Source organism: Amphiura filiformis, chromosome 4 (assembly GCF_039555335.1).
Source record: "Amphiura filiformis chromosome 4, Afil_fr2py, whole genome shotgun sequence".
Classification (NCBI taxonomy): Eukaryota; Metazoa; Echinodermata; class Ophiuroidea; order Amphilepidida; family Amphiuridae; genus Amphiura; species Amphiura filiformis.
This window is the reverse complement of record NC_092631.1, coordinates 79,077,119-79,365,476: the sequence shown is the minus strand read 5'-3', so window position 1 is coordinate 79,365,476 and position 288,358 is coordinate 79,077,119. Positions and strand designations below refer to the sequence as shown.

At 36.7% G+C, this 288,358-nt stretch overlaps 9 protein-coding genes and 2 long non-coding RNA genes across 11 annotated transcripts in view; 5 read left to right on the top strand and 6 right to left on the bottom strand.

The window, feature by feature from the left end:
* Positions 1-5,086: 5,086 nt before the first annotated feature.
* Positions 5,087-7,272, bottom strand: LOC140150406 (uncharacterized). The gene is made up of 2 exons (XM_072172418.1): positions 7,135-7,272; positions 5,087-5,856 (listed from the first exon to the last, which is right to left on the bottom strand). Exons 1-2 carry the CDS (start codon positions 7,270-7,272, stop codon positions 5,617-5,619), a joined length of 378 nt encoding a protein of 125 aa, XP_072028519.1. The 3' UTR covers positions 5,087-5,616.
* A 1,024-nt stretch (positions 7,273-8,296) lies between these two features.
* Positions 8,297-15,875, top strand: LOC140151479 (uncharacterized). Its single transcript, XR_011858943.1, has 3 exons — positions 8,297-8,437; positions 13,736-13,923; positions 14,989-15,875. It is a non-coding gene; the product is annotated as an uncharacterized lncRNA (long non-coding RNA).
* Positions 15,876-32,056: 16,181 nt separating this feature from the next.
* Positions 32,057-41,484, bottom strand: LOC140151478 (uncharacterized). The gene is made up of 8 exons (XM_072173831.1): positions 41,249-41,484; positions 39,025-39,266; positions 37,856-38,639; positions 37,068-37,203; positions 35,923-36,087; positions 35,200-35,462; positions 33,986-34,071; positions 32,057-32,688 (listed from the first exon to the last, which is right to left on the bottom strand). Exons 1-8 carry the CDS (start codon positions 41,388-41,390, stop codon positions 32,446-32,448), a joined length of 2,061 nt encoding a protein of 686 aa, XP_072029932.1. The 5' UTR covers positions 41,391-41,484; the 3' UTR covers positions 32,057-32,445.
* Positions 41,485-46,092: 4,608 nt separating this feature from the next.
* Positions 46,093-63,314, top strand: LOC140151477 (uncharacterized). The gene is made up of 7 exons (XM_072173830.1): positions 46,093-46,585; positions 56,234-57,265; positions 57,588-57,729; positions 58,018-58,182; positions 59,195-59,334; positions 59,469-59,566; positions 60,963-63,314. The coding sequence occupies exons 1-7, from the start codon at positions 46,453-46,455 to the stop codon at positions 61,179-61,181; spliced, it is 1,929 nt and encodes a 642-aa protein (XP_072029931.1). The 5' UTR covers positions 46,093-46,452; the 3' UTR covers positions 61,182-63,314.
* Positions 63,315-66,493: 3,179 nt separating this feature from the next.
* On the top strand, positions 66,494-76,987 carry LOC140151476 (mitochondrial protein C2orf69 homolog). The gene is made up of 2 exons (XM_072173829.1): positions 66,494-67,782; positions 71,436-76,987. The coding sequence occupies exons 1-2, from the start codon at positions 67,552-67,554 to the stop codon at positions 72,210-72,212; spliced, it is 1,008 nt and encodes a 335-aa protein (XP_072029930.1). The 5' UTR covers positions 66,494-67,551; the 3' UTR covers positions 72,213-76,987.
* Positions 76,988-77,948: 961 nt separating this feature from the next.
* Positions 77,949-125,442, bottom strand: LOC140151475 (uncharacterized). The gene is made up of 27 exons (XM_072173828.1): positions 125,207-125,442; positions 117,450-117,622; positions 115,581-115,731; positions 114,583-114,646; positions 113,040-113,134; positions 111,692-111,872; positions 111,246-111,304; positions 110,203-110,324; positions 109,549-109,702; positions 108,768-108,929; positions 108,029-108,136; positions 105,658-105,789; positions 104,691-104,915; positions 102,516-102,749; positions 95,952-96,121; positions 95,409-95,559; positions 95,136-95,199; positions 94,258-94,352; positions 93,940-94,120; positions 92,628-92,686; positions 92,195-92,316; positions 85,212-85,374; positions 84,576-84,740; positions 83,854-83,961; positions 83,026-83,157; positions 81,441-81,665; positions 77,949-78,718 (listed from the first exon to the last, which is right to left on the bottom strand). Exons 1-27 carry the CDS (start codon positions 125,261-125,263, stop codon positions 78,329-78,331), a joined length of 3,942 nt encoding a protein of 1,313 aa, XP_072029929.1. The 5' UTR covers positions 125,264-125,442; the 3' UTR covers positions 77,949-78,328.
* A 10,131-nt stretch (positions 125,443-135,573) lies between these two features.
* Positions 135,574-139,175, top strand: LOC140151474 (metallophosphoesterase 1-like). The gene is made up of 2 exons (XM_072173827.1): positions 135,574-135,657; positions 136,437-139,175. The coding sequence occupies exon 2, from the start codon at positions 136,510-136,512 to the stop codon at positions 137,632-137,634; it is 1,125 nt and encodes a 374-aa protein (XP_072029928.1). The 5' UTR covers positions 135,574-135,657; positions 136,437-136,509; the 3' UTR covers positions 137,635-139,175.
* Positions 139,176-140,186: 1,011 nt separating this feature from the next.
* LOC140151473 (integrin alpha-8-like) lies at positions 140,187-192,738 on the bottom strand. Its single transcript, XM_072173825.1, has 28 exons — positions 192,540-192,738; positions 190,457-190,587; positions 189,597-189,691; positions 187,217-187,343; positions 186,586-186,650; positions 185,361-185,403; positions 184,000-184,175; positions 183,207-183,313; positions 160,169-160,277; positions 159,667-159,775; positions 159,003-159,103; positions 158,441-158,531; positions 158,167-158,212; positions 157,571-157,675; positions 157,141-157,196; positions 156,451-156,596; positions 155,692-155,826; positions 155,045-155,109; positions 153,966-154,113; positions 153,297-153,380; positions 152,437-152,516; positions 151,709-151,798; positions 150,897-151,011; positions 149,659-149,835; positions 148,254-148,508; positions 147,095-147,199; positions 146,154-146,282; positions 140,187-144,923 (listed from the first exon to the last, which is right to left on the bottom strand). Exons 1-28 carry the CDS (start codon positions 192,701-192,703, stop codon positions 144,795-144,797), a joined length of 3,183 nt encoding a protein of 1,060 aa, XP_072029926.1. The 5' UTR covers positions 192,704-192,738; the 3' UTR covers positions 140,187-144,794.
* A 2,336-nt stretch (positions 192,739-195,074) lies between these two features.
* Positions 195,075-263,901, bottom strand: LOC140151472 (integrin alpha-8-like). The gene is made up of 28 exons (XM_072173824.1): positions 263,355-263,901; positions 239,160-239,290; positions 236,989-237,083; positions 235,687-235,813; positions 234,000-234,064; positions 227,988-228,030; positions 227,056-227,228; positions 225,214-225,326; positions 221,791-221,899; positions 220,595-220,703; positions 219,714-219,811; positions 218,593-218,683; positions 218,226-218,271; positions 216,424-216,528; positions 215,785-215,840; positions 214,120-214,268; positions 213,322-213,456; positions 213,002-213,066; positions 211,875-212,022; positions 210,986-211,069; positions 209,681-209,760; positions 206,987-207,076; positions 206,204-206,330; positions 205,755-205,931; positions 202,312-202,578; positions 199,213-199,317; positions 198,227-198,355; positions 195,075-197,374 (listed from the first exon to the last, which is right to left on the bottom strand). The coding sequence occupies exons 1-28, from the start codon at positions 263,528-263,530 to the stop codon at positions 197,273-197,275; spliced, it is 3,195 nt and encodes a 1,064-aa protein (XP_072029925.1). The 5' UTR covers positions 263,531-263,901; the 3' UTR covers positions 195,075-197,272.
* LOC140151471 (uncharacterized) lies at positions 244,495-252,298 on the top strand. Its single transcript, XR_011858942.1, has 4 exons — positions 244,495-244,869; positions 246,220-246,351; positions 247,574-247,635; positions 249,415-252,298. It is a non-coding gene; the product is annotated as an uncharacterized lncRNA (long non-coding RNA).
* Positions 263,902-271,397: 7,496 nt separating the features above from the next.
* LOC140151469 (RCC1-like G exchanging factor-like protein) overlaps positions 271,398-288,358 on the bottom strand; it is a 23,401-nt gene continuing 6,440 nt past the window's right edge. The window contains 13 exon segments of the mRNA XM_072173823.1: positions 271,398-273,145; positions 274,441-274,526; positions 277,593-277,662; positions 277,664-277,767; positions 278,582-278,669; positions 279,480-279,550; positions 282,794-282,904; positions 283,188-283,272; positions 283,769-283,820; positions 284,620-284,686; positions 285,920-286,048; positions 286,428-286,557; positions 286,863-287,042. Coding sequence (XP_072029924.1) covers positions 273,068-273,145; positions 274,441-274,526; positions 277,593-277,662; positions 277,664-277,767; positions 278,582-278,669; positions 279,480-279,550; positions 282,794-282,904; positions 283,188-283,272; positions 283,769-283,820; positions 284,620-284,686; positions 285,920-286,048; positions 286,428-286,557; positions 286,863-287,042 — 1,251 coding nt within the window. The 3' untranslated portion in view covers positions 271,398-273,067.

Sequence of the window (288,358 nt, the reverse complement as noted above, 5' to 3'; positions counted from 1 at the left end):
TTGGGATAAAATAACAACTTGCATGTTTTTATCCCAACATAGGTATAACACTGTATATGGGAAAATCAAAAAGTTAACTTAACTTTTGGGTGTTTTATATTTAATCTAGACACGCCATCTATTCCATTTTTTTTATGTTTGTTTGATTTTTTTTTTAATTATTGACCAAATAATGTGCAAAATTATATATTTTTGGCTCAATTTCCACAGGTTGATTTTGATCCCTTTGTTTGATGATAACTTTTGTTCTAGACCATAGAAGTAGAATAAAGTTTTTAAAGTTCAAATTTTCATAGCTTCCAATTTTTTTCTAAAATCATCACCTTGAGTATTAAGGTCTTTTTGAGACACCTGTATTTCACACAATTATGGGTTCCTAATAAGTAATTAGATCCTTTTTACAATAAACAATCCAGTTAATTTCCCTGAAGAAAGTGCTCAATCATTCGAACGCGATCAATTTTCAGGATGTAATAGCTTGCAAATAATCGTGTTATTTCCCTCCCGGATGACCCAGTAGATAGTTTTCAATCATTCGAATGCGATCCATTTTCAGCATGCTATGTAGCTTGCTCAGATAGCCATGGTAACGAGACTAACGACATTTTTCATGTTTTTCGTAGAATGAGATTTTGATAGAAATCTTGAAAGTTGAACTACCTTAGCATTCTGTTCTTTGTTATTTTGATTTTTAAGTAACTGCGTGTTTGCCATCAAGATGTAGACTTACAATTTTTTTTTTTTAATTTTTAACTTAAATTGCAAATTTGCATGTCAAAAAAAATGAACATAAATTGCGTCTCCAAAAAATTACCTTTTGTACAGGCTGTATCAAAATATTTGGTACCCATCAGTGTTTGGTGTTTATTGACAAGCTGTCTGCTTCCATTACGTAGCATTGGATACTCTTGGAAATGCCCATGATTTAAAGTTTAATGACCTTTTCATAACATTTATCTAAGGTAGCTCCTATGTTGCATTTTGTTGTGGTAATCTTGCCCATAAACACTGGAAACTGATGGGTACCAATCATTTTGATACACACTGTATGACAGAAACATTAATGTGCAGATAACAAAATCTAAAATTAAAAAGAGGGGTTTTCGGAGCCATTTTGAGGTCAAGCAAAATCACAAACATGATATGGGGTGTTTTCCCATATTTTACTGCAGAATTCTATGAAAAAATCGAAATGTTGTTTAAACACTTCATAGCTGAAAGCAATCGTTTATAAAGGTTTTTGCCGCGGATGCTGAGGCATAGTTTAGACGAGAATTCAAAGTCTTCAGAAAGACTATAGGCCTACGACCTACTAAGAATTATGAAGGTGCATGGCACATCCCCGTACACCTGCAACCAGAGAGAGACCCCCAAGAACATTTGGTCCACATTAACTAAAAATTCTGCAGAAATGGCCATAACAGCAGGTGTAGTTTAGCAAAGTAAATTTAGTCTGGTCTCTTGATCACGTACTTCAACAGTGATCGTCGTACGCCAAGGTTTCTAGAATGCTGCTAAAATAAGAACAATTTTAATGCTAAACTATTGCATGGTGTCTTGGATTATATAGTGTGTAAAAACAAAAAAGGCCCTGTTTTTTTCTCGGGAACAGTGGTTAGTGGGTTGAGCAATTCTCGGGGTATAGCGTGTCTCGGAGTATAGCGTGTAAAAAGAAGAAAACAAGCCCTGTGGTAGGGCTATGCTGATCCGGATTACCATATAACTATCATTAAAATTCTTATTTTGACACATTTGTTAGTGTCAAAGATGTGCTAACAAATTAACATAACCTGCTAGTGGTTAAGTCGGAAGCCGTGTATTTTACATGATGAATCTGTAGTTTCTCTACATACATGACTAAGTAGGGAAATCAGCTACATGTATTTGAATATGGCTTCAACTTTATCGATACTGCTTTTTTCCTCGTTTTTTGCCAATTTTTTTCATTTCAAGAAAATTTTAATGACTTATACTTCACTTTACTTTTCGGCAATATACACATTTTATTTTTACGCTTTCGCTGGGATCATATAAGCCTTTAAGAGGTATCACAGAATCTTGCGCATTTTGAATCACTAAAATGCTAAACAAATCCATAAAAATCCCTAGCTTTACACTAAATCTCACTAAAAATCACGTAATGTTCAGTACGCTTTCTTGAACATCAAAACATTTTACCTACATGTAAAAATATCTATTAAACCCACATTTGTGTAAAACTGGTACGCCAAAGAAAAACGCTGGTCGCTAGATCCAATTTAAGCAAAGATGCTAAAATAAAGACACATCATTCCTGTTAATATATTATTCAAGTAATGCAGCTTGATATAGCCTATATAGGCGAAGAACCCTAACCCCGGGGAGCACATCATAAATTTGTTGGTGGGTATGCTCCCCCAGAATTTTGAGGTGGCGGGTCTTTGCATATACTCTGAAAGATATGGACGGTCAGCTCCCAGAAACTCAGAGTCTATGGTCTTTGGGAGCTGATGGCGTACCGGTAAAAGGGTGTCTTTTGGAACTGCAAAAAGGAAAAGGGGTCCTTTGGAGCTGCGAACAGTCAAAATCACAGGTTTTTCTTGGCTTTCTGGATGAAAATTGTCTGAAAAACGCCCGAAGTGAGGATTGAGCAATTTAGGGGTCTTTTAGAGCTGAAATTATGGTCCAATTTAGGGGGTCTTTCGGAGCTGCGAAATCCAGAAAAGGGGTGGGCCTTTCTGGGGAACATACCTGTATGGTCATTGGGGGTAATTACTCTCCCCTCCCATACCCCCCCTCATTAACATATACCTATAAATAGCCCAGCCTCGGTTTAGGAATTAGGAATTGGTTTAGGCATTAGGAAGCTAGGGTGGTATTGTTTGTTTGTTTTGTTTTGTTATTTAAATACAAATTGACATCAGCAATTTTCTCTGGTTAATTCTCTCCCATGACAACCAAGTCAGCAGGACCACCGCGACAGCTAGTAATTCCATGTAATTTTAAGGGGTAAAGGATAATGGCCAAGAATAATATGAAACTCTTCTTTTCATTGTGATAGGGTTTTACCCCTTCAAATGTATGATAAAACGGCGCCTCTAGGCCAATATTGTAGACACAACAATAAATAAAACATTATTACGTTTATTGTCCTTTATTCATTACGTCTGTTCACCGCATCTAAAAAACACTAACTACGTGGAAAAGTCAATCATTTGTCTTGAAAATATTATTACACTTGTCCCAGAAGTTTAAAGATGTATCTAGGCCTACTTCTTATGAGTAAAACGATATTTACATGTTTTAAATAATTGAATACCTGAATACACAATGACCCAAGTCTATGAAAGGGGATTTTGAGAAAACGAAAAAAAAAGAAGAAATTCTTGAGTTACATATCTTTAGCATGTTTAGTCACCAGGGTAAGCTTTACACACGAATAAGAATACAAAACTGCATTAATCATGACAATAACCATTATTTAGAAAGGTATACTGTATTATGCATTATGCACATAACATTATTAAAGGCACATGCAGTGATTTGCTGATCCGGAGGACTGTAACCATGGTAACCATCATTAAAATTTTGGCATATTTGTGACGTGGTATATCAAAAAGAGAGACTTTGGACAGGTTATCAATTTTGAGTGTTTTACATATCTTAAATAAAGAGATATTTTGCTCCACAACACTGTTTTCCCCAATGAAATCTGTCATTCCTAAGCGAAGATATTGAGTTCGTGAGGTATGGTATTATAAAATTGGAAATTGAGATCAGCCTTTAGAAATATTATTGACAATGTTGAGAGTAGGAATGACCTTGAAAAATGTCTGAAAAATTCAAGATGCCAGTTATATTCCCATAAGAAACTATCAGACAATATTCTAAACATTATTAACATCTCAAATTTGCAACAAAACCAACTTGTGAAAAATCACCCCGGGCAGATTTTTTGCTATTTCTCCATTTTACGATCCTGCCAAAAGTGTCTCCTTTCGCAAACCCACGTCACATTATTTTGTTAGTGTCAAAGATGTGCTAACATAATCTGCTAGTCACTAGGATCCACTACATGCTCATCTATCAGGGCACAGTTCTTTAACCCCAATACAGTTGTACATTCATTTAATGACCTTAGAAAATTTGGGTACAAAAACTCATACTCTCTAACTTGAGGTCAAATTTTGCACCATGATTGTTTAATTGAGGTTATTGAACTTGCCACTGGGATGAGGCCATTGTGGTTCATAGTGAGTGGTTAAGCCAAAAGCCGTGTATTGAAGACAAAATAAGACATTTACATGATGAATCTGCAGTTTCTCTATTAAGTAGGGAAATTAGCTACATGTATTTGAATGGGGATTCAACTTTTTCCTGTTTTTTTGCCAAATTTTTCATTTCAAGAAAATTTCACAGTATCCTTCACTTTTCGACAATTATACACACTTATACACCCCTCTACATACTGCACGTGCAATATCCATTGATGTGCTTTATTCTCTCTGTATTTTAAATGCTATAACGTATTTTTATTATTGTATATTCAAAATATCTTTTAATGTGTTCATGTATTTTATGATTGTAAAATGTTCAGCGCCTTGAGATTTTAATGTAATGCACTTTATAAGAATAAAATATTATTATTGTTATTATTATCACAGAATCTTGCGAATTTGGAATCACTCAACAAATCCGTGAAAAGCCCTGCTTTACAATAAATCTCACGCAATGTTCAGCACACTTTCTTGAACATCAAAATAATTTCATGTAAAAAACGTCTATTAAACCCATATTTTTGTAAGACTGGTGCGCCAAAGAAAAATATCTTTAATTCAAGACACAGAATATCTGTTACTATATCAAGAATGCAGTTGCGAAATGGGGGCACTTTGGAGCTGCGAACAGTCAAAATCACGGGTCTTACTCGGCTTTCTGGTTGAAAATTGTCTGAAAAAAACCCCTGGAAGTATGAGGATTGAGCAATTTAAGGGTCTTTTAGAGCTGAAATGATGGTAAAATTTTAGGGGTCTCTCGGAGCTGCGAAATCCATAAAGGGGAGCCTATCCGATGGAGCATACGCGTATGGTGATTTATGGTGAAATACATTAAGAAATTTTTGAAAATGCACGATTTGCATTCCGTACCCATTCAAATCTTCAAGGTGTAAAGTAATCCCATGATCTAGGCAATGAAAATTTATTTTTTGGAGTTGAACGACCACGACTACTCTGCCACGACTTACACCATAGATTTTAAATACGCTTACACAAAACAAATTGATATCCAAACACACAGAACTCTCAGTGGCAGTCTTATTCGAAATGAATGTGACAGTATTATGCCAGGGTTTTTGCTCTCACATACATATTTTTTACATAGTCTGAAATAAGTATACCGGTAGATATAAATAAACATCCTGGCCGTAGTTTATTTTGATATCTACAAACCATGAAACCAACATTTTGCCAAACATTTCTTTAATGTTTTTTTTTTCTTCCTTCCAATGTTTTACGTCTTGGCTCCTTCATTTCTTCATTTATTCCTTCTACATGTTCTTGTTGGTTTTCTTTGTGAATAGCCTATGTATTGTATTGTTCATACTTGAATGCATGGACACATGTTTGTTTTGCCTAGTTAAACACTTATTTTCCTGACGTTCTGGATATCACCATCCACCATAAATCGCAATATAGGGTTGTATATCTTTCTTGGTATCTTGTATTGGTTGTATAAAGCAGCAGTGTGAGCGATGATGTAAGCTTCCATCTTTTGGAATGTTCCTGGTTTGACGACTATCACGTGTGGAAGACCCTGAGCCTGCGATTCTCTGCAGGCACGATACTGCTCACATTGGTGCTGCAAACCAGTATCCAGCTGAAATAATGATTAAATTAAAGCATTATTAATATCTGCTTTACTACAATTCTCGGCTTAAGTACAAACCATCCATCAAGAACAAAGTGATGCGTAATTAGACATGTAATTTATAGCGTACGACATCTTAGAACTTAAGACATACAAGAGATTAACGTTATGTAAATTATATATTGACGGCTTAATATGTCCTGATTCCACGTCCCCCATAGCAAATACACAAATGTTTTTAAAACATTATAAAGGTGTTATAAACACGTTTTGCTTTTGCTCACATTTAAATGTCATGAAAACGTTCTTTAAAAATGTTTCATATGAAAAGATATACCGGTACAACAACATTTTTAAAACATTGTCAAAATGTTATTGTAAAATATATTTTTCACAAAGTTTGAAAAAAAAATTATATCAACTCTTAAATAACATCATATTAAAATGTTTTGCATCAAGTTTTCAAAAATGTTTTTGAACGTTATTAAAACGCTGTATAGCTTCAAATTGTATAACCTGACAATAGCATGTTTTCTGTTCGGGTTATCATGGTTATGCATGCCGCATTTGGAATGCCACATGTGAGTATTGCTTCGAACCATAGCAGCAGAGCTTCAAGCGGGAGGTTAATCAAATCTAATTCGTCAGTGTTACCTAACTGCTGTTTATGCCTATACATTACTAATCAGTGTAATTTAACACTGCAGATTTAGGTTTGAATTAATCAGCAGAATTAAATTCGCATAATAAAGGGTTCATAGCGAATTCATTTCATCATGTTAGTATTGAGATGTCGTGTGTTATTCTAAAATATTGTTCAAACTCTTCAGATTGGTAAATAATCTTCAAGTCGTTATCCGCGTAAGTATTTGATTTTCTTATATTGTTATTACTTTAGTTGAAATAAAATCTTATGAATCGTGTGCACTCTGTTTACAGAAACTATTGGTAACAATTTCGTCATTACTTGCGTAGACTATAATGACAAATTTTCCCTAGTTCATTCCTTCAATGTTCTTTTCATATCATACCTATAATAAATCTGGAATTTATATTCTGACAAGCCTCTAAGATTGGGAAATTCCAGTTAAAACATATACACCCCCTATGGAAGAAATTACCTAATTTCCAACTCAGGGAGTGCAGATTTCAAATGGAGTCACCTATTCAACTAACTCCATTTGAAATTCGCACTCCCTGTGTGAAAGATTAAGGTCATGTCTTACAGGGGGTGTATGGATTCAACTAGAATAGCCCACTCTAGACACGAGGGTAAACATTACTTACCTCTTGAACGCGTTTCTCACTCATCTCTGTTTCTGATCCAGACAACTCCAAGAATATAAGGTAGAATTTCTCCGATAAATCCCTTCCTGAAGTATAAATGACAAGCTCAATATTAAATCGTACGTAAAAAGGAAACATGATTTAATTCAAAAGTTAAGTGTTTAGTCTGGCATGACTTAGTCAAACACTCGCGATCGCCGAAACATTAAAATAGCTCAAAATTTTACCAGGCTTTTACTTTTACCAGGCTCTTAACTTTACGTTGCACATACACTGGTAAAAAACGGAGTAAAAAATCTGTTAGGTAAAACATTTTACCCAACATTGTGTAAATTTTACTCAGCATTGGATAAATTCGCCTTTAGTAATGGATAGAAAAACCTACCCCAACCTATTTAGCATGTTTAGGGTTGGTGAGTTTTTGGTAGGCAAGTCCAGTAAAATTGTACTCTCTTTCTGAGCTTTCGATGACCAGTTACATATGGTACCCAGGAGTTGGGAAAACTGGCATTTTTACCCAACTGATCTTTTCAGCCAGTCTTCTAACAGTGTATCGCAACTTCTGATCAATTTTTCTGGCTGTGACACAAACTCTATTCACACAGCATTTCAACGATTTGCAATATTCTTTGGAATTACGTTTTGATAGTATACTTTAAACATGTTAAAAGTATACTGTTCATATTAAAGGTATTATAGATTACGTTTAAGGGAAGTAGAATGGGCTAGGTCCAAGACCCCTCCAATAATTTTTCCAAAAAATTTTTTGCATTATTTTGTTTAAGTGGATCATAAACTATCAGGTCAGCCAGATAAAATTATAAATTTCCTTTTTGAAATACGAATTTGAGGGGAATTTCATCTCTTTCAATTAAAAACGAAATTTATGGCAGCATTGGCTTTCTATACATAGTCTCCTCTGCAACCAGTTTGGTTACGCTCCCTCTGCTTGTCGCTGATTCAGCTGTGCCAGGACCGCGACTGTGACTCTCGTGCTAGTCTCCTACACAACCAGTTAATTATGTGGTTGTTCATACCGCATACAGTCTGGCCCGCGCCTGAGACTAGCACGAGAGTCACATTTTCTGTCCTCACATCGGTATAGGCCGTCTGCACGTTAATTGTACGGAGGGTCGCTTCTCTATCTTTTTTTCTCGGGCTGTGCTGTGGCTGTACGTACTGATACCTGTAAAGCATCATCGGCTATTCTGTCTGTCTAAATTCTAGTGAAATTCATCCACCAATATTACTTTTCGATCACGGAGAAAGAAAGAGGCGTCTTTAGCAGCTATATCCTTTTGAAGTAAGTACTTCTACAAATATCAAAGTGTGACGTGTTTTCAGTTAAGCTTATCCCAGCCCGGCCCCAGGCAAACCAGACAGGGTCTAATTCTGCATAAAACCGGGCAACGTTATTTCTATAGATCTGCTGCGCATTCAAATTGCATTGTATTGCATCGTAATTTCATTTGTGTCTATGCTAATAAGCCCAATCGGCATTGGAAGTTTGCAATGCATTGTGGGACAGTTTTTGCAGTTTTAGGACACTTTGTCCTTTGACCTATCGGGAAAATTGCTGTAATTATTAATAATTTATTTATTATTGTCATAATGTTATCATTAAAAATATTTAAATAATTAATTCATTTAATTATAATGTTTTTTAAGTTTGTTTTTATTCTAGTAACAAGTTTTAAATTATATTTTGTACGCACAAAACCCGAATTTTCCAGAAAGGTCAAAGGGCAAAGTGTCCTAAAAAAACCGGAAGTTACAATAGCGATTTGGCTTATTATGTTTACGCAACATGAACTCACGTGTTTTCGAGCAAATTCGCCGATAATAGGTGATCAAAAGCGATCGGAATGTTACAAAAGTACAGATCGCATTCAGCTTACTTCATATGAGATGATCTTTGGAAAAATACGGCATAATTTGTCTTGGTGTTTGTGGAATGCCATGCAGTAAAATATTAATATGTTGCGGCAATTCATGATTGACAACTAACAATCGGCGTGTCCTTCGTATCCTCCACTGACAATTTCTTATCCACTCACTAATCCTTACAAAAGCTTTTTGTTGATTACGTAATGTGTGGAGGCAAATTGCAATAAGTACAATGAATATGAAATAATGAGTAGGGCGGGATCCGAGGCGGGTTTCTTCTTCATCTTACGTAACAGTATTGTTCTGCAAAAAAAACCGGAAGCTTGTCGTTTGGAGCTCTAGCTGAAATACAGCCAGATAATGTAAGATAGTAAATGTAAACCTGTATTTTAGCTAGAGTATCTCGAGCTAAGGCAAACCTTAGTTAACACATTTGCTAGTCAGCCAAATTCGCCGAAAATGTCAATGCAAATTTACATAGAAATTTAAAACAACTGGTCGAAGAAGGAAACCTACATAAATATGTTTTCTATACTTCACTTGACCCAAATATATGATTTTTTATGGTGATAAGACAATCGCACATGGAATTTTAGAGGGATTTTGATAGCAGTTCCATTAAAAAAAGCTGCTATAATTATAAATAAAGACTAAAGCCTCCAGCATACTTTCCTGCCGCTTGTCGCAGCGGCAAGCTGCAGGACGTTTCAACCAATGACAAGCCTTTATTGTGTCCGTTTGTCTGCACGTAATGCGCTCAGCTGCAAGCGGCAGGTAGTATGAAACCAGCATATTAAGACTTCCATGACTAAGATCTAGAAACACCCCCGAAATGCCGTTATGGGGAATTTTGCTAGCTGAATTTTTGATGAAAGTCAATCTTTGACAAGATGTAATTTTGCTACGGAAAGTGCTATGAAAAAAAAGGGTTTCAGTTTTGGCTTTGTTTACTCAAGGGCTTTAATTTGATATAAAATGATGCAGTTTGATGGCAAATTTGAATTCACCTAGCATACCTATAACTTATAGTACATGTATTTATAGCATCATAGCATGCTAATTATACATGTATGATGTAGTAGGTATGAAAGGTGAATTAAAATTTGCCATCAAACTGCATCATTTTATATATCAAATTAAAGCCATTGAGTAAAGAAAGCCTAAACTGAAACCTTTTGTCATAGCACTTTCCGTAGCAAAGTTACATATTGTCAAAGATTGACTTTCATCAAAAAGATTCCGCCGGGGATTCAGCTAACAAAACAGCATTTCTGTGGTGTTTCTAGATCTTAGTCTCATGATGATAGCAGCTTTTCTATGTGGAACTGCTATCAAAATCCCTCTAAAATTACATGTGTGAGTGTCTCATCACCATAAAAATCATTTGGGTCAAGTGAAGTATAGACAACATATTTATGTAGGTTTCCTTGACCTAGCTGTTCTTTTTACATTTCTAAGTAAATATCTATTGTGTTTGGGCCCTGGTCTAGGCGAATTTGGCTGACAAGCAAATGTGTTAACTAAGGTTTGCCTCTCATACCTACAGTACTTATAGGGAGCGATCATTATTTACGACAGGGGATGGTCATTTTGAGGATCGAGGTACCCAAAATTTTTTGGGATCTTGAGGGGAACACAAATTTTTTTTGTTGAACCAGGAGAGGGAAATGTTGTTAAAGACCCATTCAGTGATCCCAGCGTTTACAAAAATGAAAATGATTTATAAATTGCTTAAAAGTCAAGGATAAGCCATTCAAATTAGGGGGCTGGCATTTTCTTTGGAACGGGCTCCGCACACTTTCTCCGTGTCATAGTTCCAGCGACAAATAATTTTTCTTGAGTCTGTGTAGTTGGAAGGTGGGGGTCATAAAAAATTTTGACCCGCGATAGGGGGGGTCATAAAAAAAATTTGCCCGCGATAGGGGGGTCATAAAAAAATTGACTCTGGTCACCGACATATTTGGCCCCCCTTCCAAGAATGCCAGCCCCTTATCATGTGGTATTTTTGAAATGACAAATTTGGCAAAAAATGAAGAAAACGGCATTGCTGGAAGGCTGTGGAAGCCCCATTCAAATACATGTCGCTATAATTTAGAATTACAGATCTGTGTAAAATGTATATATTGTCTTAAAATACATGGCTTTCGGCTGAACCACTCGCAGGCTATGTTTACATTTTTATCTATGACAATTAACAAAGGTACCAAAATCTGAATTAAGATTTTTTACGATCGTCCGGATGAGCAAATCACTGAATGGAGAAATTGGAAAACAAGGGGAAACTCTGGTTTAATTCCCATTCATGTAAGCTGCCAGTTCGAGGCTATCCCTCAAGACATAGTGCATGGCCGAACCATGTACATGTAAGTAGCGTATTGGTTTGTACAGGGCTTTTCAGTTCAAGCTCGAAGTTCAAGTCAATTTTCACAGAAAATACCAATTTGCTTATATAAGAAATCCCCTGCAAGAAATCAAACGTTAATTGTTTGATCAATGGGTACCGTGATTTATCTAATAAATTATGGCATGTATTGTTTTGTGATTTCTCCTATTTATTAGAAAGCCTAAGGTCATCGTCCCCTTCGTGTCCGAGGGGTGAGATGGAACAGCTAAATATCGCCAATTAAGCAACCAATGGGAAGAATGGATCTAAGTGAGAAATATCCCACCGTCAGGCCTTTATCCCGGCCTTTATCATATGGGTGTCTATCGTGCTACAGTGGGAATTTATTGTGTACATTTTACAATAAGCCCAATCAGTATTGGAAGGTTGCAATGCATTGTGGGACAGTTTTTGCATTGTTATGACACTTTGTCCTTTGACCTATTGGGAAAAATTGGGGTTTGTGCGTACAAAAAATAATTAAAAATGTGTTAATTACTAGAATTAAAGGGCATTTCGTGATCCACAGCCTCATCCCCCCACTTTTCCCAAAAAACACCACTGGATACCTCTGGCTACATAATGTTTATGTACCAAATATTTCTTGCAGATTAATTCGTTTAGCAAAAATATCGCTAATTTGAATTTCGTTCTGGTGCACCAGAACGAAATTACAACGCATTGTCTATGGAGCAGTGTAATACACATAATCATGGATAACGCAAACGCAAAATCGGAATCAACTGAAATTTTGGAAATAAGCTTTTTCGTGGATATCTACTGAAAAATGTCATAAAAAGAGGATGCTAGGATCACGAAATCCTCCTTTAAAACAAACCCAAAGATTGGGTTATTGTATACATGAATTATTTGATTATTTTTAATGATAACATTATTACAATAATATAAATTAATTATTAATAATTACAGCAATTTCCCGATGCTCTTCCGCTACGTGTTTCATGACTGCTTATAGTCCAACTAGTGATTTAGTGAAGACTAGTAGAGTATCGGTATTCTATAAAAAAAAATGTCAGTATGATAATACAGTCTGTGCTGACGAAACTAAGTTCCGGGACTAAGTTGGACATGGATAACTATGTTGTACTCAATGGGGGGAATCACAAAACATGTCACAAAATAACTAGTACCTCTTGGTAAAACAATTCAAACAGTTTCATTTCTAATATCAGGGGAATAAATTCCTAATTACAAAAGGAATTTAAGCAAATTGGAGCTTTTTACATGGAGAAAATTGAACTGAAAGGTCCTGTACTGTACAAACCAATAGGGATTTCACAAGGTGTCCCTTTTGACAGACTGAGAAATGGGGTAGAGCACTGGATGGAACAACATCGACTGAGAGAATAACATTTTCATGAATTGATGGGGGGGGATGTAAAATTAGCATTGTTAGTAGTTTTCGGTCTTTTCCAACAGTGCTTGAGGAAAGGAGGGACCCTCCGAGGGATGAACCTTTACAGAATTAGAACCTTGGGGATGGAACAGCCAAATGAAATCCTGGGAAAAAATTACCATTGTGATAATAGCGATCCATTGCAAGTTACTCAAGGCAATCAAAATCTACTAGTTAGTAATTGATGAAGCATGACACAGTGTAAAGCAATGGATGTTCAGAAGTAAACACAGCTGATCACGACAGGCGATCACATAAAAAATGTTGTTAAAATTGCACTTCAACTATTTCAAACTAGGCAATTTGCTCTAAAATATACAATTCATCCAAATCAAATCACTATTAAATCAAAATCAACAAAGTTTGCACAAAATTACCACAAAAAGTGGAAAATGTTTGGAATATTGGAGTTAAAAGTGGAGGGAGGGGCAAGAAAAATATATTTTGGGAAAGTGCCCTATGTCCCCCCTAGTGCCACCACTGTTTAGAAGGTGGTTTTATTCACACATTTGATCAATTTAGGTGTACGGTTGTCATTCAAAAGTTTCTTTAGGTGTGGTTATTAGGGGAGGGGAACTAATTATGGTGAATACAGTGGGCTACTTGTGTGACCTTGGCAGCTAAATAAATTTGAGGAACATTTTAAACTTCCATTCAATCTTTTAGGGCCTGTCATTTTCTTTGGAAATGGGGGCCCCACATTTACAAAAAAAGTCGGCATCAATACAATTATGACCCCTCTATCTCGGCAACAAAATTTTATGACCCCCACTACCAATACACCTTACCCCCTAAAAAGGCTAAAATTTTTGACCCCGATATTTGAGTCCCCCTTCCAAGAAAATGACAGCCCACAATTTTGGCAGTAAGTGTTATAATTATACAGAATTGTTTTACTGTTTTACTACTTCCAGATGGCAGAGCTTACTCCAGGCATGGCAGTGGTCAATGTGTTTCCAAGTATACTGGATATGGAGAAGACATAAATAGTTTGCAAAACTATGTAGAATGGATGATTTTTACAGTGGGGCAGAACAGGTTTAGATGTGATCAAACAAGACCATGAATGGCACACACCACTGACACTAGAAAGCCATTGTAGGTAAGAACAGTTATTCCAGTATATATTTCTTTTTATGTTGCATGTCCAGTGGCAGAGCTACATGTATGGGGTTGTGGTGCCCAGGGCAAGGATACAAACTTTTCACAGCTTGTACCTCAATAGATACACTACAAAAAGAAACATTAATAACAGGTACCGTATTTCATTTGGTTTATGTAATTTGAGAAAGTTTATATTTTCATCAACACCTTTTTTAATCTATCATCATTTCAAAACCTGGCGCCCAGGGCATGTGTCACCCCTGCCCCCTAGCTATGCCACTGCATGTCTCTGATTGCCATGGTTGCATGCTTATCAAAACTGAGATAAATTTTGGCCCTTACTGGGATATATGGCTTTTTTCTCTTGTGTGCAAAATATTACATCCCAAGTTCACGATGAGTGCAAGCATGGTGTACATACGGACAGGGGTAAAACGTGGAATTATATAGGTAAATACCATAATTAACACTTGGTAATTTTGTGGATTGCAGTTAATACAAATAACTAGAAGCAAAATCAGTTTTCCGGAACCAGGAAAGGTGGGGCTGGGGTGGCACCCCCCCAATTAAAGCGCCACAGTATCTTAACTCCATTTGTGGTGAAAATGAGATTTTGATAATGATATGAAAATTAAGCTGTCAGTGCCTACTTTTAATGGACACAAAATCATATGTACATCATGGTTTGTATTTACACAGTACACTCAAACTAGTTATTTCATACCTGCCAACTGTCCCTATTTAATAGGGACTGTCCCTATTTTTACAGAAACAAATAGCATAAAAGAGAGCAATTTTACCATGTGTCCCTATTTTTGCAAAAATATGACTGCAGTAAGGTATAGAAAATTCAGGAATGTCCCTATTTTCAGATTTTTTTTCTCACATTTGTCCCTATTTGTGAGGTCTTAGGGTTGGCAGGTATGCTATTTTGAGTTAAGATGTTGTGTTGCTGAGCCCTTGATTTCTTGTTGACAATTTACACATTGATTTGGAAATAGTGTTTTAGGAATTTCACAGAGGTATAATGTCAATAATAATTGTATTTTTGTTCTGTCCACAGCACGCACACTTCACACTTGCTTCAAAACTGGATGTGGATACTGTTACAAAAGCCGGCATCTTAAAAATAAGGAATACATTTACAGGGGTTGCTATCCCACAAAACTTGGAGCTACTTTCCTCAAGCCACACCAAGCTTCACCACTTTCTTCTTCTTCTTCTTCTTGGATACCGCTTTACAATGACTAAGTTTGGATTTGTCAAATGAGCTACTAGGAGCAGCTTGAACTATTAAAAGCATTCATATGATCAAGGTTAAACTTGGCTTTTGCTTTCATCAGGCATCATTGTGAACTGATGGTGGTGACAAATTGAACGCATGAATAGTGAGACAATGGAAAACCTTTTTGATGCATGTTTTATAAAGTGAAAGTTGACTTTACATTTGTGAGCAAAAGGTGAAAGTAAGCTGAGGTGAAGCTTGACCTCCAATAATGACAATATAAGTGGTTGAGGTGAACAAGGTTGAATGCTTCAGGTTGGCTTAAACATGCTGAATGACCTTTACATTAAAGGCAACTGTTTTGTGAATTTATGGGCTGTCATTTTCTTCAGAAAGGTTCATGAATATACTTGGGGTCATAAAAATTGTATACCAAAGAATAGTGAGGGTGAAATTTTTTTTATACCAAAAATAGGGAGATACCAAAAATAGGAAGGTTATAAAATTACTACAGTTTCTGTGAAAGAAGAACAGCACTTGTTTACATTTTGAGAGTGTGCACGGTGTAAACACAGAAATAGGGTTCTGATTAGCTGATTCAATCATCTGACAATCATAACAACAACAGATGCGGTAATCTGATTGGCCAATTACGCATCAAAACGTTGGTTGGCACAAACAAAGCTCTGCATTATGTCCCTCATTAACGGGTGCTCGCATCAATCTGAGCAAGCTGCCATACTTCTCTGAAACCGTGTGTAAGGGCATGTGACTATTAAACATTTTGGGTGCCGGACTGCCCTACATGCATATTTACACTCTCCACCACACATTTTGCACCATCTTTAGTTACAACGACAAATGTTTCCGATACTGTGGTCACCTTTCCATCAAGCACACATTTCCTAATTTTTTTTGGAAAATTTGTTTCTGGTATGCGTGCAGAAGGGTGGTCATAAAAATATTCTGCCTAAAATTGGGGAGGGGGGTGCCACAAAATGTTCAGCCCACGATGGAGGGGGTTCATAAAATTGACTCTGGTCACCAACATAATCATGACCCCTCCCTGCCCGAAGAAAATAACAGCCCCTTAGCAGCCACATATATCTGGCTACACACCTGGTCAACTTAACAACCAAAAGTTAATGGTAAACTTATTTTGTTATACCTTGTATATATCCCTTTGTAGGCATTCTGTATTATCATTAGTAGTTATATCAATGCTATTGTTGATAGTCAAGTAATTGCCATATTAATGAGTGTATTTTTGTATTGCACAGAGCATAGTCAGCACAGTGCATGTTCCTCTGTGCGTGTAGCATGCTGACAAGGGCATTCTGTGTGTATTGCATGGTTTGAATTAACCATTTTATTTTAGGAGCTTCAACAAACATGTATTTATAATAAAAGTCAGAAATTAATCAACTATTTGGCATGTGACGATCATTAAACTCACCACAGCCTTTGATAAGGTTTAAAAACAGACCAAAGTGAGGTTGATTCATCTGGTGCCCGGAGAAATGGAATTACAGACACTTCACCCAAGCAAAAGAAGTTTCTAGTTACTAATGCACAAATCCCGTACACTCCCCGCAGTCCGAGGACATAGTGGGGAGTGTAATGGGATGTAATGCCTCGAAACAGGCCGGGATCTACACTGGGAGTGTACCGGGACGTAATAGAAGAGTACTCACAACTGTGCGGGTTGTATGCGGGGAAACACTCGTGGGGACTTGAACATGGTGCCCGGGGCTAGGGGCGGGACTTGGCCAGGGATGTACCCCAGGATGTACACAGAAATAGTGCCCGCCCTCTTGGGACAAAGCCGGGACTGTAACATGTTTGTAACAGTTTCCAAAATTACATCCCCGGGTAGGTCCCCGCTATCCCCGGCCCCCGGGACTACAATTGATTTGTGCATAAAACCTAACTTTGAAGATGAACTTATGTGTGAAAGTGAAACACTAAACTATATGATGACAAATCATAAACTGTTTCTGAGTTTGATTGACAGTAAGTTTAATTCCAACTTTGCTGTTTTGTAATGTTGGCATATTTTATCAATGATGATCAGTAAAGCTATCTACTATAAAAATGAGTATATCCCTTGTTTGTTCCTATGCAGTATGAAACAATATAGCAATGCTCACAGGTGTATGGGTATGTATCACATTCACAGCCTTTGGTCTCTGCAAATCCAATTTAAACCAAATGTTGATAGTTTTTCATATTACATGAACAAGCAAGTGATAACTGATAATTGAGATAATGTGTCTGTAATCAGTTTAAAGGCCCTCTTTTTCTTCATTCAGATTGGAGATTTTGGTACTAGTATCAGTGAGAAGCCCATACATGTATTTTACAGTATTTTAGGTGACCTCAAGGATGAACAGATGATTTATTGTGGTATTTAACTGATTACATGTAATTGTGTCCCAGTTTAAAGAAGAAATAATACAAACAAACAGTTTTAGCTCTTATATTAATTCACAGGGAGCAACTGCAGTTTCAAAATATACACAAGTGCCCAGAAAGATGCGAATTTTAATGATCCCGCTATCCACAAAGCGAGTTTCCATGGCATGTTTTGCATAAGGAACATAACCCTAACATAAATATTAGAAAATTATAAACAAAAACATGTACTAGGGTTTATTTTATCATAAACCTGTAAGGGTGATATCTTTACGAACAAATACTCCTAAGGGTATCTTTCAGGTACAATCTCACTGGTTTAGGGGGAAAATTTGTTGCACAACCGAGCTAAATTCCTGTAAAGGGGTGTATTTTGCTCAAAAGGACAAATCCTGTTTTTATAGGGTATGTTTTGAAAATCTTTGGTAATGGATGTGTACACTGTGGAACTTGAGTGGCCCCCTGGGTATATTAATCAGAGAGAGTTTCTATTGGGGTTATTAACATTAGGCTGTCAGTTAGAAAAGGTTTGGGTGGGACTGCAGTGGTTCTTGGCAAGACTCCTTATTGAATATGAGTCTTGTTCACCACATTCATCTTGCAGTGCGCATTTCTTTTCACAAAAACGTAGGTCAAAATGTTTGAAGCATTTGTTGGAAAATATGTTGTGAACTTCTAAAATGACACTTTCAATTATCGAAAATATTTTGCGCATTATAAGAATTCATGTAACTTATTCTGATTAGTTTGAGTTGGGGGGGGAATAGCACTCTTCACTTGATTTCTAGATCTGTGCAAGCTTTGAGACATAAAATGATATTTTCCCCCCGATATATAAGGAAACAGTCTCTTCAAAATGGTGTCAAGCGAAGTGATGTGTAATCCGATTATCACTGCCAACTTGATCACACTTTTGAGTTCTGCACCACGATCGAAATTATCAAAACACAAAGTCTATGGCATGTACTACCAATTCCAAAAGGTGTGTGATCCAGTTACCAAAAATGTAACCACTTTGCTGGCAAATTGGATTTTGTTTTGGTATCCATGCTAGTCCTGTGATGACTCCTAAGGGTTATCAGAATCAAACTGTCTTATAATCTTGAATAGGTTTCTGGAAAGGGCATGTGTACCAAGCATTATCTGAGAACCCCTACTCATGGGTCATGGGATATGTACATTAGGGACGCACCATTAGATTCGCAGGGTGGGGGGAGGAAGTTTTTCTTCCCCGACTCCAACTTCCTACCCCCCCCCCCCCTGAGTATCAAATGGTGTGTCCCTTTACAAACATGTAACCATTAGGGATGAAAAAAACCTCATGTTTTACTGGTGGATGGACTTCTCAAGTATGAAAGGTTTGGTCAGGATTTTTATTTTTGTTAATTAATTCATTAATTAGGCCTATATTTTTTTAAGCTTTATTTATTTCATACAACATTCAGTGTCTAGCACTGCTTTTCCAAGAGGCTAAAATGACCCAAATATCACCAAAAGCTTGGAACATTTGGCAAGAATTAATTTGTTCTATTTCTTTGGCAAACATATTTTGAAAATGTTCTGAATACTTTCAAAAATAATCAGTGAAAATCAATAAAATTTGGCGCCCAAATAAAAAAATATCCTCCCAAAATGGAAAATCTGGGTCGTTCGGGCCCATAATTTTTTTTTTGCCTTACAGGAATCTGTTTCCAATTGTAATTCACATGTTAAAGGGGACAATTTATATTATGATGAACTGTCATTTGGCACTCTGCCGTGTTCATAAGGATATGATATGTACAGAAATAATGTCAGTAATTTTAATAATATCAGTAATCATGTTCAACAAATGTATATTTATTACAAATGGTGATGAATTATATTAAAAGATTATGATAAGTTCAAGGTTGTGATCAAGTGTCTTCATTGTATTATTCCCAGTTTATGCTATGTGTACACCCAAATGACCAAGAGGTTAGCGGCATTATACACAGGCCTGGAAAAAAATTATTTCCCTCCAAAATATCAGGATTTCCCACCATTATATATGTATTTTTTAATCCAAAAAAAAGCACAGTTTCCCTCTAGATTACCAAATTCCTTAGGAATGTGATTCCTGAATTCCCCATTGTTTCCAGGCCTGATTATAGTACAAATACAATCTATTAGTTGCTCATGATAGAAATTGTACAGACTATTGCCCCAAGGTGGTCTGGAGAGTTTGGGCCTCTAGGTAGATTTCCCACAACTGATGTCCAAGGGAAAATTGTATGCCTGTATTCTACAGTGAAACTTGGGGGTAATGGAATTCACTGTTTCCTAATATAGATCAATCAATATTTATTGTATAACCAGTAACTATTCTGTTACATATGGTCCATTGTAACAATTCCAGTGCTCCTCCCCTAATCATGGACCATCAGTACGCACATCGAGTGTCCAAGTCAAAAAAAAAAAATCACAATTTTTGTGTGTACCTAGTGTGGTGATGGACTATTGATATATAAATGTTACATCAAATCAAGGGCTTACATGTATGAACTATGCAGCCAGCCATGTAGGAAGACTGTGTTTAAATTTGAAAATACACACCCAGTTTTTGCCCACGCGTGGTCTATACTTTGTACACAAATCTTAAATTTACACACCCAGGTTTTTGAATTTTACACACCCAAACTTTACCTAAGACCTAGTGTTAAATGCATGTTGCTAGTGGCATGTTTGTAACTCATATCCTGATTAGAAAGGTAAATTTCCTGGGGAAAATTTGGTATCCCTCCCATAGCCGGTTGCATTGCAAAGGCTGTGCCCCCACTGTTCTGATTAACCTACAGCTACACGTCTGATAACAATGATGTTAATTCATTGACGTGATAAAATGAACTCAAACAATACATTTAAGGATGGTCAGAGTGGTGTTTGCACTCACAATTTGCACTCAAATATTGAGACAAATAGAGTAGTATGGGTTAAAAGGCAATCCCAATGATTGATAATATAAAGGAGCATCATTTCTGCAGCATGTGCATGTGTTTTCTTAGAAGTGGTTATAAAATACCCTGTTGGTGTTCTATAGCTGGGCTATGAAAAGAAGATAGCACATACAGCAATACAATAATTTCAGACATTTTTGTTTACATTAGGTCTACATATCCTTAAAAGTTTTCAATGCATGCTTTTTCCAGCTATTTTCAGCTGTGACAGCTAGTTGCCATGGCAATTGCCATGGGCATAGTGGTCCGCCTGTCATCATAACCAAGTGGACTTGGGTCACCATACTATATGCCCTCCGGCAATTCAGTGCTTGGGTTACTTTCAACCACTATTCCAGGCTATTTTTATAATGGGGTTTGCATCAAGCTATGTTCACTACAAGTTCTACTTTGTTCTAGACTCTGGTTATCATTGTTATATGTTTCTGTTGGCATTTCAAATTGAGTCTTTGCACTAAAACAACATCAGCTTAAATTATTTTCATATAATCACATGAGGAAAATTTATGAAGTGAAAATAAGTAAAAATAAAATAGGATAAAATATCAGTGTCTATGGTCAGGCAGACAAAAAATGCCCTGGGCAGTCTATTAACTCCTTGCATGCTCAAGAATTCATCAAGATTCAACATTAACCAAGGTAAAATTGTTACTACTGCATAAAGAATAAAGGTTTAGAAAATATTATTCAGAGAAAGAACCATCTTAAAAAGAAAATATTAAAAGAAAGAATAACTAAATAAGAATTGACCTCTGCATATTGAATAACAAATGTTGAACTTTACCACATATAGGCCTACTGAGTGTATACCACTGAGTTACACAGAGGTCCAGGGAAGAAGGGAAAGGGTTATTTCTCATGGTTTGGTTGGAGCTGGGAGCTCTCCTGCTGACAGTGGTATGTGAAAATAAGACCAGGGAAAGAAGATTTATTGCCCTCGCTTTTCTCTAATCGAGGGTAATTTTCCTCAAGTTCTTTAAGGAGCCGTCCAGCTGATGAGGTCATGTTCAGAGGGTCATGTTTAACTTTTAATCCCACTCTTACTAAGCAAACAAAACTCATGCTCAAACATTTCAAATTACAAAATTATATTTGCAGATAGCAGCTGCAGACCTTTAAAAATCTGCATATGAACATTCATGAGATTATTATTGGGCACTTGGAATTAATTAACATCCATGTGTTCTATAGGCCTATATTGAGCTATATATTGCAGACATGAATGGTGGATGACCAATGCAGATGGTGTATCTAATTGTTTAAGGGCATGTCGTGATCCACAGCCTCATCCCCCCACTTGTTTCCAAAAAAGTTGAGATTTTTATACCACTGGAAACCTCTGGCTACATAATGTTTATGTACCAAAAATTTCTGGCAGATTAATTCGTTTAACAAAAATATCGTCAAATTTGATTTTCCATCTGGTATACCAGAACGAAATTACAACAGTGGCCTATGGAACAGTGTAATTCACATAATCATGCATAACTCGCAAATAAATCCGAATCAACTGAAATTTTTTCGTGGATATATACTGAAAAATGTCAAATGCTAGGATCACGAAATCCTCCTTTAAAGACATATTATAACATTTACTGAGAATGACGCCTCGCTGATTTTTTTTTAAATTTTTTTACACGATTATATTGTACTTTATTAAGGGGTACTACACCCTGCCCAATTTTTTGTGCCTATTTTGCATTTTTCTCAAAAATTATAGCGCATTGGTGACAAGTAAGATATGTATATTATAGGGGCAAGGAGTACAACTATTGCACTGTAAATTTTATTTCTGCACAGACAACAGTTGTGGAGTTACAGTCAAAAATGAGGGAAACCAATATTTGATCAATAAATCAATAACTACTTGTCTTGAGTTGCTGAATTTTCAGTGCAGTAGTTGTAGTCCTTGCCCCTATAATATACATCTTACTTCTCACCAATGCGCTTATTATTTTTGAGAAAATGCAAAATAGGCACAAAATTGGCCAGGGTGTAGTACCCCTTAAACCAATATACCCTGCAAAAATCAAGACTCTAGGTGCTGTGTAGTTTTGTCAAAATCCAAGATTTTGAATAAAACGAAGGAACCTGCGTTTTTTATTATTACGATGGAAATATTAGTCGAACGCATACACGATGTTCATAACACATGTACGTACACGGCGTGCGGGATGGTGATCTACACAAAGGGTCGTACCATAACATGACCGAACGAGTGGAACGTATTGGCGACATATGCGCTGGAAGTAAATTTAAATTTTCTTTGCTTTGTCGTGAGTTGTTCGGATCAAAAATAAAAGGGATATATGTGCCCATCCACCACAAACTGGTCGTAAAGTCAGCATTTTCCATTTTGAGATACAATCAAAAACAGTATATGGATTTCTATGTAAAATATAGTAGGAATTTGACCTTTGATGAACCATAACATCACTTCCAGATGTCAGATAAAGCTGGTTGAGGTGTCATTTTAAAGCTGAAAGTGAATTCTTTCAAAATCTGCAATAAACAGAAAATGATCTAGAGCCGTGGCACTTCGTGGTGGATGGCCACATATCTGACAGTAAAAAGTAACATTTTATGGCCAAGAAATGCTAATCTATTTTGTATGAAAATGTTATAATATGGCTTTAACTGTGAAGCCTTGTTTGTTGTAAAATGTTGACACTCATGCAATATCCAATACAGGGCATGTGAAATGAGTCATGCCCATGTCTGAATCGATATACAATTACAAAACCAGGAAGTTGCAGTTTACTAATTTTTAGAAAGCTTACAATACAACAACATGCATGACGTAGTTTATACTAGGTTCAAAAAAGGTAAAATATCATGTCACTTCACATCACAACTGCATAGAAGTTATAATTTTCACTGAACGAACATCTCATCTGATATCTGATCGGAGCAGAAGTAAACAAACCAACAGCTGATCCAACCTCGTTACAGTATATAAATTTCACACAGACATTCGATTTTACAATGCACTTTTTCTTCAGTTGATTTGTACGGGTAGAAACAGTGTATATGAGACTACGAGACTAAATTGTAAATTGGATCAGCTGACCAAACATCTGACCGGTCAGGTACAGATCAGCTGTTTAGGTTTGATCTACCAGGCCTTGAACTGCTTACGCATGGTCATCGGGTTGTGCTTGCAGGTGTTTTTGAATTGTTTCGACAGGCTGTTCGAGGTCGGGCCGAGGGACTCAGGCTAGTCAGCTATTAAAATGGATGGACAGGATGGTTAGCCAAAATCGTGCAAATTCAAAGTAAATGTTTGGTAATTTTCAATAAAGATTAGTTCCAAAATGGGACGTTGTGGCAGTATGCTAAAGAAGAAGAAATGTGCGTCAAGTTTCATAGGTGCAGCACGGTGAGTAAGAAAATGTGAATTTCCAAATGGACCCCAAAAACCGACATTTGTCACCCAAATAATTACGAAGAAGATTTACGAAGAACTAAATAAGTCCAAGTTGTCCCTTGTACCAGTTGTTTTTATCACTTGCAAACTTCGGTAGCAACCAAAATATACACGGAGAGTGACTTGAATAAAATTCGGTTGTAATGTGCATAATGTTTGCACGAAATGCCGACGGTCAAAACAAAATTTTGAGCATGCCATTGTGAAAAATGATTCTTAATGCGAGTACATACATAAAACCGACAGAAAACACTAAAATGGGAAGACAAATTCAACTGTAATATTTAAATGGAAAATTCGCAGATGCTAAAACCATACTGAAATTTTGTGTGTATGTATGTATAACAACTGTCCAACAGCGATTGTTTCTGACATTTCTCTTTAATGAAAAATGTGCAAAAAACCGCTTTTTCACTAATTTGCCCCAAAAATCTGACCAGATATAAAAAAAAAAAAAAAAGAGTATACATGGCATGTACTGACCCATGGTAGTTATCACACATGATAATGAGTGTAGGTCATCTTTACTTTTCGACAGGGGCTACCCTGACCAACGTCGCTACCCCAGCCCTTAAGCCTGCTAAAATATAGCTAAGTTGTGAATTGTTTTACACTGTTACTTTCAATGATACTATTTTCTATTACAGTAACACATTTACATGACACGACACGTGGTTGTGATTTTTACACTGCCTAATATGAAAACATATCCTACATTGTATTCATTTTGAAATTTTATTAGCGAAAAATAATCATTGGAGCACATCGTACTTAGAAATACCTGTATTATACACTAACATACCCCAACACAAGAGTTTTGTATAAACGGCATTCCAAGAAGTAAAATCACACTGATGGGGCTCTTGTTGGGACTTCGGCAGAAATTTTGATCAAATATATTCTACGTCAATATACCAAGAATTAAACAGGGCACCTGGTTCATCCACACACCTGTTCACAAAAGGAGAGATGACATCGGAAACAGCTTCTATTGCCCCAGATCCTAATGCAACACTTATATGTTTTCTTCAGGCATGAATTCAAATACGACGCTGTTCGGTAGAAGGACATATCTAGCTTGTTTCATTTTAGGCCAGAGATTTAAACCAAGCTCAGCCTCAGTAGCAGTGTAAGCCGCACTGTAGATAGGAATACCTAGAGGAAATAACAGGGTACATTAACCATGGTAACATGTTATTAAATGAGTGAATGTTCTCGTCTCGAGGCAAATGTTCTTGTCGCAACGTCGCAAAGTTGCAAAAAGGAAGTTCCAGTATTTGATTTATCATGTTATTATTATGTTTAAAGTGAAATTTTTTAATTGTCTCATTGTTTCGAAACTTCAGAGAACAGTTCCTGTACTTTTGAATGAAATGTGTCGCTTAGCTAGTTCTACATTGGAAATGCTTATTTCTCAGGAAAACATCAGACAGCAGGCCACTCAATGGCCAGACGGTAACGTGTGTAGGTTTTACACCTTGAAGGCAAGGATAGTCTTGCAATGGGTTCCTGGTCATGCAATATGCCATGAAGTAAAAAAAAATATAAAAAAAGCGCAATGATTTATAGTGTGCTACGCACAGGCACAACACCTAGACGTTGATCCACAAGCCTCAGCACACTTTACAGGTAGGACTACAACTTGTATCTATACAATTCTCATTTCCACATCTGTTGTTTCATTATGTGCCTTTAAAGTTTAGTTCTAGGGACTTAGCCAGTTAAGTAATTATCGCTTTAATTTCGCTATAAACAACCTGATGGAACATCACTTTGAAATTGTATAACTATAGTGATAAGAAATTTGTGTAACTAGCGATAGGAAATTTGAGTATGTTATAGTTGATATGATTAGCAAAAAGCAATTATCGGATTAATAAGAGTATACCTTTGGCATAAGTCTGTTCAAGTTCCTCTTTGTAGTCTTCAATGTCCACAGCTACAATGTGAGATAATTGAGGCCATATACCGGCCATATACGTGCAATTATGCCACCGAATCCTTTTTCGAATTCTCCTTTAAGGGATCTAAAATGAGCGTTTATTGCGTTTCGACAGTATTTTTTGTGGGACATGACATATTCTTAAAGTGTATGTAGCAGGGAGGAAAAGCCGACGGTCAATTGAAAATTTTGACCTTTCATATTGAAGATATGGATTTTTTTCCCAAAAATACCTAATTTTTTTTGGTGTTTTGGGAAAAAAAATCCATATCTTCAATACTAAAGGTCAAAATTTTCAATTGATCGTCGGCTTTTCATCCCACCTACATACACTTTAAGTATAAATCATCAGATTTATAAAGTTTACTTCAAGTACTGTTAAATATCAAAATATCAATTTTTAATGATTTGCCATAAAATGTGTATTGAATTGCTAATTTCAAAAATTAAAATTATTTGATATCAGAATGACATTCTTCAGTATTCAGAATGCAATTCGATATGTCTGATGTGCTCTAATGTCCCACAATAAATACTGTCCAAACGTTCATACCCCAGCCCTTAAGCTCAGCCACTCTGGCATGCTCGGGAGCCAACGATGGCTTCAATTCTACGCGAACCTCGGGAGGTATCGGCAAGTCTTTATTTAGGGGGCTGGCATTTTCTTCGGAAGGAGGGACCCAATTTTTTATGACCCCCCTATCGCGGGCAAAAAAATTTTACGACACCCCTATCTTGGGTCGAAAAATTTTATGATCCCCCTTCCACCTACACAAACTCAAGAGAAATTATTAATTGCCGGAGCGAAGAAAAAGCGGGAGCTGCGTTAAAAATTTTTATCGTAAGTTTAAAAAATTTTGCATAGATTTTACGCACATTTACGCGAAAATTTTGAGTCACCAGCCCTTAATAATTCTATAACCCCCCTATTTTGGGTGTTAAAAAAATTAAAAAACCCCTATTTTTGGTCTGTAAATTCTATGACTCCCCTGTATTTTTGGGACCCCCCCCCCTTCCGAAGAAAATGCCAGCCCCCTTAGTTTTCCTTAGTTTTCGGTTACTATAGAATTAAGAGCCATTCCGCTCGTCAACGCAATACTGGCACGTGATGGCATCATCGGGATGATCTTTGACTGATCAGTAGTACCAGATGTTACGCCAAATCTTTTGAGGGTTTCTTTGGTCATAACATTTGTCTCTCCTTTTGCAATTTTCTCGAGATATTCTCTGCCATGTTCAGTACGCTTTCTCGAACATAAAAACAATTTACCTACATGTAAAAATCATCTATTACAACCATATTTTGTAAAACTGGTACGCCAAAGAAAAACGCTGGTCCCTCGATATCATTTAAATAACGATGCTAAAATATATTTTAGGATCTTTGATTCAAGACGCAGCCCAGCAAACACAAACCGTTTTCGACATCATTCGCAAAAGGTTATAAAAGGTTGTCAGAAAACGTTTAAATGTCGGGTTATGTAAAGGGTATATTAAGGGTATAAAACGTTTTCATAACATTGAAAAACATTTTTGATAATCTACTGCCCAGTAAACACAAAATGTTTTACAGAAAACGTTTAAATGTCGGGTTATATAAAGGGTATAAAAACGTTTTAATAACATTCCAAAAACATTTTTGAAAACCTGATACAAAACATTCTAAACAGAATGTTATTTTTGGGTTGAAAAAATATTTTGCGAAAAAATGTTTGCCCAAAATATTTGCAATAACGTTTTAAATACGTTTTTATGACCTTTATATAACCCGATATTTAAATGTTATTAAAACGTTTTGAAGAAAACATTTTAAGAACATTTCTGTATTTGCTGGGGCAAATATTTTAACATAATGTTATTAAAGTGTTGACAAAATATTTGGCAAAAAATGTTTGCAAATATAGTTTACAATAACATTTTTGAAAACATTTTAGAAATATTGTTGTAGTGTGTTTTCATACAAAACGTTTTAAAACGTTTTCATAACCTTTATATAACCCGACATTTTAATGTTATTAAAACGTTTTTACCTAAACCAAAAGCCAAAATATAACTTATTTAAAACGTTTTAAAAACGTTTTTGTGTTTGCTGGGAGCATACCTGTACTACAGGATTCAAAAGATATACCCCCCCCGCCAAAAAAAAAAAATATCAAAACATTTCTTTGCATAACTTGACATACATCTTAACAAATTCAAAAAGCTGTGAATAGAGGAATCATTATCATGATTGCGCTACCATCCCAATGTTGTCCCATTTCCAAAAACAATTTCTTTGGTCAAACATAATCAGATTTTCTAAGAATAAAAAAGCACTTTCAACATCCCATACAGTTAATGTACAAAACATTCTCAATGTCAATGTTCTGATTGATTCATTTCTTTGCCTTTACCTTTCTGCCTCTGATCCCTCATTAGTAATCAGTACAAAACAGTGATTCGTTGAAATGAATTTTGACATAAATGAGTCTTTCTTTGAAGTTTTTAATCAGCAGTTAGCAGAGTATTATTACATTACAAAAGTTTGTGTTACACCTTGTATTATTGCTATGTTAAACAAAGCTTCAAAAAGCTTTTAGAATAATTCAAAGGTAATACAGTTTGCATGTAACGACCATTGTATTTTCCCTCTCTTTCTTCCTTTTTGTTTTACTTGGAAATGTGCGTAAATATATGTATTAATGGCCGTTGCCATGGAAACTGCCTTATCTTTGAATTTTCCTAATAACTTTATTCTGTCGGTCCGTGCCACGTCACTTCCGGTTGATCACGGTCGAGTGAAAACAAGTCCCTGATTCGATTTTTGTTGATGATTTCTGTCATTGGTGTTATGTAAATTTCGATCGCAAATAATCAAACAACCGTTTCTAAGTCTTCAGAGTGGAAGAAACTTACTTGATTTACCGTTTATATACTGACTTTAAATGAAAGATAATTAACAAACCTAAAAAATGTAGGAGTTAGATTTTTTTAAACAGTCCAAAAAAAGATAAAATGAAATTATAGAGGGCGCTATTGAGTGCAAAATGTCCACATTTTTCTTTATTTTAGATTTGTTTTTCCTTTCATTAGAAAATTGAATATTTTATTAAAAATCTAACTCCTACATTGTTTAAGTTTGCTTATTATCTTTGATTTAAAGAAATAATTAGGTTTCTAGCATGTTTCGTTGTATACCTGGACTCACTTGAAATCCGACACCCAAAAATCCAAGATGGCCGCCAATAAAATATGCAAATCATGTAATTGTTTCATTTTTCGCTTTTATTCAACCCAAGTGTCCTTGACACCATATATGAAGTGTCTAGCAGGTTTAATAAGAAAAAGGTGTTTTTGGTGCACATCTTCCACAACAAAGTAACATTATTGCGTTCATTATCCTTTATTCACTACGTCTGTTCAACATATCTAAAAACACTAACTACGTGGAAAAGTCAAACATTTGTCTTAAAAATATTATTACACATGTCCCAGAAGTTTAAAGATGTTATCTAGACCTACTTCTTATGAGTAAATAGATATTTACACGTTTTATTCAATAAAAAATATACCTTGCATAGATAATTGAATACCTGAATACACAATGACCCAATTCCATGAAAGGGGATATTGAGAAAAGTAATTTTTTATGTCTTCAGTTACATATCTTTAGTCACCAGCGTAAGATTTACACATGAATAAGACTATAAAACTGCATTAAGGGTAGACTAGGTATTGTTGGTTGAAGCAGCCAAAATCGATTTGCATTATCTAAATCAATATATTACTGAAAAATAACACTTTGATGTTTTTCAAAAGTTATTTTACAAATCATATACTTAAGTATAATTGTTGGTCGAGCCAGCAAAAAAGATCGCTTTTCATTGTCTAAATCAATATATTGTTGAAAAATAACACCTTCATGTTTTGCAGAAGTTCAGTCTACAAATCATATACTTTGAAAACTTGCTTGATTTATTGTTGTTAATGAGTTATTTAAGTTTTACAATGGTGATGTGGTTCCAGCCCTCTTTACAACATAACTCAAGAACCACAGGACCTACAATATTTGAATCCTTCTACACGCTCGCTATGAAATGATCAATGCAATTTTTGCCAAAGCTCTCTACCATTCGCAAGATGCCATAAACAACCAAATCTCAACAGTTGAAAATAGTTACTAAACTAAAGCATGACAAGTACCTTTACGTTAATGTGCGGGGTCATTGTTTGTTTGAATCACAACCCAGCAAACGCAAACATTTTCTGAAAACGTTCTAAACGTGTGTAAAAACGTTTTGGTTTTATTTAGTACGTTTTAATAACATTTAAATGTCGGGTTGATATTTTACAAATGTTGTCAAAATGTTATTGTAAAAATTTTTAAATAACACTAAGTTAGAATGTTTTGCATCAGGTTTTCAAAAATTTGGAATGTTATTAAAAGGTTTTATACCCTTTGTATAACCCATCAATGAAACTTATTCTGTAAAACGTTTTGTGTGTGTTGGGAAGCTAGTTCCCTCACATACCACCAAACTTCATACCGACCACACCACCCCATCAAAACCTACCGACACCCACATATACATGCACATGGACTTGGGTCGTTTTTGACTCACATGCATGGTCCCCACCCCCATACAAACACATGGAATTGGACATTCCAGCAACAATTTCCACTGTCTAACCCAATTTGCCAAAATATGGAAATAAAACGGGGACCATAGGAATTTCAACCTCTTAACATGAATCTATCTAAACTAGGACCTTATCATGGTTACACACCTGACCCGCTGCGCCTGACCGTGGGCACCCTCTGGTATATACGTTCCATTGTACGAGAGGAGTCTTTTGCATTTTTACGTTGTTTGCAAGATACTGTTGGGGATAAGAGACCGAGGACGTCCTCGGTTGGAGAATGTCCACTGTTATCACATGTATACCTAGGGCCCTGCATGCTTTTATCGATTGACTCCTAACAAAGAATTTGAACCGGTGTCCTTCACCGTAATCATGGCGCAGTGCAGTCCATTCAATCAAATGTTGTCAACCTATTTAATCGTAGTGCATTTGAATGATGTGTGAGACAACCTGTCGCGGTAGATTGCAATCATGCTTTTGTTGAATGCATTGGAGTAGTCCGCTATATTAACGGTATGATACGTCATACGCAAACCTCTATATACACTCCACACACCCCACACGCCGCACACAGACGCCAATCAATACGTGTATAAGGGTAGCATACGTGATAACATAGCCTGCTAAGCCGAAAGCCATGTATCAAAGGCAAAATATTTTACATGAAATTGTAATACCTCTACTAAAATACATGATGACAATTTTAATTACTTTTACATCACTTTTAAGCAATCTATACACAATTTTGATATTTTTACACTTTTGCAGGGACACTAGAGTAGTTAGCTGTTGTGAATTGGTGGAAAATATGAAAAGTATTGGCGAAAATTGTTGTTGTTATTTTGAAGCGGGCTAGACAAAGAATTTAAATTCAAGTTACACTTTTGTAGGTTGTGGTCCTTGACTTATCATGACTGTCGAAACGGAACATCGTCATAAAGCGACACATATTTCAAGAACCAATGCACGTTTTGCATTCCGTACCCAGTCAAATCTTCAAGGTGTAAAGTAGTCCCCTGATGAATATTTTTTTAATAAACTCCCAAATTGACATGCAAACACGCAGAACTCTTAGTGGCAGTCTTACTGTATTCCAAATGAATGTGACAGTATTATCTTCCAGCGCCAGGGTCTATGCTCTCACATACATACTTTTTATATACAGTACGCCAAAGAATTAAGGTACCAGTTATGTTCACCCCTGTATATCCTAAATAAAGAGAGATTTGTCATAATTGGAACCAGCAGCCACCTGAAAGCTCGAATATAAGACCTCATTCGTTGATATTGTTCAAGAAACAAAGGCACGACGATCCAATAACCCAAGGGAGATACAAATTCATAAGTTGTAGTTTGTTCCATTACATGACGTATTGGTTTGTACACAAAGCGTTTTCGAACAAGAGATCTAGCGCCGTGCTTCCATCACGTTAAAACTATAAAGTGTCGTCGTGCTTTCATTGATTTAGAAAGCAAGTTTGGATTTCGTTTCTTTCTTAGATTTTAGATCACTATTTTTTTAAATTCTCAACCAATTTCAACAAATAAGGTCTTAAAGAGCTAAAGAGTACAGGTATTGGCTGCTTGTTTTAAATTGGACATATATTTTGTCGTTGTTTAGGATATACAGGGGTAACCATAACTGGTACCTTAAATCGTTGGCTTACTGTAGTCTGTAATAATTATAGATAAACAAATATATAAACAAATATCCTGGCCGCAGTTATTTTGATATCTACAAACCATGAAACCAAACTTTGACAAAAAATTCTGTGATAGGTTTTTTTTTCCAATGTTTTATTTCTTGGCTCCTTCTTTTTATTCCTTCATGTTCTTATCGGTCATCTTTGTGAATAGCCTATGTATTGTATTGTTCATACTTGAATGCATGGACACATGTTTGTTTTGCCTGGCTAAACACTTATTTTCCTGACGTTCAGGATATCACCATCCACCATAAATCGCAATATATAAGGGTTGTATATCTTTCTTGGTATCTTGTATTGGTTGTATGAAGCAGCAGTGTGAACTATGATGTAAGCTTCCATCTTTTGGAATGTTCCTGGTTTGACGACTATCACGTGTGGAAGACCCAGAGCCTGTGATTCTCTGCACGCTCGATACTGCTCACATTGGTGCTGCAAACCAGTATCCAGCTGAAAAAATGATTAAATTAAAGCATTATTAATATCTGGTTTACTAAAATTCTCGGCTAAAGTACAACCCATCAAGCAAGAACAAAGTGATGCGTAATTAGACATGTAATTTATAGCGTACGACATCTTAGAAAGACATACAAGATATCAACGTTATGTAAATTATATATTGACGGCTTAATATGTCCTGATTCCACGTCTCCCATAGAAATACACAAACGTTTTTAAAACATTATAAAGGTGTTATAAACACGTTTTGGTATTGCTCACATTTAAATGTCATGAAAACGTTTTTTAAAATGTTTCATATGAAAAGATATACAACAACATTTTTAAAACATTGTCAAAATGTTATTGTAAAATATATTTTTCACAAAGTTTGAAAACAAAATTATTAAATAACATCATATTACAATGTTTTGCATCAAGTTTTCACAAATGTTTTTGAACGTTATTAAAACGCTGTATATCTTCAAATTGTATAACCCGACAAAAGCATGTTTTCTGTTCGGGTTATCATGGTTATGCATGCCGCATTTGGAATGTGAGTATTGTTTCAAACCATAGCAGAGCTTTAAGCGGGAGGTTAATCAAATCTAATTCGTCAGTGTTACCTAACTGCTGTTTATGCATATACATTACCAATCAGTTGTAATTTAACACTGCAAGATTCTTATGACGATCCGACTCTTTTCGGCAAGATTTTAGAACCCGCTAGTCCATTTGGTTTTGGATTAATCAGCAGAATTTAATTTGCACAATAAAGGGTTCCTAGCGAAATCATGAAAGTTTAATTATGTTAGTATTGACTGATTGAGATGTCGTATGTTAATCTAAAATTGTTTAAACTCTTCAAATTGGTAAATAATCTTCAAGTCGTTATCCGCGTGAGTATTTCGACTCTAGTATTTGATTTTCTTATATTGTCTTATTACTTTTAGTTGAAATAAAATGTATGCACTCTGTCTACAGAAACTGATGGTAAAAATTCCGTTATTACATGCGTAAACTATAATGACAATTTTTCCTTTAAATTTCTTCTCATATCATACCTATAACAGCTTTTGACAATGACAAGCCTCAGAGATTCCAGTTAAAACTCATACACCCCCTATGGAAGACATGACCTTAATTTACAGGGAGTGTAGATTTCAAATGGAGTTTATAATACCCAAACCCCATTTGAAATTCACACTCCCTGTGTGAAAGATTAAGGTCTTGTCTTCAACAAGGGGTGTAATGGATTTCAACTGAAATAGTCCAAGAGAAGAGTTATACTAGGGGACACATTACTTACCTCTTGAACGCGTTTCTCACTCATCTCTGTTTCTGATCCCGACAACTCCAAGAATATAAGGTAGAATTTCTCCGATAAATCCCTTCCTGAAATATAGATGGCAAGCTCAATATTAAATCGTACGTAAAAAGGAAACATAACCAGAATAAAATCACATTCAATATTATGGGAATCATACAGTTTATACAAAATAAGCACATGCCTATTCTTTGTCAAATAAAACATCATTTTGGTTTCAAAGCATAAAATCTAAAGCAAACTCCGAATTTTCAACCTTAATATCCCAATTTACGTCACTCGTCAGAAACGACAAAAGGGCGAAATATGTACGTAGAATCATGATAGAATCAAGTTTAAGACCACCACAAAAACAAGCGTTTAAATGCTTTTTTTACATTTAATAAATGAAGTATAAATATGTGTGTATTTTGTTCTATACATAAATAAACTAAAGAAATACACCTTTTATGACGTAACATCATTAATTTGAGATGCAATGTGGTACACTCGTAAAACTATGTAGTTGACTTTGACTAAATTCTTCTACACTGTTAGAACACGGGTTAACAATTGGATTACACAATAATGGTGGTTAAAAGTTTTAACCAACAACTTTACAAGTTTAAATTTCTGATAATGCGTTAAAAAGTTTAAACTTGTTGATTACAATTTTAACCAACAATTGTGTGGTCCAACGAGTAATCCGTTTTGGTTTTTAAAAAAAACAGTGTTCTAACAGTGTAGAAAAAAAGATCTCACTAAATCACTATAGATTTCTAGTCAAATTTTACCAAAACTCATGTCAAACTTTGACATGTGCAAAAGTTGACACGGATTGAGTCATGGGGATTTGACATGCCGTGAAATTTGACTAGAAATCTATAGTGAGATCTTTAATTTACTAAGAATTTGACAACTAGAGCTTTTTGTACATTTGCAAAGATTTTGCGATCCTATATCGATCTATGCGTGCCAATCCTAGAACAGTTTCTCGCGAGATATTGCACAAGCAAATATTGTCACTCAAACACTGCACCACGCTCTCTTCAAATGATTGAAATTTTTGTAACAAGTTGAGAGCTAAGAACATTTATTTTATTTAGGTCTTTTTACAGGTGTCACAAATTCAATAAAATTGACCAAAAGCGAAGTGATCACAAATTGGCAAACTGGGAATCCCAATAGCACTTCTGTTGAGCGATCAATCAACTCACCTATTACATCTCTTGTCTGTTTGATTTCTTTTTGAGGTTCTTTTGGTTCTTTCGGTTCCTCCTGCTCATCTTCTCCTTGTTTTTCTTCTCCTGGTTTTTCTTCTTCTTGTGGTGGTTTCAAATCTTCAGCAAGGAGACTGCTTTCTGCGCATGCCCAGTGTTCCAGTTTGACATCATTCCATTGGTTGAGAGTTTCCCTTAGGGATGATTTTACGTCCATTTCTGTCATCTTTTCATTGGAAAGATTCAGCACCTGTTCAGTCCTAAAACAACAAGGAACATTAATAGAATTAATCAAGAACTATTATCAGCTAATAGAGTCAGGGCTGCACTTTAGCAGAAAAAAGATGTCGATTTATTAAAGGGAAGAATGATTTTTTGTTTAAAAAAAGCTAGGAATCAGGCGTGATTTGGATAAAACATTTGAACATAGCTTCAGACTACACAGCTAAAATGTCCCTACATACACACATGGTTTAGCTACAAACAAGATGAACACTTCTTAATTTTGAAAAAGGCTATAAAATATACTTCTTTACTTTACTAATTGATTACATTTTTGGCATTATGTGGTAATCTGAGCTTCAGCAACCGTTCATCTCAGAGACATTGCCCAAGATATAAAGGTAAGTTACCCATAAACAATGCTTTCTTTTTAATAATGAAATAAATGTACAATGTTGATGTTGTTGGAATCTATCAAAATGAATATTCATTATTTACCTGTATTGTAATTCCACAACAGGTGTATGCAAATGAAAGTCTACAACCTTGACCACATCACCCAGCCGATATCTGCACAACCCACCACTTTGGGTTATCACTATCTCGTAACATTCATCCTTCTCTACTTCGTGTAAAAGGAATGTCTTTGGCTGCTCTTCTACGCTGTCAACACATTAAACAAAATAACATATAAGGTATAAAAGTGAATTTCTAGGATAAATTGCAAAATCCATGTAGCTCGAGCAACTTCTACGACAGGTTCATGTATTTAGGTGACAAATTGAAGGTTACGTCGTCGGACAAGAATAAAACTGATAACTTTTATAAAAGTTATCTCTGACTTCTTAAGGACAAAACTATTAACTCAAACAAAAAAATACTTGAATTTTATGAAAGCCAATGTGATCTTGCGTCATTAGGCAAACACTGCTGTATCACTAAACAAATAAAATCTTTTTAATAACGATTTCCTGTGCTACTTGAATTTTACACTTTAATACAAAATTATTTAATTTAAAAGTTAAGTGTTTAGTCTGACATGACTAAAGTCAAACACTCGGTCAAAATTTTACCAGACTTTTTTTTACTTTAACCAGGCTCTTAACCTTACGTATAGTTGCACATACACTTTTAAAACACCTGGTAAAAATTCTGTTGGGTAAATACACTGTCACTTTCAATGATACTAGTTTCTTTTACAGTAACACATTTGCATGACACGACACGTGCTTGTACATATCCTACATATTGTATTTCATTTATAATTTCATTTGAAAAAAATAATCATCAGAAAGATTCAGGTAATTCTGATTATAGTAAAGTAAACTCGATTTGCTTGATATTAGTATTTTGCGTTGAAACACATCGTACTTATATTAAAAATACCTATATCAATACACTAACATACTCCAACATGAAAGGTTTGTACAACAGCATTCCAAGAAGTGGTAAAAGCAAATTGATGGGGCTCTTGTTGGGATTGACTTCAGCAGAAACCCGAGCAGAAACTTTGATTAAATAAATTCTACGTCAATATACCAAGAATTAAACAGGGCACCTGGTTCATCAATACACCTGTTCACAAAAGAAGAGATGACATCTGAAACAGCTTCTATTGCCCCAGATCCTAATGCAACACTTACATGTTTTCTTCAGGGATGAACTCAAATACGACGCTGTTCGGTAGAAGGACATATCTAGCTTGTTTCATTTTAGGCCAGAGATTTAAACCAAGCTCAGCCTCAGTAGCAGTGTAAGCCGCACTGTAGATAGGAATACCTAGCGGAAATAACAGGGTACAGTAACATCATAAACATGTTATTAAATGAGTGAATGTTCTTAGTCGCAACGTCGCAAAGTTGCAAAAAGTAAGTTCCAGTATTTGATTTATCATGTTATTAATTATTATGTTTAAAGTGAAATGTTTAATTGTCTCATTGTTTCGAAACTTCAGAGAGCATTTCCTATACTTTTGAATGAAATGGGTCGCTTAGCTAGTTCTACATTGGGGTATAGTTTAAAGGACCAAATTGGAAATGCTTATTTCCCAGGAAAACAGCAGACAGCAGGCCACTCTATGGTCAGACAGTAACGTGAGTAGGTTTATTTCATCTTGAAGGCAAGGATAGTCTTGCAATGGGCTCCTGGGTCATGCAATATGCCATGAACTATATAGTAGGACTATACCTTTTATCTATACAATTCTCATTTCCACATCTGTTGTTTCATTATGTGCCTTTAAAGTTTATAGGACTTACCCAGTTAAGTAATTATCGCTTTAATTTCGCTATAAACAACCTGCTGGAACATGACTTTGAAATTGTATAACTAATGTGATAGGAAATTTGTGTAACTAGCGATAGGAAATTTGACTAATTTATAGTTGATATATGATTAGCAAAAAGCAATTATCGGATTAATTAGAGTATACCTTTGGCATATGTCTGTTCAAGTTCCTCTTTGTAGTCTTCAATGTCCACAGCTACAATGTGAGACAATTGTGGCCATATACGTGCAATTATCCCATCAAATCCTTTCTCGAATTCTTCTTTAAGCTCAGTCGCTCTGGCATGCTCGGGAACCAACGACGGCTCCAAATCTACGCGAACCTCTGGAGGTATTGGCAAGTCTTTATTTAGCGTTCCTAGTGACATATCATTGAGTAATGCTTGCCAATGGCCTTCCAGTAGCATCATGGCTTTCTTGACTTGACTGGTGAAAGATGTTATCCAGACAGCAACGGAAGGGTCTCTTAAACTGTAAAGCAGGTGGATGTATGTTGATGCAAAATCATTAAGAATGCAAAACGAAGCTAATGGAGAATTATAGATGCCAATAAACCGCTTTTGCTGTTCAGTATACATGTTCATAGGACCAACCAGTATACCAGTTGTAGTCCACAGTGGCCTGGGTGCTGTGTATGTCGTCATCCATTTCTGAAGAGGACTAAATTTGCGGAAGTTTTTGCTTACTATAGAATTAAGAGCCATTCCGCTCGTCAACGCAATACTGGCACGTGATGGCATCATCGGGATGATCTTGGACTGATCAGTAGTACCAGATGTTACGCCAAATCTTTTGAGGGTTTCTTTGGTCATAACATTTGCCTGTCCTTTTGCTATTTTCTCCAGATATTCTCTGTAGTGGTCATATCGAGTGATTGGATGGCGGCGACGGAAATCATCCATTGACTTGATCTCATTAAAATGGTGTACCTAGAAAACAAATAATTAGAAATGATGAATCCTTATGATAAGTTCTCCTGATAATGACGTGTGTCGAAGTATTGAGGTTAGTTTCTCAATTAATTCTGTGTTCTCACGGACGATTGAACTTCAATGTAATCCACTCAGGTGTGAAACTGATCAATGCTGGCGTGCCTCAAGATACCAAATTGGGACCACTGTTGTTTATAATACCCATGCTCAATAACTTTACAAACCTAACAAATCCATATACCGATTCTACTGGCCATATATATTTTGGTCACATAATTTACATATCTGTCAGAATCTAAAGACAATTCAGTAATAGACTGCCATGCATGAGTTGTCCAGAGAGCATACCTAAAAGGCTAAAAATATCTAAGCTGAAGCTCACCTTGCCGTAATCCGTATTAGCATCATTCTTGATTTGGTCAATCAACAGGCGATCTTGTTCCTGTTGTGGTTCCCGCCAAAACCCTTCCATTTGACCTTTTCCACGACCTGACATTAACCATTGCATTCGACTGAATATGTACTGAGTAATGACAACACTGAAAGTGTGGTACTTAGAAATCTGGAATGACGAGATGTGCAGGGAGACAGCCGCTATGAGGCCATTGGTTGCGCAGAATAATCCTATAATTTTATGACAAATAAAAAGTGGTAAAATCTATTCAAAAATATACAATAGTAACCAAGTAGTAATTTTTGTTTGGCAAAACCAGTAAGTTTTTACTTACTAATATTTCGTCCATCTCGTCGAAGGACTTCATCAGATGTGAGCATCTGATCCACTCTCCCGGGAAACTGGCTTCCGGTTTTGGGTAGTCTTACTTCCAGTCTTCAAAAGTGGGTCAAATACGTGACTTAGGAAATAAGTGCCTTCCTATCTATTCATGGTCTTGGTCCCCCTCTTTCTAATCTCCATCGCTTCTCGTACTTCTCTTGACTTTTTGACATGCTCCTTGCCCAGTATCTTGGAGTCATCCCAATTGACTACATGATTTGCCCTTGCGACATGATCCGATATGGCTGACTTTGTTTGTTCTTGCTCGGATGCCCTACGTTCTGACCGAGTAAACTTTTTCTCGTTGGCTTTCTTTACTTTCGCTTTGTGCTCCGCAAGTCTTATCCCAAACAGACGTGAGGTTTCGCCAACATAAGTGAGATCGCAATTTTGGCAGCCAATCTCATAAATACAATTGCCTATTTTTAGCTTGTCTCTTTTGTCTTTGGGGTGGACCAGGATTTTTTTGAGGGTTTGATGAGGTTTTGACCCACTTTTGAAGACTGGAAGTAAGACTACCCAAAACCGGGTCTTACTTCCAGTTTCCCGGGAGAGTGGATCAGATGCTCACATCTGATGAAGTCCTCCGACGAGATGGACGAAATATTAGTAAGTAAAAACTTACTGGTTTTGCCAAACAAAAATTACTACTTGATTTGATTTACAAACCTGATAAATCTATTCACTGAAATACAATAGTAATGTTATCTACATTTTGCATCATGAAATTCCAAATGCTCATCAAATTAGTAGAACATGTAACAAACAACATATATACCCCTTAGTAATAGGGCACCCACATCACACACACCCTACACGCACCCCTACACCTCTCCTTCATTTTTACGGCACATAAGACTTACAAACAAAACGAGGTGACGGAAAAAGCAAGTGTGTGTATATACAAAACATATCACAGGAATATGGTGAGTAATGTGAGGAAAGAAACTAAGTGGAGGCACAAATGCAAAAAAAAGACGTACTACCCCCCCCCCTCCCTTATGGTTCTCCATTTTGAGGAGCTCCTCGAATTACTGCTTTTCACGTCTAACCTCCTCGAATTGTAGGTGTGTATAAACACTTACCTCCTTGTTTCGTATGGGATGTCAACACGAACACACCCCACCCTCCCATCCCACCCTTACACCCCTCCCTACACATACACACACTTAAATATAGGTCTATTAACATGATTAACCTCAGCTTCTTGTCATTGTGAAGTTTATCCTTACGACTTAACGTTAGCAACTATTTTAAACTGTTGTGATTTGGTAGTTCAGTAATCACAGCATCTTGCGAATGGTAGTGAGCTTTGGCAAAAATTGCATTGATCAATTCATAGCGAGTGTGTTAGAATTCAAATATCACAGATTTAATTTTATAGGTCCCGGTTCTTGAATTATGTTGTAAAGAGGGCTGCTGAAACAACAACACTTTTGTAAAACGTACATAACTCATCAACAACAATAAAGTTTTCAAAGTATATAATTTGTAGAATGAACTTTTGCCAAACTTCAAAGTGTTATTTTTTAATAGTATATTTATTTAGATAATGCAAATCAATTTTGTGGCTGCATGGACCAACAATACCTCGTCTAAACTTAAGGGGTCAAATCCCTTGGCAAGTAGGAAAGAACAGTAAAATTTTAAATAATGACGATAATGACAAGAATTATGTGCACTAAATTATAAAATGATAGTAAATATGCAAGCTACATCAAGAAATATAGGACCCCTACATTAACGACTTCTAGTTGGACAAGTTCCGACAACACATTAATAGAAATGGTCACCAAAATAACTATCAAAACAATTCAAAGCATTAACTTACCAAGCGGAACGCCCCAAAATAAGATCTCCATGTAACTCTTAAATGGTTGCTTTGGAAATGACCACCACATACAGGCCATAAGACATAATGTAGCCGACAATAAACCAATGAGAAAGAAAACGATATTCAATGCACCAGCCATTTTGAGTACCAAAAATGATTACCAAATAAGAACAGGTAAAACACCCTAGTATTGGTATTGAACGCTGCTACGCCACGTAAGCGTAAGTTGGTGATTTTCAATGCATTTTTCATGCCTTGTTGAATTTGGCATGACCTGCTCGTTCAAAAGGAAAATTTGGTCAAACCAGGGTTCAAATCATTCTACTTTGTTGTTTTAAAGCTATATACATGAACACAATGTTTTGCATATGTGACTTCCGCCTAAAGTTTATTAATAAAATTAAAGGCCCATTCAGTGATCCTAGCGAAAGTGTAAAAAAAATTAAATTGTTTAAAAATGAAGGATAAGTCATTCAAATTGTCATTTGGTGTTTTTAAAATGAAAAATTTGGCAAAAACAAAGAAAACAGCAGTATTGACAAAGTTGAAGCCACATTAAAATATATGTAGCTAATTTATATACTCTCTGTTCAGGGCTCTGGCTATGGATCTAGCAATACTGGTTTTTCCAACACCTGGTGGGCCATAGAAACACAAAATTTTGCCTTGAGTGCTCTTCTTAAGCTGACTGACAGCTATGAATTCTAATATTCTATTCTTGACATCTTCCATCCCATAATCATCTTCTAATTTATATACTGTCAGTATATAAGTTACAGATTCATGTCAAATGCATTATTTTGTCTTAAATACACGGCTTTCGGCTGAACCATTAGCAGGTTAGCACATCTATGAGACTATGACAAGGTACCAAAATCTGAATTTTGATGAATTTTACGATCGTCCGGATGAGCAAATCACTGAATGGGCTTTTAATGTCCTTAAAATAGTAAAGCAGCTCATTTTACCTTCATAAAATAATGGCATAATAATGGATAATAATAATGGATTGCATAATTACAAAAGGCACTGCAATTAACCCCACCAAAAAAAAAAAAACTCATATCTTTACAGAGCTCTGGATTTATTGATATTTAGAATCACACACATACAAAATTATTGTAAATCGTCATGCTAGTGTACGAACGTCGTATCTGCAATTTGCACCATAAAAAATAAATTTTTACATCCTATTTTTGGTCTCCCCTTTCAGATTCAACTATGTTTCAGATGGACTTTCTTACAGACCATACACACCAGTCACATACAACATAGAAATAATTTGTATAGCCCCCCTCTCGAAAACTGGAGTATATGGCATAATTTATATAATGTTCTAGCATTTTGTACAAATTTTATTACAAACTTGAATGGGTTCTTTTTAATGGGCCTTTTCATTTAAGTAAAGTCTATGGAGATGAATATTAGAGAAGGATGGAAAAGGTGTCATCATTTTATGCCATTTTAGGCACTTAAAGACTCATTCGTAATTGAGTTGATGTCAACCCGCGTACCGGGATGTCAACATTCGTTTCTCTTAAATATCTACAATCTTAAAAAAAAGTACTTGGAACACTTGGCACCCCGGCTTGGCACACTCTATCGAAATTCCGTGTTTGGGAGCAAACATGGCATCTAGACTACAACAATGATTTACCCTTCCTCTCTCCACATCAATCAATGTTAGAACACATTGGCATTTCTCACGGTGACATCCCGCTATCTCTAAGGTCCGCTATCTCTAAGGTTCGCTATCTCTAAGGTTCGCTATCACTAACGTGTAAAGTCTATGGAGATCAGAATCCCGCTATCTCTAATAGAGAAAGGGTTCGCTATACCTAAAAAAGCGTCCGCTACTTCTAAGGTTCGATATCACTAATTTAGAATAAGGTTCGCTAGTTCTAAGGTTCGATATCACTAATTATAAATAAGGTTCGCTATCACTAATTTAAAATAAGGTTCGCTATCACTAATTTTGAATAAGGTCCGCTAACACTAATTTATTGAAGGTTCGCTATCTCTAAGGTTCGTTATCACTAATTCCAATAAAGGTCCGCTATACCTAAGGTTCGCTATCACTAATTTTGTTTCAGGTTCGCTATCCCTAATTAATTAAGGTTCGCTATCTCTAAGGTTCGTTATCACTAATTTCGATTAAGGTTCGCTATACCTAAGGTTCGTTATCACTAATCTTAAATAAGTTCCACTATCTCTAATTTTAAATAAGGTCCGCTATCTCTAATTTCAAATAAGGTCCGCTATCTCTAATTTTAAATAAGGACCGCTATAGCGAACCTTATTTGAAATTAGAGATAGCGAACCTTATTTAAAATTAGAGATAGCGAACCTTATTTAAAATTAGAGATAGCGAACCTTATTTAAAATTAGAGATAGCGAACCTTATTTGAAATTAGTGATAGCGAACCTTAGAGATAGCGAACCTTAGAGATAGCGAACCTTAGAGATAGCGGACCTTATTTAAAATTAGAGATAGCGAACCTTAGGGATACCGGGATTGTTAAAATTAGAGATAGCGGACCTTATTTTAAATTAGTGATAGCGAACCTTAGAGACAGCGAACCTTCAATAAATTAGTGATAGCAGACCTTATTTAAAATTAGAGATAGCGAACCTTATTTAAAATTAGTGATATCGAACCTTAGAAATACCGAACCTTTTTCAAAATTAGTGATATCGAACCTTAGGTATAGCGAACCTTTTTCGTAATTAGTGATAACGAACCTTAGAGATAGCGAACCTTAGAGATAGCGAACCTTAGAAATAGCGAACCGTAACCTTTCTCACGGGGGAGAGGAGCTAGGAAGTGACCGTTTTCCGTTCTTTACACGCAAGTGTTCCAAGACATTTTTTTCCAAAATTGTAGATAGTTTTCCCAATTTATGGTCAAAAGTTGTAGCACCGCGAGCGGCTTGCCGCGAAGTGTTAAACGTACGTAGGGGCCCGCATTAAGGCCCCTGGTGGGGTCCGGGGCAAAGGCCCGGCGGGGGTGGCGGAGCCCCCTGAAGCTCATGGTTTTTGTTATATTATAATCTAACAAATCAATGTTTCAGAGTACAAATTTCACAATGAAAGTAGTATAGATTTGTTTGAAGCTGCACTAAAATTTGTCCCTCTTCCCCTTTCTTTCCTTTTTCCTTTTTTTTTCCTTCTCTCTTCCCCTTTCTCGTCTTCCCTCTTTCTTTCTCTGTTTTCTCTTCTCCCGTCTCCTTTGTTTCTTCCCTCTTTTTTTCTCTTCTTTCCCCTTTTCCCCCTTCCCTATGTTTTGCTCTTCTTCCCAGTTTGTGCAATTATGGGGAGGGTCAAATTGAGGACAAGAAATGTTTGGCAAGCCAAAAGGGAGGCAAGGAATTTTGGGCAAGTCGAAAGGGGGAACATGGGAAGGAACCCAAACCATGTTCAAGTTTTTTGGCAGGCCGTGGGGGGAAAGCAATTTTTGGAACTCCATTTGGAAATGTGTACCCCCGGCCGGGCTCATAATTATCATTTGCACGGTCCCTAAGAAGTGAAATACCCTACATGAATGGCAGAATGCCAAAATGATCACAAGACAACTATCACAAGAAAAGCTATGGCAAAGAATTGGCAGTTGCAGGGATAAGATGATAAAATCATCGATAGCGCATATGAAGAAGCTCATGGTAAGGGTTTTAAGGTTAGCAACTATTTTAAATTGTTGCGATTTGGTAGTTCACAGTATCTTGCGAATGGTAGTGAGCTTTGGCAAAAATTACATTGCTCAGTTCATAGCGAGCGTGTAGAAGAATTCAAATATCACATATATATACTTTGTAGGTCCTGTGCAGGTTTTTGAGTTTCCGGGCTGAAACAACATCACTTTTATAAAACCTACAGAACTCATTAACAACAATAAATCAAGCAAGTTTTCAAAGTATATGATTTGTAGAATGAACTTTTGCAAAACATCAAAGTGTTATTTTCAAATAATATCATGAATAATATAATATAATGAAAATCGAATTTTTTTTTTTGGTTGCTTCGACCACAGCTCGACCAACAATACCTCGTCTACCCTTAATTGCATGTGTGCCATGTAACATATCATTTGTTTCTTTGTAACTATTGAACCGAATCGAACCAAATTTGCAATGACACGTAGGAAAGAGATTGTGCTACTGTACTAATGCTCCTTTTTTTCAAAATGTTGTAATTCCAGTGACAAACTTTTAAAAAACGGGCAAATTAGTCATGTTGTTTATCGGTATGACATTTCGTTAGACACCGGGCATGCCGGGGGGAAGCACATCACATATTTTTGGTGTGTATATTCCCCTGAACCGGTGATTCCCGGGGAATAATATATTTCTTAGTTAATGAATTATAGCCATGTTCATGGTGTGGCAGGCTCCCGGGGGCAGGCTGTTGTTCAATCATTCAACAAAATGTTTATTACCATATGCTGTTGTACAACATGTACAAGGAAATAAAGAATTAATTGATGCGTTGATCAGCAATAATGTGACAGAAAATGTGTTAACTACTGACATTTGTATTCAAGGATACAATTTATGTGTAGAGAACAGTATGCACAAAGTTTGCGAGTCTTGATGGCAGCATATATATATAGATAGATATATATCTTAGCGTGCTTATTGACCTTTGCGTTAAAAGTAGGTTAAACAAATAATAAGGTAATAAATATGACCTCGATATCGATGCCAGAAATTGATCTTTTCTAAAATTAAAGTTTATTTTGTGATGTCTCATAGTCTTGTCTGTTATATAAGACCTTTAATATAATGGCCTCAGTACATGCATGCCGTGTAACCGCATGGGTAAACTCAGGAAGAGAACTTTATCAACTTTAACAAGCAGATATCACAACATCGAATAAGAACAAAATCCTGGATAAACGTGGCGTTTAGCGCCTCAGGCTTCGATGAATTGACTGGTTCCCTCCGTTTCGTTGCACTTTTTATCTTTCAAGATTTGAAAGGAAATGACCTTAGTTCAGTTGTGACCGTAAACTGCCAAAAATAATTCGAGTGTGCAAAAATTGAATTTTCACGCCAGCCATATATAGCTGTTGCTGCAGCATTTTACAGAACAGTGCATTGGTACATAGCCGGTGGATCGCGACACATGCAATTATTTGGAGACTGAGCTATTTTTGCCTCTTACCAATTAACCTAAGTTCATCTGGAGCTAAAGCTTGCTTGGCAATGGCTACTACACAAGTTTGGATAATGAATATTGCGTATGGATTTTTCACTTCCATATTCATTTTATTAAGCTTTGTGATGTTGAATCTGCTGCTGCGACCTGATGTAACATTAATTCTGAAATGTGTTATTGGTAAGTTGATAGTAAAGGTTTTTTACCTGTAACGTTTACCAGTACACATGTACTATTGACTCAGAGCAAACAGTAGTATTTGTTCTACACTGCATATAAATATTACCATGATTACGAGTATGCATTTTGTTTGAATGCAACACTCTTTAAGAGATTTTTAAAATCATGATTAATGTAGAGTTGTTATTTTGTTATTTTTTTCTTAAATCTATCTACTGCAATGTTTTAATAAGCACATCTCGAGGTTCGTCATTCTCCTTGCGGATTTTTAAACGGGATCACGTTTATGCTATCTATCCCTACATACAGGCTGTCTCAAAATGATTGGTACACATCAATTTTGATGATTTAATATTGAAAAGCCTGTCTCTTCCAAAATAGCTGTAAACCAGATTTAATTACCTAGCTGCCATCATTTATGTTCACATGTCTCGCGATGTCTTGTCTGCACATCATAGTCTTGTCTTCTATGTCTAGTCTGTCCTTGTCTTGCAATATCCTTTTTATTGATTAATTTACTATTTTATTAATAAACCATTTAAAGCTTTTGGGTGACCATTTATGTCGAGCTTTTGCTCTGTATGGTTCACCTACTTTCAGATTAAATAATTTTTCTCATTTATATTGCATATGTACATTTGTATTTTGATTTGTTAGTAAAAATAAAGTGAAACTGAAATTGAGACAAATGCAACATTGGCTAATAATGTCCAGAATGTATAGTTTATGACTTGTTGTACAATTAATCTACCAATGGATCTCATGTTGAATTTTGATGTGTCGACTCATCCATTAGCGATGAGAACTGATCATGCTTATGGGTTCCAATCATTTTGATACTTTGTATGAGGCATGTTCCCACAAAACCTAGAACATGGCAACATTTTACTTTTGGATACTTATAGAAAATGAAGATGACACTCCAAATGGTGGGTGGGTGCGTATAATCTGTTTATACCGGCAAACGCGGACGTTTTTATGAAACTTTTTATTCATGTTGGACGTTACTGCAGTAGCACTGAATGGACCGGGATTCAAAATCATTATTTCAGTGAAAAGTTATTGATTGAATAATCCTTGTGAAATGTGATTTTGACAAGTACCATGGGCAGTTACCGGCAGTGTACTTGGTATCCAAAACACTTTTAAACTTAATTTCAAATACTAGTATTTGACTTTTGTTGATTATGGTATGCCTATTAAAAGTTCGCATCCAATATTTAAAAAAGATAATCCTACAACACAGGCTCTTTCAAAGTCAAGAGATACATGCATAGTTTGAAGGTGCATTCTTTTAGACAATACTGCACTAAATGTCCGAATCAACTGAAATTTTGGAGCGATTGCCGAATAGGCGCAACTGACTCTATATAGTCTTGTTACAAGACTGCCCTGCCCCAACCCTAAACCCGCCCTAAACTCCGTAAACGAGGACTGGACTCAAGTCTAGCAAATTGCACCCTAAGCGTTTTAGCTTTTTGTACCGGGGCCAGCAAAGCTGGCCACGGTACTTATTAATTGGTTCAAGTTTGTTGTTGTTTCTAACTTTCTATATGATAGTTTATGAATAAAACAGAAAATATTGTCAAAAAATGATTTAAGTTGTCATAGCAAATAGAAATACCAAAATTGGTGTGTGAAGAAAGCAGAAGTTTTGTGTTGATTTTGCATGACTAAGGTAAAATCAGTATATATTTTAGGAACTTTCTTTCTAAATTGAAAATTGGGCAAATTCGCTGGTCCTCTTACCATGCACATTGACCTTATTAAAGTATAAAGTGCAGGGGACAATAAAATACTCAGTAAAAATTAATGTGTCAGTGTGTGGTCATCATGTCATAGTGCTTTTCAAGCAGGGTCAAGGTTATCTAGCAGCGATCTTGCTATAGGTTAATGAAAATGTTTTGATGTCATTACACATCTATTCCAGAAAACTTACACATGAAAATTAATTGGCAGTTGGTGGGAGATAGAGAATAATTGGCAGGACAATTGGTTCTACATTTAGGAGTTTCACATGATAATAATAATATGTTAGGATAGAAGAGGGTGTATGTTATGCCCTTAATCAAAAGTCTGGTATCAAAAGCTATTTGCACACATGATAAACAATTACCTTCTTTTGGATAAGTTGATTAACTTCATATATTTTTGTCTATAATATTATGATGATATACAGAAAAATCAGAAATCAGTCAAATGTAGCTTTGGTGCAGATGTAACGAATTATGTTCCTACGTTTATATCACTATAGTCTTTAACCATGCTATAAACAAAATTAATACAATAGCATTGGGTTTCAGTATGTGTAGGCCTATAATATTATATATTCCAAAAATAATTATTCTTGATATAGTGTTTAACATTCTGTGTGTTTAAATTTTCAAACCAGATTGTTATGAATTAATCTATACTAAAAGATGCGAATGTCATTTCATTTTCATTTGTGCATTCACAATTATACTATATATAGACAATTTTGACGTAAGTATAGTGTGAGAGAGAATACAAAACAGAGTGTAACATAAACTATTGGGCAAAATCGCCAATGAATTAGCTTCCGAAATTCTTGAGGATGTAGAAGGTATCACATTTGGTACCAAATGTTTGGAATCTATTCCATCTTTTTTCAAATTTATGTAACAACGTAAAGACTGATGTTGAAAGAATAGCAACAAATGGAACTTGGCTCAAAATGTTCAAACAACCACAATCTTTACACTTATTACAATTATTTTTACTGTATGTTTATATTTTAAAAAAGAAAATACAATAAAACAAATATTTCTGGAATGTTATAAAAGGTGTAGGTGAATTGATGGCACAAACTTGGATGAGTTATTGGCAATGGGTACATTGTAAAGGAATCACTGTGACCTACTTTTTGTTATATAATCTTCACATGAAATCATTCCTGTCCCGGTACATCCCTTTTTAAAGGGTTTTTTATTCATAGATATCTACTGAACCATGATACCCTATAAAGGGGACGCTAACATCACTAAATACCCTTTCATTAGGGACGCACCATTAGATTCTCAGGGGGCATGGGAGTTTGGGTCAGGCAGAATTTTTTTTTGCCGCCGAAGGCGCGGAATTTTTTTTTTTCGCCTCCGAGAGCACCAAATTTTTTTTTTGTAAATTGTAAATTTTTATACAAAGTTGGGTGGGGAAAAATTTTTTATTATTCATCAGTGAGGCAAAAAATTTTTTCATCTCACTAGTGGGCAAAGTTTTTTTTTCGTCTCACTAGTGGGCAAAAAAAACTCCCATGCCCCCCCCCTGGAAATCTAATGGTGCGCCCCTTACCAGCCAATACTTCATTTCTCTTTGGGTGCCAACCGATTAAAAAAACTAAAACTAAAAGTTTTGATAGGCAGTATCTGCTGTGCACATGCACACACACACTGCAATGTTAGACTGCTAGACTGGTTTAAGCTTCGCAACTATTTGAACTATTTTAAGCTGTTGCGATTTGGTAGTTCACAGCATCTTGCGAATGGTAGTGAGCTTTGGTAAAAATTCCATTGATCATTTCATAGTGAATGTGTAGAAGAATTCAAATATCACATACTTTTGTAGGACCTGTGGTTCTTGAGTTATGTTGTAAAGAGGGCTGAAACAACATCACTTTTATAAAACTTACATAACTTATTAACAACATTAAATCAAGCAAGTTTTCAAACTATATGATTTGTAGAATGAACCTTTCCAAAATATCAAAGTGTTATTTTTCAATAATATATTGATTTAGATAATGAAAATCGATTTTTTTTTTTTTGGCTGCTTCGACCAACAATACCTCGTATATCCTTAAACCACGTTACTCCCCAGGCCATACCAAAAGGCATCATCTGCTATGTTATTAGTTTACATATACCGTGTTTATTTGGAGGGCGAAGCCTAATTTTGATGTCAACTATTGCCCTGCAATCCTGGAGGTAGTCTCCCTCATTATGAGGTATACACTCCAAGGCATTCGACCAAAACAACACGCTATCTACAATAGCTCCCCTCTGCAGTAACTCTGGTTTTTCAGTTAATTCCATTTAAAAGACATTACTAGGCATAAATCCTACCATGTTAGCAAAAATTTATTTAATGCTCTATGTTTTCACTTTATTTCTGTTCTTTTCATTTCATTTCATTTTATTTTATGCATTTCATTCCATTTTATTCATTACATTAATTTTTATTCCTTTAAGTTTTTTTTTAATTTAATTTTATTTTAATTTAATATTTAATTCAATTTCATTTCATTTCATTTCATTTCATTTCATTTCATTTATTTGATATTTTTATTCATTTCATTTATTCATTTATTCATTTTATATTTTTATTCATTTCATTCCATTTTATTCATTATATTCATTTTTATTTATTTACGTTTTTGCATTTTATTTCATTTTAATTTGACATTTAATTCGATTCGATTCAATTTCATTTCATTTCGTTTCGTTTCGTTTCGTTTCGTTTCGTTTCATTTCTTTTCGTTTCTTTTCTTTTCTTTTCTTTTCTTTTCTTTTCTTTTCTTTTCTTTTCTTTCTTTTCTTTCGTTTCATTTCATTTCATTTCATTTCATTTCATTTCATTTCATTTCATTTCATTTCATTTCATTCAGTTTCGTTTCGTTTCATATCATATCATTTACTTTTGTTTAAATTTTAGTTTATTTGATTTTATTCAGTTTATTTATTTTTTTAAATTTTATTACAGCTGCACTTGATCCTCTCAATCTACTTCATAATACACGTAGAGAGCCTACAAACTATTTTTTTTTTTTAAACTTCAGAGCAGCCATGACGAATTTGGCTTGGCAACGCTAACATGACATCATTCAGCGTCATAGATACGGTGTACCCCTCCAGTCATGCCAGTTGTTGAACTTTACACGATTTTGAACTTATGCTCTATAATTTAACCTTCTCATGAATGTGGGTCAGCACTAGATTATCTTCCAAGATAAACAAAGTCATGATTAGATAATTACGCCTAAAACTATTACTTGCCAAACCAGCTGAAATTTGTTTTCTATACTTTACCAAAAGTAAACAAAAATATTTCACTTTAGAAGTGAACTTTTCACGTTTTTGAACTTTTGGTCTCACAGAATTCACCTTCGTTAAAATGTGGGTCAGCATAGATTATTTCCATCAATATAATAATAACACGTAAATCCCACGAGGTATATCATCAACAGGAATGGTTAATCAATCATTCTAATTTTATTTTTAAAGGGGCATTTTGTAATTTTATTTTTAGCGTCCTCAATAGATGGCTACGAATAAAGCTTATTTCCAAAATCTCAGTTGCTTCGGACATTGAATTTGCGAATTACGCGGCATTTATTAAGGGTAGTCTTAACCCTGGAATTATGGAAAACTTTGCTACTCATAACTTCTAAATTGTTGGTCTAAAGTATATAAAATTAGACATATTTAGAATGGAAATGACTTTTAAAAAAACGGGGTTTTGGCCCAAATTTTTACGGTCACCGTAACAAAATATTTCGTCAGTAATTTTTTTTTAATTAATTTTTAAAAACTAGGCCTACTTATCAATATCTAGGACACGTTTCTATTTATTTATTTTTGCTCAATTTCTCAATTTCAATCCAATTCAGTTCAAGTCCAAGCCAAATCATTTTATACCAATTCAATTCCAATGCATTCAATTTCAAATTCATTTCAAGACAAAATGCATTGAATTAACATGATTTCAATTCCAATCCAATTCAATTCTTCATTTGCTCACAAGTATTTCAATTCCAATCCCATTCAATTTATACCCAAGCCAACTCATTTTTATTCCAACTCAAATCCAAGGCATTGAAATGAAAATCACCCGGCCAAATTCATTTCAATTCAAATTCAAATTTCAATGCATTGAAACCGCCAAAGGTTTCTGATGAAAATCTCCCGATTGCATTTTTTGAAGTAAGATAATGAGGATGTGGATCACGAAGTGCCCCTTTAAAGACCCGTTCAATGGTCCCAGTGCAAGTGTAAAAAATTAAAATTGTTTATAAATTGCATATTCAAATTGTCATTTGGTATTTTAGAAATGAAAAATTTGGCAGTATTGACAAAGTTGAAGCCCCATTCAAATACATGTAGCTAATTTATATACTGTCAGTACCGCGTATAAATTACAGATTCAAGTAAAATGCCTTATTTTTGTCTTCGGCTGAACCACAAGCAGGATATATGCATATCTGTAACAATGACAAAGGTACCAAAATCTGAATTTTTATGATTTTTACGATCGTCCGGATGAGCAAATCACTGAATAGGCCTTTAATATCTAAACAAAAACACATAATGTAGTATTTTAACCTAAAATTTGGGTTACGGATTCAAAAGTGGGTTGGGTTGAATTAAGTTTAATAGTATAAAACTAATTTCGAAAGATAAAAGATAACGTTACGCATTAATATTATATAGCCCATACTATAGAAGATCGTGCATCTATTATTCTAAGTTGATCCTTAAGTTTCCCGTTTCAAAAAATAAACAAGGTAACTTTTTTATTATTCATTATTTTGCCAATTCAATCAAACTGTGGAATTAATAATAAACACAGTCTTCAGGTACAAGATTACTTATTGAAGCGAATTCAGATTGCGTTCCAAGTCACACGAAGTCGGGTTGCTTTTAAATACCGCAAAAACACACTTTTAATTTTTTGGCAATAATGAATAATGAATTCAAACGCAGGCGTGAATTTCAAACGCGAGCGGTAACAGGTATTTTACAATTTACAATATAAATGTTTTAAGATGAGTGGGATGACTAGGAAGGGGCCAGGGACAGGAGACATAGGCCCTACTTGTTTTCAGTTTTAGTCATTTAAATAATAAAAAAAGACAGTGTATTTCTTCATATTTATACATTGGTCTCAATGAGCTGATATTTCAATGGGTCTTGCGGTTCTTGAGTTAAGGCCAATATCAAAACGAAAGTTTTGGGCATTTTCTCCCACCCGAAATGTACATTGTGGCAAAATGGCACCTCTTAAAGTCTTGGCAACGCCTTTATATAACCCATATCGTTCCTCTTGTGTGTCAGCTTTTTTGTCTCCATATTTGAGTGCAAACACATAAATCATGCTTCCTCTTAACAAAACGTCTTCGCTTTTACTGCAGCGTCTTGCTGTAAGGTACGGTGCGTTTCAGGCGTGTAACAAGATATGACAAGTGGGGCGCCCGAAGTTTACGTGCAGCTGCAAAATTAAAAGAGCCAAAATAATTGCAAAGAGAATGCAAAACAAGAATTTGTCTTTAAAAAAGACAAGTTCACGGATCAGGTGTATAGTACATGTACTTTGAGCAACTTTGGTCTAACATTCAATATTCATATCTAACCTACTCTGCACTTATTCGACAATAAATAAGTGATATGAGGCTTAATAATGATACCTGCATCTTGACTCTGGAAAACAATATTTTTAAAAACCTCATTTTGCATTTAGTTTTTTAAGCCACCTCGGGAGCCACCTACAGGATCTCGTTTTGCATTTAGGTTTTTATTGCGTTGCAAAGTAGCAAAACGTTCTTTATATATGACCCAATTCGTGCCTGGAAAAGGCTATCCCCTCTTACAACCTATCGACAGGTCTGATTTCTATAATGAGGTGTCACCGGGTTTGCAAGAGATAATAATACCAAATCTAAACACCATGAAATTTACCATATCACGACCAAGCTCACATTGGGCGCCCATTCCTTTTTAAAGGAATTTTTATTAAGTCACCTATTTGAAAACAAATTTGGCTATAACTACGAAGAAAATTGTATCACAAGTAAACACAATAATTACACAGCTTGCTCTTGCTTATCAACCATGGTAGTTTGTAAAACTTCAGCCGCCATATTTTATTGAGCGTAGCCATTTTGAAATGAAGGGAGTACAAACCATCGAGGTTTGTAATTTCTTAAAATGCGGACTTTGTAAAATAAACCTTTCCTTTCATAATTAGCTGGAAATTCGGCGAAATCACTTGTCGCATGTCGTGGTGGCTATGGGATTTTGCCGAAAAATCAATTTCGACATTACGTGGGAAATATTTGTACTTATTTTATCACTGGGTAGAGGAAACCTGTAGCTATACAGTGAGAGTATGTAAATAACAGTATGAAGTTCAATATATAAAATTTAAGGGGTTCAGAGCAACAACAACAACCTCCCTCCCCCTAGTAGTTCGCGTAACAAAAACCTGTTATTAAGACACCGTAAATGCACAGGGCATTGTTTTATTATTATTACTTATCAATTTTTTCATCTTACTAGTGGGTACCCCCCCCCCCGGAAATCAAATGATGCGCACTTACACGCTGATTAGAAATGATATGAGCAGTCCATCAAATCAAATACCCAGGACCTCTTGCACCAGACATGCCTGAGTCAAAGACCTCATAATAATAATATCATTATCTCGGTTATAGTGTGCAGTTATCAGAGGTGTTTGTGATAATGATATATTCATTTATTGATTTAAGAGATGTGCTGCAGATTATTGATAAAATAATTATTCAGTTCAGCCTGCTTGAACTGTAATTTTTAAAATTAATGTTAGCAAAAGAGCGATGATACTCACTCTCCGCTCACTCCCCCCACATACACACAACCCATCCCATCCACTCTGAGCACACATATACCCATACACACATCAAAAATTAAGCCCCAGAAATGTACGGGCAATTTAGAACAAAATGAATCTGGTAAAACGGTAACATGTGGCAGTACACAGCGTATGAGCCGTAAAGCCGGCAAATTGTATTCTGAGTTACAGTGTAAAATGTGCGTGAAGGTCGTATTCATAGGTAGGCCTACCTCAATTTGGTGCGATATGTTTCTCATTTGATAGCGCGAGTCAAACACCGTTTAAACCAATCGATAATCCTATTGCGGAAGAGAATAATAGTCTTCTACCTATTTCTATAGAATCCTTAAATAACTCTAGTCTTTGTTTGCTTTGGCTAAATCCTGTTCAAGTGGTGGGTTACAAAACATTGTATTTTGTCTGGGTATGTATAACCAACAATTAACAATGAGAGGACATCCCTGAACCTCGTTGACTTAGGGATGATTTGAAATGACCGCCAATTATGACTGTTTGATATTTATTACCAGCAATGTGTAAAACCGAAACCATTTTGTTGAAGGAGCAGAGTTCAACAAACCATAACCCCGCTTCTGGATATCGTTTGAAATCAAATGATATACCATTTTAAAGTTTATGATATATATTTTCCAAACACGAAGTAAAACAAAATTGACCGGGCCGACTTTACAGCTGATTCGTAGTGTACGATCACATATTTCACTTCATTGACGATAAGTTTTAAAAACGGGCCAACCCCCCCCCCCCCCCCGCCCACCCCCAAAAAACACCACTAAACTAAACAAAACAAAGCAAAGCAAAACAGGGGCATACCGTGCGATGATGTCAGTTCAGTTGTAATGTCATCCATCCTCGAGATGACTTTATCATGTTTATGGAAGGAAATATGCGCTGTAGCTGGCATTTTAAACTAATTTCTAATTGTACAAAACACATGTTCCCTCCTGCTCTCGGCTTGTACGCCAGAATTTTGAAATCTATGTTCCATAAGTAATTTCTTTTTCCTAATTTTGTTCTCCATCACAGTGTTGGTGTTGCTTATCTGCATTTTGCTATCCGTCATCTGTTTCCACATTTTCTCAATGTCAAAATCTGAAAGCCACACAATTACCACAGTAGGACTACACTACCTCATGTACGTGGTCAACAACCTAGCTTCAAATCCCATCAAAAGAACTCTTCAAACAGCTTGGAGACAACCACGAGAAGCGCAAGAACAGTTGTTGCAAGACATTTTACAGAAACACAAAAAGACCGAATATGGAAAACGTTACACGATTTCTACTGTCACAAACTTGCAGGAATTCCGTAAGCGTCACCCACTCACAAGGTATCCTCATTATGTGGAATATGTAGAACGTATGACGAAAGGCGAAGAGAATATCTTAATGTCCACAAAACCAACCAGATTTGCAATAACTTCAGGTACAACTGGCCATCCTAAAGTTCTCCCCGTATCTTCAGAATTGGAAAGACACATATACAATATGATGGCAGTTTTGAAGGATAAGATTGTTCAGGATACTTTTTCGCAATTTAGCCCACTCCAAAAGGTAGTGAGACTGTATTGGGAACCAACACCACGGAAAACTCCAGCAAATCATACTCTTGCGCCGCTATCTTGTTTAGACCAGAAATACAAGCGCTTGGTGTCTATAACCTCATCATCTCCAACTCCTGCTTTCTCAATCAAAGATGTCGAAGTGTGTACGTATATCCACAGTTTATTTGCCATCAAGGAAAGATTGATTAGTCTTTTTATGACTTCATTTACTACTAGTTTATACTCAATGATGAAGCATTTAGAAGACAATTGGGAAAAGATGGTAGATGACATTGCCAAAGGTACGATCAATTCTGATTTGAATCTGTCGGAAGATACAAGGTTGGAGTTACAGAAGTGTATGAGTCCTGATCCTGTGAGAGCAGAAGAGGCTAGGCGAGAGTTCCAACGTGGATTTGATGGAATTATTGCAAGATTGTGGCCAAGTTGTGTAGCTGTTGTTGGAAGTGACGCGGCTGGGATAAAGACGTACTTGAAACAAACGTATTGTAAAGGTATGCATATCAGCCTTATCCTTTTACTGTTCAAATTCTAAATAAATGTTATTTCTTCGGGTTGATTCTATTGAGTTTATTTACAAAATCATGCAAGTTCGTTTGTTCACGAAAAATAAAAAATAAATAAATAAATATTTTTTCCTGGTTTGATGTTGCTTATAGATATTTGAAAGTATTCTTTTGCCCCTTAGCAAGGCCAATAACTGTCATTTTCAAAATAGCATTGGTTATAGGAAGTAGGTCAATTGGTCCGAGAATCGAACCCTGCGGAACTCCATCATGTGCATGTATAATATGAGTGGGTTGATTGGTTTCACAGGTCTTCCATTGTATGGTACTACCTACACGGCAACTGAAGGGGTGTTAGGAGTGAATCTGTGGCCAAGTCGAGAAGGACCAACTGATCGATTCATTCTGTTACCTAATATGAATGTCATGGAATTCATACCTGTGGTAAAGATGTACGTAAGAATCATATTGTCTCACCTTTTTAATACTATTTCACGTACCGGCAAAGTGAAAATAAAATACATAAATTGAACAAATTGTGCTTGTTCAGGTTGTTTTAGAACGATAGTAATAAAACAGAAATGAAGTGATAACGGTTCCTCAATTTCCTTCATTCGGCCGGGTTATTCTGAAGATAAAAATACATTGATTTGATAAAGTAATGCTCAATTTGAAAGAATAGTAAAATTATAAAATGTTGTCATTAATATTTGTTTCCCTGTATCTTGACCATTTACCAGGGATGAAGAACAACCTATGACCCTGTTTATAGACGAACTAGAGGTGAATCAAGACTATGAACTGGTGTTGACGTTGTCGTCAGGGTTATGTCGACTCAGATTTGGTGACGTCATTAAAGTTGTGGATTACTATGGCAACTGCCCCGTAATAGAATTTCAATATAGGTAAGTATTGTAAGTGTTTATTGTTAAACCCCTTCACAATGGGTTATGATTTTCCGCAGCACACTCCCCCGCTATATAGTGACAATATACCCCGCGCTATTCAAATGAAAAGAGTACCTGCAAGAAAACGCTTATCTCAGAATAGATGACAATCCAGATGTTGTTGTCCTATATGCTTATTGTTGTTTGATTGATACAGGGGCCACAATAAATCACAACCTAATGAAGTATACATCATGTACATTGAGATCTAATACTTTTTAACTAAACTGTAATGTAATCATGAAAAGGCACACTCTGTCCTAACACTACTTTCGGGCTCTGTTGCTTTAGTGTACTATCCAGAGATGTTGCTAAGTCTGTGAGGGCCAGATACTACGGCTAACTCTGTGTAAGAACATTATGCCCGTATTAACAACAAGAATAAAACTTTGGTTTTAACTTTGGTTCTGGATTAAAATAGGTGTACTGCATATGACCAGCCTATAATGTTAGTCTATTTCACTTTGTCACGTTCCTTTTGGTTGTTACAAATGTTCAGGCATAATCGTGGGTCACATAGTCAAGAAGTCACGCACTTTTTTCTATAACCCGTTTGTTTCTGGGACATAAAACTGCCGGTAGTCACAGGAGCCACTGTTGGAAACTCTGCAATAGTTTTTCCTTAACAATTGTTTTTCTTTTTATTTGCATATTATGTTATCTGATGATTTGGAAGAATCGCGCTTGTCAAACGGGATTTGATTTACGTAGGCAACGTCTTTTATTGCTAAGATAGAAATGTATCTTTACATTTTAAATGCATAATGGGGAAAGTCTTCTTTTGATTCCAAATTTTTATGGTTCATAAAACATGTAAAAGTTAACTTTTCCTTGAACTTGAAGTACAAAAGAATTGTAGGTTAATGCTAATGTGCATACTCCCACACAACTCTCTCACCTCGGATAAATAACATAATCGTGCAGTCTACAATAAAAAAAAACTATGCTATTTTTGTATGTTTGTGATAAGGTCGGGACAAATGTTAAACGTATGTGGTGAGAAGGTGGATCAAGCTTTGGTAAGCAGTATCATGAAAGAAGCGACAGAGTCATGGGGAGGTGAGAATCTGGTAGACTACGCATGTGCAGAAAGCAACCTGCTGCTTAAAGGTTTGTTTTTGATTATTATTATTTGTTTGTTTGTTTGTTTCCTGGAATAAAATTAGTTTCACCCGTAATTGCAATTATTATTGTTGTTGTTGTCATTATTTTTATTATTTTCATCATCATTATTATATTTCTAGGAGGTCAAGACGCAGGAGCCAAGCCATATTACATGTTCTTCATAGAGCTGGATGGCAATAATATTGACCAGCGACAATCTGAAATCAACATTGATTTGGTAATTAAACGTTTTATTTTTTGTTGTTAAAAGAAACAATTTGATATAAAATGAAAGTAATTTAAATTAAACTTCAACACTACTTGTTTATTTTCGCTTACCGGAAGCGCTTTCGAGGAACTTCCTCGTCATCAGCCGATGTTGTTGGCTCTGATGTATTTCTTGGAAACGGCTAGAGACCATCCTGATCAGGTGACATTCCGATGATCTCAGCGGCACCAGGGGCAGGACTTTTCCTACTTCGATAACAACATCAAGTGTGGTGTCATCTGATCAGGTTGGTCTCTAGCCGTTTCCAAGAAATACATCAGAGCCAACAACATCGGCTGGTGACGAGGAAGTTCCTCGAAAGCACTCCCGGTAGGCGAAAATAAACAAGAAGTGTTGAAGTTTAATTTATTTTCAAACAATTTGATTACTAATTGTATATATTTCAGGGCATAGTTGGGTAATTTATATTGCAGGATTAAGTAAATCTGCGCCGAAGAATCTTAGTTTATATAAATTGATCAAACAAAAAATACATTGGTTGCAGTCATACAGGGTGTCCCATTGGTTGCAGTCATACAGGGTGTCCCATAAAAAGCGGCTTCCAACGAATGTGGTGATATTTTAAAATAGGTTTTCAACCATCATTCAGTATTTACATTATGTACAAGCCTCGTCTTTTAGCTATAATTTGCAGGAAACCAGAGTTCATTTGATATAACCATTTTAAAGGTATGACATCGAATGTAAAAATGGTTGCAAGATCAATATTGCAATTTTTTCGTGCTGGCGAAGGTCACGTGCACCCATGAATCAATTTTTGTTTGATCAAAACTCAGATTATTTTTGTACATATTATTATGCATTGTATAGGAAATCTTTTGAGAATGTCACAGTAACACATAAGTCTGTTAGTTCATAAGTTATTGGCCAAATACAGCTAGCTTGTTAATTTTTACCCAAAGGCTAACTTAAGGGTATACGATGTATTGATGGTCGAAGCAGCAACAAAAAAATGTAGTTCACAGCATCTTGCGAATGGTAGTGAGCTTTAGCAAATATTGCATTGCTCAATTCATAGCAAGCGTGTAGAAGAATTCAAATATCACAGATATACTTTTGTAGGTCCTGTGATTCTTGAGTTATGTTGTAAAGAGGGCTGAAACAAACTCATTATTACAACAATAAATTAAGCAAGTTTTCAAAAAGTATATGTAGAATGAACTTTTGCAAAACACCAAAGTGTTATTTTTCAATAATATATTGATTCAGATAATGACATTTTTTTGGCTGCTTCGACCAACAATACCTCGTGAACCCTTAAGAACCGTAAAAACCGCTCTAGTTTTTTTTTAGTCTTGTGTGTCACAATTTTAGCCATTAATTTAAATATTATGTGTAATTACAGGTGGAAAAATTGCTGTGTGATAAATCGTTCACCTACAACTCATACCGGGAGAAGGACATGGTATTACCAGCAAAGATACATCTCGTAAAACCAGGAACATTCAAACTGCTCCAAGACTACATTATCAGCAATACATCAGCATCCATGAACCAGTTTAAGAACCACAGAAAACTGCAAACATGGGACACTCTAGATATCATGCTTAACAATGTGGTCTAGGACCTGTTAATTTGAAGGCAACACCAACAGTTGCACACTATACTCACTATTCCCGCACCTCCACTCCACAAACACACATATCCCACCCACTTGGGCTATTCCCGTATTGATTTCAAATGGAGCCACCCATTTCGGTAACCCCGTTTGAAATTCGCACTCCCTGTTTGGCTATTTTTAGACGTTTCATGTGTGTCTAGGTCCTGGTCCTCGTAAATTATGCGAATGTCAACGCGCCCCTACACAGAAATTATCAACTGAGGACGCACACACCCCCATACGTTTCTGACCCTAAAACTGCTCATTATCCGAGGACATGTTTAAAGGTCATTTTTCTCGAGGTTTTCGTTTTGCCGGTGTGTTATTAATTTTATGTCCTCGGAACTTAATGCTAAAGGCAAACGCCCACACCCACCTCTATTATACACACATCCCACAACCCCCTACACTCACACCACACCCCACCAACCACACCAGCACACAACACACTATTTGATGCGAGTATCTGTTTTGCAAGGAAATATTTTTTATGTAGGCCTATAGTATCTTCAGAATGAAATGCCACAATATCTTGAATAGTTTTACGTGTTATATTAATGCGTTATTTATGGCGATTATCTTCATATTGGTTTACCCCATGTCCAATGTATTCTGGTGCTATTTCCTCTCAGTTTCAAAGAATAATCGTATATCCCCCAACCAATAATATTATTTTGATAGGGGATGGTCCATATCCCCACCCCACCCCCTCCCCCATTTTGACGCCTGTATGTGGGGTTCTGACCAAATTAACCTCGTATTTTGGCCATTCTAGACTAAAAAGTGCAATTTTTTGCGCGCTTCACGCGAATTTGTTCCACTTTTGCACAATAGTTCACAAACTTTAGTAATGGCAAATTTTTTCACCATAATTTTTGTACCATAAACCAAGTTATTCTGCCTCCAAAGGGTGCTATATTCGCTATACTTCAAGACATTTTTTCCAACCCCCTCAATAGAAATCAACGCCACTGATTCAAAGACTTCACGTAGGCCTATAGCACAAATATAATTGACTGTGTTTAAAACTTGAACTTAAAAATATCAGATGATAAACATTGCCTTACTACACCGGTACATTTTGATAGATGGATGCTCGGCAAAGACGTAGTAATTTAGAGACAAAAATAATAAGAGACACACATGCAGTAGCACCCCCGCACGTTGGCAATGGTTGAGATTAGGTTCCAGATCCGCACTTTTAAAACACAGATAGAGAGATCTGTGCTACAATCCCAGGCTACAATTTTTTCGGACTTCGGGGCGGGGTGAGCGTAACAAGCGGGGCAGCTGCCCTCTGTAGCTCTCTGGGGAGCATCTTGTCTACTCTTAGACTGTCCAACAGTCTCGGTTCGGTCCGGCCTGGATAATGGAACCCGGGTAATGGAACGATAGGCCTACATAATAACATAATAGCCTATCAAACTATGCCATAGTCCTTCACCTCTCCCCCATTCTAATACACAGCGCCCAAAACCAATTCCCAGCGCCCAAAACCAATTCCTCTTTCTACACAAATTGATGCCACTACACTAATCACACCTCCTATATTGAACGCTAAATTTCAGTGACCGCTCCCATTGGGTTGATTTTTAATGCTATGTAATCTACATTACCAGTCGTTCTCCATGGACCCGAGGGAGGGTCTAGTCTACTCTATGCTAGACATGCTTGACATTGCTGGCCGCCGGCCGTGATATTTGAGATTTGTAGGCCTAAAGTGCAGCATATGCCAAATTCTCCCTTTTCCGCTTCAGCGCTTTCGGCTCTGAAACTTTCAGGGGGCGGCCAAGATTGACTGAATTTTGACATCGTCATTGGTCGACTCACTTCAGACTCACTTTACGGCAAATACAACTCCCTCTATTGGCCTGGGGGAGCCCGACTGGGCAGATCCCCCGACCGAGGGGTCCTTCTTGGGCTTGGTGAATGGTCCCCTCTGGAAAAATCCTGGCTGCTGTACTGCCCTTTAACCCCGGCCTTTAACTTCCACTTCAGGCCGCAGAATTCATTATAATGGAGCATGCCGTAGCTCATTTGTGATTTTACCAATATTATTTGTATATTTTGAATTTTCAATAAAATGCAATGATGCGAACAATTCATATAATTACTATATCTTGATTGTGAGTTATGTATGTGTATACTGCTTGAAATTAATTAAAACCATAATCTGAGACTAGTATAATAGTCTCAGCCATCCCTGCTCAGCCATAATGCACGTACGATCTTTTAAAATTAATTTGGTTAATTTGTTTTCAAACATGATTTTGTTGGCATATTTGTATATATGAATCCCGACTTACACTTAATTGGAATCATCATTCACTGTGCTTGTGTATGGGACAACAGAGCAATTCATATTATATCCCTTGAATAGAACACCACACCCAGCAAACGCAAAACGTTTTAGACATTATTCGCAAAAGGTTAGAAACGGTTGCCAGAAAACATTTATGTGGTTGTATCAGGGTATGTAAAGGGTTTGAAACGTTTTCATTACATTCAAAAACTTTTTTGAAAACATACCGCAAAATATTCTATAACACTAATGTTATTTATAAAAGTGTTGACAAAATACCTGGACAAAATGTCATGAATGTTGTGCAAACTGTTTCCAATATTTGTCAAAGCCTCAAGTGTTCCCTATTCAGCCAATCAGATTTTTTTATATCAAACGAAAGCTAACACTTCCCCGTAAAAAACACTTTTCCCCATAGGTCAACAGATAACCTAATCAATGTTACGCCTATAGCAAGGCGAATGCCGTATCTGTTGAAAACTATAGCTAGCCTACCTATCCAAGCACATTTTTTGACCGAAATGTAGGCTTTAACGCATGGGGCATGAGGGGACCGAGGGAATGCCCTCCCCAGTCAGAACTCTTTCTCCATGTTGCCCCCACCCCCAGTAGAAACCATAATTACGAACATTTCACCTTTTTGCGGTAATTTTGCGCAAAATTTGTTGATTTTGTCCCCTGAAATTCACTTTGCCCCCCAATGCCCCCCTGGAAAAAAATCCTAGCGCCGTCATTGGGTTTTAAATGTCAAAACCTCATGCAAGTACCAGTATTCCTTACAATATTTTTCAAATTTTGTGTCATTAAGGGATCTAAAATGAGCGTTTATTGCGTTTCGACAGTATTTTTGTGGGACATGAGAGCACCTCAGACCTATCGAATTGCATTCTGAATACGAAGCATGTCTTTCTGATATCAAATAATTTTCATTTTTGAAAATCACAATATAATACAAATTTTATGACAAATTATAAAAATTTGATATTTTTCAAATTTTGATATAGGCCTATAACAGTCCTCGAAGTAAATTATATAAATCTAATGACATATTCTTAAAGTGTATGTAGCAGGGAGGAAAAGCCGACGGTCAATTGAAAATTTTGACCTTTCATATTGAAGATATGGATTTTTTCCCAAAAAGACCTAATTTTTTTTTTTGGTGTTTTGGGAAAAAAATCCATATCTTCAATACAAAGGACAAAATTTTCAATTGATCGTCGGCTTTTCATCCCACCTACATACACTTTAAGTATAAATCATCAGATTTATAAAGTTTACTTCAAGTACTGAAAAATATCAATTTTTAATGATTTGCCATAAAATGTGTATTCAATTGCGAATTTCAAAAAATCAAAATTATTTGATATCAGAATGACATTCTTCAGAATGCAATTCGACATGTCCCACAATAAATATAGCCCGGGGGCACTCAACTGAAATTTTGGTAGGGGTGTGCGGCGCGGGCCGAACTTTGAGGAACTAAGAACTAATTTTTGGAAAAATAGGGGCTTGATGAACTGAAATTTTAGCATTTAGTCTTGTGAACTAAAATTGGGCCAAATTATAGGCTTTGGAGCTTAAAAATTCCAAAATTTTCCACATTTTGGCCAAAGAGCTATAATTGCCAGAGTTTGAGGCTCAAAGAGCTGGAACATGATCCAAATGTGGGTCTTAAGGAACTGTCGGGGAGCCTGAAAAAGGGACCCTTGACCGCCGCACATACCCATACCCCATTTACATGTAAGTACCCCCTCCGGGCAATATAGGCCTATTAGCCTCATTTTAATGAGCAATGGTCAATTCTCTTTAAATTGCAAATATTGTGCAAAAAGTTGTAAATTCAATGAACTAAATGACTTTGCTAAATAAATAAAGAGCGCTTACAATTTGATATGGTAGTGTGAATTCATACAAAATGTTTTAAAAGTTTTCATGATCTTTATAAAACTGGACATTTAATGTTATCAAAACGTTTTGGCTAAAACCAAGTTACAAAAATAAATATAACCTGTCAATCGGTGAAGATAGACATATAACCAAGTAATAATAGTAGGCCTATGCGAGCTTTCTTACATTATTTTACCTTAAAACAACTTAAAAGGGTCAAATGTCACAAAAAACAACAACTTGCCCATATACAGCGAAGATCAATTTTTTTGAGTTTTTTTCCTTCATGGAATGTGATACTCTGACCAAAGTTGCCCCAAATGCGGGATAACTTTGGTCAGGTTATTTTTAACCCCTAGGGCTCCCTTACAAAATTATTAATAAATCTTTTTCAACTTCAAAGTGTAGGCCTAGTGGGGAACCCTAATGTCAGAAAAGAGTTAATTAGAAATATAATTGATTTTGTTTGGAAGCAGTGGTTTAGAAACTCTGAAAAGTGCCCAAGGAGTTACCCCATTTTACGGTATATTAGGCAATTAGACATAGGCCTCAATATGAATTTTATAAATAGTTTTACAACTTATTTTGGGAAATGGGCCAAAAACATGCAATTTTGCATGATTTAGCACAAGTCTAAGCATTGGAGTAGGTCTATGAGTTTGATCATAATTTAATATTATAGGCCTATGTGGTAATTGGCCGGGTAATTAGCTGAAAGATATTACAAAAATAATGTGTTTTCCAAAATTTAGAATGCATAAACCCAAAGATATATTAATAGTGGACCTCTGTGCATAAACCTGAAATTGGCCTTGGTACAAGTCTTTGGGCTTGATTGTTACGGTAAACGGAAAACACCCTAAAACGCACGTTTTGTCTCTATACTTCTAAAATTGACCAAATAATAAAATTGACTTTTATTGGCATTTAATTATGTTTCATTTGGTAAAATAGAATAGGCCTAATAAATTAATTACCCGGGGTTAAGCCTGCGGTCATGATGATGGTCTTTTTTAATCCCGAGTTTGTATCATATATCCTGATGTCTTTTTTTTTAAAGACATTACTTGTACGACCTTTGACCAGCAATACGATATTTTGTTTCCGGTCCAATGTCGCTTAAAAATGATAAGCTTATCAGTTCGGAGTAAGACGATTTTGCCCCTCCTCTTGTTTGTCGTTATACTTTTCGTTTGTCTTTTTTACTTGAATAATCTGTTACATCAAAAGGATGCAGATGGTCGAGTTACTAACGTAAATTCAAGAGAAATCCACGGAAAAATAACGAAACAATTCCACCCTGCCACGAATGACATGATTGATGAAGATCACGGATTGAAACAATGGGAAGCAGTACCTGTAAGAAAAGAATTGGACGACAAATTAGCCAAAACAAACGATAGGCGAATATTTTTATGTAACGATAGCAAGTGTGAAAACGAAGCATTAAGGAATCTGATACTTCAAAAAAATGGAGATGGTCGAGTAATTTCAAGAGCAATGCAAGGAAAAATATCAAAACGTTTGGAAAATTGGTTCCATGAAAGAAAAGCTAACAAGAACAATACTACTACTACAAGGCCTATAATTTTATGCGACGATAGCAGCTGTGAAAATGAAGCCCGGGGACTATGGAATTATAATGATGGAGGTGGTCGAACCGAGTAATTTCACATGATCCACAGAAATATATTGAAACAATCATCCCAGTCAACAAATAAGTTTACATATTCTTCGTCAGGCTAGATTATTATAAGTTAAATTAGGTTGGTGCTCTATCAGTGTTGAATTGCTGAATGCTGATGCAAGTTGGAAACTGTTAGCTGCTCTGCCCCAGCTTTCCTCAGTCTGACCCTTCCAACCATCTTGACATTATCTTCAATATTTTCTATTCCTGTGAACTGTTGTTGGCTAAATCATTGCAATGCAACTACTTTGATTTAAATGCGGATTTTGCGAGTTCACATATTGTGACTGAGCTGAATATACTTGCTATACTCAATGGAGCTAGGAACTCCTACATGTACAAACCGGAGGTTTTTGATTTCCAATCAATAACAGTCAACACACCAGAAGAACAACAAGAGAGCTCCAGTTTTTAAATGATAAAAATTACATTTAAAATCTAGGCAGAAGGCCAAACCCATGATATTCAAGAGAAATATTTTATATCATCTGTTATTGCCAAGTGTATTTTGTAAACAGACTTCCATGAGCTCACTGCATAAGCGCGTCCAGTACTACAGTGACAACATGCTGCGATTACAGGGAGTTGTAGGCCACAATGAACAACTGAATAACATTTTGTTTGTATCAGGCAAATCTGCAGGAAACTTGAAGAGAAAACATGTTATTTTCTTTCCTGGAGATGTACAGGTTGGTAAATATATATTTATGTATTGATCAAGAAAAGTATTATATGAACATTTATATACCTCATACATGTATAGATTCCTCTCATCTGATTGGTTAAAAGTGGAGTCATTAAAATAGCTGTGCCCCCTTTTTCTATCAAGATGACGTCATACAACAACTGTGCCCGGGCACAGTTGATTCTATCCCGGAAAATAATTGGATATTCGCAACCCGAATACACAGATCGCTTTCGTATACATTGCGCACCCACTATACGGCCGGCATTGATTACGAGTGTTGAGACTATCGCGGTCACAGTTCGCAATGAATTTGACCTCTCCTTGACGATGATCTTTCACCGGCCGCCGTGAGTACAGTGATTGTTTACAATCTGTTGCATGTCAAGGATTTATACCTGCCAAATGTCACTTTTTAGACAAATTACTACGACCTGGAGACTCGGCAGTGTGTGATGTTAGCACAGAAACGGTAGGGTTGTTTTAGATATGAAATCGGTAGGTATCGGTCCAAATTATGCACCCTTGCTCTTGCATGCACTGTGTGCATTTAAGCCTACTTAGGCCTATGCAGTTAAAAGCTTGTAGGCCTTGTCAGTCAGGAAATCTTTTAACCAATCAAATGAGAAGAATCTATATTATTCGGTATATAAAACAAATATTGACTGCTTAATATTCGGGGCACAGTTTAAAATTATAGGCCCTCGGTGTTGTCAAAACCATGACCAATCCCTCAGCTTCGCTTCGGGCACAGTCATGGTTTTGACATCACCTCTGGCCTATAATTTTAACTGTGCCCCTCATAGCAGTCAATATTTGTATACTATATCATAAATGATGTGCCATGATGATAGAGATAATCATATTCATAAGGCCACGCCCACCTCCATTTGGGGTTCCGCATCTTTTCGTTAGAACTTTAAAAAAAAGAAGAAAAAACCCATCGAAACACAAATAGAACTTTTTGTTAGCCAAATCCAAAAATTTTACTCACAAAACTGAGCTTTTGCCATTGGCAGATGATCAAGAATGGCGAAAGCTCAGTTTCGTGAGTAAAAAATTTTTGATTTACAAAAATTTAAACAGTTTCTAACTCAACAATCCTACTCAAAGGAATCTTCTTTATACTGAAGCTACCCGTGAAGATAGCTCCAGATGAGATACACACCAAACAGAGTTAAAACAGAGACTTAAGTGCTAGCCATATAATTTTATTTATTACAAAATTTTCTATATTTTGCTCAAAAGCAATGCATTAAATGTTCAGGGTAGGCCCTACTTTTATTTTGCAGAATTTTGCCTTGGTCAAAGTGTGTCTAATTTAATATGGTATGTTATAATTGTATTATATTATCTAGCCACCCTCTAATTTGCATTCATATAATTAATGAGCTTATTTGCAATTAATGCTGCAAATTAGGGTGACTAGCTAATTAATTATGCTTCATACACTCTTAGATAGCGAGAACCAATCAGAGCAAGCGTTTAAAAATCCAAACCATGCATTGATTGTGTCTAATTGCACTCTGCATACTACGCGCAGTGTTTTCGCGCACGTTCGCGTCTCGTAGGTTTGATTCATTTTTTGGGCGGGTTGATGCATTTATATTTGGTTCTATTTTCCAATATTTTTAGTGATAATTTTGTTATAAAAACAGCAAATATCACATGTTTTTCTTCTTGTGTATGAAATAGGTTAATGAACACGTATTAGGCCAAAAAAAAAAAAAGGTTTGTCTCACGAACCCGCGCGCATAAGTATGTGAAAGCGATACAGCGCGTTTGTCTACGCGCTGACCGCCTTTTCAAAGTTTTTTTTTTTTTTCCCGATTTTTCCGGTTCCCGATAGTTCGACCAACGTAGTAAAAATGAATTCCTCAATGTCAGAAAACCATCGAAAATGTCAGGCAGCGCGTATGCCATTAGTGTTGCAGATAGCCCGTAACCCACACCGTAGCCTCAGTCTCGCTAGTTTCACGCCATCCTTGCAACGGCACGGAGCGTAAAGCCGGCGAAGCAAAGTGGATGCAATATAAAAGGACTTAGACTACGGAGAACTCTGCGATCGAGTGAAGCCATGTTGTTTTCATAAATTTTTGTATTTTTTGTAGCTGTTTTTTAACGAATTTTTTACCGTTTATTTCAACATGATTGTTCAGATTCAGTATAGTTAAAACAGGGGACTGTGCTGAGGAATTGGGCACTGCATCGGTGCGCCGATTCGGTTACTCTGAATGCCCTAAAAAATGAGTTGGTGTCGGTGAAGCTGTAACCCGTATTTTCGGCAAGAATACTTGATACTTTACTTGATTACAGAATATTAACATTGTAAATTTGTTGCTTCTCTTTCATTGTAAGACCACTTGTAGTTTTCCAATACCTGTCTTGTGATTTTCATTTGTCTCAGGCTAAAAAAAAAAAAAAACAAAAAAAAAACGCAAGCATAAAAAAAAAAAAAAAAAAAAAAAAAAGCAAAGCTCTTAACTTTTTTTGCAATTTTTTTTGGGACAAACTTTTTTTTTTTTTTTGCCTTACTAGTTGGAAGAGAAATTAGACAAAATAATGCACTTGCGCTGATGTTGATGCGTCTAATGCACTCCCCCCTTCAGGGCTCGTGCATCAACATCAGCGCTGTGCATTATTTTGTCTAATTTCTCTTCCAACAAGTAATACACGTTCATTAACCCTAACAGGACGGTATACTACAAAATACTACTTGATATGCGCTGTTCGTGCATGCATCCCACATGGTGTGATGATGCAATCGCCCTAAGTGATATATAGGCACGGTTTCGCTGGCCAGCGAAGCCCAAGACCCGTGACAAAGTGTCGCCGACCCAGTGCCTGGCATGCGAGGGATCTCGGGTCGAATCCCACCCAGAGCAAACAACTTCTTTCCTTCTTTTCTCTCTTTATTCCTTCCTACTTTCCCTTCCCGTCGCCAAAACACCCTTAGGCGGTTAGGGTTAACCTATAAATATATTTACATGTAATACCTGAAAGTTATTATGAACACTTTGACCAAGTTTGGAACCAAAAAAATATTGGCAAAAATAATGAACATTTTCATATTTTATAAATTATAAATGTTATTAGGTCATTAAAAAATTTAAAGAAGAAACCCTCCCTGCCAGAGCAGTTCTTCTAGGGTGAACCAAACCTGCCTGGTTATCAAATTAATTAGTGACAAGGTTATCAAATTAATTAGTGACAAGGTTACCTCTGAATTTGGCAGGTGCTAATTGATGCAATAACATTACCAATTAACACCTGTCAAATTCAGAGATAACCTTGTCACTTATTAATTTGATAACCAGGCACTAGGTTTGTTTCACCCTAGAAGAATTGCTCTGGGGGGCTTTCTCTTTAACAAAATTGATTATTGATAAAAACAATATATAATCAATACAAAAATTTAAAATGTGTGTATTATAATTATAAACCGTATGTCCGATTAGCCTTGAACAAAAGATCAACATACTTGGCCTACTCTATTTATTTGTTCTAAACATGCTGCTTGAGCAATTTCCAAAATACCTGAATTTTTGTCAAAACGTCTGCTTTTTAAGATCAGGTCATATTTGGGTGTCATTTTTTTCAGTGAATACTCAATTTGCAATGTACATGTGTAAATTTCAAGTTTTAATTTACTTTCAGAACTACCGAGACAAGATGGCGTCCCATTTTAGCAACAATAAATGGACAGACTGGTGTTATGAGAACACAGCAACACTACTGGCATCCAAATTTCCACAGGCATGGACTTGGATTATAGAACCAATCAAGATGCATGATGGGATATTTAGTTGCTATGATAACTTCCTCACTGCAAACCTCCTTGGAGCACCTGAAAACTTAGATAACCATGATGCATTGCTGCATCTAAAAGTTCTCTTAAGATCAGCGGTAACTCTTGTGAATGAGCATTTGGATGGAACTAAACAAGAGCAAGTTTGTGAACTTGAAAGTGATCCATGTGAGAATGATGAGTCACCTGTTTCTACCATGGACAGTAAGGGCATTAATGCAGACTTACCAATTGTGATAATAGGTTTCAGCAAAGGCTGTGTTGTACTCAACCAATTTCTGCATGAACTACACCTTGCTGAAGATAATCCAGAGCTGAAGAAATTCATAGAAAGGATATCAGCTTGGTATTGGTTAGATGGTGGACATAGCAAAGAAACTGACACCTGGATTACAAATGAACAAGTTCTACATGATCTTACCAAACTAAAGACAACAATTCATGTTCATGTTACTCCTTATCAGGTTAAAGATAAGAACAGACCCCATATAGGGGAAGAGGAGAGGATGTTTGTTGAAACATTGAAAAGAATTGGGGCAGATGTAACAGAGACTATTCATTTTGAAGATGAGGAAAGATCATTGACAAATCATTTCAAAGTCTTGGAGAAACTTCCTGATGATTAGGATGTTAACTATAGGTATTAGCTATTATCATAAAGTATAAACTAATACAGACTATTCACCAAGAGTCAAAGTTCCCATGCTTTGTATGCTGTCTATTCCTGCCTATTCATGAGGGCCGATCGTTCGTGTCCTGACATTGCAAAATGCAATTTGCGATGGAAATGTGATTGTTGCCAATTTAATCAAAATGATGATTTGATTTCATCACATCCAATTTCCATCTTTGTTTAATGACCTTAACCTTCACTCAGTGGAGTTATATCCTGGTATGGTACATGTGTAGTTCATTTCTTTTTGGTAATGTGTAGTTAAATGTTCCATACAATCCATAGTATATGACTAAGTGGGTTACAGAATCCCAACAAAGCTTCTTTCAACCCTTAAGGTTAGCAACTATTTTAAACTGTTGCGATTTGGTAGTTCACAGCATCTTGCGAATGGTAGTGAGCTTTGGCAAAAATTGCACTGATCATTTCATAGCAAGTGTGTAGAAGAATTCAAATATCACAGATATACTTTTGTAGGTCCTGTGGTTCTTGAGTTATGTTGTAAAGAGGGCTAAAACAACAACACTTTTGTAAAACATACATAACAAACAAACATTAAACAACAATAAATTAAGCAAGTTTTCAAAGTATATGATTTGTAGAATGCACTTTTGCAAAGTATATGATTTGTAGAATGCACTTTTGCAAAACATCAAAGTGTTATTTTTCAATAATATATTGATTCAGATAATGAAAATTGATTTTTTGGGCTGCTTGACCAACAATATCTCGTATACCCTTAAATGGGTTAATCACAAAAATATGAACTTTGATTCCAAAATCTAAATATTGATGGACAAAAAGTTTTCTTTTTGGAAATGTGTAGTTAAATGTTCCATACAATCCATAGTATATGACTAAGTGGGTTACAGAATCTCAACAAGGCGTCTTTCAACCCTTAAATGGGTTAATCACAAAATGGTCGGTGCACATCAAGAACTACACTTGAAACAATCCTGAAAGTGAAATCACATCTTTTATAATAGTGGCGCTTTACTTTATAAATCGAGGGTTGAGAAGCAGATAACCTTAACTCACAAATTAAAGGAATCTTTTGTGAGTTAATTGAAGGGGCTCCAGTTATACATACGGTAACTATGGAGTTATAAATGACAAAGTACTGTATTTCTTTGAAGGATTGTTTCTGTGTGCATCTAAATTTGCAAAATCAAAATTATCCCAACACGCTGATCAAAACACAGGACTACAAAATGTACCTTGTATTTTATAAAACAGAAAATGGCTTAATCCAGTTATAAATTCATACACCCCCTTTGGAAGACATGTCCCTAATCTACCACACATGGGGAGTGGATTTCAAATGGAGTCATCCATTCAGGTAACCCCATTTGAAATTCACACTCTATGTGAATAATAAGATAAAGGCAATGTCTTCCATAGGGGGTGTGTGTAATTCATTTGGAATGGCCCTATTGTAAAACTTCAATAAGAGATTCATCAAGGCTGTGTATACAGTATAATCATGTTCAGAATATTGGAAGTTTTATTTGTTAATATCAATTTTAAAAAGAAAAGTGACTTTAGCATGATGATTCCTATGATAACATTAAATACCGTACTGTAAAAGGGGATATTTTCGCGAGCAGTTATTTTTGCAATTTAGAATAAGAGACATTTTCACAAATGTTATTTTCGCGCTTGCCAAGTCCTGCTCAATACTTGTAATACATTGTTGCACATATTCGTGAGGTGTTATTTTCATGGTTGAAGCTCCAATCGTGAAAATTAAACCCCCATGAAAATTTCCCTCTTTACAATATTTTACAACAAATTTAATATGCATACATTTGTACAACAAAATTACATGTAAGAGTTTAAATAAATGGTTTGCTTGTCCTTGCCCTCTTTGGAAGACAAGGTTGGTTGGTCAGATTTTTTTTAAATTTTAAATTCCATAGAGCATTTACATATATATGCCTAATTAGCTTAATAAAAGGCCAGCTATGCAATTTGAATATTTCTCATGTATCACTTCATTCATGTTTAAAAAGTTAAAAGTGTGAAGAAACTATTTGAAAAACTTTTAATGTCGAAAATTTCCAAAGAAAAGAAAACAACACTTTTTTTCTGAAATTTCCAAAATTAGGGTCTGTTTCTTTTTATACAGTGTAAAAACGGGTGTAAAAACTTTTTTGTAGATTTTCAAGATTGGTATCAGCGGCCGATTCCAGCAACAATCATAATTAATCACACAGTATACAAATATTGACTGCTATGAGGGGCATGGTTAAAATGATAGGCCCAAGGTGATCTCAAAACCATGACTATGCCCCGAGGCGTAGCTGATGGGCATAGTCATGGTTTTGAGATCACCGCGGGCCTATATATTTAACCATTCCCCGAATAAAAAAGCAGTCAATATTTGTTTTATATAGTACCAAATCTTAAGATTCTTGTCATCTGGTTGGTTAAAAGCATCGATTTTGGGAAGAGAAATTAATAATTTCAATGCAAACGGCACAGATTACAATCTGCGATTTCCGCGTAATTACAACGCGCGAAAATATTAGATGACGAGTATCTTTAGATGAGGTATACTGTATAATATCTTATAATCTATCTCTCCTGAGCATGTTATAATGTAGGACAGTTGTAATGGGACAGGACAGTGCTGTATAATACATATATTGGAAAGTGTATCTCGTAATTGGAAAATGGATCTCATTTTGTAATCGTCTCAAATGAATATATAAATAATTGGGTCAAATCTGAGAAAGTGTGTGTCTGATAGGATAAAAATAACAAACTAATTACTCCCCATGTAAAGGTGATGTATGTATAAAATGAAGCATTTTGTAGTTAATGCATAATGTAATATTCTCCAGAGAGATAGTTAATCTAATATACAGTAAGCCAAAGAATTAAGGTACCAAACCAGAAATGTTCACCCCCAGTATATCCTAAAGACAGATATGTCATCATTGGAACAAGCAGTCAATAGCTGCATCTGTTAGCTCGAAGTTAAGACCTCATTCATTGAAATTGTTAAAGAAATAAAGAAACAACAATCCCAAAACCCAAGGAAGATGCAACTGGGGCAGTGCTTCCATTGATTACCATGTTACAACTAGCGTCATGCTTTCATTGATAGAGCACAAAATGTGATTTCGTTTCTTCCTTAAGTTTTAGATCACCATTTCTTTAATTCTCAACCAATTTCAACAAATAAGGTCTTAAATAAGAGCTAAAGAGTACAAATATTTGCTGCTTGTTTTAATTTTGACATATTTGTCTTTGTTTAGGATATACAGGAGTGAACATAACTGGCACCTTAATTATTTGGCTTACTGTATTTACCAATATTATGTTAGAGCTTGGGAATAAGACAAGATACCTCAACATGAATTACAGAAAGCTAAGATGATATCAAGAAACAATAAACAAATGAAACATAAAACAATCTGACTAGAATGAGCACTAAGAAGAAGCTCATGGGCAAACTTGGAATGAGTTGCATTGGGAATGCATTATGTTGCCACTGAACTAAATCAAACACAATGTGCACTTTTATAGGAAACTAACAGTTTGTGCTACAAGTTCTTGTTTAAAGTTCCTGATTTCAGTCTGTACTTTGGACTTTGTATAACAAAATAGAAGTATGCGGTAATTTTCAACGGGACAAACTGTATACAATGTACATAATATAAAATTTTACCTGAAAATATACATTTCAAAAATAAATATCTGATTTCTGAGAAATACCCAATATTAAGATGTATTATGTACATATATGAAAAGGAGTAGGACAACAATTAGAATGAGAAAAGTGCCTAAATAACTGAGTGATTCACCCAGAATAAAGCCATAATGTACGATTGCCATCAAATTTTAATTTTGTTATACCGTATTCATTTTTATTCAAAATGCTGAAATAATTTTAGTAAACTGTCAGGAAAGGTTTCTGTAAATTTTAAGCCAAAATAACAAGGTAAAGTGAAAGAAACCTCACTGGCTATTTTGGCCATTTAACACAGAGTTTTTTTGGACTCAATGTCTGAATATGACATGTTAAATTTGTCCTGTTGATAACAAATTTGCCCGATTCCATTTAGTAATTTGGGGCATGTGCAAACATTACAAATATGCAAAACATATAAGGTTTGAAATAAATTAACCAATTTTATACAAGATTGCACATTATGGCTTTAAATAAGAAATTAAAAACAAGTACCTGTGGTGTGGTGTACTTTGATATACAATGATAGGAGTACACAATAATAGTACTCCTTGGTTTACTTTGGTAGCTATAACATATGCCTCATCTCAAGTTCATGTTGGATTTCGCAGTGGCAGATTCAGATTGTGTGCAGTAACCTAATCCTGTGGGGCATACATGCATACATGTAGAAGGGCAATTTGTCTGTATGCTGGGGATGCAACCGCATATAATCCAACGATTCAAATCTGCCATTGTGTAATACAACATGGCGTTACTCTCAACTAAACTCTAAAAGCAGTTTTGAAGATCAGTAAAAGTACAGTGCAAAATGTTGTTCTAATAAAATGAACACCTTAGTTTGAAATAAATCTTTTTTATAGAGCTATTCCAGTTCAAGTCCTACTATACAAGACATACTCCAACACAATGGGTGTAAATTTCAAATGGATTCACCCATACAGGTAACCCCATTTGAAATTCACACTGCCTGTGTGAAAGATTAAGGTCAAGTCTGTGACTTATAAAATAAAGTTTTGAAAAGAACAGAACATTTTATTCATAGAATTATTTCTGTGTATTTCTTCCACTGCAGTCTCCTATTAAACACCTCCAAATAAGAAAGTCCCCACTGTTGGAATGGTCACAAATAATAAGAAGCAATAAGATTGATATGAACATGTGGACAATTTTGTAGCTGCAGTATACCAAATTCATGTAAAAAAATCGTATTGATTAAAAAATTAATGATTTCAAAGAGTATTTTGTGATTCTAGTATCCTCTTTTATGGTATGTTTGAGTAGATATCCACAAAAAAGTTTATTCACATTTCAGTGGATTCTAATTTTATATACCGTATTCGTTCCAATAAGCACCCGTGCCCTAATAAGCACCCACCCAGGAAATTTCCAATTTGCTAATAAAGGGTACCATCAATGTTGAGGTGACAAATAGACGTCGATACGGTGAAATAGCTGGAGGACTACAAGTCCTGTGTAAACTTGCAATACATTTTCTACATCAGAAAAGCTACTAGAACGCCTCAGGACCCTTTTTTACATACGTAAATTTGTCTCTATTCAACACACCTTACGAAAAAATTAGGTAAACTAGGTAAAAAATAAGCGCCCACCCAAAATGACTTTGTTAAGCGCCTATTGGAATGAATACGGTAATTTGCGAGTTGTGCATGAGAAAAGTGAGGGATGAAGCTATGGGTCATGAAAAGTTGTAAATTCAAACAGATTATGTGGTGTGAAATTTCACAGCCTGCCATGTTCAAGAGTGGCCAATCCGTGTGTATCATCCAAAGATAAGAACCAACATTGATCTCAGTAATTTCAATATTCACATGGTTGACCATTTAAACATATCCATTTATACAAAGCTGCAACTTTTTAAATCACACCAAATTTCATTCTATCATTCATTTTTTAATCATTCCAATTTTATTTCACAAGTTTGGTATCATTCATGCTGCAGCCTCAAAACATTCATATCAATTTTATTGGTTTTTAGTAATTCTACTCAAAGTTATAATCATTCGTACTAGTTGGGACAATAGCGTAGCCAGAATTTTAGTGTGAGGGGGCAAAGCCAAATTTTCATCCCCATTTGTCAATTTTTGTCCCATCATTTTAAGGACACTTTGCTCTTTGCTGTCCCAATTTTATCCCTGAAAACTTTATGTGGGGGCAGGTTCGGCTCCCTCTGGCTATGCCCCTGAGTGGAGACTTTCTTTTTCTGATATGTTTATTTTGCAAGTCACAATTTTGAAATTATTATACCAAGTTCTCTGGGTTGATACAATCAGCAAATTTTAATCTTTACCCAGGGCAGCCAGTGCACATAAAGATTAAGATAAAGAGTAAAATTTGCTCAAGTCACAATATTATATCTTTCCATACGGGACATCCACTTTCACTTTGTCCACGTTCTTGCTTGAAACCTTCAATAGAATCATCACAATCGGCATGGAAACACATATCAATCCCATTGCCAATAAATATCCCCAACAATTGAAACAAGTCTCATAATAAGTCACTCTCTGTTGTGTTCTTGATGGAACAGACCCATTTAGTATGGGTGTGTCTATGAATTCTACCATGCATGGCTCACTAGCATCAGGATCACCACATGTTGTATATTCCAATTCAAATAGCACCAAGGTATTGTTAGCTGGACTAGGCTTCAAGATGGGACCTGGTACATATAAGGTTATCTGTGGACCTTTTGTAGGCCAGTAACGACCAAGGTTGAATCCATTTATGTATGCCTGGCCCTGGAAAAGATGAATAACAATTTGAGATTAAAAGTTTTTTGTAGAAAATTTGATTTGCATGAACCAAAAACTACACTTCTCAAACAATTTGAAAGATCAGAATCTGAAAATCAAATCCTAATTTGCATTCTCTCTGGTCTCATGGTGCTGAGAAAAGTATTTATCAATGTCATGGGATTTCAGTACATGGTAGTGCAAGTGTTCTGTTGCCTGAATATTACTGAATGATATGATACTCAGCTGATTTGCAATGTTATTTCTGTTTTAGATCAATGTTAATCCTTAAATGTTATTTTGAATAGTGTACATTGATGGCCTGAGGAACATAACATATTAAAAGTGGATGAGTGTCTTTTTCCCCACAATGTAGAAAGCTGCAATCTGCCAAAAATAAAGCATTTCCATTGATTGATTTCATGAACAGTTGTGACACATTATTAAAATCCTGAAACCCATCATAAGTTTAAGCCCAATGTTTTTTATACTCTAACATGATATTCTATGGCAGAGTTACGGTGGGGTTGAAACTTAAAATGGGTTTAGGAATTACATGTTCTGTAACTGTTTGTGCCAGGCTGTGACTTGCTGCTCTTTACATTATGCGACCCGTTCTGACAAAACCAGGAACAAGTCACATTTTGGACATTATTTGAATAACAATGTAAGCACTGGACAATAAGCTTCAAAATGATACCAAAATTATATACATAGCATCAATACTTTCCAAGATATGGATAATTTTGTAAATGATACCTTGATATTCTTGTCAAACTGCTATTCTGAGTAATGGGCTAATTAGTTTCCTAATAAACCTCTTTTTAATAAGTACTTTCAAGGATTTGAAAGTCCACTCGGTTTTTGATTTGTTTTTATGAGAAGGTCATCTTTAAAGGCCTATAACTCAAAAACATGCCTGGCGACTTGTTCCGGGTTTTGTTGGAGCTGGTCATGTGCAGTTTTCTGGTATGGACTGCACTGGTACACTAGAGTAGTCACAAAGTAGCTGGGCAGCAGTGTAACTTTGGGGTTGGCACAGGCCTTGCCGTCTAGATTTTCAAGGCGAGTGGTTAATCACTCGCTAGCATGATGCTAGGTAGTGGTTGAATCCTCTCCAGTATGAATGAAGCTAGCGAGCTTTGCCATCTTTCCTCTCGGTATTGTATCCAGTGGCTGCGGAAACTGTAAGGGCGCGAGCATATTTGTTCGAAGCGCGCAAAAGTTTGCTATTCTTTCCTATTTTGGCCCAAAACACTCTTTATTTCCAGCTAAAGGAAAATGTAGAAGTCAATAAATATTGTTTTATTTTTTCTTCATAGAATTGCTTTCGAAGTGTGCAATATTTTCCAATTTTGGCCCAAAACACTCTGTTTTTCCGGCTAAAAAGGAAAATGTAGAAGTCAATAAATATTGTTTTATTTTTTCTTCATAGAATTGCTTTCGAAGTGTGCAATATTTTCCAATTTTGGCCCAAAACACTCTGTTTTTCCGGCTAAAAAGGAAAATGTAGAAGTCAATAAATATTGTTTTATTTTTTTCTACACAGAATTATTTTTGAAGTTTGCGATATTTTCCTATTTTGGTCCAAGTCACTGTGTTTTCCGGCTAAAAAGGAAAATGTAGAGGTCAGCTATTGCTTTATTTTTTTTTCTTAGAATTTCTTTCGAAGCGCGCAAAAGGTTGCAATTTTTCCTATTTTGGCCCAAATCACTGTGTTTTCTGACTAACAAGGAAGATGCAAATGTCTATTATTGCTTTATTTTTTCTTCTCGGTTTTTTTTTGGGGGGATGTCGCCTATGATTGTATCCAATCCAGTTTTCTACATTTCAGCATTTGAAATGTTTTGATTAGTACTTGCCATATGATCAAAATATTATTTGATCAACTTCAATATTTTCGCTTTATTAAAAGGGCATTTTGTGATCCACAACCTCATCCCCCCACTTTCTCAAAAAAATTTGGGATTTGTATACCACTGGAAACCTCTGGCTACATAATGTTTACGTACCAAAAATTTCTTGCAGATTAATTCGTTTAGCAAAAATATCGTCAAATTTGAATTTTTTCTGGTATACCAGAACGAAATTACAACAGTGGCCTATGGAGCTGTGAAATACACATAATCATGCATAACTCGCAAACGCAAAATCGGAATCAACTTAAATTGTGAGAATGAGCTTTTTTCGTGGAGATCTACTTAAAATGTCATAAAAAGAGGATGCTAGGGATCACAAAATCCTCCTTTAAAGTATTTTGTTTGTAAATTTAGCCTCTTACCAATTATACCAGCAATTGGCTAGCCGACACAGGCATTGCATAAATAACACTGACTGGGTGCAATCACGTCTAGGTTTGAAAAAATCATTCATAGGCATACCAATGTGAAATGCAATATTGTACTGTTGAAAACCTCTCTTTCGTTCTCATGGGTTAAGGCTTTTTTACGATAAATCGAGTAGTACTAAAACTTGGGATGATTCGTAGAGAGCGATATTGAGTGTCTATTGCGAGTGTAAAAAACGCTCACTAGAAATCGAGTTTGGGCGAGCGGTGGCGAGCGAGAGCGATCGCTAGCCTCAAACAGCAAGGCCTGTTGGCAGCAACAGAGATCTAGTAGTGTAGGTGCTCATTTTATTTTATATGGGTTAGTTGCACTGTAGGATTAGAACATTAGTGAAAAGGATGATTTCAAACAGATTCCATTTTTGTATTTTATCCTCTTACCTTTGACCAATGTTTAGCAGATATCTTTAAATAAGTATCCTGTGGTATAGTAATCTCTGGTAGGCTACCGACATAAAATGTAGGCACCTGCTGCTGACCAGCTTGCTGATTGGCTACTGGTTGCCTTGGTAATGAGGCTTTTGGTATTAATCTGTCTAAATCTAATGAATATATCATCCAAGGCTGTAAGATGATTCCATCAAGTGTCACATTACTCACAAGGCCCTGAAAAGAAAACAATACAACTGATTATTTACAGGTTAATGAAAAATGCACACACTCTTATTATAGGGCAAGTGCATTGATTTTTGTCATTTGGACATCAACAAAATCATATCAGTCCTTAATCTCGATCATAAAACCAAATTACCCAAAATAAAAGGAATATAAAAATCCATTGGCATCCCACAATTGCTCACCCGTAAGTAAACTGACCGAGCCAGTACTTTGTAGATGCATGAACATCACGTTTTTAGACGCGAATGCAAATTAGTGTCTGCGCATTGACAAAATGTCGGTCACATCACATATACGGTTCTATACAAAAACTGACAAAAGTGTTTCACATACAGAGCTATACAATACTGGTTTTAGATTTAGCCTAAAATTTATTTATTGCTATATTAAAGGAGTATTTCGTGATCCTAGCATCCTCTTTTTATGGCATTTTTCAGTACATATCCTCGAAAAAAGCATATTCCCAAAATTTCAGTTGATTCCGATTTTGCGTTTGCGAGTTATGCATGATTATGTGTATTACACTGCTCCATAGAATACATTGTAATTTCGTTCTGGTGCACCAGAACAAAATTCAAATTTCAGGATATCTTTGCTAAACGAATTAATCTGCAAGAAATATTTTGTACATAAACATTATGTAGCCAGAGTATTCCAGTGATATAAAAATCTCAACTTTTTTGAGAAAAGTGGGGGGGATGAGGCTGTGGATCACGAAATGCCCTTTTAATTTATTTTTTTGATAAAGAAGACACTTCAAAGTTTTAATTTTGGTAAATTCTACATGCCAATCTTTTTGATATTGTGTAACATATGGTATTGAACTTATAGCTCTGTATGTGATGTGACCAATGAAAAGTCAATGCACAAAATGCACTTATCAAAAATCCACTGCTATTGGTTCATTGCCTCATGAATATTGATACCATTTATGAATATTGCATAACATCCTATTAATTCTGTAATCTACTTGACGGTGTGTGACCTGATTGACAGTCTCATCTCCCCATGGTCCCATCAATTACTTTTACATTATTGAACCCTGATAACACAGAATCCTGATAACACAAAAAGGCCTGGTGGATTTTGCGTTAACGAGGTTCCACTCTAGGTGTTTAATCCTGCCTGATGTGTTTACAACTCTCAATCACCAACTTTTGTAGGCCTTGCTGTAGTAGGAGACTCTCAGTCTTTGTCTGATGGTGATCCTAATAAAGATTCCAGCAAGACTGATTTAGGCAAACATGTAAACAAAAGGTAGTGTGAAGTTATTTTCCAATGCGCACCATATACTTGTGCAATGGGGCTTAATATTAATGTTTACCAGCATGTACCTAACATGACATACCTTAAAGTCTTTGATTCCAATCCCAAAGTTAACTCTCCCCATATTTTCCACCAGGATATCCAGTGTATCATTCTGTTGACAGGTGATGTTGAAACTATTGGGTCCAAGTCTCTCAAGAATGCCTACTGGTGACTACAGATGGAGAAATAAAATCAAGAAAATTAGCACATTAAGCACATTTTGGTCTTCAGTAGATAGCAAATGCCACATTGCTATCTCCTGAAAATAGCAAGTGCCAAGTACATTGCTGTATTCAGTAGATAGCAAATGCCACATTGATGTCTCATGTTAAATAGTAAATGCCACATTGCTATCTTCTGGAGTTAGCATATACCACATTGCTGACTGCTGTCTACAGGAGATAGCAAATGCCACATTGCCATCTACTGTGGATAATAATGCCACAATCAGCTACATTGCATACATAGTTACATCTATTCTACACACAATTCATCTACATTATGTATATTTGACCTGCTCCAACAAAATGAGCATAAAATCGCAGGTGTTTTTTGATAATTAATCCTGTTACATCACCACTTCTACAGTTCAATTTCAGCCTTTAGTAAACAATGCTGCATGTATACTATTTGACTTACTTTTTATCAGTGACAATAATTGTGTTTGTTTCTCATACCCAAAAGGTTTATTTGTATTCCAAGGCTAAATAATATAATTTAACGAAGTGTGCACAGTATAGGGCCTACAAATCAACTATTCCCAAGATATCTGGGAAAACTGCATTTGTGATTTATTTACAACCCAACTGTACAAATTCATGAAAATGAACAAGGAGAAATGACAACTTTTTTCATTATATGTACATACCTGATTGATCAATACATATGCCCTATCATGGACACCTGGTGCTGATAAATTGACAGGTTTAAAATAATCCTTTGTTAGTGTGGTTCTGTATAAAATGAAGCCAAAACTCTGAAAATAAAATATAGAAATTCTATTATTATCCTTTTGTTTTCTTGTGAGGAAGTGTTACGCTAGGTAATGCAGATTTAGATTAATGCAGATCGGCTGCTTTCGATAGATTGAATTTAGTAGAAATCAACTATAAAAATGAAAGGTGCAGCGTTACTTTGTTAAACATTATTTTCTACACACTAAATCTACAACTTTGAGAGTTCCTGGACCAAAATGAAAAATATAAAATAACCTTGTTACAAGCATTATGTTTAGGCTATATTTCATGCTTCTAGTTTTCAGCAGCAGTATATGATTGCAGGGTTGCCACTATTTCCAGCCCATTCCGTTGGCACCCCATCAACAAAAATCTGCCCAAAGTTGAACTTGTCAGAAATGAATAACTATAGGACATTTGAGTCCATTTTTATTTAAAATTGAACTTTTTGTGAATCCAAAAATCATTTTATGATTTGAGGGGATATAACTTTTTCTGCTCAAGCTCTGAAGTCACCCTAAACACACAAAATCATAGTGGCTATTTTTGAGATGTGGGAAGAGTAAAAAGTCAACTACTTAGGCTACCAATTAATCACAGGTTTGACAACCCTGTATCATAGTAGTAAGCTTACCTGTTGAACCTCTTCCATGGTGACAGGATAAGTTGCTCTGATTGGTTTATTGGGTGAGATAATGTCAAGTGCATCATATAATGAGTCCATCATTTCCATGGTAACTATCCCATAGGATTTCTTTGGTGTTGCTGGGGGTATTGGGCCATGAGGTACTGTCTTGTACTGTATGAACAAGAACAAATAAACAGAAAATGTAGCTTGATGTCTCCGAGGCTAATGTTCATCCTGTTATAAATTTGGTTTGACAGTTTTTGGCCTATGGCAAATTATATTCACATCTCAGTCACCTTTATTATTCAATTTAAAATGGAGGGCATTATTGTATGTAATCATTTCGTTACTAGCCTTTGAATGATACATCATACACAAACTATACGATCAAAGTGCAACAATATGTTATGGCAACCAAGAAACTGTAATACTGATTTTTCGGCGGCGATTGGTCAGTGACCCGTGACGGGGTCACCGCCGAAAAATCAGATGCTTGAGGATCCAGGATAGGATGTGAAACGTCGTCAGTCAAAAATAGTAAGTCCAGTTGACTAGATTTTAATTAAATCAACTTGATATTTTCTATACCTGGATGACTGAGAATATACACAAATATATGCATCAACCATACATTAAACTTACCTTGCTAATCACATCCCTGATAGCAAAGTATTTCTCATTTGGATCCCCTGCCTCAGTGAGCGGTGCATCATAATCATATGTAGTACACTGAGGTTTATATTCCATGTTTTTGTCGTTAGCACCAACCCAAAAACCAAAGCTTGTACCACCTTCAAACATATACCTGCAATATCATGAAGAAAAAAGGAAATAAGATTTTTTTTTATAAATGTGGCATTGCTATCTACACAAGATGTAAATGTACCATTTTGCTTTCTAAAAAAGATAATAACGTTGCATCTACTATCACCAGTGTAGCAATGTAATCGTGCGCCCTCCAGTGGCTGCACCACGCTTTATACTTCGCTCCACAATTTCTGTGATATTTTAACTGTTTTCGCCTTGATTTACATTATTTAACTCTTTTTGATGTTATGTAAGTACTTTTGTGATCACGAAGGACACTCGTTTACCATGATTTGTTGCTGAGAATGTGACTTTTATCATATTTTATCGTCTTTGCATCGTGAATTGAACTGCTACTATATAAACTGTATACTGTGTACTACTGTGTGTATAATTATTGACTTTTTCGGACTTATTATATTTTCTGCGCTCAATTATGTGTCGTATTACTTACACCAGAGATTTGCTCATCGACGTCGGAAAAGGTGTGATAAACACCCATTGTAATAAAGAGACTTGGTCAAGACTAGTGGATCTGAACATTGCTAAACGAACGAAGCGTGATTGCAGAGCTGGTATGAATAAGATTCGCTCAATAAAACCGATAATAACTCAAAGAAATCAGTCAACCAAACCTTTAACCAGTTCAAACCCCTCTAACTTGGTTAAATGTCAAAATAACCGCAGTTACTCTACTCAACTAAACTGCCGTTTTGCCGTCTGGAATGCAAGATCAACAAGAGCTATATAGAAATTGTCATGCGAGACATGACACACAAGCCGACCTGTTGATGGGTCAAGTTTGAGCAATTTAGAAATTTGACTTTTGACACATAAACTTTGACCTTTGGGGTCATAAATATTTTTAACATGTTTAGAATGTCGTAAGAATAATTCCTGTTGAATTTGAGCTCGATTGGACCAATTTCGAAATTTGACCTTTGACCCCTATAACTTGACCCTTGGGTCACGGATGGGGTCAACTGCTCTTGCATTGTGCTTAGGATGTCATAAAAAATATTCCTGGTGAATTTCAGCTTAATCGGAACTTATACATGGATTTTGATTTTTTAAATTTTGATTGACCTTTTGACCCCTTAATGACCTTTGACCTCAATGAAAAAAACCTTACGTATAACCGATAAAATGCATTGTTCCAATTTTAATTAAAAAATTCTATCATGTTTAGTTCTCTAGATAAAAATTCTTGAAGTTATTCAGCTAAAAACAGGAAGTGACCCCTTAATGACCTTTGACCCCCAAAATAAAAATACCATGCATACATCAGGGAACACTGATTCATGTATGATGGTTATATTATTCTGATCTGTTTATCTTTTGAGATAAAATTTTTTTGAACATTTTGATAATTTTGGTTTTTGACCGGAAGTAACCCCTTAATGACCTTTGACCCCAAAACTGTAGGCATCCTAAAGACCCTGGCTATTAGCGATGCATGTGTGATAATGGCGACTCTCTGCTATGTAATTTGTAAAGACAGTGATTTTTGAATATTTTTACAAATTTTTCAGACTTTTACCGAAATGACCCCTTAATGACCTTTGACCTCAAATCTGTTTACAAGTTTTGAGCACTGGTTAACGTTGATTCATATGCATGAGTCACGTGATCATTGCATGTAATTTGTGGAAGGAGTAGCATTTTTTTGTGAAATCAACATTTTTGACCATAAGGTCAAGGTCAAAGGTCACAGCCAGGTCAAAGTCAAATGGAAGGTTTTGCCTAACCCATTGGTCATTTGGGTCAAATATGGTTGAAATCGGCCAATGCCTGGCGGAGCTAGAGCATTTTGATTGGTAGCCAGAAGAAAGAAAGAAAGAAGAAAGAAGAAAGAAAGAATTGGAAGAAGACAGAACAAGCCGACGTTCGTCGTCGGCTTGTAATAAAGAAAGATAACTGCACTACATCCGTAATTGACTTCATCATTTCCAATAAACTGGATATATTTGCCATCACTGAATCTTGGTTGACTGGAAGTAACCGTGATAGTTGTGCGCTGGCAGATCTAGAGAATGCTTTGCGTGACTTTGACATTCACCATATTCCACGCAAGGAGAGAACTGGTGGAGGTGTCTTCATTATATTGCGCAAGGGGTTCGAGATCACAAAGAACGAGGAATGTACTTATGCATCCTTCGAGCACATGGACTTAACTGTCTCATCTGGTAGCAAAGCAGTGAGATTATTTGTCATCTATAGACCTCGTCCTACTAAGATAAATAAACTGAAAACATCTGATTTCTTCAATGACTTTTCAAACCTGATGGAACGTTTCCTAATATCTTGACGAGCATTCTGGTAACTGGCGATTTCAACTTTCATCTTGATGTTGCTGATGATTACGACGCCCGGAAGTTCCTGAATATGCATAACTCAGCTGATCTGCAACAATTTGTAGACAGGCCTACGCACATACATGGCCATATTCTGGATCTTGTGATCACTTGTGGTGTGGATGACATTGTGTCTGATGTTGATGTTGATCAAAGTATGCCGTCAGATCACTTCGCAGTTTTGTGTAAACTGAAGCTGTCCAAACCTAGTCTACAAGGGTGCAGGTTGTGTCTCGGAAGCTGCGCAGCATCAACATTGAGGCCTTTAAGCAAGATATACGATCTTCATCATTGCTTACTGAGGCTTGTAGCGATCTTGATGACTACATGAACCAGTACAACGAAGTCTTGGGCGATATTCTGGACAAGCATGCACCGGAGGTTTCGCGAACTGTGATACTTAGACCCCACACCCCTTGGTACTCAGAAGATCTTCAGCAAGCTAAGCGTGCAAAGCGTCGCAGTGAGCGGCGATGGAGGAAGTCAAACCTCGAAGTTCATCGTCAGATTTTCTCTGAGGATTGCAAAGCATACAGGAAATTGCTTGGTAACGCTAAAACGAACTACTACAGAGCTGAAATTGCTGAATGCGATTCACGCCAACTTTTTCGCAAGGTAGCCAATATGTCGCATGGTTCATCCCGCCCTGTCCGTCCTTCTGGTGAAGACAACGATGTAGCGGACAATTTTGCCAACTTCTTCACTGGCAAGATTAAAAACATCAGGGAGGAGTTGGACTTAACATCTTCGGTTAGCCTGTCTGTTGACATCTGCAATTCGTGTGAAAGCAAACTTGACTCTTTTACTCCACTTTCCGAAGATGCTGTGCGGAAAGTTATTATGGATGCCCCTACAAAATACTGCATGCTCGACCCTATTCCTACTGCTCTTCTGAAGGACTGTATTGATGTGTTATTACCAGTTATTACCAGCATTATAAACCGCTCCCTCTCTGCTGGCATTGTACCTCGTGCACTAAAATCAGCAAGGATACGTCCTATTCTCAAGAAAAACAATGCCGATCCTGAGGACCTCAAGAACTATAGGCCCGTCTCAAACTTGTCTTTCATATCCAAGATTCTTGAGCGTGGTATCTGCCCAATTGCAGGAATATCTCGATAATAACAATCTTCATAACAATCTTCAGTCCGCATACAGACAACATCATTCTACAGAGACGGCCCTGGTACGTGTGCAAAACGATCTTCTACGAGCGGTGGATGACAACAAGGAGGCTTTTCTTATTCTCTTGGACTTATCCGCCGCGTTCGACACCATAGATCACACCATGCTACTAACTCGGCTGAGGGAAAGGTATGGTGTCACTGAAGTTGCCCTTGAATGGTTCAGATCTTACCTTTCTGAGCGCGACCAATCAGTTGTCATTGGCAAGACTGTTTCTGAGAACCATCCTCTAATCTACGGTGTTCCGCAAGGATCTGTGGTCGGTCCAATACAGTTTATTTTGTACTCTGGTCCAATGCAAGATATTCTGAATGCTCATGGAATTAGTGGAATGGTGTATGCTGACGATACACAAGTGTATATCATGTTTGATCCGTCCTCTAGCACACAAGCCATCGCGTCAATAGAAGCCTGTGTTTCAGACATTCGGGCTTGGGCAACATCCAACAAGCTCAAGATAAACGACGCAAAGACAGAAATTGTGCATATATCGTCTCGATTTCGATCCAAAACGTCTGTGCCTTCTGTCCAGGTCGGTACTGCTGACATTAAACCTATGGAAGGTGTACGAGACCTAGGAGTGTTCATCGATAACCAGCTTACCATGTCAAATCATGTCAGTAATGTGTGTCGGACAGCCCTTTACGCACTGCGGTCAATTAGCCAGCTGAGGAAGTACCTCGATAAGACTACTACAGAGCGTCTTGTCCACGCTTTTATATCGTCGAGACTTGACAGTTGTAACTGTCTTCTTTATGGACTTCCAGATGCTGATATCGCAAAACTGCAGCGTGTGTAGAACTCGGCAGCTCGCCTGGTTGTGGGAGCTAGAAGACGCGACCACATACAACCAATCCTTCGAGATTTGCATTGGTTGCCAATCAGAAAGCGGATTCTTTTTAAGATGCTTTTGTTAGTTTACAAATCCCTTTCAAACCTGGCTCCTCTCTACATAAGTGAACTCCTCAGTCCATACGTACACTCGCGGACTTTAAGATCGAGCTCCAAGGGACTTCTTCAGATTCCATGAGCGCCTCGATCCGCTAAATCTGGGTACGGAAAAAGAGCTTTTTCCATCAGCGGCGCCGTATGAATGGAACAGTCTACCTGAGTCTGTCAGACGTGCCACATCTGTGCAATGCTTCAAGAACTCATTGAAGACATATCTTTTTAATCTTTGAGTACATTCACTGTTTTTTTTTTTAATATTTGTTGCTGAACACTGTTGTATAGATTATGGTGTATTTCAAACATGTTTTATTATGAAGTGTCATTAATTTTTGTTATTATATGTGCTGGACATGATGTTTTTATCATTTATATATTTTCTTAAAACTGTATTATAATATGTAATGACTTTAATATGTAATTTATGGGTGTGTTCTTATATGCTTTTTTGTAGTTTAATATTTTAGCTATGTTCTTCTGTTTCTTATTTTTTTTCATATGTAAGCGCCTTTGGGGTTGTGTTTTCAATGTAAGTAGCGCTTTTATAAATCCCACTTATTATTATTATTATTAATGTGACATTTGCTATTTCCAAAGGCAACAATGTGGCATTTGCTTTCTACAGAAAGTATTTCTGTGACATGTATTATCTGCAGAAGATAGTAATTGGTATTTGGTTCCCATAGGAGATGGTTTGGTGGCACCTTTTACCTTACGACAACAGCAATGTGGCATTGTTTTCAAATTGCCATCTTCTGGTGATACCAATATTACGATTGCAATCTATTAAAAATACCAATGTAACATTTGCTATCTACTGAAGATAGCAATGTTGCATTTGCTATCTACAAAAGATAGCAATGTGGCATTTGCTATCTACTGAAGATAGCAATGTGGCATTTGCTATCTACTGAAGATAGCAATGTTGCATTTGCTATCTACTGAAGATAGCAATGTGGCATTTGCTATCTACTGAAGATAGCAATGTTGCATTTCCTATCTACTGAAGATAGCAATGTGGTATTTGCTATCTAATGTGGCATTTATTATCTACTGAAGATAACAATGTTGCATTTGCTATCTACAAAAGATAGCAATGTGGCATTTGCTATCTACTGAAGATAGCAATGTTGAATTTCCTATCTACTGAAGATAGGAATGTGGCATTTGCTATCTACTGAATATATCAATGTTGCATTTGCTATCTACTGAAGATATCAATGTTGCATTTGCTATCTATTGAAAATAGCAATGTGGCATTTGCTATCTACTGAAGATAGCAATGTGGCATTTGCTATCTACTGAAGATAGCAATGTGGCATTTGCTATCTACTGAATATATCAATGTTGCATTTGCTATCTACTGAAGATATCAATGTTGCATTTGCTATCTATTGAAAATAGCAATGTGGCATTTGCTATCTACTGAAGATAGCAATGTGGCATTTGCTATCTACTGAAGATAGCAATGTTGCATTTCCTATCTACTTAAGATAGGAATGTGGTATTTGTTATCTTATCTGCTGAAGATAACAATGTTGCATTTGATATCTACTGAAGATAACAATGTGGCATTTGATATCTACTGAAGATAACAACGTGGCATTTGCTATCTACTGAAGATAGCAATGTTGCATTTCCTATCTACTGAAGATAGCAATGTTGCATATGCTATCTACTGAAGATAACAATGTGGCATTTGATATCTACTGAAGATAACAATGTGGCATTTGCTATCTACTGAATATAGCAATGTTGCATTTGATATCTAGTGAAGATAGCTATGTTGCATTTGATATCTACTGAAGATAGCTATGTTGCATTTGCTAGCAATGTGGAATTTCAGTTCAGTTCAGTTCAGTTTATTTTCATCTCAATACACATGAATAATATAATAAAGAGAAAACATTTTGAAATAAATTAGTAACAATATACAAAATGCAAATAATTTACAATTGAGATACTGATATTAATATTACAAAATAATACTTAAATAACTTTGCTATCTACTGAAGATCTTCAGTAGATAGCAATGTTGCATTTGCTATCTACAAAAGATAGCAATGTGGTATTTGCTATCTACTGAAGATAGGAATGTTGCATTTGCTATCTACTGAAGTTAGCAATGTGGCATTTGCTATCTACTGAAGATAGCAATGTTGCATTTCCTATCTACTGAAGATAGCAATGTGGCATTTGCTATCTACTGAAGATAGCAATGTTGCATTTGCTATCTACAGAAGATAGCAATGTGGCATTTGCTATCTACAGAAGATATTAATGTATTTGAAGTCATGTCAAAATTAAATTCGAACAAATACATTTACTTACATATTAACTGATGCTCCAAGCTTCAACATCTCATCCAAACTCTTTGCTATTATCGCTTTGTCTATCATGTTATGTGGTTCGCCCCAATGGTCAAACCAGCCAGGGTAGTATTCTGAATTTACCTAAATCAGTAAAATAATAGCATACAATTTGTATTGAATACCACCATAAGCGTACTTCAAATAATATCCAGCTGCAATTAAATTAATCCAGTTTCTTGTGGAACTCATTTCTTATGTATTAGAGGATTCAAAGGGGGCATGCAGCCAAACCACATTTTCTCCACACTTGCAATTAAAAAAAATATTTACAAAGATTAACAAGTATAAACTTTGTGTAGGAGACTAAGGTCACACCTTCCATATGGGGTGTATTGATTTCATCTGGAATAACCCCATTGCCCATCTCCATTAATGTATACCCTTGTACTCACATTTGGACCATTGGGTGCAAATTTCCTCTGTGTTGCAAAGTGAGCTGATGCATTTTGTCCTATGAAATGATAATGAGATGTGATAGGAATATGATTTATTTGTTACAAGTGATGCTTGGTGAAGATGTCTGCATACCGTAAACGTTCGCCTAATGGCGCCCCTGAACTCCTTTAAAAATCCCAGCAAGAATTAAAGGTACGTGCCCTTATTTGCTGGTGGGATTTTTATCAGAGGGCACTTTTAGTTTGTGTCTAAAATTCCAGTTATGTCAAGGGAGCCCATAGCGCCATTAGGCAAACATTTACGGTATTATTGTCAAATGAATGTTAATCGCGGTACATACCCACCTGTGATATATTGATGTCTGTGAATGGAAGAGACACAGTCCTAAACAATGTGATAATAAACAAGATACTGGACTATACTGTGTCTTGTCTCAAGTTGAGAGCTGTTTAGAGTGCATTTATGCGGTTGCATCCCTAACATACAGACACATCACTCTTCTACATGTGTATATACGCCTGCAGGATTTATAGGTTAGCGGAAAGTGTGTGCGATTCGAAACTGCCACTGCATAATCCAACATGGCATAATTCTCAACTTGAGACAAGACAGACTATATCAGCAATTCACTACACATGAACACAATAAAGTTTGTGATTTTTGCATTTTTGAAACAAGCACAGATGTGTTAATTGAAACATAGACAAATGTGAAAGCTGACAAACAAATTGAAAGTAGGATAAAAGTCTTATTTGATTAACATATGCATGTAATGTGAACAGTTAATGCTGGGGATAGCAATTACACATTTGCAATGTTTATGAAATAGATATGAGATATCATGACCAAACTGGCCCCTCTATGACTGTTGATGATTTGGTGGAGCAGCTAGACAAATATTGTACACAGATAATCTCTGATTGTCACTTGAAATAGCAAAGTACATTTTTAAGAATGTTAAATTTTTTTTTTTGTTATTGTTCCGATGAATAACAATCACCAAATGTTGGGTATGTATGAATAGGGTTCATTAATAGAATTTTATTTTTGGTCATAATCATTATTTCCCTTGGCTTTGCTCCAGGCATAAACAAGCAATCAGGCTCTTAATTATATTAATGGTTTTCACTTTAATCATCCTGCAATAAATTGCAAATTTATACAATGAAATTACAAATTTTCTTACCAATGGCCAGATATAATTATAATACATCTATTGGACATTTACTGATACAGAATGATGGCCTTTTCAGCAAATTGTATCAATTAAGAAGATACTCTAAATTGCTAGCTAATACCTGTACTTACCTGAGCCAAAGTCAACTGTAGCATAAGCATCGTGTATTGACCCACACCTTAGATTCTTATCAGCTGGTCCATCTGTAGTGAAATACACTACATCATCCCCAAGAATAGAGTGGAACACATGCTGTAAATGACTCATGTAATCATGGTCACATGCCGGGTAGCTACCATACTCATTTTCTATCTACAAAAGTACAAAATATATGTCAGTTTTGAAGAGTATAACTTTAACTAACACAGAAAGAGGGATTGTTATAAACAGGTGAGTCAAAACTTACATCACTTTTTCCTGCTCTAAATTTACAGTTAAAATACATTTACCTGCACAGTGATGATAGGTCCACCATTTTTGTATAAAAAAGGTTTTATCTTTGGTAGTAAAACATTCAACCAATTGTCCACTGGATCTGTGTAAGCTAAACATTGAAATGTTGGGAACAAAATAAAGAAATCAGCAAGGATATTTTGGATCCATTTACATACAAGTATATACTCCAGAATTAAAAACAAATTGGAACAAATATATATAAATGTGACCTGCTACCACGAACTCAGCATAAAGTTGCCATGACTTTATATACTCATTTTGTTGAGTTGGTAGTTCGAGATATTTGGTCTGACTAAGTTGATGTTCTTTATTTGCCGCCACCTGTACAAGCCAGTAGTATTATCCTTCGTGAATGGCCCATTATGCCCCCATTCACAAAGGACATACAGACATACTTAGTGGCTTTAATAGGCGAGTGAACACCAACGCAGTAGTGGAGGCGTTTTTGAGTGACTAACCCTTGCGACTTTACACTGATTTTGTGGTATCAGGTCACAAATGTCTTTTGCAGGCATCTATCCATTGACATTCCTACCTATCATAATAATGGATAAAAGGCAAATCAAAATATTGACTTTATATTCTTAAGAAGCATGAACAATTTGTGAATGCTCCAGGTACACAGTGGTATATCCACCTCTAGAGGTGACTTTCCAAAGTGGACAAAAAGAAAAACAATTAACAGAGTTCCTAAGACTGACTTTTTATCCAACATAAACATGAGAGATCTAGATGCGATGACAGACCAACCATTCATATCATCTCCACAGGCTAACAAAACTTGAATGATTGATGTCAATGAAAATTTGCATTGTAAAGCAACAGGATTTTTAATTTCAAAGTTTACAATTTTGTTCATTTATTGACTTACTTGGATCTGCTGTTCTAAGTTGCATTGATGGGTTTAAACGTAGCAACCATGATGGTAGACCACCCTGAATGAATGGAACAAGATGTGTAAGGAATTATCCACAAGAAAAACGCTCACAGTATAGCAATTTACTACACATTGTACACACACTTACGTAGCCATTTACACCATCCATTATTTGCTCTGAAAACATACAGTCATGTGAGTACATGTTTGCATGTGCAGGGGTGTGTTTGTTTGTGTGTGTGTGAGTTGAAAATGTTACCAACTCACCATATCCCAATTAGCACATATGTAGGGTCCAAGTCTGGCAATAACCAACAAGCCAGTCTTATTAGCCAATGTCAGAAATTGAGTCAAGTTTGCTATGCCGCCAAAGTTGTATTTGCCTTGGGTTGGTTCATGCAGATTCCAGGGAACATATCTGGTGAGGAAAAAAAATTGAACAATTAAGATTTTCTCTTGATGGATATGGGTCATGAATATACTAGGGGATCATACATTTTTTATACCAAAAATAGGGGGGTCATAATTTTTACACCAAAAATAGGGGGCCATAAAATTATCAAGGCTTGTGACTATCAAAGTTTTAGTGCGCAACCGTTACAATTTGCGCAACCTTTACAGTTAAAATCAAAATTTGTGCACTTCCTTTAACTTCTTTTCAAAAAGCGGACATGTTTCTTGATCTTCTGGGAATAAATTGTTTAGGATATGTGAGATTTTCAGCCCATAATAGGGAGGTCATAAAAATTAGCTCCAGTCACTGACATATTCATGACCTCCCCTTCGAAGAAAATTACTACCCCTACTTACATTTGTATAGCATTGAGTCCTGCAGCATACATCTTATTCAGTCTATCTTGCCAATACGCAGGGTGTACTCTTGCATAATGAATGCTCCCAGAGATGTAACGGAATGGTTGGCCATCTTTGAGGAACGTGTTGTGCTCATAATCTATGATGAAAGATCTGCCAGAAACTTGCTGTAAAACAAAATAAGGCAGGCAAAAGTTTTATGGAAACTGTACTAGTTTTTAATTGCTTCAGTAAAAACATATCAAAACTTAGGCATAATTATGTTATACACATGTTTAATTATGTTATACAGCGTACCCTAGCTGTGTGTGCAATTTTTATATTATTTACAACGAGGCATCACTCCCTTATGGTTCTCAGTGTGGAGCGTATTCCATAATTGTACCGAAACTTCCTTCAAAGTACAAACACCATGTTTCCCCTGCATATAATGCTCTATTCAAGTACTTCCTCACCACTTATCCTGGGAAATGTGGGGCACTGGTGGGATTGTAAACGGGATTACATACATGTAGTGGAGCATGTAATGCCTAAAGTGGTTCCCAGGGGTCGGAAACATAAATGTCATTTCCCCCACATTCCCCATGATAGGGGGTGGGAAAGTACTTGAATACGGCATAAAGCCTTATTAATTGTAAACTCAAAAAGAAAAGAATTCAAGCGGGAAATGCAAGCAGATGAAAATAATAATTACACTTGTGAGCCATGGGGTGGGGGAATGAAGATTAATATTCCATATTGTATGGTATCATGCGTCAAAAGAAGAAAGGGGAATACTGACTTACCAATTAGGTACCGATACCACTACCTGTTGTATTTATACACTAACTATGATTACTTCACTTAAGTCATCATCGCTTTTCTCATACTAATGAACATACCTATGAATACTCCCTTTGTATTACTGAAATGGCAATGCTATCGAATTTTGGGGTACAGATCCATTTTTGCCATTGTCACTACCCCTTCTTGACAAATCACCCCCCTTGGCAAAGTCACTGCACAAGTTATTTAGAGATGGTTTATAGGAAGCTGATAGTCATCAGTATGGGAAATCATGATGATATAAATGGCATAGCAGAAAATGTATCAGGAAATTGAGAATATGCTATTTTCAATGTTGACACATTTGATAAAGTGTGTACGTAAGAGTGTTTTAATGAAGGAGCGCAGAATGCAGAACAGAAAAATTCAAAAGGAAAGTCCATACAGTCAACTTGCAAAAACTTATGACCAATGATATTCACAAATGTATTTTGAGAACACCAAATAAACACATGAGATCACTTTCATATGTAACTAATTTATTGTGCAAATGTTTTTGTTCCTTGACACAAAGAGAACACATACAAACCTTTCCGGTTTACATTGCAAAGTCACTTTGTTTCTCCACATTTTCCCTGGCTACCATTGTAGTAAATTGTTATGTTTATGATGCACTAATTGCATTTATAGGATCTACAACTTATACATCCCCCTAATGCTTTTGGAAATAAATCATAAAATATTTTACGAAATATAAAAAGGTATGTATAGCTTTAATTGTTTTCTGCATGTGGACCATTTTATATTGTCACACATCATTGTATTCAGTCACTTGATTCATTCATTATATACAAAAGAGGGTATTTTAAAAGTTGCACTGAGTCCATAGCAGTCAGGTTTTAATACATGAATAGGACTGGCCTATTGTATTGTTTGAGAGTTGACTCCTATGAACTCTGATGATGCAACTTTTAAAATTGCCCCTTTTTTATGTAATGATTGTTGTGAATGCACACAATGATGCATGATGCTTTAAATTAGTCCACATGTGTAAAAAAAATACCTTACCTTACATTTTTTCATTTCGTAAAATATTGTTCGATATATTTAAAAAAATGTTAGGGGGTAAAGTTGTGGATCCCATATATGACACTGCAAATAACCTTCCATTTTATATCATCCTTTTTACCTGATTTGCCTTGACACCTCTAGTACAAAATTGTACCACCCAAGATGCAAGTTGTACACTTTGTGGTCAATGGGCTATTCACAGATGAGATAATATACAGACCAATTACCAACAGGCAAAGTCCCAGCATCATCCATTAATGAGGTCCAAGTGTGAGAGACAAAACTGGTATGCACATACAGCTAAACACCAATACATGCAACACACTATCATGTAAGCGTAGTCACACAACACCTGTGTGATTTGTTAGATACGTGTGATCGGCCCTCGTAAATATATGAGAATTCACAGCATATAAAGCACAAGGACTATGCCTGTTGGTGGATGGTCTGTATATTTTCTCATCTGTGGGGCTATTCCAGTTGAAATGCATACATCCCCTATGGAAGACATGACCGTAATCTCCCACTCAGGGGGTGTAGATTTCAAATGGAGTCACCCATTTTATTCAGGTAACTCCATTTGAAATTCACACTCCCTGTGTGGAAGATTATAAAGGTCAGCTTCCATAGAGAGTGGTCTTCAAATGGAAAAGGGCAGGTTAGTGTAGTGGTCTTCTCACTCGCTTCTCACCACTGTGGCCGGGGTTCAATTCCCCGTGTTGCCACATGTGAGTTTGGTTGAAGATCCATGCTCGTCCTCGCAGGTTTTTCTCCGGGTGCTCCGATTTTCATCCTGCATCTAAAATCTGACCTTTTCCCATATCACTTTCCCATTATATCTGGATGGCATCCCTTGAATTTAGTAGCCTCTGAGCACTATTGGGCTTAGCCTGGCTTCGGCCGAATGTTATAAATAAATTTTTTTAAAACAATTGGGGCCTCTACAAATGTATATCGACCATAGCAACAGGAGCTTTCTCCTTGAGTGTACCAGTAACTAAACTGGAAACCCCTATTTCAGCAAGGGCTGCTTCACCTGTCTCTCAGACACTAGTCCAACATTCCAGTAGCGCAAATATTTAATTTTCATACTGAATAACAAAATATATTTTGCAAATACTCCCAATTTGAGTTGAAAATGTTCATATTTGGGTGCCTGACATGATAAATTTCCCTTCTGCAGCTACAAAATGATTTTCACAGCTCCAAGATGTTATGTTCTGTTGCACTAAATATTTCATTTTTGAACCCAAATAAAACATTTGCAAATAAAATGGAAGACTTGATGCTTTAAAAGTTGATAGCTCAAACTTTTATCTAAAAACACTGCCATCATTATTCCTTTTCTTAATGATCAAGTCAAATAAGCAAATTAGGTACACAATAATGTTTGCACTAAAACATGCTTTATAGAAAATAGAAGTTTGATTTTCAAAAGAAAGATTTGAAATCAAGACACATAGTACTGATCAACAAAAATCATGCATGTATATAAATAGAGAAGGGTTTCTGCACAAACCTCGCACATGTGGCCATGTGTGATGAACTGGGTACTCAATAGAGTCGCATTAGTCTGTTTCAATCCTGTCACATTTTCATTCATTTGAAACCCTAGGTTTTTATACATTTAGAACCATAAATAAAGCCTGTCAAGTAAGATACTGTTCAGATACGTTTATAAAGCTAATCAAATGTGCTCTACTTTAAAACCAAATATAATACTTTGGTGTTTTTGATAACACTGTTTTGAGTAATCAATCAATTAATTAAAAACTAAAATAGTAAATTATAAAAATTATCATAGCATTTGATGGTAAATTTTGTAATATATCATTGCGTATGTGGGCCATTGCCCCTACTTCACACTATGATTGTTTTTGAATAGGTGCTATGCTTAGATGTTTCATAGTTTTGAAGAGCTGCTAATTTTTGACAATTTTTCATGCACGTTTGAATTTGCACCTGCTTAGACTAGCCCCTACTGGCATTTAGTTGCCAGTTTAGAAAGACTATAAGTTTCCTTGAAGAAAATGTTAATATTTGCTATGATAGGGTGTATAGTTTGTAAATTATGAGTGTTTCAATGCAAAATTATGTGTGATCCTTGAAATTTACTGAAAATGCAAGGAAGCCCACTTCATGACACATGGCCATAGGTCTATACTTTGGATTATGTCTTCATATTTCTATAATACAACACGACTTTGTATGAATGGCAGAAAATAAAATTCAACATTCCTAAAATAAATATGGTTTTAAATTATCCTTAATTTAAATAGTAATAAGTCATACTCATAACATTGTGGACTGATATAGAATGGCGTACACAAAGTTGGGCAAAGCACCTACATGTAATCATATGAAATACATTTTCCATATTGTATCCCTTATCTGAAGTTATTGGGTAGAAATTATATTAAACCTTTGGATCTCCTTTACCCATACCATTCCTCTTCTGTGTCGGCTTTATGTTCCTCAATATTTGAGTGTAAACACAGCTAGGTCATGCTCCCCTCCTACTGCCTTAAGAATCAGTGTATATCGGACTACAAATGTAATCCTTGGGGCACCTTTTTTTTTGGTTGAATCGCATGTTGTTTCAAAATTATATCAAACCTTGCATGTATGCTTGTTTTTGTTTCATATTGTAATTTATATTATCTTAGGGGTGCGGTATTACATATGCCTCACTGGTCTTCTTCTCATCACCCCATTTTGCTTTAGTATTACGGTAATTTATAAATCAAGTTTGAATTCAATTGATCAAAATGGGCCTGTCCTACATGTAGCTAATGATGCCTCTGAGTTACAATGTTTACAATACATGAATGCTATAATACATAATGTGCCCGCTATAATATTCCTCCTGGAATATAATAAGCACTGGAAGTTCTACTTCATTCTATTTCTATATAAAAATGAACGATTATCTGTTCCAGTTTCGCTGACACCTGAGAAGTGGTATTAGAGTGGTTTGATGAAATAGGTATCCTGTCAATACCAAGCAAATCAATGCTTTATTGATTGCCAATTTATTTGCTAGTTGTATTTACATCCACGAACCTCTTCCAACAGTGAATGGAATTTATCTAGCATGATGTCACAAGGTGTCACCATAGCTAAAATGTATTGTAACAACCTTGAAAGTATAGTGTTCAACCTTATTAGTGTCCCTTCTAATATTAGCACCCACATTTGATTAAGCTTTTTAATATGCTCCCAATGAACTAATCAGGTCAAAGACACCACTACTTTGTCATTTTTATCTTCAAGCAGAGATCCTTGAAAATTACTATAAAAGGCTGCCTTTATAATGATAAAAAACATCCATTCAAACTCTCCATGGCATGTGATTGGTTAATGCAGGGAAAGAACTGTCCTAATAACACAATGTTAACCAATCACTGGCCATGGGAAGTTTCTGGCTTTGATTGTAGTCCAAAAACTTCATAACATTCACATTTCAATTTAACCTGTGAACTTGAAGAGTCCAATCATGGACTCTGTCTTCAGAGTCTATGGTCCAATACATGTCAACAAATAAAACTTTATAGCGGTACCATTTTCGTATAAGTAAATCAAAATATACAAAAACGTAAGAGACTGACACATCTTACACATACACACACACCCCCTCCCCTATCTCTTTATGTCTGTCTGTATCCCTTTCCCTCTTTGAAATATCATAAAACCATATAATAGTATAGGGGCCAGCCCCGTGAAAGTTTTGTGTCATTTGTAGAGATGTTTCAAAAGGACAAATCATATATCAAAATGTTCAAAAGACTTCACATTTAGCTTTGGAAGTATTAAAAGTATTTACAATATTTTAATACAGAAAAAAGTGGTATATGTATATACCTATTTTGATACCTCATTCGTCCAATTTTGCTCAATATTATTAAAACAGCAGTATCTTTATACATAAAAGACCCAGGTTTAAAAGCTCCAGTACACTGTATTGATTTAAATTCAGCTCGAAGATAATGGCAGGTTTTACATGTCACAATGCTTGCGTTTAATAACCATTGATCAATGTAACTATCAAATTTGGATTTTTTTCTTTGAAAATACTGCAGCGTTGTTAATATTGAACAAAGTGGGCAAATGGGGAATCAGTATGCGTGTACATAAACCACCTTTCTTTATATTTTAAAATATTGTGAATACGGTAAATAGTTCCTAAGCTATAGGCATATTGGTAAGAGTTGTGTTACTTTTTGTGAAGCCTTTGCATACTAATCTGACACTTGCATGAAAGTCAGCTTTTGACCCTTTGCAGATCTTTTCAAACTCAAACATGCAACTGCATGAAAAGTAACATATGGAATTGATTGCACAGATTTTAGCGCTTATAGCGTCTTTGTAGGCAGATTTATGCGCTTTACATTTGAGGGAATTCAACCGTTTCATTCCTATTTCAACATTAATATAAAAAATATTTCAGTTTTTGATACATATGTCAAAATATGAGTGGGAGCCATTGTTACCTCTAGTTCATTTGAATTTGATCCCCATAAGAAACAAAGATTCAACACACCCTTTACCACAATTTGTGAATATCAAAAAGTACTCTTGACCTGAGTCAGCTTAATTTCAAAATATAGCCCAAAGCATAGAGGGCATAGTAACAGTTACAATTGCAAATGCCCATAAATTTTCAAGCACAAAATTAGTTATAAAGTCACAATAGTTGATGATTTCTTCACCATCTTCTGGTCTTACTGTTTTCTGTTCCGATGGTATGGTGGCATTTATGATAGGCCTATCGATGAATTCTACCATGCATGGCTCACTAGCATCAGGATCACCACATGTTGTATATTCCAATTCAAATAGCACCAAGGTATTGTTAGCTGGACTAGGCTTCAAGATGGGACCTGGTACATATAGGGTTATCTGTGGGCCTTTTGTGGGCCAGTAACGACCAAGGTTGAATCCATTTATGTATGCCTGGCCCTGGGAATAATAAAAGATCATATAAATATTGCAGTTAGACAAGGATAATATATCACAATGAATTCACAAAGTTGCCATTTTATGGCTTTTAGTGTAGTTCAAATTACATAGCAGCTGGTAGGTAGAGTCTTTCTTTTCAAATGCAAAAAAACACATTTAATGCAGCATTATAGAACAAAATTCAACCAAGACTGGCAAAAAATATGAAAATTACAAAATAATGTTCTTGCAAGTTCCTTCTTCTTCATTTTACTGTACATGTCATTTTCTTTTGGCACTGGCTAAGACAATTCACCATCAATCCTAAGGGTTGTCAATCTCTCTTTATGTCTGTTGAGTTTCAATGGGTAGTGAGTAATACTGAGGAGATTTTTGGATATGATTCATGCAATAAACTTCCAACTTCATCACATGATGCCAACAATGTTAGTAATCTGCAACAGCCATTGGGGCCCTTGGTTTTGAAATCTATAAGCCCTCATCAATTTTCACTGGCCAAAACTCATAATGGTAAAGTTTTGTCCACATTTGTGGCTCTATGTAAGACTTCAGATTCACAAATCAGGTCAATAACAAGTTATGACATGGGTTTTTGTTGAAGTCACCATCGAGTCTGACTTTCGTTACAAAATTCCACAGGCCTACGTATTAGTGGCCTGTTATAGCCCAAGGCCTGCCCTATTTCGAACACTGGTGACAAACATATTACCAGCCTGATTGTTCCAAGCAAGGGCCAAATCCCAGTTATTAAGACATTTTCCCTGATTGGAGGGGAAACAAGATCCAAAAAGGACTTATTTTGCATTAACCCTATTCTATTACTCCACAAAAATGGTATATTTGAGTGGTGTGGAGGTATCATATTTATAACCTCATTAATAAACGCGATGCGTGCAATCCAATCATTTTTATTTATTTGGCAAAAACGTGTTGTGCGTCGAACAAATTGCGAGAGCGCTGGTCACGGTATTTGGATTGTGAGCTACCATATTTGCACAGATTGTGATACGCGCTTCTGTTATTGGTCATCCTATTTTAGCCTGAAAAAAACGTAAAATTTTTTATTTTTTGAGGAAAATTGTATGATATTTTGTAGGGAAGTGAAGAGATGAAAGTGAGCGAGTTATGAATGAGGTTAATAACTTTGCATCAGAGTAATATATCGGGCATTGTGAAAAATCTAAACATTTTGCTTTGGACCTCGGAATATTCCTCGGTTCCAAAGGCAAAATGTTTAGATTTTTCACAATGCCTCCAAATAACCGATGCTTGAGTTATTAACCTCTAATTAACTACTGCGTTGCGGTGTTATCGGTTGGATAAAAACCAAGAAGTGGCATACCATTGGCAAGCTTGGACTTCAAGCTTTTAGAAAAACAAGTTTAATAATTAATTATGTAAATTTTATGCAACTTAGCTCATGAATAATTAATGAGCTTATAGCCAAATATGATGACAAAAATATTTTGATTTACATTTTTGAAGTGTATGAGTACATTAATGTGGCATTTTCATGCAGTTTTAAATAAACTGCAGTGTTTTTACATAATTATAATAAAAAGAAATCCGATTTACTTTGGAATATATTTAAAAAGTTTATGGACAATTTTGGGCTATTTTTAGGGCAAAATTTGGCCTAAAAATTTTAAACCATTTTATGATGTGTAAATGGTAGTAATATTAGGAAAAAAGGTTTTTTGTTTATAGAGATGTGATAAATTATCAAAACTGTTCAAAAGATAAGGCCTTATTTGTGTAAATATTTTTTTTTACATGCACATCAAGCCATTTCGTGCCATATGGCACGAAATTGATGGGGTGTAATAGAATAGGGTTAAGTATATCGTTTTTTATTTTTTATCCAAATTCCACCCAACAATAATTTCAGAGGGTTCCAGTCTCCTCCTAGTTACCCCACTGCAGGCTTAATTATATGCTTACCTTAGACCACTGTTTTGCAGATATTTTTAAATATGTATCCTGTGGTATAGTAATCTCTGGTAGGCTACCGACATAAAATGTAGGCACCTGCTGCTGACCAGCTTGCTGATTGGTCACACGTTGCCTTGGTAACGATGCTTTTGGTATTAATCTGTCCAAATCCAGTGAATATATCATCCAAGGCTGTAAGACGATTCCATTAAGTGTCACATTACTGACAAGGCCCTGGAAAGAAAACAAAAACTTTGATTAAATCAATATAAATCCACAAGCTATGGATTTAAATTATGCGACTACATCACCAAACTTGACAGAAAGTTGTAGACCACGGTGGCCCAAGATACCATATAAGCCATTTAGTATAATTTAGAGGTGAAGATCAATATGTACACACAGTACCCATACCATGCTACATCTAGAATAACAATCACAACCAGGATATGCCCTACCCCCAATATTTTATGGTTAATCAGCAAAAAGTTCTTAATTCTGAATTAAACCATTGATACTGTCACACACTGAAATTAAGGTTCACATGCATGTTACATAATAGTCTGCATGATTAAGACATACTTGGAAATTAGTGCCCAGCTAATTGGATTCACATTTATGAGTTAGTAAAAGTGTGAAAATTATCTAACTTTCATATTTTGTTGATATTAGTTCGCAAATAACAGTCCCTTACCCAACCCTTTAAGTAATATTTATAATTTTCTGCAAGGTTCTACAGCGGTCTGCCAAAATGGTGCTGTTTATATCGTATACACAGAAGTAGGGTTCTGATTGCCTAATTGAATCACATCAATATCTAATCGGCACCTTATTCACCAATCAAGCTGCGTAGCAATGTGTGACCTATGTTTTTTTCGCGATAATCAGGAGATCAGTCAGACACAGCTGAAGGACCTTGCCGAATCCTATAGCAAGTATTTTCTATTAAGTGCACCCATTTTGTTAATACTCGTACCTTGAAGTCATTGATGTATTTTCCATAGTTAATTCTGCCCATGTTTTCTACTAAGATATCCAATGTATCATTCCCATTACACACTATGCTCACATTGGTAGGACCAAGTCTCTCTAGTATACCAACTGGTTGCTATGGATTACAAAGAAACATGATGATACATGAACATACATAATAACAATAATATCTTCATATAGTATCTAATGCACATTCCTCTAGGTGCTTTACACTATGATAGCAATAAATACACTAACACTATGAATAATCTAAAAGATAAAAAGGAACAACAATATTAAAACTGAAAATACTGCGTAAACACATTGAGACATGACTTAAAGGGGCATTTCGTGATCCACAGCCTCATCCCCCTACTTTTCTCAAAAAAAGTTAAGATTCTTTGATCACTGGAAACGTCTTGCTACATAATTTTTATTTACAAAGTCTTTCTTGCAGATTAATTAGTTTAGCAAAAATATCGCCAAATTTGAATTTCGTTCTGGTGCACCAGAATGAAATTACAACACATTGTCTATGTAATACACATAATCATGCATAACTCGCAAACGCAAAATCGGAATCAACTGAAATTTTGAAAATAAGCTTTTTTCGTGGATATCTACTGAAAAATGTCATAAAAAGAGGATGCTAGGATCACGAAATCCTCCTTTAAATGTGTTCACTGATGGAGCTTGTATTGATATATGTTGCTTGGGAGATTCCAGATATGACTTGCTGCAGAGCCAAAAGATATATCTCAATAGAATTTGTTGAAGAATGGACATTCCATTGGATAAAGATCAGTTCCTCTAAAATTTTAAGATTTGGTCTTGTATATCCCGAATTTGTGTTGAATATTGCATTTAAATATGAATTGTTGGGAATGTGCTCACTTTTTCTTGCTCTTTATCTTCAATTCTGTTTCTTTCTTAAATTTCTTTCCTTTTCATATAGGCAAGCATTCTGATTTTTTAACCTGACTTAATCATTTTGCTTGAGCCTCATCAAGTGTGTTTCTGCATGGAGCATCCATTTAAACATCCACACAAGCAAACAAAGTAGTCTTGTTTAACAATCTTTTGCTGCTGGGGCAACAGCAATCAACAGTTCACTGTTTGTCCGGCACACTTTCTACAGCGTGGGGGTTTGAAATTCGGTAAAAAAGGGTGAAGGTTAAAATTTGCTGCATAAAGGGTGGGTTTCTAAAAATCTTGAGAGCAAAACATAAAGCATGTGAGTAAAGCTACCAATTGAAAAAAGTAATTTGATGATTTTTTTCAAAAACATTAATATTTTCTTGGTCAATTTAGAATGAAAACTTTGGAAATTAATTTGAGGTTTGCAATCCGTCAGACGTCAATATTAAATAGAATCAGTGATTCCCTCAATACTGAATGTATCGCAATTGATTCAGAATGTCAGCCATGTGTCAAAGATGCATGTGTTTTCGTCCGAACGGAACAAAAGGATTGATGATGAAACTGACGATGCACAAGAGTTCATAGTCAGGGACCAGTGCAGGGCAATAATGCCGCATATGATTCAGATGGAGAAGAAAATCATGAGTGTTTTTTAGATGAGGATAAATTCTGCATCAATTCAGACTCTGAAATGGACAATGATGTTGCAGATAGTAATAATGAACGCAGAAGTGACCATGAAATTTGTGATAGTGAGGAAGTTCAGTCTTCCGAATTTGAAAACTACAATGTGTAGTTATTGTAAAGCATGATATTTTTGTGACATTAAAATTTTGCATTTTGGAGAGACTCCATGTTTCTGCAACAAGAAATTTTGCAGGTCTAGTTACCCTTAGTGGGAGATTTTAGACATTTTTTCTTTTAGAATTATTATTGATTTCTTTTTTATATTAAAGGTATAAAAATAATACAAGGTCCTAATACTAAAATTTTTGAAAACAGTTACTATAGTTTTGTGTCTTTAAAACATAAATATGCAGTTTTCATTGATTTGGAAACATGATGTAAGATGCTATGATGGACAGAAAAATTGGCATGGAAAATAAAATTTGGTGCTTTTCTCAAGAACTGCTTATTTTGACAGAAATCTGCTGTGCTAGTTGGATTCCCTGCATCATTTCCTTTCTGAAAATGTATACTTTAATGTACTTATCATTTCCCACTTAGAGCAACCCTGCATGCCCCTTAACCCTAACACTGAACACTGCTTTTTGCTATCGGATGTTAAAGAAGAAATGAAAAGGAGAGAAGATCGACCGGTAACCACATTAAGATTGCGCTGGCCTGGCCAGCGATCCCCTGAGCATATAGCACTTATTGTGGGATTCATGCATGCGCAGTGGTTATCATTGTGGTATTTTGTGGTATTTATAGGTGTTAGTGTTAATACATACCTGGTTAACCATCACATATCCTCTGTCATGGATACCTGGTACTGATAACTCAACTGGATGTACATAACCGTGTGTAAGTATAGTTCTATATAAGATATAGCCAAAGCTCTGTGAAGAAAAGAAGAAAAAGTCAGGATAAATAGAAATATTAATTGTTCATACATATGTGCCACCTAACGGTGTGCCTGATTGGATAAGACCGGGCATAAACAACCTTCGTGCCCAGCTGCTTTAACATGACAATTTTGGTGTCAAAAAACACAGTAAAATTGCATTTGTAAGAAAGTTACTATGTCAGGAAATGTATGAACAGGGTTCATTGATAAAACTAAGGCATGATCATCGCTTATGCCCTAATTTCTATTAATGGACCCCTAATTTTTAAATAGTTGAGAAGATTAGTGGTTCTTGCCCACGTTCTATTAAACAATAGATCAAGAATGGTTTATTTGTCGTCGGCAGAGAGCTACACTATCCTAAGTGCAGTTTGGACAATTTTACAGGAGGAGCATATTTGTGTTTTGCATAGCCATTTGTTTCCAAGTAGCCATAAAATCACATGGGAATGTAAAGTAATTTTAATTATTTAATTTTAATAATATAACCTATATAAATGGTGTTAAAGTTAATAAATAGATGAATTATTTATTGATTTAGATTTCGTAAGTGCCACATATGATAGTGTTGCACTCAAATAGAAATGAGTGTAGAGTGCAACATTATCGTATGTGCCACATACCTGCTGCATATCCTCCATTGTGATAGGATATGTTGCTCTGATTGGATCATATGGAGATATAGTGTCAAGTGCATCATATAATGATGTCATGGTTTCCATAGTAACAATCCCATATGCATTCTTGGGTGTTGCTGGAGGTATATCTGTTGGAAGTGTGTTATACTGAAAGGAAAAGAACAAAAAATATTAAATTGCATCTCTGAACATTTTATAAATTATTTTCACTTGTTCCCGCTCAGATTTGAGACCCAAATAAATAATATACTTCATGTTTACATACATGTGGATGTTGCTCACCCACTTCATCTTAAATTCTAACTGAATTGACAGAAATTCACAAATATACAGTTTTGACATTTCATTTTAAAACATGGGACCTACACATACCAACATTAAATAACATTACACATTTATCTTGCATTCCATCATGGTATGGTTAAAATCATATAGGCCACTGGTTTTTACTTCATCAAATTGATACAAATTACTTGAGCCTAAATTTTTTTTAGCATTTCAAGAAATCATGTGTTGCAAAGAAGAGCCAGTCATAACATGCCATGTTCAATGTTTATACAAAAGCAGTAATCTACTTAATTGAGACCTGGATCGACAATGAGTATGTCTTGAATACTTTGTTATTGTTATTTGTTTTGTTTTTTTACTTTGCCTTATTTCATAAATATGTGTTAATAAATTAAATTATTCTAATTTTATTATTTGCAAAAGCATTAACAGCAACCAGCAGGGAGACAAAAACAAAAATTGAACCAGATGGACTCACCTTTCCTATGATTTTCCTGAGTGTCAAATATTTGTCAGTTGGGTCACCAGCCTCTGAGAGTGGTGCATCATAATCATAGCTTGTGGGCTGGGGATTGAAGGCTGCATTAGCACCATTCCAAAATCCAAAGTTGGTACCACCTTCAAACATATACCTGAAATACATATATACAAGGATGAGAAATAAATGATGCAAGCCCAAGAAATTATGAATTAAAAAGCCTTTATGAAGCTCAGACAAACTGACATATCGTAGTTGGGCAGGGAAAAACTCCTATGTGCTTTTGGCCCCTGAACATGTTTAAAACAAAACTGCCAACAGGTTGCATAGGAGGTTTTGCTTTAAACATGTTCAGGGGCCAATGAAACATAGGAGGTTTTTCGTGCCCAACGACGCTGATATTTTGAGAGAGCAAAATATTCAGAATGACCTATGACCTGTTACTCACATAAAATGGACAGTACATGACCCTTGGGCAAATTCTCATTAAAATTGAGCTGGAGGTCTTATCATAGGGCAAGTTGTCTTGAGGCAGACAGACAGACTTTTTGTGTACAAGACAGAATGCAAGTATAATAGAATCCCACTGATGCAACATAGTAGAGGCTCCTTTTGTTCCTTGCTTTTAGGTCATTATAAGAAATAAATTCTTACATGTTAACAGATGCTCCAAGTTTTAGCATTTCATCCAGAGTCTTAGCTACTTTATCTTGATCTACTGTTTGATGTTTCTGTCCCCAGTGGTCCAACCACCCAGTGTAATATTCAGAATTCACCTGAAATTAAAAGGGAAAAGATTGTTATAAAAACATAAATATTCTTGGATTTAGTTAGTCTGAGATGTTCTGACTGAAACCCTCCTGTAATTTTAGAGGTGGGATTGATTAAAGGTTTGGTATAGCCTTTCATGTTTTCCACAAGTCATATCTGAAAAGCCTACACACAGTCTAACTGTCCCCTCAAATGTTATTTGACACATTATTGCAAAATGATAATAAAAGAACAATGTTCCCAGAGTGATATGTGACAAGATGGCAACCATTACAATTGTCTGAATGAAGAAAATCATCCAAAATCATTAAAATACAATATGTGGTATTTTTTTTAAATCAAACAAGGAATATTGATCAAGAAATATGGATATGATGGAATCGGTGCATACCAAATACAGGTGGTATAGTTGATTATATTTTACATACATATACATCACCATCTTGCTACAGCTACAAGTAAATTAGAGAACCCCCCCCTTCAACCCATAAATCAATCAATAATAAATCCATCACCCTACACTCCACCATCCAAAACCATGAACTACGACCCGTCCAAAAGCACCACATGTAGAAACATGATTGTACTGACTGTCATACTGATCTGGGTTATGCAAACATGTGGCATGCTTTGACTTGAGTGCAGAAACTTACTTCACCCATGCAAGATGAATTCAGATGCATCATTGCCAGCAACTACATTGTATCATCAGTCATGTGAAAGTAGTCTTGAGGGTTATCAGCAAGTCTATGCCCCCCCCCCAGCAGCTACGCCACTGAACTTACTAGCAATGGAATTGGCATGAGTTACTATGATCAAATTAGCCAATATTGTTTGTGCTCATTTGGATGAGCAGTTGGGCAAAATACATTATTATCCTTTTCAGGTATTTATACTGGATATATAGATAGTGTTAATATACTTACACTTGGTCCATGGGGTTCATATTCCTTTTGTTTGGCAAACGGCACCAATGGATCACCACCTGGACAATGATAACAATTTATATATCAATCAGAATGTAAGAGATAATAGTACAATCAGTAAGAAATTTTTATGATAGGGAACAAAAATATTGTTAGCATAATACAACACTTTATTTTTATAAAAAATAACAGAATAAGTAAACTAAATAGCAGAATAAGTAAACTAAGTATGGTAACTACAGTTGCTCTAAGAACTTCATCAAGATTACCAAAACATAATAAGTTAAGTATTTTTATGAGCACACTGTCTATTATCACAGAACCGGACAGGTGCAGCCAGTCACTGTGTGAGTTGTCACTTGTCAGACTTTCACCAGATGTGTACTGCATAATGGATAATGATCTTATAGTACTACATAAACATGTGGATTTTCATTCAAACTTACCTGAACCAAAATCCACTGTGGCATAGACATTTTGTAATGTTCCACATTTGAGCATTTCACTTCCAGGTCCATCAGTAGTAAAATATACAACATCACTTCCAAGAATGGAATGAAACAGTTGATAGAGATGTCTTACATAGCCATGATCACAGGCTGGGTAACTACCATACTCATTCTCTATCTGTAGATTGATTACAGAGTAACAAGTATTGTGTAAATGACAGCAATTTTACCAAGCTTTCACTAAGGCTTTGCTTTTTGAAATTGTCCCATTTAGCATTGAGTGGTCCAATTTCAAACATTTTGAAGTTTATTGAGTGGTCTGAAAAACAGCAAATAATTTCATAAGGAATCCAAATATGGCCTCTGTAATAAGAGGTAACATGGTACAAGTGAAAATATCTGCATTTTCAAACAAAAAGTAACTTTTCCGCAACAGCTGTAACACTGTCCTTTTTGACCCTACCATTGACTTCTGTCCATATTTGAATTCCTTATGAAATTTACGTTTAGAAAATAATGTAGACTTATTGGCGGTTAGTACTTTTCATAATAGTTATCAGCCAACATAAACACTGATCAATTTTGAATGCTGAAAAATGTTACATTTTCTGAACAAACAAATTGACATTACTCCAATACCCAAAAATGTACATTAATGGTGCATGGAGTACAATATATAGGATAACATTTAGTATAACATGTAGCATGGAGTATCAGCTTAAATTTTTCAGCAAAACTGTATCTATTATTTATAATAGTACATATGGTTATCAAGTTGTTAATTTATCAGAGAAGTGCAATGTATCCACCTTATTTGGGTGGCGAGTTCAAAATGTATGATGGCTCTAACAACATCATCCAATGGGACAAGGCTTTAGAATCACTGCCGCCATACCAAGGGTTATAATTAGGGTTACGTCAATGGTTAGGATTGTTTTAGGTTTAGAGTTAGGATTAAGAGATTAGGGTTATAGTTAGGATCATGATTTGTGGTTGGATTGTGACTACTTGCAGAGGCCATCAGATTGATTTTGTCATCAGCTAGTAACATATAAAATAAAGAAAATTAAAGAAATGGAAAAGAGAAAGAGGATGAAGTAAAAGAGTGAGGAGAGAGAGAGAGAGAGAAATAGAGAAAAGTGAGAGGGAAAGAGAAAAGAAAAGAGAAAGAAAAAATGAAAGAGAAGACAGAGGAATGCACACAGACATACAAGTAGACAAAGAGAGAAAAAAGTAGAGAATGAGAATAACAGGCAGATAGAAATAAAATGAAAGAGCAATCAATATAAAGAGAGAGATACATGTAGAAGGTATATAACTAAAGACAGTACAACTAGTATAATACCTGCACAGATATGATAGGTCCACCATTTTTGTATAAGAAAGGTTTTATCTTTGGCAGTAGAACATTCATCCAATCATCCACTGGGCCTAAGTATGCTAAACATTGAAATAAACAGAACATGGTAATTAAACATTAAGTTTGCTAACTGTCAATATGTGGACTCAAACATCTCTATATCGTCAGCCTGCAACAATAAGTGCCAAAGTAATTTTTTGTAAATTTTGCGAACAAAGTACGAATTTTGAGAACAAAGTACAAAACGTGGTTCAAGCATGCATCTAAACATATTTATTAACAAATATTTGTACAAGAACAAAATAATGATGATACAAATTATAGGGAATAATCAGAAATAATTAGGATGATTACCGAACTGATGAATGATTGAACCATATTTTGTACTTTGTTCTCAAAATTACAAATAATGACTAGGCAATTATCGCAGAGTGACGATATACAATTATACATGTTGGTTTCATACATTTGTTTCACTGACATGTCTCAGTTTCCTTTCTTTTTTTAGGTAAAATCATTATGTACATTTCATGATATTGCATTGTCTGTTTAAGTACATAATCTAAATTATCATGAATAATCACTTGATAATTGCTTCACAGTGCTCAATACCAATTACAACTAGGTAGAGCCAATTTAATCAATTATTTTCGCTAAAAATATCCAGCATTGTAACTATTAGTTTCACGCCTCACTGTATATGGTGTCAAACATCTTTTGATATGAAACCAAGGCCATATGTTGATGTTCTAATCATACTGCATACATTTTTTTCAACAATGCTGTTGTTTTATAATGTAACATTTTCAAGTTCATTTTTGTATATATCTTTATCCTATTTGACCTAATTTAGCCACAAAGTATGTAATTAAGTAATTTCAGTTGGTGATTATTTTTACTATATTATTAAAGGTAACTTTGACATTTTTCATGCAAACTACTGCTAATTGTAAACAATAAATTCATCTTTTCTTCCTATATGCAATTCCCAAACACTTTCAAAAGTAACAAGTGCATCCCACCACTATTCCACAATATATGACATTGTAAACTACATTAAGCACAAATAAAAAAAAGTTAAACTAATCCCGCTATGCAATGTTGTTACTAATAAGTTGGAGCCTCTGCGAGTATGCACATACATTGACACAACAATGCCAGACACAATGCCATGACATTGTAAACTACATAAGCACAAATAAAAAAAAGTTAAACTAATCCCGCTATGCAATGTTGTTACTAATAAGTTGGAGCCTCTGCGAGTATGCACATACATTGACACAACAATGCCAGGCACATACATGTGTGTCCAAGAATTAATGCATGTGTCCAATGTTGCAACCATTGCAACTGAATGCATTAATTTTCATATGATTATATTTTTAGTTTTTTACCCAATTCTATACCCAACATAATCACTGTAGTGTAAGGATGCACTTAAGTAAATGTATGTTAGAACAGTCCTGAGGAGCACTAATTAGGGAAGGGTGCTAATTAGGTCAGATGCATTACATGTAGAGCAACTTACTTGGATCAGCTGTTCTTAGTTGAATTGAATGATTCAAACGAAGTAACCATGATGGCAGACCACCCTGAAAACATATGAAAAATAGACAAATAAATTCATGTCATATCTATATAGAGTATGTTGTAAACTTTAAGTACTCAATAGAATATTTTACACTTGTATGATATGCCTAGCTAGTATTCTACTAGAATATGATTGTAGTTAGGCCAGGATGCAGTGTGGCAATCAAGATTTGGGGTGTAAGAAAATTATATGAAAAAGATGGTTAAAAATGATTTAAAATACATTTTGTTACATGAATATTCAGGTAAACTTTTTGTTATCATGACGCACGGTTGTTTGATGTATATAGAATTGGCTTCATTATTAACTAAATGCAATCTATAGATGGCGCTATTTATCCTTAATCATATTTCTTTATTTGCAAGGGGTAGGTGATTAATACTGCCATTAAAGCAGCTGGAATAGGTGAAACAAGCAACAAGGACATTTTATAAACATATTTTATCAAACAATAAAAGGAATAATATTATGAAAAAGTAATTTCCAGTTACTAAATAGCGCCACCAATTTTGTCATTAAAAGATACATTTTATACCAGAAAAAGCTTTAAAAATGCTATAAAAGTGAATAATTTTGTAAAAGAGGGAAAATTAAAGTTGAGAATGACACAAAAGCATCTGTATACATTAGCATGATATCACTTTTAGCTGTTTAAGCCTAAAATTTGGTTGTACATGATGTTTTGTTTGAAAAACTAATAAATGATCCCATCAAACTACTGCCTCCGGACATTGAATATGTCCATTTTTGATCCAATTATTCCACTTATTCAGCATAGTTTAGCCATAGATAGTGAAATTATACTTTCTTAATGAACTTACTGCAAGTTATGAATAGCTTGTAGATTATATAGACCTTCCCAAGTACTGACCATACTGATGCAGATCTTTAAACATTTTTAAAACAAAGTCAACCATAATTTGAAGATTTCTTACCATGTCCCACTCTCCACATATGTAGGGTCCAAGTCTGGCAATAACCAACAAGCCAGTCTTATTAGCTAATGTCAGAAATTGAGTCAAGTTTGCTATGCCTTCAAAGTTGTATTTGCCTTGGGTTGGTTCATGCAGATTCCAGGGAACGTAACTGTAAAGACATTAATACATACACATGTCAAATGCTTTCACATCTGAGAGGCATTCTTGTTCTGTTCTCATGGAAAAATTGAGCTACCTTTCAATTTCCAATTATCACAACTGCTTTTTGCCTCATGCCTCTCTGTAAATGTAATATCTAGAGATGTAGGCTTAATAGGGTTCTGTACTGCATCTACATGTACATAGAGATATAGGAAGAATGTTTTATAAATACCGTATATCTTGAACAAATATTGTCAGTGACTTTCTGGTTTTTTTATGGCAATGACTTTTGATTGGGCTACATATTATTAATAGGCTATTTCAGATATTTTTATAATTTAGATAATTTGTATATTATTAAGCCTATTATGGATACTTAGATAATTTGGATATAATAGCCTAACTGTGGACATCATTGATGTTGCTTTAAATTATCACATAAAATATCATCACTTTTGATGGATTTCAATAGGACTTGGACACAATGACCCTTGGGTACATTGATATGTGTGGTATCAACAGGTGTGAGGTCAAAGATCATCTAGGAGTCACTTAAGGTCATTTTGCAAATATCACATGTTTTTGTTTTTTCAATTTATTTTTCTAATTATTTTTACAAACCACACAAACCGGAGCACCGCACCACCCTTCTAGTTTGCTAATCTACTTGTTCTACACTGCTTAATTTGTGAACAGAGTAGTTTGTTTCCACAGCAGCTGATAGGTGTATCCCATCATGCTCTGCAGTACCATAGTAGAACTGCACATGCCATAGGAAGTGTACACAAAATCCCTCACTTCAACTTTCAATTACTCGCTATATCAGGGGAGCTTAGACTTTTGTTTGAAAAAATATGATCTCTAAAGTATTGTGAAACTATCCATAGCTCTCAATATTTAAGCGGCTCTTGTTTATATTTTGTATACATTTGCTATGGAGCAAGCAGATAGACTGCAATGCATGATGGGATACTCCCTTTAGCTGCTGTGGTTTGTTTCCAAGCCATGCAGAGGCCGGGTATCATAGGAGACTACAGACATTAGACCTGTGTACAATAGATCATAAATCCTGACAAGAAAGTGGTGACCTACTTTTAATTCAGTTGATTGTGAGTATGGGGGTCAAACTGTCAAACACAGTATCCTTCATCACATGATATTAACAGTAAAATGTAAATTGAGGTAACCTACTTTTAATTCAGTTGCCTGTGCGGGATCAAACAATAAAACAAAAAGGTCCCACAGTCGTATATGCATGCAGTCAATTCCATCTTTTCAGATTAGAATCCTCTTTTATTGATAGGATATTCTGTAGGATACCGTATTTCGTCAAATAACCGCCCCCGGGGGCGTTACATTTTCCCAAGGGGGGGGGCGTTTATTAGAGGTCATTTTTAGCATGACAATTCCCGTTAAAATCATTAGGTAAGCTTAAAAGTCACGCTAAAATGACGAACTATGAGCTTTTGACACTGACTTTTGGTTCACTTCCAGGTTTCTGATGCAGATTTTCGCCATTTATTGCTGCTATTACCAACCATGCATGTGAGCAACTTGGTAAGCTTACTACACAAGATAGCATGGAAATATCGAATTTTTGAAACATCTTGGTTGAAAAAAGTGGTGGGGGCGTTTATTTGAGGGGGGGCGACTATTTGACGAAATACGGTACTGACATTGTGATTTTTAATGTTTCTTAGATTTTAAGGCTTGTAATAAACTTACATTTGTATAGCATTAAGCCCTGCAGCATACATCTTATTCAATCTATCTTGCCAATACGCAGGGTGTACTCTTGCATAATGGATGCTCCCGGAGATGTAACGGAATGGTTGACCATCTTTCACAAATCTGTCGTTATCATAATCTATGCTGAAAGATCTATCACCATGAACTTGCTGGAAAAAAATAAAGGTACATGTATTTTCAAACATATGTGTTATCTAACAGCTTATATGATTGGTTGAGAGCCAGGCATAAAAATGTTAATGCCCAGCTGCTTTAAAGTGATGAACACGGTATACAGTACATGTACCGAAAATGTAGGAATTTTTTTATAAGAATGTATCATATTTTGGTTTTATTATTATATGAAATTATGCAACCATTGAATGTTGGAGAATGTATGAACTGCAGGGTTCATTAATATTTCAATTCTAAAATAAACCCTTACTTGATCTTAAACCTGATGCAAGAACACTATTGAACAGCTCTTTCCTGTCAAAAACATTCATTGTATTGACTTGGTGCAGTGCATTTCAGATTCGGACTAGCGGAAATTTGCATATATTTAAGCGTTTCCGTACTGTTATCCCAAACCTTTTTAGAGCGTTTTATTTAACGCCCCATGAATGTGTACCAAAAATCGTTTACCCCCCCCCCTTCAGCTTGCCAAAAATTTCTTCCCCCCCGGGCTTATAATTATTGCACAGCCCTTAGTCCCAACTAGCAATAAAAGTCAAATTTTAATATTTGGCCAATTTTTGGAAATAAGGGCTGAGTCATTCTATGTCAAATCAACCAATTTTCTGAAAAGTTCCCAGGTGACCGTCTGGATTTTGATGAAAGTCCATCAGTATAATCTTTAGTGGGCAGAGTGAACACACACACAAATTTGGTCTCATAGTCCATGTCGTTTTCAAAAAATGGCCCCTTGAAGTTTGGCCCGGATCCCCCTTTTTGTGGCACTCGCAAGTGTCATTGGTGATTTTTACCAACTTTGGTAGCTCAAAACTTGGTCATATTTTCAGAATCTGTCTCTAAATTTCAGATATCTGCTTTCCTTTTTAAGTTATGAGCACTCAAAGTTGGTAATTTATTCAACCGCAAGTGTGATTTTGTCATTTTGGGGGTCCCCTGGCGCCAAAAATATGTGATCATATGACTCAAATGTCATAGATACATTGTCTATGGGTACATATCTGAGCCCACAAGCAAGTTTGAGCTAATCAAACCATTCATGGAGAAAAGTTGGATTTGGGTGAAAATTTGCGGAGACCCCTCTCTTTGACAAATGGTTGACCTTGTGGACAGTTAAAAGATGAATTGAAATTTACAGCCATGAAACATACTTATGATACCTACCTAGAAACAAAAAGGGAGTAGAGGCATGTCTGACCAACGCCCTGTACCCAATTAATTAACAGGGTGTAGAACAGTGTTTACTAAGAGGTTGTAGCCTACATGTTACAATTTTGGCCAGTGAAGATTAGATTTGGCACACACAAATTTTCAATGCTGTACTACAATTAGTCAATTTGAGGAATTACTAACCAAAATTGGGTCAGTTTGAGGACAAACTGCTTGATTTGGCACACCCAATTTCCAGAGAGAGTAAACTACATGTATGGTGTAGAAAGTGATTTCTTCTTCAGGAGCAAAGGTTTTCTTTCTTTATCTTTTTCTCAATCTTTTTCCCCACATTGCAACATTTTCTCAATTTAGAAAGTCATTTCCTACACTGCTCCCCCACTTTCTGCACGGCAACTCAAATACTATATTTGAAACATTTTCAGTCTTTCATTATCGCAAAATAGCAAGAAAATCATTCACAACACGTTACACGGAAGTTATAAGTGAGCCGACAAGCGAAGAGGAATAGGACCGATTCTGACAGTAGTCTGACACTTGTCAAATCCCCGGATGTGCTTGAGCTATCGTCAACAAAACAGGATGAGTGCAGCTAGACCAATTACTCGCTCAATCCAAACAAGATCTTTCACAATTGACAAGGGGAAAGCCATCGACAAAAAGATTGCTGCATGCGACATCCCCCCAATTCAAGTGTTCCTAAAGGACAATGGCAAACAAACCGTCATAAAATGTAACACTGGTATGTACGAGATTGTCAAGCTATCTGTCATGACATACTTTACCAAAGACAGCACTAAACTTGCTGTGGCTGAGATTACCGATAAGTTTGATTCTCAGAAGGTCAAGATAGAAGAGATAATCAGAAAATTTGTCAACAGGAAGCTGAATGGGGAGGCAGGGAAGCTGACAAGGTATACTGTTAATTTCAACAACTCCTCCTATACCTTTGTACAGGAGCCAACCGTTGTTAATCCGTGATGAATCCACACTTTAACTGTAGCGTATACGCGAACGAGAGCGAGACTACGCGTTACGCGAGAGCGCGTAAAATTCGTCATGCCTGGAACCTTTGTGCGTATGCAAGCTTACAAGTTGAATTCAGTATTTTTCAGGTAGCGGCTAAACATTGCCGTTTTATTCTGTAGTTTTATTGCTGATATCAAAAGAGAAATCATCGAAGTTTTTGTAAGGCTGAGTGGCAATGATGAACTGACATTCCTCGTAAAATAATCGTGAATTATACGATATTTAGCTTCTTTTCGTTGTTGAAAGGGATTCAATCATGTTTCACCGTTGTTCATCACCGTTTTAACAACTCGCGTCCGGCGCGGTTTACTTCGCTCGGGCAGCTAAAGCTGATTGAATCCCTAATTGTACCACACCACAAATAAAATTCTCATAAATGGGAAAGCCCATGATACATAATTCCTGGAAGAAGACCTCCCCATCATCTTCAATTCTCTCAAAAAGCAGCTCCCGGCAGCACTGAACCTAAACACCATCCTTCGTGAAGCCCTTGAGAGATGCCGTAAAGGAAAGGCTGACAACTCTCCTAAGAAAAAGAAGAGAACACCACCACCCAGGAAGAGAGCCATTGAAGGTGCCCAGCAAGGACATGATGCACATGAGCTTCTAGATAGCAGCACTCCTAACCAGAGTCTCCAGTCAGCCTGCAAATCATGTGACAAAGCGGATACCAGTAGAATGGTTGCCTGTGACCTATGCGATAGCTGGTATCACTACCAGTGTGAAGGTATTGACAATAAGACGGCAGACAAGCTTAGAAGAGCAAGCTGTGGTTATTCATGTCTCAACTGCAAAGCAGAGGGTGAAACCTCTCCGACTCCACGATTGCTTCGGTAGATGGAGGCGGCAGTGAGAGGACAACATCAGATGGAGCCGATAGCAAGATGACAGCTACGGATGACAGCGAGATGACAGCCACAGGAGCTGACAGTAAGAAGACATCTACGGATGGAGCTGGACATGGGGAATCTGACACAAATTCTCATCCCCCAGGAAACCTGATGGGAAACAGATCTGACAGGACTGCACCTAATGGTCACTCAATGAAAACAATGCTCAAACCTATGCTAACAGGGATGACCAAGGAGCTCGGCCCAAGTCTTCCGCTCCTCCGAGCATTGAAATTCCCAACTTCTCTCCTATACAAATCAACACCAACACCAGACGTGTATTCCAGGACAAGAGAAAGGATAAGAAAAAAGATCTTCTGACCTTACCCTGTGACTCTGAGGAAACCCAGTCTACTGGTGGAGAGAAGGATGATGAGACTAACGGGCTTACCGGATATGGTCAAAAAGAGGTGGTAGATACAACCAGGAGTTATAACTCGATCATGCCACCTCAGCTCGACCTTAGAGCATGTGTAAATGCTCCCGAGATTGTTGTTTAAAAAACATCGTCTTACACTCATAGAACAGCGGCTGCCTCCACCCAGTTTACAGCTCCCATTTCCATGGTTACACCCAATGATGATGAACTTTCCTGCCTTCAATCCAGCCTTCAATCCCACCACACCACTAAGCTGGAACCCACCGTGGAGCTTTCATCAACCTAGCAGGGGCAATGTACCACCTGCCCCTAATGAGAATGACCCCTCTCACCAGGAAGAAGCTATGAGGAGAAGTGACAATAACCAGAGTAAACCCCATGATGGTTATGGTAGGACTCAGACAGCCACCAACACTAACGGAACCTCAAAGACCGACCTGCACTACCGCAAGAGACAGGTCTCAAAGCGGGGGGAACTATCCCAAGAGTGACGGGTTGAACCAACACTCCAATGTGACTGGAATGACCAGCTCAAACAGCATGACCGAAAGCGACAATTATGCCAATTTAAAGCAGCCGCAGGAACAGAGTTCTACTGAATATGACAACTCACCAGACCGTAGCAAGCCCTATGGCAGCAAGAGATCTATACCGGGAGGCACATCAACATCACTCACAGTCAATGCTGAAAACTATGGCACACCTATGGTCAGAGCTCACTTGCAAGAGTCAATGAATCAGAGCAACTGTAGACATACATGTAACCAGCCAAATGACTGCAACATGACCAAAGTGGACGAGAGACTTATGCGGAGAAGCCCTACGACCGCAATAACTCCTAGTGATGGTAACTATGGCACAGCTATGGTGAGAACTCCCTCGCATGAGCAAGTTGACACCCATCACCCAGATGGAGAAAACTGACCCGGATGATGTAAGCGTGCATAGCTCACACTTTTTTTAGGTCAGGGCAGAGCCACTACCAACAGCCATCGGAAGTAGCTCCTAATAGAGCTCTTCGTCTCGCCTCATATAATATGAGAGGGTATAACTCCAACTGGACTACACTGCAAAAACTCACCCAGAAGTGTGATGTTATCACGGTCCAGGAGCATTGGCTTCATCAATATGAGGCAAAGCAGAAGCTAGAAGAATGGGGTGATGTCTCATGCTCTGTCTCCTGCTTTGACTCTCTGGACATGGCAATCCCCACCCATCGAACTAGAGGTGAAAAAGGCACAGCGATTATTTGGCAAAATAGAATTGAAGACCACATCAAAGTACGTCCTCTTCCAATCACCAACACCAGAGTCTGTGCGATCACTCTCAACACCAAATCCAACAGTATTTGCCTTGTGAATGTCTATCTACCATCCAGAGGACGAAATAACTCTGAAAGTGAGCTGAAGGACACTCTCGACAATGTCTCCCAGGTCATAACAAGTCATTACAGCAGCCATGACATCATCATTTGTGGGGACTTCAATGCCTCGCTACATAGAAAACCACCAAACGCTCATGACAGAATCCTGCGCCAGTTCTGTGCCGAGGAATCAATTATCCTGCCTCAAAATTATCCAGACACTCCAACATTCTACCACTCCAATGGAATTGATAGATCAACTGTCGACTACTTCATGGAACACCCAAGGAATGCTGTCCAGATGAATGAGATCACTGTCTTGGTTGACAAAGATGATGTCACTGCCACCAATGGCTCGGACCACACCCCAGTGGTAGCAAAACTACACAGTCGCATCAGGAAGACACCAAGACCTCAGAAGAGAGACCAAAAGAAATTCCACTGGAAATCTCCAGCAACTAGTGAGTACAGTGAGGAAGTGGGAAGGTGCATTATGCTGAAGGAGTGGGATCTAACCGATAATCTTGGTATAGACCTGGCAGTAACATTGCTTATTACCACGCTCACTAAGGCAGCTGAGAAATATATCCCTGCCCGGTCTCCAAGTAAGAGTGGCATGAAGAGGCTATCGCCTGAGGCCGTCACCATCCAGAGTGACTGCAAAGCTTCCTTTGCAAAGTGGAAGAAGGCCCATAGACCACCAAAAGATCATCCTCTTTCTGTGAAGATGAAGATGGATAAGCATAGGCTGCGCCAGCAAGTAAGATCAGACGAAGCCAAAAAGAAAGCTGACCTCCAGGATGCCATCACGGCATCCTCATCTGCGGACCCTAAGCTATTCCACCTGCTCATCAACAGGCAAAGGAGGACTACAGATCAGGATACCAATACTCTCAACTTTCAAAACTCCAGCTATGAAGGTCCTGATGAGGTCCGCAGTGGGTTTGCGATGTACTTCGAAAAGCTGGGCCAGCCCAAGACAGCCAGCAACTTCCTGGAAGATCACAGAGTGAAAGTAGAAGCTGATGTTGCAGTACTGGAGGGTAATGTAGCCGCCAACAGACCAACAGAGCAAACCACTGTCACCTACAACGAGGTCCTTGATGCCCTGGATAGGCTCAAAAATGGAAAAGCAATGGACAGTGATGAGATTGCTGGGGAACACCTGATCTATGCAATATGCTCATTGAACCTCTTGTGGACATCTTCAACGCCATCATCACCTCCAAGTACATTCCATCTACATTCCTGGCTGGAGTTATTAAGGGGGTACTACACCCCTGGCCAATTTTGTGCCTATTTTTGCAATTTTCTCAAAACTTATAGCGCATTGGTGACAAGTAAGATATGTATATTATATGGGCAAGGACTACAATTACTGCACTGAAAATTCAGCAACTCAAGGTAGTAGTTATTGATTTATTGATCAAGTATTGGTTTTCCCTCATTTTTTTTCACAGCTGTTGTCTGTACTGAAATAAAATTTCCAGTGCAGTAGTGTAGTCCTTACCCCTATAATATACACATCTTACTTGTCACCAATGCGCTATAATTTTTGAGAAAAATGCAAAAATAGGCACAAAATTGGGCAGGGGTGTAGTACCCCCTTAAACCCATATGGAAAAAGAAGGGCACCAATGATGATCCTACCAAATACAGAGGTATCACAATTACATCAACCCTTGGCAAGGTATTTGAAGAAGAAGATTGAGCCATACTTTGCTGACATACAGTCAAAACTCCAATATGGGTTCACTGCTGAGCAGTGTTCGAAATATGCCTCAAAAAGTTACAGGCCAGCCGGGCTTGACCTTAAAAGTTACCGGCCAGCCGGGCCGGCAACTAGATGCCAGTCAGAAAAGTTACCGGCCAGGCCAAAAAGTTACAGGCCAATGGCCGGGTGACCGGCCCTATTTCGAACGCTGCTGCTGAGACAGCCATCTTATCAGCTACCGGTACCCTTGTTCTAAATGAAGCATTGTTCAGGGAGGCAAATAAGCCCCCACTGATAGCTACATTCCTGGATGCAGAGAATGCTAGTTCCAGTAACTGTAACTCGTCATACCTAGATAGATGTCATCATGTTTATGATAAAGACTGAAGTCTTGCTGGCAGGACTAACATGATACCAGCTATTTCCAACGCTGCAGTACAATGTACACTATCATGACTATAATTATTTTTAAAAGCCTGTATTATTTTTCTTGGATTTATTTAAAATTAAGCTCCTTACCAACAAATGCAGGTCTTGCCGTTTGAGGCAAGTGATCACTCTCACTCGCCACCGCTCGCCAAAACTCAATTTCTAGTGAGCGATTTTCCACTCGCCATAGACACTGAATATCGGTCGCTCAAATAATTCCAAAATTGAATCCAATTTGCATTCAAGTTTCAGCACTTTATTTGATTTGTCGTAATTAATTAGCCTTAATCCTTGAAAACGAAAGAAAGGGTGTGCAGTACATTAATGTTTCATATTGAATCGAATGATCTTTTATGCCTAGACCTTAGAAGAGAGTGATTCGACCACTCACCTAGCATCTTTGTAGCGAGTGATTACCACTCGCTTGCCCTCGCCTTTAAAATCTAGACGGCAAGGCCTGAAATAATGCTGGACTTTCTTTGTCTGTTGGTCGAATGGTCTGTGTATTATTCATAACTCTATGTCTGTGAGTGTGAATGTGATCAATTGTAAATTCCCAGGATATTTATTTCAAAACACTGCACTTACCGTATAAAGTAAAATTGTGCCCAAAGCAAATAGAAATAACAATATCCTAGGTTCCATGTTTATACTTGTTGATTGCACAATAAAACCAGAGTTTGGAGGCAGTTTTCACACTTCCTTTACAGCCCAGAGGATCATCGAATCTGGAACAAGAGTACAAAAAACCAAACAAGTCCCTCGAGATTCAGTTTATTAGAATAGTACTAGTATTACCAAGTCCCTGGATCAAGTCATGAACCATGAACATGATGAAGCGCAAGCAAAACATTTGTCACATGACTGAACATGTGATTTTCTCTGCAAAAATTGATTAATATATTAAACTTTTTATGATTGCTGATTTATAATGTTACCACCTACGTAATTACAGATATTTATTATTCTATGTTTCAAGTGTTAAAATATTGAATTATGGTCATTTGGATGCAAAGCTAATAGGTTTTAGAAACTTTATAAATAGGACTCTTTATGAACAAGGATAGATTAATAGCCTACGAGCTGTTGTTAGGCAACCTTGCCAAATATTATCGGGATTGCATTTTCATAACCCTGTTTTGAATATTTTTACATGATTTGAGCAATCAAATATCTTCTTTAAACACATAGATGAAAAGTGTAGATAGTGAACTTTAATCTCCTTGTAACGAATAGTAAGTTTTCTTTTGTAATCTAAGTTTTTCCATCATTTATGTACATGTCAATGCATGTATGTAAGCTTAAGTCTTATAAATTATTCTCTCGCATGCTCGGTCGGGGCCACGTTGCTCGAGAAACACTAGCCACGAATTTGCTCAAGGATGCCCTCGCATTCGTGGCTAGTGTCCCTTCGCCCTGAATATCGGTCGGTAAACAAATTACGTAAGCTTACCGTTACGTAATATTGTAATAACAATAGGCAATTCTGAAATATCCCCTTTTGTACATAGCTTTACCTACCAATTTGTTACTATGCGTGTTGTTGAAGTAATTCTCAGTTCTATGTGCCATTTCAGGTGCATTTAGGTAGATATTTCATCACTATTTCTGGAAAAATTGCTCCAATATTCTCAGGTGATCGCCTTATTTCACGAAGTAAAAGGTCATTAGAATGGGAAGAGGTCATCTTGCGAGAGAGGGGCAATGGATTAGTCCATTAGGCTAATGAAAGTTGATCCCCAGTTTCCCGTTACATAGTTTTTCATGACTGGGTAGGTGACTGTTTCATTATTCATTATTCATTATTTTCAAACTTTCATTATCGGTGCAAAGTTAATTACGGAATGCTATGTTTTGAGGCCCAAATAAAATAATAAAGTATAGTTAGTAATGACCATGCTTCACTTCAAAACAAATTTTAATTAAGCACATCTTCTTTGGAATCTTCAAATTAACCTATAGGTTGTGCAACATATGAAAGCACCAGAAGTCCATGATAGTCTTTGGAGAACCACTTTTCCATATAAATACACTGTGTCTGTGTGTTCTATTGCACACTACTTTTTACAAACCAAACTTACTCTCCACTAGCACATCTTTGGAAGCAATATTTATACGGAAATTAGTTTGTCTACTTGCACAAACTGAAGGTTGCTGGTAAAAATCATCACAGGGTGCACGTGTTAATAATAAAACAACCATGCAAGAAATTGACAAATAAATCATTTTATTTATAAGTTTATTTTATTAAATACATAAATATTTGTAAGAAAAGCAGAATAAATTTGACTTCAAATTTTGTTTATTTTATTTATTTTGATGTTGTCTATATATAGCGCTACATAGTGCACGGTAGAAATGCTTTCATATTTGTTCATACGCTGGTTCCCGCGAACTTGGCTGCCTCTCTTTGTGTTCGGTCTATCCATTTAGTGGTAGGAGAAACTTAGATGCAGGGAATTCCTAGTCTCCAGTAAATGCGCCCTACGATATCGCCATTTTACCACGTAGTTTAACCCAGCGTTTGCAAAGACTATTCGGGCCGGTCAGGGTTTAGTCAGGGTCGGCGTAAAAGTGCTTAAAATACGTGTCGGACGTGAAAGATGACATTAAAACTATCCTTTTTTTCTTAAAAACTTGAAAAATGTGAAATAATGAAATAATGGAAAATAATGAAATATTTGATCGGCATTTTTTCTGACCGAGTCGGGTAACGGAAACTGGGAGTCAACTTTCATTAGCCTTAAGAGAAATAGGGCGGCGTCAGCCATATCCATTTCATTAGAAGTTGACGCCCCATCGGCTTATCGCTACTTCAGATGAAACACACTGTCATAGAGTGCCTGGATGCATCGATTCCATATTTGACAAACAATTAAAAGCCCAACTTAAAGCAGAAACCAACGTGAAGGGGTACTTCAACAATTGTTTATACGACGTCACATCCTCATCATAGCCATATTCACCCATTTTCAAATGGAATGGTCATCAATGACGTTGTCAGGTTGACGACTGAGGGCAGCAGTCTAAGGTCAGGTTATGTCAAGTAAGCTCACGTGATAATAATATACTCTCATCTATAGGCTGTTAGCCTATGACCTTCCAGTCATTATTCATGAACATTTGCCTGCGTCAAATGCTCCCACATGTTGAGGCTAAATTTCTGCCATCTTTTCGTCGGCCGTTCAGTCAGCAAAAATCAGCTTATATTTGCTTCCAATTTTCAGGATCGTAAGTATCGAAAATGTAAAAAGGTACGGCTCAATACATGCAATATAATAAAGCTTATAATGACACGCTTATGAAGTGTGTTTGTGAACTATGAAGCATGTTTACGTCCCGGTACAATTTTATACACCGGACTATGCAAAAGGATGACAATATAACGATCTCTAACAGCAATGCTAAAGCATTGCGTGTTAGAGAATATGCTAGAACAAGGGCCACGTCACATCCATTCATGCGTTGCTCCAGTTTTATATGACTTTTTCACTTGCTTTCCGAGAAAATGGAGTTACCAAGTTTCTCTGGATAGGCCACAAAGCTTCTAAGGGTTCTTCAAGCGCTTGACATTGATCATCTTGAGCCTCCTGCTGTGAAAATACAGGAAAAATATACCTTGATATTTGTTGGAACAAATTTCCCGCCACCAGCAAGGTCGGATGCAGGGGTCCTGGACATTCATTGTTTGATCCTGTAGTTAAGCGCTGTGTTTTGGATGTGCGATACGTTTGCCCCGGAGTGAGTGACGAACAGTTCTTTTCCGCAGTGCACCCGTCTCCACAGACCATACTGGCTGCTGTTGTGAAAGACTTTTGTTTTGACTTTAATAGTATAGATATTGTAAACTTTGTCAATGTTGGTGTTAAAAATATTGTACTTTTGTGAACTTTATCATTACCCAGTTTATCAGAGGTGCGCCTACTGTAAGGCAGGAATTACGAATAAATAATCTATCAATTGGCGTGAAAACAACTTATCGCATATTTTTATTTGCAGAGAGTTGAACCTGGCACAATAGTGTGATCATAGCTTGTGATACACTCCAGAGTTCAGTGAATCATGAATGCGAATGTGAATGTCTTTAAAGTCAATGAAGACATGGTATAGGTCCTGCTGGTGTTGGAGATGTTTTTCACACAGTATTCTAAAGTTGAATAGTTGTTCTGTGGTACTCCTTCCTGCTCTGAAGCCTTCTACTTCTTAGATACAAATTCTTGGTAGACCAACGGGTATTACGGGTTGGTATCCCTCCAAGTATGCCCAGCCAGGTCACGTCACACTTCCAGTTCCAATAATTGAAACTCTCCGGCTCCGACCGGAAGTTCCAACAGGTGCTGGGGGTGTGCATTTACATACACACTTAGCCGTCGGTTCGAAGAAATCGTTGCTCCAAAAATGATTGCAAATTACACATTTGTAATCATTTTTCGCCACAAAATATGATATGAAAACACAGGTGAGCAATGTATGAATATATGGAGAGGTGAAACAGGTTATTAATTATTGTCAATATTAATATTTTATGACATTTATAATGAAAATAATTAACACTCTAGCCACCCTATGGCACCTTCTACAACTTGAGAACAAGTCCTCAAACGTTCGAAATTTGTAGTTACTACAACTGGGAAGCGACAGACAAATTGCAGGAAAGCGTGCCAATTTAAGCTTCCTGTAATATCTATTGCACATAACATACGAAGTCACAAACTTACAAACTTCAATGTGCACTTCAAATACAGCAGACCAGCTGTTAATTATTACCGATCCTGTAGAATAACTTACATAATCGTCAATTTCATGGAATCCCGTTGATCAGAATTGCATATGTCATTTTTATCTGTCAAATGCGCTGTTGATGTGCTCAGAGATTTTATGATATGCTTGATAATCACAGGTGTGAAACTGACTTTATACCACTCGAAGCCTCCGGCTATCTCGTGGCACTAGGGCATGACGTCATCATGGAAGTGTGCAAAATTTCTGACGGGCGCCTTATTTATTTATAACCAGTTTTGTGATTATTGGTAAATTGTGCCTTACAAATCCACTTGATTACTCACGTTGTGGTAGATGGTCCCTTTGTTGGAATGGAGTTCATGTTTTTAATTGTGAAAACAGACTTGTATTGCTGGGCAAGAACTTCCGCCTTCTGCTTTGCTTGGCTGATCAACTTGTTCTCCCATATTAAAGATGATATACCAATTTTGTCCATTTTCAATGATTTAACATATCTCCATAGCCTTTTGGTTGAATTTCCCGGTTCTTCATCTCCTTCAAAGATGGTTTGCACATAGTCGTTATGCGCTTTCTTGAGGGCAGCATTAACTTCTGACTTAAGATGGTTATAGTCAGCCAGGTCTTGTTTATCACCATATTTCTTCCAAGCATCATACCGTCGCCGCCGCTTCTTCATAAGGCGCTTTATGTGACCGTGCACCGGATGTAGTAACAACCTGTAACAACAAGCCTGCCTGTTCTTCAGCGATGATGTTCTCCGTCAGAGGTTTCAATCTGTTCAAGATAAGTCTTAACATTATTTTGCTGGGGTGGCTGATTGTGCGGTAGTTCTGACAAAGCTGGAGATTCCCTTTCTTGGAGAGTGTAATCACTAAGAGACTGTTTCCAAGGTGTAGGCCATTTGCCCGTCTTCCAAATGTTGTTACATATCTTTGTAAGCACGTCAATAGCTGCTTCACCTGCTGCTTGAACAAGCTCACCTGGAATGTTATCTATGCCTGGTGATTTGCCCTTTTTCAGTGCTTTCACAGCGGCTTCCACCTCTTCTCGCAGGATAGGCTGACTTTCCTCATTATCTGGGTAGAACTGTGGGCAGTCTAGGATTGATGAACACCTTCGTAGTTGTACAAGTCAGAGCAGTACTCCGTCCACCTACTAAGAATCTCCTTTTCTTCCACTAAACAATTCCCGTTCTTGTTAATTCATAAACACTGGGTATAATCTTTTGTAATAAAATTTTTATCCAATTTGATATAATGTGCCGATATCTTACATGCACCTTTGCGTCGCTTCATTTGCGGAATTTACAGAAATCTTATCACATTTTGAGAATTTATGCCAGTGTGTGAAGCCTACTAAAAATAAAATTCGGTTTCCGGTAACCCGCCCGTCCCTCATTTTTGGTGCCGCAAAAAAAAATTTTATGCCACTTTTGGAAAAATAAAATTTTCAAGAGTCGTCTGTGTCGAAATTCTGACATGAAGTTGTTGGAAATCACATATATTTTATTTTTCCCCCGACTTTCTGCCATTCAATGATTAAAGAAATTTGAATTGATAGATAATATTTATCGCGATATAGGCCAATGCACAACTTTTTTAATTTTATGAAAACAGCGTGCAGGACTCGTAATATTAAGTAGGCCTACAACTATTGAAAACCACAGAACTATTTTGTCTGTGAAAAAATTAAAGCACCAAACATCCGCACAAAACCAACCAAATAGTAGCATAAAACCCGCAAAAAATTTAATAAAAACGGTAATAGTACAACTAATTCCCATAAAGCTCGTATTAAAAAGAGCAAGTAATAAAAATGCTAAAAATGATGTAGGCCGAAAAATTGTGTAATCTTCCTTGTCCTAGACACTCAACGATAAACCCCTATCAAGTATGAATAAAAGACTGTTCATTGTCCAAATATTTCAATTTATAAACGTTGAGGAAGTTGTGCATTTTCTTAGCACCGAAATAACAAAAATTAAAATAACTAACCTGGCAGATTTCAGGATTAACCAACATTTATTTTCTCATGCCGCTCGCCCATGCCTGCATATTATCCCGTCAAGAAACTCAACCCTAGGCCTACATTTTTCAACATGTAAATATAATTCCATAGTGATAAATAGTGAACGTTGCATTGGAGATGAGGATGCTTGGATGATACAGATATTAAGCACATGTTAATTGGGGGTATGGGGATGTCCCAGTTTGTTTTACAAGGGCAATTATTATTTGGCCAAAACTTGGTGGGTGTATCTTGACCCGAGACAAAACAAGTTTGTATTGGCTAATGGGTCAAGGTCATCCAGGGGTCATCTGAGGTCAAATTAGTAAAAACTATCATATGGGCATGAAATGATAGGTGTAGATTCAACATTTAGAGCCAAATTTGTGGAGGGTAATTTCGGGGTCACCAAAGGTCAAATTAGTAAAAACTGACATATGGACATGGAACCTGGTTAGTACAGTCAACATTTAGAGCCAAATTTTTTGAAGGCCATTTGGGGTCACCAGAGGTCATTTGATGTCAAGTTAGTTAAAACTGTCATATGGGCATGAAACTTAGTTAATACAGTCAACATTTAGAGCCAAATTTTTTGAAGGTCATTTCGGGGTCATCAGAGGTCATCTGAGGTCAAATAAGTTAAAACTGTCATATGGACATGAAACTTGGTTAGTACAGTCAACATTTAGAGCCAACTTTTTTGAAGGTCATTTGGGGTCAACAGAGGTCATCTGAGGTCAAATTAGTTAAAGCTGTCATATGGGCATTAAACTTGGTTAGTACAGTCAACATTTAGAGCCAAATTTTTTTAAGGTCATTTTGGGGTCACCCAGAGGTCATCTGAGGTCAAATTAGTTAAAACTGTCATATGGACTTGAAACTTGGTTAGTACAGTCAACATTTAGAGCCAAATTTTTTGAAGGTCATTTTGGAGTCACCAGAGGTCAAATTAGTAAAAATTGTCATGGGAATAAAACTTGGTGGATACAGTCACCATTTAGAGCCATATTTTGGTAAGGTCATTTGGGGGTCATCAGGGGTCACCTGAGGTCAAATTAGTAAAATGTTGTATTGGCATGAAACCTCTGTCGAGATTTGATCCTCAAGTCAGGTAAACTAAAAAAATTGGTTTGATTTACACTTGGATTTCACATCAAGTCATCAACTGGTTACAAGTTAATATATTGGACTATTTTCGGATCCCGAAAGTTTGGTTATGGACCCCTAATTTTTTGGATTTAAGATAAGAGGGTCCATTTGGACTCCTTACTTTTTCTACCCCTGATTATGGTCATTTCAAAATATTATTTTCACAAGAACAGTGAATGACAGAGGGTAGCTAAATGATATTGGACAGTACGGCACACTTGTGAAGTATGAGAAGAGCTTTTGCAATTGAGACCCTGAGTCATACTGTTTTTCTGTTGGCTAGCCTTCAAGTGTTAAATTCGGTCAAAATTTCAGTATGTGCAAATAAAAATTTTTTATAAAATAAAATTTTTTTCCTTCCTTCCGTCCCAATTTTTTCAGAGCATGTTACCGGAAACATCATTTTATTTTTGTTTGGCCTGACTTAAAAGATATTGTAGGTGCCTGTGTACATTTGATGCAACTTTGCATAGATTGTATGTAAAATTTTTAGGTCTTAGAAAAAATATATATCTTCAAATACGCAAGGTCAAAATTTTGATGATGGATGGCTTTTCCTCCCAGCCACATAGGCCTACCCTTTAAGTACACATCATTAGATGTTTAAAGTTTACTTTGAGGACTGTTAAAGGAGTATTTCGTGATCCTAGCATCCTCTTTTTATGACTTTTTTCAGTACATATCCACGAAAAAAGCATATTCTCAAAATTTCAATTGATTCCGATTTTGCGTTTGTGAGTTATGCATGATTATGTGTATTACACTGTTCCATAGACAATACGTTGTAATTTCGTTCTGGTGCACCAGAACGAAATTCAAATTTCACGATATCTTTGCTAAACAAATTAATCTGCAAGAAATATTTTGTACATAAACATTATGTAGCCAGAGGTTTCCAGTGATATAAAAATCTCAACTTTTTTGAAAAAAGTGGGGGATGAGGCTGTGGATCACGAAATGCCCTTTTAAATATCAAAAATATCAAATTTTGAAAATTTGCCATAAAATTTGTTTTATATCACAATATTTTTAAAAATTCAACATTATTTGATATCAGAAGGACTTTCTTTAAATATTTAGAATGCAATTTGATGTGTCTGATGATGTGCTCTCATGCTCTCATATCCCACAAAAATACTGTGTAAACTTTGCTCTCCATTCTCATAACTTCATATCAGTAAACCAGCTAGATAAAAAAATCAATTAAATGGATTGACGTTTGAAATGAAAACCTACCCTTTTAAATAAATCCATAGATGGTAATTAAATGAAATGGTAGGCACATGTGTGAATTTCATGCAATATTACAGTTTTTCTTCGTTTTATATTTTGATTAACATTATTTAAACATAATACTGTTAACGTCACATTAATGAACCAGGTGTGTACTTCCATCAAGCTGTAGAAGTAAAAATAATGAAAAGCAATTAAAAGGATTCATATTTTAAATGAAACCTACCCTTCTAAATAACTCCAAACAATTTCTTTTCTGATTAGCATTTTTAAAACATAATACCATTAATGTCACATTAATGGACCAGGTGTGTACTTTCATCGAGCTGTAGCTAAGGTCTAAGAAAATATTGTTTGATTGGCATAACCCAACCGTCCCAAAAGTAGGCCCGACCCTTTTTTTTTTTTTTTTTTCAAAAAAAATTAATTAAAAAAAAAAAGTTTAAAATTAATAAATTTTTAAAAATGAAGGAAAAAAATCTATCAAGTTTTTATGGTACTCTTGTGAAGACCACAGCAGCGTTACACAGCGCCATCTGACAGAGAGAGTGAGAGAGAGTAAAAAATTGTCAAAATTATGCACCAAATGTCCTTATATTATAACAAAAGTGTATATAGAATGATCTATTATCTTGATTATTGTTGTACCATTTGCAGCTGTGACACCATGTCTGCTCCTTGGTCAAGACAAGCAGTTCTCAGTCTATACAAAGCTCTTTTAAGACAAGGGGAATCACTGCAATACACAGATAAAGATTTCTACAGACGATCTATTCAGAAGGAGTTCAGAAAATACATGTCAGAAACTAACAAAGCAGAGAAAGAAAGACATCTAGAGGTATGTAGTCAAAAATAGATATGAAAAAAGCTGATTTTCTCATCAAAAAATATCCATCAGTCAGTTTTCCTCTTAGTAACTAGTATCATCATAAAAGCAGTTTTTATCAAGTCTAGAGCTACAGTATACAGTGTCAAGGATTCTGGAGTACTAAAATACTAATATGCTATAGGATAATCTACTCGTTTGTGCAAATGAAGTGTTAAGATCGGATACTAAGTACATCAAGTCTAGCAACTGTCAATCAAACAAGAGTAAGTCAGTTTCACTGTTGAAGTAGTACGCAAGCATAGCTGTCTGCACACATATGTTAATTTTAGGCTAAAAACACTAGGATCCACAACATGCTCATCTATCAGGCTCAGTTCTGTAACCCCAATACATTTGCACATTCATTGAATGACCTTTTGAAAATTTTAGTACAAAAATAAATTTTGAACTTTGATTGTTTAATTGAGGTTATTGAACTATGCCATTGGGATGAGGCCGTTGTTGTCCATAGTGCAATGCTAGTGAAGTGACAAACACTTGTTTACAGGGATTGAACATGAGCATCACATCCAGGCTGACAGTGTAGTCAAGCATATTTTCACAGCTATTTGCCAACCTACATGGATAAGACATTCAGCTAACCTTCCGGTTGAGATAGGAGATCTTGTTTAAGTTGCAAAATTTACAGCAGCATTGTGAAAATAATTATATTATTGTGGTCACAGTGAAACAGTTTGTGGAGTTAATTTTATTGTAACCAAAAAATCTCAAGCTTGCCAAGATTTTAAAATCCAATGCAGAATGCATGTTCCCCTCTTTATTTACCTCACATATCAAAATAAGTACTAATTTATAATCACACAATTCTTCCAGCAAATGCTTTTAAAACATATTTCTACTGATATTTTATATGGTTTTTAACATTGAAATGACTGTTTCAACTTGCTATGCTTACATTTATTTATGTTTTTTGAATTTACATTTGATTTACAGAGAGGACACTATTTCTTGACAAAGAAACTTGGTGGTCTTGTGTGAGGAGACCCCAGTTTAGTTAGAACCTACAACTTAGTACAATGTAAGTACACTGTCACAAAGTACATGATCTGATCAAGTAAACGGTCCACAGTGTTGCCAAATTTGTTTTTGAGATCTTTTTGAGCTTATTGAAATTCTAATATTTTGCTTTCTTTAAATTCATTTCCTTTTTGAAGGCCACTGGGAATAGACAAATAACAAAGGCTAACAAGTGATTACGTTAAAAGAATGCCTTGAAGTTGACGAAAGATCAAGGGCACCAAGGCCAAACTGTAAAAAAGGGCAGGCAATGGCCTTGGTGGCCTCCCTGAAATTCGAGCCCTGATGCTACCTTCTCTGAAGCAATCCTATAATGGCCATAAATGAACCATGTATGATTTCCAGGCTGACAGCAATTGGTTCATGATAGTGAGAACCATTTCTAAGATGCTTGCTTGTATTTAGACAAATTACCATACGGGAATGTGCTACAAACATGGGTCAAAAGTTTTGGCCATTTGATATATCAATGAGCCCTTTTTCTAGGCCAATTTTGGTATATGGATGGATCATTTTTCAAAATTGTCTCAATAATTTTTTGGAATTTGCCACAGATTTTGGGCAAAATTGTAAACACTCTGGCAAGTTTTGTCAAATTAGGCTGAAATTTGGACTTTTGGTATAGGAATGGGTAAATCAGCCATTGATCCACTTTCAAATTCTCAGCAGCACATCTCAACCCAAACCAAACTTGAGTACCCTACCCACCCCAATTAAATTACAAATAAATGACAGCTACAGAAACTTACATAGTGTGCTAAATTGCTCTTTTTGTTTCAGAATGCATTTATCAAGATTATGACGCAATTTCAATTTAGTAGAAATTGAGGACTGTCCTATACGCAATACAAAGATGAGACCTTTGCATCCACTTCTAAAAGTAGCCCTATTTGTGGCTTTTTTGTTCTTATTATGCGAGTTATTTATTTATTATCTCGTCATAATTCAATGTTCATGGCCAACTATAAAATCAGACAATAATGATGCATTGAGGGCGTTCTTTATCTCAGACACTCATTTGCTTGGAAGTCGGCAAGGTCACTGGTTTGACAAGCTGCGGCGTGAATGGCAGATGACGAGGGCGTTTCAGTCTGCCATGACAATACTAAATCCAGATGCAGTGTTTGTATTAGGTGATTTGACTGATGAAGGCAAGTGGGCAAGTGATTATGAATTTGATGCCACTGTACGGCGTTTTTGGACCATGTTTTATCATAATAGCGATGTGGATTTCAATGTAGTAGCAGGAAATCATGATATTGGTTTTCATGACGTTATTGAACCAAATCGTCAACACAGATTTGAAGTTAAATTTAAAACTCCTTCAGTTCAAGTCCTCACCATTAAAGATAATGTGTTTGTGCTAGTTAATAGCATTACAATGGAAACTGATATGTGCTCAATGTGCTCCACTGCAACGGAGCAACTCAGACGCGCATCAATGCAACTTAACTGTACTAAATACGGATCCACAAACGGACAAATATCGGATTCAAAATCATCCAAAGAATGCGACTCAATTCAGAAGTTACCAAAGGTTGCCCCAATATTATTACAACATTACCCATTGTGGCGTGTATCGGATGCAATGTGTACTGGAGTTGATGCAGCACCACCTAATGAACGATATGAAAAATTCAGACCAGGGTATGGGGCGTTGCCATTGGATGCCTCACAACGCCTGTTGTCATGGATACAACCCCGGTTAGTGATTAGTGGGCATACCCATTATAACTGCTATGTAGTACATGATGGTGACGTTCCAGAAATCAGTGTGCCTTCCTTCAGTTGGAGGAATCTTAATAATCCCAGCATTGTGTTAGCAACTATATCTAAAGACAAGTATGAGATAGGGAAATGTTTTCTACCGCAAGAAAGTACTGTTAAAATGATTTACATCATAGGTGTGTTGACATTGGCAATATGGTTTTTACTGAATGTTAAGAAGCTGAAAAAATCATTAGTTGGAAAGTCCTAAGATTCTATTCACAGTTTAGGTATTTTGATTCCATGTGGCAGATTTCGCCAGTAACATGTGGAACGATCATGTACCTAAATCATATTTCACCAAAAAAATGCACATTGAAATAATTGCCGTTGCAGTTAAAAGTGGTCACATTTTGCACTTTGATCTGTAAATATTTTGAAATACAAAAAAATCCATTCATTTGTACAGATAAAATTGTTGGCCCCCATTTTGTAAAATCTGGATCAGTTAGGAACAGGTTTTATTTTTTTTCGTCACCTTAGCTAGATTTGTTTTGCTCTATTTATTTTTTAAATATTTTCATCACTGATTATAACAAGACTATTTAGATTTTGTGAAGACAGGAATTGGGGGCGATTGACAGGTGCAGGGCAGGGCTATAATTCTGTCATTTGTAGCTGCTTCTTCCTACAAAGGCAGTGTGAATTTCATATTGGGTTACCTAATCGGGTGATCCCATTTGAAATGTACACCCCCATGTGTGGGAGATTAACGGGCATGTCTTCCATAGGGAGTGACATGGATTTCAACTGGAATAAGCCCAATGATATTTAGAACAAGCATGCATGTCACCTCACTCTTATTAAAGAGTTTACCACCATTTGTTAGACACAGATCTATGGTTAAATGTACAGTGTCGCACTTTTTGAATAAAACAAAATCTACATAGTAATAGTCAGAGAAGATGAGAAGACATCTGGAAGTTCATTATATTGTACTTGTTGTAGATATGAGAGCAGTATTCATGTACATGCAGATACTTGGTGGAAACTTGGGAGGTTTGTGTTCACCATGTAAGCCATTGGTTGGTATAATCTAAGACTGAAAGACTCTAAAGACTAGTTTGCATCTGATGTCAGGGCAAAGGCACGGCGTGATTGGTTGCTGACCTGTGCAGTACATCATTTTTGGTCTGGTTGACAGGACGTCATACACAAACCAGTCTTTAATTCTGTCTTCAATTATAATGGCCCTCGGTGAATTGCATAAAGTCCTTCACATGTTAGATAGAGGTGGTTTGTAGTAATATGTTATACAGCATTATGCACAAATCACCTGATCTCTCTGTTTTAAGGCTGTAAAATGACATGGTCAGTTATGTCACTGAAGCATATTGGCTTGTTATAATTCTGGTGTACAATGTACATGGTAGTGTTCTGGCCAGAGTATCTATAAAGGGGTCTAAGAAATCTGATTTGTAACTAGTACTTAGATGTAGAAGTGTGTGTTGCTCCGTGTGGAGATGTGTGCAATGAACTGGATACATGTAAAAGATGATGTTAAATGAGAACTCTTTGACAAAAATGTCTATTGAAATAAAATATATTTGTTTATTTCTGTCATTTCAGTCTACATGTTTCCACAAATAAATAAATTAAAAATTACATATCAAATATTGTTGTACTATATTTGAATAAAACAAACAATACAATGTGAATTGGTAGAAAATCAAGTTTCCTTTAGCAATTGTGACCATCCATGACGAACCAGGTATAAAGTTGCAACCTTAAATTTTTAGATTTTGAATTAGTTATAACATACAAAATAATTACTTGGTAAATGGTGAACTAAAATTTAAATTCCTTTGTTTCCTATTGAAGTTTGTTGAGTTTATTGAGCCATATCTCTGAATAGGCCAGGGCAGCTTTAAGGCCCATACAGACTCCAAATATTTAACATATAATATTTGTTCTGACAAGTATTTGATATTCAATCTATTTTAATTCATTTTTATTGTTCAACGAATGTTTGTTGACGTAACGGTAAAACCAATTATATTTGATGACGAATGTCGGAACTATATTATTGATTTTATGTTAAGTTAAACATGATTAGAAGTAGAATGGAAATAAAATAAAGAACAAATCCATTTGTCATCAATATTCTTTGTCAAATAAAAAGTCTGCAGCACCTGGTGTGTGGTAGATGGTCACAAATATATATGAACAATTGATTGTTGACAACTCATAACCTAAGGGGTGGTGCAACAATTATGAGCCCCCAGAGGAGATGAAATTGGGATGGGTAGGGGGCATGTAATTCTGACAAGATGAAAGCAGTTTGCAAGATATTTTAGGCAGGCCAGAAGTGGTTTCTTTTTATCTAAGGTGTACCTTTTAAGATAATAGAGAGATTGCGATTTCCAAACGAACGTACATGGAATCTATTCAAAATCACTCTCCTGTGACAGGATTTTGAATAGATTCCACGTCACGCTCGATGCTACGCTTGTAAATCGCAATCTCTATTAACGGCAATCCTTTACCCCCAAAATAATAGGGGGCAACATAAATAACGGGAGAGGCATAGCCAAACCCATTATTTTAACATTTTTATTACCAAAGAGCATGTATGTATATTCACAGCGTAAGTAATAGCATGTATTGTGGACATGTAATGCTTTGAGTAGAATGTGTAATGCGTTATTGTGTTCAGATGCAATCAGGGCACATTTTTATTCCAAAGAAAAGTGGCTTAGAAAAGTGCTTTGAGAACATTTAAACTTTCACAATTATCTGCTTGCTTTAGTTTTGGTATAAAAAATTTATACATGTAGGACCAGATAAGACCACAATATTTGCCATATGCTGGGGAAAAGCAATATTTAGCATGCTATTCAGATATTTTACTCTCCGTGGAAGGGGGCATATAATTATTGCACAGCCCCTAACATGATAATAATAAACAAAATATTGAAATGTTTTGCTGCGTATGTACGTGTACATACAGTACTCAAACTGTGTAGACTCTCATTCATCTGGGTATGTTGAAATTAAGATTTAATTTAAATCTGGTCAACCATACATACCTATTTTGTCATCAATACTGGAAGTGTCTGATACTCTAGATCATTTGCATCACAACCCAGCTGAAGACTGAAGGTTTCAGTTGCAACGTCGGTTCGTCCGTCAAAAATAGGTATGACTGGTTGACTAGATTTAAATTAAATCTTGATTACATTACAGTTCTATCGAGCAAAGATAACACAAAAGTGACACCCATTAAAAGTGAGAGTAAACTAAGCAATCATGATCAATGATAATAAGATTCATGTTAAATTACAAACACGCACAATTAAACAGTTGAATGTCTGTTTTGGCCATATCTCCAACTAAATTTAACTGACCAGCAGCATAGAACTTTTGGAGAGGTCTATGTTTTTACAAGAAATCCTTTAATATGGGTTGGAATACAAACCTCAAACCCCCGGCATTTAAAAAGCTAATTTACCTGAACAATGGCGAATCGTTTTGGCTAACACTGGCAATTCCTCAATTATTTTACATGTATTATAGCCTACATGTTATTATTATATACATTGTACATATTCACAATGTCTTTGACACATACATTCCCAATACCAGAACACTGGAAAATTTATTTTCCAGTGAAAAAATGTTGTGAATTTGTTTCTGCAATTTGAATTTCTGGAATCTGTACATGTACATGTTCATGTAGTAGTGCTTTGAATTTTATAATCTGTGGATCCTGAGTTTGTCTACCGGACGTAACCAAAATTCCTTCCCATAATCAATATGCGTACCGGTATTGCAATAACAAAGGAGATGGATTAACCTCCAAGCTGTATCTATTCTTATGCAGTACGCCTATTATCTTGTGGAAAGGAATTCGGTACAAACTGACTTTCGGTAGAGAAGCTCTGGATCCATGTATTGTATTTCCTGTGTACATGCATACCGTATCTTTGCAAAATGTAACTAAACAAAATATGTGATGTAGTACTGGTACAATAATAAAACTAGAAATATCCAAACTGTATAATCAGATTTTGTCTTCAGTTTGTGAGAATGAACCTAAATAGGTCTGTAAATTGGTTTTACATAATCTAAAGAGATAATACCCAAAGAGTACCATCTCAAAACTGCCCTGTGTGTAATGCTATAGTAAATCCACCATTTTGGTTTGTCACTCTTGGAGGGCAAATAGTGTACAAATATTGACTGCTATGAGGGGCATTGTTAAAATTATAGGCCCAAGGTGATCTCAAAACCATGACTATGCCCCGAGGCGTAGCCGAGCGGCATAGTCATGGTTTTGAGATCACCGCAGGCCTATAATTTTAACCATGCCCTGAATAAAAAGCAGTCAATATTTGTTTTATATACCAAATCTAAAGATTCTTGTCATCTGTTTGGTTAAAAGCATTGATTTTGGAAAGAGAAATTAATAGTTTCAATGCGAATGGCACAGATTACAATCTGCGATTTCCGCGTAATTATAGCGCACGCAAATATTAACATGTGCGTAATATCATTTTACGCTGGGAACAACGCACACGCAGAACTATGCCCGGGGAATAGCTACTTTTGCGAGCATAATCAAAACTATGCCCGCTCTTTTAACCAATCAGATGGTGGGAATCTTTAGATGAGGTATATAATGTACTTTAAGCATTTATCGGCAAGAGTCTAAAAGCAAACAATTTTGCATCTGTAAGCTTGAGTGTTATAAAGCATTGAATTGTAGTTTGTTGCGCACATCACAAAATTATCCAGAGGTGCACTATTTTCCCTCAATGAGTGACACTGAAACATGATTTACTATGATCAGCTCTTAATATGCAGGAATTATTCGGTTTTTGTTACTGCGGCAGTCAATAAAGTTTCAGCTTACGCACGCGTAAATTCACAAAAGCACGCGTCATTCACGGAAAACGCAAAGTGCAGTTAGCGTAGGTGCTGCGCCTAGCTGTGTGTACGCCATTCTGTATCAATCCACGATGTTATGAGTCCCGCCCATTAAGAGCTGATCAGAGTATAGAGTCATTACTCTTTGGTTCTACCTCATTATAATGCTGGTAATTTTGCCATTTTGGTTTATAGCTCATGAATGACAAAAAAATGTACCTTCAGCATTTGTTTGCGAGACGGTGAAATAGAACAACAGTTTGCATCTGTAAGCTTTAGCGATAGAAAGTGTTTAATTTTGCCAGGCGCAAAACAAAATAATCTGGAGATACACTATTTGCCCTCAATGAGTGACACTCAAACATGGCAGAGTTGGTACTCTTTGGTTCTACCAGATTGTATGGTACATAATACATACACAAAATCAAATACATATGTGACATGATCAAGGGGAATGAGTCGGTTGTCGCTAATATTGATTTTGAGATATTAGCAAAGAAAGTGTTAAAATTCCTTTGTTTTATATTGTTTTTAGCGATTAATAAATTGACATAACTTCGCAAAGAAAAGTTGTATCAACATGGGGTTTTCAGTTTCTGAAAGCTCTAAATGTCCTTTCTAGAAACATGTGTAAAACACATTTTTGACCACGGTCGACATGCGACTCAATCCCCTTGATCATGTCACATATGTTGTTTGCACTAACTTTTAAATAGCAAGTATACATTTTACTGGTATAAGGCAAGTAAATGTTGGATTAAGATAATGATAAATTTACAAATATAGTCAATCATAATAACATTGAAACAGGAATATTATTTTAATAGTACAATGTAGGGTCCTTGTTCCACTTGGAAATATTGTTTCCCAGCCAGCAGGAGGGACTAGCATATAAAAAAGTACACAAAAAGGTCTAATTTTGAGCAAACAGCATTATCAATATTTAGGATTCATTTATTGCTATTTTGAAACTTACATACTCTGGTTACATAAAGCAATTTTGGAAGAATTGTTTGATTAAGGCTTTAAATAAGTGAAAATAATATTAAAATCTTCAGGTCTGAGACATACACCTGTTCAAATAGTCTTTTTTCATATGCCATTTAGGGGTAACAATGTGGTGGTTACACCATTTAGGGTGTTGACAGTATCACCATTTAAAGTAGTCAACTACCTGCCATCAGCTCTTGAGGGGTGATGGGCATGGTAGCACTTTTATATTCAAGTGACCCCCACTTAGTCTCTGTTTGAGGCGCGATCTCTGCACTTGACCTCAAAGTCTTTGACAAAGACTAGAGAGAATATAATTCCATCAGTGAGAGATGATAGTCGATCTGTAACATTGTTTCCAAGATATTTCATACATTTTCTAGAGTGCCAAATAAGTCAGGCTTTCCTTTGGTCTCTGAGATTGACCAAGTATTCAACAGAAAGGGTTCAACAAAATACCCCCCCCCTCTTACGGTAATTTACAAACAAAACATTCGGTTGAATAACTTCACACACATTTTAGTGGATTTCAAAAACCTGTGAAAACAAGAAATATTTGGCTACCCACCCGAAGTTTTTTCTTTTCAAAATCTATTTTTTCTTTTCCATTTCATTGATGAAAATCACACATTTGGTGAATGAAAGTCTGCTTTGCATTTGCTTTTTGCATTTTCATCTAATACAGACAAAAAAGTGTTAAATCTTCTTCATCTATAATTTTAAACAAATAAAGCCATCTTGTAACTCATTTCTTAGATGTTATTCATCTTAAATTTAAAAGATATAGTCTACTATAATTGTCAATGACTTCACTGCAGCGTTTACGCATGCTGTTGACATGAATATTGTTCTAATGGTGATTTTGAAAAGTACAACTCTTTCTGAAAACATAATGTTTGACAAATTTCATTGTTTTGGAAAAAAGCAAATTGATTCTGAAAAGGAACAGCTCAATGAATCAAATAGTTACTCAAGGCAAGACCAACTGAAACCGTAACTTCTGGAGACAAGAGTGGTACTTTATTCAATACAAACAGGACACATAAGCCCTCTAGAGATGAGCATACAGTGTTGACACACCTAGCTGTGATTTGGTAGCCCAATTAGGCGATTTGAATTATCGTCCTGCAACTTGAAAATGGCCACCATGATTTGATGATTTTTGGGATACTTTTGAGCTCGTCACCCCTCAAAGGGCTCTCAAACAAGAGAACTAGCGCTGTGCTTCCAATGATTAGCCCATCATGCTTTCATTGATTAGGTAGAACCCAAAAGTGCAACTTTTGATTTAGTTTCTTCCGTAGGTTTTAGATCACCATTTCTTTAATTCTCAACCAATTTCAACAAATAAGGTCTTGAATCAGAACTTCAGTGTACAGGTATTGGCTGCTTGTTTTAAATTTGACATATTTGTCTTTGTTTAGGATATACAGGGGTGAATATAACTGGTACCTTAATTCTTTTGCTTACTGTATTTGATTAACTTATGGGAACACTCTTTTTGTATCATTATTAATGCTCATCCGGTCTTAATTCATTTCTCTGTAAGGTGCCAGTCTGTATCGCATCCGCTACCCAAATGTCGTCTGAAACCATTGCATTATTGCTGGGTTGTATCTGCTTCCTCTTGAAGAAACCACACTAATGCAAAGAACAACAAAACATGCAATCAGTAAACGGATGGGTAACATTATAATGGGGGTTGATTCTTTGTGGTGGGGTGAGATAGTGCAGGACTGGTACAAGCTACTTGAAAACCACTATTCTTACCCACAGCAGCTGAAAGGAGTATCCCATCATGCATTGCAGTATATCTGCTTACTCCATAGCAAATGTATACAAAATATAAACAAGAGCCGCTTAGATATTGAGAGCTATTGATAGATTCAAAATACTCTATGGGGGATATTTTTTCAAACAAAAGTCTAAGCTTCCCTGATTTAAGAGAGTAATTGAAAGTTGAAGTGTAGGATTTTGTGTACATTTTCTATGGCACAATCAGTTCTATAATGGTATCGCAAAGCATAATGGGATACTCCCTTCAGCTGCTGTGATTCTTACATAGACACAGAGGAATGGCTTGCTATACATTGTTTCACTTGAAGTTCGGTAGTGACATCAATGCAAGCATGCCGACAAACCGCCCATGCGTTTGCATTACAAATACTTCCGAGGACTCTGACATAACAACCCACCGACACACACACATTTGGACTTGTAAAAATTTCGTCATTTTTTTCAGGTCCTCGGAAGTATTTGTAATTCACGGGGGGTGTATGTGTATGCTCTGTGTGCTTAATTTGTGCACACAATTCGATACTGCATCCAGCGAAATGTGTACATCACTAATGAACTTGAGGTGAACCAAAGAATAGGAGCAGTGGTGTAGTCAGCTTTTCAAAGAGGGAGGCACTGTACTGATGGTCCAAAACTTACGACACCCAATCAAGCTCATCCCATTCCAGAAACTTTTAAGGAAATTTTATTAATAGTACTTCTTGCTATCATCGATAATTCTTTGCTGGCACGTAACACAATGTACCGCTGTAGAAGTGATGTAATAAATCAAATTAACTACCATAGCAATAGATGAATACAATTTTTGACGATATCGCCCTGCACTACAACATTCACGCGGTACCTATGCATTGAACCATATCATGCTGATCACTCACACCTGTAAGATAAGTATCTTTGAAAAGACCAATATTGTATTCAATCTATGATTGCAGACAAACACAGGTGATGAGTGCAACCTGCTTGTAGTGCAGCGCGATATAGTCAAAATTGTATTCGTCTATTGCTATGGTAGTTAATCCGATTTATTACGTCACTTCTACAGCGAATTGATATGCCCAATATAATACTTACTCTGCATAGGCCCAGTACTAGAACACAGAGAATAAACAAGCCAACCACTGCAGCTACTATATACACCCACCATGGAATAGCGGTCTGGGTTGATTCTATCAAGACTTCTGGTACAACTAGTAATGTTATCTGCGATTTAAACAAACATTAAACTCAACTTATTAGTTTACAGATTTGTAATTACATCAACCCCTTTCCAACTCCCTCTCCACCCAATGAGAAAAAGTGAGGTAAATTACATTACTTTACAGGCCCGTAGCAAAGTTGACAAATGTGGGCCGGCTATCACAAATGTGGGGCGGTCAAATTACAAATATATGCCCAAATTGAAATAGAAATATAAAAGAAAAACATAGCAAATTTCTCAATAAGTGGGCGGTCATGGCATACCCGGCCACCCTGCTTGCTACAGCCCTGTTACTTCAGGCTTATAAGGGTATCACTACTTTGGGCTCTGTTGCTTTAGTATACTATCCAGAGTGGTACTGGTGCTAAAGCGCTTCGGTTGAACGCCTCACGCTACATGCTTGCCTAGTCCGTGAGAGCCATAAACTGTGGCTAATTCAAGGGTAACATTACACTTGCTTTTTACTTGAATTTGATATTGATTCACTGTGTTACATAATCAAGGTGAGGCACCCCTCTTGTCTAATCGCATTTCATTTCTTAACAGGCCCTATCGAATACTACATCACTCATCCTCATTTAAATAAAATCCTGCCCTCCGTAAGGTACCCCCCGGAAGGTACCACAGAGCAATTCACATGATAATACAATAAAACAGGTGATAGGTATGAATGTTTGTGGAATCAAACTAGAGACCTGTCACTTAGAACTTTGAATGAACATGACTACCATTTCAATTGTTACACCATTCCATATGAGTTTATTCGATGGGGTCTTTAAGCCCAAGTTATGAATGTGCAGAATATGAAGGTTACCTCTGCAGTTTCACTTGGTAGTTGAGGTGGAGCAATGGCATATGGCATGCTTTGTACTTTGGCCTCAGCCATTGAAGTTACACTAAGTTGTCTCAGCTCATCAATCTGTAAAAGACAATTGGTAAAATTACAATATTTTGTGTAAGGCAAAATGGTCCGTATTTTGTGACAAAGCATGTGTTTGAAAAATGGTGTACACAGATAACATGGTTAAAAGTCTTCTCAGTGTCTTAGACAATTATGAAGGCAATTGTTAACAGTTAAAATCAACTTAGCACTTCCTACGCTTGTACATGCTCTCTGATACCCTGCTCATCATCACACTATAGTTTGATCATCTCATAAGCGTGTGGCCTGATAACATTGCAGTTTAATATCAGTATATCTTATTTTGAGAATTGTCTTGTGACATATCACTAAAGCATCACAAATTATTAATTTTATGTCCTAATAATTTGTCTACATTTTTAACACACACAATATAGACTAGACAGGTCAACTCTATCTCCCTGAACGTTGGTCTACTTTTCGGCGTAGTGGTAAAAGCCTAACAATTCCCGCCGATTATGAGCTCATCAAATTACAAATTAAAATGCTGCAGCCACCATCATGACCATGATTCAGTTATTCGTTGATGCAAATAAAAGTACTATAGGCTCCTAATTACTCATTACTGTAATTAACAGAAATAAAATCAAGGATTGACAATCTATTGAATAGGATGCAAGGATGACTGCAATGTTTATAAAGTGAGGCGGTAAGGGCTTTTGTAGGCCACTACAGACTTTTGTAGTGGATGTAGAATATTTGATGCAACATGTCTTTGTTATAATTTTCTATTCCCATTCTATGCCAGTTAATGTTTAACTTCTAACGAATGTTTGATGAGGTAAAATCAATAATATATTTTCACCAGACATTCTACATAACATATTATCGATTTTACGTCATCAAACATTCGTTAGAAGTTAGTACTGGACTAGATTAACTAATGAAGACATCAAATATTCTACATCCAATATTCAGAATATGTATGGCCACTGACAGCATATGAACAACACCCTTCAAAGGTTTACAAATAAAGATACTAGCTAATCAGTTTTAACATACATTTCATATGAATTAAATATTGTATCATTAAAAAGTTTACATAACCTACATTTGACACTGTGTCCAACCAGAGTCTTGATTTGATGACAATAGTAATGCTATCCATGCCATCACTACTGGCCATCAATCCATCTGTTACACAGCTGATATTATAACACCTGTCAGGTGACGAATCACAATCAAAGCCTACTAGATATTGCATTGTGTCTTCCTGGGTCTCTTCTTCTGTCTGACGGCGTTTCCTACGAGGATTGTTTTGTATTGCATCACCCCCTACATCAGTATCATTATTAGGAGCTTCAGGCTGTGATTAAAATACAAAGTGAGTATTTTTTAAATACATATTGGCTTTCTTGACAGGAATTCATAATAAGTTAAGACCTGCCTCTTCTTAGTAAGCATTGTGATGTTGCTTCTCTGTGTCACTTATTTAAAATCTTTGAATATCTTTGTTCTTCTCCAAACCCTTTCCAGCCTCATCCCAGACCCGGTCTACGAAACCTCAATTCCCACGCTGTTCAACTTCCTTTCCGCCAGCTTTCACTGTCCCAGAGATCATTTTATCCGTTTGCCTCCTCCATCTGGAATTATCTCCCTGAGGCTATTGTCAATGCTTCTTCCTTCCAGGCCTTCAAATTGGCCATTCAGTCCCACCTCCTCTAACCAGTTCGCCATAATTTATTATCTGTCTTGATTATATGTATTTGCTAGTAATGTTTTGATTTTAATGTAAGGGCAATCCTTCAATTTATTGTGTTTTCAATATTGGATATGCCTGGCCTTGTGCCAAATGTTATAAATAAATAAATATGTGCATGCCATCGGTTATCATCCTGTGAGTGATCGAGGTTTTGTCAGATGTGCCTCTGACTTCATCAGGACTGATACTAGTCCTGAGGTTCAGAGACACATCTGTAGAAAGCTCGACAGAGACCAGAGACCAGCTCATACTCATAGAAGTACTGCCAGTAACTTATGAGCATTTTTATTAAAATGTGTGATTACTTCTAGCAGGCATGAGAGAGCCTTTTTTGAAAATAGCTTGAAAAGCCTGAAAAAGTGTGAATTCAGGCTTAAAAGGTGGAAGCTGGGCTGAAAAAAAAACAATGCCTAAATTTGGACACCAAAATAGCCTGAATCATAGATTTTAAATACCAGGCTAAAGCCTGAAAATTTCCATGGTTTCAAACACCAAATCCAATATCAGCATAAATGCCCTACATAATGGTCAGTGAATATACCTATGCTATAAAAATGGGTGTATGGGGGGGCTTTCTGAAAATTCATGCAAAGTCAACATATTTTGAGAAATATTTCCGGGCCCTCCTCCCCAGGTGGGCTTCTATAGTAGTCCACAGGGCTGAAGGTTTCTGGACACGCCTTGATTTTATAACTTGTGAGTTATTGTCAAGAATCCTCAGATATGTAACAAATAAAATGTTAATTACACTCACCGTTAATCCTTCAGGGTTGACCACACCGCCAATAATCTCGCAATCTTGTTCAAATATAGAACCTGATCCCATGGTGGCGCTTATCAAATACAGCAAATATTCACCTTCAGAGTACCACATTGGCCACTTGATATCAATGGATGTAGGACCAATGTTACTTGGACCAAGATTACGAAGCTGCAATAAAATGAGAAAAATTCAAATTTTTATCTTAATGTCACTGTTATCTATATTTTGATGCACCAAATTACATGTACACTTAAATTCATCAAAACTTCATCAAACATTTTGATTTTCTTTTAAAACAAGTAACTGGCAAATATGGTAACAGTGAAAGCAATCTGAAGGACATATATACCATACTAGGCAATCACAAGGATTGTAGTGTTTTTTGTGACATAAATTCCGTTGCTTATCGCTGGTAACGATTATGAAAATGCTAATAGCGTTTGATTATACTAGCCATTTTTAAATTACACTCTGCAACTGCTAGTATGATATACCAATTATAAAGTCAAAATCAGAACTACTTTTATTCTCTTGCAGGCGAGGCAGTTGAAATCAGTAACCGTGCATAACCATATGATCATGAGCAGTCAATGCTGTCATAACAATTTACATAAATACATCTTTTTGCCCATTTGAGGTACTTGAGCAATATGTGAAGCAAATAATTTAATGCCGAATATCACTGCCAGTTATTTGATATGTCTGCAATTGTCTCATCAAATTATTATACAGCTGTCACAAAATATGGACCATTTTGCCATTTAAGGGTGGTCTTAACCCTGGAATTATGGAAACTTGTGTGCCTCATAACTGCTCAATTGTTGGTCTAAAGAATATAAAAGTATACATTTTTAGAATGGCAAATACTTGATGAGTTCATCTGTGAGGTCAAATTTGGGCCAAAATCCCAAAAAACAGGCTTTTTTGGCCCAAATCTTTTTGATCAACGTAACAAAAACCAGAGATACCACTTTTCAGGTTTTAACCTGAATTCAGGTTTTTTGTGAGTTTTATGGCTTTTTGGCCTGCATTCACATGCTTTTTCAAGTTTTCCTGACCAGTTTCAGGTCTTTTGAGCGAAATCGAGTGGCATCTCTGAAAAACATTCTTGAGAAAAATATGAGCTTTCTTCGGATACCAAAATCTCAGTTTTGATGAATAAGAATGGGATGAGGCTGTCGATTGGGTCATGGACCTTTAAATTAAAGTCAAAAGTTGTGTATACAAACCGTATAGTAATGTGTGATTTCTGGTCCAGCGTCTTCTTCTTTTGTAATCATTTCCTCTGTTTCTGTATTCCCAGTTTCATCCACAGGAAACTCAAAACTGCGTGGGTCAGATACACTGTAAAAATTGTTAAACATTTTAAACAAGTTAGGTATGCATAAGTTCTTTATCTTTCCCTCAGAGTGGCCAGCACATAAATGTTATTCTATCATTATCATTATTATCATTATCATTATTATTATGTTGGAAGAATAGTGAACGTCTAATGTGAACTGGCAACCTTACGATCTGTAGACATGCCTTGACCAATGACCACCACCAAGACACGAGTATTGAAGTGCTAGATTACAAGCCATATGTTCGATGGTAGTTCATCTCATTCCATATAGCAGGTTGCATCAGTACAGGTTTTTTTTGGCTGAGATGTAGGTATTTTGAAGTAATAACATATGCGCATAAAATTAGACATTTAAAGGCAATGGAGCCAAAATTTGTTAAATTGGTCAATTGACTATTGATGCTTTGTCGATCCTTGTTTTCTTAATTAAAATTTATTGTGAAAACATATCATCATTGTATGTAATGTATTGGCCAAATGTAATTATAATTTTTATTTTTATTAATTAGTAGATAGTTCATTAATAATATAGAAAGTGTTGATGAAATAGCAATGATCGATCCAAAGATATGAGTGCTACAAAATAATAGATTATTCATGATATCAAGTTATAGGGAAAAAGTTAGTTTCACCCACTAGATTGAGTCAAAATATGTAGAAAACTTTCTACAAAACCTGCATATTTTATCAACCTACCCTGCCAAAGTTATCTCAGCTTGTGCTTTGACGTCAATAGTGATGTTAGCAAAATTATCCGCTGTAGTATTCTGCAATTCTTGGCTTGCACTGAAAAACAGACAGTAGATATGAGAAGTGATGCATAGTACATAATCTGTGATATCTGTCATAGGATGTAACACTGGGACATTGTCCCTCTATCTTACCTCCTTGTGGATATGCTGGCTAATGTGATATTATTGATTTTTCATCAAATTTTTGCCTCCTCTTACTCTTACAGTGATACTCTCCAACACCCCAAGTGGGGGTAGATGAAGAGAAAAAATGTTGTGCACTACATGCCACAAAAGTGGTCTTTGATCATGTTAATGCTTTGAATAACTTAGAGTCTTAATTGTTGTTGCATTAAGGGTACTGCATGGAAGTGAATTCCAGTCCTTGATTGTTAAGGGATAATATGAATATTTGTAAATGTCTTTGTTGACTTCAAGTTCATGATAATTATTTGGATGACTCCATTTGGTTAGGCGGTGGGGTGGGCAAAGTATCTATTGCACTGGAAGAGCCAAGTGACCCTGGCTCTTTGAAAGTTGGAATGGCCCCTTGTCACCCTTTGTCCCCCGGAAAATCCAGGGAAAATCTTGGCTACACAACCGCATTCTACTTGCCTGAGAGGCAATTTTTCAATAAGGACAAATTTGTAAAATTAAGTATTTTTGATGCCCAATTGAAAAGACATTGCTTACCTTCTTACTTGCATTATTATATCAGATTTCGGCTTGTCACCCAAAAGGCCAACATTGTTTAATTTGATACCAAACAACAGCTAGAAACAAAAGAAGAAGAATTGTTTATGTGGCTACTATTTTATTGCTTTCTAGCTACATTGTTTACAAGGCTACATTGTTTAGAACAATGTACAAGATATCAGACATACAGTTAGACAAAATATTTTGTGCAGAAAATATCTGATAAAGCCTTTAAATGTTGCCTGGTAGTTTCATTTGAAGATCTAGATTTAACCCTGTCCCAAATCCTGATCATTTTTAGGTAAAAATTGGGTGTGACTATACCATTGGTTCATTTGATTACATTTACATGAACAGTGACTTCTTAGGCCTATTTGATATATCGTCACTGTTCTGTCAAAATGTTGTAACTCCAAAAACAACATTTTGCAGGAGGAAGAAAAAACAAAATGAATAAAAAAAGTTATTTTCCGAAAAAAGTTGGCGTTACATTGATATTACTTATAACTGCATTTATTTCATGAAATTGTGATGTAGCCTACACATGGCTGTGCGCACTGGCACATGTATAGTATATATATATATATAGTGTATGTATAGTTTCAAAACCTCATATGTGCATGTGTTATAAAACATACGGGGTTTCGTAATAACAAAACTTTCCTGCTTTCTGATTGGCTGATCCAAATAAAACATTAATACAATTTGCATATTGACTGCAGCAACAAAATAAATACAAAAAGTCATTTTATTTAAAAAGTTGAAGCTACAAGGTTTGGCAGAACAGCGATAATATATCAATGATAATAGATATATGAATAGCAAATTAACAGGCCTATTGTTCCAATCAAACTTACCTGATGACTTTCTGGGAATGGGTTTCCTAGGTCACATGTTATTTGATTATTATCTACATCCTCATTACACGTCACAGACACATCCTGTAAGTAAGATGGATAAAACAATGACATTCATACAGCATAAAATTCCTATTTTTGGGCCTGTAGGCCAAACTCTACAGTACTTTTCATCTACTGCAGTCTGCAGTGACATCAATACAACATTAGCTGAACTTGCATGCAACTTAAACTTGTATGATTTCACTCAAAGTGATGGCATTATACACAGTATACAGTGAGTACACAATCAAATTGATGGATGGCTTAAAATGAGGAAATGTACTCCTATTGCCATGATTACAGCACTATTATAGTACAGCAAACAAATTCAGTCATTTTAGCACCCCATTTGAATGAAAATCTGTCAAATATTCTTCATATTCACATTACAAAGTTAGAATTAATTCTTTAAGCCTCTAGTTCCCAAAGTGTTTGCTTTTGCTCCATATCAATTCTGTAAGACTGTCACTTAGTTGTGAATCAATTCTTAAACAGGTCCATTTCACTCTAAATCAGATCCCTGTCCCTATTTCACTCCCAATTACTCACATATGCATGATGAGAGGCAGGAAAAAGTCAAATTATGTTAGGTAAACTTGCCAAACCTTGCATACACATTGCACTTACCTGTTGTTTTCTTTCTACTCTAACAAACTGTAATCCTTCAGGAAATGTAGCAATAAACACCGTCTCAAATGCATCTTCACCATCATTGGACACTGCTATGTCAAGATTCATAGGCTCATCATCTCCAATTATTAGCCCTCTTGTTGTCCTGTAAATGTTAACAAAAATGGCTAATGGATTTCTTTCACACAGTCTCAAATACATTACATGTCTCAAATACATTAATTAAACTAAACACTATGGTCCATAAAACAAGTTAGTAACTTTAGACCTGGTCTAACTATAGAGGTTAGACTTTGGGAGGGGTCCCATTACTCTTTTCTTTTCCCCCTTTACTCCTTGTAAAGTCCAACAATTAAACTGCATGCAGCTATCTAATATTAAGCTACATATATCTCATTCATTTCATCATTTCATTCGGCTGCGATGCAGGCGACTACAAAGTTTCTCCATGTACTACGATCTGAAGCCAAAGTGGCAATGGCATCTGGCAGTTGTTGAAATCCCCCAACAGTTTTTGCACATAAGACAAATAGGATGTTCTTTGCCTTCCAGGTCTTCTTTTACCATGTAATGGGGTGCAGAGAGCATATCTTCTGCATGGTTCATCTTCCTGCATCCTCAGGATATGTCCCAGGAATCGTAGGACATATATCTACAATATTATAGAATAAGGTATTGCATTTTTTGTCAGGGGGACACTCTGGCTACGCTACTGATTGCTGCGCTGAATTTGAAAATTGCCCAAAATTAATAATTTTGCAATTATTCAAACTAAGACTAAGAATTTCATATCTAGAAACCTGTTGGTACCAGCAAATTGCTATATGAGCTAGGAGAATTTTCTTTCCAAAATGCTTGTTTCATATTAGCTGTCATGCTGCTTGCTGCTAGCTTTTATCACGCATATGCACTGCATTCAAAAATGGATACAATCAAGGTTTGTCATTGGCTGATACATAATGCCGCTTGCTGCAGTGAGAAGTGGCTTGATAGCCTCACAAGTGCATAACATGATAAACTTGAGCAACACACTGATACTGTTAGGAGACTTTACCATAATGTAGCCTATATCTTACGTTGAAGCTGTCAATTTCAAATCTGGTAAACAGTTCAAATTCTTGCAGTCTTGCCTCAGTGGCACCTGCAAGTGAACAATATAACAAATAAAATAACTTTAATTTCATTCAATAGTAAACATTGATTAGGCAACAATAGAGCTCTGTTTATGTCAAAACGTTTATGTGAAAACCCTTTTTCAACCAAACACATCAAAACAAATTATTAGAAAGTCAAGGGCATCCAGTGGGTGCCAAGGGTTCTGCATGAATACACCCCTGAAAGTAGATCATGTATTTAGAGATTCAATCATGTTTCACTGTTGTTGTCCACGTCATCTGCGTCGTTTACTTCGCAAGGGCAACTGCAGCTGCCCGAGCGAAGTAAACAATGAAGACGCACCGAATGCGAGTTGTTAAACGGTGATGAACAATGGTGAAACATGATTGAATCCCTGTGTCAAATACACAGGATTATTGAATGTCCACTCAACAGGACAAGAAGATTGATTATTTTTCTGTTGATATCAGTAATAAAGTTTTATGTGCTAATGCGTATATGCGCTACAATTAACTTGCATTCGCGTATATGCTATATAAGTGTGGATTCATCATGTATAACGATTAGCTCCTGTATAGGAAGAGTTGTTGAATGCAAGCTAACTTACTGATTGGTAAGCAAATGAGTCCCTTTTCTGGTTGAGTATGGGTAATATCTCTCCAGGCTGTATATTAGACTCATTGAATAGGAGATTGTAATTGATTAAAATTCCTATTGGAGATTTCCTGTCTCTAAGAACACCCTGAAACAAAAGAGGACAAAATAATTAATGAGCACAATGAGTATAAAGATATGTCCTTGATAAAAAATGCATTCCTAAAAAAATATACTCTTTCTCTCCTCCCTCCTCTTTCACTTTCTTTCCCTTTCTGTACCATATTTTGCAATAATGCAAATGGGCTAGCTATTATCTACAGAATAGCTGTAATAATGTAATTTTATATAAGCCCACTCTCTGGCTGAAGTTATTCTTTATGTACGGTATTCTTTGTGTAAAAGTGGGACCATGGGAACCAGGGAGCCTTGGGAATGGGGGATCATCCCCATTTTATAAATATGAGCAATGGTCTGCACATAACAAATTGTGAGTGTGTCTTCTATCAGTGACCCAAAAATACATCCCCGGTTGATAGGTTAAATGTCATAAACATTGTATATACATTGTGTAACACCCTTTAAATGGTGAAAGTCAGGAAGTAATGTCCTCATTCGCAAAGTCCTAAACAGCATCTCCAGTGGGGGCCGTTTCATGTAGGTGCGTGTGTAGGTGTCTGTATGTATTGAATTGAATTGAATTGAATTGTATACATGTTTAGTTCATTTTATCAGAAAGGGATATCAATATGAAAGATATTCAGATACCTACCCTTATATAAGCTTCTTCTGACAAACATTCTGCTGTGTCTCTAGTAAGTCTCACTTCATTGCTTATTTCATGATTATCATTGCCGCCAAATAATGCCCTAGAAGTCTGAGGGCGCTGTGAGTCAAGAATCAGCGTGAACGCAAGATCTGGAATTGTACAACAAACAGCTCAGTTAGTTAAAAAATGACTGAATCTTCAATATGGCCTCTAGTAATTATAATAACATGCAAGCTACTCTTCAAGTGTTTTTGTAGGCTAGGCTTTATGTGATTCCAGATGAGTACATCCAAACTATATATGCGCATTGCAAGAAACATTGGACAGGTTCTGGGGCAAAAGTTCAAGTACCCTGTTGTTGCATGTAGTACACCCTTGGTCACCCATATCAAAATGAGATTCTTTATTTTTTTGACACTCTAAACAGGAAGAGGGGGACAACACTCTTAACAACATCTTTGACCAACTCATCATGCCCTCTATGGCAGTTCCTGTTGCCCATAAAAGGAAACAGTCTGATGTGATGAGTTGCCAGTCTGATGAAACCATTAGCGTAGTGGTGAAACATCACTAAAATGTGAGCAAAAAAATCTTCATTTATCATAGAAATTGTTCAAAATAAACAAAATCCACAAGTGATTCTATATTTATTGTGATGTAATTGTAAAGCATCTCTAATATCAAAATATTTACCTAAATTATCAGGTACATCCGGTCCAGTGAATGTAATACAAGTCCTAATCGTATAACTGGAAAAAAAGATATTTCTATCAGTTAGATTATAGCTATACAATTCCTAGGGCAACAATTGAAGTGAGATATAGAATATTACAAAGCCATACAAGATGTAGGCCATATATATATTCATACTTCCTGATGTACCACCCTTGATATGGACACATCATCCTGCTTTATAAGGAAATAAGATACCAACATTTCATGATGTAGTCCAACTAGACTACCAAATCGCAACCCCATTTCCGTATTTCCAGTACATACAAAAGTGTAAAAGAACTGATCAAAAGAGTGTAGCTACAACAATGTAATTGAGGAAATATATTTATAATATGGGGTTTCTTTGGTATCCAGTTAGGAATGGGAAGTGCACTAAATCCAGACTTACTTGGCCACCATGGTTCCATCAGGAAGGACCTTATTTGTTGTTTCCAAGTCTATAACTTCAGGATCAATGGTGAATTCTACATTGATATCAACAATTGGCCGGGATCTACAGAATATATCAAATAATAAACGATATATTAATGAAAATTGAATAAATGACATATCTGTGCTTCAAGTCAGCTTAACACTAAGATGAAAATTTATTTAAAAAATACACAAACAAGTTTTAATTTGTTCAGTCATCAAGTTTATATGTCATATTGGTTCACTTAACATCAGAGCCATCCGGTTTGAATGTGATGTACTTTAAATACTTATTTTTTAAAGCTATTTTTCTATAGCCTGTGATATGAATATTTAGATTTGTCCCCTGATGATTTGCATAAATTAGCATAAACTCATACCCACACCTGAACTGTCCATCATTTACAGGAAAGAATTTGAATGAACGCAGCAGTACAATCTTATTTCAAACAGGTTCAAAGGACAAAATGTGGGCAGGGCGAAACTACTGATCAAACTAATCAAAAGACACTATCGGATACGGCAACCAATCAGGAGTGAGCTGGATTCACTTCTGCATCATAGATTTCTTACCTAAGTAATACAGCAGTTGATGAGTTGTATGCCCCAACAAGTAAATCTGTATAGAGTAATAAGAATGAATAATATATATAGTAATACTTAGCATTCAATGAACTATGTATGAGTACTCTGCCATTGATTTACAAGTTACCTATGGAGGAGATATAATATAGATGGCGGTTTTGATGATGTAAATCTAGGTTGTAGAGAATTTTATCTTACCCATATGTTCAACATACTATGATTGTTGAAAATATTGTAAGGTAAGCTAAAAGGATGAACTTACCAATATAAGCATTGTTATCCATGTCCAAACCAGATGCCAATGAGTAGCCAAAAGTACCAATACCAAGACCAAGATCAGATGGATACACAATCTAAGTATGAGAAGAAAACCCAACAGTGTAAATGGCACTATTAGTAAAGCATTACAAAATTTAGAATGGGAAAAACAGCAAAAACGACAGTGTTGCTAAATATGAAGCTCCATACAAATGTGTGAAGAGACAGGTGTAGGTGCGGACGAACTCTACAAACATGAAGCAAAATGTGACATTTAACCCTTATCAAGTCCTTTTCAGTCATATCACATGCAAGGTGTTTACCCTTTTAGGTCCTTTTCAGTCATATCACATGCAAGGTGTGTTAGTATCAATTTTCTTTACAGAAATGCAACAATCAGAGTTTTGATGACTTTCTGATTTAGCAAATCACTGAGTGTACCTTATTAAAGTTATTATTAAAGTTAATGTCGTCAATACATATTGGAGCCTTCAACCCTAACTGTTGGGGCTCAAGCATCCTCCCCCATCCCCTGGTTATATCTCCTGGAAAACCTCAGGTCCTACCTGTGATGGTGTTGTACTAAAACTTCGTGTTGAACTTCCATGAAATATGTAGACAGCTCCGGTGCCATCTTCACCATCATATGGAGCACCAACAGCAAAATCTGAAGAGCCAATCATGTAAGAGAACAAAAGTTTTTATTTAAGTTGACAATATTTGCTACTTGTGAAGTAATTTCTGCATGGTTATGTGTGGATGGGGCAAGTCTTCAAATTAAAAGTCCTTTATTTTATAATAATCTTAAATGTTGAAAGTTGATGAGACTCAATGGGTTAATATTCCAGTTGAAATAATAGACTCAATGGAAAATATGACCTTAATCTTCCACACAGGGATTGTGAATTTCAAATGAGGTTACCTGTATGGATAACTCCATTATAAATCTACACTCCCTCTTTGGATGATTAAGGTTTTGTCTTCCATAGGGGTGTATGGATTTCAACTGGAATAGCCCAATGTTACATGTACTATTCACATTATGAGAACCATTTACACCATATTTACTCCCTGACTTCAATTGTAAAGTTCTAGCATGCCACAAGTCAATAATTTCTTTCAGGCCTGTTATGATGTACATTGCTTCTGATTGGTAAGGTATGTGCACTTTGCATTAAAATATAGTTAAAATCTGTGAATGTATTATTTGACATAAAAGCTTATACTAACCATTAAATCCATCCCTATCCATGTCTCCTATTGCTGCTACAGAGAATCCAAATCTAGCTCTTGTCCTTTTACCAGTAATTACTTTATTTGGTGAGAGAGGGAAGTTGCCCTGAAAGATAAAGATTGTATAAAACTTACTTGGTTGATTGATTGATTGATATGTTGATTGATTGATTGGTTGATTGATTGATTGATTGATTAATGGATAGACCAATTGATTGAACAACTTTAAAATATTACAATATTAAAAGCATTTTGTTTGCAGCTGTGGTTGGCTTTAAGCAGTTTTTGGTCCAGATTAGTTTACAAACAAACTAACCAATTTTTATAGACAAAAAATGTTTGAAACTATTTTAGGCTGTTTTCTTTGTTAATTTCAGTCAAATCCAGCAATTTTCACACATGTTAACTCTTGTTGTTATGGTTATGCAGCTTCTGAATACTCAGGCCTATAGCATGTTACTTATACACATACCCTTTTGTTTTTGAGACATTTACTTACTGTTTGACTAGGATCTTGGAAATAGACATAAACTCTTCCAACCTCCCATGCCTCCAATGATCTGTCCTTATCAATATACATAGGAGCACCAACAATCAAGTCATCCAGGCTGGAAAGATATTGAAAATTGCAAAATTATGTAAGCCTCCAATAATCTGTCAAGTCATCCAGGCTGGAAAAATATTGGACTAGACTACGTCTCGTCCAATATTTTAAAACTCACAGCTCGACCAATAAATATGGGCTAAATCGATCCAATTTTATATCATTATTGTGTTCCTCACTTGTCTCCATTGATATCAATTGCTGTCAGGGAGTGACCAAAATAACTGCAAACATTTTATATTATATTGTGTTACTCACTTGTCTCCATTGATATCAATTGCTGTTAGGGAGTGACCAAAATAACTACCAAGTAGAAGGGGAAGGGGCCTACGGGCACAATTCTGTCATTTTCCGTGTAAATCGCCCCCAACCATCAAATACACAGCAGTTACACAGCATTTCTGTCATTTTCCGTGTAAATCGCCCCCAACCATCAAATACACAGCAGTTACACAGCATTTCTGTCATTTTCCGTGTAAATCGCCCCCAACCATCAAATACACAGCAGTTACACAGCATTTCTGTTATTTTCCGTGTAAATCGCCCCCAACCATCAAATACACAGCAGTTAATCGCCCCCAACCATCAAATACACAGCAGTTACACAGCATTTCTGTTATTTTCCGTGTAAATCGGCCCCCAACCATCAAATACACAGAAAATCACAGAAATGCTGTGTAACTGCTGTGTAAACCTCCACTCTTCAAATCACAGTAAAATCACAGAACTCCCCTAACCTTAGTACCAATTTTTTCAGGGCAAAATGCAGGGGAAAGTGTAACAAAAAAATTACACAGGATTATACAGAACAATAATTTACACAGGATTACACAAAAAAAACAACAACACAGGATTGCACAGAAAAACAATTTACACAGGATTACACAGCATTTCTGTTATTTTCCGTGTAAATCGGCCCCCAACCATCAAATACACAGAAAATCACAGAAATGCTGTGTAACTGCTGTGTAAACCTCCACTCTTCAAATCACAGTAAAATCACAGAACTCCCCTAACCTTAGTACCAATTTTTTCAGGGCAAAATCCAGGGAAAATTCCACAAAAATAACAACACAGGATTACACAGAAAAACAATTTACACAGGATTACACAGAAAAAATAACAACACAGGATTACACAGAAAAACAATTTACACAGGATTACACAGAAAAACAATTTACACAGGATTACACAGTAAAAATTCCTTACAACCAAAAAAAATGCAGGGAAAAAATTCCCCTACATCTCAAAATTCAAAAATCCTCAAAAAAAAAAATTAAAATAATTTTTGGAAAAATTATTTTAATTTTTGCCCCGATTAATAAAAAATAATTTTTGGTTTAAGAAAATCCCAATTAATAAAAAACAAAATGGATCAATTACAAACACTAGCTAAAATTACAAAACTCATGGATGAAAAGGTACAAATCGGTTCACCGGAGTCACTTAGCTCGGGGTTATACGACGTTGTTAAGAATGATAATGATGAAACAGTTTACGTCTCATCACCCGATTATAAAAACATGGATAAAGTCTGTAAAGAATTGGGAGTTACTTATTTTGACCTTGGGATGGTAGGTGCTGCGATAATCGGTCAAGAAAATATCGTCAGACTCTGTAAAGAATCCGGTGCTCTTAAATTTAACGAAACGATGAAGTGTGCTGCATTACGTATGCGAAAACATCGTCAAGCTCTGTATAGAGTGGGGTGCCACCGATCTTGACAGCGCGATGAGGGGTGCCGCATTTGGTGGATACGAAAATATCGTCATACTCTGCAAAGAATCTGGCGCTACCGATTTTGACGGCGCGATAGAAAGTGCAGCGTTCAGTGGACGCGAAAACATCGTCAAACTCTGCAAAGAATGGAGCACTACCAATTTTTGACCACGTCCTGTATTATCGAAAAATAAATGGCTGATTCTCTATATTTTGAATGTCTCGATGATGAAATATTTCAACAATTAGAAGATGCGTCTAAGGGAAATTTTTCATGTGGAATGGGACTAGTCTTGAAACTTATTTGTCGCGGCAAGCGGGTACAATGGAGAAAAGGTTAGACATCCCTGGATTTTTCTCGAGAGAACCGAAGAAATAAAAATATTGGAAAAGTTAATAGATTTTGTTATGAATGAACTACCAATTGGGAAAAAAGACACGATTATGTTAAAAAATTACCGAGACAAATTTGGTTTTGTGGATAAATTTCATGAAATAAAAAGATGATAATTTCATTCTGTCTCTTTAGCATCGTTGTACTTTTATTTCTGTCATGCGTTTAGCTTCCATCCTGATTCTCCCGAGAGAAGAATCAGGATGGAAGCTAAACGCATGACAGAAATTTTAAAAGCCTACAACGATGCTAAAGAGACAGAATGAGTAAAAAAAATAAAAAACCTCTTGTGATTATTAATCACAAGAGGTTTTTTTGTTGTAGTTTACCACACCCAGTTTAAAATGGTTGTAATCAAGTAGTTTACTACAAATGCTGCGTATCCACTAACTAAAGGATCCCGTCCAGCACAAAATTCCACGGTTCTCTAGGTGCGCCGCCTTTGTATCTACCTTCAGCTTTTACTAATCCGTTTTTGTACCAACATGTTATATCACGTGGATAATTATCATCAAACACCATCTCAGCCTTCATTTTTGTTTTTCCTCGTCATAGTACCATCTCCAAACACCGCATGGTTTTTTTTTTCATCATCCCACATTTCTTTCCGATACTCTCCGTGACGCTTTCAGGTTCTCAACCCAGTTGTCATCCGTTAGATTTGGAAGATCCATTTTATTTAAACGTGGTTATTTGTACAAAACGAACTTAAATTCTATCTTAGGCAGAATGTTGTTTATGGCTTCAGAGTATCTCGTAGGCTCTCCAGGGCTTCTTTTTTCCCCTTTCCAATCCAGCCTGTTCTGCCTCTTCAGCGAATTTTACGTTCTCTATCAGCCGTAAGTTCAATTAGATCCGCTCTGGTTCTGTGCTTGATTCCAGCCTTGTGACCTCTGTAGTTTTCCAACTCTCGCCGAATGTGGTGGAAGTCTTCGTTGCTGACCCGTCCGCCTTCGAGGGCTTTGGACACCAGATCATTTACCGTATTCAAACTGGACTCAGCCGTTCGTTTTACGCTTTCGTGCTTTTCCAATTTTTTCATGGTAGCCTTTCCAAGAGCTACGCATGCAAGCGCTAACTAGACCACCAGCGATGGCGATTCCACCGAGCGGAATGCTCACGATCGCGCCCATTCCACTGGCCAGCGTCCCCACAGCCCCTGTTCCAGATCCGACCGCGATGAGCCCGGAAACTTGAGCCGTGTTGTAGAACATGTTCCACGCTGCCTTGTATTTTCTCCTCAATTTCTCCCTCTCGTTAACCTCGTTGTCCAAGAAATTCCTAATCTCTTCGATATTTTTAGTCGGAATTCAACTCCTCGATCTTCGCTTTCCTGAGGAAGATCGGGATAAAGTAATGATGCGTTAGGTTTCTTCATGCTTATTTTATTTATATCACATTAGTAAAATTGTTAGTCCAGCAAAACTTCGTGCTCGTGAAAATTCGAGATGTGGTTTTCAACGAAATGCTGTATGATTTCTTGCTTGGTTAAATTTTTTTTTCAGAGAAGCTAAGTATTCCCAGTTGCTCAAAATCCATGTTGATTCCAAGGAGACTTACCATGTACCAGGGCTTGAGTTCTGTAGACATCTGCTGAAACCCCGTTGATCCAAAAGCAAAGCTTATTTTCAACGTACTCGATCGAGACATGATGCATAATCGTAGTGTCCGTTTGAACGGATGTGGAAAAGAGGGTTTGCCGCTGCGTTATCTAGCACTTTGAACGATATCGAGTCGTCGGTCCAAGTAATATTTAGGTACATGAAGAAATTCTGATTAGACTGAAACGTCAAAGAACAAGCGTTCAGCTGGGGCGTTCAATGGGTTCACTCCCGATTTTACCGAAAAAAGAGAGGTTCCAAGGCTGAGCAATAAAATGTGGGTTGTTGAAGAAAATTTCTAAAGGTCTAGTGAGTCGCATGGGGTCAAATCTTTTCCGGATTCGCAAATTCAGAACCCAGCAGTGATGCCAATTTGCATAGGCCTAGCGTTGAAAGTGTTGTTCATTCCGTTTTTAATTTCGATCAACTTGTCTCTCTCCAAGTCGATGTTTTTTTTGGCTCGGATGGAAACATAGTGCTCCGTCTTCGCTCATCCATACCATGAATCTCCCCAAAACATGCAAGCTGGTATCGTGCTCGTGTCCAATTTGCTGGTCTACGTACTCTTTCGTCACAGCGTCCTCGTTGTCCGTGGGAGTTCCGAGACCCGTGACTCTATTGCCGCTCATAGCGAAGTTCGGGCCGGTCATCGAAGTCGCCATCCTTCAAACTTTTCTGTCGTTTAACCATGAGGTTAGGCTGGTCACGGAACCCATAGTAGCTGCATCTTGCGGCTCGGTTGGATTCATCAACCCCGTTATTTTTTTTCCTCCCATGTTAATCCTTCCGGTCATTCGCGCTCCAGTTTTTTTTTGACGACGCGAAAGATCTACATCTTCGCCAGCTATTGACGTCGATTTTGTTTCGATCGTTGGTCCCCAGATAGACATTCTTTCTTTTATTTTCTCGGATTTCAAATTCCAAATCCAGCGGTTGATCGTGATTATCGAGCTTTCTCAAGAATTTTTCCATTCTACTTTGAAGTCGAAGTTGAGCTCGTGGATGGTTCCATTTTGCAGTTTTTTGAAACTCGGCTTTTCATAGGTCGAAACGAAGTATTCCCCGAACGCGGCGTTTGTGAGATCGATAGACCCAAGAACCTGGCCTCCCTGCAGAACGTCGTCGTTGTTTTTGAGATTGTCTGTGGTTGACAGCTGATTCAGGTATACGAGAATTCTTCGAGGTAAAAATTCTATCGCCCGATCTCCCGTGTATTCACCATCTGCTAGCCACCCTTCGTCGTCAATCCAACATTTTTCAACGCGGTCCGGAAACCAAATCTGATACTGCTCGGGATTGTCATGTTGAGTTTCCCATCGCGTTTGTCGACTTTCAATTCGAAACCGTCGATTTGACTCGTGAATTCATTTACGAGCAGGTCAAATTATACAGCCCGGGCTTATTTTTATCGCTTCTTCAGGTCCCTGCCCTCCTTGAGTGTACCTCCATTCGAAGTTCTTCTTCGACGTTGAACCAACCTACTCGACCGAGATCCTTTTGATTCCAATTTTAAGTTTTTGCCGTTATTGTCTATACTTTGCAACGGGCGATAAGGTTTTCCTTTGCCGGTGCCGTAATTGTGACAAACATTTTCTTTTATCTTTCAATAAAATGAGAACGGAGGAGTATTCGAACCGACGACGGTTTCAGTCTTGTGAATCAAGAAATTCAAGTTAGCAAAAAAGGAAAATTTTACGTAAGATTTCCCAGTTTGTGGCAAAAGTACAAACTTCCGAGAGTCACGGAAAAAGAGGTGTACGATGACTGGCTCTCCAACCAGATGCAATTTTGGCAAAACCATCTGAACTTCGCGGTTTGGTGCGCCACGTCAGGATGCGGGGTGTCCAAAGAACTTCTTAGTCACAAAGATCCGATGATTCGATCCGTGTTTAGATTTCACGCATATTATCAGATCAGAAGAATCCTGTCGGAAATGTCCTGTCCACTACCCTCGGAGGAATCCTTCAATCCTCTGAACAACGGGATCAACACCCACGCTTACAAAAGAATTTGCAACGAATTCGGAGTGTCCACGAGAGCTAACTGGAGACAAAAGTTCGATCTTTCCAACGGAATGGGCAGTTACTTCTTCAACAAACAATTTTACGACTGGAAATTCGTGACCACCAAAAAATGGTCGAAGCTTACCAACGGAGGAAACTACAGTCAGTCGATGGACTGGAAAGTTCACTTTGACGCGGACAGCTTCGGAGGTGTGGACAATCAGACTGACAAGATTCTATACATTGAACAGCTGTTCGATCACGATCCGGATATAACCGACAGATCCATTCGGAAAGGAGATGCCATGGCTGCCATCGGAAGTTTCGTAGCAGACACTTGGAACGAGGGTTTCACACGTGCGGGAGTTTTGAGAATCAACGACTCCATCAGGACTTACACGTGGGCAATTCTCGGATCCCAAGCTCAAGCCAGATCTGGCATCCTGCGTTCCGGCAAGGCGTTCGACGCTCAGAAACAATTCCTAGCCAACGTCGAGGATGCGATCAACTCGGTCGTGGATCTTCCGGACTCGATCGACAGATACCAAAGAACTCTTCAGTACGCTCAAAGCAAACTGGATTTTGTTGTGGGTCACGGACTTTACTTGCTTCCGAGCAATATGGAAATCCTCGTGGGATCCGTGAACGGATACAACAATTTTATCCAAATCGCCACGGATGACATGCAGATAGGGCTAAACTCAGACGTAAACACCGACTCTCGACTGAATGTTGGAGACAGTGCTCCTGAGGAAAGTCCGTTGTTTTTAGAGGAGGTTGAAAGTCCACCCTTGACTGAAAGGGTTGAAAGTCCACCCTTGACTGAAGAGCCTCTAATGCATGATGAGAAAAAGCTTTTCTATTTTTGGCAGCCGCTGCAATTTTCTTATTTTTCTGGCAAACGGTTTTAAAAAAATAAGTTGGACACATATTAAAAAGTCTTCTCACTAAATTCTAGTGAGAAGATTTTTTTTTTTTTTTCTTTTTGACAAATTCCATAACTGTAGTGTACAACAAAATTCCAACACCCAAAGCTAATGTCCATATGTGATCAGCTAGAAATCCAGCAACAGACCCCGCAGCTTTGAGACAGAAATTCACAACAGCCCCGATGATCCCTGGAAGTGCGATCAAAGCTTTGTCTCCAAGTTTCAAAAGGAGATTGGCTATTTTCTTGAACTGATCCTTAATCCAATCGGTCCAAGTTTTAGGCATTGGTGGGGGTTCGGGTCCTGGTGATGGTCCAGGTTCAGGACCTGGGTCTGGTTTAGGAGGACCTGGTTTTGGTTCTGGGGGCTTCGGTGTTATCGCTGAGACTGCGGATTTGGTGGCTAACTCAATGGCCTCGACGACGGTTGCTATCGTCATTCCGATGGCTGTGAGCAGCGAAACTATGGTAACACCCTCTCGTCTAAAGAGTTCTCGAATCCGACTTCCCGTGGTAGCATCGCTGTCTATGAAACTTTCGATCGATCTTCGTGAGACGCTGAAGCGAATTTCTGACCTTGGCATCTTGATCTGCGATGGCGTTGTCAAACTCTTTGATATCACTTTCAAGCTCCCTAGCTCTTTCAGCATCTTCTTCGCTGACAGGTAGCAGAGGCTCTCCTTCATCACCTTCGTAAGTTGGGTTAGTAAAACTGACCGAACTGCGCCCTTTAGACTTTAATTCTTTCAGTTCAGTTTCCTTTTCATTCCTTTTTCGGACAAGGTGCTCATAGACATCAGACAGCTTCTTGAGTTGTCCTTGTTCGGTTAAAAAATTTCGGATTTCTTCATGATCTACAAGAGGATCATTTGCCAGTTCATTGGCTAAGCCATCTGTGTCCTGGGTTGAATGATGAAGACTCTTCAAAACTCTTTTAGCGTTGATTGGTATACCAGCGGGTGTACTGGTAAGCTGTGGTACATCTCTCACGCTGACCGACGCTTTTTCAGCTTGTCGCTGTGTTTTTTTGTGCTGCTCGAAAAGTCCGCAACCCCTAGGATATCCCTTACAAAGCTTGTACCTCCACTGCCATAATTATCTTTCAAGGTGTTAGGAGCTAGAAATTTTCGAGGATTTTTGTCGTGGGTCAGTCTGATTTTCTCTTATTGTATTCAACAAAAATACCTTTATCGGTCATTGACCATGTTGTACCGGACTTAAACGCTCCAACCGCCGTCTAATTTGAATGGTCTATGTAATTTTTGTTCTATATAATTTTTCCAGATGGTGGAGATCTGTGTATTGAGCTCTAAGTTTTCCACGAATTTAATATTTTCAGTCAGCTCAGCAACTGTAAAATTTGGAAGTCTACCCCCACGAAGTTTTTTAAGACGCTGGGTAAGGTTTTCCATATCATCTTCACTGATATCATTTTTTTCCCACTCGACGCTTCCTCGTCGTCTCTGACCCTTCGTTTGTATTTCCCCACCACCAAAATCAGTCTCAGCCGGTGTACCACCAACTGCTCCTGTGGTATCTCCGACCGTGGCCTCGAAGTCATTAGGGTTAACATCTCCCATCGGGATCTCTTCTCGAGGATTAAAATCTGCCATCTTTTGGTTTTATTTTACGTATAAATAAAAGATGGCAACTGAATACGGAAATAAACTTCACCCTGACCGACAGCCGCGCAAAGCGCGAGGAGTCAAAGGTGGTGGAAGACGCAACATTCGAATACGACGTTCCGAAAAGTACCATCGACCAAACCGAATTCTCACGGTGAGATTTCCTGATCTTGGAAAAGATGACGTAATATACCCTGGAACCAGCAATCTTTGGTTCAAGATTGCTCTAAATTCCGTTGACGGCGGAAACCAAGATCTCAACAGGACTATCGTAAATAATCTCGGAAGAGCGATAAAAAAAAAATTGAGGTTAAATTGGAAGGACAGAACATCTTCACTCTGAACGATGCTGATATATTCCTATGCTACCAAGATCTCTGGAAGACGAGCAAGGAAAGAGAGAACGCCGCTGATCAGGGTATCCAGTCTGAGGCAGGTCGAAAGATAAGAATCGACGCTGGTAACAAAGGTACAGATGCCAAGGATGTTGCTGTAGGAAAGTCCCTCGGCAACAACAACATGTTCTGCATCCCTCTGGACTTTGAGATGCTGAATTCTCATAATCCATATTTTCAGCACGAGATGAAGGATAGGCTGAGTTACGAGCTGACGCTCAACAATTACGGAAGAGTCGTGGTGTCCTCGGATACAGCAGCCAGCTATTCCATCTCAGATATTCACCTCGAGTTTGATGTAGTCAAAGATCCTGGGCTAGCGATGGATCTCAGGAACAAGGTGAATGGAAAAAGTGTCGTCATGTACGACAGAGTCATCAGACACAGCAAGGAGTCGCTGAACAAGTCAGACACCGTCTGGAATATCGCTCTAGCACCACGAGCAAAGTCCATGAAAGGTATTCTGATTCTCTTTGTAGACCCAGCTGCGGATGGAGGAGGAGCCAATTACGCTCGAGATACCGAAAAGTTCTACAACCCAAAGATCAAGAAAGTTTCAACAACGCTCGACGGTATTCCAAATCAGCTGTACTCCTCTGGGATGCTGTCTCACCATCACTTCAAAGAAATTCAAAAGCACTTTGCGGATGGAAAATTCAGAACAGTTCCACACGTAATCAAGGAAGCAGAATTGGCTGATGTGATCTTGCCAGATTATCTCACGACCAAGTATGGACTTTGGTTGGACATGAGAACCACGGATGATGACACGTTGCACGGATCTGGTAGGAGAATTGAAGGAACTAGTCAGAGTATTCAGATAGAAAAAAAAAAAGAAGCCGAGACGGCAGGCGCTTTGCACGGTTACGTGTACTACATACAGGATGCACAGGTGAATATCGAAGCCGGAAGATTGCAGAGTGTGAAATACTAGAATAAAAGATGTTTCCAAAACACGCGCACTCGGCTATAATCTGCGGAGCCACCGGCTGTGGCAAGACTGAATTTGTTTTGGATTTACTCGAGAGGGAATACAAGAATTTCTTTGAATACATCATAATCGTTTGCCCTACCTGGACGCGCAACAAAGCGTGCTTAAACAGATTCTGGTTTTTAAGGACGTTGATGTCATTCCAATGGATCCTAACTGGTGTCCAAAGTCCGACGATTGGCTGAACGATTGTTTGAAATTTGGCTACGAAACTTATGGAATACAAGACGGACACACTTTTCATTATCGACGACTGCAGCTCTGACAGATCATTAACTAAAAAGAAACAGATGCTTTCTCAGCTAGCATTCTCGGGAAGACACGATAATTGCTCCGTTTGGGTGCTTACACAAAAATATAACTCCATCGTTACCGATCTCAGAGAGCAGACAAAATGGACAGCCCTGTTTTACACAAAAGATCAAGATAGTTTCGACGAGACTCTAAGGGAGAACGATATAATCCCAACTCTAGAAGAGAAGAAAGAGATCAGAAAAAGCTAGCTAAACAAAAACATTCCAAACTAATTCTAATTACCGAGCAACCGACTGAGTACTGGTGGCAAAAATAATCTTAAGATAAAAAAGCAAGATGACTGAAATTGAAGATATAGTTAACGAGGCGATGACCGTGGGCGTTCTGCCCACCCTGAGCGTAAACGTCTACCATAGGCAAAATGTCTACCTTAGGTGGAATGTCTACCTTAGACGGTACGGCTACACGGGAGGAACCTGTGAGGGAGTCTGGCTAAACGGAACAGCTGCAATGGAACGGTTGATCAGCGTAGCAGAGGCAGGAAAAAGCAAAGAGTATTTGGGAAAGACCATAACCTCCGCTGAGATCGATGAGGCTTGATCAAAAGAGCCTGATGAGACTCTCACGCCAGATACTGAGGCTCACATGGGTGGGATAGTGACCAGGTCAATGAAAAAAGCACCGTTACCACTTACGTAAATTTGGTCTCTGAACGAAGGACCCTTTATTGATTTAGCTTTAAACAAATGGACCTGTGGGCTGTATCATAGTTTTGGACATATGCTAGCACCGTTGGAGGCTATTCTGTTAACTAGCAACGGTGTTAAAAAGTTGACTTTCCACCAGAAGCGAAGTGCACAGTAGACGACTCCCCAAGTATTGATGTGATTGATTAACCCTTTGAATACTAACGGCGACTCGAGTCGCCGTTAGTTAAAAGTTTGCAAAACAGTTTTAAGATATAACTTTTTTATATTCTAAAATGCCATTTATTTCTTCGGTTAGCGATTTGATCGATTTTTCTCCAGAAGAAAACCCTAGTTGGAGAAAGAGTGAATTTCCAAGTATCAAAGATGCCATTCGAGAGATTCTTAAGTGCAAAAAGATGAGTAATTGCGAGGTTCCAAAAGACTTTTTCTTGACAGAATTTGTTTATCATTGTCTAGACGAAGAATATCATGGATTTCAAAACCTATCGCATAACGCGAGAGTTTCTATCGAACCCTGACTCGATGACACCTCCTTACAAGCAAAAGAAACGCTCAACCTACACGAAGCCTGCCAAAATTTAATGAGTTTGAAAAATGATAGCAATTTTGGGTTTCTAGAAGAAAACTTGATTAGACAGACCAACAAAATTGTGAGGAAAAATCTTCCGTTAGAATTTGGCTAAACAAAGCCCGGAGAGTATAGTCAGGCTCGGAGGTTTACAACGTTATGGGTCAGAGACACAGTATTGCATGCCTGAAGATATGGAAATGGCGGTAATCAACATTGTTGATAGATTCAATAGTTTGTTTATTCAAAGCAGGAAGATCCTGACGAGGAAAAAAGATTGTTGAATACCTTCAAAGCTTGCGCATATTTTGTAGCCGAAATGCTCGAACTGCATCCTTTTTCGGATGGAAACGGAAGAACCGTAAGGCTGATGGCAAGCTACATACTTTCTTCATTTTCACCATTTCCGACTCCGCTTTACAACATTTTTAGCGAATCCAGCAAGGATGATTTTACAAGGGCCGTGATTTTAGGAAGAAGTGAATCACCAGCTCTGTTGACTACCATGATGATTGAATGCAATCTTTTCTTCTGGAGACAACTCGTAAAGCAACAAAAACCCGCCTAGTATGGAAAGGGTTAAGATCCTGAAACTAAAAAATTCAAGAGGAAGTATTTATTCCTCTTGAATTTTTTTTGGTTGGATTCCCATGGTATCTGAATAAATTGCTCAGGTGTTGCTCAGGTACTTGAGTAATTTGCTCAGGTGTTGCTCAGATGTTACTCAGGTGTTACTCAGGTACTTGAATAATGTTACTCAGGTGTTACTCAGGTACTTGAGTAATGTTACTCAGGTACTTGAGTAATGTTACTCAGGTGTTACTCAGGTACTTGAGTAATGTTACTCAGGTGTTACTCAGGTACTTGAGTAATGTTACTCAGTTTTTTTCTAATAATAAAAGATGAGTGATCAAGAAACCAAATCAGTAGACATTCCGCCTAAGGTAGACGTTCCAGCAGCGGACACGACGCCTCCGACAAAGGTGACGGCAAAAGTGAATCAAGCAAAAGTCAAAAACCCGAACCGGGTTGCCGCTGGAAAAGCATTAGCCGCAAGAAACAAAGAAAGGGCAGCAAAAATGAAAGCCCCTGAAGCAATGCAAGCAACACCATCCAAAGATACATCTGAGACCATGTCTTCAGACGTGTCAAACTGGTTGTCAGGTCCAGTTCTTGTCGGAGGAGCGGTCGTCGTCGTTGGAGGGATAGTGGCATATGGGTATTCTACCTTAAACGGTACGACTGAAAGCCCACCCACCGTGACCACAGTGGTCGATCATCAACCAAAAGTCGATCCTTTCGATGATTTTTAGTTACAATAAAGAAGATGGCAGAAACCAATCCAAACGTAAAAATGATCGTAAACGGCGCGTCTCACGCAGCAACGATAAGCCTCGTGTATGGGCTAACTCGTTCGTTATGAAAAAGTTCCTGAAATGGAAGCCGCTAATCTCTCGCAGCTTGATGCGGAGGATATCGGAAAGTTGACTTTGAGTGTCTTTTTCGCCACGATGCTCAGAGATTGGCTCGTGAATCAAGGAATTCTTCCGGATCAAATTATGGCTTAGACATTCTGTCTATGGTATGTATATTAAAACCCTCTTAGCACTATCTGTGCTAAGAGGGTTTTTTTGTAAAAATAAAGAGAAAAATGGCGTCACTCGCATTCATGGTTGGTGGAGCCGTGGTTAACGCTTTGGCATTTTCAGGGAGCAATTATTTGTTCAACTCTCTCAGTAGTTCGGAAGAACGCATAAAAGACACGATCTCGCTCTCGAAAAACTTCAGCACGACCGAGATTCTTGGAATCTAGCGCGTCTTTCAAGAATAGATTACATTAACGATCAATTAAAAAACAGGGTCACGCTGGAGAGAACCTTTTCGGACGTCGATGACGCGATGAGACAGTATTATAATTTAACGGGAATTTTGATGGATTCTTTTCCACCCGACCCACAACTTTATGATGGAGAGTATCTCGACGAAGATCAAACAAAATCGATCCAAAATGGGGAGTTAGCTTTGATCGGACTGGGATTGCTTTCGGAACCGGTGTGGTCGCTATCAAATACTTTGGATAAAAGTATTTGGGTGGGAGCTGAACCTCTAATCTCAGGAAAATCATCGAGAGTTACGGAATAATTTCTTCGCTTGAGTAGGTAGAAGAGAACGTAGTGAATATTGAAATTATTTCTTTCGGGTTTATTTTCCAGATAAATTTTCAGTATATTATCAAGATCGCATAACAAATTAGCTCGATCGTGCCAAAAATCGACGGGAGAATTGCCCGTAATTTCGTAGTAAATCTTGTGAACGGCTTTTGGGTCTGATCTCAAGACTTTTAACAAGTCTTTTTACTCGGAGGGGACTCGAACAATAATTTTTTTTCGCTCAAATTCGTAACATTTCCTCGATAGATTTCGATGTATTCTTCAAACTGGTAGGTCTTGGTTTCGCAGTACTTTATCGATTGTCGAATTTGGTCGATGTTAACTCGGGTGAGTTCTTGTTAGGAGACGCGTCATTTTCCAAACCACAATCATAACACACATCGTCTACTATGTATTCTGAGTTGCAATTTTTACATTTTGGCAGGCTTTGCACTCGCGTGGGTTCTTTAAACAACTGATTAAATTCAGTACCGTATAGACAAATCGGTTTTTTGTTCTGTTTTCGGAAGCGAGTTTTCTTTTTACACAATTTGCAAAAACAACGCTTATATTTACTCGTACACTTCATTTTTGTATCAATAAAAAAATCCCCTTTAGACATTCAGTCTAAAGAGGATTTTTTTTGTTGGTTACGGTAGACTGTACGACTAGTCTGAGTCTTCGTCATGAATGGCAGGCTTTACAACATGTTCAAAACTGTGGTACATGTTCTCCGACGTTTTACTCATTTTTAAACCCGTAGGTTTAACATAAAGAGTGGAGAATTTATCTAGAACCAAGTTTTCTAGCGTTTTGGTTAGAAGTGAAGGACTCCAAACCCGGTTGTTATCACTAAGGGTGATGACACCGGATTTTCCGATTCTAGTCTCTATAAACTCAAACTTGGTAACTTCATAAATTCCACCTTCTTCTAGTTCAACCCATTTCAAAATATCTGGCAATTTTTGCTCTTCATACAATTTTTCAAATTCTTGCTTCGTTATGCTTGATTGTTTTGCCATTTTGTTCGCTTTTTTATTAATTAGGATTTTCTTAAACTGTTTTTATTTTCAAATCGGGCTAAAAATAAAAGATGGCTGAAACTAAAATGTCTAAGGTTTACTACAGTCCGAGAGGGTATTGGAAGGGTGTTTCTGCGATAGACAAGCTGGCTTAAAGAGGCTGGAGTGACGAAAGAAAAGCTAGAAATTTTTTGAAAAAGCAGACTCAGTGGCAAATTTACCTACCACCTCCAAAGTACATTCCCAGAGCAAAATTTAACGTAAGTGTACCTAATGAAGTTCATCAAGCCGATTTGTTGTTTCTCCCTCACGACAGACTGAGTAAAGGAAAAAGCTTTACAAGCACGCGTTGACTGTGGTGGATGTCGCGAGCAGATACAAGGAAGCTGAGCCTCTGAGCTCAAGGAATCTGGGGAGGTGGCTAAGGCATTTGAAAAAATTTACTCTCGAGTTTTAAAGTGGCCGAAGCTTCTGCAGGTCGATCCTGGAAGAGAATTCATGGGCAAAGTGAACGAAGTGATAAAAAAGCACAAGGTTAATATCAGAAGAGGGTTGCCTGGTCAACATAGCGCTCAGGCAATTGTTGAAAGATTCAACAGAACTTTGGCTGAAAGATTGTTTGGCCATCAGTACTTGCAGGAAATACTGATGGAGGCTCGTGGTCAGAAAAATGTGAGGTCTACCGAGTGGGTGGGTAGGCTTCCGGATGTGATCAGAGCTTTGAACAGCGAAGAGACTCGGCTGATAGGAATGAAACCGGTTGATGCTATCAAGAAGAAAAAGATTGAAACGATGCCTTCAGCTCCACAGAAGTTAAAAATGAGATTGAAATTCCAGGTAACGTGAGATTAAGGTATTTGTACGCCCCGGAGAGTTGGAGGGAGGTGAGAGAAGACGCGCAACCGATCCCATTTGGTCTCTGGAAACTTACACAGTTGATAGTATCGTGAGGACATCGGGTGATCCAATTTTGTACTATTTGTCGAAGGAGCACCAAAAGAGCGTTTGTTAGACAGGAGCTTATGATAGTACCCGAGGGTACACAGTTGCCACCGACAGAGTTTTGAAGTAAAATTTCTTATTCAAGTTTTTTAACACAGTAACCGTATGCATGTGTGTGAATTTTGTCCTTAAGTCTCTTTCGTTTGTCATCGTATGCGGATCTAGGGCAACTTTGTTGACGGTTTCAGTGTACACCTCATGCTTGTAACTCCTAATCACATTCATCGTTCTCATCAGAGGTTTCTCATCGAAGAGACAACGCTTGTAGTCGTCGAAGGTAATTTTTCTTTCAACGACTGCTTTTTTGACACCCTTACATCTCTTTTCCTCTTTTCCCTCATGCATTCTGTAAGAGTACAACTTTGCTCTGAGACCAACAAATTCGGCGATTTGCTTTCCTCCGGCTTCGTCTTTGAACATGCCGGGAACTTTTTTGTTCTTTCCGGTCGGAATTTTCGACGGATGATCGACTGGGTAGTTGGATGTGTCAAAAGCTTTTTCACATCACCCGAAATGTCAGTGTAAAAATCCTCAGTCTGAATTTCATAGGTCAGCGAGTCGGTATCAGTCATACAGAGCTTTGCCCTTAATCCACCATAATTCCTCTTGATGTAATTGTAGTGGAAGTCGTACATCATTGTCTTTGAGATATCCAGGATACTCATTCCAAGATAGATCGGCTTGTTGAAGTACAGTTTGATTTTCTTCATGTGAACAGCCACAAGATTTTCATCAAAGATGGTGTATCGGTCGTAGTTGGGTTTCGAGGTTAATTTACGAGCTAAGAATTCGCTGGTCACAAGATTGACATTGACGCGATTTCTGATGTTTTCCATAGTTTTGCCAAAGACGCTGTTTTTTTTTTTTGTTCATCAATTTGAAAAAATCCTTCTCAAAATCCGATTTGGCTTTTGTTCGAAGTCTGGTATTCTTGTCGATGTATGATTTCATGAAGGCTTCCTCTCGGTATTTTATCTCTCTGTGAACCTTGGTCAGTTTAAGACCAAGGTTCAAGCACAGCTTCAAAGCCACGTGGTGGACGACGTATTTTTTCTTGTCGTTCAAATTTGGAATTAGTTTTTCCACTTTGTTCACGAGAAGTCTTTCCGGAGCTAGGGGATAGTCGTTGTGGTGATCGTGTAGCTCTTTAGGGTATTCCAGATCTACTTAAGAGTGCATGGGATTTCATCCCAGGAGTCTAGCTCTTTCGGAGTCATCCACTTGAAATCACCAACCGGGAGCGGCTGACTCATCGCCCAGCCGTAGAGGTTGTTCGCGTCGAGGTATATAATATACTTGGAGGGTTTGCTCGGATCGTAATCGCCACCCATATACTTGTTGTTGGCTTTGGCATATCTGGTTGAAATCATCGACACACCACCCCTGGACTCTTTTTCAAAAAACATAGTCATGTTGTAATCCGTGAGGAGTTCCAATTTTACATCCGCCGTTTTTAGCATGCCGTCGTTGGACAATCCGGGGTCTGTGTAATACCAACAAGGATCCAGTTCGTAATTTTCCAGGCAGAGTTTTCTGAAATTTTCGAACACGTCGGCTAAAAGGAGAACGTCCGACTTGAGATACAGATCGTGGTACTCCTCATGGTTTTCATCTCAAGGTATTCCAAACATTCTGCGCGTGCTGATAATCCTCGCCGGAAATTTCCGATTCGTTGAGTTTGGAGTAAAACGCTTCTTTGGAAGGGAGACTAGTTTGCCGTAGTTTCTCGAGAGAGTTGACGTGATCGTAAGGGTATACTCCTTTTCTCAGGAGAAGGTCTAACCTTTCATCTTCAAAAAATTTTGAAATTTCAAAAAATTTTGAAAGATTCGCTACGAGTTTATCCAAGCCAGCAGACAGAAACTTAAAGCTATCAAGAAATCTGATTTCATATTTGATATCGACCGGTTTAATGCAGTTTTTGTGAGCTGCTCCTAAGAATTTTTCTTAGGAAATGACACATCGGCTACAGTTGGATTTTTTCTTGTCTTTAGGGGTTAGAGGATCTTCACAAATATAGCAGTGTGTGAACTCGTCTTCCTGATCGATGCGATCCATTTTTGGAACGAAAGAATTCACCACTATTTTTTTGCTGAAGGAGATGTACTTTTCCTCGTTGTTTGGAATACAGTCAATTTTACCCTCTGTCTTACCAAGATTTTTGATGAAGAGGTGAGAATCATAACCCGAAAGGTTGTGAAAGAATACCGGAAAGAACTTTGGTTTTCTGTAAGTGAAATTACACTCTTTGTGAGCAGCTCCTCTGAATTTCCCAGTAAAGTGACAGTGATCTCTAACGGTACAGTTTTTCTTGTTACTTGGAGTTAGAGGTTCCTTACAAATGTGACAATGTGTGGACTTCTCAGTAAATCTCTTGCTCTTTGGGACTAATGATCATATTTCTCGCATGTATGTATGGATTGTTTTCCAGTTTCCAAAACCTGTTGTAAATTTTTTTAACGTTCTCCTCAAGTTTGTTCACGAAGATTTGAGATATGTCCTCATCCTCAAATTGTTTGGTGTACACAACCGGATCTTGGGAGTACACGGAATCATTGAAACACTTGATGTAGTAGCAAAAGCCCGAAGGTTCGTGCTTTTGGTATTTTGTCGTTTTTTGAAGGACTTCTGGTTGACAGGTTTGAATCGGTTTTGTAAAAGATTCAAAATCGGCGTAGACGACAAAGGGGACGTTCTGAGATTTGAAATGATGTTTGAAATACTGAATCGTAAAATCGTTGTTTTCCGTTACTTTAGGCATTTCAATTAACACGGTCTCGTTATTTAGACAAAGTTCTTCATGCTCTTTCAGACAATCTTCGGAAGTGTAAGATGTGTAGCAGTTTCCGCAGTAATATCGTTTCGCATGTTTTTGATAATCTTGTCCATGCAGAAGTCTGCTCATGCTCTTAATCACGCAATAGTGCACGGTTTCAACACCATCAGATTTTTTTCCCGAAAACAAAAGAAGATCGATGTGATGCTCTCGACCGATGTGAGGACTCTTTCTTAGAGGAGAGATAAGATATTCATACTTTGTGTCTCTGCACGAACCCTTTGAAATAAATCCTGCCACATTTACGGAAATTGTTGGATTGTTCCTTTCAAACTTGCCAATTTTTGAAAGAGGAGTTGGAAATTCGATGTCATCCCAGTTGAGAAGATCCGCTTTTGCTTTAAGCTTTTTGTCGATCCGATTTGGATTTTTGTCAACTGGATTGAGGGCTCGAGTAATAGCCCACTTGAAACACTGATCATCGCTATTTTTAAGATTGATGATCGCTGCTTTTTTCGCTAAAAATTCTGAAAGTGGAATATATGAAGCTCCTTGCATCGGTTGGTACTTGACCATGTGAATCTCTAGGGATACGATCTCCTTGAATATCCAACCACTCCCACTGTTTTGGAATGTGGCGATATTCTCTAGAATTTGACTCGTCGTGGTTTCGTAAAAATCATCGAGATCCGTACCTGCTAGAATCTCCTTCGTGGTAGAACGAAATGCGCTACTTATAGCATCAGTTTCACCAGTTTGCAGGTTTGTTTTTTCAAACAGACACTTGAGAACCAAATGAACTTTTTTTCTGTCTGTTGTTTGAAAAAGGCTGATGATGCTTTGCTTGACAGTTGCAAAGAAGGTGTTGGGGTCGTAACCATCGTGTCCACCAATCGTGTACTGTTCGACGAAGTTGCTGAGAGCCGAATCGATCTTTTTGGTCTTGAATGGATGACGAGGTTCTTTGGAAGGTTCCTGGATGTCAAGAATGTTAGAGGAAAGGATGAAATTTTCCTTGAGTTTCTCATTGAGAGCATCTTTGCTCAGTTTTGAGTATCCTCAAGGCCTGCATTTTTTGCGTAGCGTGTTTAATTCCTTTCTGGTGTACTCTCCTCTTTGTCGTCTTTCTTCATTTTTTGCTTCCTTAATCGCCTTGTAATCCGGGGGAGGCTTGCTGATTAATTTTCTCAACTCTTCCTTTTTCAGTTTAGAGTATCCTCGATATCCGCTTTTTTAAGCGTATTCGCGAAATTCTTTCGCAGTTGAAATTTTCTTAATAATCATTCTAGCTTTATTCTTTATTATATTATTTTTAATCAAATTTATTTTTTAAACCAGAATATTTATTTTTCTAAATTAATTTTTTTTTCTGCTTTCTTTTTAGCATAATATTTTTTAGAAGCCATTTTATATGATTCTTTGTATCTCAAATATAGCTCTTTCGAATATTTAATCGGATTATGCAGTCCAAGTTCAGTACACAAATTTCCATCATATCGATTAATCATCGTATGATAACCAAAAAATCTATCTGGATTTTTCTTGTAACTAAGTTGAATCCACTGATCCTTGTAAAATACAAACAAATGCTTGTTTTCAACTTTTGACTCGAGAGTAATATCTTTTTCGATATTGTGATATTTTTTAAACGCTTCCATTTTTTATTATAAAATTTTTTTATTATATCAAAATTTCTTAAATTATTTTTTTAAATTAGGTAAAAATCTAAAAATAGTGTGTGCCCTCTCCCAGCTGGTATTAACTAGTAAAAAATAACAGCGCCATCACTGTTTAGCATTTCCGCATTCGATCCACACACACATTCCAAACAGTATCGAAAAAAATTGAAAATTTTTTCAAAAAAATTGTGTCGGATCGGAATGTGTGTGTCGGATCGGAATGTGTGATGCCTTTAGGTATGTCGTCCAATTTGTATCAAAAAATTTGCACATTTAAGCAGATTACAGGGAGTTGAAGCAAAGAGCTAGAGTTTAATTGCTTCCCAGCCCTGGAGCAATAAAAAAATCTCATGGTAGATAAACCATGAGATTTTTTTTCAAAATTGTTGAAGATTTGAGTTACATTTAACCATTGTAACATCTTCAGAGAAACCGACACCCATGAAGTGGCTTGTTGGCGCACCATCTTCCAATTCTGTAGTCGCCATGAAACTCGAGGGCCAATTCCTTAGAGCTACAGAACGGGCATATGTCAGTTCCTTAGGGTTTGTTTTTGTTAGTTCTACATCTACATCTAACTACCTCCCTCCCCTCCCCCCATGAGATCTGCTGGCTTAGCGATTTAGATTTTGGACTATGTCGCGTGTGACGTCAGTTCAACGTGTGTCCAAACCCCCCCCCCCTCCCCTGTTTGTGTTTTTGAAGAGTCGGAAATCCTGGGAAACAACCCCGTTCACTCTCTTTTGAGGTCCATTTGACAATTATTTCTTGTACATTTCCTTCATGAATGTATTTTGTGACTTTCGCCTTTCATTCACCTCTTCATATGTGCTGTAAAGGTAGGTCAGAAATCCTAAGAAACAATTCCGTTCACTCTCTTTTGAGGTCCATTTGACAATTATTTCTTGTACATTTCCTTCATGAATGTATTTGTGACTTTCGCCCTTTCATTCACCCTTCCTTTTTTTTTTGTAATTTTTTCCCCGAGGGGACTCGAACTCACGCTGCTCTGACGCCACGCGCTCCACAGAACCAAGAATCAAAACCACAAAGGTAGCAGATCTCATAAATATTAATTAAGAAATTGGTGTATTTAAACCTTAGAATAAAAAAAAAAAAAAAAACTGGCTAAATCAGCCTCAAATATTACCCAAAAAATCTGTTATTTAAAACAAACAAATCTACAATGTTTATCTTCAAAAATCTCTCTCTAACGGCAGATTAAAAAAACAAATAGTGCGCCATCACAACAACATACTAGAAACACCGCAGTCTATTTTTAGAATTGCTGACGTGTAATCTACATGTAGTGGTGACAACTAAATCGCGTTTTTAAGACAAAATCACATAAAAGTGATCGTGAATTCAAAAGTTTTAGGGACAGTGGAAATCAAAAGCAACTTTGTGAGTAACTCCGAGCAATATGACTGCTAACAGCAATAAACAAACGATTTTGGTATGTGAAAAGCAATGGCCACGCCATGTAGTATAACACACACACACACTGTATGTGTGAGCAGTTATATGAGTTAGTATGGTAAAAGGTCAACAGCAGTACACAACAAACAACTCGAAGTGGATATATTTCGACATTTTGCAGCCAGTACAAGTACGTTGTTTATAATTTAAACACAGTTCTATTGATCTTCCATTTGTGTTTCATTAGCACTGCTTTTATTTTTTAGACACTTATATTTATCTACAAGATTTCTCAACCGACTATTGTAAAGGTAAGATATTGATTACAAAAAATTTAATTTTTGAGTTTCATAACCAATGCATCGGCTACAACTAGAATCAGCTTTACATGTCTACACCAGAAGTGGCAGCCACTACATTGGTTGCGTAACACGATTCTGTTGCAAGGGTCTATGGAAACGATATCACCATTTTTTTCTTTTGTTTGACACAAAAAATTTTTTTGTTCTCCTGGTAATATTTTCGAAAATATTCCTTTGAACAGTTTTGCTTTGTAACCAGATGTAAATTGTTTTTTTGTGTAATCCTGTGTTGTTATTTTTTTCTGTGTAATCCTGTGTAAATTGTTTTTCTGTGTAATCCTGTGTTGTTATTTTTGTGGAATTTTCCCCTGGATTTTGCCCTGAAAAAATTGGTACTAAGGTTAGGGGAGTTCTGTGATTTTACTGTGATTTGAAGAGTGGAGGTTTACAGCAGTTACACAGCATTTCTGTGATTTTCTGTGTATTTGATGGTTGGGGGCCGATTTACACGGAAAATAACAGAAATGCTGTGTAATCCTGTGTAAATTGTTTTTCTGTGCAATCCTGTGTTGTTGTTTTTTTGTGTAATCCTGTGTAAATTATTGTTCTGTATAATCCTGTGTAATTTTTTTGTTACACTTTCCCCTGCATTTTGCCCTGAAAACATTGGTACTCGACGGTTAGGGGAGTTCTGTGATTTTACTGTGATTTGAAGAGTGGAGTTTATTACAGCAGTTACACAGCATTTCTGTGATTTTCTGTGTATTTGATGGTTGGGGGCCGATTTACACGGAAAATAACAGAAATGCTGTGTAACTGCTGTGTATTTGATGGTTGGGGGCGATTTACACGGAAAATGACAGAAATGCTGTGTAACTGCTGTGTATTTGATGGTTGGGGGGCGATTTACACGGAAAATAACAGAAATGCTGTGTAACTGCTGTGTATTTGATGGTTGGGGGCGATTTACACGGAAAATGACAGAAATGCTGTGTAACTGCTGTGTATTTGATGGTTGGGGGCGATTTACACAGAAAATGACAGAAATGCTGTGTAACTGCTGTGTATTTGATGGTTGGGGGCGATTTACACGGAAAATGACAGAAATGCTGTGTAACTGCTGTGTATTTGATGGTTGGGGGCGATTTACACGGAAAATGACAGAATTGTGCCCGTAGGCCCCTTCCCCTTCTACTCTACCAACCTGCTATATTATATTGTGTTACTCACTTGTCTCCATTGATATCAATTGCTGTCAGGGAGTGACCAAAATAACTGCCAACCTGTTATATATATATATATTGTGTTACTCACTTGTCTCCATTGATATCAATTGATGTTAGGGAGCGACCAAAATAACTGTCAACCTGTTATATATATATTGTGTTACTCACTTGTCTCCATTGATATCAATTGCTGTCAGGGAGTGACCAAAATAACTGCCAACTTGTTCACCTTGCAGTGTCCTCAAAATTGATAAATCGGTTGTGTATAGTTTGACCTACAAATAAGAATACACAGAAAAATTGGTTGAACACTGAATAAAAACATTGTTGAGCTGCCCTTCATACAATCCAACTGTTGATAATGTTGTATGTCAGCAAATGCACTATAGGTCCCGGTCTTAGTTTGATCATCACAGGCCTAAAAGTTTGTATATTCCGTGGAGGAATTAATCCATTTGGATTCTCACAGGAGAATTTTGTGAGAATCACTGATTCTCATGAATTTAGGATTGGCTTGAAAGACCGGGGTCGTAATTCTATAGAATATTCATATCATGCTGATCACTCGCACCTGTAAGATTAGTGTCTTTGAAAAGAGTGGTATGGTATTCAATTACGATTGCAGACATTTATTTATTTATTTATTTATTTATTTATTTGACTTCATCACTGGTACATATATAATTATTGCAATATAAAAGCTTTTTTTTTAAACATGTTAAAAGACCAGCGAATAGGCTGGGGTAAACAGGTGTAAATTCACCTCTAGAACCATCCCACCTGGGAAAGACCTAAATAATATGAAAAAAAGAATGGAATGCCTGGGGCAAGACCTTAACATACACATGTCATGAGTGCAACCTGCTTAAAGTGCAGGGTGATACATTCAAAGATGGTGTGTGCACCCGTTGCTATCTTTGCGTGAATCGATTGTGTCAACTGTCTAAGCCTGCATAATTACCTGTCCTTTATGGTCTGGTGCTCGTGGTAAACCTGCAGCAGCATCAGGCATATCATCTCCATTAAATTCACCAAATGTTACAGAATACCCTCTGTAGCTATCATCTAATGATGAGGTATCTGTGAACGGCGGAGGATCCGTTTTGGAGCTACTGAAGTAGTCTACATACAGTGAACCTGTTGAAATGAAAAGACAAAGTGTATGAAATGCATGAAATGAATGTCACTCCCTTCTGGTATCATAACTACTAACTAAACTGCTCAAATAAAGAAAGTCCGCAGTCATGTAACCCGTCCTACACCAAAACCTGATCGTGTTATGAACATTTAATTGACAAAGTCGTGTGCAGAATCTTGTTAGCTCCAACTTGATACCAAATTTGCCACCAAAACTCTAAATTCAGAGAGATTGAGACCAGTATATGAAATTTGGTGCATTTTCAAAAGTTGCAAATTAAAAATGGACCACGCTGAGCTGTAGAGGTGAATGGCACAGCGCGACCATTGACATAGCCCGAAACAACCGCTAGGTCATATCGATCGCATCGCGTCCTAGTATTCACCAGTAAAGCACTGTAGCAATCCATGCGTTTTAAATTAACAATTGAATAAAGCGCGCACTTGGGATAGTCGACATGGGTTCATCGTGGGCAAGCAAGCTTGACCACATTGCCACGCTTAAGCAATTTCGACCGCGTTATCGTTTTGATTTGCAACTTTTGAAAATGCACCAAATGCCATAAACTGGTATCAGTCTTTGTCACTTTTGAGTGTTTGGTATCAAATTTGGTATCAAATTAGAGCTAACAAGATTCTGCACACAACCGTATCAATCAAATTTTCATAACAAGATCAGGTTTTGGTGTAGGACGGGTTACATGACTGCGGACTTTCTTTATTTGAGCAGTTTATATTTGGTTATCATCAGTGGGTAGTAGTCCAAAAGTTCTTTTGCGAGTCTTGTTGTATACAGACTTGACATTCATTAAAGAATATTTCTTCACAAAGTGCCAAGAGGCCCAAGACTAATCTGAAAGGGGTCTGCATAAACCGCTTGGGTTAAATATTTATTGGGGTATGTCGGGAGATGGTGTCAAATAATTTTTAATAGAAAATGTACTTTGGCCATTGTTTGATCATCCCGCATGCCATGTACGTACTGCGTTATGTACGCATTCAACTAATACTTCCATTGCAATTGAATGATGGTTCCGGCGTTTTATTCAAAATCTCGGATTTTAACAAAACTACAGCACCTAAAGTCTTCATTTTTGCAAGGTATGTTAGTTTAATAAAATACATTATGATCGTATAAAAAGACAGATAACTTAATACTATTACTTGTATTTGTTATCAACTTACCCTGCCAGTATATGCTCCCAGGGCCTCCCATAACCAATGTATCCTGTAAATAGATGCATACTATTAAATTATGCCATACAAAATATAGGCACACAATATTATATCTGTGAGATGGAGAGTGCCCAAGTGTGGCTGTTAACCCAGCAAACACACAGCGTTTTACAGAAAAGGTTTAAATGTCGGGTTATATAAAGGATAAACGTTTTAATTACACTCATCAAACATTTTTGAAAACGTGATGCAAAACATTTTCAGAGAATGCTATTTAACTGTTGTCAAAATATTTTGCAGAAATGTTTGCCCAGAATATTTTACAACAATGTTTTAAAAACGTATTCATGATCTTTACATAACCTGACATGTTTTTGTGTTTGCTGGGAAGGAGGGAGGTTGTTTTTTAAGGAGGGAATGTTTCCTTTTTTGTATGTCCACTACAAAAACAAGTGTTATTTCCATTTTGAACACTAATAACATGATAATTATGATCCTGGGATATGATGGCAATTTCAACATTCGGATACAGTATTTCAAAGCAGTGGAATATTTCAAACAGAATGTGCCAAATTGACCATTATTCTGTGCTCAAACAACACTATAGCCACTAACCATGCTAACCTCAATTATAGAGGTGGCAAAACCATAGGCAGCCACAACAGCCAGACACCTCCTCCTCCTCATGCTGCTCACCAGCCTGGACACACATTGCTGTGAGATAGCATTCAATTTTCAACCAAGATTCGTCGCAGGTCATTCAATGTGGTTGCATTGGCTACTCTGGCACGCACATCACGACCAAGCTAGTCTCACAAGTATTCAATCGGGTTGAGGTCTGGGCTGATTGCAGGCCATTCCATTTGCTCTACTTCCATATTCTGTAGGTAGTTATTGACTACCCTGGCTCTGTGGGGGCAAGCATTGTTATCTTGGAGGATTGAATTAGGTCCCGGATTGTGAAGATATGGGATTGCAGCTTGCTGCACAGAATAATGGTCAATTTGGCACATTCTGTTTGAGACCTCATTACATTCACAAGATGTGCACCCAGGTGTGAAAAGGGGATTGTTTCAAATGTGGTGTCATTGTAAAGGGGAATAAAATAGCTATCCATTGATACGCAACACGATATGGACATGTCACAAATAATCTGAGATATAGATGCTTCAAAAACACTTTCCAAACTTTTGTTGAGGAGTTTATTATGACAGCTATATGTTTGATAGCTTACTTCATTTATGGCTGCACTCATTCCTGCTTGGCAGAATACAGGACCAAATTTCTTCCATTGCGAGGCTGAAAATATTTGATGAGAAAAATAAACATGATGATTAATTATAAAAATGCATTAGATACCTGGGTAGATACACAGCAAACAAAAAAATGTTATGAAAACATTTTTAAAACGTTTTATATGACAAAAACTACAACATTGTTAAATGTAGCCAACTTAAAATGTTATTTAGTGGTTAACATGGTTAATAACTGCGCATCAGTTTATTTGGAGGGCATTGTGAAAAATCTAAACATTTTGCCTTTGGAACTGAGGATTAAGGGGCATAGCCCCCAGGTATAGCCCTGAGGGATATTCTGATGTCCAATGTGGCCAAAGAGCTTCAACTTTGGAATTGAATTGGAGCTCATGAACTAGAGCATGATAGGCCTACATGGTAAACATATTGTCTGACCATGCTGCTTTTAAGCATTTAAAAATACGATTGTGAAGATTATCATTCATCCAGGTATCTAGTGCTAAATAATTATACTGAGCCTTTCTTTGCTTGTTCAAATCATATATAAAACTATAGCTATAATGCTACTGAAAGATCATTTAAAACAAGCAAAGAAATGCTTTTGCATACTTGTGTCCGTTTGACATGGTGTCATTTCTTCTATATTATTAAAATCATTTCTGGCAACAAAGCATCCTCCAACAGGGTATCTATACTGCCCTTCTGGGGTATACCACAGTCGTAATGGTGCACAAGCCTGCAAAAGAAAACAAAGCAAATAAATATCATTTTTGAACTTTGAACTATAATTATGAAGAGTTCGAGTGTAATATACTAATATTCCATTGCTTCTTTGAGTTATGTGTTAGAGCGTGACATGGTTTTAGTAGTCTCTTCTAGTGCATGAGATGCAGGTTCAATTCCCAACAGCGGTAACTTGCTGGGGTATTTAAAAAAGAAAAGTTTGAATTCAACTGGCAACATCTGTAGATTAAATTCAGATTTGCGCTCTGCCCATAGTTAATTTAGAATTGGATAAATGAACCACAAGAATACATACTTCACAAGTATATCACAGTCAGTTCCCAAAACAGTAGGGTGAAAACCCCTGAGTGTCCCAATCAGTCCCGATTACATCAAAAAGAGGGCCGGTGTGTCACTCTGTCGATTGCAACTGTGGTCGGTCATCATGATGTGTTATGAACATCTGGTACACCATGTACATACAGTGTTATGAACATCGCATATAAGTTTGTGACTAATATTTTGATCATATGAACTAACAGGACACATAATAGAAATATCCGATTTTGTCACAATTGGACGTAGCACATAAAGCCTTGCAGGATATGTTAGTTTATTAAATATTGAGCTCCATTACAATTGTGTAAAAATCAGAATTGTTAAAGAGTTGTAAGCACATTTGGATTTATTCATAAAGTGTTTAAGCTCAACATTTTATGGCATATCATAATCCATGATAATAAAAGTGTCCAACTTGCCAAAGTCTTGACCATTTAAAAGAACATTGTAATATGTATGGACAAGGTTATCTGCCAAATCCTAGTGTATGGTCAATTCCAGCCAAAGCGGGACAAAATTCTCTCTGGGGGCCATTTTATAAATGTTTTCCTTTTCAATTCTAGACTTATCAAATAAGATGATTAATTACCATAGCAGTAGGTGAAAACAATTTTTGAATGTATTGCCCTGGACTAGATGTACGCTGTAAGTCTGTATCGCACCATAAGAATAGGCATAAAGACCTGGATCGCAATTCTATGGAAATGTCACATTATGCAGTGTCTGTGTACGTTTTGCTTGCACCTGTATGATTAGTGTCTTTGAAAAGAGCGGTATTGTATTCAATCTATGATTGCACACATACAGAGACATGACAGGTGATGAGTGCAGTCTACTTATAGTGCAGGGCAATACATTCAAAAATTGATTTCACCTAATTGCTATGGCAATTAATCATTTTATAGACTTCAGACTTCATATTATAATGTACTTGTATAATACAGACTTGCTAGTGTTGACAATGTGTTACCAACTGACAGGAAAAGTGCACTGATGCATTGCATGATTTTGTTGCAATCAACTACTAACAACATAAATAATAAAACACTGTTGAAATGGTTGTTTAATATTGTCATAAAAAATTTACTCAACCTTTCATTGTTTGTATAACGTTGAGTAAAAAGAGAATTTGAAGGAAATAACTTTTCAGAGAGACTACCTTCGTATACCATGACTCAATGAAATAAAATGTATTCAAACTTGAGTGTTTTTAAACACTCAAGTTTGAATACTAATGTATATTTTATTTACTATACTTAAAAGTATAGTAACTATTGACAAGTTCAGTTGTGTGTCAGACACGTATCACACACACACACTTGCTTAACATTTAATAATAATAATAATAACAAGAATTTATATAGCGCATAAAGCATGGCATCAATGCGCTTTACACATTAAAATCTAAATGACATTAACAACATCTTATAACTTACAAATTACATATAAGCACATTCATACATTAAAAAGCATACAGCAAGCCTGCAAAAGCAAAATATCAAATGAACACAAGCTAAAAAGACCCTATTATACAACTATACATATCATACAAGGTAAAATTGACAAAATAGTATAAGCATTTGAGTGCTTTATTCATTAAGTATTTAAACAGTTGTGAAGAGTGCATAAAGTGAATTGAAATATCCATTTTTCTCAATTTGAGATAAAGGCCAGGACTGTAGCAAGATTAATAAATGTGGGACCGCCATCAAAATGTGGGGCAGCCAAAATACAAATATGCGCCAAAATTGGTATAAAAAAAAGCTGTAAAGAGAAACATAACAAATTTATCAAAAAGTGCCTCCCCAGCCACCCTGCTTGCTACGGCCCTGATATAGGCAAATATAAAGAACATATTCAACATGATAAGAAAATATATCTTGATGGCTATTATTGTCAAATTGATCATTTTTTCTGTTATACTTACTACTACTGGTCCATCTGGTCCAGAGCTTTCAACTGTGTATCCAAACCTTTGATTTGATTTGCTACCAGTCTGTATGTTACCTTGTATTGGATTGCCTGCATAAAATAGAGATGAAAATTGAAATGAAATGGTAAAGCCCTGGGGTAAAACTTATATTTGCATTAAAAGAGAAATAAGATAGAGCTGATTAATTATAAGGCCTACAAAAATTGTTTGATTGGCGTAACATAAAAAAAATAGGATCGGTCGGTCGCCAAATTTTTGTTATTATTTTTTTTTACACACATTTTATGCTGTAAATTGCTTTTTTTCTTTCTTTTTTTAATTTTAGGCTTTTTTAACAGAATTTTAATTTTTTTGCAAAAAAAATAAGAAAAAAAGTCAAGGGTTGGGCCTATTTTTAGGGTCGGTCAGGTTACGCCAATCAAACAATTTTTTTTTGGCCTAAGTGTAATCCATTAAATAGATCCTATCTGTAATTTGGTTATGATTGATAGTTTATTTTAGAATCGGGAAAGTGTAGAGTATGATTATATCTGTTCTTTAATAACAAAGCCAGCTTATATAGACCTAATATAGAGTAGTAATGAAAGATAATATTTATTTTTAAATCACAGCAATTATAGATGTCAGTAGCTATGGATACTTTGTGTTCTTTGTAAAACAAACACAACGTGTAGGGACATGATAAAGGATGGAAAATACATAGAAAATTGCAGAGAAAATTATAGTGTAACACAACATCACACTGTTCCTCCTTCATCTACACCTTGCAGGCTGACAGTCAGACACCCACCCCGACAGACAGAAAGACAGACACTGACAGACACCCCCACCCAGACAGACAGAGATTCACATACCTGTTGTATCAAATTCAATCTCTGTGCATTGTCCAGGATTATCTATAGGTGTAACAGGACACCTGAAGACTGCCCCTCCTTCATCTACACCTTGCTGGTTGGTCTGGGCCCGTGGGGCACCTACTAACAACCTGCACAAATACAAAGATAGATACCATAAATGTTGCGATAAAAAACAAAGGAGTTATTTGGCAGGCAAAATCAATGATCAACACCGCTTATTAGAAATTAATAGACATTGATTGGTGGAGCAAATTGTAGTAATAAGAAAGTGTTCAGATTTAATACCAAGAATAAAAATGTTACAACTTTTTAAAATCATTTTATACACAAGTGTTCCAACTACTTTTTCAAACTCCAAACAAATGATTCAATTATTACATTTGCAAAGTGTCAATTTTTCGCTCTTCACACAAATTTGTTGCACTTTAACACCAAATTTCCACATCATCAATATGGCAAAACAAATTGTGCCCTTCATGCACATAAACTTACTGTCACAAAATGGTGCTGGATTCACTATACTTCTAGAAAAAATTAAAATTTTAACTCAATCCTCACCCCTTGTGAAAAAAAATTATATCTTGTTGGGATTTTTAGATTTTAGATTTATTATTATCTTTACTCATACTGTGATGGCTGTGATGTTACATACTCATATGTGATGGCTCCACAAAACAATGTGTATGCCAGAATAAAGCCAAATATTATATTTCTAAATTATTCCATTCAACAATATAATGAATAGCTAAACAAAATACCCAAACAATAGGCAACTTATCCCCCGGAACTTATCAAATCACAGCACTCTTAAAATTTATAATTTTAAACAGATTTGGACATATTTGGGCTAAGCATTAGCATGATAATAAATTGCAGCATGAAAGTATGATAAAAGAACAGAAAATCTCTCATTGACCCTTTGCTGCTTTACACAAAACAGGGAATATTTCTGGAAAAGGTTTGCAGACTCGTATATAGTAAATTGTTTTCTTTTCATGCTTGATAAATTTTGATACAAAAATTTAAACTGGGTCATTTTCATACCTGAATAAATTCAATAAATAAATGAAATTTTGTTTAAAATTGTGTTGTATATATAATTCTTTTTTTATGGGAAGAGACAAATATAATATAATATTATACAAGTCGACTGCAAATATATTATAGAGGCCCTATATAATATCTGTGAGGTGCATACATTAGGTAATGTATGCAGTCGTTGACCAGAATGCTTCAAATGACAGTGGACATCATATAGTAAAGAATGTAAAATTGAGGTGCACATATTCCTTGTCACCAGTTGGAAAATCCTAGGTCCCCCTTTGCTGGTCTTTACAGGGGGTGTATGTGTGGTGCGGGTGCATTTGTAAATACCTCCAAACGAGGACCTACATATGGATACACACATGACAAACATGACAAATAAGGACACAACAGGGGACACACCTCCAACTGTGGACCCCGGGCTGTGGACATCCTCAATCTGCTGGATATAACCAGGACATCACAAATAACGTAAAAATGCATTCAAAACGGTCCACCAATAGGGGGTATAGGACGGGCCATGGTTGGATAGTAAGTGGTCTGGTGTGTGTGTCAATTAAGAACGGGTGTACGAGTCGTCGGTTAGATAGTATTAAATCATATGCAGAATGAGGTCCTCGTTTGGAGGTATTTACAAGTAGGGTTGCATTTTTTTGTTTGTATTAAATTTAAATTTTTATAGATCAATGCAGGGGTCATTATTTGTACATGTATGTTACATTTCCGTGTAAATCACATACCCAGTCAGATCAATGCATGCCACCTGCTAGGTCTCAAAATACAATGTAATTAAAAGTAGTTTTGAGTTCCTCCTAGAAAATTTAAACATATCCAGGCTTCTCTTCCATTATATCCTACAAGGAAAATAATAGGCCTAAACAGAACTTTGTTTAAAACAAATGCTTGATACATAAAATTACTTATTTTCAAGTCAAGAAATTGTAACTGTCAGTGTCTCTTGAACTGTTGTGGCTCATTAAAATGACACTCTCCCCAACATAGAAAAGAAGGAAACATTTATATTGTATTAACTCACCAATTGGTATTTTGTTCCCGATGTAACTCCACAGAAAAACCAAACTCTGTGCCCAAATCACCGCTATGTACTACAGGTGCTCTGGTATCCACGTTAAAACATGTACAAAACTCTGTCAACAGGAAAAGTTGAACTACCAAGAAAAGTATCATTTTAACATCCATGCTGAAGCATAACAATCATATATACTATGTCATTCCAAAACACAATGTATCAATTCCTGGTGAATATAGTTCCTGTATAAAACTTTGTGCACTGGGGTGTCTGTGTGTGTTGCCTTTTGTGTGAAATTTCACAGTTCACTGCTCACTCAGTTCACTGATTGTTAACTACAATCAAGTTCAGATTTTATACATATTTTCAACAGTAATAATCCCATTGCACAGCCTTACTCATTCAATATTTAAATTCCTGTTGAGAATAGAATGAACGGAACTTAACTTTCATGATGTCATAGGATAATAAAAATGTGTAAGTGTTTACAAGACTCGTGATTGCAAATTTGACTTAACTGTGTAAAAGGTTATAAAACTTTCATTGAAAACTGTTGTTCTTTAAAATTGTTATAAAACTTTCATTGAAAACTGCTGTTCTTTAAACATAGCATGTTAAAGGAAATGTTTTTTACATCCTAAAACCCAACATATTATTTTACTTTCAGTAGTAACAACAAAAATATCCAAATGTCTTTTCTATTCAATTTTGCAATAGTTAAAAATGGAGTTGAGTGGGTGAAATTAGTAGTACCAGAAAGGGCCTGTCACATACTTTGTCTGGCAACTATAGGTGAAATTTGAAGTGCCAGAGAGGGCCTGTCACCTTGGCACAGAACCAGTGCTAATATTGAGGAGCTTTATATTTTGTAAGTTAACTGATTCAATAATTTTTTTAAGTATTCAAGTTTAGAATTCTTTAGTTCTATTAGGGCTAACAATATGAAGTCTTTGTTCTCAATCATAGACTCCAAGTCTATAAACTTGGCTAAAACAGATCAAAAACAGCCATCTGATCAATATTTTCTCACTTCACCAGGAATAATGGGGGGGGCTGAAGGGTAATCCAAATTATTTGTGGATGATGTGGTTTTTTTCATAATGCCAAATAACAGATTACAATATAGACCACTTGACATCACTGTTTATCAACAAAGGTCATCCCTATCGATATGCTCGAACGAACCGCTACACTGTTCAATGGCTTTCTTGTACTATATGAAATGTGGTGGGCGATTTAAAATGCATGTGCCCTGAGCAAACTACGATGCGTACGCACACTGCAGGGCAAAGAACAATGAAAATTGACATAATTCACGCGAATACTGCCGGGCAATGACGTCACATGTCAAGTGGTCTATACTGTTTTGATATAACATGTGAAGTGTAATATGTGACACAATCTGCTCCAGGGGGCCAAAGGAGGCATTTTTCAAAATTGAGCTATAAATATAACCTTATACAGACATTAGGCTATCAACCACTGAAATCACCACAAAGGTCTAGCACGTATACTAGAGTTATGAAGTTTTGTGATGTCTATTTTTGTATGCATGTTATTGTTTTATATATTTTTGTCTTTATCTCAATTTTAAATGTGCTGCATGCCTTTGGCCTCCATGGACCAAATCATGTCACAATACAAGTTTCCTACTTTAGTTTCAAAAACATATTGATTTCTTATTGTAAGTTTAAAATGATTGAGTTGTTTAGAGAGCGAGAGAGAAAAAAAAGACTGCCCTACCCTACAAACATATATAAACATATACCACGTTCTATGCAAGTAGTTTCACAGCAATGGTATATACAAAGATTATTTAATGATATTTCAACTATATGCTATCTTCAGTAGATATGAGACATTGGCTGTATATTGATTCTGGTCTTACACAAAGTTAATCCAGATTTATTCTTAAATTATTTTCAAAATATGTTCATAACTAGATACAAAGATTATTAATATAAAAACCAAATCAGACAAGCCTCTGCTCTTAGCTATCACACCAGCAAAACAAACCTGGCTATAGCTACCTTTGGGCAAATTTGCTTTTCAAAGATAGATCACCCAATATCAACATTGTAACATTTGTTCAGGACGCCCTCATTTATTTTCTCACAATTCTAATTCTTATACGATTGTGATGTACTTTAATGAACTAACAAAAATCAAGGCTTTACTGATTCCAGAAAAAAGCACTACATTTTTGGATTTAAAAATATTGTCTTCTGTTGCCAAATGAAAGCTAAAATAGCTGTAACTAAATGATCCTAGGTTCCAGGATCGTGCAAAGGTAAACTGTGCACGTTTGTACGTATGTAGGAAGAAAAAGAAGAAGATTCAAACACATTTTGTTGACATTATGACATCCAGGTATAAAGCACAATAGGACACTTGGAACCTCTGAAATTTCAGCCTAAGCAACAGTACTTCTTGCAGTGGCGTAGATTTCTTTTTGACATTGGGGGGGATGAGGTTGGTAATAAAGTACAATTATCTAGTCACAATTTTGAAAGAAAGACACATGGATGAGGACACCAGATGTACAAATACCTCCAAAGTTTTAATTGCTCATCCCTCTATATCATTATATTGCCACTACATGTCAGAGTACTGGACTAACTAGTAATTACAATTCATACACCCCTAGATAGTGAGAACCAATCAAAGCAAAATGTTAGTAAAAATATGCGGTGTGCATAAGTATTGTATAACTGCACTGTGCGCACACTCCACATAGTACACGCTTTTCGATGCATTCACTTTTCTTGAATTATTTATATTTGCTTGCATTTTCTAACATTTTTAGTGACAATTTTGTTATAAAAATAGCAAAAATTACAGTATTTTTCTTGTACATTTTTCTCATGCAAGACATCGCAGTATTATGTGCATTATTTTGTACAATTTCACTCCCATCAAGTGATACACATTTATTAACCTATTAGTGAACCACTTGTACATCATGATCATTCTGCTTAATACCCAGATATGTGTGCAGAAGGTGGCAAATGGCAAACTAGTTGATAGAGATTCATCCTCATCACTTGCTGTATCTGCTAGTATAATATGGGCCATATTGTGATTGCATGTTTTTTGTACTTTTATTGCAAGTTATACATAATATAAAAATGCATATTTGACTAATAAATAAAATAATAATACTAGAATATGTAAAGAATTGGATAAAGTTTACTTTACCACGTTTTTGGAATGAACCTTCATGTCTGTACCATCAACTGGCTGTACATACGCTACAAAACCTTAGTTTTTACATCTAAATATATTTTACACTGATTTGTGGTAAGTAATTATTATACAATATCATATAAATGATTTCACTTCCCCACAACCCCGTCCCCTCAGAAAAACCCTGGTCTCAGAAAAAGTCCATGTTCAAAGTCAAATATTTGATATCAAATCCTGAAACATGAAAAAGTGTTCAATAAAAGTGTTGACAAGCTCAGATGCAAAAAACACTTAAATCCACTTTGACCAAAATTTAGTTATTGGCATAATGTTATACACATATTGATGCTTCCTTGACTTTCACACTACTTTCCCTTCCTGAAATATCATAATTGTTCCCATTCAGAAAGCTTCAAAATTTTATGTGAAGTTGCTCTATGGAAATTGCAGCATTTCTTTGACTTTAAAAACAACAAAAAACTGTTTTTGAGTCATGCATGTTTGTAAGAATTACATTTCATTAATGCAGTTTGGAGTTCTATAAATTGGAGGAAAAATGGCATTTCAATATTTGACTTTGAATATGGAGCATGTTACATAAAACTTAGCCATGCCATGTGGAAAAGATACAATTGTAAACATCTTTAAATATTATTACCAATTTCCAATTTATACATGAAAAAGTTGAACACAATTCTTCCTGGGAAATATATTCAGCTTTGTGGAAAAACTCTAGATGCTATTTACATGTAAATTAGAAACATAAAAATAAAAATCTTTGTTGAAATTAAGTACATATATACAAATTCATCAACTATAACGGAATTCCCTTACAACATTGGATAGCTAGATTACAATTTCCCAACAAATCTATGTGAGCAGTTTCATCTCACAACTAAAATACAATAACATTTTCTCACTTGGCATAACATTTTCATTATCAGTATAATGTGAGTCATTGTGGCAAATCCCTGCAAAAGTAGCAGTGTCCAATATTCCAATATGGCTAAACATGAGTTGATGTGGTAAATTTTGAATAAAAGAAGGTTCCACCACTTTGAAAAGCCAAAAAGGTAGATTTTTATTTATCCAAAAGGTAAAAAAATAAGTTTTTTTGCAGACACACATGTTTCATTTGCTAGATGTTTTATCTATTGGGCAATTCAGGTATACCGTCTATTCTTATTCAGTGGGCATGGTCTAGCTTGTAAACCTGATTGGACAATCCCATGACATGGGTGTCATGTATCATGCCATAGACATGCCAATTGTAGACATGCCGATTATTTTGATAGAGCTACATGTTGGTTTCAAACGGCGGTACTACTAAAATATTGTGTATGATCAAATTTCCCCAAACTCTATATTTGCACAAAAATTTTATAAGAATAAGAATAAATGATAGGAACTTTCACAGTACAAAATGTTAAATTGGACCTACCTATCCTATATCACATGATAGAGGATAGCAAAAACAAAAAAATCCTGTCATTTATTCTTAACATCTTAGTTTTTAGTACTTGGAATTATGCAACATTTTTGTCATATTTTGACTATTGCTTCTCTGTTTGCAGTGCATCTTCTACCCAGTTGTCATCTGATACCATCGCTCTGGGATTATTGGGTTGTATCTTCTTCCTCTTGAAGAAACCAATCTGGTGACAAAAGAAAACAAAAACCTTGAATCAGTATGGGGTTCACATGTTTCAATTAAGGAGACTATCTGTGATTTATTAAATCAAAGGCAAAATTCTGCAACAATATCCCAAGATATATCTTAAACAGACTGTACCAACCTCCCACTTTTAACCACAGTTTATCAGTGGGAGCTGGTAGCCTACTGGATAGAGCGTCCGTCTAGAGATCAGAAGGTTGTGGGTTTGAATCCTATGCCGGCACATTCCCTTGCTTTTTTTCAAGTTGGGCTGTGTGCCAGTTGGGATTTGTGTTTATTTGATGTCTTGTTTAATTGTAACACTTTGGGTTTACCTCATTAAACTGCTCTTTCTTTCTTATGTGGTTATTTCTTTCACTGACCATGGAGGTATCAGATGCTCTTAAATCCATATAAATCTATGACACCTTGGTAGCTGTCTTAATCTTATGATGTATTCGCATCTACCAAGTGGCATTGGTCAAGCGTATACAGTATAAACAGCTACACAGTCTCTAAAATATAACTTAAAGGACTCTTTTGTGATTCTAGCATCCTCTTTTTATGGAATGTTTGAGTAGATATCTAATCTTGTGTTAGTGAGTTATGTATATTACATTGCTCCATAGGTCACTGTGCTGTAATTTTGTTCTGCAGAACATCAATACAAATCTGAAAGATATTTTTGCCAAGCGAATGAATCTGCCAGAAATTGTGTGTACACAAACATTATGTATAGCCTGAGATACAGATGATATTACAGTTCTTAGCTCTCAGCAATGGAGCTATTTTAATTCATATTCAATTGGCCTGAAGTGACAATTATAACTGAAAACATCAATGTAATACCAACCTTCCATAATCCAAGTACTATAACACAGAGAATGAAGACACCCACCATTGTAGATACTACATATACCCATAACGGGATAGCTTTGGCTGGTGCTGGTGTCAGGATCTCGGGTACAACTGTTAGTGTAGCCTGCGAGAAAACAATACAATACATACGTCAAATTTAACTTAAACAAGAGAGGAAACTAATTTAAACCTAAAACGGACCTTCAGTGAAAAAAGCTAAAAATGCTATAAAAAGCTGAAAAACTGTAGGAAATTGGGTAAAATAGCCCAAATTGGGCTGAAAAATAAAAGAAAGTGTATCAATTTGAACTAAAAATAGCTGAAATATGCTACAAAGCTGAAAAGTTTCAAGTATGTTTTTTGCAAATGGGTGATTGGGATATGAATTACTGTGTTACATGGTTATTAATGTATTGATTATATCATTATATAACTAAGCCATCAGACAAGTCTCTGCACAGTCTGATGAAGACTGGGATCACAATGTTACTAAAAATCATTGGTGAGTCCAGAATTTTATTTATATTATGGTCTACTGTGTTACATATTAGGCCGTATAAAATGAATATTTTGGTTCTAGTCCCTCCCGTTTCAATTTCTGGGATTAGTCAAGGCATTTTAATGCTTTAGAAAAACATACATAAGTTTATTACAGAACTACAAGGATTACTGCCAAGTCTTTTTGTGGTACTCTATGGAGTCTATCTCTCGGAATGTCAAATTTGAAAAAAAGAAAAGAAAAAGAAACAGGTCTCTTTGTTTTTCTTAAGCACTGTTAGAAAAGACCGAAAACTACTAACAATGCTAATTTTTACATTTAAGGAAAAAATAATACCTCGCTCTTCATCAATTCATGAAAATCCTCCTTACGAGAACCAAAACATTAATTTTATGCGGCCTTAGTGAACTTATTACAAAGTGGCAACACCTCAAGAATTAATCAATATAAATGTTGCTCAAATGACTAGACTAAAACTTTACCTCTGCAGTTTCACTTGGTAGTTGAGATGGAGCAATGTCATATGGCATGCTTTGAACTTTGGCCTCTGCTGTGGAAGCTATATTGATTTCTCTAAGATCTTCAATCTACAAGAAGGAAAAAAAAGGGGGGAAAATCGCAAAATTTTGAATTGTCAAAATGGTCCACATTTTGTGACAGTTCTAATATCAATAATGCCGAATCAATAATATCCAGAAATAATCCAATTACAACCTAAAAATCTTATGAGCTTTTTCATTTTTCACATGCTGTGGATGGTAGAACCTTCTCTGCCAGCTATGGACAAAGTCAAGTGGACGCACTATCACCAATGTGTGACCCGAAGTACCCAGCAAACACAAAAACATTTTTAAAACGTTTTAAATAAGTTATATTTTGGATTTTGGTTCAGGTAAAAACGTTTTAATAACATTAAAATGTCGGGTTATATAAAGGTCATGAAATCGTTTTAAAACGTTTTGTATGAAAACACACTACAACAATATTTTTTAAATGTTTTGAAATGTCATTGTAAACTATTTTTTGCAAACTTTTTGGCCAAATATTTTGTCAACACTTAAATAACATTATGTTAAAATATTTGCACCCAGTAAACACAGAAATGTTCTTAAAATGTTTTTTTACAAAGCGTTTTAATAACATTTAAATGTCGGGTTATATAAAGGTCGTGAAAACATTTTAAAAGCGTTATTGTAAATATTTTGGGCAAACATTTTTTGCAAAATATTTTTCAACCCCAAAATAACATTCTGTTTAGAATGATTTGTACCAAGTTTTCAAAAATGTTTTTGGAATGTTATTAAAACGTTTTTATACCCTTTATATAACCAGACATTTAAATGTTTTCTGTAAAACATTTGTGTTTGCTGTGCAGTAAATTACCAACAAATGTTATTTAATGTTATGTAAACGTTTTATACCATTAATGTACCCTTTATATAACCCGACATTTAAGCGTTTTCTGACAACCTTTTATAACCTTTTGCGAATGATGTCGAAAACGTTTTGTGTTTGCTGGGTAGTGCATTATCTTCAGCGTGTGACACCAAGATGTAATTTGTGATGTGATCAAGCAAAATTAGTCGGATGTCAGGAATATTGATTTTGAGATATAATTAATAATAGTATTCAATTTCCTTTGTATTTCACTGTTTTGAACAAAACTAAAATGGCCATATCTCTGGAACCATAAGTCTAATATGGGGTTTTCAGCAACATAAAGCTCTAAGAATGGGTCCAGTAATGAAATTGAAAACTGAATTTTGATTTTGATTGACATCAGACTCATTTAGCTTGATTGCATCACATTTGCCATCATTGTAACACCATATTACTTAGTCATCAACTACATGATAAAGGAATACAATCCCAGCAAACACAAAAACGTTTTTAAAACGTTTTAAATAACTTATATTTTGGCTTTTGGTTTTGGTAAGAACGTTTTAATAACATTAAAATGTCGGGTTATATAAAGGTCATGATAACGTTTTAAAGCGTTTTGTATGAAAACACACTACAACAATATTTTTAAATGTTTTCAAAAAATGTTATTGTAAACTATTTTTGCAAACATTTTGCCAAATATTGTGTCAATACTTAAATAACATTATGTTAAAATATTTGAACCCAGCAAACACAGAAATGTTCTTAAAATGTTTTTTCAAAACCTTTTAATAACATTTAAATGTCGGGTTATATAAAGGTCATGAAAACGTTTTTAAAGCGTTATTGAAAATATTTTGGGGAAACATTTTTCGTAAAATATTTTTTCAACCCCAAAATAACATTCTGTTTAGAATGTTTTGTATCAAGTTTTCAAGAATGTTTTTGGAATGTTATTACAACGTTTTATACCCTTTATATAACCCGACATTTAAACGTTTTCTGTAAAACATTTTTGTTTGCTGAGCAGTAGATTATCAAAAAATGTTTTTAAGGTTATGAAAACGTTTTATACTCTTAATATACCGTTTATATAACCCGACATTTAAACGTTTTCTGACAACCTTTTATAACCGTTTGCGAATGATGTCAAAAACATTTTGTGTTTGCTGGGATGTTACTTAAAACACTATATAAAATTTAAAACAACCCTGTTTTGTTTATCAGGTGATCTTTAAGAACATGTTTTTTTTTAGATAGGTTAAGTCATTAAACAGGAGTCGTTTTAACTTTTAAACAGCGTTTTGACAGTGTTCATGTCAAATTAGTAAAACCATGCAAAATCACCTTATATTTTGCCAATTTTAGCCTGTATAATGTATAAACCTCTTAGGTTTTCTTTTCAAGATTGTGACTGGACATTGCTACCCACATTAAAATGAAGCCCACTCAATAAAGCAGTATAGACAGAGGGGTGCGGGATGTGGCTCACTCCCCCTCATGCCAATCCGAAAAAAGGTCCACTATTTCTGTAAAACATGTTGGAAATTCAGCTCATTTTTGAGGGAAAATGATAAAAGGTCTATTTTATAGCCCCACCCCAAATATATATATCCTGACTATGTGTCTGCCCATCAATGTCGGTGCTCACATTCTTTTGACCCCAAGGAGGTCAATATAATAGACACTGATCAAAGATGGTATCAGAGAGGGGTGAAAGAGTCAATCTACATAGCCACCAACAACCCAGACCTCAACCAAGAGGCCGCAACTACCTTTCTAAGACCTACGGAGTACGGAAGGCTTCTGGAGTCTCGGGCTGGAGTCACATAGATCAATATCACATGATCGATCATGCGACTCCAGTACCACTAACGTCAACCAGCAGCCACAACAGCTGAAGAAATGAACTTCGATGAGTCACAACAATTTCTGAGTGAGTTTTCATTTTGCTTGTGTGAATAAAGTTTAAAACAGTGTTTAGAAAGTGGTGGCAAGAATGTGTTTAGAAATGTTATGTTTAGAATATGGATGTCAGATGTATAAAAATTAAACACCATCACTGACCAATGTTAAGAAATTTGACACATGATGTTTAGCTTTTAAACATGTTTACATGGTGGCAAAATTGTGTTTAGAAAAGTGTTTAATCGCTAAACACTGTTTTTGCAGTGTAATTAAGCCTACACTACACTTACATTAGATAGAGTATCCAACCATAGTCTTGATCTGATGATAATAGTAATGCTGTCTAACTGTACACTTCCTGCCATCAATCCACCTGTCTTACAACTAATATTATAGCATCTATTAGGTGAGGAATCACAGTCAATAAATGGGATGCTTTGCTGGGCTGCCTGTGTCTGTTCCTCTGCAACCTGGCGTTTCCTGACAGGTTTTCCTTGCAATGCGGCTGCACCTCCGCCTACATCACTGTCATTTGTACGAGTTTTCTCAGGTTCAAGCTGTAATCAAAAGCATTCAATGAATATTTATTATTTGTCTATAGTAGTATAGTATGGTATAGTATAGTATAGTATAGTATAGTATAGTATAGTATAGCATAGCATAGCATAGTATAGTATAGTATAGTATTATATAATAGCTATACCAAAAATTTTTAATACTGCACGGTAACACAGTGCAAGATATTTTGATACTGAACGGGCGCGCACATTTTGCGTTGTCGCTCACAACTCATAGCGCGTTACGCAGCATACCTCACGCTCGGAGAGACCAAAGCAGGCGTAATTGATTGAGTTACGCAGTTTGTTGTCTTGTACCACTGGCAAACATGATGAAAATTACACGAAACGACTGGATTCCAAATGGCACCAGCATGTTTAGTTTGATACTTTTGTATGCAAAATGCATGGAAAAAGCTACATCTATTATATAATAATAATAATATTGGGTCATGGCTTTATTTCGGGTTGTATGAGAATATCAGACATGCCAACTTTGAAATCCAGATTTCCGTACTCAGAAGAACAAAAATCCGTATTTTGCACCCTAAAACCGTATTTTTAAAAAATGTACCTTTTGCATACCTGCCAACCCCAGAAACCCCAAAAGTAGAACACGTAATTGCGAGGGAGCACTTGTGCGACCAAGCACGTAACGGCCGAGGTCCAGGGGCCCACCTTACAATTTGCAATCAAATTTGGCAATACCAAAGAACCATTCCATCAAAGTAATAAATCAATACAGAAAGATGCTTCCTTTATGAGTTATCACTCATTGAAAGTGCTACTTTGCTATACTTTACATGGAAAGCGGCCATCTTAAAGTCGTCATATTTCCTTAATTACATGACTGATCAAGCTGATTGTCGGATATGTGATGCACAATTAAAAATTAATTATTAAAAGATTTGGTGACCTCAGTCAACCTTTGACCTTGTATGTGACCTTTGACCTCACGAAATTGGGTAAAGTATGTAAACCAAACAAATTGACATATTTCTTGAAACATTGGGTTTTGTTACTTCTAATGTTGTTAGAAGTATGCTTTGTATAAATCTTTCAAGTTCAGAAAATCATTGATCATCATCTGAATCATCATCATAGTATCAGTCGGTAGGGGTAGGCCTAACATCGGGTTTTGTTCATGTTTTCAACCAAAAAAATAAACAGTTTAATGCCAATGTCAATTAGAAGACTCTACTGGGTATAGCAGTTATCTATGCATGGTTAAAGAAAAATATTAAAAATATTAATGTGCCACTGGGTGCAACAAAGTCGGAAAGCATCTTGCAGGCTTATTATTTTGCAGACCTAAATAGTTAACTAAATACTTCCAGAAGACATAGCATGATGTGTAGCAGTTAGATGAAGATGCTTCATAAAAAATATTAATGTGCATGAAAAATCCGCAAGTCGGGAGAAAATTCTTTCGGAAACCATCTTGTATAGGCCTATAAATATTTCTTTAATGTGCATGCATCGTGCGAAAAAAAAAGAAAAAAAAAGTCGGAAGTAAAAGGAGGTCGTAAACCTTGTAGGCTTATTCTTTTGCACCAATAGAGCTAAATAGTTAAATAAATACCTTCAGAATACATAGCATTAGGTGGCTAATAAAAAAATATTAATGTGCATGAAAAATCTGCAAGTCAGAAGAAAATTATTTCGGAAACCATAGGCCTATTAAATATTTCTTTAATGTGCATGCATGATGCGAAAGTCGGAAGTAAAAGGAGGTTGGAAACCTTCTTGTAGGCTTATTCTTTTGCACCAATAGAGCTAAATAGTTAACTAAATACCTTCAGAAGACATAGCATTAGGTGGCTAATAAAAAATATTAATGTGCATGAAAAATCTGCAAGTCAGAAGAAAATTATTTCGGAAACCATCTTGTAGGCCTATTAAATATTTCTTTAATGTGCATGCATGGTGCGAAAGTCGGAAGTAAAATGAGGTCCGAAACCTTCTTGTAGGCTTATTCTTTTGCACCAAAAGAGCTAAATAGTTAACTAAATACCTTCAGAAGACATAGCATTAGGTGGTTAATAAAAAATACTAATGTGCATGAAAAATCTGCAAGTCAGAAGAAAATTATTTCGGAAAGCATCTTGTAGGCCTATTATATAATAATTTTTAATGTGCATGCATGATCGAAAGTTGAGAGAAAAACGATGTAGTCAACCACTTTAACAGACCAAGAAAGTGGTCAAATGATACCAGTAATTCAGTCGGTAGTCTAATCTTGCAACTGTTTATCTTTTTAAGACACAACATTTTATTATTTTGGTCAAAATTCTGGAATTCCGTATTTTTTTGGAGGTGACCGTACTACCGTATTTTTCACGTTTTACCGTACAAAATACGGTGAAACCGTACTAGTTGGCATGTCTGGAATATACTGCACTTGCCATGAATGATATTCAATTTGCCGTACCGGCTCATTGAATATCATTCATGGCATGTGCAGTATATTCTAATACAACCCTCAATGCCATCCAATATTATATAAGTATAGTATGGTATAGTATATACAGTACAGTACAGTATAGTATAGCATATTATTAGCTTGTTTTTGTTGTTGAAAGGGATTCAATCATATTTCATCATCGTTTTTACAATAATTTTTGTTAAAGACTGCAGCTTTCACACTTGTGGAAGCTGTATCTGATGGGTGGCCCTAATTTGCATCTTTTTGCACTAATTAATCTAAATTGTATGCTTTAAGTGCACCATAAAGTGATATTTCAACTACAAATTTTGTTTACTGTTTATTATTTTCCTGACATTAACAACACATAGCGAATGCAACTTGACTGCATTAGACCTGCGCACATTATTTCACATTAGCGCATTCTGAACTCATATTTTCCTGCCAGTTTACTTAAGCTGTCTTGAGCCATGTGAATTTTTTTGGAGTAGGAAAAGGTGAAATAGTGATTTTTAAATCAAGAAAAAAAATGGAGGGAAATATTAAAAAGTTTTATTTTACCAGTTTCAAGTGAATGAAAGCTTAATGTTCATAAGTATCAAGAAATCTCAAATTCAGGCATGGGTGAATGTGTCTCCCCCATTACTGCATATAAATTTCTTCCAAAACCTGTCTCTTATTGAAGTGTCATGATAATTTTTGTATGACAGCATAATTGACCTTGGCAAATGAAGTATTTTGTAATACACACCGTTAATCCATCAGGGTTAGCCTCTCCACCAAAAATCTCGCATTGTTGCTCCATTGTAGAACCTGATCCCATGGTGGCGCTTATCAAATACAGCAAATATTCACCTTCCGAGTACCACATTGGCCACTTGATATCAATAGTTGTAGGACCTATGTTACTTGGACCAAGATTACGAAGCTGCAATGAAAAGGAAGAGAGTAAGATTGACCAATGGCAATTTATCCTCCAAATTCATGGTCCTCTGATCTGGTTTTGGCATTTTGATAGTATTAAGTCAAAATACAGTTTTCATTCAGAGCCAATGATTTGTAAAAAATGCACATTTACTTTTAGGATGTATGATCTGATAGTGAATATCCAAATAGCATTGGGACTGATTGGGAAATTTTTCTGTTTTGCATCAATAAAATTTTAAGCAGAGACAAAACTTGTGTATTCATTGTACAAACCGTATAGTAATGTGTGATTCGTGGTCCAGCATCTTCTTCTTTTGTGATCTCTCTGTCCATATCTTTATTCTCATCCATGTTTTCTTCATCCACAGCAAGAATTTCATAAAAGATTGGGTCAGATACACTGCAAAAAGAATGAATAAGAAACATTTCTAAAAGTGTGGCATCACTGGGGGAATGGGGGGAGGGCAGGGGCGGATCCAGGAATTTTCAATGGGGCGAGCCCCACAAAGTCTGCCGCTCGGGAAAAATACACATATTCAGGCATCACTCTCCAAAAATTAGAGGGGCAAGCGCCAGGTGTTCCCCCCTCTAAATCCGCCCCTGGAGGGGCAAATTCCCCCAGTCAGAACCCCCTTCCCCCTGATGCACCCCAGTAAAGACCCAAAATGTCCACTTTTTGAAGCAATTTTGAGGCAATTTGTTGATTTTTTGCCTCCCCTGAAATTCACTTTGATGGGAAAAATCACTCTTAAAATCAAATTTTGCTGAGCAGTGGCCAGTGAGAATGATCACTGCCTCAAACAAAAATGCCTGCTGTTACTGCAATCTTTTGACCTTTTACCATGTTCACCCCAAGATGACTGTAGATTTATGTCCTCAAGTTGATGAATGAAATTCCCTTTAAAAGGGAAAGCCAGGCTTGATTGCGAAAGAATCTTGTTATAATTAAGATGAAAAAAGGTTAGGTCCCCTGCTTGATTACAATAGGGCAAAATGTTTTAAATTCCCCATTAGAGTTTTGCTATTTGGTTAACCCAAAGTAAAAAGTTCACTTACCCTGCGAAATTAATCCGAGCTTGTGCTTTGATGTCAACAGTGATGTTAGCAAAATTATCTGCTGTAGTATTCTGCAATTCTTGGCTTGCACTAAAAAATAATAATTACGGCAAAGCAAGCATAATTATGTAATTGACCACCTTGCTCTGAAAACATCTAGTGCAATAAAGGGTATCCATTTAGGCCTACTCCCCATTCCAGAAAAATACAGAACTAATTTTTTTGGATTAAAAAATATTATCCTGTTTTGCCAAATGAAACATAACTAAATCCTAATCCTTTAGTTAGTCCCAACTGGCAGTGAAAGTAAAATTTTAATGTTTGGTCCAATTTTGTAAATAAGGGTCAAAAACATGCATTTTTAATGCGTTTTTTTTTACCTTACTCGTATTCTGTGAAAATCAAGCCCAAAGACTTGAACAAAAACTAATTTCGAGTTATGCATTCTAATTTTTGGAAAACACATTTTCCAATCTTTTTCATAACCAATTAGCAAAAATAACATATGATATTAAAATTAGGAGCTAACTCTTACCTTATACCACAGAGAACCTATTCTTGAGGGGGCACTCTATTCACGTGGTTTCTTTTCCAACGCTAAAAGATCACAAATTTTGGTGGTTTGCAAATGAAAAGTGTCCGCACTATCGATTGATTACGTAACTGTTATGAATAATTTATTAGGTTTTTCAATGCAATCGCCTCGACCCATAAATACATATTATCTGTATTATCAAAGTAATTGGAATAGCAATCCGGTGAGTTCACTGAACTACGCCCTAATACTGATGGAGTTTTAATGGCGTTAATCCTCTCCATACACAGATGAACAAATACAATAGATGAAGGTCAACACGTTTGACCTCCTATGTGACATGTTATACGTGATGTACAAAAACCTGAATATCATAAAGATCAGTATTCGTTTGTGCATTATGAACTGCACGTTTGCGTTGCTAAATATTACTCATTATATATTATGACAAATATTGGTATTATGACAATACGGTATATACATTGTATATAAAACGACTAATAGATCCTGCTATCATGGCGTCAGGTCAATGTTCATCATATCCCGTATGTTTTTTAAAATTCACTCATATTTGAGACAAATTGCTGTGCCCATTTTATAGGTGCACAGGTAGAATTAAGGTTTTCCACTGCACGGGGCCACAAGGGTGATACTAATTTGAATGCTATATTTTCAAAGCGAATCGTGTTCCCGGTTGGCCGAAGCGATTTCACAGAAAAGGTATTTCTAGTACAATGCAGCGTCGGACTCTAGCTGAGGGCGTAGCCTAAGTCATTACAGACTCCAATAATGGCTCTCCATACACAAATGAACAAACACAAAGGAGGGTAGTCTCCTCCGTTGCCTGCTTGATTTCGATGGAGCGAAACCAAATTGGCTGCGGAGGAGACGGGTAATTTTGCCATGCAAATGAGCTGAGTGTCGTAGCCCTGCTTATTAAGCCACTTGCGGTTCGCCATTATGCACTATGTGCGGGGAGAGCCTCGAACTGGCAGCATACATGAATGGGAATTGAACCAGTCATATAACATTCTGTGTAAGGTTACGTAATTCTTCCTTTCATGTATGCTGCCAGTTCGAGGCTCTCCCGCATATAGTGCATAATGATGGAACCTGCAAGTGGCTTAATACTCAAGATTTTGAATGCTTAGACTTGGGCCAAGTCTTACATTTTTGTGACTATAATTGTAAAAAAAACATGCAATTTTGCATGTTTTTGGACCATTTTCCCTCAAATTGCAAAAATATTAAAATTTAACTTTTATTGACAGTTAGGACTAACTAAAGGATTAGGATTTAGCTATGTTTAATTTAGCAAAACAGGATAATATTTTCTTAATCCAAAAAAATCAGTTCTGTACTTTTCTGGAATGGGGAGTAAGTTTGATCAAAGTAGCTTATAATAATACAGTCATAGAATAGATTTGATAGAATAGATAAGTTATGATTAGAAAAGCTTGACCCTGTTATTTACTCAATTCAACTTTAAACTCTTTTCTACATAAAAATCCTCAAATAAATGTCATGGTAACCATTTATTCCACCATGCATTTAGTTTATGACTGTCATCTTTTACATCATAATTTTTATATTGTTCACATTTCTCCATGAAATTAACTTATGAAATGTGTGATGTGAAAAGCACTAAGATTTAAGGATGTCAAAATTGAGATGTATTTTGCTAGCAAAATGATGGCATATTCTTTAAGTTGCAACACACTTACATTGCGCAAAAGGTCACATGAAATACACTGAACCAACCCAGTTTTATTGGGGTAAAGGTATTTTGCGAGTTCGAGTTGCGAGTTGAAATCTGCAAGTTGCAAGTTGAAATTTGCGAGTTGCCAAGGGCAGAAGCGAGTTGATTTGCGAGTTGCGAGTTGAGACAACTCGCAAATCAACTTGCAACTCCCCTTGGCAACTTGCAAATTTCAACTTGCAAATTTCATCTCGCAACTTGCAAATTTCAACTTGAAAATACCAACTCGCAAAACAACTCACAACTTCATTTGACAACTCGCAAATACCAACTCGCAACTCGCAAACAACTCGCAACTATCTTTGACAACTCTCAAATTTCTCAACTCTCAACTCACAGATTTCAACTCGCAACTCGCATTCGCAACTCGCACATTATCCACATCCAATTTATTGCTTACCTTCTTACATGCATGGTGATATTGGCTTCTGGTTCATCTCCCAGTAGGCCAATGTTGTCTAATTTGATGCCAAACAACACCTAGTAGCAAATATAATAATTATCTGTTATATTCTTTCTTCATTGGTCCAGGCACATTCAGTGCCTATTACTGTTTTTGAGCAGGTATTCATACTGATACAAATTCAAGTTTACAATAAACATGTAAAACAAATAGATTTTTTTTCTTCAAATTTTCATTATCTGATCTGTCCGTTGCCTCAGGGGCCAAGCCAGCTTTCTTGGTTAGGGAGGGGCAAAATGGACATTTTGGGAGCAAAGAAAAACAAAATTGCATCCTTTTGGCATCAGTGGGATATATACTTATACTGGTTTTTATAGAGCATGCCTTCTCAAAGGGGCCCTGGGGCCCTAGCCTTGTACATCTGGGGCCAAAATGGGCAAAAGGCACATCTGCAACTTAGGGTCCATACATATGCCACATATGAGCCCTAGTGATCTTGTACTTTTAGAGCTAGGCTTGTCAATCAGTTGCGCCATTTAAAAATAATAATAAAAAAGAAAAAAGAAAAGAAAAAAAATATATTGATGTAATTGTTACCTATGACTTTGTTCTTGTATGCAAAATTTGTGTTAAAAATAGGTTAAACCTCTCAGCTTCCAGGGGGCACCCCAGCCAGGGGCCCTAAGGGGGGCCCTGGACCCCACCCGCTAAGACGCTCCGCTCGCTAAGCTCTACTGATTTTTTTTGGCCCTTCAGCATTATTGTTCAACACAATTTGGCCCTTGAAACAAATTAATTGAGAACCCCTGTTAAAGAGAGACTATAGGCCTACATGTAAAGTCTTTGATCTTCCAAAAGAGCTTTATTTATTATTTATTTACTTTATGCTATTTTGACCCATGATCAGGGTGTGAAATGGGTTCCTTGCCCCTTTTTCCCTTCCCGATATTCTCTTTCACTTTTTGTCGGAGGGGCATTTTTCTCTTGTTTGGGGGTGGGCACCTCGATGCCCCTCGATGGCTTCACTACTGGGAGTCCTGTCAGTGGCAGAGCCACAGGGTGGGAGGGAGCAGCATGGGGGTAAATGCCCCACCAGTCAGAACTCCTTCACCCAGTAAAACCAAAATTATGGAGGAATGAAGGGCAAAAGTTATGATTAGGCTCCACAAAGGCAGCATCCACTACTCAAAATATTGTACCTGCCTGTTATCTATCACACGGTAGAGGATAGTAAAAGCAAAAATTCATATCGTTTATTCTATTAGTTATTTATAAAATTATTAATCTTCAAATCAAACTTACCTGATGACTTTCTGGGAATGGGTTTCCTAGGTCACATGTGATTTGATTATTATCTACATCTTCATTACACGTCACAGACACATCCTGTAAAAAAAAAAAAACTGTTTTGTGAGTATTGAGTCCAACTTTGGTGGTAACATTTCATGGGCCCAGAGAGTAGAGTATCGGTGGGCATGCTGATATTTTCACTGGCTTTTGGCCCGAGGGCCTGCTTAATTTCAAACTTTTTTTAAATTCCTTATTACCCTCTAAAAAAGCGCAGTGATTTATAGTGCGCTATGCAAAGGCACAACGCCTAGATGTTGATCCACAAGCCCTCAGCACACTTTACAGGTTGTCGCTGACCACTATGACCCACATCATTCCATAAACCATTAAACAACAAATCACAGACTTTCAATCACCCTAGACATTCCACAGCTCCCCGAGTTTCGTACCGTTCGTACGGGTTACAACAAGACAAATTAGCAATGAGTACTAGGCACCGCCAGATTTCAAACCCACAACCTCTCGCACCATAGTGGAACGCCTTATCAATTGAGCTAACTTGTGGCAAATGTGGCTAAGGTTGTGGCAAATTTGCTGTGAGGATGATTGCAAGATATATACCTAAAGAATAGAAACCCCAGGATATTTTCAGTGGCGTGTCCAGGGGGGTGCTTTGGGGGCTGAAGCCCCTGCACTTTGTTAAAAATCATGTAAAATCAGCCGTTTTTTTTGGCGATTTTAGCCATTAAGCCCCCCGCATAACTCTGAAAGCCCCTCTGAGCCCCCCGCAGGAACAGATCCTGGACACGCCAGTAATTTTTATACACAATATGAACCATGCATGATGGGAAACAAGGAAGTTCCTGTTTACAAGCAAACCTTGTATAATATATGCACCTACCAATTGTTTCCTTTCTACCCTAACAAACTGTAATCCTTCAGGAAACGTGGCAATAAACACCGTCTCAAATGCGTCTTCACCATCATTGGACACTGCTATGTCAAGAAAGATCGGTTCATCAGCTCCAATTATCAGCTCTGTTGTCACTCTGTACATGAAAACAAGACATTATGACAAATGGTAAATTCTGGAAGTGTTAACAAGTCATGCATATTCTGTAACTTAAAAAAATCTGTAAGCTCTATAAATGTATATAGGCATTACAAAAATGATACTCTTTCTATAGGGTGTGCCGTAAGTCCATTCCGCCTATATTCCGACTTCCCCTGGAGTGTAGCATCAATATGGAAGTACCCGCTCTGTTTATTTGCCTTTGGGCTACTAGCTGCAATGAACCCAGGAATGAACCCTAAGGCTTATTGCTAGCAAAAAAGATATGTCGGCCGTTGTTCTAGATTTTTAGAGCTAATTTTGTATGTTTTGATGGATTTAAAGGTCTGCAGATCTCGGATTTCAATGAAAAAACAACAATAAATGAAGTTTGCATACCTTAATATAAACTTTATGGCAAAATATATGCTTAGGGAGAGTTGCGTTTTAGACCCGATAGAGCTGCCCGGGACGACCCTGGATGAAACAAACTTAGCTACCCGATGAAATTCAAAGAACTGGAAGGAGAAGCATGATCCTGAGATCGACCGTGTATTCAAACAGCAATTTGCGGTGGCCAATTTCAAGTGCTTTGCTCAAGTGGTCAATTAGTTTGGTCACCGATTACATTGATCGTAACTGGACTAGAAGTTATTATCATCGAGTACTGGCAATTTACAAGATCGATTCTCACAGCGGGCGGTCGTGACGCTCATCTCAATTATCTGGTTTATGAATGTGACCTTTTTATTCTTCAGTTATTCCACATGTTACAGGGGACGATGATGTAAAGAACACTGTCCGATTATGTATTCGTCCAGCTTGATCGTCCGACCCGCAAAAACCTGCGGGTCTAATTCGCAATTGTCCCTGAATGGGTCCCTTTCCATTGAATGCAATTGGATTTACATGCTGAGCTTATTTTTTATGTTTCAAATATAATATCAAATATAATAACTGTATGTATGATATCTTACGTTGAGGCTGTCAATTGTAGATCTGGCAAACAGTGGAAATTCTTGCATTTGTTTATTAAGGGGACCTGCAAATGAACAATATAACAAATTTAACAGTTAAATACTCCATTTTGTTGCTTTTCTTTGGTAATTGGCTATAGCTGACTAATCAGTGACAGGGAAATAATCAATTCTTTTATTTTATTTCAATATGTAATACAATTATTTTTCATTGCATTTCATAATTATCGCAATTCAGATTATAATTGGTATTATGGTAGATTTCAAGATAGTGACATTACTGATTATTGTATTTTTTTATTATATAAAAGGCAACTTACCGATTGGTAAGCAAATGAGTCCTTGTTCTGGTTAAGTATTGGAGCTATCTCTCCAGGCTGCATACTAGACTCATTGAATGGTAGGTTGTAATTTATTAGAATTCCTATTGGAGATTGCCTGTCTCTGATATTGTTCTGTGCATGGGAAGACAAATACATATTGGTTAGTATAATTCTATGTCCTCTATAAAATAACATGTTATCTTCCACACACACCTTCATATTTTGTTTCACCTATTATAGTTTAGTAGTTTGAAGGCACGCCAATAAGTATGCTTTTCATGGTGACACAATGTATATAGTTTTGACTGTTCTTTAGCATGTTTAGAATTACATTTCAATCAGATTCCGGATAAGAGCTGCATTTTAGGTTGATTCACAAAATGTTTATTTTTTACTCACTATTCACAGCTCGCAAAACACTCTATGGTCAAAACTGACATTACTAACTTCAAGGTTGACATAACTACTAACTTCAAGGTTGACATTACTACTTACTTCAGGGTTTAAGGGTTGACATTACTACTAACTTCAAGGTTGACATTGCTGCTATCTTCAGGGTTGATATTACTACTAACTTCAGGGTTGACATTGCTAGGTTGACATTACTACCAACTTCAAGGTTCCCATTACTACTAACTTCAAGGTTGACATTACTACTACCTTCAGGGTTGACATTACTACATGACTATGATACTTTTCTCAATTTCCATCCTTTCTCCCTCTCACTCTACTACATGGTTGTCAGTTTAATTTATTCATTTATTATTGGGCAAATTGGGTCACAATTATACATACCCGAACATAAGCTTCTCCAGTCAAACATGAGGGTGTGTCTTTTATAAGCCTCACTTCATTGCTTATCTGGTAGTTGTTATTGCTGGTAAATGCTGCTCTTGACGATAGAGCAGGTCGCTGTGAATCCAGAACCAGAGTAAATTCAAGATCTGGAAAATGATAAACAAAATAATATTAGCTCTTTCAAGCGATTTGTTGTATATCTTTTTGCTGTCTAAGTCAGTGTTTATGCTCCTGACCTCTGACATTAGACACACCAGTCACTAATATCTTGTCCCCAAATGCTTCAAGAAGCTCATGGATAATTGTAATTATGTAGTTGATGACAAGGTGCTTAGTATATTGATGCAGGATCCTAGAAAATTGAAAATGTCTATTTATAAAAGAACCCCATTTAAGTTTGCAATACTAATATGCACAAAATGCTAATTGAGCAAGTACACATGTGATGCACTAGTTTTTAAGAGGGGGCTATACAAACTATCTTTTTATGTATTATACCATAAAAACCCGATAGTTAGCATATGTGTTTACTATCGAGCGCTCTGCAAACATGAAGTGCCCCATCCACAAAAGTGTAAAGAGTTTTGAGCAAATCATCGATACACATAGTTATATACAAACAAGTAAACCTGCAAATTTGTGTCTTAACCCCATTAGCTCAGTTGGTAAAGCGCTATCTTTTGAAAACCATGTTTTCAAAAGTGCTTGATAGTAAGCACATATGCTAACTATCAAGTTTTTACGGTATTTCACTGATGTTTAACGTTTCATCTTTTCAAAAATAAAATATCCATCTGAAACATAGGTGATGGGGGTGTGATGGGTTCTTGATTTTGGATTAATTACGAATTCACACAACACACCCAAAATATATACCAAATTTGATGAAAAGGAGACCCAAAAAATTGCAATAAATTTGCCCAATACTGATCATATAAGATGTTCTAAAATTGGTGACCCAAAGTTATATCAAAAAGCCTGAAAATCACCCCAAATCTACCGTACATCTCCGTACCCACCTCTTTACTAAGAATTCCCTCCCACAGGGCAGGATTGACCATGGCAGCAGGCTAGTGACAAGGGCTCCCTACTTCTCATGTTGTATTTAGGGTGGGAAATGGGAGTAATAAAAACATGCAAAGGTAGGCCTATAAGTGACCCCTTCATTTGCTGAGGATGATGCCCTCAAGTTTGGTCAACATTCTTATTTTTACATGATTGTAATGTGCTTCAATAAACTATCATACCCTGCAAAAATCAAGGCTTTGGGTGCTGTATATTTGACAAAATACGATATTTTTAATAAAACGATGTGCCCTGTTGTTTTATTGATGCAATTGACTTATTAGTCAAACACATACGCAATGTAGATAACACTCTATTCTGTACGTTCATGATGTACAGGGGATGGTCATAATACATCAACAGGACCTACCTCAGTCATGACCGATGGAGTAATTTAACCCACATTGGCAACATAGGTGTTCGAATTAAATTGTGATTTTCTTTGCTTTACCTCAGTTTTCAGGCTCAAAAGTAAAACTTAGGGGATATATCTGACAGTAAAAGCTAACATTTTGTGGAAAACAAATCTATTTTTATGGAAATGTTACAATATGGTTTTAAGATGATATGAACAAAGTGTAAAATCAGAATGCTTACTCATGTTTTGAGGTACGTCCACTCCAGTATAGGTAATGCAAGTCATAATTACAAACCTGAAAGAAAATAGATTTGGAAGCTATCATTTCAAACCCAAAGTTCATTAACCCTGCTGAATGTACTGTATAACACTTAACCTAGGCTGCTAGTTCCTCTTGGTATATGTCCATTTCCAGTGGGGGCAAGGGAGAGAGAATTCCCCCAGTTCCCCCTTCCCCTAGTTTTTAGGCACAAAAAACCAAAATTACACAAATTTCCACTTTTTATGGCAATTTTGTGAAAAATTGGTTGATTTTGCCCCCCCCCCACCCCCCAAATTTAACTTCCCCCCCACCCCCATAAAAAATTCCTAGTGCCGCACAGTGTAACTCTCCTCCTATTGAGGCAATTTGTGACACCAACTACGAAGGAAGGGGGTTGTTGAAACCCCCTATATATTTCTATATGAAACATCATAGTGTTAAATTTGCAGTGCATTTGCAATGTATAGCCAGGAAAGTTGAGAATGGCTAAGGTTCTTCTCTATCCAGTGATAGCAAAATGATTACAAACAGTCCCCATCTAATGACACTATGACATAAAGATAAGCATGCCCTTACAAAGTGTGGGCAAAATTGGGAAATTCTAAATGATACTTACTCAGCAACAAGGGTTCCATCAGAAAGTTGTTTATCTTTTTTATCCAGGTCTACAGCTTGAGGATGAATGCTAAATATCACACTGACTTCCACGACTGGTCGTGATCTACAGGAAATGTATCAATATGAAACATAAATGACAACAGACTAAATTACAAAGAATTGCAATGTGTGATATGTTACATCAAAATACATCCCTTATTGAAAGTACTGTTTCTGAAATAATGACGACTAAAATTTGAGAATATAAAGGAAAATAATTAAAAAACGCTACTGTTTTTTCTTATTTTCACAACAGAAACTCACAAGAGTGGTATCATGTTGCTTTCTTTAAGTCTGCCTTCATAGGCAGGTTTGTGGCTCAAAACCTCTCTTCTCCAATTTATTCTGCTTTCTAGTATCATTTTGAAGTCCTTCTAATTTAAAATATATATCTCTCAAGCTTCCTTTTAATAGTTGAATTAGATCACATTGTGATGTGCCCTGAGTAATTTGATTTAATTTAATTATTTAACTTTGTTTACAAGCTGAAAGTATTTCATGAGATGGGAAACCCCTTGTATTTTGGAATTCCCCAAATTATTGTAAACAAAGTCAGAGCTATGTTTAGAACTTGGAAAGCCCCAGTTCATTATTGCACCATCAGGAAAACCCCCCAGGAAGTGATGTAATGTGAATGTGTATAATTAATCTTGGGAAATCCCAAGATTGCAGCAATGTTGTGAAAATGTGATTGAAGTAATGGTTTATTAATAGATGATGGTTTTTTTGCATGAGTACTGATATAAAAAGCTGAAGGTTTTTGTTGGGACTTTACAGAATGTCATGTGAGATTGAAAACTCCACATGTGTGTGATGGTCTTCGTGCTTCAAAAAAAGAAGTACATTTTAACCAGTTTATATAGCCAATAATTGAGCTAATTTTAATACAGCAACGAAGAAGACAGCGAGCACACAAAAGTGCTCTTCCTCATCAAAGGATTAAAAGTTCTTCTGTCAAATTGCTGGAGTTTGCTGGGTTTGTGAAGGCCACGCATCTGTCAAGAAACAGTGGAGCTGTGTTAAAGAAACCTGTTCCCTGGAAAAAGAGTGATTGGTGAAAGAAACACCATTTTTGGAGAAAGCAGCGCAAGGAGATATATTTGTGGGGAAAGCAGCGCAAGGAGATATTGTGGAGATAGCAGCGCAAAGGAGATTGGAGGAAGCATCATCATTTTCGTATGAGGATTTTATACGCAAGGATTTATAAATGCAAGTGTACTATGGACTTCGCTGATTTTCGCAGGACAAGTGAATAAGGATATATTACATCAGTCGTTCAGAACATTGCAAGAACTCTAGGATCACCAACAAGAAGACAGCTGGTTAAGTACCTATAGTAAAACTGTCATTGTGTGATTTTATTGTATATGCGATATTGTTATTTTATGTACCAATCATACTCTGTTTTCAATTAAAGACTTAGATTATGTTAGCTTAATCAAACAGTGTATTTGTGTTGTGCATTCGTGTGAGTTCAGGTAAAAGGTGATTTTGGCCTTGAGTCAAGTACGACTCGTAACAACATATATGGTAAATATAAAAATATGTACAAAATAAAAGGGGCAGCCCCAGAGAAGAATCTTTCCTTCCCTGGAAGCCGGCTCTTTTTGGGTACTTTTTAGCCCATTTTTGACAATTTTCCTCAACATTTACCCCCTTGAAAGTTGCCTTGCCCCCTCCTTTGTCCTCTTTGAAAAGTCCTGGTTACACTGCTACATGTATCCATGCACGATCAGTGTCAATTTGCCGTGGATTTCTTACCTGAGTAATACCGCAGTTGATGAGTTGTATGCCCCAACAAGTAAATCTGTATAGAGTAATGAGAATCAAAAGCATTTTAGCTGAAGCTTGGATTTGTCACTCATCTCTATCTCGTGGATTAACTTAACTCAGGAATTTAGGGAGTACTTCAGCTCTGCCAAGACATGGGTTACCATGACAATGATGTAGTTTCCACGGATGTCTTAAACAACCCTTAACAATTACATGTATTATAATAATTTACAGAAAAGTGAATCTCACTTCAATTAATCATCTTGCAATAAATTCATAAAGTGGATGAAATATTGTTCTTTTCATTCTCCTAAATTAGGTTTGAGATTGAAATACTTGACGTTGATGTACTTACCAATATAAGCATTGTTATCCATGTCCAAACCAGATGCCAAAGAGTAGCCAAAAGTACCAATACCAAGACCAAGATCAGATGGATACACAATCTAACGATATAAAAAAAGTGTTTTAAATAGAGCAGTTAATGTTGGCATCAGTAAAAATTCTACAATTAGATTACATTTGGTTTAAAACAGGAACAATGAAGATGCACATTTCAAATTTTGGTCAATTATGTCCTGGTATTTTCAACCAGAGGGGGTCAGCTTGTTGCCCTCCCAGTCGGTAGGCCCCTGGTTTTTGTTTTTAGCTTTGATGGTTAATTTCTCTTACAATATAATTTCTCTTGAATTCACTCTAGCTTCTATCGCTTTTTGTGTGCTTTGCAAGTACGTTTGAGCCTTCTGCAACAAAACTCCATCAAAAAGGATCAAAAGGCCATCATCAACCTCCAATCAGTCAATTAACAGCAGTACCGTATGTCAGCTGATGATAAAGAATGCATAGTTTCTTTCTTCATAATATCTTTAAGGTTGGTCTTAACCATGGAATTATGAACAATTTTGGGCCTTATAACTTCTAAATTGTTGGTCTAAAGTATATAAAAGTACATACAGTATTTAGAAATGGCAAAGACTTGACAAATCATCTGTGAAGTCAAATATGGAGAAAATATTTAAAAAGCCCCATTTTTGATGTAAATTTTTTTGGGCAACATAACAAAAAAGATCTTCAGTGTAAAATTTTCTTTTTATTAATTAAAAAAAAATTAGATATAAATATCTAGGACTCTTTTTTACTTTTTTAAAAGTTTGATCAACCTCAAAACAAATTTGGGTGGAAATCATGCCTTTTTTAAATGATTTTTTGTATGTTGCCTGAAAAATTTGGATCAAAAAGATTTTCACCAAACCTGACCATTTTTGCCTAAATTTTACCTCATATCGTCTAGCACATTCTAAATAGGTAAACTTTTATATACTTTAAACCAACAATTTAATAGTTGAGGCCCAAAATTTCCAGAATTATAAGACCAACCTTAAATGCAGTTTCCAACAACTGGCATGTTTCAATGTGATGAGTCACAAAAAGCTAAAGGGTGTCTGTGTATCATACAATTTGGCAGTTTCCTCCTACCTGTGCTGGTGTTGTAAGTAAACTTCGTCTTCTTCCATGAAATATGTAGACAGCTCCAGTGCCATCTTCACCATCATATGGAGCACCAACAGCAAAATCTGAAGGAGGATTGCATGGCATGTTTACATGTATATAGTATGATCAGGGCCTAATAACATGGCGGATTAATATCAATTGTCTTGTGAAATCTCAAATCACAGATTATTTATTCAAGTCATATACTTTGTCTACTTAATTTAGCACACACACATTATAGACCACACAGGTCAACTACATCACATTTGATATGGGTCTACTTTTCGGCGTAGTAGTAAAAGCCTAACAATTCCCGCCAATTACAAGCTCTGAGAAAGGCCTTAAATGGCATAACATATGCAATCAATTCTATACCCTAAAATGACATACCCCATGCAAACAAAGTTACCATAAAACAGCTTGACAATCATTACAAGCAGTGGTGGCACCAGGACTTTTTTTTTTTTTTTTGGGGGGGGCATGGGGGGCAAAGTGAATTTCAGGGGGCAAAATCAACAAATTTTGCACAAAATTGATGTAAAAAGTGTAAATGTAAAAATTGTCCCCTAGTGCTGCCACTGATTGCAAGAAATCAATAACCACAATGATAACTGCTTCCCTATCCCTCTATGGTATATTCATTCCAACTATAAGCAAAAATTATGACTTTGATTTTCAATAAATGTTACTGATTTCATCTTGGTTGGAAACAAACTTTGAAATTAGGGTTTGAAAATATTTGTGAAATTTCATTTATTTTCTGGATTTCACACACAAAAATGAAATGGTGCAAATATATTCCACAAAACATATGTGTATGTCCAAGAAACTATTAATGTCATCATTTAATATTAAATCTTACTAACCATTAAATCCATCCCTGTCCATATCTCCTATTGCTGCTACAGAGAATCCAAATCTAGCTCTTTTCCTTTTACCAGTAATTACTTCATTTGGTGAGCCGGCAAAGTTCCCCTGAAAGAAATTAACACAGGATATTATTCAATGACTGCCAGATAGTATCAGACGCAACATACCAATATGACTGCCAGATAGTATCAGACGCAACACACCAAAGTGAGTTGCACATTTTAGTTCCATTACTTGATTAAAGGATGAATAATCTACACCAAGATCTCAGTGATTGATTGATTTATTAATTAACTTGATCAATTGATCTTAGGGTATAATTGACTGATTAAATGATTGATTCACTGATTTGATCAATTGATTGATCCAATTAACTGATCCATAGAAGACTTCATTGCAAAGTTATGGATTTTATAATAGTATTTACTATTTTACATACCATATCATTTTTTTGGTATTATTTTTTGTTCGTTGTTTTTGCCTGCATCTCAGTTTCACATTTGCTGCCTTGTTGGATCAGCATGAATGAGTCTTGACACATCAAAATTCAACATAAGATCCAAATAATTTGTAGATTAAAGCCATATTACAACATTTGCTGAGACGAACGCCCTCAGATTTTTTTAAATTCTGGTTTTCACACGATTGTAATGTACTTTAGTAAACAAAGATGCTCTGCAAAAATCAAGACTTTAGGTGCTGTAGTTTTGTCAAACTCCGAGATTTTGAATAAAACGCAGGAACCGTCGTTTTATTATTACGATGGAAATATTAGTCGAACACGTATGCAATGTTCATAACATGCATAACACAGTACGTACACAGCGTGCGGGACACACACATCAGAGGGTCGTTCCGTATTACAACCAATGGAGTAACATGCATTGGCGCTAGTAGTAAATTCCAATTATTTTTTCTTTGCTTTACCTCACTTGTTCGGCTCAAAATTAAAAGGGGACATATCTGACAGTAAAAGCTAACATTTTATGGAAAATAAATACTAATCTATTTTTACAGAAATGTTATAATATGGCTTTAATCCATTAATTGTATAAGAAGTCATAAACTATACATTCTGGTATCCAATTTTGCAATTTGGAAAGAGGCATGCTTTTCAATAAACATAAAAATTGATGGGTACCAATCATTTTGACATAGCCTGCATAATAACGCCAACACATTATACACTTACTGATGCATTTGGATCTTGGAGATAGACATACACTTTGCCAGCTTCCCATCCCTCCAATGATCTGTCTTCATCAATGTACATAGGAGCACCAATAATCAAGTCTTCTAGGCTGGAAAAATATTGAAAATTACAAAATAACTTGGACAACATAAAATAGACAACACTTAAAGTTCATACTCGAATGTAAGTTTGAATTGGAAAAAGTATGAAAAAGTTTTCATAAAACGTATTTTCTAGCTAAAGAATTCTCATGGGAGGATTCTTAATTACAATACATTACTTAGCATAATCTACAGAATATGTGGCGGAAACCAGTTGTTGTGGTTTCATAGGGCATGAGATTACTCAGTACAAATGACTATATAGGCTATAGGCCTGCATGCTGCAATGTGCAAAATGGCTTGCATTTTGGTCCTTTCTTTTCAAGGCCAATTTGGTATATGCATGGGTCCTTTTTTCAAAACTTTCTGATTTTATTCAGAAATAGACCAAAAAACTCAAAAAGTTTCCACAAAATTTGGGGGAAAAGTTGAAAAACTAAGACAATTTAATATGGCATACTTGAATTGTGCTGAAGAAAATTGAAAACATATAATTAGCTCCTAGGATATATTCCCGGTGGGTTCAGTTTGTATTTAAAGGTAGGACGTATGACCGTTCCAGGATTTGAAAATGACCCCTATTTCACGGGGAATCGAGGACATTTGCAGCAATTTTACCCCCTATTTTGCACAAAATCAAGGAAAATTTGCCCCCATATACCTCCCCTATTTTTATCACTTTGAGGACACATTTTTATTTCACCCCCTTATCACGAGGAATCAAGGACATTTTTCCGAAATAAATACCCCTATTTTGACCACTTCAAGGACGCTTTTGAATTTTTCCCCTATTTCAAGAGGAAATGAGGACAAGTTTTTTGGAAAAAATACCCTATCAATCAAACGGACAGAAAAAATACAAAAAAAACGAAAACTGTAGCGGTAAAAACGCAGAGGAAAGTCCTAGAAATACACCCTATTTTTCATTTCAAGGACAATTTTGCTCCAAAACACCCCTAATTTGGACAATCGCGAACAATTTTATCCTCGAAAATTCCACGGACATTTCTTGAAAAGTACCCCTAATTGGAACCATCATGCGTACACATCGTCAGTGAAGACTGAACCCACCGGGGATATATTAAGCCTATAAAGAGTGCAGGCTTCAATAAAACAATTAAAATCTTGTGACTGTCTTCATAACTCATAGTATTGTATAGTGGCAAACTTTTTGCACAGTTATTATTCTCATACTTTTCATGGTTTAAATTTAAAAGCCTGCCAAAATATTTTGACCCATACGCTTTAATGTGAGCTGTTATATTAGAAACAGCAATAAATAGAAACTGGAACTTAAAAATCACGAAAAATTTATACCGCTAAAATATCCTGCTATAATGTAATCAATAAAGATGGAACCAATTGATAGTACAGGAAAATATTGAGCACAAATTGACCACACATGAGGTGTGGTTATGATTCAATTTCCACCAGATCCTGTTTGGAATTGATTGTTCATTTATTATTTCTATCAAGTTTGTTCTTGTTCTTGGTTTATTTAATAAGGATTTGATAATGAACAGTGCAGTATGTAGATGACAAGAAAAAATAAGGTCTGTAGTTTATGAAATCATATTTCCTCAAGTGAATGGCCTATTCAATGTGATCTCCAGTGCATAGACCCTATGGCTGTTTGGGTAGGTGTGCCACTGATAATCTGAGTGTAATTCCGCTTTTTGGTGACAGGAATGGAAAGAAGTAAGGAATAAAGAGAGGAAACAAAGAAAGAAGTTGTTTGCTTGAGTGGGATTCAAACCCAAGACCCCTCGCATGCCAAGCACTGGGTCGGCGACACTTTGCCACAGGTGTTGAGCTTCGCTGGCCAGTGAATGCCTATATATCACTTAGGGCAATTGCGTCATCACACCACGTGGAATGCACACTCGAACAGTGCATATAACAAATAGTATTCTGTAGTACCTGGTATGGTTAGGGTGAGATATAGAAGTATATCTCACCACAAAACTACTCTCACTTCCCTGATCTCATCACTCTCACTGTGACAATCAAACACATAAATAATTATATATTACCACACATGTACTTTTTATTATTTTTTTTTATATTATCATGATTATTATAATTGTATACTGAATTATCATTATAATTAATGATTATACATATTCTTGTTATTATTGTTATCAATCCCACTGCCACCTAATCAGGATATAGCATTATTCATAATAAACCAAAATTTTGTAATTTTCAGATTCTTTTTAATTTTTCAGCAAAAAAATTCTTAACAGGTTGAATTTTCAGAAAAGGCTATAGCCAATTGTTGAGAACATGGCAAGATACTAGTACTGATAATGGACATGACACTAAGGTCACACACAGGAAACAGGAAGTAATACCAACGTGCCACTTGTCTGCCTACAACCTATGTCATCAACTTCACTAACTTACATCAATTCTGAATAGGCTCAACTTTAATAGGCCTAGGCCTATGCATACATTTCCCATGAGAAAAATATTGTACATGATGAAACACACGTAAACAAGTGAGAAGGGTAAAAATTAATTGTTCCAAACTTGGTCAGCTTCTAATTTATGCACATTGGAATATACCTTAAATGTTTCCAAGAAGGACCTAAGTTGCACATATTTGTATTTAGATACACTTTATGTACATGTACACAGTGCACATACCTAAAATATTACCTTTCGATTATTGGCTGAGGCAACATTCATTTTTTTCATCCATTCATCTTTATTTCATTCAATAAGAAAATACAACAACAAAGACAGATATTGAATGAGGAGGTACTCAGAAGGCCTGATGGCCTGTATTAAGGTTGGTCTTAACCCTGGAATTTTGGAAACTTTTGGGCCTCATAACTGCTAAATTGTTGGTCTAAAGTATATAAAAGTATATAAAAGTATACACATTTAGAATGGCAAAGACTTGATAAATTCATCTGTTAGGTCAAATTTGGGCCAAAATGCTCATTTTGGCCACAAATTCCCAAAAACGGGATTTTTGGCCAACTTCTTTTTCGTTCAATGTAACAAAAAAATTATTGGGCCAAATTTTTTTCTTTTTAATTTTTAAAAACTAGATAAAAATATCTAGGAACTGTTTTTTATTTTCATGAAAAAAAAATCTGTAGACAGCTGCCCTCATTACAGTTGTGTTTCTCCGCAAAGGTAAGATCATCAACATATTTCCAGTAATGAGAGCAGCAGCCCTGAGCCGCATCATTGATAACTGCCTGGAAGGTGATAGGGCCAATTTTGATGCCCTGAGGAACACCTGCATGAAGCTGAGCATAATCTTTTCATGCAGACTTTTCATGCAGGGTTGGTTGGGATATTTACTCACTTGTCTCCATTGATATCAATTGCCGCCAGTGAATGTCCAAAATAACTGCCTACTTGTTCACCATAGAAAGTTTTCAATATAGTTAGTGATACAGATGTTGCGTACAGCTTGACCTACAAACGTAAAAATTCATAAAAGCATGTTATTCAAATGATGCAATTTAACTGTCCAATTCTGATGACATGGTTAATAACAGACAAGTTATGATTTTTACTCAAAAGTATAAACAAGGTATTCTTTAGGGGGGTTTATCTGTGGAAATGAGGGGCTATTATGTGTGGTATATTCGGGGTGCATTTTCAGCCACTGTGATTTATTGACAGCCCTCAATTTCATAAAAAGTTGGTTTACAGAAGGGTGTTTTTCAAAATGTTCTAAAAACTAGAAACGTCATGGTTTTCGACGCAAGGTGTCGATTGGGATGCCTCCACCATGGAGCATTTGAATTTGGAAAACAAACAAACATAACCTCAAATGACCTGTGACCTTGGATACCACCAATACATGAAGGTGTCAATAGTGCAGGTACGACCCGGCAAGTTTGGTTGCGTTAGGATTTAAACTCAGTTTTCATAGGAGACCAAATTTTAAGTCTTAAATAATGATATTTTACAAATTGACCCCAAATGACCTTTGACCTCAGTATATGACCTTGAATACCACCAATAGATGAGGGTTCCCATAGTGGAGCTATGACCCAAGTTTGATACAAAATTGGATCGATTGAGCCCATATTTATTGGTCGAGCTATGTTGACCTCAAATGACCTTTGACCTCAGTATATGACCTTATATGACCTATCCTGAAAATCAAAATTCAATCTGCGCATCCATTCAGAAGATACAGCATCCGGAGGTTAGCAAGGACAGAAGCACAGAAGCTCGGACATTGCAAAAACAGTAGTAGGCCCTATGCCTCACGGTGGCAGCATAAAAAGTGCTAATTTTTCATTGTCTTCTGTTTTTTCAAAAACTAGTATGATCTTGGGTCTCTTTTTTTTGTCAAATTTGGATTAAAGGCTCAATGTATGATCTTTTTTCAGAATATACCTCTATTTTTGTCAAAACGATTTTTTGGCATATTTGTAATACTTACACATGTTCCAACTTACATCTATGAGTAAACTGTCAAATTTGCCTTATTTGCCATAAATTTCCAACGTTTTTTTGCGTCCAAATGCATTGAGAACTTTCATAATGATTGCATAATAACTTTTCTATCATTTTGGAAGAAAAAAAGAAAAATTTAAAAATTTAAAAATATCGTACTTCACAGCCACACATTGCCACCCAAACCAAAGTTGAGACCCACCCCCTTGCTGGCCGCCATAAGCGTGTTGCCCATTGGTGTCAATTTAGGCAAACATTATTTTTGAAGTGAAAATCTCTAATTGTCCCTTTAATTCAATAACATTTTTAAGGACTCTCCGACTCTCTACATGGGGGGGGGACATCATACATTTTTGGTGGGTATGCTCCCCCAGAATTTTGAGGTGGTGGGTCTTTGGGAGCTGACAGCGTACCAGTAAAAGATGGTCTTTTATAGCTGCAAACAAGTAAAAGTGGGTCTTTTGGAGCTGCGAACAGTTAAAATCAAGGGTCTTTCTTGGCTTTCTGGTTGAAAATCACCTGTAAAACACAAATATGTGTGGAATGAACAATTTAGGGTCTTTTAAACCTAAAATTATTCAAATCAAGGGTCTTTCAGACCTCCAGTTTGGTCAAATTTAGGGGGTCTTTCGGAGTTGTGAAATCCAAAAAAGGAGTCTTTCCAGCAGGATATACCCGTATGGTCGTTTGTGTTAAGTGCCCCAACCCCAGGCTCTACATTGTAAGAACTTACCTGTCCTTTATGGTCTGGTGCTCGTGGTAAACCCACTGCAACATCAGGCATATCATCGCCATTAAATTCACCCAATGCTACAGAATACCCTCTGTAACTATCATCCAATGATGCTTCATCTCTGAATGGCGGAGGGTCTTGAGTTGTACGGAAATGTTCCACATACAATGATCCTGTTGGGAATAAATGGAAACATATTATTGAAATTACTCTTATCATTTTATAGGACACCATATGGTAGAATTATAAAGTTAATTTTGATTGCAATTTAAAAATATGAGTGATCTCACAGGAGCAAACAAGCAAAATAATAGGAGTTGCACTGTACATTAGGTAGAGGCATCGTATTTGGCGTTAGCTTTGGATATTTAATTACTTTCTTTATTATCCACCCGGTCGGGTTGAAAATAAAGAAAATGATTAAATGGCCAAATCTAATAATGCTAAATACTGGTGCCTCCATCTAATGTGCAGTATAAGTGAAAGATAGATCTATAAAATTTTCATTTCAATCAAATTTAAGTCTGATTCAGACTCCATGACATCACAGTGTGATGCGATGCTTTTAAAACATCACAGCATCACACGGTGAAATTAAAATGTACATTTTAATTCATTGCACAATGCTGCAACGCTTTAAAAGCATGTGGGCTCTGCATCTCCTTTTATGTTCATTCTGCCGACCTTGATGTTCTAATAGCCAATCACAAGCGCACACTGCCGCGATATCGCAGCGTGATGCAAAGACAGTTGGACTAAGTTCAAATCTCATCGCCGACAAAATTTCCTCCGCGTGATGAGAATTTTCGCTGCCAAGCTCTTAATAACCTGGTTCAGATTTCAATTTTAAAAGCATGGCAGCATCGCATCGCACTGCGATATCGATGCGGAGTCTGAATCATACTTTATGTAGGAGTGATTATACCACTTACCTTGCCAGTATATACTCCCAGGACCTCCCATAACCAATGTATCCTGCAAATAGAATCAACATATTACTTTCATATTTTAAAGAAATATAGCCTACTTCTACATTAAAGGCCTACTTCTACATTACAGGCCTACATACACCCTGCCGGCAGATTTCAAAACTTAAAGGGGCATCTTGTGATCCAAAGCCTCATCTTTATACCACCAGAAAGCTCTGGCTACATAATATATATGTGCACAAAATTTCATACAAATTTGTTAACTTGGCAAGAATATTGTCAAATTTGTATTTCATTCTGGTTAACAGAAGAAAATTACAACAAGGTGGCCTGTGGGGCAACATAATACACATAATCATAGACCCCGTTTAGACTAGAAAAAAGTCGTACTTCAACAACGACTTTTTTGAAGTCAAGTTCAGTCAAATTCAGGTCTAAACAGGTACAGTCGTTGTTCAAGTACGACCGAAGTCGAGTTAAAAAGTCGTTGTTCAACAATGCTCCCGAGGTTCATTAAGTCGAATTCAATTCGACTTTGTCGTGGTTGAAGTGCGACTTTTCCTGGTCTAAACAGTCAGTCGAATTGAATTCGACTTTTTCATGGGTGTCGCTGAACTGGCGAGGTGAATTTCGGGTCTGTCAATTTGTCGCTAAGCAACGACACTGTGATATCGATAAACAACTCGGATGCAAATGGGGACCCGGGGAGCAAATGGAGTTCATAAAGCAAGGTAGTCAAAAAAGTTATCGCGGCCTGAATTCTGCGAGCCGCCCCGCGGACGAATTTTATATGAACTATGACGTCACAAGTTGAGCAGTGACGCTGTTCTGCACATGCTCAGAATGAGGAAAATATGTGTTATAAATTCAATATGGCGACGTACTCAAAACGTTTCTACCGCAAAGTTAACGCTGACTTTTATCTCAATTTTACTACTTTGCATGTAGATTTTTTGTTTAAAAAGTAGGCATTTAAATAGAATATAATGAATTATAATCTTAGGTTTGATAAAAAAAATACCGGATGACAGAGGGCGTAAATAGTCGTATTCGAATTCAACAGAGTCGAATTCGTTCGGGCGCATAGTGTAAACACCCACAAACACAAATTAATTTATGCTAATTCCGTTTTTAAAAGTTGCAAATCTTTTAAAAACTAGATTGTCTTAGCATCAGGGGATCTTGGGCAATCATGTGCATCTGGCTTATCCCCTCAATTTCCACTTGAGTCCACTCACCCTAGCAGAAATTCTATACAGCAAGAAGTGTATCAAAAGTGTATCAAAGTGTATTAAAACTGTATCAAACGGCAATTTGATACAGTTTTGATATACAAAGGGTGTATTGAAAATGTATCAACTGAAAATATAGGATATCAAAACTGTATCAAATACCACCTAACTGTATCAAAAATGTATCAAAAGTGTATCGAATTTGAACTTTGCAGTTTTTCAGTGTATGTAAAGTGTATCAAAATGAACTTTTTGGTGCTAGATGTATATCAAAAGTGTATCAAATTGGACTTAGTCAAATTCTGGCTGCATACAGTGTATCAAAAGTGTATTAAATTGGACTTTGCCTGTTTTTTAGTGTATGTAAAGTGTATCAAATTGAACTTAGTTAATTTTTGGTGGCTAGAGGTATATCAAAAGTGTATCAAATTGGACTTGGTCAAATTCTGGCTGCCTACAGTGTATCAAAAGCGTATTAAATTGGACTTGGTTTATTTTGGGTGGCTAGAGGTATCAAATTGGGCTTTCATAAACTGACCTTTTGTAGTGTATCAAAACTGTATCAATAACTGATCACATGTCTAGATAATGACTCATCATTTTCAAATTTGCCCATGTGGCATGCATGCAGTTAACACCAGGATTTGTATTTGGAAATGTACTGTATTTTAGAGCAACTTATGGTGTTTTATTTATCATGATGAAGATACAAATATGCTTGTAGACTGCACATTAGGTTACAATGTAGTTGTAATCAGGGACTGTGATTAAAGAGGAAATATCTGACTTTGTTCTGATAAGGTAAGCTTACTATATATCATATATAGGGCCTCTATGTATATGTATTAAGCATGAATATAGCACATGCCTGTATAGTAGATCTTTTTGTTATTGGTAGCCTTTTTGTCTCTTTATTGAGGGTAACAACTTCAGTGACAAGCACTGCTTTCCAAGCAGGCCCTCTGATGTATGTATGTTCCATTTTGGTTGGGTTTTGCTTCTTTTTTGCAATACTTTCTCACAAATTAATCCTATTGCGTTGTAATTTTGAACGTTGATAGGGGAAAGTGCATTGAGCTGCTCCGTGATGGGGGAAAGTGCTAGAGGTCAGCATTGGCAGTAGAGGGCAGTGTTGAATTTGTGCTTGATTATAGACTAATTTCAAAATTTGACCTTTGACCCCTTCACTTTGGGGTCATTAATGTTTGCAAATATGTTTAGATCATGTAAGGATAATTCTTGTCGAATTTGAGCTTGATTGGACTAATTTTGAAATTTGAAAAACTGTATCAAAAGTGTATAAAAAACTGTATCAAAAGTGTATAAAAACTGTATCAAAAGTGTATAAAAAACTGTATCAAAAGTATCAAAAAACAATCAAAAGTGTATCAAAAAACTATATCAAAAGTGTATCAAATGGCATGTATCAAAAATAGGGCGGTCCCGCTGGCCAGCATTAGAATTGGAACGCTGATTTGATACAGTGACATATTTGATACATTTTTGATATAATTATGTATAAAATGTGTATAAAATGAAAGGATAAGAATTTCAATGCTAATTTGATAGTTTGAATTGATTTCATACAGTGACATTTGATACACTTTTGATATAATTATGTATGAAATGTGTATGAAATGAAAGGATCAAAATTTCAATGCTAATTTGATACAGTTTAAATTGGAACGCTGATTTGATACAGTAACATATTCGATACACTTTTGATATAAATTATGTATGAAATGTGTATGAAATGAAAGGATAAAAATTTCAACACTAATTTGATACAGTTTAAATTGGAACCCTGATTTGATACAGTTACATATTTCATACACTTTTGATATAATTATGTATGAAATGTGTATGAAATGAAAGGATAAAATTTGAATGCTAATTTGATACAGTTTAAATTGGAACCCTGATTTGATACAGTAACATATTCGATACACTTTTGATATCAATTATGTATGAAATGTGTATGAAATGAAAGGATAAAAATGTCAACACTAATTTGATACAGTTTAAATTGGAACCCTGATTTGATACAGTAACATATTCGATACACTTTTGATATAATTATGTATGAAATGTGTATGAAATGAAAGGATAAAATTTGAACGCTAATTTGATACAGTTTAAATTGGAACCCTGATTTGATACAGTTACATATTCGATACACTTTTGATATGAATTATGTATGAAATGTGTATGAAATGAAAGGATAAAAATTTCAACGCTAATTTGATACAGTTTAAATTGGAACCCTGATTTGATACAGTAACATATTCGATACACTTTTGATATAATTATGTATGAAATGTGTATGAAATGAAAGGATAAAATTTGAACACTAATTTGATACAGTTTAAATTGAAACCCTGATTTGATACAGTTGCATATTCGATACACTTTTGATATAAATTATGTATGAAATGTGTATGAAATGAAAGGATAAAAATTTCAACGCTAATTTGATACAGTTTAAATTGGAACCCTGATTTGATACAGTAACATATTCGATACACTTTTGATATAATTATGTATGAAATGTGTATGAAATGAAAGGATAAAATTTGAACGCTAATTTGATACAGTTTAAATTGGAACCCTGATTTGATACAGTTACATATTCGATACACTTTTGATATAAATTATGTATGAAATGTGTATGAAATGAAAGGATAAAAATTTCAACACTAATTTGATACAGTTTAAATTGGAACCCTGATTTGATACAGTAACATATTCGATACACTTTTGATATAATTATGTATGAAATGTGTATGAAATGAAAGGATAAAAATTTCAACGCTAATTTGATACAGTTTAATTGGAACCCTGATTTGATACAGTAACATATTCGATACACTTTTGATATAATTATGTATGAAATGTGTATGAAATGAAAGGATAAAATTTGAACGCTAATTTGATACAGTTTAAATTGGAACCCTGATTTGATACAGTTACATATTCGATACACTTTTGATATAAATTATGTATGAAATGTGTATGAAATGAAAGGATAAAAATTTCAACGCTAATTTGATACAGTTTAAATTGGAACCCTGATTTGATACAGTAACATATTCGATACACTTTTGATATAAATTATGTATGAAATGTGTATGAAATGAAAGGATAAAAATTTCAACACTAATTTGATACAGTTTAAATTGGAACCCTGATTTGATACAGTTACATATTTGATACACTTTTGATATAATTATGTATCAAATATGTATGAAATGAAAGGATACATTTCATTTGATACTTTTTTGATACATTATCTTGGCATTTGATACACTTTTGATATGTATAAAATGTGTATGCAATGTTAATTTGATACAGTTTTGATACATAAAAGTGTATGAAATGAGGGTTCCAATTCAAATACTTTTTATTTCATACATTTTTCATACGTATCAAAAGTGGTGTATCAAAAGTGTATCAAATTTCAGCCAGGGCAAGCCCACTTCAGAGTTTCTGGCCTACCCTCAAGCTTTCAAGCTATTGATTCAGATCATAGTTTATGGTTGTTATTGTTGTTTAGCAACAAGCCCAATTTGACCACTCAGTTGTCACTTTAGTGGTATTCAACCAATCAGGTCTTCCGTTCTATTTTCCATTCCTTTGTTGTGGCCATACTTTTCTTGTGATGCACTTGCATTTCTCTTGCTTTGTATGGAGTTCTTCTACGCTTTAAGTAATGTAATTAATGTTTCAGAGTTTGGAGTATCTATAGTGACTTGATGTATTTGTCAGCAGATTATTTTGCCTTATTGATATATTAATCATACTAAATGTTCATTAATTGGGCTGGCATTATTTCTTCTTTTGGAGATGCCTAATTATTTAATTAATTAAATTTAATTGTATTTAAAATGTGGTTTTCCAATCCAATCCTCTCGGGTTGATCAAAAGATCTGTATTTGGCTTAACATAAATTATTTTGGTTAAATGTGATACAGAAGTCAACTTTTGTGTGTCCATTCTATATGGTTGGTTGGCTTGTACACATTTTTCCAATAATACTTGTATTTAAATAATTTGTTGCAAGATAAATAATTTGAAAATGCTTGCTGTCGTTAAATATCTCAATTTATGTTTATGGCTTAATTTCTATGAAATTGTATCATTATTTATCTTAATCATATTTATATCTAAAATTGTTTAATGGATAATAAGCTCTTATTAAATGGTCCTCATGATCGTTGGGGCAATGCTGTGTCTAAATATTCGCTTTTTGTTGTGTTTTCCTGATGTCTCAAGACAATCCTCTGTCATAATCGAATTCGATGTCAAATTTGAATTCGACTTTTCTCTAGTCTAAACGGGGTCTTACATAACTCGTAAACGCAAAATCGGAATCAACTTAAATTTGGGGAATAAATTTTTTTCATGGATGCTAGGATCATTTTAGACGTAAAGAGCCTTCAAAACAGTTGTCTCCCAAATCAAAATGTATCTGCTTTTTATTTCACTTACTTGTCGCTAGGGGGAAAAATATTTTCAACATGGGGAGGAGCTGAAAATTGGGAAGTTTTTGGTAGGTCACCCTGGGATGGGGTGCCCGAGGGTGGTTTCCCCCTCGGAATCAGAAAATTTGGCAAAATATAGGTCACAAACACCCATGTAAGGCCATGTTCCCTCTATTTTGTCACAATTTTTTAACTTCACCTAGGATTATTGTGAGGGAGGGCTGAAAGGTATGAGCCCTCAAGCCCCCCCCTGTTCCTAAGCCTATGACATATACTCTGTTATATTAGGGCAGATATCTTACCTCATTTATGGCAGCACTCATTCCTGCTTGGCAGTATACAGGACCAAGACGCTTCCAGTCACCAGCTAAAAATAGAAATCATTTCTAAAAATCATTAGTATAGTAGTAAAAATAAGCTTTTATGGTTTGCAAAGTCAGTAGGTTGCTTCAAATCCAAACTACAGAAAGGGAAATAAGTTTTAAAAATCTATCCAATTTGAGCTACACAATCATTTATGAAGGGAAGCTTATACATAAAATGACATATTGTGTTTAATTTTGTACCAACAAAACTAACTTTGAAATAATTATATGACTGTTTACTAAGTGCTGTGTGAAAATGAGAGATTTCCATGACTTCAGGGCTGAATGAGCCTAAATTGAAGACAAAAGTGCCCTTTCCAAAAGTCACAAAGTAGGCCTAAACTTGTTAACTGCAAGGCGTATTGGGACAAGGAATGGAACTGACCATCTTACAACTCACTGTGCTGAACTCTGCACCAAGGGGATTTGCATGGCTGAATGATCAAGAATCGATACACATTACAGTAAATGTTCACTTGGTGAGGATTTTAAACTGCACTCAAACACATGGGGTTTTCCATTAGTAACAAGCCATGAATCAACTTTTGTGACAAGCATAGGCCTACTTTGTGACTTTTGAAAAGGGCAGTTTTTGCCTTTAATTTAAGCTCATTCAGCCCTGAAGTCATGGAAATCTCTCATTTTCACACAGCACTTAGTAAACAGTCATATAATTATTTCAAAGTTAGTTTTGTTGGTACAAAATGAAACCTTACGATGTTATGACGACATGTTCAGAGGGGGACTTATTTCTTTTGAGGTGTTTATCATTTGTACTTTGGTAATTCAAATACATATTATTTAGGCCTATGACATATGTTTCCAAATATCAAATTGCGAGAGTGCTGGCCACCGTATTTGGTTTGAACGCTACCATATTTGCACAGATTGTGAACAATTTTGGAAAGGCAAAATGTAAAAATTGTTTATTTTTGAGGAAAATTGTGTGTTATTTTGTAAAATGAAGAAATAAAAGTGATGGTTATGAATGAGGTTAATAACTTTGCATCGGTAATATTTATTTATTTATATATTTCTTATTTAACTTGGGGTGACCAATTAATACACTGCCACTGTTCACCTGTGCTTGGAATTGGTGGAGGGAGAAAAGACATACACAATGAACCACCAGTTCCCAACGATCATGAACAATATAATAATCAAAACTTTTTTTAAGCAACAGGTACGTAAAGGAACAAAAGAAACAAAGATGATGGACAAAGACATCATTCACTCTTGCCCACATACAAAACATACCAAAAGTTAAAGAACAAACCCATTTACTCACACACTCAAACAAACAATCCAGCAATGTTATAAACATAATATAAAAAGTTACTTGAAATAAAAAAAACAGCAATCAAATTTTACCAATGTCAAAAGAAATTTTTTAAAGTGTTTACCAAGATTGCTATTTGGACAACATCATTACCATTTCTACTAAATAGTCTGCCCACATTGAAAGATGCATGGGGTAGGGAAGGAGATTCTAAGCTGAATGTGCATTTCCAACTATTCTATAAAGATTTATGCAGATATATTTTACATTCTGGCAAGTGGCAAACAAATTTCCACCAGGATTGTAAGTTGTTCAAATCAAACTCTAAATAATCAATGTTCTTACGCTGATCAGTTTGACATGGTGTCATTTCATCAAATTCTCTGAAATTATTCCTGGCAACGAAGCATCCTCCGACAGGGAATCTATACCGCCCTTCTGGGGTATACCACAGACGTAATGGTGCACAAGCCTGCAAAAGGAAACAAGGAGGGTATTACACTTTTTACAGTATTGGTAATTGAAACAAAAAAATAAAGAAAAAAGTGCCCCTCTGACAAAAAATGCAACAGAAAATCAGGAGGGCAAAGGAAAAGAAAAGGGTCAAGGAACCCCTTTTCTACCAAAATTCAGCCCGATCATGGGCCAAAATAGTGTAAAATACAAAAATTTTGCGCAATTTCGTGCACATTGTTATGATAAAGTCAGTTTCATCCTGATAATGGGTGAAAATAGTGTAAAATACCGAATAAAGCCTTTTTTGAAGCTCGAAGACATACTGTCTCTATGTATTATATGATGCAACTGTATTTTTTTCATCTGTGCCCCCAAAATTTTATTTTGCCCCCCCGACCAAAAAAGCTGGCTACGCCCCTGATTTCATGCTTATAATACATTCACAAATTGAAATGAACAAAAATATTTTGGACAAAACCATATTGGTAATGTTATACTTACTACTACTGGTCCATCTGGTCCAGAGCTTTCAACCGTGTACCCAAACCTTTGATTTGATTTGCTACCAGTCTGTATGTTACCTTGTATTGGTAATGTTATACTTACTACAACAGGTCCATCTGGTCCAGAGCTTTCAACTGTGTATCCAAACCTTTGATTTGATTTGCTACCAGTCTGTATGTTACCTTGTATTGGTAATGTTATACTTACTACAACAGGTCCATCTGGTCCAGAGCTTTCAACAGTGTATCCAAACCTTTGATTTGATTTGCTACCAGTCTGTATGTTACCTTGTATTCTCCGGCGTGTCCAGGATCTTTTCCTCATGGGGCTAAGCCCTTTTCAGATTTATGCGGGGCTTTATGGCTAAAATCGCCAAAAAACGGCTGATTTTACATGATTTTTAACAAAGTGCGGGGGGCTTCAGCACCCAAAGCTCCCCCCCTGGACACGCTACTGGTATTGGTAATGTTATACTTACTACAACAGGTCCATCTGGTCCAGAGCTTTCAACAGTGTATCCAAACCTTTGATTTGATTTGCTACCAGTCTGTATGTTACCTTGTATTGGTAATGTTATACTTACTACAACAGGTCCATCTGGTCCAGAGCTTTCAACAGTGTATCCAAACCTTTGATTTGATTTGCTACCAGTCTGTATGTTACCTTGTATTGGATTGTTATACTTACTACAACAGGTCCATCTGGTCCAGAGCTTTCAACTGTGTATCCAAACCTTTGATTTGATTTGCTACCTATCTGTGTGCTTCCTTCTGTTGGGTTACCTATACAACAAAATGTAATGTTTGGAACAAATTAAGGGTAGACTAGGTATTGTTGGTCGAAGCAGCCAAAAAAAATGATTTTCATTAAATCTAAATCAATATATTATTGAAAAACAACACTTTGATGTTTTGTAAAAGTTCATTCTACAAATCATATGCTTTAAAAACTTGCTTGATTGATTGTTGTGAGTTATGTACGTTTTACAAAAGTGTGTTGTTTCAGTCCTCTTTACAACATAACTCAAGAACCACAGGACCTACAAAAGTATATCTGTGATATTTGAATTCTTCTACATACTTGCTATGAAATGATGAATGCAATTTTTGCCAAAGCTCACTACCATTCGCAAGATGCTGTGAACTACCAAATCACAACAGTTTAAAATAGTTGCTAACCTTAAGGCAGGTTGGAGTGGTGCCTGAGCTAATGTATGTTCGGCTTATAGGCTAAAATTATTAGGCTTTTGTTACTGCGCACTTTAATGAAGTCCCAACTCACGCTTGCATAAATTCATATAAGCATGAGCCAGTCACGCATTACGCAAATGCGCAACTAGCGTAAGTCTTATATAAACAAAATCTAGAGGTTTTTGTGCTCAAATCATTGAAAACAAATATAGCCAACACTTATAGGGAAAGTATGGGTTCAATATGTGAGATCCAAGGGCCCATTGTAATGGGTTTTATTTCCCCCACCATACGCCCAACCAGCACTTGAAGTCTATGGTAGTACCATCAACCATGTCACAGACTTTAAGTACTTGGGTTCCAAGATGGGCTCTAGTGCTGGAGACCTAAAAAGAAGAAAAGGAAACTGGAACGCCTTTGGAGAAGCCCATCCCTGCCAATCGAAACAAAAATCAAGCTGTTTCAGACAACTTGCGTTACTGTCTTTCTGTACGGGTGTGAGTCATGGGTAATCACCAAGGACATGGAAAACAAAATCAATGCCTTTGCAACATCTTGCTACAGAGTCATGTTAAACATCAAGCGTGTGGATCGGATTCCAAATGAAACCATCTACAATCTGACCAACACCACTCCACTGGTTGCCAGAGTCTAGATTCATCAACTCAAATTTCTCGGCCATATACTGCATCTTGAAGACGACGAGCCTGTGAAAGAATATGCCCTTTACATTCCACCACATGGGAAGAGGAAACCGGGACGGCACGCGCACACTGTACTTACAGTATGTCCAGCACCTCCTGGGAGATACTGAAGGGATGTTGCAGCCAAACAAAATTGTTTCGCTTGCCCAAGATCGCAATAGTTGGAGAAAGCTTGTAGTCGCCTGCTCCGCAGCCGACTGATGATGATGATGCATGGTTTTGACTGGGAGGGGGAAACAGCAAAAACTTATAAGTTTGACCTGTTATTTGTCATAACTCAATAACTGCAATATGCATGGAAATATAATTGTGATCAGTGGCTTCCTCGACTCATTTCCTATAATCAATGTATTACTCTACAGAAAGTAGAATCTAAGCAAAATATCTACACCTTGCTGCCTGACAGACAGACACACACCCAGACAGACAGACAGACAGACAGACATACAGATTCACTTACCTGTTGTATCAAATGCAATCTCTGTACATTGTCCAGGTCCACTTAGAGGTGTAACAGGACACCTGAAGACTGCCCCTCCTTCATCTACACCTTGCTGGTTGACTGACAGACAGACACACAGACAGACAGACACACAGACAGACAGACAGACAGACAGACAGACAGAGATTCACTTACCTGTTGTATCAAATGCAATCTCTGTCCATTGTCCAGGTCCACTTAGAGGTGTGACAGGACACCTGAAGACTGCCCCTCCTTCATCTACACCTTGCTGGTTGACTGACAGACAGACACACAGACAGACAGACAGACAGATTAACTTACCTGTTGTATCAAATTCAATCTCTGTACATTGTCCAGGTCCACTTAGAGGTGTGACAGGACACCTGAAGACTGTCCCTCCTTCATCTACTCCTTGCTGGTTGGTCTGGGCTGACAGACACCCTGACAGACAGACACACACACCCGACAGACAGACAGACAGACAGACAGAGATTCACTTACCTGTTGTATCGAATGCAATCTCTGTGCATTGTCCAGGTCCACTTAGAGGTGTGACAGGACACCTGAAGACTGCCCCTCCTTCATCTACACCTTGCTGGTTGGTCTGGGCTCGTGGAGCACCTACCAACAACCTGTACAAAGACAGAATAAATACTGTCAAATCTCAAAATCAAATTGAATTAGCAGCTTATGAGATATGAATAAATCACAATGAAAGAGCACAAATGAAAGTTCATCCTTTTTCGGGTATATCTCAAAGACAACCCCACTCAATACACACTCACCCCTACAATCAAGGGGAATATGTCCATCGTAATAATAAAACGACGGTTCCTGTGTTTTATTCAAAATCTCGGATTGTGACTGAACTACAGCACCTAGAGTCTTGATTTTTGCAGGGTATGTTAGTTTAATAAAGTATATTATAATTATGTAAAAAACAGAAATTTGAAAAATATTGAGGGCATCTTCCTCAGTAAATGTTATAATATACTGGATATCGTAACAATAGAGAACAACGATTTGAACCCATGGTTAAACTAAAATCAGCTCATAACTCAAAAACAACTTTAATAATATTGTCCTGATTTTGCTTGATTGTGGCAGAAAACATGGTTAATGTTTTAGAATGAATGTTAAAACATTCATTCTATTTATTTCCAAACATCATGATCAGCATAGTGTGAAGGAAACACATGCAGGCCTAGACCTATATGGTTAACATATGCCTATGATTTCCTGTTGAATAGAACGGATTTCATTCCACTTCCCTTTGTATTTAACAGGAGTGCATCAGGACTACCAGTCGGGGACTGGGGGCAATATTTCCTAATCATCTCACTGACCCATACTGTTTACTAGTATAGTTGTCTGGTTTGGAAGGTCAGGGCCGTAGCAAGGTTGAAAAATGTGGGGCGGCCATCACAAATGTGGGGCGGCCAAATCACAAATTTATGGCCAAATTGAAATAAAGACATAAAGAAAAACATAACAAATTTCTCAAAAAGTGAGGCGGCCATGGCATCCCCGGCCGCCCCGCTTGCTACGGCCCTGTGGAAGGTAGATGGATTTTGAGTTAATTAGGTTTTAAAGACAGTATTAATAGTTTTACCTAGTATTTTTATGCATAAACAATTTTGAAAATGGTATTGTGGGGAAAAATTGATAGTTTAAACATATATTTTGTCTTAATCACAGAAAATTGGCAAATAAATTTTATATCTTGAAACCTACTTTATGATCCATGTGCATAGGCTTAAATAATATTTCTGTTATTAAAAGAACTGGATTTTTTTCTACTACATGTAGGACCTACATGTGTTTTATGTAGTCATTCAGCATCAATGCCTACATTTTAATTATATAAACATGCAAATTAAATAAATAAATAAATAAAATAAATAAATAAATAAATAAATAAAAATAAATAAAAAAATAAAAAAATAAAATAAATAAATAAATAAATAAATAAAAAAATTAAAAAAAGTAAGTAATTTAAGTATAGGGCCTAAATAAATAGTTAAGTAACAAAAAAAACAAGTAAGTAAATAAGTAGGTTGTATAAAAAATAACTAAATAAATTCATTAATTAATTACTAAATCAATTAATTAATTAATTACTAAATCAATTAATTAATTAATTACTAAATCAATTAATTAATTAATATAAGTAATCGGTAATTCAGTCAGTAATTCAGTCAGATAGATCAATCAATCAATCAAAGTTGCAGATTGTATTTACTTTTTCCAGAAAGGACCCACACAGGACTACCTCAAAATTTTTAGTCCCAGTAAATTTATGTTTTGGTTTTCGTCTCCACCCCCCGGCCCTCCTTGATTTCTGGGATTTGTCAGATTTTTTTTTGATTTGTCAAAAATGTTTAGTCTTTGGAATGCTTTAGGAAAGCTTCATACATGTCAATAAACATGACTACTTTTTAACCTTCTCTCCTCAAAATTTTTAGTCCCAGTAAATTAATGTTTTGGTTTTCGTCCCCATCCTCCTTGATTTCTGGGATTTGTCAGATTTTTCTTTTGATTTGTCAAAAATGTTTAGACTTTGGAATGCTTTAGGAAAGCTTCATACATGTCAATAAGTTCATTAAAGAATATTAATAAACAAGGATCACTTCCAAGTCATTTTGCGGTACTCTAGTGGGCTTATCCCTCAGAATCTCATATTTGAAAAATAAATAGGCCTAAATAAAAAGGGCATCTTCCTTTCCTTGATCTAAAAAGATCAGGAAACTACTAACACATGGAAGCAAAATAAAATACACTCCCTCCCTCATCATTCATAAATATCCTCTGGACGAGAACCAAAAAATTAATTTGATATGGCCTATTCGGTTACTGTGGTTATTTGCGACCCATTCAATTACTTGGCCAACTTGGCATGCAGCCTGTCAGTTCCGAGACTCACCAGTGGCGTAGCATCATAGGGGCACAGGGGGCATGTGCCTCCAATCAATTGCAAAATTTACAAAATCCCATGGGAAAATTGTCAACAAATGGCATGTGTCCCCCACCCCCCATCACACCCCAATATGATGACCCATGCTACGCCACTGAGACTCACACAGAGACGACACAGACACTACATATTATTATATTTACCATAGAAGTGATGATGTAACAGGATTAACTACCATAGCAATAACAACAGTTTTTGAATAATATCGCCCTGCTACTACACTATAAAAATCTTATGCAATGGGCCTGAATCTGGTGGGTGTACTGGGTGTTCTTTTAAAGACATTTCTTGTTTCATTATGAATACAACTTTATTAGGGCTGTGTGGGGGTGTCAGGAGTTTCACTGTTATTGTATAAATTATTCCTCGCGCCTCGCGAGGCGCGAGGTATTAGTGTTTACTTCTGAATCGAACGTGGGGACATGGGGAAAGCCTGAATATAGTAAATTATAATTACCTTCATTTAAATATTTATGATACTTTTATAAAAACAAATATTCAAGCGATGATAGTGTGTAATATAAAAAACATAAAATTTTTAGAAACAACAATAATTTGTTTTCTGCATAGAGGTTGATTTATTAATTGAATTGAGCATGCGTGTTGAGAAATTCGTTCGTTTGGGGCACTGATCTGACGCTTTGATAAAATTCCCTTTAAAAGGAAAGACCGGAGGGAAAGCTTTTAAGCAATAAATATACTAGGGCCTATAGTAACTCGGGGAAAATGATCCCTGACTCTTGGGGAGTATGAAAGCGCAAAGGTCATGTGAGGTCAAAGGTCAGGTACAAATTTGAAGTTGCTCCGATTAGGCTGTAACTTGGGGACAATGATCCCTGACACTTGGGGTGTATAAAACCGCAAAGGTGATGTGAGGTCAAAGGTCAGGTCAAATTAGGAGTTGCTCCGATTGGGCTGTAACTCGGGGGAAATGATCCATGATCACTTGGGGAGTATAAAACCGCAAAGGTCATGTGAGGTCAAAGGTCAGGTCAAATTTAAAGTTGCTGCGATCAGGCTGTAACTTTGGGAAAATGATCCCTGACACTTGGGGAGTATCAAACCACGAAGGTCATGTGAGGTCAAAGGTCAGGTCAAATTAGAAGTTGCTCTGATTGGGCTGTAACTCGGGGGAAATGATCCTTGACTCTTGGGGAGTATGAAACTGCAAAGGTCATGTGAGGTCAAAGGTCAGGCCAAATTTGAAGTTGCTCCGATTAGGCTGTAACTTGGGGACAACGATCCCTGACACTTGGGGAGTATAAAACCGCAAAGGTCAGGTCAAATTTAAAGTTGCTTCAATTGGGCTGTAAGTCTGGGAAATGATCCCTGACACTTAGGAGTATTAAACCGCAAAGGTCATGTGAGGTCAAAGGTCAGGTCAAATTGGAAGTTGCTCTGATTGGGCTGTAACTCAGGTAAAATGATCCTTGACTCTTGGGGAGTATGAAACTGCAAAGGTCATGTGAGGTCAAAGGTCAGGTCAAATTGAAGGTGCTCCGATTAGGCTGTAATTTGGATCTTTGGTTCTCAAGTGCCATGATAAGGTGCTCAGAAGGTGAAGGTGTGTCGGGGTGGGTCATGGGGTGTCATGGTTGGTCAAGGGGGGTCATTGAGAGTAAGTGGTGGGTCAAGGGTTTCATGGTTGATTAGGGGTGTTGAACTGGGTCAATCTATAGTTCTTTTTGACGTCGGTGGTCAAGGCTTAATATCATTGCTTTAAAGAGATATGGACACTTTTTGTACTTTTGTGCACTTTACCCTCTTTCTTTTTAACCAATCATCATAGAGATTCGTGCGATATGTCAAACTTTTCCTCTGGTCTTAAGGAACACAAAAGTCAGCGGTCGCATATATGTACACTTTTTGTACTTAGTGCACCTAACCCTGTATCTTTTAAACCAAATATCCTAAAGAGTCGTGGAACACGAATCGATTGGCGCGAGGTTCATATTGGTGCGTTTGTACTATGCACCAAATATGTATCTTGTTGCTTTTAGTATTGGATGTCCAATGCAGAAGCGAAAAGGGAAATTTGTTTATCCATATGCCTACACACTGTGAATTAACACAGGGGAGTTGGAAAATTGTGCAAAATGAAGGTCCAATTGAAGCCATTTCATGCATCATTTTATACATTCTTTAAGCATGTTAAGGGTCTAGAATAGAGATTTGATTATTTATGTTCACCCAGACATGTGACACACAGCACATTATGGGTTAAAAGTGGGGGGCAGGCCCCTGCCCCCCCCCCACCGGTTCCACCGCCTATGGGGGTGTGACATCCCCCCCCCAAATGCAAAAGCCCAAAATGCCCCCTTTTTTGACCCAAAAAGTCCCATTTGCGAGCATACTGAGCAAAAAATATCTGGCCCCCTGGCCCCCCAGGTTCCGCCATCTATGGGGGTGTGACACCCCCCAAATGCCAAAGGCCCCCCTTTTTTTTTACCCAAAAAGTCCCATTTGCTAGCATACTGAGCAAAAAAATATAGGTTTTTATGCCTTTATGGTCCAAAAATGTCCAAATCCGCATCCCCCTGTCCAAAAAGGGGTACAATTACTGAATAGGGTGCAACTAGCTAGACTTGAGTCCAGTCCTCGTTTACGGGGTTAGGGTTTAGGGTTGGGGTAGGGCAGTCTTGTAATAAGACTAGTAGAGTTGCACTCTATATTCGGCAATCGCTCCTTTTAATTTTACAGTAAAATTACACAAAATTTTCTTCAAAAGTTTGTAAAAATAATCAATTTTTACATCTTCCCTTTCCCAAAATCGATCAGGCTAAAACAAGAGGTTATGAATTGTCAACAAGGACTAGTCATTAAAAATATTACTGAGAGATATAGGCCAGGGGGGGTGGGACATACTTCTCTGGCAATTCCAGGGCAATCCCGACGGCAACACCACGGGAACACGATTTGTTTTATGCGCATGTCTAGCGCATGCGCATTTTGAACAATTAGCGATATCAGCCGTTAAAAACAGCCTGTGATCTTCAATCAGCTGATCGTAAATAACAATCCCGGAGTTGACCAGCTTCAACACACGGTTACAATCGAATCGTGACAATGGGAATTAAATCTTTACTCCCAAAATTCAAGAATATAGAAAATAAAGTTTCTGCCAGGGTTTCTGCCGCGGATTTGGGCGGTGAAGTGCAGGCATTGACGCATCAATTTATGGATCTACACATAAATATTAACGAAGTACACTGCACAACCTGGAATTGATCCACGAAAGTAAGTTAAGCTTAAGCTTATTAAATACTATGTAATGTAGATGGTATACCATCTACATGTAGTGAAATTTGTTATGATCATTTTAAATCGGGTGTGGTGCTGAATCCAGTTACAATTTTGTGGATCTTGTGGTTCTGGGAATTATGATGTGAAAAGAGTTGAAACGCAACATCTTCATAATTGACATATTTCTCAAGAACCACAATTATTTACAATACTATTCATATATTAAGAAATTATTTTAAGTGTGTGACTTGTATTCGGTGATGAAGGAAAGGATTAAGGGCTTATTTATCATTAATCTCCTATTCTAAACCATGAAAATTGTCTTTTTATAGCTGCGTGACCAAAAAAGCATCCTGTACCGTTGATTGGTTTTAATGTTACCTGGTCACATTCCTAATGTAGGTATCCCAGGCAAACCTTAGTTAACACATTTGCTAGTCAGCGAAATTCGCCGAGACCGGGGCCCAAACACAATGCATATTTACATAGAAATTTGAATTTTTTTTCAAGAATAGGCCGGTGAAGGAAACCTACATGAATATGTTTTCTATACTTCACTTGACCCAAATATAGGATTTTTTATGGTGATAATCAAGTCGCACATGGAATTTTAGAGGATTTTGATAGCAGTTCCATTAAAAAAGCTGCTATCGCCATGAGACTAAGATCTAGAAACACCCCTAAATGCCGCTTTTGGGGAATTTTGCTAGCAGAATCTTTTTGATGAAAGTCAATCTTTGACAAGAGGTAACTTTGTTACGGAAAGTGCTATGACAAAAATGTTTTCAGTTTTGGCTTTCTTTACTCAATGGCTTTAATTTGATATGTAAAATGGTGCAGTTTGATGGCAAATTTGAATTCACCTAGCATACCTACCTAATGAAGTAAATTTGTAAGAATACATGACAAGCCGTTCCTATGCCAACCTGTCCTTGCGTCAACCTGCACCACATTTTTTGAAGGCAACTCGTCACTAACCAACCTGTCCCTTGCTTGCTGGAGGGAATAAAGCTAAGGTAGTTGACTATATATATTGTCAAGGGACGGGTAGACTATATTGTCAAGGGCAGTGGTGTACCGTGTATTGGGGTCACTTGTCAGAGCGGGCAAAATCCTGGTGTGCAGTAGATTTACCCGGTCACAGGGTAGATTTTCTCAGGCAGAGGTGTAAAATAGGCTGATTTAGCATAATTTTTCAGGTTTTCCTTCCTGGTCAAAGCCATGGGGGGGTGCTGAGTGACCCCTGCCACAGATACGCTACTGGTCAAGGGGTGGGTTGGGATAGGGACAAGTTGTATATCAACCAATTTTTACGTCACTTTTATGCAATTATGGTTCTTACAGGTACCCTGGTATGTCAATGATTTCTGCTAAGCAGTAGATGTGTTGGTTAGGCAAAATGTTACGCCCATAGTTGTTTTTGACGGGGAAGTTCGAGCTACAAGCAAAGCAGCACACAAAGGAAGAAAGAAAAGGGTATGTATTAATTCATCATGTATTTACATCTTCATTCTTGGTAATTGAAGTAAAAAAAATCAATCTGAAAAGATATGTACAATGTATGTGAAACGCTAACACTCACATATTTTGGGTACCGGGTATAATCGCGAATTTTAGGTTTGGCCACGAATTTTAAGATTTTTCCAAGATACCCATTTTAAAGTATTCAATTTCCAAAAAAAACCATAAGTTTTAACAAAATTGAAAGAACCCATGGTGATCTGTAATACAATCCATGCAGAAAAAAGTACCGGTATAGAAAATAGACCATAGCAGAATGGTAAACTGCATATCCGCCAATACATGCTTTTTCCATGGGAAATGAACTTTGCTGCTTGGATGATGTCACGATGAGGTTAGCATTTATTCCGTATTGAAAAGCGTGTACTGACGGATATGCAGTCGACCGCCCTCATCATGCGTATATTTTGGGGGGGCTTTGGGGGCGCCAGCCCCCCGGAGTCAAAGCAGGGGGTGGCCAAATCGAAGGGGCAGAGGAAGAAGAAAGGGGCGGCAAAAAGAATTAGCAAAGAAAAAGGGGCGGAAAATTTGAAAAAATTGTACTATATATCAAAATGTGTTGCTTTTGGGGCGCTAGCGCCAAGAAATCCTTTTTTTTTTGTTCTTCACTTTTTCAAACGAACGTAAAAAAATTGGGGCAACCTTTTCGGGCTGCTGAGGAAGGCGGCAAAATTGAATTTTCTTCAGCCCCCGGGGTAGGGGTGGTACTGCACGCCACTGTTCATAGGACTTAATTTTAACGAATTCAACTCTGCCGCGTAATTTAATTTAAAAAATGCAAATTTGAACTTTTTGCGGAAAATGCACACATTTTGGTAATATTATGGATAAATCACACAAATCAGGAATTTTGTGAAATTGGTGCATAAAATTTGCTCTCAAAAATCATACATTTTTCCGGTGCTTACCAATACAGTGTAGTTAAGTAAACAAATTAGGGCACCAAATCTGTGTGGGTACTTGTACTGTCTGTGTAATCATTGGGAATTTCAATATTTCTCTGTTTGTGTTTGCTTGTTTTTCGTCCAAGTACTAGATTTTCCTTGGGTAAAGCTCAACCTCACTTTTGTGAAATTAATCAACTAGAGGAGTTTATGCATGCATCTAATGTATTATGTACCTCAATTTTCCTCAAATTTTGATATCTAAATTTGCATTTCTTTCTTCATTTCATCAGGAGAAAAAGACAGGAGAAGGCTAGAGCCCTGCACCACCATGCCACACAAAATGAGTTTGCAAGTAAGTCTATGATGTATGACATGTACATTGTACAAGGGGTATCAAAAGTTTTTGACATCACCCAGAAGTGAAAGAGCTATTTTGATGAAATTATGTCAGTGTAATCACTGGTCCTTATGTACATTATGGTTCAGAAATGGTCTCATAAGTATAAGTTTACTTTCTATCCAGATGGCACTAGGTGGGCAGTAGCTAGGCGCATAACCTGCAAGATGGTGAAAATTGAGGAACGTAGCGTGATTAAGGTTCCTGCATTTGAAGGGTTAGGCCTACAATACTCATAAAATCTATGGTGATGATTGCCCATCATATTGCACTGTTGCTTTTTGAAAAAGGAATTTCCAAACTGGCCACATGTCCCTCACAGATTAGCCAAGAAGTGGACGTCCATCACTTATGGATGGCGCGCCACAGTGAAGAAACTCAAGAAAGTGGAGGATCTTATCATGAAAAGGTAATGCGCCTACTGCCCATCTAGCGCCACCTGGAAAGAAAGTAAACATACTTATGAGACCATTTTTGAACCATAATGTACTTATAAGGACCAGTGATTACACTGACAAAATTTCATCAATATAGCTCTTTCACTTCTGGGTGATGTCAAAAACTTTTGGATACCCCCTCGTATATACACATGTATCATACAGTAAAATCGATTAAGGAACCGTTCACAAACACTTGTTGGGGGCCCTGATGCAAAAAAATTTCATCATGAAAATTTTTCGGGCCCCCTTTTCAGATCTCAAAAATTTCAGGGGCCCCTTTTTGACATGAAAATTATGGGTCAACCCCATATACTCAATTTTCCGGGAAAATTTGTGGTCAATTTTTTCAGAGCCCCTCTCCCCCTAGAAGGGTCAAAACTTTTAAGAGCCCCCCTTTTTGCATCAGCCCCCCCCCCCCAACAAGTGTTTGAGAACAGTCCCTAATGTAGACAATTCCATGATCATCCACCATGAATGGGTTGCAGTTTCAGCAAAGTTAGTTTTTGAATAGAAAGGAATTTGCCATGTACATTGTATTTTAGCCACTAATTTTTAGTTTACTACACATACTTAGGGACACAAACTCATTAAATAATCCAACCCAAAAAAACCTGCTGTATTGCTAACATTACAACCCTTTTGTAGTGAGCAGCCATGTGACTGCAGGGTTAAGGATGTTGTGAAAAACCTGCATTATATTTAAATACAATTTTAAATCATCATTTTTTGAAATGCTAAATATGTAATTGTCCCATGCCAAGTAACTGTGATTTGGTAGGCAAATGTACATTGTATTTATTACGGCAAACCCTTGCTCATTCATTTGTGATTAAGCCAGTCTCCGGGGAGAGACTATAGTTTCAGTCACAGTTTTGGTCACCTTACACCTTCAAATGTGCTCAAAATTTACACTGATGTAAAAAAAAAAGATTTCTTTAATTTAACTTCATGTGAGGAAAGTAGTTGTGAATTTTTTGATAATTTATTTTTTCTGTGTGCCCTCTTGTGGCTGTGGTGTACACCTCACACCTTTGTGCGGAGAATGTAAGTGGAAGTTGGAGCTACATGTAAGAAAGTTTGAGTACCGGTACCTCAAACTGCTTTGAAATGAATTTGAAATGTTGTCGCTAACAGTGGCATTTTCATAATCACTTGCACCATTTTGCCAATGTTTGCCACCAGCAGTAATTTGTCTCCCAGAATATCATTGTATCCCACATATCATTTTCAATTTGCAGTAAAAACTTGTTCGATGTGAAACAATATTTTATTCTATTTCTTTTTAAATTTATAGGTTGGTGTGTGTGGTAAGGCAAAAGATTGACCAAGCCCTGGAAACTGATAACTCAGGCAACTGGTAGTCAGGAACCATATTTGATATCAAAAAGTTGCAATAAACATTCCTCTCATGAGTCTGTGTACTGGTGTACTACAGTGCCATTTGTGGCAACAAGCAATCGACAAGTAACTTTTAGATTTTACATTCCAATTTAGAAATTAAATCTAAGCAGTGGACTGTGACAACAAATGTTTTAGGATTAATATTATGAAGCTCAGTTACACTACCTGATTCATATTGGGCTGCCTGCACAGGTACACCATCGCTGAGGTAGTCGGAGGTACATGTACTTGGCTGGTACTGTGCAGTACCAGGTGAGTACCAGTTTAGAACCAGTGCAGTACCACTGCTGGTGGATCCTGTGCAGTGGCATAATTGGTACTGTGTAGGTACTTTGTGTGTACCAGTCTGCAGATGGCCAAAATAGGAATCTTGTAGTGATAGATTGGATAGACAGCTGAGAACATCATGCTTGCAGGGCTTCAACTCAACTCTTGCAAAAATATAGGGATAATATAGGACCATTTTGGGAAAAAATATAGGGATAATATAGGAATATTTTGGGGAAAATATAGTTAAAATATAGGGCAAATGATGTATAATAGAGGATTTTTTATCGACATATTTTACACAAAATGTACAATATTCACTGTATTTAACAGTTTCTTACTAGTGTGTGCATAATTTGCACAGGTAATGGCTTCCTCCATCTCCCCTTATAGCGATTCCTATCTAACACTCAAGAAAGCCTATGATCATGTTCAATTAATTGGTGATAAATGTGTTGCTCAAATTTTGACAAAATTGATTTTGTTTCCCACAAAAGTGTCAGTATAGCATTTGTCAAAACATACAAATAATTTTGTTTTATTAGAAGTGTAAGTATGATCTTACACTTGTACATGTAATATGTATAAACAAAACAGACAATAAATGTAGAAGAAAAATGACTTCAGTTAAATTGATACATGCATTTGTTATAATATCACACTGCACAGTCTATACCTTAATGTATAATGGAAGTGCATGCGGTGGACCTTTTGGTTTTATCACATAGTATTTTTACACTAATTGTGGCCTTTGCTGTTTTAATCTACATCAATGATTTGCCTGACAACCTGTCTTCAAGAGAGAAATTATTCGCCGATGACTGCATTGTGTATCAAGAAATCAAATCTGCTGAAGACTCCATAATTCTTCAAAATGACATAAACCATCGACCATCTGCAACTGGGAAACCCAACTGGGAGTCACTCATAAAAACAAGCCAATTGTAAACCGGATCAACCGGTACACAAGGATGAACACAAGCAATGACATAATTTCTTGAAACTTCTTTCACATTTCCAGAGTTTTCCCTGTACTTTGTACAATGAAGATCCAAGTAAAATTTCCTGATATCAAGAATTTCTGAAGATTTACATTACATCCCTGGGTATACGATGGGAGACAGTCTGCTTGACAAAGTTGATCATTACCCTTACCTGGGAGTAGAGCTCTCATCCAGCCTTACCTGGAACAGACACACAAATCAGATCGCCATAAAACTAAATAGAATTTTGGGACTTCTTCGAAGCAACTTATCATCTTGTGGTGACAAGTTTTATACAAAGGAAAAAGCGTAAAAAGCACCTGTCTGCCCACTGTTGGAATATTGTCAGACAATATGGGATCCTCAGCCAACAAAAATGGCTATTTGCAGTTACTATATCCTTGGACCACCCCAGAGTGGAACATGCTTCCTGACACCACCAGATCCGGACAATGTGGACATGAACTATCTCATCAAATCTGCCCACATCTAAGCTGCTGAAACATGCTCTTAGTTTGCGGACTTGCATTGAAGATCTACAAGCGTGTCCCCATTGTGTGGCAGTGTGTGCACTGTGACTATCCACTATTGTGTCATAATGTATAACTGAAACCAATCAAATTGTGTGTATTCTTGATAAGGCACACCAACTGAATAAGAATTTGATGTGAATATCAGTGATTTTTAAACCAAAATGTCAGTAAAAATATTTCTCCACCTAGATACCAAATATCTTTTTTTTTTCAAATCTTTAAATCAAATTGTGTGCTTGATAAGGCACAGCAACTGAATAAGAATTTGATGTGAATATCAGTGATTTTTAAACCAAAATGTCAGTAAAAATATTACCCCACCTATTATGTGGTGTTTCATAACTTCATATTAATTAAATATTCCATAAATAATAATGATTGTTAATTTAAACCAATTCGATCAGTGCTGTTATTTTGAAGCCCAATTTATACAAAAGAGCACATCATAGCATCCCTCAGTTGTCTTCATTGAGACACAATATTATAAACAGTGCACGTAAAAACACATACGTACATTTTGAGAAAAAAAATATAGGAATTATAGGGCATTTTACAACTTTATAGGGAAATATAGGAAAAGTTCAAAAATATAGGAAATATAGGAAATATAGGGCCAGTTGAAGCCCTGTGCTTGTAAGCTTTTAGGCTTTGGGTTGAGCCTTTTGTTTGAGCCTGGCCCTATCAGGGCCCGAGCTTGCGTCTGCCCGGACCGACTGGTTAAATAAACCTGCAGGGGGTCACTCCCATTGTGGCCTGTACACCTCCCGCGATAATCAACTTTTGAAATGCACCCTAAACAAGGATTAACCCTTGGCTAAAACGATACCCTAAACAGATATCACACGCCTGTTTTCACACCCTAAACATATACAGGGATTTTGTTCCTTGCATCAAATGTCATACCCTAAATTTCATTTCCACGTAATTAGCAATTGCAATTTTGCTACCCTTTTTTCCAATTTTTCATGTTTTTAACACCTTAAACACGATACACACGTATCGTGCCTACCTACCTAAAAAAACTACCCTTTTACGCATTTTTATTATCGCGGATGGTGTACATGCAACAATGGGAGTGACCCCCCTGGGAAATAAACAAATTTGTTCTTGGTTAAAAAACCACAAGAGCAGTCATATCATGATTTAACCTAAGTAGTCCTCCATCCCCCAATTAGTGCCCCACACTGAACTCTTTTGACTCAAAGGTGCAACTAACCCCATTCGACCATACACTCGATTTATTTCTATCATGACCTCAGAATCTTCCTTCCTATACTTTGTACAGAGTTAAAGAGTCCAATATACACTTCTAGTGCCCGTTTCTATTCATCGTTATGTATTCTTCTCCCGTGCATTATTTTCGCGAACTACCCTTCACAGCCCAAATTATATAAACCTGCACGCTAAACAATGCATTATCTAAAACCTGCACGCTAAACAATAGATTCTAGATAATACGTGCACGCTCAAATACTAGAAATACTACTTTCACATAACCATATAGTAGAGTTAGGTGACGCTTTCGACACAGAGGTCACATAACTATATAATTGTCTGTTCGATATATATACCATCAAAAAAGTACTAATATACATTCTGTGGTGTTAAAATGGTATAGTTACAAACGGTGTTCTATAATAGGGTACAATTACCGAATAGGGTGCAACTCGCTAGACTTGAGTCCAGTCCTCGTTTCACGGAGTTTAGGGTTAGGGTTGGGGTAGGGCAGTCTTGTAATAAGACTAGTAGAGTTGCACCCTATTCGCAATCGTCGTGCAAGGTATCATTGTCATAAATTATGATTAATGACCTCAAATAAATCAAACATCAAATGAGAATAATTGAGCTTCTATTAATTAAAAAGGGCCAAAAACAGGTGGATCATAATTATACAAGATGACACCATTGCAAAATATTCAGCATTTTACAAATGAAATACATGTAGGCCTATATCTAAAAAAACATAGCCGGGCCCGGGAAACACACACTAGCGCATAATATCATGATCATGCTTTATAATACCATAGGCCTTCAAACACATGTGTTTGAAGGCCTATGATAATACTGAACAAATTGTTAAATCGTGTGTTTTAATATAAGTAGGTTTTAAAGTTCAAATTATGTTGTGATCATTTAATATCGTGGTTTCGAACACAGAGAGCACTGAACCAGTTGGAAACGATCGATTTAGATGTCAGACTAGTACTACGGTGAATATCAACTGGACTTTATAGCTCTATAATTTGAACTACTTATATTAAAACACACGACATTGGGATTTAACAATTTGTTCAGTCTTCTCATAGGCCTTCAAACACATGTGTTTGAAGGCCTATGGTATAAAGCATGATCATGATATTATGCGCTAGTGTGTGTTTCCCGGGCCCGGCTATGTTATTTTAGATATAGGCACATGTATTTCATTTGTAAAATGCTGAATATTTTGCAATGGTGTCATCTTGTATAATTATGATCCACCTGTTTTTGGCCCTTTTAATTAATAGAAGCTCGATTATTCTCATTTGATGTTTGATTTATTTGAGGTCATTAATCATAATTTATGACAATGATATTTGCAAGGGTGCAACTCTACTAGTCTTATTACAAGACTGCCCTATCCCACTTTCACCTAAGTATGACGTATGGCGCAATCGATACCATTGATTACAGGGATTGATTTTCTTTACCAGTTAAATGCTACGTAGCTGGTCAATGTCCTGACGGTGTTTTTAAAATGTAAGATATTTTCCCTAATATTAAAACTAATATAATGAATGCAGCAATTAATATTGCCTATTGTTTTAATAGGCCTACACTCAAAGTGTATGACGGATAATGTACTGTGCAAATGCATTCGTCAAGATAATTGCACTTGCCATGGAGTTATTGCATTTAGCTCTTGAGCCTATCGGCTCTCGAGCTAAATGCAATAACTCCACGGCGCGGGCGATTATCTTGACGAATGCATTGCACTCAGTTCATTATCCTTATCATAATCAACACTTGGACTCAAAACTTGGACTGTGTTGGATAGGCTCACTTTTCCCCCCAATATTGTTTCCCACAATTTTTTGACCAAAACTCATTTTTGACTAAAAATCACATTTTGACCAAAAACCACATTTTTACCAAAAATCACATTTTTTACCAAAAGTCATGTTTTTGACCAAAAAAGATTCTGAAAACATAATGATAAAATTGGATGTTTTTTCACCCAATACAAAATTTATTGGTCTCGCTATGAGTTTAAAATATTGGACTTGACTTCGCCTCGCCCAATATTTTAAAACTCATAGCTCGATTCAATAAATTTATGTATTGGGTTCAAACCATCCAATTTTATATCATTATTGTCAGGGAAATGCAAGTATTTTGAAACACTCCCAGCTAACTCAGTCATGTGGCAATATTAGGCCTTGCGATCAGCAAACTGAGCTAGTTCTTTATGAAATGAAGATTTTGAATTATGATCACCATGAACACAAGCTATTGCCAAAAAAATGGGAAAAAATGCAAATGGACATTAAAGATGAGAGAAGAATGACTACAATCTCAAGACTTAGTAGAACCATGCTATATAAAATAACATTTTATTAAACCTCTTTACATGGTATCTGAAGATTTACTTTACATTATTGAAGGCAAATTTGGTAACTTTAAACACAATCACTGGCAGATGATGTTAACAATCATGACTTTGTATGTGTAAAAATGAAAAGAATAATAAATTAAAAGCATAATCATTTGCTTTGCTTGAATTTATTTCAGTGTTGCATTTGAGTAGGAATAGAAATACATGTAAGATGGGTAAATATCATATAAACAATGGTATCAGACTCGTGATAGTTCAGTTGCAGAGAAGATGGTTTGCCATTTTTTTCTTTGCTGATTATTGCTGTATTGAAAATTCCAGTCAAGAGATGCATAATTTGACCTACTTGGGGCTTTCATTCCAGTTTTATGTGTTTGAGCCAAAAAGGACCAAGGTTAAATGTTACGCACCATCAATGATCAAATAGAAGCAATCAGTGGCATAGCATAGGTCATCATATTGGGGGGGGGGGGGTAATTAAAGCATCTGTGTCTGATGGGGCACAATCCATTTTCCGGCAATTTTCCAATTGGATTTTCTAAACTTTGCAATCGATTGGGGAGGGGGACATTTTCCCCCGTGCCCTATGATGCTACATGGTTGCAACATGGATTCACTGTGATCATATGCTCCAAGAGCACCATCACCATTACTGCATAGCTGGAAATTTTTACTAGGTTTTTATTTTTGCAGGTGGTAAATTGATAAATTTGTGACTATAAATAATAATACACTGGTAACAAAAGTTATGTATATTATAGGGGCAAGGAATCCAGATACTATACTGGAATTTCAGTGACTCAAGACAAGTGGTATGTTATTTATGATAAGAAAAGAGGTACCGCTAGAATGTACCCCATTTATATAATGAACCACCTGTCTTGAATCACTGAAATTGCAGTGAAGTAATTGGATTCCTAGCCTCTATAATATACATAACTTTTATTACCAGTGTGTAGTTATTTTTTGAGAAAAATGCAAAATTAGTCACAACATTTATCAGGGGGTGTAGTACGTACCACCTTAAAGAGGAAGCCCCGCCAGAGTAGTTCTTCCGGGTGAATCAAATCTCCAGGGAGTGAAATGTCTTTGATCATGTTAAGAAAATATTGCCAAACAAATGACCCTGGCATAGTATAAATATGCATAGTTAAGTCACTTGTAAATTGTCACTTACTAATTTGATAACCAGGCAGGGAAATGGTTTATCCCAGAAGAACTGCCCTGGCTGGGTTTCCTCTTTAATTTCAGAATGGTAAATTTTATAGCTTGCAAAAATATTTTTGACCCATATGTTGTAATAATCGGAATTGCTGTGAATGCAAGAAACTATACACTATACACCTATTGAGGTGCAATTTTCAAATTGTTATCCAGACCATGACCATATGGGTCAATTTTCAAAATTAAAAAAAAAAAAAAATTGGCAGATGCTTTAAGGGGTACTACACCCATGTGGTAAATTGTGACTATTTTTGCATTTTTTCAAAAATAATAACACACTGGTAATAAAAATTATGTATATTATTGGGGCAAGGAATCCAATTACTACACTGAAATTTCAGTAACCCAAGACAAGCGGTGATAGGAAACGAGGTACATCCTAGTGGTACCTTATTTCTTATCATAAATAACAAACCGCTTGTCTTGGGTCACTGAAATTCCAGTGTAGTAATTGGATTCCTTGCCCTATAATATACAATAACTTTTGTTATCACTGTGTTATTAGTTTGTGAGAAAAATGCAAAAATAGACACAAATTTATCGAGGGGTGTAGTACCCCCTTAATACCACGCAACATCATACTCTATTCTGATCATTTTTGTTGTGCCATTATATATTAAATTTTCTGACTGCACAGCTCTTTCAAAGACCCTGTATCATATCAATGTCCTGTATTATAATCTTGGCAGGCAGTTGGTGCATTATTCCAGGGATGCCAGTTTTCCGGATATTTCCGAAATCCGGACCGCACGCGTTTAAAAAAAAAAAAAAAATCCGTCGGCCGGTCGAAAAAAAATCTCCGTTGGAAGGGAAAAAATCTGAGGAAATCTCCAATTTTAAAATGAAAATTCCTTAGAACCCTGACTGGATGACTCAACTAGATAATGGTACTCATTTAACATGCATGTGGTCAAATTTTTATATTATTGAGAACACCTTTTCATGCCCAAAATTGATGAATTTTAGTCCATTATCGGACCAGCATATTATACTGAGTGTGTCGGCTTTTGCGTTCAAAAACTCATCTCTTTTTCCTCAACAAATATTACCCAAATAAGAAGTATGTAATGTGTATTAATGAACGATGACGTTTGAGATGATGCTGGACTGATGATGCTGACGCCGTATAGGCCTATGTATACTCTAATATCAAGTCATGTTTAAGTCTAAATGGAAATGAACTTCGGTCAAAGGTTTGATATGAACCTTTTAGCTGTATCCTTTGGCTTTGTGTAGCCGTCGTTGTGTACATGTGGGTGGGGGGAGGTTGGGTGTTGGTGGTTGAGTGTGTGTAGGCCTATGTATTTCCTTTTTAGGCCTACTATTTTAGTCCCAATTTGTAGTGACATCACTCTGTCTCTGTATGTTTAACATACCGAATTACTCTTATCATACAATGTCCGGGTACAATGTATTCTTCATGCACAATCATAAGTACCCCCCCCCCCCCATGTGGGCCCCCCCCCACATACCCGAAAGGGGGGGGTAAAAAATTTGATGAATCATTGTTTTTATATAGCGCATTACATATTTCAATTTCAATCATGTAGGCCATCTTATTAGGCCAAAAAAACACTTTGAAGAATGTCTCCCATGTACAAAAGTATAGGAAACAGAACATTTAAAACCACTTTTTAGGATGAAGGAAGCATTTGTTCAAAAAAAGTCTAAAACAGGTTTTTTTTATCAAAAATGGTCTCTTTTGGGGTGCTAAATCTGCTAAAATGTTTGTCGTCCTGAAATTGTAACCAAAAGGTTGGGGTGGGTGGGGTGGGGTGGGGTGGGGGAGGCAGTGGATGCCAAGCACAAATTGTTAATTATTGTTTTATTTTTCTGCTTCACATATATCAACATCAGCCATATTGGTCATGTAATAAAGCCAAAAAACATTTTTTAAGAGTGTCTCTTGTGCATAAAAGTATAGGAAACTCAAAACTTTAAAGCATGTTTTGTGGAAGAAGGAAGCACTTTTTATTAAAAGTGTAGAACAAGCCAGGAGCTTTGAAATGTTCTTTTTACCCTCTGAAATGGCCTTTCCTGTGGTGCTAAATGTGCAGAAACCATCTGGCTGAGGGGCTTTGCCCCTCGATTTCTAACAGGGGCTTTGCCCTGATTCCCACCAGGGGCCCTTAAGCTGGCCCCTGGACCCACGCCGTGAGGGACGAGAGCTCCGCTCGCTACGCTTCGCATTTAGTATTTTATGAAATTTTTTTTTCCTTCCCAACTTCAGGAGGCCACTGGTATCCCTGATTATTCAGTTGTTTATGTAATTATTGGAGTACTGAATTCTGGAGCTCTTTACCATAGTTTTGTTCTCCAGGAGCACAATCATTTCCGTAAATATTTTTGTTCACAAATAATTATTGTGCAGATCTAACCTTTAGTTTATTATTGGAGTTCATCAAACAGTGAAACAGTGCAATGTCTCATAAATGAGTCGCAAAGTTAGCCAGACTTTGACATAATGCCATTAACTACTAACAATTAAGTATTAATTCAACTATGCTGATTTTTTTCCCCAACTGCTGGATGCTGGTACTTAAATCCAAACGACTAATCATGTTATAGTGCTATGTGAGAAGTTTGCGACAAATCCATTGAGCTCCATTGATTAACCACCAAGAATAGTTCCCGCTGTTGATTCAAAAATCAATGGTTTCCTATGTCCATGGTATAGCCATCACAAGGTCCATTTTCCAAACCATCATGCATGCTTCCTGTAAAAAACAGAAGACAATAATAACAATAATTTTACATGACATAAAAAATTAAAAAGAAAAGCTTTTTGTACTTGCTTTAAATAGCCTCTGGATGATCAATTAAGTTGAGATAATACATTATCATCTTGACAGTATTACTATTATCTCCATATATTTAACTTCAAAAATATATATTGAGATAATTTATCATAAGAGCTATTTATCATCACCATATATTTATCTTGAGATGATTTTATATAATTTATTAGTTCCAGAAAAAGGTTTTGAGATGATGTATTCTCTTGAGATAATTTGTTATCTTGAGATTTATTAATAAAACTTATCTCAAGATAATTTCTTGAGACACTTATCTATAAAAAGATAACAAATTAGAGTCTTGAAATAATAAATTACTTTGAGATAAGTCATCTTATAACTTATTATTTCAAGATAATTTATCTCAAGATTATCTCAACATATTGATCTCCAGATAAAAAAGATTTAGAGATAATGTATTTTTTCGAAAGTGACTTATCAATTATCTCAAGATAATTTATCATCATGAGATATTTATCTCTGGACAAAAAGATATATAGAGAGAGGTTTTTTATGGAGATATTTATCTTGAGATACAGTAATAATTCATTATAAATTTCCATTTATCTAAAGATAATTGTCTCAGGTTAATGGATTATCTCAGAATGATTAATTATCTCGGGATAATTGATTATCTCAGGGTAAATTAATCATCTAGAGATTATCAAGATAATTTATGATCTCCAGATAAATAACATCTTGAGATAATGTATTTTTTCGAGATAATTTATTATCATGACAAGATTATTTATTATCTCAAGATATTTATCTTCCCGGATTTATCTCTGGACAAAAGATTATGGAGATATTTATCTTGAGATAATTTATTATTTCCATATATTTATCTTGCTCAAGATAATTGTCTCAAGGTAATTTATTATCTCAGGGTAATTGATCATCTGAAGATAATTGATTATCTCAAGATAATGATCTCAAGATAATTTATAATTTACTATCAAGATAATTTATCATCTCCAGATAAAACATCTTGAGATAATGTATTTTCTCAAATTATCTCAACAATTATCTCAAGTCCTGTCAATGTCCCTATTTGCAATATAAATTGAGATAATCAATTATCCTGAGAATCTGAGATAATCAATTATTCTGAGATAATCAATTATTCTGAGATAATTAATTATTCCGAGATAATCCATCATCCTGATGATAAATAAAAAGTTCATATTGGCAGTAGGCAGGACAGCCAGGCAATTCTGCAACTTCCTGCTAGGCACCAAGACAATGACATGTTGGAAGTCCATGGACAGTGATTGGGGAAATTCCATGTTGTATGGGGCCGAGACATGGTCAGGGCTCGGCATTCAAAAATGCCCCCCCCCCCCCGCCCGAAGTCGGTGAGGCATAATAGTCCATTTGACTTCCTCGAGAGAGTGATGTCTGTGCAAACTCCAGTAATGTTTATTCAAATTTAAATCGGATGAGTTGGCTCAAATTACTGCCGTGTTTACATACATGCATTTAAAAGCTGTAGGCCTACTACAATTACAAAAAACATTAAAGTGTCAAGTACGGTACGTCACTAGTTAGCAGGGGTAGTAGGGGATAGGCAGGGTTACGGCCGGGGGGCACATCAACAAAATTTGGTGGGTATGTTCACCTGGAATTTTGAAGTGGTGGGTCTTTGGGAGCTGCCCCGGTAAAAGGGGGGTCTTTTGGAGCTGCAAACAAGCAAAATGGGGACTTTTGGAGCTGCGAACAGTCAAAATCAAGGGTCTTTCTTTGCTTTCTGGCTGAAAATTGCCTGACAAAACCTTCTAGAGCTGAAATTATCAAAATCAAGGGTCTTTTGGAGCTCTAGTTTGGTCACTTATAGGGGGTCTTTCAGAGCTGCAAAATCCAAAATAGGGGGTCTTTCCGGGGGAACATACAGTCTGTCCACTTAGAAGTACAAACCAAATCTGTGGCACCGGGGGTCGATGCTTTGCGTCACACGCGAGCGCGACGCGACGCGTAAAGAGCATGGTACGGTACACATACTAGTATCGCGCAGCAGTTGGCGCGCCAAAGAAGCATTGCACTGAATTAATTATTCTCATACCTCCTGTTTCCGAGGTCTATTTCCTTTGTACTTCTATGTGGACAGACTATACTTGTATGGTCATTTGTGTTAAGTGCCCCCAGCACCCAGCCCCAGGCGCCCAGGGTTACAGTTTGATCAAGGTGTCCATTTCACTAACTTGACTAAGTTTTACAAAGCTTTCGTAAGTCTCAAAATTATTCGTAACTTGTGACGAGTCGTAAGTTCCATTTCACTAAATTACTTACGAACAGTACCCTTAAGTTACATCTAGTATTGGGTATTCGTAACTTAACGAACGTGAACGCATCGAACGGTAATGAGTTACGAAGGGTTAAAAGTTTAGTGAAATTACAATTACGGCAATTACCATGGCCAGGGTCAGCATGGTCAGGGTTACACAGTTTACACAGTGACAGTTTATAATCAGGGGCGGATCCAGGAATTTTCAATAGGGGCGCCGAGCAACCGCCACTGCCGCCGCGGCTCGGCGCCAAAGTGCGGCGCCGCTCTGTAAAAATACATGAAGTCAGGCGCCGCTCTCATGAGATGGATAATTATTGTGGACTAGAGACACATCATGCGGGACATTATGCACTGATCAGTGTGCTCGCTCGCAATAATTATAAGCTTTCTGCATCAGTGCAGTGGCAGTGACAGTGTCCGTGACCCTACGAAAACAGTGAGCTCGAGAAAGCGACTCAGTGAAATTACTATTACCAATTTAATACTCCGCACACTCACCATCAAGTATATTATGTTCAGGTTGTCATCACGTTTGTAAACAGAGCTATTAGTTTGTTTGTAAACAGAAGAGCTGACTTCTCCATACCATGCTGATGCTTGATGCTTCGTAACCAGGAAATAACCGGCGACGAGCTACAATGTACTTGTCCATCTATGAAACATTACATCCAGTACGCTACTATAACCTCTTCCCATACAACCGACTGCTTTTGAGTCTGTTGAAGAGATTAATGTAACGGCAAATTTTAAACTAAAAATCCCCCAAAACCCCGCGAAATCTCAAATTTCAAATGCTTTTATCTCAAAATTTCTTCGCTCCACCTCTGAGGTGAGCCGAAAAAAGTTGCTTAAAATAACGTTTTCTAGCTACATTCCAAAACTTGTGGAGGTGCGTTCGGTAGTTTAAATGATATTGATGACGGAAATTGGGCAACGTAATCGATCTTAGCGGATATGCCACCATTGGTTTTATCACAAAGTTTCGCGCCATTTGCAACCTCAAAACCCCAAATCTAGTATCGAAACCTCAACGTCCCACCCCCCCTGATATAGGCCTAAGATTCAGCATAATTTACCCCCATATTTACCCGGGTATTTACCCTTACCCCGGATTAGCTAACTAGGCCTATTACTTACCTGATGTTACCCGACTTTCACACCCACAACTTCCTACTCAATGCGAATATGAAACCTGGCCAACACTTTCCAGTTCCTTCAACCCCCCCCCCCCCGCACACACACATCATCCACCAACAAGACTTTGAACAACACCAATATCGCGATAGATGAGGGTTCCAATAGGCGCATACAGCAGGTCTGCATGCAGTACAGTGTAGCTATGATGATAGCAAGAGTTTCTGAGCACGGGCTCACATATCCTAAAAATCTGAAATCCATTCCCAAGACACAGCATCCATCCAGAGGTATTTACATCGGCGGGAAGTACAAGTACCAATAAGTTGACCTCATATGACCTTTGACCTCAGTATATGACCTTGCACCCCGACCAAAACCCCGGAGTGGGGGGGGGGCATTCGACTTGGAAGTGACGGGATGTGCGGACAGCAGTTCGAAACTAGGGGTCTTTCGGTGAGAAGGTTCCAAAACAAGGGGGTCTTTCCGTGAGACGGGAAACTCTGACCAAAAAAGGGGGCCATTCAGTGAGACTGGAAAAAATGTTGGGTCAAGATATAAAAGTTGATAAAAAAAAATTTGAAAATTTGAAAATATGAAAATATGGTTTGATTGATTTGAGCATTTTCTAAATATATTTCATTTTCAAATTTTGTTCTTCAGTCTCTTTTTGATTTGCTTTTTGCATGAAAAATAACCATTTTACTGGATTTTTAATATAGTCCTACTATTTATCCTTTATCAGAAACACAAACGTACTAGTAGGCCTAAATGTATACATACATGACATAATGGCTTGAAGAAAAGTTGCTCAAGTGAAGTGCCAGGCCTAAACAACATAAAAACAGGCTTAAACAACATATTATGTTGTTTAAACAGGTCACCTAAACAACCCTGGTTGTTTTAAATTTCTAAACAACGTTTTTGCAATGCGGTCCACGGGAAACGCAAAACTTTTTATAGGGTATCTGCCCAGCCCATAGTCCATGTCTACCGATAGGCCTACCCGTATCTAACTCACCAGTTTGTATTTTGTTCCCGATGTAACTCCACAGAAAAACCAAACTCTGTCCCCAAATCACCGCTATGTACTACAGGTGCTCTGGTATCCACATTAAAACATGTACAAAACTCTGTCAAGAGCAAAAGTTGAACTAGCAACAAAAGTATCATTTTGGCATGATCCATATAGGGCATGTGTTGGAAGTAAAAATAATCGTGCTTAAGTTTTCACTCTAAAATCACCAAAATCAAGATAATTCCTTCGTATAAATCCCAAGTATGTTGTTCCTAATCTGTATACCACCGACGCGTGTCCTGCAGTAGTATGACCCTTTAATACATCATTTCCCGCTTTTATTCACACTTCAATTTCAGCCTGTCCAGAAACCTTGAATTCGACCAAGTTCAATGATGAGTTCAAAGTGATGATCCCGGTTCGTCGCTCCAGCAATTTGTTACTTCCTGTTTTGCATATAGAATAAAGGAAACTTTCAAGCTGTGCCCTCTGTCATCACATATAGTAGGCCTATTATATGCTACAAAGCCAAGGTCCTGGTATCATTAACACCGCTTTCGAAGTGATTATAGAGGGCTTATTAGATTCACCGAAACGAAATGATTGCTTCCAATAGCTTCAAAACGTCCATGATCCAAGCAGGTATGTTTCCGGCAAAAAGGCGAGTCCCGGGGGCGTGTAATGGTTTCATAGCATAGTCTCTGGTTTAGGCCACCAGGTTTCCGGCTATTCTGGTTTAGGCCACAGAAAACCAGGTTTCCGGCCTAGTAGTAGTATGATAGTATCATGGCTATTGGGTGCTATCCCTGAAGAAACCGACAAACTAAAAACCGCAACATGCAGGATTAATCAAATAAAAATAAGCAAATAGTAAAACCCAAAACAGCAACGACTTCTACTATACAAAACAAGCGGGCAGAGCGTGGCCTAATGGTTAGTGTAGACCTTGCCTTAGTGCAAGAGTTCAATTCCCGGAGGTGGAGATTTGCTGGGGTACTAACTTATCTGAAATTAATTGGTAACCACCTCTGTAGATTATTTAAAGTCAGCATCCGCTCTCATCATTGTTCCATTTACCTGATGACCCCCCCCCCCCCCTTTTTTTTAGGTCCAGCTATAAACCAATAACCCCCTTCTAAATTGTATCATCAAAATGCCACAAAATAATGCAAAAACAACAAGAAATACCCAATAACCCATATTTTGACATTTAATACCCAATCATTTTTTTCACAACCGTAAAATTTCGATAATAAGCATATATAGTTGCTTGGACTATAGTTTTTTTGTATACTTTTTCGTTGCGTTTCTTTTTATTGACTTACCGTATATCTATAGAACACAGATAGGCCTATTTATAAATTAAAAGAAAACAATTTTACCGAACTACCCTACTTCGTTTTTGCGGAGCAAAATATATGCACGTGTGCTTATTATTGAATTTTTGCGGTAGGCCTATATTATAATCATAGACAGTAGCTCTACTGTCCATGATTGCAATCATGCTTTTGTCGAATGCATTTGAGTAGTCCGCCATACTTTTTACGATATGATACGTCATTATGCACAACCTTTATTTTGGATAACTGCTCACGTCAGTGACCGCTGTCCCGACGGTTAATTTCTTTCTGCAACCATAATGGGTCGCGATATAAGAGCTTATAAGTTTAAATAACCGCATAGTCCCAGGGTTATAGTTAGGGTTTAGGGTAAGGGTTAGGTATTCATTGGTAATTATACTAGTCATAGTATATCGTAGGCCTATATACACTTCAGTCCGTTATCTATATTAATTAGTAGCATAGTGATATAGCCTGTGGAATATGGATGCATAGATTGTGGGTTCGAACCCCGGGTTTTTTTTGGGGGGGTGCATGCACATTGCAGAATAGTTTTGAGAAGCATAATCGGGGCCGAATCCCCTTCCCCCCTCCCTCCCTCCCCCTCCCTCTCCCCTCTCCTCTCCTCTCCTCTCCTCCATTCGCCGCCTGTTTCTGTAGTCAACAAAAGACTAGAATAAAAGGATTGTTCACACGTACCATGCTAACACTCAAGTTCAAAATAAGAATGAGATACGAAACCGAAATCGAAACAGAAAAGATACAACGACGGCATGTAGAAGCTGTGTGTTTTGCCGAAGGGAATTCTGTAGGGCCTATTGTGTTGTAAACTTTAATCATTCTTTTGTCTACCTGTGTTTTCGCGGAAGGTGTAAAACGGGTGATGGAATGCAGTTTAAAATTTCCACCAAGGCCGAATCATTTAGGGTAAGGGTTAGGTATTCATTGGTAATTATACTAGTCATAGTATATCGTAGGCCTATATACACTTCAGTCCGTTATCTATATTAATTAGTAGCATAGTGATATAGCCTGTGGAATATGGATGCATAGATTGTGGGTTCGAACCCCGGTTTTTTTTTTGGGGGGGGGGGGGTGCATGCACATTGCAGAATAGTTTTGAGAAGCATAATCGGGGCCGAATCCCCCTTCCCCCCCCCCTCCTCCCTCTCCTCTCCTCTCCTCTCCTCTCCTCTCCTCTCCTCTCCTCTCCTCTCCTCCTCTCCCTCCTCTCCTCCTCCCTCCTCTCCCTCCTCTCCTCTCTCTCCTCTCCTCTCCTCTCCTCCTCTCCTCTCCTCTCCTCTCCTCCTCTCCTCTCCTCTCCTCTCCTCCTCCTCTCCTCTCCTCCTCTCTCCTCTCCTCTCCTCTCCTCTCCTCTCCTCTCCCTCCTCTCCTCCTCTCCTCTCCTCTCCTCTCCTCTCCTCTCTCCCTCCTCTCTCTCCTCTCCTCTCCTCTGGAGGTCATTATAGGTGAAAATGCCATACGGCCGGGCAGTTTCACAGGCTGCCGGCCGTCATGCCATTCGCCGCCTGTTTCTGTAGTCAACAAAAGACTAGAATAAAAGGATTGTTCACACGTACCATGCTAACACTCAAGTTCAAAATAAGAATGAGATACGAAACCGAAATCGAAACAGAAAAGATACAACGACGGCATGTAGTAGCTGTGTGTTCTGCCGAAGGGAATTCTGTAGGGCCTATTGTGTTGTAAACTTTAATCATTCTTTTGTCTACCTGTGTTTTCGCGGAAGGTGTAAAACGGGTGATGGAATGCAGTTTAAAATTTCCACCAAGGCCGAATCATTTCACATTTTAGGTACATTGTAGCCGACGGGTACCCAACTAAAGGCTGCTATAGTGGGAATTCCAATTGAAGCTAATTGAATGAACGCAGCTTTCAATAGCGTGACGAATGTTTGCGTACACTGCGCGATGTACGCCTGCGTGTGCGACTGTGCGTGAGTAACGCGGAAGTGAATCCAAACCATGCCAACGTACTCGTGATTGGTTAGCATTGTATCCAAGGTCGTGCGTTCACATTGTAGTTTGAAATACGCGATATACGATCGCGGTTGGATCGAGTGCAGCTGTTGAAAGCTGCGTTCATTCAATTGGAATTCCTACTATAGTCAGGTGTAGGAATGCGTGGATTTGGATTCGTCTATACACTGCGCTATATAGTCGGCACATATAAAATCAGAATTAGGCCTATTGTCAGTTTTTGAGTTCAAGACGCAAGCTTCTTTCTCAAGACGCTATAGCTAACGACTATCATATCTATTCAAAACATATATTCAAGTGCAAGAACTACATATGGCTTCTTTAGACGAAATCATTTACGGAAGATATTCATCATTTTCTACCCCGGTATCCAAAGATTTTCGCCTCATATCAAACTCGTGCATAGCACATTCACGCAGTATCGATCCCCGGTATTGATTTGATACACCAAGTAATTATTAGCCAGGCGAAGTCGGTGTGCCCTGTGTTTTAGGCCTACATAGGCATAGATCCCGGGGATGGGGGGATAAATCCAATATTTTGCCAGGGGGATGGTCCATACAATCATCCCCCCATGTTGACGCCTGATAATGGATTTCTCAGCGACCTCAGAAATACACGATATACGATCGCGGTTGGATCGAGTGCAGCTGTTGAAAGCTGCGTTCATTCAATTGGAATTCCTACTATAGTCAGGTGTAGGAATGCGTGGATTTGGATTCGTCTATACACTGCGCTATATAGTCGGCACATATAAAATCAGAATTAGGCCTATTGTCAGTTTTTGAGTTCAAGACGCAAGCTTCTTTCTCAAGACGCTATAGCTAACGACTATCATATCTATTCAAAACATATATTCAAGTGCAAGAACTACATATGGCTTCTTTAGACGAAATCATTTACGGAAGATATTCATCATTTTCTACCCCGGTATCCAAAGATTTTCGTCTCATATCAAACTCGTGCATAGCACATTCACGTGTATCGATCCCCGGGTATTGATTTGATGCACCAAGTAATTATTAGCCAGGCGAAGTCGGTGTGCCCTGTGTTTTAGGCCTACATAGGCATAGATCCCGGGGGATGGGGGGATAAATCCAATATTTTGCCAGGGGGGATGGTCCATACAATCATCCCCCCATGTTGACGCCTGATAATGGATTTCTGTGACCAAATTAACCTTATATTTGCCCATTTTAGCCCCAAAAGTGCAAATTTTCGCGCGCTTCGCGTGCATTTATTCCACTTTTACACCATTCATCAGTTTAGCTTCAAAATAGCAACATTTTTCGCGAGCTTCACTCGCATAAGTACCATAAACTTATTCTGTCGCCAAACGGTGCTGCATTGACTATACTTTAAGAATTTTTTGGGCAACTCCGTCCCCTCGCCACGGCCCCCAATGTCAAAAAGAAATCTACGTAGGCCTATGGTGTTTTAGGTACAATTCTGGTTTACCCTGTCCTGCACACCTGTCGGGGTTGGGGTTAAGAGCTGTTAAGGTTAGGGTATAGGATTATTGTTAGGGTTATGACTTGAGCGCATGGTAAAGCCGAGTAAAAAAAATACATGTTTCTCATCCGCGCCCTCCTCCTTTTTTGAAGATTTTTCAAATTTCTTTTTATTTTGTAAACTTTCAGTTATAACTTGTTGAAAAAGATGTTTCAGAAGTTGAAACTTATTTTATGGCTTTGTAAATGCATAATACATCATTTAAGAAGAGTTTTGTGATCACTAGAGGGGCCTACCTCTCAAAACAATAAAATAAAAAGGGCCTCCTCCTTTTTCTCAGATATCAATCTGTATGTCGAATACCCAAAATATGGTGCCAAATACAGGTATTTAGCGTCGTTTTCCAATAAAAATAGAAAATAAAAAGCCCCTCATCCTCCTAATTTTTAAAAACCCAGATGAGAAACATATTTTTATTTTTACTTGGCCTAAGCTACACCAGAATTATATTATAATCTGAATCTGAATCCGTACCAGATCACAGACAATTATTCCATGCCATAGATCCCTGGCGCAATTAAAAGGCTTCCTTAAGCTTAAAGTTCTACAAAGAAGATTCAAAGGTTCTTTAGCCAAGATAATATTTCTTTCTAGAACTTTGAGCTAGAAGAACCTTTATAGAACCCTTAATAAAGAACCTTTCAAGGGTTCTCAGTAGAACAGAAAAATGCAGTTCCTTAGCCAAAGGAAATTGATTTTTAGGACCAAAAAGGTTAACAATCCTTTTCACATTTTTAAGGTTAGTTATAGAACTTTTTAAGGTTCATTACAGAGCTTTAGGGTGCTACATATAGGACAAAAAAGGACAAAAAGGTTCTTCAAGCTTAAGGTTCTACAAAAAACTTCACCACTTCCCATGCTCATATATCTCATGCTATTGAGGCTAAGATAATTATGCTGGGTCAACTAATTTCAGTTCATACATCAGATTTCTGAAAATAAAATGCAATAGAATTACACACACAGAAGGAATGAACACACCATCACAATATCCTCTTTCATGGCTAAAACTGCTAGGGGGATAAAATGAAAACAAATTTGACCATTACTCATAGTTATTTAGTTTTAATCCTCATTTTGCTTGATTTCAAGTAATTTGAGTTCTGTTGGTGAACACCGAAGAAGTCATAAAACATGATTAGACTTGGTAATTAGCTAGACATAATTTTCAAACCACTCTAACTGCAGAGCAAGTACTGGCTAAGCTCAGTTTCTGTTGCCGGAGTGCAAAACATACCCATGCCTACTAGGCAATAGCAGTAAGTGTATTGAAAAAATCAGTACCGAATGAATTTAATGACAAAAATCAGGGTTTTAGCCTTCTGCTGACTAGGTGATTGGCCGACAATAAGCTTCTACCAATTATGATATCTTCCCACCTGTCTTTGATATGCACAAATTCTAGATAGATTTTTTATAATAGTTCTGATGATTATCTATGCTACACCAAGTTTGAATTTCGCCAAAAGCCACAATCTTGCAAGCTCACGTGTCACTTACGCCTTACGTGTTGGGAATGTTTCTCTTGTTATTTTGAATATGAGGCCAAAAATGTGCCAAATAGCATTGTATATTTTAAGATTTTACTGTTCTAGATTTATATTTAAAAGTCATAGAAAACTTTGATTAAAGCAAGGTGACCTAATATATTTGGAAAATCAAAATTATAACTTTTGTATAACATAAAATGTCGTCACTTTCAAACAATCATGCAAAAAGAACACATAAATGTACTTTGTAAATGTAACTAATTCCAGACTAATTCCTTATGCAATGACTGACATTTATACAATGTGATACTGGTAGTCTACAGTGTTTTTATTAATGATAATCATCATGATCATGTAATAAATTGATATCAAATGAGAGATCCTATTTTTCTCATTAACATATTGAAATTAGGAGTTCCAAATCTGCATTTTGATGGGGTAAAGTAGAGGGATGAGGCTGTCAATCAGGTTACCCATCTTTAAAAAGTGCAGTACTCTGTGTAGTGTGTACCAAAAACCATGACTGCATGTCCTCTTTAACTTAATATCTGACGTCCCAATGTTTGGAGATTTTCAGTCAAACCAGCCTTGTGTTGGGGCATTTTGAATAGGGAAATCAATGTTTGTTAAATCCTACAGTGTTGCTCATGTGTACCTAAAAGTAGCCAACATTGCACATCGTCATCATCCCTATATCTTTGTGTTAAAATTGCCGTGATAGTACAGCGATTACTCTCGCTTTTTTAACAGCTACGCATCGCGATTTTGTTCGAGATAGGCCGAGCGACTCAGGCTAAGCATACCATGACTATCATATGAGATACCACAGCGTTTCTATATTCTACACATTATTACGATTTGTGCATGCTCTAGTACCCCATATGATGTTTCTATTACAAGAAAAAATTTGTTTTCAGGTAAAACCAGGGTTTTGTTTCCAGTACACTCACTCGAAAAGCAATACACTAATTATCGAGGCCTTGCAGCTTGCTGTGGATATCTTTTACTGCATTTTTAAAGTAAAAATTTTGAAATCCAAAGTAAAAATTGAGATATATTTAATTTTGAGAATGACAATTATACTTTATAGTATAAAGGAACGCGTTTAGCCCATTCAGTTAAGTTCCCGGTGCAAGTCCTATAACACAATGCATATGTAAACTTTCTTTATCTGTGTCAATAATAGAATATTGATTTCAATGGAGTATTGAGCTGTATGGAAAAAATATTTATAATACAGGGTGTTGACACTGTGCATTGATTGGTGGAAAAGAGGGACGTTGGCAAGTAAAGGAAGGTTTAGACTTGACATTAAGCCAATAAGTACCTTAAGGGTTTCTCTACCAGATGTCAATTTGTACCCAAATTCCTTCCCACAAGGTCATAGGCATATTTTATAACAATATATACAGTTCAGAGGTTAATCCGCCTCCTTTGTTATGCAATACGCAGATTGTATTGGAAGAAATTTCGGTGCATATCGACATCCAGTAGAGAAACCCTAAAAATACATATTGTAATAGTCATTGCCAACTCTGTCCTCATATTTTTAAGCAACAAATTTCTTCTGTCTTCTGATCTAATTGTCCAGTCTGTCCTTGTCTCAATGCATGTTAAGGTTAGCAACTATTTTAAACTGTTGCGATTTGGTAGTTCACAGCATCTTGCGAATGGTAGTGAGCTTTGGCAAAATTGCATTGATCATTTCAAAGTTTAGTGTGTAGAAGAATTCAAAGATCACAGATATACTTTTGCAAGTCATATGGTTCTTGAATTATGTTGTAAAGAGGGCTGAAACAACAACACTTTTGTAAAACGCACATAACTTATTAACTACAATAAATCAAGCAAGTTTTAAAAGTACATGATTTGTAGAATGAACTTTTGCAAAGCATCAGTGTTATTTTTCAATAATATATTGATTTAGATAATAAAATACATCTTTTGGCCACTTTGACCAACAATACCTAGTCTACCTTCAGGCTCTGATAAATTTATTTTTTGATTGCCCAATCGGGCAAGCTTAGGTCAACTATTGCTTGCCCGATTATGCCCGAAAACTTGAGAAAGAAAACCATCAACAAGTTGCAGTATTGTAATAGCTAAAATTGTCTAAAAATAGCACAGGGTACCACCGCTGTGGTATGACCTAGTTGACTCACTTGAGATGTTCCACCGGCTCTTTCAGAATCAGCCCGATCAGGAGCATCCACATCTTTCCACTTGCGAATTAAAAATTAATCCATGGTGAAATAATATCTCCAAAGAAATTAACTGTTTTCGTTAACATCAGAACGATGTTGTGCACTGAAACATGTGCAGTGACCTGATTTTAATCGACAGGGAAAGCCCCTTGTTGCTGATGCCGCCGGCCGATCCCCGATATCTTTTGGTAATTCAATAATATGCACAACGAGAAGATCAAAGAGCCACTGTGGGTTGTGAGCCTGTGGCTATAATGTTCTATGCAAATTAGATGACACTCCTCTCCCAGGGCAGGCTTGCGACGGCCGGCAACCTCGCGGCGCTGAATAATTCATGAGTAAAGTACGCATATGGTCGTTACGATATACACTGTACATGTTTCGGGGTCATTGGTGCTCCACGGTAGCATTGAGGTGATAGTCATTGTTGAAGGTGATTTATGAAAGTCTTTGCCAGTGCTGATCACGGTAGCATTACATTGAGGTGATAGTCATTGTTGAAGGTGATTTATATAAAAGTCTTTGCCAGTGCTGACCACGGTAGCATTACATTGAGGTGATAGTCATTGTTGAAGGTGATTTATATAAAAGTCTTTGCCAGTGCTGACCACGGTAGCATTACATTGAGGTGATAGTCATTGTTGAAGGTGATTTATATGAAAGTCTTTGCCAGTGCTGACCACGGTAGCATTACATTGATGTGATAGTCATTGTTGAAGGTGATTTATATGAAAGTCTTTGCCAGTGCTGACCACCAGTGTTCAAAATAAGGAAAAATAAATGAAAGTTGTCCCACGGACAACCAGGTTACAATTTCTGGTTGTCCGTCTAAGTTTTTGGTTGTCTGTAGGCCTACAAAGGTGACTTTTGGCTACAGATTTATGGTTGTCCGGCGGACAACCGAATCAGTATTTTTGGTTGTCCTGCGATTTTGTTAGTTGTCCCAGGCGAACGGACAACCAAAATTTCGAACCCTGCTGACCACGGTAGTATTACATTGACGTGATAGTCACTGTTGAAGGTGATTTATATGAGAGTCTTTTCCAGTGCTGACAAAGGTAGCATTACATTGACGTGGAAGTCATTGTTGAAGGTGATTTATATGAAAGTCTTTGTCAGTGCCGATCACAGTAGCATTACATTGAGTTGATAGTCATTGTTGAAGGTGATTTATATGAATGTCTTTGCCAGTGCTACCATATGGTCCACACCACAAGCCACATCAGTTACTTCAGCTGGAACTGAAACCTGAATGGAAAACAAAATATTGACTTATAAACTACAATTAATAACATGCAAAGTCATATATCCAGCAATGAGATACTAAGTTATCTCTATATAATATTGGTCTTTTAAATCAGGAAAGTCTTTTTCAACTTTCCTACTTAAATCTGTTGGATGCTAGAAATTAATTGAAGATTTTGAATCATTCACCCAAAATAAAATCCAACATGCTGGTTTTCACTTTCAAACTCCCAAGGTTGGCAACATTCATATTTCTACCACTTGTTTGGATGCTTATAATGGTTGCTTTATAATATTTGGCTCTTTTATACTGGCAAACAAATCAACACACTGGGTGGATCATTGGGTGATAGACCCGGTCTACACAAGTGTGTTTTTCCCCAGATATTATGATGATGAAAATTTCCATCATTGGGCTGTTTGGCACATGGTCGTGTCACAATTGCTGAGGAAAATTACCCTTGTATACGCATTTTGTCATTGTATTTATGTTTACTCAATCAACTTCATAATTGCCTTTTCATGTGTATAACCAGGATTGATTATGACACAATGACAAGGTGCTGACCATGTGGATGCTCTCATCATTCATTTATCATAATCGTATCATAATCAGGTAATACTAGTGTGGACTTGGTCATAGACTACACTACTCTATGCTCATAATGGCCACTTGAAATGTGCAACTCATTAAGTCTCAAAATCAACAAAATAAAGGAAAATTGCAATTTAAAACTTTCATCCTCAAATAAAACTTAATATGAGAGGCTATACTACAAATTGCTGCACTGAGGACAATAATGCACCCTCCATGGCCACTATCTTCACACTCGCATAAGTAAAACACCTTTCCACATAAAAGTGCAGTGAAAATATGAAACATATCTAAATTATGTCTCAAGATTTCAACCCATTCAACCAATTACAAATCAGAGCTTGGCCTTTGAATCAGAAGTCTAACACAAGTCATGAGGGGCACTGGTTGTTTTCCAACCATTTTAATGGTTTTTTAACTGTTTATTTCGTTTGTGGACATGCCCCTGAATATGAAGCTGCACCATTGCTTTGAATTATACAAGTTTAACATGCACTCTCAGTAACAACGAGGCGCTGATTTGAACCAGCCACAAATTGTTGCATTTATAGGAAACGGAGCGATTTTGTATAAGTCTCCCACAGAGCTCCACAGTTCAACATTACATAGACTCATTATTTTGGCTTAGGATAGATGAAAAACTTCCCTGCCAGTTATTAGTGACATCATTTTGACAAAATACAGATTTGACAGAAGAACTTACCTTCAGAGGGAAATATTGATCTTGGAGACTGCCATTACCAAGATGCCCTGTACCATTCACACCCCAGGTATATAAATCACCTTTGTCTGACAAATAAATAGTAATATAACAATACATTAAAGTGGACCCATATTTATACTAAGTTTCCAATGATACATCTTCACACCAGGCCAAATTTAACAAACTTTTGTGACATTTTCACAAAATTTCAAACAATAAATTAAACTCCAAAGGCTCCAGTTAGGTGAAAATCAGGTATTTTTCCCATATTTGAGTATTGGTCATTAGTCTATTTGACTTTTTTGAGACAAAGGCATCCACATGTGATCAAAGATGGTGCATCTGTAGTGTGCGATGTGAATGCACCCAACAGATACACCACCTTTGATAGTGCGTAACACACATGCATGAATGAATGCTACTGTCTCAAGGACTCCAAATACCTACATATAGCTTCATACATATCATAATGTTTATCTACCTGGATGACTGAGAATATTCACAAATTCATACATATCGGCTTATATTTGAGTAATTTGCCTTCACTGTGGTTGAATTTGGTTTAATTGTCCACCACAGGGGCTATTTTAATGTGCCTCACTGTCACGTACGTGTCGAGATAAAATATTCGTACAGTGACAATTAACAATCTGTGTAGATATGCTTTAATAGTAGACAATGGTAGAGCCTTTCTTACGGTCACATTCAGGTAAAAACGTCAATTTTTTTCTTTTTGAAACGCACTCTACTTCATCAACACTTTTATCTCATTGCACGAACGTGACAGTGACGCACGTTAAAATAGCCCCTGGTCCACCAATGCTCTTAAATTGAGAATGGTGCTCCACCATGTTTGCATATTGCTCATGGAAGGGACAATAATTGCACCGCTGGTATGTTTCACCATGCAGTCAGCAAATATTGATTTCTTGCGCATGTTTGTGATATGCGTATCATGTCGTTATGAATACGGCAGAGTGCCGAATACGCAAAATTGCTGTTCTGAGTAAACGGCGTTTGAAAATCTTGGTACCATTCCAATGTACACAAATTATTTACAATACTTGCATGTTCTGAAACAATAGATATATCCCTCAAAACGCATTTTAACAGCTATTCAGCTTTATGTTGTAGCCAAAATGTCTCTACCATCATGCAGAGAGGTTGAATATGCATTCAACTATGTGTAAACCATAGCACGCATTCTTGGTTTGGGGCTTTTGTGTAGAAATTACTGGTTGTCCTAAGGCTATGTAGACTTAACTTGCTATATAAATTATAAATAGTCATCCCTGTAATATTTAGCAAAAACTCAAGGATTTTAAAGCAGAAATAACAACATTGGCCTATATTTGTGTATGATTTTCCGTGATTTTCCAATTTCACGGGGACGCACTCACATTATTAAACCACAGCAATATCATGTGGGGAATGTTTGTACTTATTTTGGTATCACTGGATAGAAGATACATAGAGCTATACGTTGGTATCAAATATATCAGTATAGGACATGTAATATAGAAAATTTGGGGTTTCCCGCTATACAATACTGTAGATCAACCTGATGTGCACAGCTAAGTATATGATTCGTCTCTCTGCTGAATTCATTTATCGCACTTAGGCGCGATTCGTCCAAATCAAAATTTCAATAACTACGTAGGGGAGTAAGATTTACCATTAATTTTTGGTGGAAATAAAAGATAACCTGAAACATAATCATAAGCATACAAAAACTCAATTTGCTCAAAACTCTCGATTCGTCACTCTGCCGAATTCATAACGATGTGTTGTGCTGATGTGTGCTAAGTCCACATAATTAAAACCAGAGAACCAGGACTTGACACGCATGGATCAAAAATTGGGGGTATTCAGTTTTACTCGGGATGCACTTGATGCGACCTGCACGTGATACCTAAACATGAGACGCAGAATCGTTTTCCGTTTGTTTCCGCGCACCATCAGGCCAGGATCCAAATACCCCCAATTTTCCACCCATAGCTGAAGGCGATATTATGCTGGCAGAGGGAGTATGGGTTATCAGGTTTTAATTCTGTAGTTTGTCATACATGCATCTCCCTGTAATGCTCTTAAGATCCATTGCCGGACATTACCAAAAAATTTAAATACTGCATGGTACACTGGTTTGGTCCCCAAGGGTGACAATCTAATGTGGTAGATTACCATAGAACTACATGAAGTGTCCTCTTGTTCACAGTCTAATCAACGGTGGTGTATCTAGGGTCAGTGCTTAGGAGGGAAGCAAAGATGAACATTTTCCTGGTGTGGTTTATTTTGGACCGGTATGCTTGTGGTACATAAGTCTACATATACCAGGCAAATTGTTTAGCGGAACTGTGAAGTCTTCCAGCTGACTTGCTTCAAAAAAGGATGGTAAAGTGACAATCAAGGGAATTAATTTTTTTTTTTTTTTCATTCCAAAAGAAGCTGCACCACCAGGCAATTCTGGTGCCCTGTATAGATTGAGATTGAGTAATGCTGTCAGGTGGAGGAAGTACTCCACTTATATGCTACTACTAATCAATGAATGTATCTCAGTATTAATGATTATTATTTATATCAGGCTTTTGAGCGATACAACAAAACTATATATTGTATAGTTTTTACAAGATACCCGGATGCAATACAATATTGTTTTTAATATTGTACGCCATCGCACATCACCATGGTCACGGCACCTGACAGCACCAACACGCATCACAATATAACAACACAACAACACGGCAACCGTACCGACTCACAGGTGATTTTATAAACAAGTGAAACCAAAAACTTAATTTGCGCCAATTCTGGATTATGAATAACCTAGGAAATATAATCCACATCTACAAATAAACCTATTTATTTTCCGAATTTATCTTTGGGGAAGAAAAGAACAGAAAATAAGCAGTTAAAAAAGGTAAGCTTACATTAATTGGTTAGGCCCGACGGTGGCTAGATAAGCTTAAATTTTCATTTTACTGCAGAGCGAAAAGCAGGATATTAATAATAATAATAATATTGAATGGCTTATTTTTGTATGATACAAGAATATATTGCACTTGATAGAAAAATATTGTAGAAAATTCTTGTATCACACTCAAAGCCATTCAATATTATATAAATATCTGCATACTTTATTTGAATATACTTACTAGTGATGGCAGCAAAATGATGAAGTCCACAAAACACCTTTGTCACGCTGATATCCATGTTGCTGTCAGTAATGCACCAAACAGTATAGAGGAATGCACTGTGGTTCTTTACTCTCTGCTAGTTTTGGTCCTTTGCCAAGTATACCATAGCCCCATACAAATACATCACCAGCATCTAAATCATTAGTCAGATGAAGTAAAAGAATCAGTCTTTCAAGAACAATATCACAACAAGAATAAATTACAGCTCATAGGTGATATACTGGAACCCGATTGTAAATCTTAGCAACATAAACAATAATTAATCTGATTTCAATTTCTGTAAGATTTTAATCAAACAAGGTACATATTTCATACTTATAACTAAGAGGAGTAGATTAAGCAAATGTTCAAAAGCAATCATCAAATTTATCAGCATAATTCTTTGTCTGATCAGTTAGTGCAGACAGAGCTACCCCTGTACTCAAAGTAGATTTGATATTTTACCAGCTTGAAACCAAATAGTTTTAACTAATATTTAATATTTAAACACTTAAAAGTGTCTATTCATGATTGCTAGTATAATGACAATGAATGAATATGGCATGGGTTTAGGTTCCTACCTTACAGACCCTTTAGTGGAGTTTAAGGGTGTTTTGTCTTAATGCAGATTTGCAATGTCATCAATCAATTTGTATTGTAAAAAAGATAACATAGATGTACATAATATGTGATTTTAGAGGAAGAAGGAATGAAACAAGGCATGTTTCCAGGCTATGGCACATTCATATCAACATTGGTTTGCTTCAAGTTTGGTCATGACGTAGGAGTGTATTGGTAGCAGTATCAAATTGCACGCATGATGTTAATTGCGCAGAGCGTACATGCACCCTTACAAGAGTGGCTTTTCGGTCCGCCTACAATGCAACCGTCAAAAAGCATTGACATCTCTACCAAACTTGAGGTGAACCAAAGAATAGCAAGTTGGGTTCATGTGAGCCAGTACTTACCATTTACAAGAGCACATGTTGACCCTCCTGAAGCTGCTGATACAACTTTACCCACACTAGTAAATGGAAGGTGCCGTGGTTCGTAAACCTGATTTAACAAAAATTTAGAAATTTCTATGAACAAATGTTGACATTAAGAACAATCACAATTCCTTTTAAAGAAAATATTATATCTTGGCTGATCATGCAAACCAAGGTATTGTTGTCATTTTGATAGCAAGTCCCACAAGAATGTAAATAACTGGTCACTTTGATTAACATTGTATTCAGTACTGACATCCCTATCACTAAAATAAACAAGTCTTTCTCATCAGTACAAAAGACAACACATATTGATATACATATATAAAAAAAGAAAAAGCGCAGTGATTTATAGTGCGCTACGCACAGGCACAATGCCTAGACGTTGATCCACAAGCCTCAGCACACTTTACAGGATGTCGCTGACTACTACGGCCCCACATCATTCCATAAACCATTTAACAACAATTCAGGGACTTTGCTGCTTCAAGAGCGCACACCATAGACATTCCACAAATAACCTCACGCAACCAGGATCAGCTCCCGAGTTTCAGACGGGTTACAACGAGACAAATTAGCAGTAAGTTCCTTGTCCAGGGGAATTTCAAACTAACTCAAGGGTTTGAACCTGCAACCTCTCGCACCATAGTCGAATGCCTTAACGATTGAGGTAACTTGACTAACTTGATATACATCCATATTGACAGGTGCTTATCAATCACTACTCCAACTTGGTAATATTCATAATCATCGTACCCAAATGTCCCTTTGTCTACACAAAAAAGCAACACAATGGATATATCATACAGTCAGTTTTTCATTAATGTCTTCTTGATCTACATAAAAAGGCAACACAATAGATACATGCTACACATACCTGTGTTTCATCTGTCACCACTGCAAGCTGGTTATATTCAGAGTTACCCCAACCAAATAAGTCTCCTTTCTCTGCAAAATAAATGCAATAAAGATAGAGCCATGAATAAGCATGTAGGTAGGATATACATTGCAATTTTTTAGTTTTGCTAAAACTTCATAGTGCCAAGGCACAGTACATTGGGAACAGCATACACTGCCCAAGGTATTTGCCTTTTGGTGCGAGAGGTCCCTGGTTCAAAAGCTACACTGGACAAAAAACAAATCAAATCTGCTATCTCTGTGGCTCTTCTGAAAAAGCTGTGGAGATAACCAATGATGAAGGCCTTGTTAGGATAGGTTCAAATCAGGGTAACACCCCATTATTGGTTACACTTGCCTGTCCTGTCAAAATACCCCAATCAGGTATCCACAGTGACACCCTTTTACTAGGTTACTTGGCATAAACATTTGGTCTAGAAAGTCATAAAACTGTTGCCAAGCTTTCAAGAAATCATTTCTCCTTTACATCAAATGGTCTGCATGTAGCATTCCAACCTCACCATAATTATATGGAGCTCAGTTGACTATAACAACATATAATTATGATGACACAGGCAGCATCAAATTCACGCACAAACCAGAAAAAGAGAAACAAATCCCATTCCTGGACACGCTCATAATTCGCAAACCAGATGGCACAATCAAACTCCTCATCTATAGAAAACCCACTCATACCGACCAATATCTGAACTTCAGCTCACACCACCCATTACAACATAAACTTGGCGTAGTCAGAACATTATTGGACAGAGCTGAGTGGATTGTCACAGATCCCAAAGACACAGAAAGAAGAAGACCACATCCGGCAAGCACTCAAGAAATCCTGAATGGACAATAAATAAAGTCAAAACTCAGCAAAGAAACAAAACTTCTAAAACCAAGAAAAAGACTGACCAGAACCAACAGTCAAAAGGCATGGTAGTACTTCCATATGTGCAAGGAACTTCAGAAAAACTCCAACGCGTCTTCAAGAAACATAACATCGCCACCGCCTTCAAACCTCACAGCACACTAAGAAAATCACTTGTGCATCCAAAAGACAAACGCGAACCCACAGAGACCACAGGCTCCGTATACGAAATAGGCTGTAACAACTGTGACTTTGTCTATGTGGGTAAACTGGAAGACTCCTTAGCACACGATCAAAGAACATAGGAAGGAAGTGGACAAAATCATCAACAAAATTCAAACCAGAGAAAATAGACTCTCTTCAATATCAGACCAACACAAATCGGCCATATCAGATCATGTCGCGCGCAACAAACCACGTTATAGACTGGGAGGAGCAAAGCTCCTCCATCAAGAAGACGAAAGATATCCCAGATGGATAAGGGAATCCATATGGATTCGCCGAGGGGAGACAAAGCAATGAACAACCAAGGGGTACAGCATTCGACCTCAGTCACAGTTATGACCATTTGATCCAGAACAATTCTAGAAACACTACATCTTCTAGAAACACCACCAATGTTGCTGGATCAAGTCATCACTCATGATTAGGAAACCAGACAAGAAGGTTTGAAAAGTCGAGTCTCCAAAAAATGTGAGTACTTTGTACATGGATATGCTTTATAGAATCTAGCTACAAATTGAACATATAATTATGTCCTTAATAGAGCGTCAATCATGACCAGACTCCTCACTACTAACTATATATTATATCCTGACTCGTCATCCAAGAAAATGAAAGTGGAAGATAGCAAGCCATCTACAAGTACCAGTGAGGTGTCTGCTGGATCTAATTCACAACTGTTACCACCAGGGTGCATCTTCAATAACTGCAATGTTTATTTCAGATAGAAAATTAATAATAAGCACCAAATAAGTCTACATTTGGCAAGAAATGTTTAATGCTGTACCTTGTGCATATAACAAAAGAGACAAATTTCAGGATGGCAGCGAAATCTGTGGATGATGACAACCCCATATCCCCTTTCCACAAACCCTGTGGGTATGGAGGTGTGGTTACCTGATGGTGGCAATAAACTGATTTACATTGAGCTTAGTACCCTACTGTTTTGTTAACACCTACCTCCTATGTAGAGGAAAAACCTATGTAGACGAAGACTTCTCATCTTGTGTAGTGATTCCATGCTATAATGCTGATGGGAGATCATAACATTTCTACTGAAGTACCTGTTATGGACACCTTTTTCCATGTGAACGGTACTGAAGTCTCTCAAATAGACTACTTTCTAATTGCCAAAGACTGATAGAGTCTTCTTCAGATCCATGCCAACCCACCTGAAGATGCTAATTGTAACAATGTATCTGATAATGAACCAGTTCATACTACAATGAAGTATAGCTATAATGAAGCAATATCATCCAATTCCTCAACCCAACACAATTGCAGAACCAATAAATATTCTGCTCCCAGAATAGACTAAGGTTGACAAGGACAAGTACAATGATACAATAACCATATATGGTGCTGATCACTGAAACCCGCAAAGACCTCCAACATCTGGTTAACACTCTTACGGATATGATAAGAGCCTTCTGTGACAGTCTTAAAAAACCACCAAGGAAGCATAAAATGTCTGCGAATTGACTTCAAGTTTGGAACCCAAGAATTGTAAACTTGTGAGACTCGGCAAAATGCTTCATCCCCAATGGAAGGAAGCAGATGGGATGGGAAGACCCTCACTCAAAACACATCCTACTGTCACAGGAAGAAAAGAGACCAAAAGAGAGCACAGATCCTAAATATGTAGGTCCAATAGAATTATCAATGATAAGTGCTACTCTGATATCATGAAGGTAGTTTATGTTGTGTTATGTTTTAGATGGTGGCTTAGTTACATGCAGTGTTGACAATTACAATAATGTATGCTCTTCGCAAGGACATACACAAACTCCCAACTATGTAAGACTCTTTGTCTTCAACTAAACTGAGATACTATTTCTGGACCTTCCTTTGCTTGGATGCATGTGTTGTGAATGCTCATATTGGTGGTGGTCATTGGACTAAATTGTAGCTGTTGTGATACTGGATTTTCTACACATAATTACACATTATTTCAGCAGTGCGTCTGAATGAAAAAGGGATGATACAGGATACTATCCAATTATCTAAATAATGTGGACACAAAGTTGAACTATCCAGATTATGTAGATCATGTGACCACCGTCCACATTATTCAATATAATCAACAGTTCATCAGACTTTGATCAAAAGAAAAAAATAGAATGGGTAAAGGGACAAAAAAGAGGGCTAGACATATCTAAATGTTATTGACCACTATGAATGACCCAATATCAATAATTTACCTGATACAGCTAAGCAGCAATCTGCAAATGCTGCAATACTTGTAATCTTTTCTCCTTGTATATCACCAGCTAGTAATGTAGGAGTACTACAACTATCATAATGTCCAAGACCTGAATGAAAAATGAACAAGTAAACTAATGAATTATTAAATCCAAGTATGAAATTAAATACCAAGTGTAGCTCTCAGCTGATACAGATTTATTTTGCCTACAATGTTTTTGTTTGTTTGTATTCTCAGCAGTCCTGATCTTAGGCATTTAATGTTGTGAGTCTGAATAAAGCATGGAGCATAACATCTGCACAACTACTATTCATCATTCACCTTGGCATGTAACAAGCAAACAAATAAGCTTCATGTTATGCATCTAAAAAGTGTGCTGCTATTTCACCTACCAGTTTGCCCATCGGCACCCCAACCACAGCCATACACAGTGCCTTCTTCTGTTAAAAACAAGCTGTGATCCTGGCCACATACTACCTAAAGTAAATTAAATCAAATCCAATTAACATGACAAGAATTAATCACAAAGCTCCCTTAATCAGCAAAGAACACTTAAGGGGTCGGAGGAACACATGACCTAGCAGTGTTTGCACTCAAATATTGAGACAAATACAGCTGACACACAAGAGGAATGGTATGGGTTCTATAAAGGAGATCCAAATCCTTGACATACATGTAAGGGGTGTCATTTAAGATGCATGTGCATGATTTGTCTGTGTCTGGGAGGATGCCCAAAAATTTTGTTTTGATACATTTATATTGGCCTTAACTCAAGAACCATACGGCCTATTGAAATATAAATGCGATTATTGGCTTCCTTTACACAAGTACACTGCAATTTTTAGTTCAATGGCAAAACAAAGAGACAGATAAACAAACAAACAAAAACAACACATCAATCAAAGCTGTAACAATGAAGTTTGAAATTGCTGCACCAAGAAAACTATTTATTTTGTGCCACATTGGCTCTCACCTGTTTAACATTGCCTTCAATTCCCTTGATTTTATACACAACTGGATTCTTACTGAAATAAAATGACATCAAACTCATTAGCAAGCAGTGTTTTAATCTTTAACATCATACCTTTTATACAATAAATACAATTTTAACCTGGTAAAAGTTCTGTTAAGATGACAATACTTTCAAGTGGCAATGTTTATCATTACCCTTGATATAGCAAGTTCAACATTACACATTAAACACATTTGTCTGATCTGGTATTATATTGCAACCAATAATACTTATTAGGACTGTCATCAATAGCTGAACCTGTATGTACTTACAAGAAATCTGATTCTTGATGAGGACAGTGCTCTTAGTTTTTCTTGACATTGCAAGATGCGTAAATAATTATTTTATGTTGTGGATGGATATAGAAATGATGCTATATATTATTGTTGTTGCTGCTGCTGCTGTTCCTCTTTAAGTCAATACTGAAAGTTTCCATTTGTTTTTTTGTCTTAACTTACACGTTTAAAGTTATAAACAGAACAACAAGAGACAATGGTGGAACAATGTCCCTGATACCATCTCATCATTATCCAACTTTAAAACTGCCACCGGCACCATAGACTTCCTGCGTTTGAAGGACAGTCACCTGAAGGACTAAGATTTTACTGCACACACCACACCCTGTCTGTGTTATTTTGTCAAGTGAAGTTAAGCACTATCAACAAAGCAGAAGTAGTACTTCCTTTGTTTTATATTGGTTTTGTTTTTTTGTAATTGCTAATTTTAATGCCATGTTTTCCTTCAAAAGATACACCTTCCTTTTCGAATGATTCACAGAAATAACTGAATATGAAATAAAATGTCAGGCTTACCTATAACTTTCATTTTCAATCACAGGTCTTCCACACTGCCCATGAGAATTGTTACCAAGACTGAATACTGAAATCAAAACGAAAAAAAAGATGTATGTTTATAAAAACTAAATGTCTGAATTGTTCAAAGTTATTAGCCGAGTGTCAAGCATTTAGGGATTCAATCATGTTTCACCGTTGTTCATCACCGATTAACAACGATGCGTTTGTGTCGTCTGCATGGTTTACTTCGCGAGGGCAGCTTTAACATAATTGAATCCCTTTCAACAACGAAACAAGCTAAAGATCGTATAATTATTCACATGATTATTTAATGAGGAATGTCAGTTAATCATTGAAAAAGACCGGTGATTTCTGTTGATATCAGCAATAAAACGAAATAAAACGGCAATCTTTATCCGATACTTCCAAAATACTGAATTTAACTTGTAAGCGTGATACGCACACAGATTTCAGACATGACGAATTTTACGCGCTCACACGTAACGCGGATGCGGGCTTGCGTTCGCGTATACGCTTACTGTAAAAGTGTTGATTCATTGTGGATTAACAACAGTTGCCTCCTGTACAAAAGTATAGGAAGAGTTGTTGAAATGAGTATGAATGAAGAAGAGATAAACTATCATGCTGATCAACAATCATGACAATAAGGCACCAGAAACAAATTTGTTCAATCTTTGGATCGACTGTCGATGCTGCTTCGATGCTTGTTATTAATGAACTATCACCTAATTAATCTGAATTAACGCTAAATTTATATTGGCCAATATCACTACAGGCACAAATGACTATTTTATCACAAATAAGAAAAGTAAATTAATTGATTTCATAAATAATAAGGATTGACCATGCATCGATGGCCGATCGGAAGATCAAACTAATTTGTTTTCATTGCCTAAGGAGGTCACATTTTTAAAAAATGGGTTGATCAGCAGAAAACCATTCTATTTTACAAATATATTTTGACTTTCATTAAAGTTTGACCAGCTTATATAAGGCTGAAATTATTTGGCTTAAAATTGTTACTGCATGCATCAATAAAGCATGCGCAGTCACGCATTACGCAACGCACAACTAGCGTAAGCATTGTGCCCAACTACGTGCATGCCATGTATATCAATACATGGTGTTATGAGTCTTATTTTTTTCACCTTATATAAACCCAACAAACTTTAGGATCAGACAGACACTATTCCCATTTTGGGCAATTTTAGCAGAGTTGAAAAGAAATCAGTCTGGTGACTGGAAAAACAAATATTTTTGCAAAGCACAATCTCTGAAATAACTACCATGTACTTACCACCTTCCTTATCAGTGAGTATAAGTGAATGTGCTCTACCACACGCTACTTGGATCACCCTGGTATCTCTTGATCTCACTAAGGGTACATCTACTGCATAGGGTGTATAGATGTATTGGATACCATCAGCTGCAAACAACAAAATTACACAGATGATAAATCAAAAAAAAAAAAAAATTTTTTGAGCATTTTGTGTTATGATACATGCGCTACGCCTGTCTAACACCCGGCACACAGACACAAGCTGTCGCAATGCGTTGACATCACTGAAAAATGGTAAGCAAATTATGGACAGAGCTGCTGTCGCTCTAGAGGAGGGGGTGTAATAGCAGTTAATGGTTAAAAAATTGTTCTATCTCCCTATTAGATTCTTGAGCATCCTGGCAAAAATAATTTTGGGTCAACTCAATATATTTGAGCAGTTGGTGGAATTCAGACCTATGGCTCCACACTTTTAAAAACCTGTGCAGTGTGCACGCCACTGACACACAAGCTTAAGATCACTTACCATTAAGCTTGACTTTTGGATAACAGCCAATTTGTGAGTCTGTGTTGACCCCTGACCCCCACACTTTGGTAGACTGTTGTGTATTACTAGCCATCAGAGTAAACCCATATCCACATGCCACTGATGTTATCTGTATAGAAAATGATCATACAAACACCTAATTCAAATAATAAACAAGAAAATATCAATTGATCACTTCCATACTGTTGTACAATGACATAACATGCAGAGTCTAAGCTAGAAATTGAGGTTTGTCAGAATTTTGAACAGAAAGTTATCCTTCATATACTACGCTGGGGGTATATAAGTCATATTGGTACGCTTCAGTTGAGCCGAGTTGAGCATTTTGCCATGATTACTGGTAGCCATGCAGGATCTCTACAACACACCCAAAAAAATTCATAATTTTGCAGACATTGATATGTCTTCACTAACCTTCTGATCCCAGTGAAATGTATATGGAACTGATTGATACCGTCTTCCTGGTCTCTTTTGTTTGCCTTTAGGGAAAATAAATTCTTTAATACCAAGAGCACCTGTGTATGTATAGCCCCAGACATACACTCTGGATTGCCTTGTACGTCTCTTGCCCACATACTGGTATGTGTCCATGTCCTGTGGAAAATAGGTTAAAGAAGACATAATCAATATCAAGCAAAAGATGTAGAAAAAATTTTCAGAGATCCAAAAGATTTACCTTGCCAGCACCCCCGTGAAATTGGCGATATCCATCTTTTTGTTAGGCTTTGTATCATGCAAACAATAGCAAGCCAAGTTTATGGGAAGGGTTAGAATGGGGCTTAGGGGCTAGGATTAGCTAACATGAAATAATTACATAAAGAAGTTTCACAGTCAAAGTCCAGATGGTAATATGACTGTGGTAAATTGATATACAGGGTGTCCCAGAAAAAATTACCGGGCGAACAAATTTGAACGTAAGTCGAGAAAAAGACATCAGAATCCAAAAATCTAAATATCAGCGTGTAGCCCATTTTATTCTGCATCTTATACGCCAATTTCATTGGAATCGGTTGACTGATCGCGAAGAAATGAGCGATTACATAACGCATGTGTCAATTCACTTCATTCCAAGTTTGAAAGAAAGATCATTCAACATAATGCACACACTAGTTGTTAACTGTCAATGGGCTCCATATTTTCTTCTGTGAAATCCTCGTTTTTTTAAACAACCTGTTTCTTGCAAAACATTTAATTAGGTTTTGTTCAAATTTGAAAACCTGCATGATATTGAAAATGATAATAATCATATAATATGATGCTCGGTACTTGTAAATATATATTTTTCGTTAATGTTGCATAAAGAATTATTGCATAAAGAATTCCAGCTGGCTTAAAAATTTCTCACACACATTAATGTTTTTGGAATATTTCCAAGAAATTGTAATGCAAAGTTTAAATCTTTTAAAACTTAAACAGTAATGATGTTGCATGGTATCAAAAATCACACGTAAGCTGTAAGCACTTGACCATTGTTATTCTTGTCTCAAATGTTCTTTGGAAAGTTAAAATGTAACATATTTGCACAACATGAAGAATTGAAGTTGGAAAGCTTCCAATTGCAGAAATCAAAGTTTTACGGACAAACTGTTATTCATCTTCAGTGAAAGCATGGACGACATAACACCGTCCGATTATAAAATAGATAATATGGACTAAATTTAATGAGATACACACACTTTAGGCAGCGGTGAGCGAGTATGAAAAAAGTGTGTTTATCAAACTTGGAATGAACTGAATTTATGCACACATTATGTAATCGTTCATTTCTGGGTCAGTCCATGTCGAAACAGATTGAGTGTACACCCACCCTCTTGGATTTTGCTCTCCTTTGGCTCAGGGGTACCTTTCATGGATCCCTAGGTGAGGTCACAAGAAAAAATTCAAATTCCATTTCGTTTGCGAATGGCGGG

Excerpts from the sequence above, each read along its gene's own strand:
- LOC140151477 (XM_072173830.1), top strand. The coding sequence starts at position 46,453 with ATGGCTACTACACAAGTTTGGATAATGAATATTGCGTATGGATTTTTC. Across the intron at positions 57,266-57,587 it reads GAAACAAACGTATTGTAAAG|GTCTTCCATTGTATGGTACT; the intron begins GTATGCATATCA and ends TTGGTTTCACAG. Across the intron at positions 58,183-59,194 it reads GTAATAGAATTTCAATATAG|GTCGGGACAAATGTTAAACG; the intron begins GTAAGTATTGTA and ends GTTTGTGATAAG.
- LOC140151474 (XM_072173827.1), top strand. The coding sequence starts at position 136,510 with ATGAGACCTTTGCATCCACTTCTAAAAGTAGCCCTATTTGTGGCTTTT.
- LOC140150406 (XM_072172418.1), bottom strand. The coding sequence starts at position 7,272 with ATGTTTCCTTTTTACGTACGATTTAATATTGAGCTTGTCATTTATACT. Across the intron at positions 5,857-7,134 it reads GTGAGAAACGCGTTCAAGAG|CTGGATACTGGTTTGCAGCA; the intron begins GTAAGTAATGTT and ends TCATTATTTCAG.
- LOC140151478 (XM_072173831.1), bottom strand. The coding sequence starts at position 41,390 with ATGGCTGGTGCATTGAATATCGTTTTCTTTCTCATTGGTTTATTGTCG. Across the intron at positions 39,267-41,248 it reads ATTTTGGGGCGTTCCGCTTG|GATTATTCTGCGCAACCAAT; the intron begins GTAAGTTAATGC and ends ATAAAATTATAG. Across the intron at positions 32,689-33,985 it reads GTGAGAAACGCGTTCAAGAG|CTGGATACTGGTTTGCAGCA; the intron begins GTAAGTAATGTG and ends TCATTTTTTCAG.
- LOC140151472 (XM_072173824.1), bottom strand. The coding sequence starts at position 263,530 with ATGCCCTATATGGATCATGCCAAAATGATACTTTTGTTGCTAGTTCAA. Across the intron at positions 218,684-219,713 it reads TACTTACAACACCAGCACAG|ATTGTGTATCCATCTGATCT; the intron begins GTAGGAGGAAAC and ends TTATATCGTTAG. Across the intron at positions 209,761-210,985 it reads CATTCCCAGAAAGTCATCAG|GTGTTGTTTGGCATCAAATT; the intron begins GTAAGTTTGATT and ends ATTTGCTACTAG.
- LOC140151476 (XM_072173829.1), top strand. The coding sequence starts at position 67,552 with ATGATATTCAAGAGAAATATTTTATATCATCTGTTATTGCCAAGTGTA. Across the intron at positions 67,783-71,435 it reads TCTTTCCTGGAGATGTACAG|AACTACCGAGACAAGATGGC; the intron begins GTTGGTAAATAT and ends ATTTACTTTCAG.
- LOC140151473 (XM_072173825.1), bottom strand. The coding sequence starts at position 192,703 with ATGGATGTTAAAATGATACTTTTCTTGGTAGTTCAACTTTTCCTGTTG. Across the intron at positions 159,776-160,168 it reads TCCAAGATCCTAGTCAAACA|GGCAACTTCCCTCTCTCACC; the intron begins GTAAGTAAATGT and ends TTTATCTTTCAG. Across the intron at positions 147,200-148,253 it reads GGTTGGACACAGTGTCAAAT|ATTGATGAGCTGAGACAACT; the intron begins GTAGGTTATGTA and ends TGTCTTTTACAG.
- LOC140151475 (XM_072173828.1), bottom strand. The coding sequence starts at position 125,263 with ATGGAACCTAGGATATTGTTATTTCTATTTGCTTTGGGCACAATTTTA. Across the intron at positions 115,732-117,449 it reads GGGCTTAATGCTATACAAAT|TTACGTTCCCTGGAATCTGC; the intron begins GTAAGTTTATTA and ends ATGTCTTTACAG. Across the intron at positions 81,666-83,025 it reads TTGGAATCAAAGACTTTAAG|GGCCTTGTGAGTAATGTGAC; the intron begins GTATGTCATGTT and ends TTTTCTTTTCAG.